Source organism: Macrosteles quadrilineatus, unplaced genomic scaffold (assembly GCF_028750875.1).
Source record: "Macrosteles quadrilineatus isolate MER2022 unplaced genomic scaffold, UCM_ALF_1.0 Scaffold_5__1_contigs__length_97177068, whole genome shotgun sequence".
Classification (NCBI taxonomy): domain Eukaryota; kingdom Metazoa; phylum Arthropoda; class Insecta; order Hemiptera; family Cicadellidae; genus Macrosteles; species Macrosteles quadrilineatus.
In genome coordinates this window covers 25,072,190-25,360,547 of record NW_026542598.1, presented here as the reverse complement: position 1 = coordinate 25,360,547, position 288,358 = coordinate 25,072,190, and the positions used below count along the sequence as shown (strand labels likewise).

The 288,358-nt window shown below is 33.9% G+C and overlaps 4 protein-coding genes across 9 annotated transcripts; 3 read left to right on the top strand and 1 right to left on the bottom strand.

Moving 5' to 3' along the window:
- Window positions 1-23,092: 23,092 nt before the first annotated feature.
- On the bottom strand, window positions 23,093-46,381 carry LOC128993933 (uncharacterized). 3 transcript variants are annotated; one of them, XM_054418061.1, is made up of 12 exons: window positions 46,338-46,381; window positions 43,619-43,648; window positions 42,540-42,575; window positions 40,994-41,020; window positions 39,763-39,792; window positions 36,462-36,488; window positions 35,221-35,319; window positions 34,441-34,581; window positions 31,661-31,687; window positions 31,056-31,202; window positions 29,967-30,125; window positions 23,093-23,236 (listed from the first exon to the last, which is right to left on the bottom strand). In XM_054418061.1, the coding sequence occupies exons 1-12, from the start codon at window positions 46,374-46,376 to the stop codon at window positions 23,132-23,134; spliced, it is 867 nt and encodes a 288-aa protein (XP_054274036.1). In that variant the 5' UTR covers window positions 46,377-46,381; the 3' UTR covers window positions 23,093-23,131. The 3 variants fall into 3 exon arrangements, with proteins under 3 accessions (XP_054274036.1, XP_054274038.1, XP_054274037.1); XM_054418063.1 differs by lacking the exon at window positions 29,967-30,125; XM_054418062.1 differs by lacking the exon at window positions 31,661-31,687.
- A 22,197-nt stretch (window positions 46,382-68,578) lies between these two features.
- Window positions 68,579-129,819, top strand: LOC128993930 (inter-alpha-trypsin inhibitor heavy chain H3-like). 3 transcript variants are annotated; one of them, XM_054418055.1, is made up of 20 exons: window positions 68,579-68,937; window positions 89,393-89,504; window positions 90,408-90,577; window positions 95,270-95,380; window positions 96,448-96,586; window positions 98,488-98,593; window positions 98,907-99,067; window positions 108,522-108,722; window positions 109,726-109,906; window positions 111,248-111,431; window positions 112,384-112,576; window positions 115,133-115,334; window positions 117,125-117,246; window positions 117,366-117,453; window positions 119,660-119,854; window positions 120,260-120,310; window positions 122,448-122,486; window positions 127,376-127,503; window positions 128,604-128,737; window positions 129,701-129,819. In XM_054418055.1, exons 2-20 carry the CDS (start codon window positions 89,394-89,396, stop codon window positions 129,735-129,737), a joined length of 2,553 nt encoding a protein of 850 aa, XP_054274030.1. In that variant the 5' UTR covers window positions 68,579-68,937; window position 89,393; the 3' UTR covers window positions 129,738-129,819. The 3 variants fall into 3 exon arrangements, with proteins under 3 accessions (XP_054274030.1, XP_054274029.1, XP_054274031.1); XM_054418054.1 differs by lacking the exon at window positions 68,579-68,937 and adding an exon at window positions 77,345-77,581; XM_054418056.1 differs by lacking the exons at window positions 68,579-68,937; window positions 120,260-120,310 and adding an exon at window positions 77,348-77,581.
- An 11,955-nt stretch (window positions 129,820-141,774) lies between these two features.
- Window positions 141,775-214,388, top strand: LOC128993932 (uncharacterized). 2 transcript variants are annotated; one of them, XM_054418059.1, is made up of 19 exons: window positions 141,775-141,837; window positions 143,059-143,088; window positions 143,885-143,920; window positions 145,064-145,090; window positions 145,658-145,687; window positions 147,043-147,069; window positions 150,778-150,861; window positions 153,573-153,713; window positions 155,683-155,712; window positions 158,607-158,642; window positions 159,448-159,474; window positions 160,390-160,419; window positions 172,461-172,487; window positions 185,633-185,722; window positions 186,221-186,358; window positions 188,424-188,450; window positions 188,805-188,921; window positions 190,396-190,551; window positions 214,110-214,388. In XM_054418059.1, the coding sequence occupies exons 1-19, from the start codon at window positions 141,799-141,801 to the stop codon at window positions 214,332-214,334; spliced, it is 1,317 nt and encodes a 438-aa protein (XP_054274034.1). In that variant the 5' UTR covers window positions 141,775-141,798; the 3' UTR covers window positions 214,335-214,388. The 2 variants fall into 2 exon arrangements, with proteins under 2 accessions (XP_054274034.1, XP_054274035.1); XM_054418060.1 differs by lacking the exon at window positions 158,607-158,642.
- A 6,777-nt stretch (window positions 214,389-221,165) lies between these two features.
- LOC128993931 (uncharacterized) lies at window positions 221,166-252,777 on the top strand. The gene is made up of 19 exons (XM_054418058.1): window positions 221,166-221,237; window positions 222,459-222,488; window positions 223,286-223,321; window positions 226,102-226,128; window positions 227,739-227,768; window positions 229,274-229,300; window positions 230,104-230,187; window positions 230,690-230,830; window positions 235,557-235,586; window positions 238,876-238,911; window positions 240,517-240,543; window positions 241,105-241,134; window positions 242,100-242,126; window positions 244,474-244,557; window positions 245,092-245,232; window positions 246,328-246,354; window positions 246,819-246,956; window positions 247,551-247,706; window positions 252,486-252,777. Exons 1-19 carry the CDS (start codon window positions 221,199-221,201, stop codon window positions 252,729-252,731), a joined length of 1,356 nt encoding a protein of 451 aa, XP_054274033.1. The 5' UTR covers window positions 221,166-221,198; the 3' UTR covers window positions 252,732-252,777.
- Window positions 252,778-288,358: the final 35,581 nt, after the last annotated feature.

Genomic DNA, 288,358 nt, shown 5'->3' with positions numbered 1-288,358 from the left:
GTAGTTTTTGAGATTAGCTCATACAAACACACACACACACACACAGACACCACCTCTTCTTTATAATAGTATAGATAGATTTCGATAGATTTGGTTACAAACTCAAACTTTAGATCGACATTATTGGAATATTTCTTCATAATGATGAGAAATTTTAGTGTAAGAGGCCTAAGATGAGGCTGGTAGAGGGATAATCTTAAGCTCTAACGAATAAATGTGATTAGGCCCATGCAAATTTTCTGAATTGATGTTATTACAACATGAGAGAAAGTGTGTCTTTTCATACAAAGAAGTTAACAATTAATTTAAACTGTTCATTGAATTGGTCAAGGGTTCTAATGGTGCATTCTTTGTAGCACTGACCCATTATGTCCTTTTATCCTGGCGACCTGGGCTTGAATAATCTCAATCACCAATAAATACCATACAAGATGATTTAAAGATTTTCGAATCCACATATTTTGAAACTTTTGGAATTTAGTAGATGGAGTAGAAGAAGAGACGTTACTTTAGGCACTTAGGTACTTTAGGCACTACAAGAGTGTAGGTGTAGGAGTCTGGGGGAAGGATCGTTATCACTTTTTAAAAATATGGGAAGACATTTTGTTTTTGTAGCATTTTGTGACAAGGAGTTGTGATCCAACCAATTTTTGATTTCAACCAAATCAGTCGATGGTTAGTCATAGACAACGTCCCACGTACTGCCGGTAGTAACCACTGCTGTGCCGTCAGCAAAGAGGAATAGTTTGCTTCCAGTGTGCACTTTAGATATTTTATTTATGTAAATTAAGAACAACAAACTTTATAGTACAACTTTGTACTATATGTTGTAATTTGCTAGTTTACTGTGGATGGCTTGTTATATACAATAATCTTAAGAGTCTTTTGTTTACTTTCCTTGCTATTTTGTTCATCCAATATAGTTACTTAACAACCCATAAAGCCAATGTCATAAATTTTTGAACTTTCATTCCATTTTTTTAATTAGATTTTATTGGCAGTTTTTCCTCGTGTCTACGCCAGTAGCATATTTTTAATGATGTCAAACACTTTTAAGGGAAATCGGTCCAAACCCATTAAAGTTTTAACTGCATTAAACACAATGCCAGAAATAAATAATTTACATCATTTTAAGGAAATTGTCGAAGCCGTTTTCGAGATCTTTGTGCAGTTTGCTTGTATGCATACAAGCATACATGCAAGCAAACATTGCTCATATAAAAGTATAAAATATTCGTTACATTATCGTGGATCCCATAGGCTCTAAACAAAATAATTAAACATACTGTATTGCGGATAAATGAATCACACGAAAAGCACTAATCCTGTGTGGATTCAATAATTATATAACAACGGCTATTATAACACTATCGCAATAATTACATACTACCACTCATTAAACTACAGCAAAACTGGCTTTGAAGTTTTATCAATCGTAGATTACTATGCTAGATTAAAATTATATTGGTACTTTGGCTATGCCAATATTACATGTAGCCTAGTTAAACTATACCCCCCTATTGTGGGAGTTTAACTGGTGTGGAATTTGGGATTTGGAGGTAGTTGTCATCACACACTCTTCGCTTTAGTTTCGTATTGATTTATTTTATAAGTAGGACAATCAGCTTAATTTGTTGTCCTAATCAGGGTTTCCAGAGCTTAAAGTCATTGTTGAAAGGTAGGTTTTGAATGCTGATCTTCATGACAGAAGCCTGGCTCATTGACTCCTGCTGCAAGCCCCAATGTGACGAACTATGATACAGATGAGAAGATCACAATCGGCACAGTTACAATGGTCATACAGTCAAATTGTAGGCATATACAATATTTATTGAACTTTTGGTGTTTACTCATCTGCGTTATGCAAAACTACTGAAGTTGATACCAATATAATTTTTTGAACCATTTGATATTATACAGACTATATATTGTCTGTGATATTGTCCAAAAGCGTATACCTTTAAAATATATTTATTGCACGTAAAAACATATAGTTTAGTATATGGAAACGTTGTCATTCACTTAATGGTTAAGGAGAAAATTCCAAAACAATATATAATTCCCATTATTTTTTTTGGAGAATAAGTTAACTGTTGTAGTTTGGTCGTTTATTAACTTGTAACAAATTTGGAAAATTTATTTATTTCATACTATCTTATTGGCATTTAACGAAATAAAACATTTTATTACATTCCCAGTAGCAGTATAAACATAAGTACTCGTTAAACTAAAGTTATTCAGATAGGAAATAAATATGTTTAAGGAACTATTTTAGTAAGAACCCAATCAGGCAAATGGATAGCTGCTTAGTCTGCAGGTTTGCAGTGGCGGGTATTTCTTTTTCAAGCAGCTATGCTATATTGTTTTCCAATCATAAATGGTTTTCTTAAAATCGTTATTGACGGCAGTTCAAGTATCTAATCTATTTAAAGCACCATACCAGTTGTATATGGCATTCAATCTATAATAGCTTTGTTACCATACTTTTCTGCCGCAACCAAATGAATTCCACGATAAACTTTCTTGGAATTCATTCGCAATCATCCATCGGAATTCATCGGCAAACCAACCACTTCATCATTTACAGATTCACATTTTATGTTTTCAAGACCATCTTCTGCTACGCGGATTAAATTTTCGGGACAGTTGTATAAACTTTTCTATAATCAAACAGTAAAGCATAAAACATCATTAAATTAACCCTAAAATAATATAAACAAAATCTCTTCGACACTAGCGATCAGTGTCACCGGACATAAACTAGACACGAAAAACGATCTTCAAAATTTACAATGGGAAGTCAACTTGTGTTGGTTAGTCTTGGTTAATTTACAAAAAAATACACAAACTTGCGAATTGCAAAGTAAAATTGATTTCAACATTCTAACACATCACGAAAACACAGTAAATTGCAGAATTGACTTGCAAATAAGTACCAAATGCTAATATTGCGTATTACCATACCGTACTATAAATTTATACAATAACATATTTATCTCGGAAAGCTCCCTGAAACCCCAAGAGTAGTAAAAACGGTGATTATTGAAATCCAGAATGTATGCTGATATAAACTCATTTTAAGTTCAATTGCTTGTGGAGCAAAATGGTTATTTTTAAAAGAAACGTTGAAGGAAGTAAAAGTTGAGAGTAGTAACGATCTTGAATATTTCAATGGAGCGCTCTCCTGGATCATTAGCGAAATTAAAGCCGTCTGTTTCAACTAAACCAACTAAACGTTTCTTCCGGTATTATATTTCGACATGATGTAAAAAACGTTCACGTTTAATATACGAAAATAAAACGTTTAACTACTAAACAATATGTAACTTGAACATAAGTTAAATATAATATATTCAAATATGTTATATTTAATTCCGTAAGTGAATCAGTCCCTACAAAATATCTTTTTAAAAGATATATATCTTTTTACGGGTAGGTATAAAAGTGACCTACCCTAACTTACACCAGTCCAAGGTTATTTTACATGTAGCCCTTGATCAATACGGGATATGTTCTTGAAACAGAAGAATATTAGTTCTACTTTGATTATCTGCAACACTTTGTGAAGACCTTGAAGACCTTAAGGCTCGTACCTTAAATTTTCTACTCGTGTCGTTAACACTATCTTTACGCAATCGTTGCGTAAACTACTATTACGTGAGTTGCGTTTACTACTTTACCTACGACAGTGTTTTAATTCCTAAAAATCACTACTCATAAGAGAGGTTAGGTTTTCGTTTATAACCATTCATTGCTACTGACAGTGATGCAACGAAACATTGTACCAAACACTAATGTAACTTGAACTTAAGTTAAATATAATCTTCTATTATACTAATTCCGTAAGGAATTTCTTGTGCACAGCAAAACTCTTTTATTTATTAACCGATTTTGATGATTGATGTGTCAAATTAAAGGGAATTATCTGCTGAAGTCATGGAATAATTTTTGTCACGCTCAGTTCAATATGCTTCGCCCCATTGGACTTTAAAGTTGCCATGTATTTTTAAATATAGGTGAAAATTTAGTAAGCTTATCAAACATATGATTCATTTCTAAAAAAAAATATCCGTCTTCATAAAAATAACCTCTTTCCCTTATGTCATTTAAATATTTACTTTCTCTGTTTATTTATCAGTTAACTTTCCAATACAAGGATGACTAATGAAATGGGATAGTTTATTTGTGCAGTTGCATTCAGAGTGTTAGGGAGATCTATATCAGGAATTGTAAAGAAATATTATGGGATGAAGCTCATAAGTCTATTAAGTAAGCTTTATCGTCTGTAGAAAGATTACTGCGAGATATTGCCAGAAGAGAAGACCAAGAAAAGCCTTTTGGTGGAAAGGTGATTGTTTTGGGAGGTGATTTTCGGCAATGTGCTCCCATAGTACCTGTCACGAGTTGCTGTGCAATAGTAGAAAATTCAATAATTAGATCACCTTTATGGCCAATGTTACAGATTTTACTTGCAAAAAACATGAGAGCCAATCCAAACGAATCAATATTTGCTAAATATCTTTTATGAATAGATAATGGCCAAGAGAGCTACCATAATGATCTTGGTGTCTTGGTGAGTCTCCGGTGCTTGGTGGTATCTTTGGTGATACGTCTTCCTCCCCAATGTATTGTGAATTAAAATATTATTGACAAAATCTTCAGTTAAGGATTTTCTGAAGATGCTTTAAAAAGGACAAAAAATCATGCAATACTTTCACCAAAGAATGAACTTTGTGACAAAATAAATAATACTAGTGTACCTGTTGCTCGAATTCAAGCAATTGCTAAGTATTACCACAGGCGTTATTTTAAAACGAATAACAGTCATAATTTCTGATGACTTTAAAAGATTCAACTCAACGATTTTGGAAATACTCATGATGTAGGTACATAACAGATCGATATAATCAAAATTTCTTGAAAATATCTTATCATTTTTCAAAAGCTGATCTAGTTTTTTAGTGTTTTCTACAATTAGCCTTACTTATAGTCGCATTAGGTTGCCCATAATAACGATTATAAATTCTTAAAAAAACATATTTCTATTTCTTCTCCTTGGTGGTGTTCTATGACTTTCCTTTGTTTATGTTTCCATAGTTTGCAAACCGGCTCTTTCAATGATTACTAAGAAATGCAGCACAGTGCTAATTCAGTTTTCTTTTTAAGATATCAATTTATCCAGGCTCTCTCGCTTTTTTCCATTGTAATAATTACACCAACCCAAATTCAAATAGTAAACATTTCATTTCAACCATGTCAGTAAATGTTTGTAGTAAACGGCTAAATTAGCAAACTTATTGATTGTTTACATATGTTCTTCTTCTCACTTTTAATTTCTGACAACGGCTGGAGCTTCATAACAATTTTTGTTTTCCATTTTAATCTTATGTAGAAATACGAAACTTTAAAGGGACCCAGGGCCTTACTCTCTAATTATTTTCCTAAAAATGAAGTTTCCTGCACAAATTCACGTTACGCTCTTTCCAGTGACACCAAAAACATGTCAATCGGTTCAGTAGTTTCGGAGGAGTAATTGTCACAAAAATCCTGCTTGCGTATTAAATAAGTATATATAGATAATATGTTTTAACGATATTTAAAAATAGTAAATATTATTAACTGGAAACAACTAGTATATTCAAATATGTTATATTTAATTCCGTAAGTGAATCGGTCCCTACGAAATATCTTTTTAATACTTTATTACTTTTCAATACTTTCATACTTTCTTATTAAATGGTGACCATACAAAGTAGGTATTTTAAGTGAAGTGTAAATGGAGATGTGTATAGGATGAGTGGCGCGATCTTGTAGTCTTGTTAGTGACTAAGGCCGACATTTTCCTTAGACACAGCTGTTAATTTATAGCCCATACAGCTAATGGAAACTAAGGACCTACGGTTTATTGTGAAATCCACATTTTTGCCTTGGTATTAACGAATTGGTCTAATTATCAGGATAGTACTCTAGATAGTCGTAGTATTCACTAGTTAAGGAGTAGGAATCTCTAGCTAAAGGAAAAGGTAACATTCCTGTTGAGGATTCATTTGAAAGCGTAAAGGCCAAGGACGGTGGGAAATATATCAGAAGCGTCAAAAATTAAGACGGTGACGATCTTTTTCCTGATCAATATACTTTATTTTATTAACTAGGCCAGAAAATATATTTAGCTCGTGTTTCTTTCAATTTCACCAAAAATGTTAACAATAATTAAATTTTCAAGCTAATCAAGAACTATCATTTTAGTTCTTAAGGCTGTATCTGTTCAATAAACAAATCTGTTCTTCATGAGAAAAATATGGAAACTTAAAGGCCACTGGGTTAGAGCCACAAGGGACTTTTTCAACACGTCACACCTTTTAATGACATCTATTTCATGAGATATTTCAAATGAACCATAAACTTACAAAATTGGTTTAGGATTTCTGATGAAAAAATTCTTGATTACCTATTTGAAAAAATAATAATATAACATAAAGATAGAAATGTAGAATAGATAAAAAATAAATATATAGTGTCTCACCTAAAGTGAACCAATAGCTTCTTTTTATTATGAGATATAGAGTTAACCTTTCATGGGGCACTCCCCTTTATATTTTAAGATGTGTTTTGGGATGATTTCAAATGTTAAAAGTACGTCCATCATTTACCAATATGGCTGACAACTTTTTTAATTCTTATGTAACACCCTGTATTTTATGATTGTTTTAGAATGTAAATGCGATTAAAAACGTTTTTGTTCTTGACATTTGTTCTCTAAAGCTATTCGTATCGGAGTTACAGCGTGTTCCGTTCCACCTAAGAAAAAAATGCAAGTTGTGTACATTCTGCATCCTGTAGCTCGTAAACGAGAAAATTTATAGATAAAATGCAAGGAATAAATATGTCTTTAAATTGCATCTACGTTCTAAATATTAAGGAGATTGTCCCATAACTCTATATGGGGGCTGAAGTTAACTCTATATCTAATAATAAATAATTTAGCCATTGATTTACATTAGGTTAAACACCCTGTATATAGGTAGATGTTGTTTATTTTTGTGTAAGTTGGGGTTATTAAATTTATGTACGTTTTTGTTTTAATGTAAAGTAGGCCTGCCCATATTTTATCAAATAAAATTATCATGTTAACCTAAAACATATACATTTTACAACAAAAAACCAAATCACGTTATGATTGTATGTTTATGACGTTTCAACTAGCCACACTAACGAGATTATATGGAGCTATTAATCAATAATTTATTTGAAGGCACAAACCAAGGAAATTTTGATTTTGTATTACAGATCAAAAGGATATAGCTATTTATATGTGGTAGATTTTAGGATACACACAACCATTCATCTATAACAATATTTTTTAAATACACATTCATATTTCCTACTTCTAATAGAATATTTAAATAAATTGATAACTGGTCCATTATCAACTGACCAATTCAAAAAGGATAATATCCATCATTTACTAAAATGTCTTGTTATAAAGTTCGGCGTAACAATTGTAGAACTTTAACACGTGTCATGGAGAGAATTGGGTCATGCAACAGGTTGGCCTGTGATCAATGAAGCCGCTTTCCAGGTATAAAAGTGACCTACCCTAACTTACACCATAGTCGAAGGTTATATAACATGTAGCCCTTGATCAATACGGGATATGTTCTTGAAACAGAAGAATTTTAGTTCTACTCTAATGATCTACAGCAATTTGTGAAGACCTTGCAAGGATAAGGACGACATAGCACTACACCACTTTGTAATGTCATAGAATATGTAGAACTTTATTAATATAGCGTATGTACTTGATACAGTAGAATTATAGTTCTACTTTCATGATCTACTGCACTTTGAAATGTCATAGAATATGTAGAACTTTATTAAGGGGAGTCGCTACTAAAAATTACCAATTTTGTAAAAAACATTATTTTTTTATCTTGTTCTATGGATTGTAAGGTTTCAGAAAAACATGACATTTGGTATAATATATATTTTTATCACTGTGAAAAAAAAATAATTAAAGTGAAGCGTGCACACCTCTTTTGGGGCATCAACTAGGCCTAGTATAAACTTCAACCGCTGTTTTCCGCGATCTTTAAATTTTTTTTATATATAAGTTCTTATAAATTTTTAACTATTACAGCTATATGAATGAAATTTTTACCACACATTGTTTATACTATAAATCAACTTTCTGTGCATGAATATTGTAATTGGGTAAATAAAAGTACATGAAAAAAATTTATAAAAATTTATTACCTATACATTTTTCTAAAACTAATTTTTGAAGCCATAACTTATAAACTAATTGAGAAAATAACATGAGTATGCACAGAAAGCTTGTGCTTTCTTTGCTCTTTAAAATTATATATCAAACAATAAAATTGGTTCAGTAGTTAAATAGTTATAGGAGATTTAAAAAACCCCATTTGTTCCCGCCAAAAAAACTTTAAAAACTCCTAAAAGTATGAAAATATTTTGTTTTTCTTACTTTAACAGCAGTAAATCTTTTAAGACTAAATGAACTTTAAAAAAGTATATATGATAATTTTTAAAAGGATTTTGTTAAAACTCACTAGTTTCAATAGCCACTCCCCTTAGTATAGCGTATGTTCTTGATCCGGTAGAATTATAGTTCTACTTTCATGATCTACTGCACTTTGAAATGTCATAGAATATGTAGAACGTTATTAATATATTGTAGGTTCTTGATACAGTCGAATTATAGTTCTACTTATAAGTTATGAGTAGTGATTTTTAGTAACTAAAACACTATCGTAGGTAAAATAGTGTACGCAACTCGCGTAAATAGTGTTAACGACACTCGTAGAAGTCTTTAAGGCACTTGCCAAGGCTCGTACCTTAAATTTTCTACTCGTGGCGTTAACACTATCTTTATCACGCAATCGTTGCGTAAACTACTATTACGTGAGTTGCGTACACTACTTTACCTACGACAGTGTTTTAATTCCTAAAAATCACTACTCATAACTTCTAAAGAGAGGTTATGTTTTCGTTTATAACCTCTCATTGCTACTGACAGTGATGCAACGAAACATTATACCAAACACTAATTGCACTGCTCAACGATTAAATTGGCCTGAACAGCTGATTAGTTGAAGTTACAATCATTACAATTTTACTTCTCTCTCAATCCTTGAACCTCATTGGTCCGTTACCCGTGTTGTTAAGTAAAACTATGCTGATATGAAAGTAAACAATGCTGTTATGTGAAACTTTGCAATTCTAAGAACTAAACTGAAACGACTACTTTAAAAAAACAATTGTAGGTTAAAGTAATTTAATCAATTTAGACCCCATGTTTGAAAAGGTTGGTATGCTACGTTCCTCCTTGATCTTTAAAGAAATTATAGGTGTAATTGCAAAGTATATTGCAAGTAATTAGGAAATAAGTAGGAATCGATTTTTACAAAGATTTATTTGGAAAAACTATCCAACATAAGTGTAATGTTCATGGCGACAGGTCAGAGACCACTTTGAAAATCATTAGTCAAACAACTGTTAAAATAAGGTGAGAAATACGGCTTGAAACAATTAGCAGAACGGACGGATTACAAGTCGGGACCACGAGAGTCTGCAGTTGGCGTCAGCCAATCACAAGACATGGCTAGTGCGATGTTGCCATATCACCCGTTGACAACACTAATTAAAATATACTAAGCAATATTTTCAAATCAGCTGGTATTATATTTGGCAACAACGCGTGGTCCTCATTGGCTCCTCCGAAGTGACGTGGAAAATAGGCTCCTCCAACTGCAGACTCTCGTGGACCGTACTGTAATTATAAAATGTTAACTACTGGTAGTGTATACACTTGGGTGACATGTAAATTCGACGGTAAAGCATTGGTTGGACTTTTGTTGGGTCTGATTATTCTTGGCTCCTAATTAGTTAAATAGGAGAATTGTATGAAGTGTATAAAAATGTGTAACAAATTACAGTAATTACAGCAATGTCTCATGACTCTATTCTTAGTATAGATTAGCTTTCCAAAATTCGTGGTGTTTAACGTAGTTGTTTTCCGCACAGCACATCAATTTGGTATTTAGGATTCGCTTTGATATCTTCGAGCGAAATATCTTAACCGTATATTTTGTAACACATTAAACTTGGGTAATTAAAAAAATTTAGAAAAATAGTAGTCACATCGTGACTTCATTTCACACCAAGTAGAATATTACAATAGTGTACATCAAAGAGAAGAATAATAAACAGCACATTGGCTGGATAAAAAGAGGCAGATTGTTATATTTCGAGCCAAGGGAAGGCGGACAAGAGAGCTATTACCTCTTCTCTTTGAGGACGAATTTAGTCTGGCAAATTATTCAACTAGAAGCATTTTGTTGTTTTGCATTCAATATCAATGTTAGTTAATTAAAAGTATTTCATTATGTAGTTTGTGTCATTTTACTATATTTTAAACACGGTTCGTTTAACATACACGTAAGCCTCGTTTAGCTTCAGAAAATATAATTATCGTTTCTTAATTTTCAGTACGAGGGCGGTCTCTAAGCAAAAAAGGTGACAGTAGTGTTGCCTGTGGTTCAGCATAGTGTTGTCTTTGGTTTAGCATAGTGTTGTCTTTGGTTTAGCATAGTGTTGTCTGTGGTGTAGCATAGTGTTGTCTTTGGTTTAGCATAGTGTTGTCTGTGGTGTAGCATAGTGTTGTCTTTGGTTTAGCATAGTATTGTCTTTGGATAAGCATAGTGTTGCCTGTGGTGTAGCATAGTGTTGTCTGTGGTGTAGCATAGTGTTGTCTTTGGTTAAGCATAGTGTTGCCTGTGGTGTAGCATAGTGTTGTCTTTGGTTTAGCATAGTGTTGTCTGTGGTGTAGCATAGTGTTGTCTTTGGTTTAGCATAGTGTTGTCTGTGGTGTAGCATAGTGTTGTCTTTGTTTTAGCATAGTGTTGTCTGTGGTGTAGCATAGTGTTGTCTTTGGTTTAGCATAGTGTTGTCTGTGGTGTAGCATAGTGTTGTTTTTGGTTTAGCATAGTGTTGTCTTTGGTTTAACATAGTGTTGTCTTTGGTTTAACATAGTGTTGTCTGTGGTGTAGCATAGTGTTGTCTTTGGTTTAGCATAGTGTTGTCTGTGGTGTAGCATAGTGTTGTCTTTGGTTAAGCATAGTGTTGTCTGTGGTTTAACATAGTGGTGTCTGTGGCTCAGCATAGTGTTGTCTGTGGTTTAGCATAGTAATTTCTGTGGTTTAACATAGTGGTGTCTGTGGCTTAGCATAGTTTTGTCTGTGGCATTAGCTTGTGGCGGAAAGTTGATTGGTTACGTTTGTCAAAAGAGTGATTCACTCAGCACCGTGTGCTGCTTATGAAACTCAGGTAAGCTGAGGACGTATTGCATACTTTCTAATTGTTTACAGGCAAATTTAGTAAAGCGGAATATAGATTTGTAAACGGTCTAGTGGTTAGCACATGGAATTTTATAAAACAGCTGTTAAATTTGATATTTGTCCTTATTTAGACCTTGTCAAACACACCTAAAGTGGGTTTCAAATTATTGAAAAAAATATAATCGTAGTTGAGTAAAAAACGGCACCAAGATATCCAAACAAAATAAATATTTCCTATATTAAATATATCAAACTGTATTTAGGAAAAAACATTTTTAAATATGTTATCAAATTTTACCTAATTTATACTTCTGAGGAGAGTCTCATTACAATCATAAATGAATCTTAGGAGACCTAATAATCAATGTAAAGAAACAATCTTCCAATGATTCAAACTACACAATGGTTTTTAAATAATACAACATCAGGAATATTGTTGCTGGTTTGCAATGTGTTTCAACAGTACATAAAACTCGACGCAATGTTAGTGTTCGGATACGATTGTTATCAATAACGAGGTTGGTGATGTAGACTATTGTCCGAAATGTTGACAATAGCACAATATAACCCCCTTGTCTGACAATGTATTGGTTGATATTTCACAATACAACTTAGCTGTATAGTATTTATGCAATGAACATGTTCAAAACAGAGCTTTGCCAATGTTATCTGCCAATGTTTAGGTTGAAATTTAAACAAGAGGACTATACAACCTCAATTTCATAATTTGCTGCGGTGGACAAGTTACAATAGAAAATACAATCTCGCTGTCTTAAACTGATTTGGTGGATTATGTATTCTCATATACATTGCATATGATTTGCGTAGCATATGTAATCTTTGGTATCATGTATTTATTATGAACAGCTCAACAGCTGTTATTAATACAAATTATTCGTCTGTTTAAGTAAACAAAATCTTTTCGTCATAAGAAATACACTGGGATTGTGATGGCCTGTGGGGCAAGGCCCGAGGACTTTAATTATAGGAATTGGTGAAAGAGGGAGTCTACACAAAAAATACTTAATTTTGACACATCGTTTGTAAAAATCCGTCCAGTATTAACGGATGAGTAGTGTTTCGTAGAAATCGCCTTCACGTATTTTATATAAGGATTTTACAGAAGATTGTTTCGGCTTGTATCCGCCATTGTCAAAACATTGCAGTTGGGTGGAGAAATCCTTGTCATTGTTTACTAATATACATAAACACACAGGCACACATACACGAACGGGACGACGACATCTACGAAACGAATAATAGACCTGCTAAATGCACTAAAAAGCACGGGCAAGACGCGCAACGCGCTGAAGGTCAGGATTCAGACTCAATTTTAGTAATACAGTAGGTCATTAAGTTTTAATCGTTTCGTAGATGTTGTCGTCAAAAATCTGTACAAATCCTAATATATTCCCACCGAATAAAGGACTAACAATTTTAAGTGAGGTTATGTTTTTGTTTATAACCACTTATTTTCAAAAATAATCAGCTGGTGTCCGGTAAAAACTCTTTACAGTACAATAGTATGTAATGAAACCCCATTTGATTAAGCTGGCGGCAAACAGCTGTTTTCTGGACTGCGTGGGAAGCTCGTTAAAACAGTGTAGTGTTGTGAAAAAGCAGTTAGGATTTCTCCTTTTACCAGTACTGTATATAGATTTCTCTACAGTACTTTATATACCATTATGTTATTAACCACACATTAATTTTCATTGCCTATATTTTTTACAGTGTTTTTTATAAATTCTTGGTTCTCCTAGCAGTGAGTTTCTTCTATCTACATTTTAGTTTAAAATATTTAAAGAACATCATGCACATCATTTCACCGCACGATTAACACTGTCAGTGTTCTAATCAAATAATGTTGATAGCAGTACCACAATATCTAGAAATTGAAGAACTCTAGAACTATCCAAGAAAGTTCATGATGGTTGGCCAGTGGATCGTTAAAATTTGCACTAATAAGGTTTACGTTACCTGGCTTCTGTCTACGATCCACGGTATTTTTTGGAAACTACAGATGTTTAATACATATATTATTGGCACATCATCAAAATCGTTCAACAAACTTGATGATGTGCCAATAATAGAGGCATGAAACATCTGTAGTTTCTTAAAACTACCGTGGATCGTAGACATAAACCTTATTAGTGCTAAGAAATTTCTCTGTTACTTGTCTTAATATTAAATGATTAAATTATAAATTCAATACAAATCAATGCACACGGAACTACTAATGTTAATCCTCCTAGGGAACTACTGTGTGTATTTGTATAGGAAGGCCATTAAACCACTTTGAACCCAGTTTCAAGCCTCTGCAGGGATCGATTGAATATGCATAGAATTGAAGTGTAGATTTAGTTCTCCCTAGCACCAGCTTAGTTAATTGCTGCGAATGGTTTTTAAAGCACTATAATCGTTTTTTTTCGTTACCCTTAAGAATTTTTCAGATAAAGATTTTTCTGGCAACGAATGAAAATTAAACATCCCCGTCCAGCAAATCTGTAGAATAAGCGGATTTCCATTTAACCGGCTTGATTTCTACATGAATGATGACCCGAAATGCTGTCGAAATTACGGCTTACTATATTAAATGAAGTACCATAGACGATTTAGATTGGTAATTTATAATAAAAATTACCAAAATAGGCCACGAACTATTGATACATAAACAACGTAAAGTGTAAAGAATTCATGATGGTTTGCTGAACAAATGTTTTACTAAAATGCGTTATCATTTTCTTAGCATAAACTAACTTTTTGGAATCCAGACAGAAAAAGCAAAACTTATACAGTTAAGACATCAATTAAATTGAATACTGCTGTAATAAATAAGGTGCAACACCAACGATAACTAATTTATAAATAACAGTGATGTGTTGGTACGTAAAAATAATTCTTGCTGCTACCAAGGGTTATTGGTTACGAGGAAAATTTGAAAAACGGTAAATTAAAAATTGCCATGTGATTCTTATGGATAATAAGAAAACTGATGTAGTTTGCTTGTTTATGTATATATTTTGATTAAACTTGGCAAATATATTATTATTGTCTACTAAGCTATTAATATGTTTCCACAAATTCGCACTTTTTCGCCCTCCCTGTAGTAGCAAACCTAGGTACACAATGAACGTAATGTTATTAAATAGATTTAATTCAAAATCGAATAAAGTAAATAGAAATTCGCTTGGTCTAAAGTTTGCTGTGGTGGATTTTAAACCACAAGATAGGGTGGAATAAAAAATATAAAAAACCTGCAAAACTATGAACAATCCCTTATGGAAAAGTGGACTGGTTCCAGATCTGGATTCCATTACTGACCAGATCTGGTTTTATATGAGTTAATCTGACCAGATGTGGGGGGATAAAATATCTGGACACATCCCAGATCTGGCCAGATCTGGCATCCAGATCTGACCAGATATGGAATTAGTCCAGATCTTGCATCGCAGATCTGGTCATATCTGGGATCCAGATCTGAAATGAGTATGGCATGGCAACCAGATATGCCTGATCTGAGACATACCTTGAAAATAATATTAGTAGCACACCCCAGAAACTGTAACAGTTCTGACTTTTATTTTTTTAATAAATTTTTTTTTAGTAGATTGAATGACCGAATGAGAATTAAATTAAAGTAACAACCAATGCTATGGAAAACATTTAAATATTGGAATTTAAAAACAGTGCAATGGAAAAAAAGACTTAATATATGCAATTTAATTCCTATGACTAAAAACATTGGCAGCCCTTTTTGAACAAGAAACATTTTGGAAAATGTTCACAATTTAATAGTTAAATATTATACAATTGTCTAGATAAATGGCTACTATTGTATCTATTTTAGTAAAACAAATTACAAAAATTAATAAAACACCCCCACCGCAGCAAATCTGCAGACTAAGCTAATTTCCATTTGCCAGATTTTCAATTCAATATCTGTTTTGAATAAAATTAGGTTTAATGAGCACCTAGGTTTGCTGCTACAGAAAGGCTGATAAAGTTTTTATATTAGTAAAATATTAACAGCTAAGTATAAAATAAATTGTCAAGTTTGATCAAAATATATCATTAAACAAGCAAATTCAACATACAAACATTTTTAATTAACTGGTGAACCCCTCTTGACATTTTCTTTAAAATATTAAAATTTTCACTTCATTAGATAGGCCTATGAGATCAATAAATGATTAAATTTGTTGGAACTGTTGCAGTCAGTCGAATTTCCTTTGGTAAAAGTTCGACTGAGCAAGACAACTTTTGGGAAATGAATTCTTACAAAAATTTACAATTACGAGACCTTAATACAGCTTCTCGTATTCGTAATGGCTTTCGTTACGCTCTGTGGGAAGAAGCGGCTGTGGTGTAGTGGCTAAGTGATCGGACTTAAACACTAGTCTCGGGTTCAAGTCCTGATCGGGCAAAATAAGTTTTGTTTCGAATTTTTTCACTTTTTAATTTTTATTACATTGTTAATGCATTGCTCATTAGATTTCCATGTTAAAACATCTTAAATTCTTTTTTGTTTTTTCATAGTTTTATTTATAAGTAACTTAACCCAGATCTGGCCAGATCTGGAACTTTTTCATAAGGGATCATGGGAATTCACTACTAAACTAGTAGAAAATATGCGTTTACCTCCATACAAAATAATAACCCCTTCACTTTACACAAAACAAGGTTTATTTTATACAATTACTATATTACATACTTACGTATTATGTACAACACGAACAATGGTCAAACACACAGAGTGTTGTTTGCTCTAATTAAAATCATAAAACCTCTAATGCAATGTCTGATTGCTAATTCGTTGCCTCATTAGCATTTCACACACAACATGTGAATTTATAATTCTGTTTCGGCGTTGCATTAAATTAAAGCAGCTTAACAATATAGAATTGTGAACAGAGGGTATTATTACTAAATTAAGATAGTCTAGCTCCCCCCGTGGTCGAAGACTTGACCAAAAGTATGTATTGTGCAAATTGGTGAGCACTTTTTCGCCTAAAAACGCCACGTGATTTCGCGACTATCGTTCGTTACTCAATCGAATCACAACATTATCTATAGTATCGATGCGATTGTAATTGTCGTTTGTCACAGATCTGTCAGAGGCTTATTGTGATACGAACGAAATTAGAGCATTCTATTATAAAATTAAACTGCCATAACCTAACCTAACTCAAACTTGCTGATAATGAAAAAATCGAATGAAGGTTTACTAATTGAAAAATAATTCTGTTCATAAAATAAAATTATAAATGCCTCCAATTCTAACAAAAGATGTCCAGTTAAAAAGTAATCGCATTCTAAGCAAAATCTTTGACAACAAAAAATAGTGTGTCACCAGTGGGGTTCGATCTAGTTACCTCTTAGAGTTCAGTCGAGTACTCTATCCACTGCTTCACCCCGAACACTGATGGCAGCACCACGTATCGTTGCGGTAATGTGGTTTTCATTATATTAATTCAACCATTAATCGATTGAACTGAACCCATTTGGTCCGAAATGATATAAATACTTAGTATTTCGATATTGAACCGATAGTTGGCCTAAACGACGTTTTTGTAAAAAAATTTGCTCACCGTGCAAACTAATCTATTGAGCTACCCCAGGCTGTAAATAAAACGTGTGATTGGAATTTCTTCCATTTGTGTTCATTTTGTGCATATTTTGTTGTTATTTAGTCACCAACAGGGCAAACTATAAGGCCCATGTTAATTTCTTTTTATTTCAAATTAATTGTTTGTGCTCATTTTTGAGCCTATATTAACTAATGCTGGTAAAGGGATTCTGCACATCTACAAGCAAATATCTTTCTAACAGTATGCGTAGATTTTCCCTGCGATGTATAGAAGCTGAGGAAAAAGGTTTTCAATAAACATGCTTGTCTTTTAGCCCCATGTTAAATCTTCATAAGAAAATTAGAATTTCCATTTTTGAACTAATTAACATAAATATTCATAAAATACAAAAAAACCTGCACATACAGGACCGATAGCCTTTCTTTTGGTACAACCCGCGTGTAAATCGGTCCAGTAGTATGGTAAGGAATAGCTGTCGTAAGCTTATAATTAGCCCCATGTTAAATCCCCATAAGAAAAGTTTAACTTCCATTTTTAACCCAATCAACATAAATATTTTCAAAATACAAATAAAACTATATATATAATAGGACTGATAACATTTCTTTTGGTACAACTCGCGTGTAATCCGGTCCAGTCCAGTAGTATGGTAATCTAGCAGTCATAAGCTTTAAATTTTGGCCCCATATTAAATTTCCATAAGAAAAGTTTATTTTTATATTGGTTCCTAGAGGTCGCCCCGTGGTAAAAAAAACTCGACCAAAAATATGGCAACTCATATAGCTCATGTTAATTTTTAAAATTTCAAATTCATTTTTGTGCTTATTTTTGAGACTTTTTTAAATTTATAAAGGGATTTTGCAAATATACAGGAATATATCTTTAATCTGTTACCAACCGCGTGTATTTGGTGTAGTAGTATGGTCAGGCTAGCTGTCATAAGTTTTGAAAAAGTATTTTATTAAATAAACCTATCACCACATTGATATTTGTGTAAAATATTAGATTTAATTTCTTTGGATCAGCTGTCTGAAATTGTGAAACATGCATTTTGTCAGTTCTTCTTGCTTACATTGAAATGTCAAAGCAAATATAACATTGTACGTGTTCTCATGGCAGCCATGGAGACCAATCAATATTTACTTTTAAAATCCTCACCTTAGAACTTTTGAAGCCAAAGGGAGAAAGCCCGCGGGCAGTATCGAAATGTGAATAGTCCTATTACCATACTTATTGTGGTATCTATATTTTTGTAAAATTTAAGCCCAGTCGTTTCAGTAGTTTTTGCGCCTATTAGTAATACACATACAGACAGACACCATTAGATTTGTATATAACAGATAAGATTGTAGAGATTAAAAAGATAGAATTTAGCTTCAGAACTGAATTAAAATGAATATTGTAAAAATACATTGAAATATACTGGCAGAAACACAGTTTGTGCTTTTGTGGACTTAGCTCTTGTCGTTGGCTAAGATATATCGGGTATCGGCTAATTGTCTTCGTCCGTTGAGATAAAGCATACTTTAAGATATTTGCCAGATCATGGAAACATTACCTTAACTGAATGAAATGGATTGAATGTGTGTAATTGAAGCCAACTGGCAGGTGGTAAAGGCCTCTGACATGGGATCGAAGTTCTGCCAATAATTGCATCAAGTCGAGTTCTGGTTTAGGCTCTAAACTAATCCATGCAAATGGTGTTACTCTTCCAGCATTTTCAATCCATTCATTCCTCAACGGCTTCATTAGGGTCGTGTTTTTTTACGTATGGTATACAGTATTCTAACAATACATTTGATATCTTAGAGTCCACAAATAAAATATTGTTAAAAGTAGACAAATACTATGTATGGAAAATTTATTAGAATAAGCTTTAAAGAATCTTTCATAATTTTTACTTTAAATAGTTTGATAAGCCCATAAACTAGCTTAAAACTATAATTGATGTGTAAAATGCGTTCTTAGGCATGATATGTTTGGATAAAAGTTCACTTCGATCAATTAAAGGACCTAGCATGCATATTAATTTGAATAACAGACACATTTAATATTTTGTAGTCTATATCTGATATTTGGCAGATATTTGAAATATTTGGCAGGTACGTTGATCAAGATACAATGTCATTAATTTTTACATCAAACTTCATATGATTTTCCACGCAATTGTTTGGTACTGATTTGGTTGCGAAATGATAACAATGTTTAAAACTTATATATATATGCAAGTTCAACTTATGTCTCTATAAGAATATTCTAAATAATAACGAATAAATGCCAATGATTCCTAAGATAAAAGCTATGTTTTGTTTATACTGCTTATTGCTAATTGACGTACAAGTCATGCGTTATTTATGTAAATGAAACTGAAACAAATGTATCACTTATCCATTTTTAGTAACTAAACAACACATTTACTTAAGTCTATATCAATTCGTTGTCAACAATTTCTTGCCACTTGCATTTACAAAAAACATGAAAGCTAAATATAATGTTGTTTTTAGGTATAGTTTTATTTTTTCAATAATTGTGAAAACTAAACCACCCCTATTAGGCCCACGTGCATTTATAACGGTATATTAGATATTGCAAGGGATGATAATTTCCATAGTATTCATCAAATAAAAAGATTTGAGCTTCAGTATTTTTTGCATCCCTTGTTAAATAGTACGCTAAACAATTTGTACTCGTGTGGGAAAAATATTGTTTCAAATAAATGTATGGGTAACATATTATGATAATGATTCCAACTATGGTATGGAACATGATGAATGGTTTTGTTTCAAATAAATGTACGGTAATTATGTGAAATTATTTACATCGATTAATTTATATTATAAAAATATTTGAATTTAATGTTAAGAAAATTTTCAAGAAAAATCAGAAACATGCTCAACGGGAGATTGGAAGTGGTGGCGTTTGTCTGTTAGTCTACAAATCGAGATCACATTTCACGCTGCCTTGCCATCTAGTTGGGTGAAAAATTGCTCGACCCTCCTCGGCAGGTCCTGGAATACTTAACAGTTTTAGGAGTAGTTTACAATTCGTGTATTCAACAATTTCATTTTATATTACCGCTACAGTCCTAAATGATTATTAATTCTAAGATATGTGTCCATATCATCTCAGCTAATAGACTACAGAGCTATTAAAAAATAACGGTCCCAACTTCATGACTTTTTATCTAAAAAAGTATAAATTGGACAGACAATATCTTTACACCATAGAAAAATGAAAATTCCAAAGTTTTTGACCATATTTTTTTAACGGCCGAAAAGTTATCGCACCAATGGGGAGCCATTTGTTTAAACATATGTTGTTAAGTAAGATCATGCAAAATAACATTTTCTGTCTGACATAGTTTGAAAAAACTGGGTCTCTTAGACTTTTCACATCGAATTCTGTATTACGGAAAGTAAATAAAAGAAACGTCTTATAACACTTAAAACATATATTTACGCTTATACTGTTATTCACAAGACGGTAAATATACAAAAAAGATGGTAAGTGGTGATCGATTTAGATTGGACACTCCAATCTTCATCAGACCCAATAGGCGAATGTCACATGAAAAAATGTACACATGTAGTACAATGTTACATATCTTACAATACAACTACATACAAGATAAGAACTTGTAACCTGTAATACTTGATGGTAAACTAGGTTTATAGATTAACTTCAATTTTGAATTTCGCATATTTCAACTGTAGAACTTAGGCACAATAGTTATAATAGTAGTAGATGGGCTAGGTATTGTATTGTGGTCAAAATGTGGTATTTCAGTCTCCGAGTCATTGGTTCAAACATCGCCAATCACGAATGCTGTGACTTGAAGTTTCTGAGACTATTTTATTCTGTAGTTTGTCTAATTTCCTTATGCATACAGATAGTTTAAAGGTTAGTTCCCCTAGCATAGGGCATCACTTAGTTTACAATTTAATACTTTCAATTTTTTTTAAATAAAACAATCTATGCTTATTTAATACGCAAGCAAGTTTTTTTGTGACAATTACTCCTCCAGAACTACTTAACTGATTGACATGTTTTTGGTGTCATTGGAAAGAGCGTAACGTGAAGTTGTGCAGGAAACTTTCTTTTTATCAAAATAATTATAGAGTGAAGCCCTGGGGCCCTTTAAAGTTTCATATTTCTCCATAAGATTAACATGGGAAACAGACTTTGTTATGAAACTCCAGCTGTTGTAAGAAATTAAATATTACTAATTGGTCTCCATGGAAGCATGAAAAAATTCACAATGTTTACCTTTGCTTTGACATTTAAATGTAAACAACCAGAACTGTCAAATGCCTACTACACAATTTCAGACAGCTGATCCAAAACAATAAAATATAATATTTTACACAAATATGTGGTAGGTTTATTTAATCTTAAACTTTATGATAGATTATTTATTCTAAATCTATTTCAATCATTATGAAACAGATTTTTCCCGTTGCGAAGCACGGATACAACAACTAGTTCGTTTTTAAAACACTAGCACAACCCGTCATGGCTTTGCTCATGAAAATTAAAATTTAAAAGTTAAAAGTGTTGTGATATATTTATTTTTACGATTGGAGATTTAGTATGAAAATAAAACGTATTTCTATTGAATCCATTCATATATAATCCTAATTTTATTAGCCATAATTATGTGACTACTAAATTTAAACTAAGAAAGAACCACTTCATTTTTAACATCAACTGTCTTTTCACCAAGAGCTCCGGACTACTCACTCTGAGACTACCTACATCATGTTTTTCAACAGAATACTATATCCACTGTATCTTTTTTCACTTGGGTTTTAACCTAACTTTCCAATAGTACAGTCAGTTTTCCTGCAACTTTATCGTGAAGTATTAGCCTATGTATTTGAAAGTAGCTTAAGCAATATAAAAACCTTCCACGATGTTTTATTGTGGTCCTCTTAACCCTTCAAAGACCTAAAACAGCAGATCTACGGTATTGCCGATGTTTTTACAGTACCAAGCAGAATGTACACACATAAAAGTGGCGTTTTTCAAATCTCAATTAAAAGGCATAACTAAAACTTGATATAAAAATGCGTTAATTTCTCTAAAAATAAACATAAACACGTTAGTGGTTAGGGGGAGATTATTATAATAGATATCTACATAGCCTAATCCCATTTGTCATTATTCCGATGGTGCTGTGGAGTATTGCCAGTAATAGGATGTTCCTTATTTTTACGTTATTAAAAAATTTCTTATTCTTTCTTATTACAATATAATACGACTTTTTCCCACGCACGGGTTCTCATGTGGAATTAATTTAGTTGATATTTAGTTTATAAAGTTGGCTTACAACTTACTTCTATTGCATATTATTATATTTTGTAAACATTGTCTATTTTATATGAAATAAAAGTTTTTGATTCGATTTGATCGATTTAGGTTCGCGCTTTAGCCTAACAACGGGACCAATGTCTAAAGGCAAAATAGGAAACCTAATACAAAGACATGAGGTCTGCGTCTAATCATACAAGGGTAGGTAGCTAACAAAAAATAGAGGAACGAAGAATGAATATTCGATTTTAAATACAGGTAATTTATTAATTAAAAAATCCCAACGGTAAGGCTTTGATAATGTGACTTGTTGATTCCTTAATGGGAAAACAGTTACAATGTGAATCTGTTGATTTCTTGATGGAAAACCGCAAAAGGAATTGATAACAATTGACTTACTCCATAATGCTGAGGACAGTAAATTCGGCTTGAAAGACTATCATGTTTTTGATATCTTTCAATAATTCAAGTTTTTCTAGGTATGTAAATGTTCGAAAGTTTGATTTGAACTGAGAATAAACCTAAACTAGTCTTACTTCATTGCTTCATTTTGCATTGCCTAATTCTTCTTATAGGGTGAAAACATTACTTATTATTTTCTCTTTCATCCTCAATGTTTGTGTACAAATGTGTGTTTAAATGTATATGTAAATGTGTATTGGGGTTGGAATATTAGAAGTTTAATATGGGTTATTAAAATGTGTTATGTATAATTAAAGGGGAATATTATTTGGGCCACAAACACCATGTTTTTATAACCCAAATCGCTTCATTTCAAAATTGGGAAATGTTTTAGGATAGTAGACAAGAAAAGGCAACGCACAGTGAAATGCAATTATGTACTTGATTGATTGTATGTTTCAGCGGGCTTTCTTGCTAAGTGTTTGTGCTACTTTCTTCTTCAGAACTAATTTGGCTGCATGACCATATGAACGCTCCTCCATCTTTCCAATCCGCATATCCTCCAATAACTTCTATCACCTGAAAAGTATCATACAAGTTTTTTACTGTAAAACCACAGATACCTTGTTAAGTGTCTTGTTATACATTCACTTTTAAAACTCATGTGCACTGAATTATATTCCGCTCAAAAAGGATTAAAGTCTAGCTGTTTCCTCAAAGACTTAATCTTGGCAATTCTTGATTCAGTAAAATAGAAATAAAATATGCAAGTCTATGTATATGCGGGAACAATTTATTACTCTGCTGTGTCCACCGACAGCATACGACGTTCAGCCTCCAGGTGATGCCATTCCCAACGCGGACAGCGGAAAACAGAGTGGTCCACGTCCCTGAGTAGTAGCATAGATAAAAGTAGTAGGTGCAATCAGGTGACACGGCTTTGCTCATTCTAAACAGGTACAACCGGAAAAGCTGTAATATTTCAAAAACTGCGTCAGGTAATAAACGACCTCTCCGCAGCGCTGATTATCTCTCAGATTTGTTTAACAAACCACTCTTACATATAATAAAGTTGAGCATTTCATCCGCTACATTTTATGAATGTTTGAAGGTTGCCAAAGTTGTTTTCTCTTTATAGATCCAATAAATTTGTCAATATATGAATAATTACAGACCAATATCTCTTTTGTGTATATTTGCTAAGTCAATTGAGAGAATAGTAAAAGATCAATTAGTTTCATTTCTGCAAGAAAACAAAATTTTGAGTGATTGTCAGTATGGGGTTCGCTGTGACAATAGTATATTTCGTACCTAGGGCCGAAAATGAGGTTTTGCCGGCTCGAGATAGTTTTTAAGTTCGACTTCGTCTCGAACTTAAAAACTATCTCGAGTCGGCAAAACCATTTCGGTCCGTGGTACGAACGCTATTTTTCACCACACTATACCCCACGAATACAAAAAAAAATTGTATTTTTCTAGTAATCGTGATATACCCTATTACCACTATTCACCACAATAATAATGCACACTGATTGTCAACACAACTACAACTTTCAGGTTATGTGAAAAAATAATTTGAGGAATCAGCAAAAATAAAAATAAATAGTTGCTAGGCAACGGTGACAATAACACAATTCTATTGCATTGCTATGGATTTTGATTGTGTATTTATAATGCATTCATGTTTTAAGAAAGTAAGCGGACAGCTGATTTTGCGGCCCCGGGCTGTAAAAACCTGCTCGGTCCCCAAATTACGATGACAGCTGGCATGGCCAGCAAAAAGTAACTTTCAGCCACCAATTAACGTATGTAATACAGCCAAAAACATCATAGTGTGGTGAAAAAACCTTTTTAGATGCAATTTTTGACATTAATTAGACCTTAAATTTGCAATTTCAAATAATGAAAACCCAGTATTAATATTTGTTTATCTTAAAAAGGCATTTGATTCCGTTGATCGACCTAAGCTTTTTCCAAATTAGAAGCAGTTGGCGGAGGGGTAACGCTTCAGTGGTTTAAAAGCTATCTGTCTCAAAGATCTCAACTGGTCTCCGTTCTTAACACCAACAGAAATATTGAATATGTTAACTATGGCGTGGTTCAAGAGAGTGCACTTGGGCCTGTCTTATTTTTATATATATAAATAATATTTCAAAACTTAATATTTTTGGTAAGCTATTTGCTATTATTTGCTGATGACACTTAAATTTTGAACAGCGGAAAACTTGGCTTGAGGCCCACAACAAAGCTTTGCACGACCTAATGGAAAACAAGTTACGGTTAAACCAGAATATACTCTCTTTAAATTCATCAAAAACGAAGTTTATGCCAATTTCTTTAAGTTTAAAATCTGATTATAATCTAGAAAATCTCGTCATTCACACCTGTGGTGATTACCTCGACACCAATTGTACGTGCGAACCTATTGAAAAAATATAGTCATTCAAATATTTAGGAGTGGTCTTTGATTACCGTCCTAAGTGGTCTAGTCATATTCAATATTTAAACAGTAAAATTAGAATATATAACTACGCCCTAAATGAAAATGAAATGAAATGAATATACTATGCTTTTGTTCAATCACTTTTATCCTTCGGAATCGTAAAATTAGTTGTTCTAAAAGTATTTTAGAGCCATTAAACATAAAGTTTATATTAAAAATTGGTTTTGGGAAGTGCAGGTGTTACCCAAAGACTTTAGAATTCCTTTCGCTAATACAGTTCTATTATTTTTATTTAAACTTAATTATGCCTCTAATATTTTTTCACATGGTTATTTATCTCGCCATTTGTTAACTCCATTTAGATCATATTTTCACCTCATATATTATTTTGTTATTTATTTATTCTTTGTTTTTGATCAAATAATGTTATGCTATTCCCCAAAAATATGTACGCTTTTTAAAACACGGTTGTAATGCAAAGGTTAATTTGATTTCTTTTTTGAATTCACTTATGTCTCCTTTAAATATTTGTGTTCAATTTCTGTAAATACTCTGTTGGAATAAAGATATAGTTCATTCATTCATTTGTTTATATATTTGTCATTGGTGTTTTGGGCCAATATTATTATCTTAGTAGAAGATTTTTTTTTTTATTATATACTACTCATACGGTAAATATAATTTTTACAATGAATTAATACATAATTTGTGTCATTTAATATGCTGCATAGCAATTTAGATTTGACAAATATATAACGATTTATTTACAAACAAAAAAGGAGACATAACCTAACTAATATACTATCGAAATCCAACAAGTGAAATCTCCAAACTGTGTGGACCTTAGCACCTTCAATTAAAAAAAAATTATAAATTAAAAACTTTTTTAAAACAAAACGTTTTTAAACGCTTTAAAAAGTAGAAAATAATTTATAAATATGTGGAGAGTATAAATACTTGTAGGATTTAAAACTAAAAACGTTGGGTGCATGCAATAGACAATTTACAATTACCTTCATCTATTGAACTAATGTATTATTATCAATTTCATGCACCCAACGTTTTTCGTTTTAAATCGTACAAGTATTTATATTCTCCACATATTTATAAATTATTTTCTACTTTTTAGTGCGTTTGAAAACGTTTTGTTTAAAAAAAAAGTTTTTTATTTATAAATTACTAGCTGGCCCGACAGACGTCGTCTTGTCCTAAAGTGGTTTTATGTCAAATGCTTGTTAATTTTCAAGATCCTTGTTGAAGTTCGTTCGCTACGCTCACTCACCTTTAGGTTGGAGCTCGTTCGCTGCGCTCACTTGCATTCAGGTTAGCTCGTTCGCTACGCTAACTCGCCTCCAGGTTGAAGTTCGTTCGCTACGCTCACTCTTTGGTTGCAAATTAGCTGTTGTCATAAATATAAAAAAAATCGTGCTGCACCCTGTTGGTAAACTTATTAATTTTTTTAATGCTATTGAACATCACAGAATCAAATTGCTTAGTTGAACCAGCTGTTAAGATTCTTTAATTCCATTTAAATATGAGTACTCATAAGGTTAACATGGGAAACTCCAGAGCCACTGGGGCGGAGCCCTTTTGACGGATCTTCACCAAACTGCACACAAACCATCCTTGAATAATCCTTAATAATGCCTGAAAGTTTCATTACAATCTGTCGGGCGGTTTCGGAGTCCATAAAGGACAAACAAACATACATAAATACAAACAAACATACATACAAACATACATTGGATTTTATAGATATAGATTTTATACTTTTTAGTTTTTAATGTGTGTGGATGTGAAATCTATTTCAGGCATCTATATCAGGTTAAGACAGAGGCATGTGGGAAATCTAAGGTTTACTTGAGTTTCTTTTCATATAATTATGTATTAGATTGAATGCATAACCTACCTACTAACTATAAATATATCAATCTATTTAATTTATTATTTACTTTATAGAATACTAAATAAATAACAAATGACATTATTAACAAACACCGTTATATCAGCAATCAGATTGTTTATCTTTATTTTGAAATGTTTGTTTGTATAAAGAATCTCTTGGGAGCATAACCTTTTTTTTATGTGTTCACACTATTTTTATGGAAAACACACATTTGGAGAAAACGGCAACAACTAAATTTAAAATCTTATCAGTTAAATTGGCTCATCGGAAGAAAATCAAAACTTAGTCTAGAAAATAAATTATTGCTATATAAAACTATATTAAAACCAATCAGGACATATGGAGTGCAACTATGGGGCTCGGCGAGTACTTCTAATATAGAAATTCTCCAAAGATACCAATCGACAATGCTGAGGAAGACAACAAATGCACCATGGTATGTCAGCAATAGAACACTACTTCAAGACCTTAAGAAGCCTACAGTTAAGGACGAAATCATGACCATAAGTGAACGATATATTACGAAATTGGAATCTCATCAAAATCATTTAGCTCTTAACTTATTAAACAACATGGATACAATTTACAGACTTAAGAGGCCATCAATTCTGGACCTGCCCTTCTGATTTTTTTAAAGTGTTTTTATTGAAAAATTTGTTGTTGAGAGTGCTTAACAGCTATTTTTAATGTTCCAAAGTCAATTTTTTGTATTGCATTACATAGCATTTACTTATTGTTCAATATATTATAGAACAGATTGTAAAGTAAACAAATAAAAAACAAAATAAAATAAAAAATCTTTATTTTGAAATGTTTGTTTGTATGAAGATCTCTTGGGAGCATAACCTCTACCTCTTAACCTCTGCTCTTTTAACTGTCAAATTTAAGTATTCACAGCTGACTTAAATTAATTGATATATTCATATTCTTTCAAAATGTAAACATGGAAAATTTGGAAGTCCATGGGGCGTAGCCCAAGGGAAATATGAGCATTAAGTGATATAATATTGCATTGTCATCCATTTGTGAGCTATGTTTCAAATTTCAAGTCTCTAGCTAATCGGGAACTTCGTTTAATATTGATATCAAAATTTGTAGGAAAGCGACTAGCGAGCTAATAAAAACAAGTCCATGGGGCGTAGCCCAAGGGAAATATGAAAATTAAATTATATAATATTGCATTGTCATCAATTTGTGAGCTATGTTTCAAGTTTCAAGTCTCTAGCTCATCGGGAAGTATCACAATTTGCAAGAAAACGAGTTAATAAAAACAAGCCCGTGGGGCGTAGCCCAAAGGAAATATGAAAATCAAATGATATAATATTGCGTTGTCATCCATTTGTGAGCTATGTTTCAAGATTCAAGTCTCTAGCTCATCGGGAACTTGGCATAAAATTGATTGCAAAATTTGTACCGGACAAGAAAGCGAGCTAATAAAAACGTTTTAATAAAAACACTCGATCGTGTGAGCATTTGCATTAACTCTGTGGACACGTTTACTGGCTTTTGCATTACCTGTGGGGACATGACCAACTCTTGCATTAACTGTGGGAACGTCCACACTATTTTCATGTTTTTACTTCATTTAGAACAATAAACAAGGAGTGTTCTTACATTCATCTTCTATTTGAAGTTAAAAAGAACCTATGATGTTATGAAATAGTTTTTTCTAAAAAATTGCCCAATCGATTTTCATAAAAATTTAGTTTATTTAGTTTATCCCTTTACACTCCGAACAAACTTGTGGAACTCCCATTCCTAAACAAATTACGGTTAAAAAGTTTTGTAAGTTATGTTATTTTCCCACAAAAACCCCATGAAATTAGAGAAATCTTATTAAAAAATACCCCCGCCGCAGCAAACCTGCAGACTAAGCGAATTTCCATTTGCCTGATTTGATTTTCAATTAAATCTATTCAAATAACATTAGGTTTAACGAGTACCTAGGTTTGCTGCCTACAGGGTAATAAAGTGTGTTTTTCAGTAAAATATTAACAGCTTAGTATAAAATAAATCGATTGGCCAAGTTTGATCCAAATATATGCATAAACAAGCAAACTACAAAAGTTTACTTATTCTCCATAAGAATGACATGGGAATTTTTAACTTATAATTTTCTCCGTAACCAATAACCATACAAAAACACTTCAATATACTGAATTATTTATTTTTTAAGCTCTTCAAAATGGTCTAGAAGAAATTTGGGAAATTTTATGTTTTGAGAGTCAAAAATGAGAAAAACCAATTTTTACCCCATAAATCCCCCCATAAAACCCCGTTCCCATGGTCCGATCATGCTGGCTCGCAAACTCGTTCGAATAAACGTTTGTACCAAATTTCATCGAAATCGGATCATTTTTGCTCGAGTTATCGTGCTGACGGACATATATATATATATATATGAATTTGAACGGATGGTGTTTTTGGCTTCTAGGAACATCAAAATGAAAAAGTAAATCGGTCCCGGGACTAAGTCTTACCATGAGACCTACGGTAATAGCTTATTCCCTATAGGGAAATTCGCTAAAATACCAGGTTTGATTGAAGTTAGTACGTGATGGCCCTTATAATTCTGAAGAAAATAGTGCATTCCCGTAAAAGTTACGGTTCAAAAGTTAATGCAACTTATGTGATTTTACCTCTTAAATATCATAGTTAGTTACTGTCATCGCTTACCGCTTATATTGCTGATACCGTTTATTTAAATTTATAATGGGCATCATAATCAAGTAAAGAAAGCTAAATACCTCTGACAAAAATCATCTGTATTGAAAAATCATGACTGAACACGAATCAACACATAGGGTTCTTTTAGACACGTTTTTGGACAGTTTCTACTTTAATTCATATACAAAAATAGAATAAAAGTATTTCTAGTTTGTAGTAGAAGAAAAAATTTTATTGACAGCTCAATAAACAACTATCAAAACGACGTAAAAAATTGAAGTTTTTAAACTTACCTTTCCAGATTCGTTGTGACGGTACACCATAGGATATGCATGTGGCTCTCGTCGCCCCCTACAGAGTTCTTTTGCATATTCCTCACCAAGGATATCCACGTGAACTACGAGCAAGACGACCCAAGTGTATTTAGGATCAAATTTCATTTTCAACCGATTCTGGTAAACATAAATAACTATTATCAACACTAAAGTAAATAATATTAGGTCTGGAGATTTGTAGCAAAATATTTTATCCTGAACATACAGTGATTTATAATGTAAGTACGCAGAGTGGAGGTTAAGTACGAGTAAGTATAAACTGTTCAAGGATATATTTAATGGTCTAACACGAAGATTAAGAAACTTTCGTTCCATTTGTCGTTACCAAAGTACCATTGTGTTTTTATGTGTTATGAATTATATTAAATTTGGCACTAAATTTGGTGTGGCAGTAAACTATAAGTGAAAGAATAATATTTGGAAAATATTATGGTGGCCATTTTAGTTTTTATTACCTTAATACAAAATTTGCTGACCTTATACAAAAATGCCAAGCACATTTTTTCCGATCCTTTTTTAAATTGTCCATCAAACAATGCGAATTACAAAAGATCTTTAACAAAGCTTTAATAAAGCTGTACTAAGTTATTGTGTAATTTTAAAAATCTCATGTTATTTTCATGGAGATTATGAAAAAAACTGTTGCTTGCCTATGGATATACCTTTTAATAACATTTGGTATTTTTTTCATACTAAGCTATCAACATTTTAATACAAAACCCACACTTTCCCTGTAGCAGCTAACCTGATATTAAATACTTATTAAAAATAATTTAATCTAAATAGGAAATAGATATAACAAGTTCAAGGAAAAACTTTCGTTAAAGTATAGCCAAGTAAATGGAAATTGGCTTGGTCTGCAAGTTTGCTGTGGTGGAGGTATAATAAATTTACAATTATGTAGTGTTGTGGTTGTAAGCAAGGTTATTACATCAATGGGTTTGTTATCAGGGTGAGCTAATTACGAACTCCGAACGCTCCAAAGTATGAACCCAAAATATTCACACAGTATCCTTTTAAAGTTAGTATTTATGATTTGTAACTTACCATTTGCGTTCTTGATTCCATTTCTAAACAGTTCTCATCGACACCTTTAGAGTTTTTCTGCAAACAGTCCGGGTCGAAGTCATGGATAAAAGTGTAAACAACTGTCGGGCCTTTATAGGTTTCAGATATCATTTTTTCATATTCATCCTAGAATCCCAAAATAGGTAAGTAACAGTTTGATTGTGCCATATTTATGTAGTTTACTATACGTTATATTATTGTCTCTACATTCTTTGGATTAGATGTATCCTTATTTACATGTATTTAAGTTATTAATACATTTTACTCTAGACCGTTGTTGTCTCTTCCTGATCCACCATGTATTTGCGATTGAATTTTATGGTTTTAGCTTTGGTGGATGGATCATATCTAGTGAAGAGGGTTATAAAATTATTAGACTGAAGATGATGTGTTTTAAAGGATTGTTATAACATTTGCGTTTGCTATTGCATATGTATGGAGAAAATTTAAAAGATTTTGGTGAGGGATATGATAAAATCGTTTTTAACATTCCCCTCTTGCAGCCTAGACTCTAAACCATTGTCAAGCAGAACACTTGGCTTCGTTATCATAGTTACTAGTTCAGGAAATCATTAGATACTTACTTTTTTAGTAATGGTGACTTTTTGGTACTGTAAAATAATGTTCAATCATTATTAGAGTAATGTACGTTAAACAGATAGCTTAGTACTAAACTAAAACAAAATCAGTTGTTTTCAATAGTTTCTAATGCACAGTAGTAGTTTTTAAGGTAATTTAGATTATTCAATATATAGGCCTTCCTGAAAGGACAAAATATACGCCAAATAACACTTATAATAAATTTACACTTATACTGTTTACTCACAAGACTGTAAATACATATAAAAGATGAAAATGAAAAAATGAAAATCGTTTATTTTTCAGGCAAAGTTAGGGCCACATGGCTCTTTCCTTTACTTAACCTGACCTGAAAGATGGTAAGTGCTGATCGATTGATTGAGTGGTTGAGTTTACTTAGATAAACTCAGCTCACGACTATATACAGGGTGGCTGAAAAGTAACTTGCACCCCCCCTTAGCTTTTCAACCATTTGAGATATTTGAAATCGGTTTGCGGAAACCTTCTTAAATATAAAGGGCTACAATAATTATGGCCAATTTTGAAAATTTTGCCCTTAGGGGTAGCGGGGGTAGGGGGTAGATCAAAAATTTCAAATGACAAGTATAGTCGAGTTTGGTATCATTTTACAGGTCTTGACGAAACATAAAAATTGACATAAAGAAACCCAAAATCGGCTCTCTAATAACAAAATGGCGCCCTAAAACGTTTCAAATCCAAATAACCATGAGGGTGGCAAAAAAAATAACTTGCACCCTCTTTAACTTTTTAACTATTTGAGATATTTGAAATCGGTTTGCGGCAACTTGTTTGGATATGAAGGTCTACAATAATTATGGTAAGATTTGAAAATTTTGCCCTTAGGGGTAGTGGTGGTGGGGGTAGCTCAAAATTTTCAAATAGCAAGTATAGTCGAGTTTGGTATAATTTTGTAGGTCTTGATGAAACATAACAATTAACATAAAGGAAATATAAATCGGACCATTAATAACAAAATGGCAGTTCAAAATTACTTTAAATAACCACTGTCTCAATCATTTTTAGCTGCCATTTTGTTGTTAATGGTCCGATTTCTATTTACTTTATGTTATTTGTTATGTTTTATTGTAGCTATTTATTTCCAAACAAGTTGCCGCAAACCGATTTCAAATATCTCAAATAGTTAAAAAGTTAAAGAGGGTGCAAGTTTTTTTTTGTCACCCTCATGGTTATTTGGATTTGAAACGTTTTACGGCGCCATTTTGTTGTTAGTGAGCCGATTTTGGGTTTCTTTATGTCAATTTTTATGTTTCGTCAAGACCTGTAAAATGATACCAAACTCAACTATACTTGTGATTTGAAAATTTTGAGCCACCCCCTACCCCCGCTACCCCTAAGGGCAAAATTTTCAAAATTGACCATAATTATTGTAGCCTTTCATATCTAAGAAGGTTGCCGCAAACCGATTTCAAATATCTTAAATGGTTGAAAAGTTAAGGTGGGTGCAAGTTACTTTTCAGCCACCCTGTATAGAGACTCAACTCAGTGTCATTGTGAGACCTCATTCGCCTTGGGTCTGATGATAATTGGAGTGTCCAATCGAAATCGATGACCACTTACCATCTTTTATATGTATTTACCGTCTTGTGAGTAAGCAGTATACGTGTAAATATATTATTATAAGTGTTATTTGACTATTTGTTTCTTTCAGGTAAACACGTACGATGATTATCAAGAAGTTATTCAATATATACAGAATGTTTTTAGTAATCTGTGTAAAAACTAAACAATTTTCGCTACTAGTAGTTTATGGTACTCAAAAAAGAGGATTTTAAACTACGGAAACAACCACCTTTCCAAAGTTTGTAAGGATTTTCTAATGTAGAGTTAAATAAATTGGTTTTTGGAAACCATATTGAATGCATATTTCTCTAGATTTGTTTTAATCAGAAGTTTAACATGATTGACATTCCGAACGGATTAAGAAATTTAATTATATTATGAAAAAAATCAAACCTAATTCACACTGACATAGTCTGAAGCCTTAAAAAATACTTCTGTTCTTCCCAAATGACACACAGATACATGCATGCAGATCTCGAATGTTTGTCTGATTTTCAGGTAAGAATAGGAATCAGAAAGAAAAAAATTATTTAGTGTAACCATTGTCTTTTGGATACTGAAGTTGTAACAATAGGTATAACTAAAATACTTTCAAAACGTATCACGGACCCCAATGTTTTGTTTTAACTGTCGACAAGGTTGGGACTTACCTAAAATTATTGGTACTGTACCAATTGAATGCGAGACTGGAACACATTTAGAATTTATGAGACTGGGAAGTACCAAACATTTAAGTTCTCAACAAGCCTGCAAAGTCCTTTAAATTGACTATGAACTGGAACGCAGCCAGTATTTTTGTTTACATTTTCTACGAAACCGAAACGTAGGCCTACCTAATATATTGTGCGTATTTCGAACAAAGGCTTTCTAACTTCATACCTGAGCATACACTTTGGGTTGCATAGGCCACGTGTTCTTCAGTAATGGTAGATGCGTGTCAGTAAAAACTTTGCTTGAATATAAATTGCCGTAATTGGCAAGGGAGGAGCTTATTTTAAGCAGCTTTAAAACATAAAGTTCAAGGTTTTAATCTAGCCTAAGTAAAAATTTGGGCGATTGATGTGCTGGAGAGTTTTAATTAATACGTATCTCATGCATCTCGATTCTTTATTTTAAAGTTTTAATAACTCAAATTCATTTATTAAAAACATACTAGTTGCAATATAACAGAACTCATTCTTACCTTATCTTTCAATTCAAACCAAAGATAGTTAGAATGTATCTTATTTCTGTGTTCGTAATCTGCAGATATTACTTTTGAGGGTAGATATAAGAAGACACCGTTTTTAATATCATATCTTGCGAGTTCCCTTGCAGCTATCACCTGAAACCCAATGATTTTTTTTATAAAATAAGAACGAGAGAAGGCCGAGTTACTTTCGCTACATACTGAAACATTGAAGGAAGCACGACCCAAGGATGTAAGGATGTCATTAGAACCGACACTTCTACGCATTTTTCTGGACGTCATTGAAGTCAACGACATTGAAACACTCAATTAGTGCTATTATGAAACCACCGTGACTAATACAAATCATAACAGTCTTTAAGGGCCTCAGGGGGTTCAGCTAAATGAAACGAATAAAGGTGGTGAATCATTGGCACAAGATATTAGGTCTGGAGGTAAATACAATAGTGAGATTCTTTTTAAGAATTGACACACACGAATTTAGGACATCGAAATATAACTACAAAACACCCCATATTATCCAAGATTTACGTCACTCATCGTTCATAATCGTTATTTGTTAAATTATGTGTAACAAGTGGCAATGCTGTTTTATACAATTACGGTTTGTTGATATAAAATTATACTTAAATAAACTCGTAATAGTTGCCCAGATGAAAGATTAAAACAAATATTCCAAGACGCAATGTATGTAGAAGGCACATCAAAAACTCAATATAAATAAAAACTTGTTATATTCTGCAAAACTTGTAAGATTACAGGCTGTTTACTTACACAATGTGAGTCAACATTTTCCTGATCTGTAAATTGGTTGCCAGCGTAAATTGCAAGTACTTTGTTCTTGTATTTTTCATGCCTTGATTCAAAATCCGACTGAAACACAATTATTGTGAAATTATTTCTCTATTACAATTTAAGCTCTGAAGCAATCATAGATTGTCAGTTCTATCATCTCACAAAACATTTTGATTCCTTGTTAATTTATTAGCATGGATTAAAGGCCTACAACCCTTTAGTAGGTATATCTCAGCGTCTGTTATTCTCTAACAATGTATCTTCATAAAGCTAGACAATGAGCTATAAGATCTTACATTGCTTATGTTTAGTTTTACCTTATTCTACCGAAGGCAATATTTATGGGCCCATTTAGTGTTTGTGAGCATCTATTTCTACTAACAATACAACTACGCGTAACTAATGCTTTTTAGGTGATATTTTTACTCGTGTCAGGTTTGACTCGATGTTGTAGGCTACATATGTGATGTTAAATGTTTGTTCACAGCTTTACCTGAAGAAATGATTTAGTTCATTGCCTTTTATGATAATCTGAGATCACCTTGATCCTCATGATCGTGCGTTAGTTGCGCCAAGCCCTCAAAGGGTCCAAAAAATGTTGCTTAGTTGCGCCAAGCCAAAGCCAGGTAGGGGTGATTTGCCGGCAGAAGGAATATCCTTGTTTAAAATACCGCAGCAGTGTCCATATGCGAATTTGCCTACAGTAAAAATTACTTGAAGATATCCTGATTTGCATCTCAGTGCAATTTAAAATGCATTGGGCCCATAATAATCAACAGGCTGTTATCTGTTTTTTTATAAGTAGGCCTAACTGTTTTCTTTAAATTGGATGGAGTAAACTGTCCACGAGGCGATTCGCACTAAATCTTGCGTATGCGATTCCGGTACATCTTAGCCAAGGATGCACTTTAGATGAGACTGTGGTGGACCTCATAATTCGCCCACGGCTTACCTTATCTAGCGAGCGTTGTCGAGAGAGAGACTATCGTGTATTTGATAAATACGCCATTTGCATTAGGGAGAGTTACAGGCATAAACAAGAACAGTAAATTGACCCCAGATACTCGTATAATGAAGTATTGTATTAATCATAATCCGTTTTATCAAGTTATCGTATAATTAATTTATTATTTTGTCAAATAAAAATTGTATTTAGCGCTCTGTCCAATAGGTGGACCTGAGACCGCGGACCTAGTAGTTAATGGTTATCTAATACTCACTTGCGTTTTAACTTCATCCACTTCAATCTGAAAATAAAAAAAATAAATAAAGAAACAAAAGAATACATCTATGGACTTATCAGGTCCATCGCCACAAGTGGTAATACAATATGAACAGTTGATGTCGATTTGCACACATTCTTTTTCAAATCCTTGAAAATTGTTAGTTTATTTGTATATTAACTTATATTGGTTGAAATGATGACTATTTTATTAATGTTATTTTCATAACTCAATAATTGTATTGTTTTTTAAATTTAAAAGGAACTATTATCTGTTTTATTATTAAAGTAATACAATCAAAGTTTATGTAAATGGTTAAGGCCGTTAACCAAATAAAAATATAGGCACGGCAGCAAAGGAAGGACAGATTTTTGTTACGGCACATCAAATAAAGCTCAAAGTGTGTTTGCCGAAAAGTATGAACGAATTCCTTAAGGACATGGGGCACCGGGCTGATTTCCGTTATATTAGAAAGAAAACTTAATGACATTCTCACAAACGCATTAAGTTTTCTTCCTAATATTCAAGTAAACATATTTTCCCATATTCAGTTTTTTGCCCTTAAAATTACGTAGACTGATAACAGCCAGGCCTACGCACAGGCACCTGCCCATGTAGGCCTATCCCTTAAGTATGGCTTATTAATCTGACAATAGTTGTACTAGTTAATATTGCTTTCTGTTTTATTATCTTTCTGTAATCAAATTGGGATAAATAAACGTATTTCATTTCATTATTTAAGTTATGCAATCACATCTTTATGTAAATGGTTAAGGACATTAACCAAATAAAAATTCAGACATTCTGCGCACATCAAAATAAAGCTCAGAGTGTGTAGATTTGCCAAAGATTATAGGTATTAACGAATTCCTTTAGGGCTCTGGCCGACAGGCAGATTTCTATTATATTATTAAAGTGATACAATCAATATTTATGTAAATGGTTAGGGCCACTAACCAAATAAAAATATAGGTATATAGCACATAAAAATTAAGCTCAAAGTGTGTAGATTTTCCGAAAATTATTGATATTAACAAACTTATTGAGATCTCTGCCCCACAGGGTGATTTTTATGATAGTTTAAAGTGATACAATCAAATTTTATGTCATAAGTCATAAGTCATAAGTTCTTTATTCCAGAATTACAAAATTACATTGCATTGGAATAGTCAAGTTTATAATGAAATGTACAAAAGATAAAATATAAAAAAACTCTACTAACTAAAACAATGTGACCTTCTAGTAATCTAACAAGACAGAAATCACTGACTACATGACAGTGGAAAAATCGCGGACTCTGTAGCAAGCATTTTCAACCAAAATTTGTTTAAGTTTTCTCCTAAACCTGAGCAAATCAGTCTCCAGCTTTAGATGTTGAGGAAGTTGGTTAAAAAGTTTAATTCCATTGTAAAGGAGATGATGTTTGAAAAATGAAGTTGAATGGACGGGAATGTTTAAGTTGTATGTTGTGCGTAAGTTATATGTACTGGAGCTAATGTTGGTGGTAAATAATGACTGATGTTTTTTTACAAATGAAAGGGTTTCAAGGATGTATAGTGAGGGAAGAGTCAAAATTGCAGCTGACCTGAATGATTCCTTACAAGATCGTCTTCTGAAAAGAGAAAATATAACACGAATAGCCTTTTTTTGCATTTTAAAAAGAAAGGAGGTATGATTATTTTCATATCCCCAAATAGGCAGAGCATAAACTAGATATGGAAATATTAAGCCGTAATAAACAGAAAGAAGAACTTCTGACGAGACTGTTGTGGCCAATGTTCGTAGTACAAAAATGCCTATACTTACACGTTTTATCACGTAATCAACATGAGATTTGAAGTTTAAACATTCGTCTAAGTGGATGCCTAAAAATTTAACAGACTGTACAGGATGAATGAAGGTTTGATCAAGAAGAAAACCTGTAAACCTGAAATTATGTTTTAGATCCCCATCATTAACTGATTTTGGCAATAGGGTTTTACTAAATTGTATTACTTGATTTAAAACATCATCATTTTTTGTTTACTCTTTTATCACTACTGTGAAGATATTAATATGCGCATTTTGGATTTATCCCTGGCGAATTTTTTTACATTAGTCTTATGGGTTGCTAAGTAACCATGTTGGTTGAATTAAATAACAAGGAAAAAGTAAACAAAAGACTTGTAAGCTGTAACATGTGTTCGTAATAAGCCATCTAACCACAGTATACAAGCATATTACAAAATACAGTACAAAAGGAAAAACTCCAATTACTATTAAACAAAGATTATACTCACGATTAATCGATACATTGTAGTAGTCAATGATTGTAGTAAAGGCTAGCAGTGCGGAGTGTGGGATTTGTTTATGACGATTAGATTATGATATTTGCAATCATAAATTGCTATGGGAAGGGAGGGAAACAGGACCGTGAGGTAGGAAGTGATGAAGGAAGTAGTAAAGGTGAGCAGTCCGGAGTGTGAGAACTGTTTATGACGATTAGATTAAGGTATTTGCAATCCTAAAAAAATGCTAAAAAGGGGAAACAGGTCAGCAACGTAGGAAGTGGTGAAGGAAGTAGTAAAGGCGAGCAGTCCGGAGAGTGGTAACTGTTTATGACGATTGGATTAAGGTATCTACAATCCTAAGATGCTATAAGAAGGGAGGTTTAAACAGGTCAGCAACGTAGGAAGTGATGAAGGGAGTAGTAAAGGTGAGCAGTGTGGAGTTCGGGAATGGATTAATGTATCTGCAATACTAAGACTTTCAGAGTAAACTAATGATTTTCCTCGAGCAAATCTCGGTCCCCAGGTACTGTACTTAAATCGATTACAGCAATCAACACCTCCACCAAACCTGCAGACTAAGCGAATTTCAATATGTCAGATTGGATTTCCATACTACTCATATATTTCCACAAACAAGACATTCCCCATTTAAATAACAGTTGATTTAACGAGTGTTTAGGTTTGCTGCTACGGGAAAGATAAAAAGTGTTTTTACCAAACGTTAATAGTATGGGATGCAATAGAATAAATTGCCAAAATTTATCAACATTTAAATAACACTCAACCAAAACATATGAGGTGTGTTTGGATCATCAAAATAATTTCAGATTTTGAATTTTGGATTGCAATTCTTGGTTTGGATTGCACTTTTGGATTGCATGAAGGTTTTATCGTATATTCTGTATGCCGATTTTTTTTAAAGTGATTGTTGTGTAGAAATAAACCCTAGTGAAAATTATGTCGAGTGAATAAAGCATGAAAATGAATAGGTGAATTAATATATTACAGAATATAATTATTTGACTCACAGCCCAAGTTTCTTTCCCTCTGAGATACCTCTGAAAAAAGATATTTACATGATTATAATTTAATAAAATACTTACAAAATACTTTGATCGTAATTAAGTAACTCGAAATATAATTTTTATATTTGATACGCTTTGCCAATATTTTGTAAACACATCTCCTCCCTCATTTTTACACTGATTTTATTGATTGAAGTGAATCAAAATTTGCCCTGATCTGTTGTTTTGTAAAGTGGTTTTCGTTTTTTTGAAATTTTTATTAGTTTATGCAGAAGCTTCCCTCAAAGTTGGATTTCCCCCCTTAAGGTTAACATAGGGGAGTAAGTTGTTTCCATAATTATATATGTCATTAAATATTTACAAAAACACGTTGACATAATAAAGTACCTCAAATTATAATATTTATACTTATTTAACTAAATAAACTGTGCTTTTTTAAGAAGGCTTAATCTAACATTCACTAGATACATTTCCTGAGTCTAACTTATACTTTTATTTACCAGTCATGTAATCATGAAGATGTCGCAAATGTATGTAGGCCTACAATATAAGGAAGTGTTATGAATAAATAGATTAATGGAAATCTATACCTGTAAGACAGATTAAATTGTGTATTTTTCTTTTTTAAGTTATTTTATTCTATTTAATTTTACAAAAATATACCTAAACAAATTTAAGTTAATTTAGGTAAAAAAAAAAACTGACTGGGGTAGCATACAAGCTTTATCTTATATTTCATTAAGATAACTTTATTGACAGGTAGTTAAGAAACGTAGTGTATAAATTAAGCCTAGTAGAAATATGCCGAGTTAAAAACGTATTCAGAAGTGTGTATATTGTTAAATGATGTAAGGATTAAACTCACCTCCACATTGCATCTTTATTACAAAAGTGTAGACTAAATGATTTAGACTCATCTTCACAGAATCTCTGTGTATGAAGAGGTGTGCAGACTAAATGATGTAAGGACTTAGACTCATCTTCACAGAGTCTATGTGTATGAAGAGGTGTGTAGACTAAATTATGAAAGAATTAGACTCATCTTCACAGAGTCTTTCTGTATGAACAGGTGTGTAGACTAAATTATGAAAGAATTAGACTCATCTTCACAGAGTCTATGTGTATGAAGAGGTGTGCAGACTAAAGGGTGTAAGAATTAGACTCATCTTTTAATAGTCTCTGTATTTAGAGAGGTGTTTAGGTTAAGACTAAAGGGTGTAAGTATTAGACTCACCTTCACCGTCTCTTCTCTGTATGGTTCCTGAAAAGTATGTTCAAACATATTTATAATTTGTTTGTATTATGTCTAACAATGATAGAGCAACTTCAAATATAAAATTGATTAATTGTTACTTAAATCAGTTTTCTTAATATAGTAGAAACTTTAACTTTTGCGTTACAAAACCTTTTAATATATTACAACTTTTACAATTTATTGCCCTCTGTTATACGTAATATTATAATTTTTCCACTCGTATACAAAAATAATATCAAGCCAACATTATAAAAATTTTATTCAAAGTAATTATTTTTTTAATATCTTGAAGTAATGATAGGATATTTTAATTGAATTATAATTTATTGACATTGGTGTAAAATAACATAAAATGTATTCCGAAATCCCCTAAGACTCATTTCAGTTACTAAATGTTTAAATGTTTAACACCTAGATGGTATTTTATATATTTAAATTTAGCACTATATGCACTAATCATCACTAATAGCACTATATGAAGTGGTTTGTAAGGGGGTAGTGTCCTAGCCAAGACAGTGGCGCCCCTCATTCAGTTTTGCCAGCTCCATACCAATGAATTCAGTTGAAGCCATGGTTTTGTTTGACTTTAAGTAAAATCAATTGTTTGTTCGTAAAGTATACACATGCATAGATAAAGGATGATTTTTTAAATGCCTGCCTTTTAATGTGCTATTGGTGATTTACCAGTTATGGTGTGAACCCATAATGAGATATGGTGTGAGAGCATGGGGCAATGCTTCGAAGACTTGTCATACTGTTTTTGTAAATAGTGTTAGTATGTTTGAAAGTTATTTAAAATAACTCGTTTGGAATGGTTAGTTACAAATTGAATTTATTATAATAATATACTTTTAATTAGTTTACACTGTTAGTAATTTATTATTGTTATTTATTCAAATAGTATATTTATTATTGTTGCCATTGCATTTTTACAGATATTTGTGTCATTGTTGTATTTTTATTTGTTGTAATTAGCTCAAGAGACAGTGAGGGACTCATTAATTTGCATGCTACTGATTCGAAAAAACTTACAAAACTGGCTATTTTTAGTGCAAGCAAACCATTTGTGGTTTTTGCACTTATGTAACCTATGTATTGGTAATTATTGTGTAAATAAACTTCTTGATTGATTGGTTGAACCAACAGTGGCCACTTATGTGCCCAAAATTATATTCAAACATTAAATAGCATTAGAGTACCAAACCAATGAAATTCATTACAATGGTAATAAGCATAATTGTATGTTGTATGTAATTTTCAAGTTGTATACTTAAAAAAGAACCCCCTTACACACGATTTAACGAGTTTTATGGTTTGGTTTCACTTTTTTACTTCGTATATTTGTCCGCAGCTACATTATCCATCGCAGGAAAATAAAAAATTGCCGCTAGTGGCATAAAATCCCCTCAGATAAGTTCAGTAAAGCTCAGCTTACTTTAAACAATTTCAATGTAGAGTGCAACATGTCAAAATTAATTAAATAAATTAATCACACGTGATTATTAATTGGGTTTTAACTACTTACTATGCCTTCCATTAAGTCAACAGTTACCTCCTGCAACTAAGAAAACAAATTGTCATAAGATAATTCTTACTTTTATATCCAAACAAAGTATAACATCGTAAATGGGTCCAAACAATTGTGTGAATACCAACATAGAACATCATGGCTCTATGATTAAAAATGATCTACAAACTTTATGGAAGTTAGTCAAAGGCCTTTCGATTGTCAGACTACTCATTTCTCACTTATGTGTTTAAATATATACATAAAATTTTTGTTTATATATGTCAGAGTGTTTATATACAAGTTGTTTAAATAAAAATCTTTATTTTCCAGACAAGGGCCAAACCATTTATTCATATTCTTTTATCCTAATATCAAAAAAAGTATAAAAAACTAGTTGCATATAATAGATTTGTTCTCAGATGAGTATTCCTATAGACTTTTACTATTACAACTACTGTATAGATACAACTAGATATTCCATCCCCATGTTAAAGTTGTTGCCAGTTTTAAGAAAAATCTATAGTTGATGTGGGCCACCAACAGATTGTGTTGATTTAAATGACTAATTTCTGACGAATGGACGAACTTTTTTACCGAATAAAACTAATGGAATGTCTTATTGTGAGCTATAGCAACTGTTATGACCCATGAATTTGGTCAACAACAAAAATTAAGGTAGGAATTAGAAGTTTAGACACTGGCGCATTCTGTGACTGGCTAACACAACTGTTTTATGTTTTAATAAAATTTATCGACAGCTTGTGGTTAGATGGGATGGGTACTTCAGTATACAATAGTCAATGCTATAACTATTGACTATGATATAACCTAATCAGGATATCAATAACGATGAACTCAACGTCATGAAAAGAATTCCAAATGTAATTAATATAAAAACTCAATGTTTAAACTAGTAAACCAACACAAAAAGCAAAATTACTCAAGGATGTTAAATATGAGCCAGAAATATGTCCGAGCTGAATACAAATTGTACTAAACACCATCCTCAAATCTGATATGTCAAGAAACAAACACTCCATTCAAAACATCCTAAAAAATGAAAATTATAAGCCTCTCCTGTTACAACGTCTTACCTCTGCAACTGTCTCCCATACTAGAAATGTCTGGAAAAAAACATTCGTTTTAGATATCAAAGAAAAAATTATTAGTTTAGTATGAAAATATAGTTTACCTACGACCGTTTTTTAAACAAGCTCTTTCAATTCAGTTAGAATTGAAATGAGCAGTGCAATGAGTAGTTGACACAATCACAATGAGTTGTTGCATCACTATCATCGATCTCTATAGAGATCGATGATCACTATCAGTGGCAATGAGTGGTTATAAACGAAAACATAACCACTCTTAGAAGTTAAGTAGTGATTGTTGGTAATTGAACAAATTCGTAGTCCAAGTAGTGTACGCAAATCGCGATCGTTGCGTAAACTACTATTTATATTTGACGTATGTCTAAAATATGTTTTTACCTATACTGTATATAAAATATATTAAAATATATAAAACATATTGGTTTTAGACTTAGGTCCAGGCTTTTACTATCCACCTTCAAACTTTTTTTTAGATATCATAATTTTAGTTTAAAGCCCAAAGACAGCATAACACTTTTGTAGGTCTTCAAAATGATCGTTCGGTTATGTATTATTGATGGGATTATGTTATTAGTCGTATAGTCAACCTAAGTTTGTAAATAATTAATTTTTTAACTAGGTTAGTTTTCTCCACTTACAGTGAGATCAAATAATAGGTTTTGCGTATTTATCAAATGATTTTTTTTACGTGTATGGTTTTTAAAATGTTTTGAAAAGTTTCCTTTAATGGTTTGATTTTTTTCTTAAGACCAAAAAAAAGAAACTTTAAAGATAAATGTTTTAACAAAGGCAGTTTTAAACATGTAAAAATTAAAAGTTATAAATCAAGATTAATAATATTTATAATTGAATTAGAGAATAAAGACTCTACATTTTGATTTAAAGGGTGGACCAAAAAAACAGGGACAATTTTATAATGTTATTACTCAGCTGTTATAAAGGCTGGAGAGTTCATTGATGCGGCAAAAGAAAGTTTATTTGATGCCATTTAGTTTATAGTTACTATGGATCATCAATGATTACCGCAACATCGTGCCTTTGTCATAGAGACTTTTTTGAATAATAATTTGACTTTCATTTCTACTCAACGTCAATTTCGTGTTCACTTCAACTTTGGCCGTAATGGTGCAGCCCCAAACCGAATAAACTACTCAAAGATGAGTAAACAATGTCCTAAACACGGCTTTTGTACTCAAAATGAAACCTATGCAAATTTAAATTTCAATGCAATGTTTTGCAAACGGTTGGCTTTGGACGCTCGACGCAGGACACTCGCGCGAACCATTTCAAAGTTTTCCGGCGTTCGAACAGTCCGAGGTATCCCACTAGGTTTGACTTTGAGTGCAGAAGACGTGTTCTGGAAATTACTTACCCAACTTTAAATAGTTTTTCGCTTTGGGGTTGCACCATTACGGCCAATGTTGAAGTGAAAACGAAATTGACGTTGAGTAGAAATGAAAGTCAAATTATTCTTCAAAAAAGTCTCTATGACAAAGGCACGATGTTGCGGTAACCATTGATGATCCATAGTAACTATGCAATAAATGGCATCAAATAAACTTTCTTTTGTCGCATCAATGAACTCTCCAGCCTTTATAACAGCTGAGTAATAACATTTTAAAATTGTCCCTGTTTTTTTGGTCCACCCTTTAGAATAACTTATTAATCCCTCTGATTTTGGTAATATTTTTTGTGTACCGTATTGTATTAAAACTACATCTTAAGGTTTCCTCTATACATAGGTTTAGAGATAAAGACAATATTTTAAGTATTTAACAGGATTGGATATTTAAATTATACCATAGATTAAAGGAGTAGGCATCTATGATATATGATAATACCAAGAAGATTTCCACGTGGCAGAAAAAGGCAATGAAAATAACGTGTAAAATAACCACTAGATTTAGGAGTAGCAGTTTAGCCTTGATAAAAGAAGACCTAGTATAGTATATATAGTACCTAGGGCCGAAAATAAGGATTTGCTAGCTCAAGATAGTTTTTAAGTTCGAGACGAAGTCGAGAACTTAAAACGATCGAGAGCTGCAAAGCCATTTCGGTCCGTGGTACGAACGCTATTTTCACCACATTTTACCCTATTACCACTATTCACCACAATAATAATGTACACTAACAGTCAACACAACTACAACTTTAAGGTTATGTGAAGAAATAATTTGAGCAAAAATAATAATAAACAATTGCTAGGCAGCGGTGACAAAAACAATTCTATTGCAATGCTATGGATACAGCTTGTGTATTTAACATACATTATTGTTTAAGTAATTAAGCGAACAGTTGATTTTGCGGCCCTAGGGATGTAAAACCTAATCAGTCCCCAAGATGAAAATGACAGCTGGCATGGCCAGCGTAACTTTCAGCCACCACTTAACGTATGTAAAACACCCAAAAACATCATAGTGTGGTGAAAAAACTTTTTTAGATGCAATTTTTGACATTAATTGGACCTTAAATTTGCAATTTCAAATAATGAACACCCAGTATAAATATTTGTTTATGTTGTGTGGTGAAAATTATTATATTTTACAAAACATATCATCAGTGACATTTGAATCAGCTGACTTAGCTTGCATTTTTTCTAGGTATTTTATTTTTCTATTTTCACAAAATAATTGATGGCAATACGTACCCTATACGTACTTCTACATAAAACAAACAAAATAAGCATTAGGATGGTTAAACTTACCAGCACGACTATCCCAAGAATATGATTGAAGATCTTCATGTTAAACACAGTGGAAAAGAACTGTATTATACGCAAATTTATACGTGTTAGAATTGACAGTGTTCGATTTATCAAATGTAATTAATGACTTTAAGTACACGATCGACAAGTTAATGATTCAACGAGCAAAATTCAAACGATTAATGGCAGATTCTAGCCGTCATCTCCTGAGCAAATCGTAAACATGTTGGCAAAATGTTATCGTGTCACCTCTAACTCATCCAGTCGTGGATTCGCTCACAGAAATTTAAATGAAAAAGATACCGGTTTTATATGATAGAAAACAATAAAGGAAACATTAATATTATTATGTAAAAATAGCATTATTTTTCAAATCCAACTAGAAGACCCATGCTGCCGATATTAATATAAACTAGAGGACCCATGCTGCTGCACAGGGTTACGATAAATATAATATCCGAGAAATGATCAAATTTATGATTTTTTATTGAGTAATACAGTATCTTGAGCTATAATTTACTGATTATTCTGAGTCTAAAACATATGTAAAAACATAAACAATACTGGAGCTATTGATTTTTAATCATAGAAAAACCTTATGAAAAATAAGGCCATTATTTAAAGTTTCGTTTCTTAAATAGCTCAAAAATCTTTGGTTTCCGAGTACCTTTGTATCTTTAACCTAAAAATTCTCTTGGGAGTCAAAAACACTTCTTTACAGCTTGAATATGAATATATAGAAACAGAAGAAGTCCAAGAAATTTTCACTTTTTATGAATAAATTAATTAAATTTAGAAATTATATTAGCTGTTATGAACAGTTGACAATTTAATTGCTAGTACAGCAACAGCTGGAACCATCACGTCAGCTGATACACGTGTCAGGTAGGTGTAACACTTAGAGGAGGGGCTTATGAAATACTCCTCTCTGGTTGGCGGAATATCTTGCATAACCTACTAGGCCTATAAACTCACGATTACCAGAGTTCTGTTCTACTGGCCATTTATCACTTAACATAAAATTTATTAACACTAAATAAACAGTTTGACGTTTCAGCTAACGTTACTATCCAATTTGTTACTAAGTTCTCTTGCTTCAAACCGTTCATCCCATAACATTCCATTGGAAATGTTAAAAACCAGTTGGGAAAGGTTCAATACAACTTAAAACATTCAACAATCATGTCTTCCCTGACGCAAAATATCTTTACAATTGACAAATTCCACTACTGAAGTAAGCTTTATTATACAGCTGGGTTAGTAAATCTTCTTCATAAGAAATACATTGGGATTTTCAGAGAATGTGGGGCAAAGCCTAGGGGGCATATTTACTATTGGTTTTACTAATTGGTGAAAGGGGGCGTCTACACAAAAATACTTAATTTTGACACATCGTTTGTAAAAACCTGTGAGTAGCGTTTCGTAGCAATCGCCTTCACATATTATATATAAGGATATTATTATATTACTAGGTGAAACCCGTCGAAATCGACGGTTACTTTCAAGGCTTACGCTAATTCTACTAACTGCGATAAATTGATTGAAATTATACATATTTTGAGAATTTAGTATTGTTTAAAGAGAAATAAGTGTAAAAACAATAATGATATTAATTGCGACAGTTTCCAAATATGGTTGATAATTCAATGAATAAAATATTTCCCATACCGTACGTCATCGGAGCTATTATTAGTATGTTATCTGGTATCTCTTCCTTTTTAAGAACCTTTAAATAATATTAAAATCGTATTGGTGGATCTTTTGTAGTTAAAGACTTCCGTGATTTCACCAGTGTAATGCAGATTAATGTATGATTTTATTTGAAAAAAAGCAAAAATTGTAAGAGTAACTGTGTGACGGCCTGGCATATTTGCCTCATTTTGTTGTAATTTGTTAACTTTGAGCTTAAGCTGATTGGCCTTACTCCCTAAACCTGGCCGTTGGCTATCACCGAATATTTGCTAGGTTGATGTGTCAACCGTATTTAGCAATATTGAATTTTATTTAACTTCACATAAGTCTCCAAGTGAACCTTAAAACTCATACTCCAATTCATTTCATTACTTTGTAACCCTACAATAATCCTAACCAGACGTCGTGGCTTGGCCGGATGTATCATGGAATGTGCTGACTCCGCGAGTGCACGCGGATTGTGGTAAACAACGTTACAATTCTAGCTTCATTCTCGCTACAATTAGTTTCATTAACGACCATTGTAATCGTTTGGCTGCAGCACCTGTCAAGCAAGTGTCCACGCGTTGAATTATGGGCTGAGCGCTCAGCGTGCGCTGATTGGCTGACGATGGTCATGTGACCACGCTGAGGCTCTCGCTCGGACGATGCTGAAGCAATTAGACCGCGCCGGAATGTAACGAACGACGGTAGGGTCCGCGCGGGCGGTCTCCCCTTTCATCTTACTCCTTTCTTCTATAAATCCGTGTACGTTTTTAAATTCATTATTGTAATTCGTATGTTATTCGGTTAGTCGCGGGTTGCTTTGTAAATTGTAATGTGTTATGTTTAGTCGATGAAATTGTTAAAGGTTAATTAATTTCTAAGTAATAAAGTGTTAGCTGATCCCTATTCGCTTGTTTTAATATTCGTTCTTCCTGCTCCCAACCGCTACGAAGACTAGAAGAGGGCCGCTGTGACAACTGGTGTCAGAAGTGGGATAAAGGCGGGATTATTTTAATTGGTTGTGGGGAAATACCGCTTGTCGTTAAAGTGATTGGAAAACGGAATTACGTTGTTGATGTGAGTATTTTGAATCACGTATTGAATATTTTGGTGTTAGGCCTACTGTTGCTGAATAATTAACAGGAGAAATTGAGAGAAAACAAATCGTTGTGAAACTTTTGAGATTGGCTTACTAACATGCATATTTGGCTAGTAGTAATTTACTAACCTAGGCCTAGTCTGTGGTTAACTTAAGTGGATTGAACTTGAAAGTGAGTTGGATGGTAAAGCCTGGGCGTTAATGGAGGAGCCAATAACTAAAATGGATTTTAAATGAAGTGCAACAAGTCATTGGACCCAATGGAGTTAAAATGTTTGGAAATTTTTAATTTATTGGTAACAGTGGTTTACTGAAAGTTTGTTTTACTGGATATAGTGACAGCATTACCTGCTTACTCCATTGATCTGGACAAAGGGCCCAACTCACTTGACAGTTCTGATAGCCTTAAGTATTATAAGAATTAGATTGGATTTTGTTATAATTGGACTTAGGAAATTTCCTGGAATCTTACCAGTGATATTGTGTAATCGTAAAATAATTTGGGGAAATAAATTATTTGATGTAGGCCTGCACTATCTATTGATTAGGGAAAGATGGATTAATGATATTCTTTGGAGATTTTTGTTTAACTACTTTGAGAAACTGAGAAGGTTAAAGCGAGAATTAATATTATGTGATGCGTCGATGAAAGATTGCCTGGTTTCCATTATTTAGTCCTTGACTGAGTAGGCAATGGGGTCATGCGTTTCGTATTTGTTTTTTTAAATTACTGAGTAAAAAGTTGTATCTGGAAAAGTGTTGTGATTGGCGGGATTTTGTCCCTGCATCGGGATTTTTCGAACTGCGGCAGGGATGAAACGAGTTTTTATCCCTCCACAGGTGTTTGTATTCTTTTCGCGGGATAAAAACAAATTTTTCCCTGGAACGGGGATTTTTATAAAACTAGGTGGAAAGACTGACTGTTTGCGGTTCTTTTTAGTTCGAAAAGTCTTTAAAATGTGGGTCCCTAATGAAGGAATACTGTTTATTTAGTTTTTTTGTTTATTTTAATTTAGATTCAGGATAATTTAAGTCTGTTATGACTTAACGGTATTTTTGTTTTGTGTTTTTTTTACCAGTATCCTGCCCCCCCCCCCCCCCCCCGACTTTTCTCTACCACTTCCGCTATAATGAGACTTAGGTGGTGTAGAGAGCGTCGCAGTGCGATAGTGGTTCGCACTCTTCCTCTCTTGCATGAGGTGTTGTAGGCTCGTCGGTTCATCGTTTGCACGGTGTGTGCAGTTTTCTCCCTTGGAGTGTTCGATATCTGGTTTACTGGGTCTTACCTGGCGGGAGGTAGGGCGAAGACTGGGATGGAGGAGGAAGTTATTTTCTTTAATTACCTATTTTTTTTAAATATTAATTTTGTTGTCGTAATTGCTGTGAACTATGGGTAATGCTTTCGAAAATAATGGAAACAGGTAAATCTGACCTTTGGCTAGTTAAATGTGAATTTTGGTTTTCTTACATTTTACCGGAAAATGAGTTTTATGGGACGCGGCAGGAAATTACTTTGGAATTTTAGTATTCGAAACGTGTTTTGAGCCACTAACGTTAGCGTAGACAAGTGGCGAGGTAGGAAAATTTTTAAGACAGCCTACTGGGTAGCGTGTTGGGGCCGCGGTAGGCCAATGCACCTAACCCAGGGATAATGTGATACGTGATCAAGCAGGTGCTCCTTCGGACCCGGTAGGGGTCCAAGACCCTCTGATAGACGCGGGGATGTACAACCGCGAAGTGGGAATATTTTATTTGGTTTTTAAAATTATAAGTTTAGTGAACAAAGCGGGGCTAAGACTTTGTGTAGTGTAAACAGGAATTAAGTGACATGTCAATTTGTTCTTATGTTATTATGTTATCGGTTATGTGTGGTGGTTATTTTTTTTGTTAGGTCATTGGGTGTTTCAATGACGAAGGACCTGGGCGATTGTAATGTTATCGCGGAATACTAGGCTCCTATATTGGTTGTTGTAAAGAGTGCTCAACTTTTAGTTTAAAAACAAAAAAAATCTTTTAGCTCTTGACCCGTGCGTCTGGTATTTAATTAAATGCCTGAAATTAATGGATATTTCCACCTGTAGAGCTGGAATGGAGGAGCTACGAGAAGGTTCAAACAGCGCTGTTTCCCACTAACTTCCCTATACCCTTTTCCTAACCCACCCGAATAAATAGGCTGGATCGTAGACTCGTCCATACCAGTTAGTTTTGAAAGTTAAAATGGCAAATAATCAGTAATATGTTAAAGAATTTAACTGGCATAAGCCTGGAAAGGCCTTGTTTAGAGAATAGCCGGCTCTCTAACCCTGGCTGGTGAGCACTCCTAGAAACATTAAGTTTTCTGGTCTAAGTAACTACAGCGGTAGTTGGGTTGAAATGTTGTGTCGTGGGTTGTTTGTGTAGTTGTGTTTACTCTTATGTTAGTGAGTTGTATAAAGGTTAATGTAAAAATGGGACAAGTAGACTGGTCATGCACAGGGGTGGCTGAGTAATGGATCGACCCCAAGTGAAAGCTCGTGCGGCTTCTCCAGAGCGAGTGAGTAGCGTTCGAAATTTAAACCAAGGTGTTGAGCGCACACATTATGTTTGTGATTAAGTGGATATGAATGATAGCGTTCCGTACGCCTTACCTATGAATGATATAGTAAAATTAAAATTATGAGTTTAAAATTTGTTGACAGTCTGCTGGTCCGCGGTGTGTAATTAAATCGCTATGAAAGTGGTTTGCGGAAAGTGCAACCGTAAGTTTTTTTTTAAATTAGTTATATTTTTGTTTTGTGAATTGGGGCATTAATCCAATTTGAGTCATTGATGCTGTGTGCTAAGGTTAAATGTTTGATAAGGATAGGTACATGTAAGGTGTATGTTAAGTGTTAGGGATACATGTGGTATCACCGTTGGGAATAATAGGCGTTAGGTTGATTAATGTCGGGTCGTAAATTTAACGAGGCTTGATGAATTTTTCGTGAAATGTTTTCTTTGTTAAAGTTTAGTATGAGGGGTTAAGTTTTACTAAGCTATATTACCTTTTATGTTGTGGTATCTTGTAAATGTTAACTGTGAGTTCTTTTTGTTCAATACGGTAATTGATCCAGGTGACTTGTTTTGTATTTAGTGCAATAAGTGTTTTTTTTTTGGGTTACCGTTGTCCTGATTGATGGTCAAGTGGACCATGTAGTTAAGTTTTTTTTCTTTGTAGTAATTTACTTAAGTAATCTTTGTAAATTCGGAGGGACTATTAATCGTAATGTGTTGGAAAAATTGTTTAGTAACTTTTGTTATTGTATTCGAAGAAAAGAGTAAGAGACGTATTATCAAAATTCGAGGGGGGTTTAAAATTTTTGGGAATAGATAAAGTTTAAATCCGCCCAAGCCACATGACAGATACCTTCCAAAAACCCTTCCAAATCTTGACATAACTTGGAGACAGAGAAAGCTACGTCGACAGAATTTGTACAATGTACTTCAGTAGATTGAAGCTGCGGCAGAGGGCCCAGTTGGAAGGGCAGACTGCATGCCGAGGACGGCATGAACTTGAGGTGGGGGGAGTGTGACGGCCTGGCATATTTGCCTCATTTTGTTGTAATTTGTTAACTTTGAGCTTAAGCTGATTGGCCTTACTCCCTAAACCTGGCCGTTGGCTATCACCGAATATTTGCTAGGTTGATGTGTCAACCGTATTTAGCAATATTGAATTTTATTTAACTTCACATAAGTCTCCAAGTGAACCTTAAAACTCATACTCCAATTCATTTCATTACTTTGTAACCCTACAATAATCCTAACCAGACGTCGTGGCTTGGCCGGATGTATCATGGAATGTGCTGACTCCGCGAGTGCACGCGGATTGTGGTAAACAACGTTACAATTCTAGCTTCATTCACGCTACAATTAGTTTCATTAACGACCATTGTAATCGTTTGGCTGCAGCACCTGTCAAGCAAGTGTCCACGCGTTGAATTATGGGCTGAGCGCTCAGCGTGCGCTGATTGGCTGACGATGGTCATGTGACCACGCTGAGGCTCTCGCTCGGACGATGCTGAAGCAATTAGACCGCGCCGGAATGTAACGAACGACGGTAGGGTCCGCGCGGGCTGTCTCCCCTTTCATCTTACTCCTTTCTTCTATAAATCCGTGTACGTTTTTAAATTCATTATTGTAATTCGTATGTTATTCGGTTAGTCGCGGGTTGCTTTGTAAATTGTAATGTGTTATGTTTAGTCGATGAAATTGTTAAAGGTTAATTAATTTCTAAGTAATAAAGTGTTAGCTGATCCCTATTCGCTTGTTTTAATATTCGTTCTTCCTGCTCCCAACCGCTACGAAGACTAGAAGAGGGCCGCTGTGACAACTGTGATAAAAGGATTTTCCACTGATTTCGTAATAGAATGTTATATTGTCAAACATAACGTAATACAGAAGAAAATCAATAATTTTAAAATCAGGAAATAACATTGCAAATACCTCTTTTGGACAATTCAGTTGCTCCTAATAAATGTGTGTTGTTTAAAACACAATTTTAAAATTAACAGCTGTTTCATTAAAAAGTATTATCCACATGGCCAAGATGTAAACAAATCAGTGGAGGGATCTTTAAAGGCTTCTGGGGCAGAGCCCTAAGCGAATTTACTTCGTTTTTCTTTTGATAACTCATCTACAGACCAATACCTTTCTTTGGACACCTCTATCAAGTTTTTACGCCCAGCCGTTCTCTCAAATTAGTGGAGACAAAGTTTCCAATTAAATATTTAGATTCCCCCATGTTAATCTTATGGGAGAAAACCCAACTTTGATGGAAGATCCTCCCCGAACTAATAAAGATATCAAAAAACGAAAAACACTTTGCAAAACTACAGATCAGGGCCATTGTTTTGACATTTTAATCACAAAAATCGGTCAAAAAATGAGGGAGGAGTTCTGTTTACAAAAATCGGCTTAGCGTATTATATATATAGATATTATATACTATATATATTATAAAATGATAACTTCTAGAACTTCTTACGTAAACAATACTAAAACTAAACACCGGCTTCAGTCAGATCAATCAGAAAGAAAATGGCGAATGGCGGCATCTTCTCTCCTTCTCCACTCCAGTCCTCTACACCCAGCAGTCCCAGAACTCACCGGTTCAAAGCGCGATGCATTATGGGATTGGGGTGTATATTATTAATAGACATCTTAAAGATATTCTTAGTCAATATTCTATAAACATTTTAAATTAGATATCCATGGGATGTAAATACATCTCCAAATTATCTTTAGACAAATATATACCTTTTTAGATGTTGATCAGACATATAATTTCAAATATCTTATAAATGTTTAGATTAATATGTCTTATAAATATTTAAAGAACTCTATCTTTGGACATAAATAAATTAAAATAGATATCTGTCAGACATTCTGTGCTATCTGGGAAAAATCATGAAAATCCGTCAAGTGGTTGAGTCAGAATCGTTAAATAAAAAAAAACCCTGTCACGTTTTAATATTATAGATGGGTAACAAATGTAAAACGTATGGGATAATGTACGTATATCTATAAGACAACTTATACGTAGATTATATATACATTATACATTTGCTATATAAATTATAGGTATATTTTACGTACACACAGTGTATGATAATGGAACAATTTATATTTATACGTATAATCTACGGATATTTTATGTCCATGCAGATCTTAAATTGACGTATATTGTACGTCAACAAGTGGGACATTTGATCGTATATTATACGTACATTTTACATTACCTATCTCTCTGATATACGTATCGTAGATCTAAGTTGAACATAAATTATATGTATAATTTACGTATAGGTGCTGACTGCGTTGATGCCTAAACAGAATCATAGTACTAAAAATATTTAAGTATTGCGACCAATTCAGCTCTCGGCTCCTCTTTAACCGCTTGAAAACTAGTAATATCAACAATCGCAAATAGCTCAGGAGGTAAGGTAAGAGTTTCATAAGTCAAAGGTACCCGGTTCAAAACTTGTCTGGGTAAATATATGTTTTTTCTATTTTTTCGAAAATTTGTTTTTATGAGCTATTTAATTAAAATACTTAAATGGTAAAAGTGCTTTCCAGACTACAAAAATATTATTAATTGTGTTTTTATGTATAATATCCTGGTGGGATATCCCAGGGATCATGATTTGGGCGGACATAGGGATATCCCAGGGAGTTCTCAGGATATCCTGAGGACATTGCGGGATATACACAAAGGATATCCCCATATCCCACTGGGATATCCCCAGGACATTCCAAGGATATTCTTGGATATATGGTGCTGTTAGGGAGAGATGGTTATCTCCTTTTTTATGGAGTGGCTTGGATGGAAGTCTTAAGGGCATCTGGGAACTGGCCACATTCAATTCAAAGGAAACATATTGATTAAATGAGCTATATGGTTAGATGCGAGGTATGCAACTTCTCTTAACAGTTTGGGTAACAACTTTGACTATTAATACAACATAATAGTTAATCTGTTACAGCCGACCGTTTATTTTTCATCTCTTTTATGATTTGTTAGGCTCCGTGTTTAGCCCGGACGTGTTTGACGCGGACACCCTCAAATGGTGGTTCACCCGGACGGACGCTTCAGAAATCCCCGCGTCACTGCCGGGTGGGTAATTCGGCGCTTTTCATCCCCATGATTTGTTAAACCACGGCACGCCTTGGAGCTTGGAGCCGTCCACGGTAGGAGCTGTTTTTGACCTTACCCTAAAAAATATTTATTGTAAAAGACCTGACTTTTCCTATCCCCTTTCTTTTTAAAACTAAAATGAGTTTCTACAGGGGAAGTATTTTTTTTTTTTTTACCTGGAGTTACGAGACACTAAATGAGGGGGTTTATAGTAGTATGGGTAGTGTGTGGTTAGTTTTATGACGAGTCGAGTACCATCCGCTATGAATTGATTGACAAAACAAGTTGGCAAGACAAAGTTTACCCTCTCTTTCAACAATGTTAACAAATGTCCGCAGATAGTATAATGGTATTATCGTATCAAATAAATATCGATAAAAATTCAGTTCGATATAACTTATCGTTTCTAAAATATTTTTTTATTTCCAATGTAGTTGTGTTGTAGTGTAGTTGTAGTAAATAAACAAACATGGAATTAGGTTATGATCTGTCCCTGTCGTTTGATTGATGTTTTAAATGTAAAAATCTAATTTAGTTATGATCGGTTTGTGTTTTTATTGATGTTAAACAAATAAAACTATCAAATATTCAACTAAAAGCAGACTGACAACTTAACTTCATGTCTTTAGAGGTAAGTTATTAGGATGTAAGTTAACTTGGCTATTCACAAAGATGATTCTCAACATTGTCAGATGTTACAGTAATAAGTAATCAACAGTAAGTACTGTAAGTATTCAAGTACACCACTTTGACCTATTTAACTTAACTTAAATCTTTTTTTAAGCCATTTTTTTGACGTAAACATTTAGGATAAAAGGAGCAAAAAACTTTATAGCCTATTTATTTAGGATAGCCTAGGCCTAGCCTAAGTTATATCATAGGCCTATGTTACAATACAATTCTGATTGTCTTCCTGTCTCTGCTGGGTGTCTGCGGCTCTGCTCTGCTCCTCGTAGTCATCGGCAAAGGAAAGTAGGCTACCCATTTCTATTCTAGGCCTACCAACAAATTTATGGGTAGTTACCCATAAATTACCCTTTTACCCGTCTAATTACCCTATTCTCCCATGATTAACCACGTTTTATCTCCTTCACCCAAAAACCTAAATTCCCACCAGCCCCTAGTGAGTTGGGGTTATTGATTTTAAATTTAAATAGGTCTAGTAATAAAAAGAGGCCTTGGCACCAAAAAATTCTTTAAGAAAATACCGGTAAGTTAAGTTAGTAAGTTAGTATTGATGTCCTAGAATAGTTTAAAAGTGCTTTTAGTATGTTTAAGCTGATGTCTGGGTCCTAACCAACTTAAGTAAGTTAGGCCTAGGTACCGTAATTACTGGTTACCCCCAGGGCTGGGTTAAAAACACCTTTACCGAGCCACCGGTCTGAGAGACCTGAGGTAAATTTTATTTTCCTAGTGTGGCAACCCTGCTTGACCTTGGTGAACGCGCGCGCCATTAGATTCCTCCAATCTCCCCCCAATCCTGCGTAATGCTCATATTTCAGTTTGAGTGAAGTCGTTTGTCAGTGAAGGATCGATTTTTGAAAGTCTACCGGTTTCGCGTACCGGACAGCTCTGATTGTGTGATCTAGTGCTTCGTCTCAGATAGTCAGATACCGGTTAGCTCTGTTAGTGGTTTGTGAGTTGGTGGTGAAGCATGTGAAATTAATAGCTGACTATTAATTGTAAAAGTAATTTAGCTTTATTTGTGTAGTTAATTCAGATTTTATATTACATATCCAGATCCTAGCCTACTTAGTGAGAGATAAAATGGATCGCCCTAGCACAAGTTCTGGAGTTCGGCCAGACAATCGAAATTTCCCAGATATGATAAATAGATTGTTTAGAGATGTTGAATTGAGTTCTTATGAGGAAAGTGGATGATTCGGACGCTGATCCGGACTATGTACTCCCCAATGACGACAGTGGCAGTGATCCTACTGTAAGTGATTCTGATCCTGACGACGAGGGTTTATTAGATGAGGTGAGAGAAGACATAGCTATTGATAATGATTTCATAAGTGAGAACGCTTGGAAGCAGCCCTGAGAAAAAAGCTGTTTGGGACTTTATTGTAGACACATCTGTTATTGATAATATTGTTACTAATAGGCCTACAAATGTAAAACTAGCAAAAGTAAGGTGTGGCCTTTCTGCTACAACGAATCTAGGAGCATTTATGAGATACAGACAATGTTGAAATAAATGCCCTAATTGGTCTTTTGCTCGAGTCATCCATAACAAAATCCAATCATGAGACCATGCTATCTTTATTCACTAAAGATTCCACTGGAATGCCGTACTTTTATGCCACCATGACGTACAAGAGGTTTGAGGTAAGCCTACTTGTCAAATGTTTGAGGTTTGACGACTCAGCTAAACGTGATGAAAGAAAGAAGACGGACAAGACGGCAGCTGTGTCAGAAGTTTTCAATACTGTTATTCAAAACTCAAAACGGGCTTATAGTTTGTCTGAATGTGTAACCATTGATGAAATGTTGGTACCCTTTCGTGGGAGATGCAGCTTCCGAATGTTCATGCCGAACAAGCCACACAAGTATGGGATAAAAGTTATGTGTATGGCCGACTCTAAAACATCCTACTTGTACAATGCCTATATTTACACAGGCCAGGGTAGCGATGGAATATGACTCACAAGAGAGGAACAACAACTTAGTAAGCCAACACAGTCCGTGATTCGCCTCACCAAAGGTATTCAGAGAAGTAATAGAAACGTAACAGCTGATAATTGGTTTTCGAGCATCGACACTGCTGAGGCGCTAGTAAAACGGGGGCTCACCTACGTGGGAACTCTGAAGGACAAAAAAATCATCCCTGAAGAATTCCTTCCTGGCCCAGAGCGACGTGTGATGTCGTGCCGTTTTGGCTTCAATGACCGATATACTATCGTGTCCATGGTACCGAAAAAAAAAAAACAAAGCAGTAGTTCTGCTTTCAACAATGCATCACGGCAAGGAAATAAATCCTGAAAACAACAAACCAGAAATTGTGTGTATGTACAACAAATCCAAAGCCGGTGTTGATTTATTGGACATGAAGTGTGCGATCTATAGTTCATGTCGACGCACACGAAGATGGCCCTTGTCGATATTCTTCAGGATTCTTAGCATCGCCAGTGTGAATTCTTTTATTCTATACATGTGTTTCGTGGGCTCTGAAATGATGACACAGTTTCAGTTCACTAAGGAATTGGCCCAAACATTAGTGGAGCCCTACATGAGGAGAAGACTTACGATACCACAACTACAAAGGGACGTCAAACAAGAGATACAGAGAATAGTAGGTAAATATGGAATATTTATTGCCATATATTATTTTGTCCTTCATTTATTTGCCTGTACCCTATTACATTGTTATTTATTTCCATGTATTCGCACCAGTGTTATATTTTTGCATGTAACGTAAAACTTATAAATTAAGGTATTATTTTATTTGTACTTTAATTTTAGGTGAAACTCAACAAGAAATGCGAGGTGATGCAATTCCTTCTGATAAAATGGAGAAGCGCAAAACTTGTGGTAAATGTCCATCAGCAAAAGAACGCAAAACACAGTACAAGTGCATTCAATGTGACATCCCAGTATGTTTGGAGTGCACCCGAAAGGTGTGTGTAGACTGTGCCAAAGACATAGTTTGAGCCATGATTTGGAAACATTGACCTCCAAGTGAACATTTTTTGAGATATAGATTGCTCATTGAAACATACTTTTTCATTTTATTTCCAAAACATTTTTTCATTATATTATACACTTTTTATATTACACTTTTTATGTTATAAGTTGTATTTTTCTGTAATAAATACTTTTTGTCATCATATATATTGAAAAAAAACACTTTCTTTTTTATTGTTAAAATATATAAGATATAAAAATATGCTTTCCAATTATTTCCCTTGTTTTTTAGCGGGAAAAGTGAAGATTTGTACATGCCGGTCTCGTAGACCAGGTGGCTCTACTAACGTTATGGGAGTCAAGGCTTGATAAAGGTGTTAAAACCCCTATCTTAGTATGTTTTTGGCGACCAACCTCTCTCAATTAATTAATTCTCTCATTCGGTGCTACGGTACCTCTAGGCCTATGTAAGTTATTTATTTTTTTCAAGCTCAGCTCAGTGAGAAAAACAAAGACAGGCTGGTTGATAGTAAGTAGGGTTTAACTTATGTTTTGAGTTTATTGTATTGGACTAACTAACATAGGCATAGCTTAGGCCTAACTTAGTTATTGTTTGATTGAATGTTTTTTTGTTGGCATTCAATGTTCAGTTAGGTACGATAATTGTTTGTTTAGCCTACTTTAGAGCCATACACCTAACTTATCAAATTGGTAATAATGAAAAGAAAACTGTGTTTGGCTGTTGTCTTCAAGAGAATGGCTTCAGAACTATCTAAGTTTACCATTATTTTCAGAATTAAAGAAGGCCTTTATCAATAAGTTCGCTAGGCTAACTTATTGTGGTTTTCAGGCCTATGACACAATATAAAATCTTCCACATCTATATCTTGACCATCCTTACAATAAACTTCCAGATGTAGAAAGTGAACCTAGATCTACTCTTCACGTCCCCTTCAATGAGGCTGAAATGTACACGTAAGTTTATAAAGCTTCTTAGTAAGTTAACCATTAAGCAGCGGTTCACTCGAGCGAAACATCTAGCTGACAGACGATGTCTAGCATTTGCCGCAGCCCGGCGATACACCATTTCACATGGGTGATAAGATCGCAGGCGTGACGTAAACAAATGAGTAGGCCTATCGATAAATGATGTTTTGATAACTTATCGATATTTCACTTTTTTTGCATCAAGGGTAACTAAGTGACCGATGTTTTTGTTATATTGATTTTTTAGACAACTTAAGTCAATGTTTTTTTTTGTAAGTTTACAAAATTGTGATTAACTTAGAATAAGTAATTAAATACAGGTCACAAGTAGCCTAATAAGCCATCAATTTAAAAACTAATAACTCTTAAAAGTTTAGTTACATTAAACCTTATTCTTAAAGCTATGGTTCCACAGACTGCGGAATCTGCGCCGGGCAGTGCGATTTTTTCCGCTGCGGAATTACAACGACACTGGTTTAATGGAGTTCCCCTGTGTGCGGTTCCACTGACGTGAGTTTCCGCGTCCCAAATTTTCGGTTCCGCATGGCGGACAAATCATAACTTACTGGTCTGAGAGCAGTGGCAGTGCGGATTCCGCCAGCGGAGAAAAGCCATCATAATTATTGTGACCGATCAATATAGTCTCCTAATATTATTTCAATATAATCTCATTCTTTTTGGGGCTTGTATTTTTTTACGTCTTTATTTAACTACAATTTAAGTTCAAATTGTTGTTTATTTTATTGTTTACTATCACCATCCTCATAAAAAAATTATAAGGTGATTTTAAGAACTAGGTCTTAAATCAGTTTGCAATAAAAGCAACCACAAAAAAAATAATTACCTAAGTCTGAATATTACCTAATATTGGTTATTACTTCAATATCGATTTTTTCTATTACAACCCCACAAAGAATTTGGAGATGCGGAGAGTGCTTTCTAGACCACTTCTAGGTGTGCTACGGGCTTGAAATTTCCCCGGCTTCTTGGTGATGGCCTCTTACCCCTTCCTAATCTACTAATGACGACTAACAGCTAGGGGGCCTGGGGGCGGAGCCCCCAGCGAGCCAAAGGCGAGTTTATGGTATTGTATTTGTGGTATGTATTAATACTGGCAGATCACCCGTCCTTCGTACGGGGTTGGCATAAAAAAATTAACTATAAAATGCTTATTGCAGTTCTACTCAAGCTTTACGTTTGCAATGGGAGAGAGGGCACAGTTTGATAACATTCGGTTCTTTAAATCTACAGTAGGCCTATGCTATAGAATATACCATAGTCATAATTCCTCTTCCTATCGATACTAGTTTGGACAGAACTGAATTTCCGCAGTCAGTGGAACCGCCCCTCCAGATTTACGCTGCGGAAAATTACTCACCGCATGGCCGATGTTCCGCAGTCTGTGGAACCATAGCTTAAGAGGATCCTAGAGCAAATATAAATTATTTTTTGAAAGCTCTCTGTCGTTTATCAGATATTTTGTTTTTTGTTATTGTTGGACTTTAAGTAGGCTGGCCACAATTTACCAAAAAGTTTTATCTAATTTAGAACATGATGATTTTTTCCTCTTAATCAATAACACTATTTTAAATTAATAACGTCTAAGTTAATGGGAACCTCAGGAAATATTAAATTGAATCCAAAAGATAATTTTTTATAATTTGAACCATGATGATAATTTGTATTACTTCTGTAGGCCTAGTTGTACCAGTTTAAATATCTTACAAGCCATGTAGGGCCTACAGTTTCGCTAAAATCTAGTAATTTTGATCGATGCAGCTGGCATCTTCACTATCTTTACTAGGCCTACCTAGGATATTTGCTAGGCAATTCAGGAATTGTAGGCTATGCAAACATTTTAGGATGGTAAAATAAAATAAATATCAAAGGATAGGCCTATTTAACTTCAAAACAAGATATAAAAATTTAGGATTTTTAACGAGCTGAATTTTATAATAGCCTACCGTATCTCATACTTTTTTTTAAATGATTCTTCATGGGCCTAGAAGTCTCAAATTAATTATTTATGATACAGTATCATGCCCAACTATAGCATATTTAAACTAAGTATCCTGTTGCTCGATTTCGAGCAATTGCGAAGTATTACAGGCGTCATTTTAAAACGAATAACAGTCATAATTTCAGATGACTTTAAAAGAGTTGACTCAAAGATTGTGGAAATACGATGTACATAACAGTTTGATATAATCAACATTTCTTGTAAATACCTTATCATTTTTCAAAAGCTGATCTTGTTTTTAAGTGTTTTCTACAAATGTTTCCCACTCATAGCCGCATTAGGTTGTCTATGATAACGATTATAAATTAGGTACGAAAAAAAAATTAGGCTATTTATTTTTCTTCTACTTATGACTTTCCTAACTTTCCGTAGTTTACAAATCGGCCCTTTCAATGATTGCTCAAAGAAATGCAGCACAGTGTTAAATTCAGTTTTCTTTTACATAGAACTACCCAGGCTTTCTCACTTTTTTCCATTGTAATATTTATGCCAACCCAAATTCAAATAGTAAATATTTCATTTAAACCATGTCAATAAATGTTTGCAGCACACATTTCCTTAAATTGCAACTAAAATATTAACATCAATTAAATTATCCAGCTGATCATAATGTAACAGATATGTTCTTTATAAGGATAACATGAAAACTTTAAAAGCCACGGGGGCAGAACCCAAGGGACTTTTTCAAAAATCTTAGGTCAGTCTGCAAATCTACACACCTAGACGAACATTTTGGTAGGCCTATATAATATGTGGGGTTAAATCTTAAAACAAAAAAGCCTTATTGTTCACAAAGTTTCATTCAGCGTATTAATAATATAGATAGATAGATATCAATTTAATGTTATTATTTGGATTATATATCAAATTGTCCAGGATTTCTCACTTTTTCCATTGTAATTTGTTCGCAAATCCAAATTTTAAGAGCAAGTATTTAATTTCAACCCGGTCAGTAAGATTTAATTTTTGTAGGACACATTTCCTTGAATTTCAACTTAAATATTAACAGCAATTAAATTATCCAGCTGATCATAATGTAAACAAATATTTTCTTCATAAGGATAACATGGGAAATTTAAAAGCCACTGGGGCAGAGCCTAAGGGATTTAAAAAAAATGTAAGGTCAGTTTGCAAATCTATGCAACACACTCTTTCCAATGACACGTCAACGGTCAAAATCAATTAAGAAATGGTGGAGGAGTTCAAAAGACAAATTTTGTGTTGGCGTATTTATTATTTAGATACTAGGCGTACTAAGTTAATGTTCTAATAACAAAAGATATATAAGCCACTCAGATCCATCACTTGTGCACAATAAAAACAAAGGAAAGTATGCAAGCTGCAGCGCGACGACCGATCGCTCATGTGAACGCTCTCATATGGCTACATGTACTGCTACGCCGGTAGAGCTCGACTAGCTAGCCACGATTAGTCGCGACACTTCGCTAAGAAGTGGACCCTGGCGATCATTTGCGACACCCTCTATCGCCGTGGCCATACACTCGTGTGAACAGCTCCATTTGATCCTGTGGTCCGCTACCAAGTCCCACCGACCTAGTCATAGCTTAAGCCGGGTTTACACTATGTAGCAAAACCTGCTATATAGCAGATTTGTGTAACATCTAGCAATGTTATATAACATTTGCTAGAAGTAGAAAAAGTCACTTTTCAAAAGTGCTATATAACACTGCTATATGTAGCAGATTCTGCTATATATAGCAAAAATTGTGCTATCCATCGGGAGTCGGTAAAGATCAAAAGAAATGCGTGCTATATCTAACATTGCTATATGTAGCAATGTTATACACATATTTTTCGTCTAGCATCTGCTATATGTAGCATTTAGTGTCAACAGTTCACAAAAGTTCACAGTTGTAGCCTCCTGTGTACGGACGTTTGGGTGAGGTTCATAATGTCCAAATTTTACAAACTCCAACGTCTAAAATATTAAATAAACAGTGCGTTTCATAACCTCCAAATTTCATAAACTCCAAAACTATAACTTTCAAATAATCACCGATTCACAATGTCCAAATTTCACAAACTCCAACGTTTAAATATCAAATAAACAGAGCGGTTCATAACCTCCAAGTTTCATAAGCTCCAACGGTACAGTCTCTGTCACTGAGCTAAAATTATAACTGGAGGTAGCACTGTCATGGCAGAAGTCTGTCAAAAGCGAGTCGCTGATTTTGTTAGGTTGGTATAGCAGTAAGTTTTCTTACCATAGCAATAACATGGCTTCTTATAACTAGGTTGTATAGCAGTGAGTTTTTTTGTCATAGCAATAACATGGCTTCTTATGGACACCCACCTCACGCAAACATGGCGGCTGGCGACACGCATCTTTGACATTCAGTGCTACCTCCAGTTAGAATTATAGCTCAGTGGTCTCTGTCAGAAGTCGCTGCAGAGGTTGCCGTGGTTCGGTATGTAGGTTCTACTGTTGTAGCGGTGTAACACGAAGTATCATTGTTGCTCTGTAATTGCTTTCTTAAGAGTATAAGTATATATTCTTAAGAGTTCCCATAGTCCGATCATGCTGGTTCGCGAGCTCGTTCGAATAAACGTAGGTTTACACGTTTATACCAAATTTCATCAAAATCGGATGATTTTTGCTCGAGTTATCGCGCTAACGGACACACATATAAATATATATATATATATAACTGATGGTGTTTTTGGTCTCTAGGGACCTCAAAACGAACAAGTAAATCGGTCCCGGGACCAGGTCTTACCATGAGTACTACGGTAATAGCTTATTCCCTATAGGGGAAATTCGCTAAAATGTAAATTTGATTTGCACATTGTGTGCTAACACATATTTGAGTCACACATCTGAGTGTTCTTCAATCATTAAAATGTACGTATAATCAGTAGTTGAGCGCTGGCGAACGGTGCCTGCTATCTGACTGTGGCAACCACTAGAGAGACTTCTGGCCCAGACTGTACCGTTGGAGGTTATGAAATTTGGACATTATGAACCGCTCTGTTTATTTAATATTTAAACGTTGGAGTTTGTGAAACTTGGACATTGTGAAACAGTGATTATTTGAATGTTATAGATTTGGAGCTTATGAAATTTGGAGGTTATGAACCACTCTGTTTATTTAATATTTTAAGCGTTGGAGTTTGTGAAATTTGGAGTTTATGAAACGCTCCCGGACGTTTTTGCTCGGGGATCCTTGTTTACAATGGAAGGACTGTAAAGCAACAGTGCGTGGAATCGGGATGCTATTATAAACTTTAATTGAACTGTTCCGTGGACAACCGGCGTTGTGGTTATACGTAAAACGTTTTTCAATCTACCACCGCCTTATTTCGCGTTTTAATTATGGATCGCTTCCGCTTCTGACTTCCGATCACCGTGATAGCCAGGGCCGGATTTAGCATTTTTGCGCCCCTAGGCCCAAATAATTTTCCGCCCCCTAGTCTGGTCACAGTTACTTTCCTTCAAACCTTTATTAAAAACTATATCATGCCCATTGACCTAAGTTTATTGCTTAAATACCACTCCTCGTTGGAATCATTGCAAGTTTTTTTTTAAGAATTGACTTGTTTATTATAGCCTTAACAAAATGCCGCCTTAAACACTTTTAGCAATTTTATGCTTTTAATAAATGCTCACGTTTGTGGCCGTGGGACTAAAACAACCCACCGAGCATTCCTGAAAAAAAAAACATGGCCATTGATTCCAATTCCAGGCCAAAAAAACATGATCTCCAAACAGTACGTGATACCATAGATTAAACATACTCCTTTAGTAGATTTGTCATCATTTTGGATTAGCTGAAAACAATTCTTGTTATTTAATAGTACCTAGTATGTTTGATCTATGTTTAAACCACGTTTAAACCTAGTTTATCTAAAATAATACCCCCGCCGCAGCAAACCTGCTGACTAAGCGAATTTCCATTTGTCTGAATTGATTTTCAGTTAAATTATATTTTAATAACATTAGGTTTAACGAGTACCTAGGTTTGCTGCTACAAGGAAACAAATAAAGTGTGTTTTTGAGTAAAATATTGATAGCTTAGTACAAAATAAATAAATTTGACAAGTTTGATCAAAATATATTCATAAACAAGCAAACTACAACATTTGACAATATTCTCCATAAGAATAACGTGGGAATTTTAAATTTACAATTTTTTTAATTTTCCCCGTTACTAATAATTGAAAAAAAATACTTTTATATACTAAATTATTTGTTTTTTTAAGCTCTTTAAAAAGGTCTAAAGAGAAATTGGGAAATTTTGTGTTTTGAGGGGCAAAAGTGAGAAAAACCAATTTTTACCCCATAAAACCCCCCGTAAAGCCCCGTTCCCATGGTCCGATCGTGCTGGTTCGCGAACTCATTCAAGTTTATCCCGCTTTACACCTTTAAACCAAATTTCATCAAAATCGGACAAAAATTACCCAAGTTATCGCGTTCACGGACGTATATATATATATATATATATATATATATAAGTCTATATATATATATAAACATATATAAAAATTTGAACGAATAGTGTTTTTGGCCTCTGGGGACATCAAAATGAAAAAGTAAATCGGTCCCGGGTCTAGGTCTTACCGTGCCACCTACGGTAATAGCTACTTCCCTATAGGGAAATTCGCTAAAACGATCTAATCATCAACAATAGGTCGTCTCCTGGTTATATTACAAGAAATTGAAACACACATCATAGAACTAACCCTAAAATAATGGAAACAAAATTACGTCAAAACTAACGTCCAGTGTCACCAACATGAACTAGACATGAAAAAATTTTGAATTAACAATGTCATAAGAAGTCGACTTGAGTTATATTTAATCTATGGTCGTACTGCATGTAGGTTATATATTTCCAAAGCAAAAGAGAGAAATATTCCGGCCAACCGTCGATCCTTAGGTCTGAGGAGAAAATGACAGCATTATTGGTGCTTTGGAGGGTATTGAATTTTTCTAATGCAAACTGAGATTAATATTTTTTGGTTAGTTTTAATGGTAAATTCATCGTTGTATTAATATTCAACACAACTTATTAACTTGATCCGGCAGATTGTTGTAAACTAATCAAAAGATTAGTTAATAACTTTTGTTTTGTGAGGTGAGGGTAGTAACAATGTCTAGCACGCATGCGCCCCTAATCACTCTGATCAGTAGTGCCGAGCCCAAACCAGCATAGTGGCAGTGCAGTGGCAATACGATGCGTACTCCTTGGGCGTTCGTAAACGTCAACATCCCTACAGCCTACTCCCGTATAACCAATGTTCGTTACCAATTTTGAAACGAAATTGATGCGTAATTCTGAAAAATAGTTTAGATTTCGTAACAATTATTTCTTCTTATGAACTTCAGAATCACAATGCTTTGGAGTTTTTTTATCAACTGTGACTATTTATTGTTTTTATTTTTAGATAGCCTAGGTATAAAAAAAAATACTCTCGGCCGTGCGCCCTCTGGGACCTTGCGCCCATAGGCCCGGGCCTACCGGGCCTATTGGGAAATCCGGCCCTGGTGATAGCTGCCTCGAACAATGTCTCTTCGGCTCGACATTTTCGATACAGAATGTAAATGAGGTTGTGCTACATATAACATATAGCACGGGCACCGGAATCACAAAATTGTCTGTAACTTTTTTGTATAGTAAAAGTTATATAGCAATGTTATATAGCAAAAGTTATATAACAATGTTATATAGCAAAAGTTATCCCTAGCAGTTTTTGCTACATAGTGTAAACCCGGCTTTAGTCAGACCTAGTCAGCTAGGTCGTTCTGTGAACCGGGTGTTATAAGCACCCAAGGTTTTTTACATATTGCGAGAAAGAAACATTTGTTTACTACAATTTTTTATCTGGACTTATTTTTAAACAACCAGTGTCCAGTGTCCAAAACATTGTTGGTTCTATCGCAAACTTGATCTTATTTTCCAGTGTATGCAGCAGCACTCCACAGCCAGCCAACACAGCTCAGAATAAAACCTCTCGTAGAAGATTAGACATGGATTTGGAAGAGGATGAGATAGGCCTACGCCGATCACTTGAACCACTACTCCTACTACAGCAGTGAGAATGAACCACCCTCACTGGTTGATTTTTCAAATACCTCAACTGAATATACAATAAGTACTGCTACATTAAAAGTGATAGATCAGTGGACTTCAATTCACAATAACATTGAAGTGTAACTTGTGCAGCGAAAAGCTCTAGGGCCTACCTACATTCTAAGATACGAATCCAGAAACAAAGGGTGTGAACACAGGCAGCATCGCTGGTTCTATGGCTGTGGGAATTAGCCACTCCCAAATGGAAGAGTTGGAGCTACCATCATGTCGTTAAACAAGTACAGCAAAAACTCATGATAAAGTTGCAGACAGTTGAGAAGAAACTTTACTGGAGGAAATTAAAGCTGCAGTGACCGAAGTTAAGTACAATTTGCCAGGGACAATGGACAACTATCTTTCATCAGATGAACCCAATTGTAACTGTGGCTGCTGATTGGAGCTGGACAAAGTGGTCATATCGAACCAACCACTAATTAGCTGGGATGGTAAGTAAACACTTTATTGATTTTTTTGACACAGCCTAACCTTGAAAATATTTTATTGTTGATGTGAAGAGAATGCTGTATGTAGTAAGTAATTAAAAAAAGACATCACAACAACTGAATACATGTAAAATGTCTATAAAAACTCTGTAACCAATCAATTAAACGCTAATCATTTATAAAAATAGGCCTACTTATGTAATTATATGTATTTTATAAAGTCAACCTGTTGAATAGTACCTGCAGCTTGTGAGCAAAGTTGTGGCAAATACTGTAGGTAGGCCGACTTATTTAAATTAGAGGAAAATGATGCGCCAGGCACAATGTTATCGAGTCTATCAAACATGCCACTTTGAATAAGAATTGCACATAACATTTTGTCTACAGTTATTATGTGACAACAATAAAATTATGTGTTTAAAAACATATCATAGACGTTAGAATGTTTTGTGACTGACTTGCACTATCAAGGCGTCGGACCCTAGGCCTTCTATGTAATTGACAACTTCAAAATTTTGTCAACGTTAAAACTCTTGATTTACTTCACGTAAATCACCTTCATAAATAAATAGGTAATGATTTGTTTTTAAACTAAAACATTTTTCCCACACGCTTTTGCCCGCAATCACCTTTCAATGCAAAGTGTCTTAGAACACATTTATTGTTAAGGTGGTTTTGTAAATAAAATATCTTGAGTTGTAATTAATTGTTACCATTGAAAATAATTTTGAAAATTTTGAATTGACACCGAGCTGTAAAGCAAAATACAATTTACAATGGAGAACCCTAAAATACTATCTAACCTAACATATAGCCTAAATGGTATTTTATATAAACTGAACTTAAAGTATTATTTAAAACAATTTGATTTGTGGTCTATTCCAACTGAGTTTAAACATTTTTTTTTTGTTTTATTGTTTTCCTGTATATTTTTATTTGTTTACTTTTATGTTAAACCTAGTAAACTTTCTTAACGTGCAGCACTTTTCTTATTGATATTGAATTCGAAAGCGATTGATATTGTTTCAGTCAAATCTTACATATAACATCTATTTTAATATTAGGCTAAACAAATTGTATTCTCATTTTGTTTGAGATAAGCCTCCGAATCACTGACCAATACGGGTACTGAAATTACCTGCTTTCGAGTGATTCTAGTGACCATGAAATGCGACTGGTTTCGATCCTCACGGGATCATCTTCAGGCGGACGGCGTCATCTTCATTTTGTTCTTGCTAAAACATCCATTTAAAAAAAAACTGAGTCTCTTTTTTCAAAACCCAAAACATGTAAAAATGGCCAATAATTATCACCGATCGGTCAAGCAGCAGGTTGTAGAGTCTAGAGTCTAAATTTGTAGGGTGGGGCAGGGAAATATACCTACTTTTAAGATGGTACTGTGAGTAGTGGGGGTGTGCTGGAGGAATGGGGTTAGGCTCAAATGAAGCTTTTGTTTTGGGAATTTCTAAAAATATCACTATCAGTAGTAGATATGGCTTGTTCGAGTGACCAATGTGCTTTTGCACTCGAGATGTATTTTTTCAAAAATCTGTCTATTGTTGCTGTGCAGCTACCATTGGCTGTCGGGTTATCGGGTGGCCTATCGCAAAGCTGTTACAATTTATTTGGTGTGGGTGAATTACTTTCGTGTATGTGGTGGTGTATTGCAAAGGATATTTGGAGCTCAAAGAACGGTCCGGAGTCTTGAAAACATTGACCTTGTCAGAAGATTGTAAAGAAAAATAAAAAAAAAGGAAAAGGGTTTCCCCTTTCTACTACTTTTATATTTAAATATTGTATTTAAATATATTTACTCCTTGCAATGCTCTCTAATGAATTCTTTACAAATGTTGGTTGCCCCTAGGTTGGAAGAACTCTAGAAAATAAAAATATCAGACAGAGCTTTTGGCAGTGGAAGCTTGATGTTATAAAAAATATGTGTGGGCCCTGCAAAATATAAATATTCCCCAAAGGTCCTTGGGGGACGCCCTTGGTACTGTTATGGTTCTTCCAAAATGTAATACCTTTAATGAGAACAATTTACCAGTCTTAATTCTACACTTAATTTACTTGCTCACTACTACACTAGTGTTTAGTGTTGCACTTAAAAGGTGAATCTTTTGTAGTGGCTTATGATTTACTGAATTACCTTTTGTTTACCAATTAGATACTATTGCATATACTGAATTACCAAGGTTATTGAGAACTAAAGAGTGAGTAACAATTTGATTTATTAAGCAGTATTTAAGATTTACAATGATTTCGGTTTGACAATTTCTGATTGTGTGATGTAATATAAAATATGACCGTGAGTGATACAATCAGACTGAATTGTTTTGTTTGAGAACGTTGAATGGATTTATCAAAGGGGAATATTTGGCGCGGTTTCACACCGATCTCGAAGGTGTCAACGGAGGAGTGGTTTTTTAATTTAATTTGAGATGACCAGTGCCAAGCAAGTCCTGTTCGTTGGCCAACGATGTAAATATGAAGGTCGATTCTCGAAGGTCAACTGATTAAACAGTATTGCGTTTAATCGTAATAATATTTACTGGAACGTCTCTTATTGTTTTATGGCTAATTTGGCACTTTGGCGGTTCATCTATATGCAAACTGGCACAGCCTCCGATAACACTTCCGGATTCAGCCGAACCAGCTACCTAATCCCTCCTTTGATATTAATTGATTCCCCCAAATTTAAATACTGATTGTGACACTCTTTGACGAATTGTACCTTTAATAATGACTCTGTGCAAAATTCAAATACTATATAAAAATATTACAAAGCAACTCTGAATTACCCTATAAAAACATTTTCATCTATTTATTCTTAATGCTATTGAATTACCACAGTCTAATAAATAAAGAGGATTGTTAAAATATGAATGGATATGAAAATCAGCGAATTGGGATCGAACCGGGGAACATGTGCTTATTCTACATGAATTAACAAAACAAGACAGGAAAATTTACAAAGTATGCGACTCACTGAAATTTAAATATATAACAAATAAATAACACAAATTACTTACAGTTTGGACGTCCACAAATATAACACAAACAAAGGGATCAGGATGAGGAAATGTAACAAGTCGGTATTCTACAAGACGCGATCAATTGAAACTCGTGTGAACGTTTGAGAAATTTTCAAATGGCGGACCGCGTTTGGCCGGTAACGAACTTTTGCACTTTTTGACAACAACACAAATTCTAATTTCCGATCGCGAGGCAATTATATCCCTTAGGGATATAGGCTGAACGACTTTAAGGAAATTTGAGATTGCCCGACCAAACGCCGCGAGATGAATTAAATTTGCACAAACGAAAGTTTTACCGAACTAGTTACGTTGAGATTTGGAGAGGAACTGAACTGCTGGAAGCAAATGACCATCCGACTAGACCTTATCCCCTCTACTCCTTTAGTGCGTGGTGCATTCTGGTCTATACTGATCTATTGTTCAGAACAGCTGACTGTTCTTCGCGTTAACTTGTATTGATTTGTTGCCTTTTGCAACAAAATCGGTACAAGATCGATTTTGCAGTCTCCTCAAAGTTCTCCTTGTAAGCATGCATCCGCGCTGGCGTTGTCTAATCGTACTGTGTCTCGTATTCTCCATGAGGACTTACACCTCCATCTATACAAGAGGGTAGTTGCTCATGAACTCACACAAAGGGACTGGCAACAACGAATGCAGGCATGTGAAATCTTAATTGCGGGACTACCTCATGCTGCTCGGGTTTTGTTTAGTGACGAGGCACACTTCCATATTCCTGGAGCGGGTAAATAAGCAGAATGTGCTCTATTGGAGTGATGCTAAGCCTAGGGTAGTTCAAGGGAAGACCCTAGATGCCTTGAAGGATGCAATTCACTTTGAATGTTGCCTCTTTCCACAACAAATGCTTCACAAAGTTATAATGAACTCCAGAACCAGAATACAGTAATGCATTTAAGATTAGGGACACAACTTGTAGGATATGCTGTTTAAAACCAAGTAAAGTTATATTAAAATAAACTCCCAGATGTAACCTTTTAATCTCAATAAAAAGTTTGGCTCTAACATTTTTGGTTGTCTTTTAATTTACCTTTGAAATTAGGGATACTTCCCTGCCCCACCCTGTATTCATAAAGAACTGGAAATATTGGTTTCAATAAATTTAAAAATAAATACCACCAATCTTTTTATAGTCTAGTTTTTGTTTTATAAAAAAAAGTTAATTAATTGATTAAAACAAATGATTTGAACATCTGTTGATTTTTGAAAAAAGTCACATTCTGAAAGAATAGGAGATGGAGTGATAGAGGATAGGAGATAGGTTGATCATCGCAAGAACAGGTGATCGAGTGGGCCATTGATCGTCGTCAAAGCATGAGATGACAAGGCCTCAGAACATTCGTTTCACAAATTCATTTTTTATTTATTTTATTTTTTATAATTTTTTCCCAAGTATTTTAAATGTAAGTGAAGGTTGAGCGTAGAATGAAGTGAGATGCCTTCAAGTGAGAACTTCATCTACGGAGTTATTTATCGTAGAAAGCACAGACTAAGTATGTTGGTCACCATTGACAATGAGTACAAACCCTTAAAGAAGTGCAATGTCGTTGTAAAAAAATCAGTCTGGAAATATATGAATTTTCTATACTTAGCTCCCGCGGCAGCCGCTAAGTAGGCTATCGCGAGTGCAAGGCCAAGTGAGAGAGAGGAGTCGAGAGAGATAGAGTAGTGCGGCGGCCGCGCAAAGCTCATTTCGGCAGCAAAATTCCAGTCTGACTATTCTCCATAAGCATTTTTCATTTTTCTCAAAGGGTTTGTATTCATTACCACTGATGAACTAAAAACAGAACACTCAGATCTGAGAAATAATTATTTGTTTGTTTTGATTAATTTAATTCGCATGTTTCAGCTGATCGAACAACGTAAATAAACATTAAGCTTTCAAATGACACATCATTTAAATTGGTGAAGAAAAAAGTTTCAGTCTACAGACAAAAAAAAAAAACACTTTAAAAATTATAATAGGCTATATATAGATTACAGTGATATTACAAAAAAATATACAAAAAAAAACTCAGTTTAAGAGTAAAAGGCTATCAGCCACTTGAACTAAGATATCAAGCAGACAATAACAATTTTCAGATAATTAACGCCAGAGGCTATAGAATATTCTGTACTGTAGCTCCTTTGAATCCAAAACTTGTATTAGCGAATTTCCCATATGGAATAAGCTATTAGGCCTACCGTAGCTCTCATAGTAAAACCTGGATCCGGGACCGATTTACTTTTTCGTTTTGATGTCTCCATTGGCCAAAAACACTGTAATTCAAATTCCATTCAAATTCATATATATATATATATATCCTAATAATAGGCAAGCATATTTATTGAAAAACTTTTAAATGTTTTTACGTTAAACGTTTTTAAACGTTACGTTTAAACGTAGGTGATATCATTGAATCACCTAATGATATCAATACTAAAGTCACTAGAGGAACAGAGATCATCGGACATCACTTCAAGTTCACTGATGTCTAGTGATTAATGTCACTAGATTCTCTAATGATACCACTTGATATGATTAGACATCTATTGATATCACTATGTTTCTAATGATATCAATACAATATGTAGTGATATCATTTAAATGTCTAATGATTTTCTATTGTTTTTTCACTAGGACTAGGGTTTTCTCAGCTTGTATGGATCGCAGGGTAAATCTACGCATAATGTTAGAAAGAAATGTGAAGATCCCTTTAAAAATTAAAATAGGCTCAAAAATAAGCACTAAATAAAAATTTGAAATTAAAAAAAAATTACATGGGCCATATGAGTTGCCATGCTGGTGATGAAATAACAACGAAATATTAAAAGAAAATGAAAACAAATGGAATTCGGTTGTCCAATTACATGTTTTATTTACAGCATGGGGTAAAAATAGAGAAGCCTGTACATTACTTTTTTTAGATTTTTCAACCACTGGAAGACCTCTAGTATATATTAATAAGTGGGCTAAATTAAAATACCCAAGTAACCTGAAAACATTTGATTTTTTATCACTAACATATGTGTTTTGGCCATTCTTGCAATGATCAAGCAGTCAAAAGTACTAAACCTATTTAATTATACTAGTGTACATGTTGCTCGAATTCGAGCAATTGCTAAGTATTAAAGGCGTTATTTTTAAACGAATAACAGTCATAATTTCTGATGACTTTAAGAGACTCTACTCAAAGATTATGGAAATACACAAGATGTACATAACAGATCGATATAATCAGTGTTCTTTTTAGTATATCAAATTATCCAGGCTCTCTCACTTTTTCCATTGTAATATTTACCCCAACCCAAATTAAATTAGTAAATATTTCATTTCAACCAAGTCAGTAAATGTTTGTAGCAAACTGTTAAATTATCAAACTTATTGGCTGTTTGGAATTAACATATGTTCTTCTTCTCACTTTTAATTTCTGACAGCAGCTGGAGTTTCATAACAATTTTTGTTTCCCATTTTAATCTTATGGAGGAATACGAAATTTTAAAGGACCCTAGGGCCTCACTCTCTAATTATTTCCCTAAAAAGAAAACTTCCTGCACAACTTCACGTAACGCTCTTTCCAATGACACCAAAAACATGTCAATCGGTTCAGTAGTTTCAAAGGAGTAATTGTCACAAAAAACCTGCTTGCGTATTAAATAAGTATATAGATTATTTACAAACACATTTCATATTTCTTGTTAATTTACTTATTAACGTTTCCCTTATTGGTATAAATGTGAACAAAATAATATATATTAGCAAGATAACTCAAGCAAGAATTATCCGATTTCGATAGTGTTTGGTACAAACGTGTAAACCTACATTATTCGAACGAGTTCACAAACCAGCGTGCTGGGATCATGGGAACGGGGTTTATGGGGTAAAAATTGGTTTAATTTTTTTTTTAATTTTGACCTTCAAAACATAAAATTTGTCAAAACATAACATTTTCCAATTTCTCTCTAAAATATTTTGGAGAGCTTAAAAAACAAATAATTTAGTAAATTGAAGTGTTCTTGAACGGTTATTGGTTACTGAGAAAATTTAAAAATACTAAATTTCAAAATTGCCATGTTGCTCTTATGGATTATAAGTAAACTGGTGTAGTTTATGGATATATATTAATGAAACTTGGCAAATTTATTTTATACTAAGCTATTAATATTTTCTAAAAACACACTTTATTATCCTCCTAGTAGCAGCAAACCACGTACTTGTTAAACATATTGTTATTGAAATGGATTTAACCTAATTGAAAATTAAATCAGGCGAATGTAAATTCACTTAGTATGCAGGTTTGCTGAGACAGGAGTATTTGCAACTAAAATAGTAGTAGACTCATGTTCTATTCCAAACACTTGTCACAAGGAATGCTGTTAATAGAACAACACTCGTGTGATTGTTATTTAGGGCAAATGTAATGAATTTTGAAAATATTGGGACTCAGATTGGTCTGTGTGGTTTGAAATACAAGACATCACTTTTTATGTAGGCTATGTTCTCTGTATGTCACACTTTATGTGAAGGTAGAGATTTTTAGTCACTTTTTAAACATTGAGGAAAATAGATTTGATGGAAATTATATATTAACTAAAAAAAATTAAATGGTTGGCTCTAAGGGGCTTAATAATAAAAAAAATCATTCAAAAGTACATATGCAGAATTAGAGTAGTCTCATAGAGAAGATGTTGAAGTGGAATAATTACACTTTTATTAGCAATTGATTACATGACTATAATATTCCTTTAACAAATTTGAAAAATCATAATAAGTGACCAAATAGGTACTATTTAACATAAAATTAACTAAGCGTTCATAAGTTTTAATTCTATTGGTCATAAAAATATTGTTTGTATAGACTCTTAGATCTTAAATGTTATAGATCTTGATGACTGATGAGGAACAAGCAATGCATATACATAAAATATTAATGGAAAATAAAGGACGGGAGGAAGAAGGTTATACAGTAAAGAATATACTTTCAATATAATATATATAGTATTATAGTAAACATAATACAAGACCATGCAAAGTCATGTGCAACTGAAATCACGTAGATTTTTATCATGCATCAACTACTAGTTCTACGGTACTTTAGTAATCATCGACAATTTAACTAATTTCCCAGCAAAAAAACTGGTTCCCAGGACAATGGAAAACCCATGTTGAAGAAACCGGGTAAACCCATGCACCCAAACTGCTTATCTCTAAATATTTAGCTGTGACTATTTCCGGGTAGCAACAATCTTAAAAACGAGCGAGATTTCCTCTATCCTAGTAACGAGCGTGTTTATTCTTGGAACTTTGCCAAAGCAAGCAAGTGACGTCATGGGCAGGGATTGGTTGTGCAAAGAGAAGAAATAACAAATAACAGCTGGACGGTCAGCGGTCAACAACAGCAATCAGTTGAGTGAGGTTCAGTCTTTCAGTCACAGTAACCGGTTACTTATTTGTTTACAACCGGTTGGGTTTAGGGAACAGTGAGTGAGGTTAGTCTCACGTCTTAACTAACAATCGACAGTCACTTCTAGTCAGTCTTCAGTCTTGGCTTGTCTTCGTTCCGTGTAGGCTGTGTAAGGTTAGGTTGAAGAAAAGCGTAAACTAGTACTCCCAAGTAAGTTTACTTAATCATTAATAATAAACTTTCGTTAATTCTTTAACTAGCTTTTTGCTACTTACACATTTTCAGTTGGAAACTAATAATATCTATGGTTTTAAATTTTATAGACATGATGTTAATATTACTTATGAGTTATAAGGAATCCATATGAATTATTGGCAGGAACGGACATGCAAGTTTGCATCTTTTATGTTAGGCAATTTAAATCCTTCAAATATTTCATGAATAGCTTTACTGGTACGGTACTTTTTGTATTGTCTTTTTAGAATAAAAATACAAGCGCTATTATTGATAGGCCTAGTGTTTGAAACACGTAAATTAAAAGGCTACGGTCACACGGGTGTTTTTTCACGCAAGAACGCAGCGTGAAAAAACGCGAGAATGAGAAATATGGGCAGCATTAAATGTAATGAGGTATGCCACACGGAGTGTGTTTTCACGCAGATAAGGCGCGTCTGCAAAATCACCCGCCGCGGGCCCGCAGAAGAATGGACTGGGGTGCATTTTTGAAGCTTGTTTTCACGCTCTGTCCCTGGCCACACGGGCGAGAGCAACACGCAGCTTTGATCAAGTCGTTCTAGCAAGAAAAATAAAGATAAATGTATCTCATTTTTTCTAGGATATAGCGTAAAATATTTTTGGGTCTAGCCAATTACACAGTAGGATCTTAAACATAGGTCGACCTTACTGGACCACTTAATAATTTTTGTTACTAAAAGGAAAGGCGTTTGGTTGGACTAAAAGATGTTAAGTGGCATTTATGTAGTAGAATATACAAAGATCTGATAAACATCTTGTCATAAAAATATTTGTATTATTAATTTTTTTTTTTAAACTAAATGTTAAAATAAAATAATTTTAGTATTGTTTTCATATAGAAATTAATATATTATATTTATTTTTTATACTAAATGTAAATAATTAAATGAAAGGTTAACAAAATTTTAAAAAAAATGTTAATGTACCAACATAAATATACCATTCATATTTCTTGTTCACTAGTCAGAAACAAGGTATTTATATAATTATAAATATAATTTATATAATATTTATATTAATATTTCGGTCATTAGGAAGATATCTATCTATCTATATATTAATAGGCAAGCATGTTTCTTTAAAACCTTTTTTCTCAGCTCGTGTGCATCGCAGGGGAAATCTACGCATACTGTTAGAAAGATATTTGCCTGTAGATGTGCAGAATCCCTTTATAAATTAAAATAGGCTAAAAAATAAGCACAAAAAACGAATTTGAAAACTTCAAAAAATTAACATGGACCAACTGGGTTGCCATGATGGTGACGAAATAACAACAAAAGGTAAACAGAAAATCAAAACAAATGGAAGAAATCCCAATCACATGTTTTATTTACAGTGTGGGGAGAAAATAGAGAAGTCTGTACATTAATTATTTTTGGTCGAGTTTCGACCACAGGACGACCACTAGTACAACATAATTACGTGAATTCGTCAATCAACTGCGGGTTCCGAGTGCATTTTCCCGTTCCTGGACTTCAACTAGCGTGAGGATAAGCTACATTTTACTGCGTAAAAAAAAAACGCACGTGTGGAATACAACAGCGGGAATTCAAGCAGCGTGAAAATAAGCTACATTTTACCGCGTGAAAAAACGCCCGTGTGGCCGTAGCCTAAGTGAAAAAAACATAATTTTCAACAATACTTATACAGAAATATATAACTTCTGATTATAGCTACATAACTATTTAATCCTAAAACAGCACAATCATGAATGAGGCAATACTACATTCCTTAGCCTCTATATATAATAAGGAAAGCATTTTAAATGAAGTAATTTAATAAGGGTGTTCTAGGGTGAATTTTCATGATTCAAACCTTTTTCTGTTGACGGAGTTAGATGTGTCTCCGTGAACAATAGAGTTTTTCATGCACTAAAATGTTGCAGCGGTTTAATGTCATTGTCATCGTCTCCTGTGATAGCGGCGACCGCGACGTTATGCCTTACCCGCGATCGCGGTAATATCGCCACGGTCAATCAGAGAAGATCTTCCGTGGTCGCAGAGACATCGTTGTCGTCCCCGCAATCGCGACGCCGACGAAATTTCTGATCGCGTATCTTTGCTGACGCTTTCTGCAATCACGAACATAAGTGCTTACGTGGTCACGGTGAAATCGTGAACATCTACCGCGGTTGCACAGACTTTTCAATTTTATTAATTTTTTCCATGGTAACGCCTTTATAAAAAAAAGAATAAAAATATACTAGGCCTATATTTAGAACAATACTTAGAAAAACAGTTAATTAGAACAAACATAGGAAATCGATACTAATTTTATAAATAACATCAAGAATAACAACAATTAAGTGTGTAATGAGCATTATCAAAATAAAACTGGCAAAAATGGCATAAATATAAAGAGAAAATTAAGAATAATAGTTTTTCCAAAATCACTTTCTTAAGCAGATCCGTTATAAACATTTTTATCTTCTCCTTTTTTTAACCAATCTTTATGAAACTTGATGTGTATGTTAAGGTAGAAGCGACCGATGTGAGAAAAAATATATTTTGGTCCAAATTGAAATCCCAAAATGGCGGCGATTTTAAAATTTAAAACAACCCTAGTTCTGGCGCACTAGAAATTTCTGTAGTGGCAGAGTCATTTTGTGCACTCGGTCCTTTTTTAAACGTATTTTTTGTCGTAACACATTTATTTATGAATTGGGCCAAGATAATATTTGTTTATAATACGGGTTGCTTATATCCTAACATACATGCTTCATAAAGATCGGTTGGAACAATTCAAAAATAAAAATTATTATGTAAAAAATACAAAATGGCAGATATCTGGTTAACGAAGGGATTTTGGAAAACTTGTAGGTATTCTTGATTTTCTCTTTATTTTAACCCCAAGGAATCACTATGTGGATTATGTCCCTTCCCTTTTAGAACACCCTGTATAGTTAGTACTACAAGATTTTTTAAAGTTTTTCAGGGGAGGCACACACTTTTACAAGATATAATTTTTGAAAATGACTGTCTCTAGATGATTATTTATATGTTAATTAATTTCATCAGATGTTTTATTTGTTTACATTTTGCAATTATTAGTGTTTTCCTTTTGATTGATTGTTAGAAATGGTCTTGAATAGTTATGTCTGATTAAAATTGAAGTTCCTTTTGTAAAAAAAAAAAAAAAAAAAAAAAAAGTATACCCCTTTTAGAAGAATCAGTATCGCGTTTTAACATTTGGCGACCGTGACAGGATAGTATGATGAGTGAAACTGATGTTAGAGAATTTAATAAGAACAAGAAACATAGAACTGTTGTTAGGGCAAACTTTTCAAGACTAGTGAACCATTTAAAGGATGAACTTACACAGGAAACGGTTCACTTAGATGAATTAAAAGGTAGGCTTCAAACTGTAAGTATGATTTATGAAGAGTTAAAGAATTTAGACACAAAGATATCTGACCATTTATTTCAATTTGAGGAAAGTGAAGCAATTCTTGAAGAAGAAGTGTCTAAAGCTTATAGTTATTTGGAAACCTACAATCAAGTAAATGTTTTGGTACAAAGTAAGTTGAATGATTCTAGAGATTACGATTTGGTCAGTAGTAATTCAGCTAAGAGTGGAAGATCAAATCTAAAGACTAAGCTTAGACTTCCCAAGATTGAACTAGTACAATTTAGTGGGAATCTTAAAGAATGGCTTCCTTTTTGGGGAATTTTTAAGAGGATAGATGAAGATCCCTCTATTGATGATGTTGATAAGTTCCACTATTTAGTTCAGGCCACTATTCCAAATTCTAAAGCGAGACAAATTGTAGATAGCTATCCTGCTACATCAGAGAATTATAGAGATGCTATTCAGAGTTTAAAAAGTCGTTTTGGAAGGGATGATCTTTTGATAGAAGTCTATGTTCGAGAACTTTTAAAGCTGCTACTCAATAACTTGAGACAAAAGGTAGTGATTTCGACTTTATTTGACAAATTAGAATGTCAAATCAGAGCTCTTGACACATTAGGAGTAACTACTGATAAATGTGCGGCTATTCTTTACCCATTAGTTGAGTCGTGTTTGCCAGAGGATCTTTTAAGGGCGTGGCAACGTCATCCCGACTTTGATCCAGAAGCTGATTTGAAGAATAGACTCGATGCGCTTTTGAAGTTTCTGCGAATTGAAGTGACAAATGAGGAAAGAATTTCACTTGCTACCTCAGGTTTTGGGGACTCGAAGAGACAATTGGGTAAGTCATCCAAACCATTCTTAAGAGACAAAATGGAATCAATACCAATTGCAGCCGGACTTGTCAACCAAAAGGTTGGTAAACCCCCTATGAAATGTATTTTTTGTGGTGAAAAACATTTGACAGAAAATTGTAAGAGTTGTAGTAATCTGACACATTTAGAAACGGTAAACCTATTGTCAAGTAACAGATGTTGTTATCGTTGCACAAAGTATGGCCATGTTAGTAAGAAGTGTCATGTTCGACTAAACTGTTCTCTTTGCAATGGTCGACATGCAACAGTAATGTGTAACAAGTCTCAAGATAAATCTAATGTAAATTATGTTAATGATAACACTTTAGTACGTTGTGAAAGTAATTTAGCTAATAATGCACACTCTGAAGTATTTTTACAAACTGTACGTGTGAATATTAGAGGAAGTAATAAAGAACGAGCAGCACGTGTCATTTTTGACTCTGGTTCTCAAAGGTCCTACATTTTGAAGAAAACTGCAGAAGAAATGGGGTATGTATCATTTGGAAAGGAAACCCTTAATCATGCATTGTTTGGTGGATCAGTAACAAATGCTGTTGAACACAATCGACATAAAGTAAGGTTAAGTGATTTGGGTAACAATTACTATTGCAACTTTGAGGTATTAGATCAAGATGTGATATGTAATAATATTTCAGAAATCAAAGCGGGCCCTTGGATAAACGAATTACAGTCTTTTGGTTTTAATGTTTCTGACACTGTAGAAGGGCCAATTGAAGTTTTGATTGGATCTGATATTGGTGGAAAGTTGTTTACAGGGAAACGTCATGTTTTGACATATGATTTAGTTGCAATGGAAACCTTACTTGGTTGGGTGTTAATGGGGAAAGGAAAAGTAAAAGGAGTGACATGTAGATCAAGTGTAATGACTATAACATCTTTGTTAACACCTATTTCTGACAAGTGTAGTGTAGACATTCCTAATATAGAGGATCCTGTAACTGTCAAGATGGAATCCGAAAATAATAAGATTTGTGAATGTGATGAAGACGCTTTTGGATATGAATTTAAAAAGTCTGTATCATCAAGTATAGCAATTTTGAACTCAGAAAGTTCAAACAAAAAAGAAGTAGAAGAAGTGCAAGATAAAGAAAGTTCAAATGGAAAAGTTGTAAATAAAGTTAAATTTAGAAAACGAGGAAAACAAATTAAGTTACCAAAAAGACTGAACTTTTAATATGATAATATGTGTTTTGAGTCTTTAAATAATGGAAACTTAAGACTCAAAAGGTGGGAGTATTTTGAAAATGACTGTCTCTAGATGATTATTTATATGTTAATTAATTTCATCAGATGTTTTATTTGTTTACATTTTGCAATTATTAGTGTTTTCCTTTTGATTGATTGTTAGAAATGGTCTTGAATAGTTATGTCTGATTAAAATTGAAGTTCCTTTTGTAAAAAAAAAAAAAAAAAGTATACCCCTTTTAGAAGAATCAGTATCGCGTTTTAACAATAATAATTTGGTTTCCATAATCTAGTCTACTGGTAACAACGCTTTCTCAACATATAACTAGCAGTAATAGAGATTTCTCAAACTTACAAGTCATTTTGAGTGCATAGGCCTACATTTTACAACTCATAAAATGTTTAACAATGTAATGGTGAAAATTACATCATACACTTGAAAGACCTTTGGCTGAGGAGGTTTTTTACTGGCCTGTTAAAATGTGTAGTTTATTGATGTGTAAGTCATTAAAATTTATTAACTGAAGGACAATAGAAGATAAAAGTATGTTTCATCACTAAGGCGGTAGTGAGTTTTCAACACTAGCTCAAGTTTTAAACGAGCGAGGGCTGAAAAGTCACTTTTTGCCTTTAATTGCTTGGCATGAACTACATTTTCGTTTTTGTTACAACAACAGACTAACCCAGAAAACGAGAATATACGTAAACAAAATTTTCTCCCCATGTATTTCTTATGGGAGTTAAATTTGGTTTCTCTTTTCCGAGTTCATTTGGCTCTTCTACCCGACCGATTTTCAAGATTGAGGTCTCAAATTAAAGGCATGCACGCCAAGTTTTCACATCAAGTATCGGCAAATATTTACCTACTGTATTACTCGACCAAAACACATAATTTGATTTTTTTTATAATTCTTACTTCAATTTAATATGTATTTCACCAGTTATAATTATATAATCCTATTATATATATTAGTTTATGAACCTTCAGTGAAATACCGGCTTTTGTTTAAGCTATTAGTTATTCAAATCGGACGATTTTCAAGCAAAGGCAAGGCGAACAAACAACATAAAAATTATTTTTCATAAGGTTTTTTCTATTGAATAAAAATCAATAACTCCAGTATTTTTAATGTTTTTCCATATGTTTTAGACTCAAAATAATCAGTATATTACTGGCTCTAAATTGAGCTATTGATCGGTTGAAGGGTCAATCCATCTGAAGTGATCCAATAAAAAAATACTTGGTTGCTCGACCATTTTGTATTTTCATAATTTTTTTATATGTTATTACCCTTATAATTATGACCTCAAAACAGTTTTTAAAATATTTTTATCTAGTTCCGTTTAGAAGTTGCGGCCATTTTTGTCAGGCCGCGCACGGCGTTTTTGGGCTTTGCAGGCATCAGCGATAAATTAAATATCTTTTTACAGAGTAGAGCTAGAACAATGAGACTTGTACCATTATTTTCAGTGAAGTCCCCTCTATATATAAGGTCCTTTAAACATTTTCTCTAAAACAATCACTAATGCCTTAAAATATTCATCTTATTTTGAAAATACTTTTCAACAAAGTGCTCTTTTTAAAGCCTAATTTTACAAAGAAGGAATAAAGTACCATAGCTAATGATTTTTATCCTGTAAGATATGGTAAAATACTTGCATATGTCAGAATATTAAGTCTGAATTCAGTCTCCTTAACTTTTTATAAGCTACTAAAAATTAAAATTTTCCAATTTTTCAAAAGTTTGACGTGCAATATTTCTGGTGGGGCAAACTGTAAAAATCCAATTTTTACATTTGTGATGTGCCTATATAGTAGGAACATACAGCAAAAATTTCAATGTTGGTATTTGATCCTAAGCCGAGATATACAATTTTGAATTTAAAGGAAATTTCAACTTTTGCGCCAGCTTAATCACCAGATTTAAGTGGTATAGAAAATCTATACACAATATAGTAACAATGCAATAGTAAACTTGTTACATAATTAAAAGCTAGAATATGTACAGAAAAAAATATTAAGAACCAAAGTGGTTATAAATGGAATTAAAATATAAAAACAAAAGCGTTCGGTTCTATCTTAAAGATTTACAGTCAACGGTTCTATGTAACTTAAATGGACGGTATTTTGCGTTTAAGAAGACTCATCCAGAGTGTCAGTGTTATACTTATATTACATTATTAAAACTTTGGCAGATCAAAATTTTGTAAGCTGCGGCCTAAGTGGTGCATTTTGGCTAGACCCTCAGGTACACATTCTGTGCATGTGCTTGTGTACCACCAATATGTAAATTTTATGATTGATGGTGCCACTACAAAGAGTAACTGGAGACTGGAGTTAATAGTATGTGACACTAATTAGTATGACTGACTGTATGGTTATGGGCTTTTTATTACTGTGATCATTTCTCCTCGGTCTGTTGTAACTCACTGCTTAAACTCAATACTATCTGGTTGATCCTTCTAAGAATCCACCAACATTTCAAGTAGAGTTCCTGTTCCTGGACACTGTTTCCACCATACAGCCATATGTTGTGAGCTGCTGCCTAAGTGGTGCATTTTGGCTGGACCCTCAGGTACACATTCTGTGTGTATGTGTGTACCACCAATATGTAAAATAAATTATGATGGTGCCAAACTTAATGTTAACTACAAACAGTAACTGGAGTTAATAGCATTTGACACTTCTGGGTAGGTGTGGCTGTGAACTCTACTTGAAATGTTGGTGGATTCTTAGAAGGATCAACCAGATAGTATTGAGTTTAAGCAGTGAGTTACAACAGACCGAGGAGAAATGATCACAGTAATAAAAAGCCCATAACCATACAGTCAGTCATACTAATTAGTGTCACATACTATTAACTCCAGTCTCCAGTTACTCTTTGTAGTGGCACCATCAATCATAAAATTTACATATTGGTGGTACACAAGCACATGCACAGAATGTGTACCTGAGGGTCTAGCCAAAATGCACCACTTAGGCCGCAGCTTACAAAATTTTGATCTGCCAAAGTTTTAATAATGTAATATAAGTATAACACTGACACTCTGGATGAGTCTTCTTAAACGCAAAATACCGTCCATTTAAGTTACATAGAACCGTTGACTGTAAATCTTTAAGATAGAACCGAACGCTTTTGTTTTTATATTTTAATTCCATTTATAACCACTTTGGTTCTTAATAATTTTTTCTGTACATATTCTAGCTTTTAATTATGTAACAAGTTTACTATTGCATTGTTACTATATTGTGTATAGATTTTCTATACCACTTAAATCTGGTGATTAAGCTGGCGCAAAAGTTGAAATTTCCTTTAAATTCAAAATTGTATATCTCGGCTTAGGATCAAATACCAACATTGAAATTTTTGCTGTATGTTCCTACTATATAGGCACATCACAAATGTAAAAATTGGATTTTTACAGTTTGCCCCACCAGAAATATTGCACGTCAAACTTTTGAAAAATTGGAAAATTTTAATTTTTAGTAGCTTATAAAAAGTTAAGGAGACTGAATTCAGACTTAATATTCTGACATATGCAAGTATTTTACCATATCTTACAGGATAAAAATCATTAGCTATGGTACTTTATTCCTTCTTTGTAAAATTAGGCTTTAAAAAGAGCACTTTGTTGAAAAGTATTTTCAAAATAAGATGAATATTTTAAGGCATTAGTGATTGTTTTAGAGAAAATGTTTAAAGGACCTTATATATAGAGGGGACTTCACTGAAAATAATGGTACAAGTCTCATTGTTCTAGCTCTACTCTGTAAAAAGATATTTAATTTATCGCTGATGCCTGCAAAGCCCAAAAACGCCGTGCGCGGCCTGACAAAAATGGCCGCAACTTCTAAACGGAACTAGATAAAAATATTTTAAAAACTGTTTTGAAGTCATAATTATAAGGGTAATAACATATAAAAAAAATATGAAAATACAAAATGGTCAAGCAACCTTCATTGGATCACTTCAGATGGATTGACCCTGGAATCAGTTAAGCTCCAGATACTGTGTTGCTCAATCAAAAATCATAAATTTGATTATTTCTCGGATATTATATTTATTTTAACGCTGCGGAGCAGCATGGGTCCTCTAGTTCTTATGATTTCTTGGTCTTATTTGCCACATGTTTGCTTCCTATACGGCTGTGAAAGTCGCACGGGTTGTTTTAGTTTTCAACATTATTAGTGCGGTCAACATGTTTAAACAGAAAAGTTGCATTTATTTCAATTTTAAGTAATGGTGTGAATTCCCGTCATCAGCACTCAATGTGTTTTAAAAAGGTTAGCAGACCAGAAATTAATATTATTTCTAGGTTTATCAACAAATACAATTTTCTTAATCAATTTGACAACCTGTAAATGTTTTGTACTGTATAGGTTTAGTTCCAACTATACATTGTAGGAACACAAATCTAATTTTGTGCGCTTTACTGTATGACTGACCCTAGTGGAAGTGATCAATATATATCAATACAAAAATTGTATATTGATACGTATTGATACGTATGTGTATTTGGGCCAATACACATCAATACACATCAATACATATCAATACAAGTAAATATAGGATCCGAGTCATTAGCTTAATTGAAAATAATTTGTAGCTTGTTAAAAAACAATTTTTAATTTGTTTCAACACATTGAATCACATCTACTATGCACTAAAAATAAAATAAAAATGAAAAAGTAAAAAATTTCTTGTCAAAAAGCTCTCGATGTTCCCGAGTTTTGAACCTGGGACTCCAGCATGGTAGCCGGATGTCTAAGCCAAATCGCCACGGACGCTTCATGTCTGACTAAGTAATGATAACCACTTTGAATGCGAGAAGCTGCGAGAACATTTTGATTTAAACTTCATATTACAACAATGTTGGTATAAGATTGAAACAATTTTAAAAATGTTTAACAATAAGTTTTTTGCAGTTGAAAAAAATAAGTTTCAATACGAGCTGTAACTGTTTTACAACAATTTTAAAATTGTTTTACAATCAGTTTTTTGAAGTTTAAGAAAATTAGTTTTAATACAAGTTGTAAACTGTTTTATAACAATTTTAAAATTATTTAGCAATCAGTTTTTGGCAGTTTAAAAAATAAGATTTAATACAACTTGTAACTGTTTTACAACAATTTTAAAATGATATATTTTAAAATTATATTGAGTTTTAGGTACCTCAGCTAACGTCTATGACCTAAAACTAAAGTTTTTCCTTTTTTCAAAAAATAACATTTTTATTACTGTTTATTTAACCACTTTACATTGATATTTTGTATAATCCATAATGCTCATTTGTGATACATTTGAGAGATATTTTGAATTTTATTTACCCGTATTGATGTCTATTGATTTATATTTACATCTAACATATTTAAAAAATATTCTCTATTGATATCAATGAACGATTTGTTTGCTCTAATGATCTATATTGATATATTTTATGTTTATAGATGTCTAGTGATATGTATTGACTAAGTTTTCAGTGATGTCTATTTGTTTGTATTTACTTGTAATGATATCCATGAACATCTATTGATATCACTAAGCATCTAGTGATATCAATAGATTTTTTCTATTGATTTCTATTGATGTCTTCCACTAGGGGAGTAACTTATACTTAAACTGCTGGACATTCATAAATGATTTTGACAAAAAAGGTCAAAACTAATAGTGATTTTACTTCAGTTTTTCTTCATCTATGGTTTTGGGATTATTTTGTAAGGTGGGGACTGGTTAAAACTCTGGTTGTTTTATTACTGCCTAATGGTGACCTTTTGTTAGGCTAGATAACACCAGTAAGTGATACCCCAATGACAAATTGAATCAATTCTGCTAGTGATTAAACCTACAATTTTATTATTTTGAGACGAGCACCATAATTTTGGAATATCGCCTAAGGATAGTATTTACAACACGAGTAAAAGGCAAATTTATTAGGCGAATTGTGTACATTACATTACCTACTACCATTTTTTAATTACTAAAAATCACTACTCATAATGTCTAAGAGAGGTTATGATTTAGTTTATAACCTCTCATTGCCACGATTTGTTACAGAAGTATTACAATTTCAAGTTACTTATTTTCTCTCAATTCTAGAACCTCATTGGTCCAAACGTGTAAACAATACTGTAAAATGAATTGATTCAATTCTTAGAACTAAATTGAAAAGGCTAGAATAAAAACGGTTGTAGGTAAACACATTTTGAACACATTTAATATTAAAATACAAACCCTCAAATTTTAAATTAAATATTAACACTGGACACTGCAATCTCCTGAACAGTTATATATATATAATATATATACGTGTACGTATATATATACGTATTATATATGTGTGTTTTTATTTGCAGGATGTGGAGTTGTACATGGATGGCAGTGCTGCTATGGACAGTGGTAGCGGGCCAAGACATGGTAACATCCATACCCCCGGGAGAATCAGGGGTAGCTACCCCTACACTGCAGGTAACATTTCATAACATTTCTAATCCGTAACTGACAGTTTCAAATTTATTTATGGTGCATAAATCAGTGTTAGCAAAGTTGCGTTTTCCTCTGACTTCAGTAACCACGCTGCGTACTACGCGGTTAAGCTCAAGAACGCAGTCACAGAAAACGTACTACTATAACCCAGAATGCCAACTGCATGGTAAAAAGCATTAAGTGTTTTGAGAGAGCTTTGCCTGTCAATCCGTAGGCAGCGCCACCAGCGTTGCTATGCTATTGCATGGTACTCATCAAATACACGGTTATTTATAGTAAATGTTTTAGGAAAAATAAAATCAAATAAATTGGTTTTTTCTTAGTCTGCAGGTTTGCTGGCAGGGGTATTTTTTGTAAAATGATATCTCTCTGAGAGTCTGTTATTGAGAACACTAGACCAAACATCAAATTGGTAACTGTTGAACCTAAGATAAACCAGAAGCAAGAAATTGTGAAGTAGTTCATCTGAAAGGTCAAAAAGAATCTCTTGTAATTTTTTACATTTGTTAATCTAAGTTCAATTTTAAAATCTTATGTATAAGGTAGATGATTTTCTTGGAATTATATTTAATGAGTAGATATTACCTTTCAGTGTTTAAGTTTGGAATGTGTTAAAAGTTTCTCATTTATTTAGGGTCTAATTTTTAGTCTGTATTTTTTCTGTATCGACTTCCTTCTCTATTGTGTTTATGTTTCATGACAATAAAACAAACCATTCTCATTCTCATCCAGTATCTGATTTTGATAAACATAAGTTCTTTTAGCTGGTTACGTATATTTATTGTTGTCATTCCTGTGGTCTTAGAAACATATTTGACCGCCCTAGTAACTATTTGAACTAATGAAAGGCTGGCTACATATTTCATTATAATTTTTTTTTGGCAGAAGGGCCAAGTGAAACCCATCATCAGGTCCCTCCATATAACGACTGATATCAAGAACCGCTACGCCACAACCCTTGTGTCTACTCGGGTTATCAACCCTCTCAACCAGTCGGGGGAAGCTACCTTCACAGTAACATTACCTGAGTCTGCCTTCATCTCCGAGTTCTTGATGTAAGTTTATTATATTTTACTTTATATGTTAAAGATTTTAAACACTAAACGTTCACTGTACAGGGTGTCCCTTAAATTAACAGCCAAACTCAGGGAAATGCTTCTATGTGTCTAAATGAACAGAAAATAAAGAATAACTAGGGAACCCGTGCGGCTCAATGAGCCGCCTAGTATGAAACATAACGCCGAGGAAAACCTTATGCTTAAATTCTAGTAACTTTAGTTACATCTTAGAGTTATTTGAAAACTTGTTAGAAACTAATTTTAAATATCTCTAATGGCGTCACCAAGGTTCACCTACATCATTTCTGCTCTCGATTTTAACTGATAACTTCTAATGAATGCTAAACGATCTGCCTCAATTCGAGTTAATATGTTACAACAAAGTTTTTCCAGCATTGAGAATTATCGAAGAACACTGTTGCCGTACTGATAACCTTTCTTAAGTAATTAAAGTTGGGCCATTTTATTCATTTGATTCGAGACATCCCCCGATCAAACGAATTTTCTCCGTAGAGTAACCTGAAAAGTGGGGTGATGTCAACTATTTCATGTGCTCCTTTTTTACCCACAAACTCGGGGTTACCAACTGGACAGCCATAACCTGCTTTGAATAGGCTAAAGCAGCAACACCATTGAAAGTTGGTTAACGTAATTTTAACAAAATGTTTTGAAATATCTCGATCTGTCAGTGTCTGAAGTAAACATTTCTTGCATGCATTCATTTGATCTGACATGTAGGCAAGTTTACTTTCCCACCGTGACAACACTATGAGCTTCGTATATTTTTTCACTTCCAAAGTAAGTTGCATAGCAGAACTGGCAAATATTATTCATCTCACAAAGTGAATGTGTATCTGGATGGGTATCTGTTAGACCAGGTCTCTCTTTTTCTACTCTCCTCATACGCACAAAATATCTTATTATTAATTGTGTCCTACTACCGTGTTCAATATTTCTTCTTTGAACTTGAGGCATTTTCTGTTCTTCCAACAAAACTGATTTGAACTGTTTAACTTGGTCTTAACCTACTAAATATTACAAACATCAATATTTACTCCCAAAAAGCTACAGCTTCTTATAAACAGCTGTTTTTTTGTTTTAAATTTGTTCTATGTATTTCTTATGGGGAAAACCCGACCTTTGAGTGGGCCTCACGCTCTTAAGGGCAGGAATTTTAGAATTCTAAAACCTTATTGCAAAACTACATATTGAGACAAATCTTTTGACAACTCAAACGATGAAATTGGTCCACAAATAAGGGAGGAGTTGCGTTAACAAAAAACGGCTTCACGTATTATATATATAGATTATTTTTCCAAAATCGTTTCATTATTCAACAAAAAATCGTGATAATTCAGTTATTTTTTTATTCGACCTTTTTGAACTTGGTTTTGTTTGATAGGGAATTTTAAATGTTAAATAAAAGTGTTCTAGAAATGTTTTCATTGTTTTCATAAAATTAGCCGTTTTAGTAATTTCAATTAAAAAAATTAAAATGACTGCCATTTTGAAATTTTCAATTGGATTAAAATAATGTTTTTTTTCTAACAAGGGTTTGTTTGACCTAAACATACATATTAACATACATATTCTCTATATTAATGATTTGCCAAACTCCATACCTTGCAAAACAATTTTATATGCTGACGACACAACCTTCATCTCATCAGCTGACAACTTTTACTCTGCAAACCAAAGTATAGAAAACGCCATTGAATTGGGTAAACTATGGTTTGAAAGTAATTTTCTGGAAATAAATCATGATAAAACAGAAAAAATTTGTTTTACTTTGCGTAATCTTGAAGCAGACAATGCAGTTTCTGTCAAACTACTCGGAATATCCATAGACTCTAAACTCACTTGGGAAATACATACCAATAATATCATTTCAAAATTGTCAAGAGTATGTTGTTTGATAAGAAAACTTAAAAATTGTGTTTCTAAACCAACACTTCTAATTGTTTACCACAGTTTATTTCACTCACACTTGCTGTATGGCAATATACTGTGGGGTAATAGCTCAGGGGCTCACCGGGTTTTTACATGGCAAAAGAAAGCTCTCAGAATTATGTTTGAAATTCCGGATAGGGTTAGTTGCAAAGCATTTTTTGCTGAAAATAAAATCATGACACTCTCTAATATTTTCATTTTTTACAATTTAGTTTCCGTTAAAGAGAATCTGAATAAATTTGTTCCTTGCAACTCAATCCATGGGTATATCACCAGACAATCAAAAGATTTATATATTCCTCAAGCCAGGCTATCAAAATTTATCAAAAGTTATAAATATTTGCAAATAAAACTATTTAATAAACTTCCAATATATTTTAGAAATCAGGAAAGTATTCATTTGTATAGGTCAAAATTATCAGATTGGCTTACAAGTCGTGCTTTTTATTCAGTTGAGGAGTTTTTGCAGAATGTAGATTTTTCAACGCTTAAATGTGAGGCCAAGCAGTCTTGATGATTCTTTGTTCGTGTTATGGTCTTTTCCCTGTTAATTTCAAAGTTTTTATTATTACTGATGCTTCATCCTTTTAAGATTCTTTTAACTTTATTTTAACATTTTCTGTAGAATATTTAATGTTTTATATAACATATGTAACAAAACATGTTGACCTTGTCTATTGTAATGTTTATATTACCAAACGACAATAAAGATATATTATTATTATTATTATTAAATTTCCATAATGATCGGCTGGAAAAATTCAATGATGAAAATGTTTATGTGAAAAAAACAAAAATGGCGGATATGTGGTTAGCAAAGTGATTTTTGAAAAAAAAAAATCCTTATTTTATTTTTATTTTTACCTTTAGAACCATTTCCCGTAGTTTGGCTGTTTACTTACGGGACACCCTGTATATTTTTATTGTATGGTTGGTGTTTACGTCCATGGTTGAGCCTTTTTGTTGCTGAGACTTTAATTTTTATTTATTGTATATATCCACGCCTTTGGCATTTAAAATATTTGTTGTAAGGTATCAGTCCAAACCCTGGTCTTGTTTCTAACTTACGTCAACCTTTAGTTAGATCTTCATTAATATATATCCCAATGAAATAGCATCTGGTTCCTGAATGGACCAGTGCTATCACACTTGGACTTTTTTTACTTGGACCTACAACTGTTTTAAATGCTCTTGAACCAAGCCCTACAAAGTCATTTAGGTATGTACGCTAAATGACATCAAATGAAGGTTTTAGCAAGTCACAAGAGATAATGAAGGTTTGAAATTTTTTAAATCCAATTACTTATCGTACAAAGGCATTAAATTAGTTAAATAAAGTAAAAAAAAATACTTAACCATACCCATACCTACATAGTCAATAGTCATACAACCATGGATTTAAATTTACTAAGTTACATTTACTTAAATAGTACTCATCTTAAGTCTCAGCAGTGAGTGTGAGTGGCGATCCATCCACCACTAGGCACAAACATGGCGTGGGGAGTCGAGATGTCCTCCTGGGAAGTGAGGGGCAGCAACTTCCTTTCCTTGTAGATATCGCCTCAATCGCACCGTAACTAGATGGATACTTCTTGATGCATGCTCACGGGGACGAAATATAAGTAGGTTAAAGACATTGTGCTTGACGATTCATCTGACGGTCCTTGTTGAACAAAAACTTCCCTCACCGAATAATGGCGATGTCCCCCATCTGGTGGCTAGCTGACGAACGAATAACCTCCCCCGCTTCCCTCTCTACTCGATTTTAGTTCTACTCCCCCCGTTAGGAGCGCTGCCCGACGGAAACGGAAACTAACCCGAAGGCTCTTGAAGCTTCTACATCGTTCTAGATCTTTCTGGAACCGGACACGGGAGTTACCCAGAGTGCTCTGAAACCTTCTAGAATGTTCTCGAATAATCTTGAAAGTCGTTCAACCCCCCCCCCCCCCTCTTTGTATTTGAACTTGTTGGCGGTTTCTTTCGAATTTGAATTTGAATTAACATTATTCTTTTTCCCCTTTAATTAGGTAATTAATTAATTTTTTTAAATATGCATCAACCCATACAATTTATATACTGTGCTTAAACTACGCAAATGATACAACATTTTTAATCATGGAGAGAGTAAAGAAACAAGTCATTAGTTATCTCTACAGTGTTTTTTTTTTAAAGGACTCATGTAAAATATAGATTAGAGTCTAAATCTAAATTTTCTAAAATGGTGCTTGTTTATCATATTGTTTATCGTTTAATACCTATGACCCTTTTACTATTGGTCTCCTTCAGTATCCAATAGGCAATGCTATGACTGAATTACATAACCTTTCAAACTATTTAATTCAGTTGTACAAATTCTTTTGTGTAACATATTTTAATGTTCAAGGATAACTATGAGAATAGTGTCATTAAAATTTAGATTTTTGACTAAACACTGTAGAACACTGCAGTGTTTCACTCTCAGGAGATTATTTTCTTAAGTTGCGAAAAATTTTAATGAAATGTTCACAAGCAAGTTACTGAAGCTCGGTATTGTTATTCTGCTATTGTTTGTGGTGTGCACGTAAATTGTCTGTGAAAAAAAAGGAATGAGAAGGATGTAGATCTTAGTTCCACCTCAATTATTATTAGAATTATTATTAGAAAAATCTTTATTGTTTCAATATTACATAGAAATGTACAATTCAGAAATACAATTTCTAGAAGTCAAGTACTGTTATCATTAATGTAATCTATTTTTAGGGAAATCAAGGACAAGGTGTACAAAGCATATGTAAAGGAAAAGGAAGAGGCCAAGGCCATATACCAAGAGGCCGTTAACGCTGGACACTTTGCTGGCCACGTAGCTCTAGAGTGAGTTTTCCTCAATTATCTTGCCTTCATCAGATGCATCTCCATAACTGGTTATAATGATACCAGTTCATATCATGCCAATTAAATTAACACTTGCTGCTAAACCCACGCCACAGTGGTAGTACACGAAAGAGAAGAATGCTGTTATTTAAAATAAAAATCATATAAGATAAAATTATTTCCAATGTGGAACGGGTAAATTGTGAACAATAAAAGCTATTGACACCAGTGTGATGAATTTTTTTGGGCCATTGTTTTTCACTGATCACTAAATTTATAACTAAACTAAGTTCTCTTCTTATTTTAATATCCACACCTGTGTCATTTCATAAGAAAATACTTTAGATGGCAGACACACTTTTAGGATAAGCAGGCCAAACAATGTCTTTTACATTTTAAGAAAATGTACAGTTTTGAGAATATGGAAATTTATTACTTTAAAAAGTAACCCAACATTGGCTGTAGGATGATGACTGGAATATGTACTTGTTTTATCTAAACAGTTAGTAGTTGATAATGTTCCAAGTTGTTTTGAGTTCCGTATTATTGTTTGTGTAAGATGTTGACTGTGCCTATTGCCCTTTGGTGTTCAACAATAACAAACTATTCTTGTTATTCATCCTATCCTTAAATACATTATTTGACTTCTGTAATGATATGATGATTGATATTTGATTCAAATCAACAACCAAGGCAAAGCATTTTATCTAGTCATTTTAAAAACACAAATAAATAATAAAAATTATACCATACGATTATTAAACGTACATGATTATTAAATAACACTACTATTTCAAAAGTTAACATTGGATTGAATTGTCATATTTATCATAGCGTACATTGAAATTTTCATGGAGATCAGTTAAATAAGTTCAAAGATACACATTTATGTGTAAAAAAAATACACAATGGAGGATATCTAGCAAACAACTGCTTTTGGAAAAAATTCTTTTTTTTCACCTTATTTTGATCCCCAAAAAGATTTTTGGGGCTTGGAACTTTACTTATTGGGCAAACCGTAGTTTTCTACAAAATCCAGTTTTATGTGTAATTTTTGCTGTTGACAGTGCTAGGGATTCCAACCAATTCACAGTATCCGTCAACATAGAAGCTCACGGCAAGGTGACCTTCAACCTGACCTACGAACAATTGCTGGCTAGAAACCTTGGAGTGTACTCCAACGTAATCAACATAAATCCTCAACAGGTAATGGCTTGTAAACTGCTAAACTGTCCTGGAGATAAATTAGAATCAGCTGTTTAGTTTCATGGCACTTAAAAGAACTCTATTCATAGCACGCTAAGTGATGGACGTAAAAACAATGCAGTGTATAAATTATGCCTCATCGTAAAATTTAATATTCAATTTCAAACAGCCTCATTGAGTAATAATTTAAAATATACATGAAATAGTGTCAATAGATGGTCAATAAAAAAGATTATCGAGATAGTAAATGCTTTTTCATCATCCATTATTATTATGATCAGAATAGAAATCAAAGCCCATTAAAATTATTTTCAAACAAAAACTATCAAAATCAGAGCCTTTTAAGTAACCAAAATAGAAGGGATTTTCATTGTATTTTAGGCTCAACAATTACTGTAATAGTATACTTTGTGTTGTGTTGTTAGTCTTAATGTTCGTTGTGAATCAGTAATATGAAAAGCTAGAAATTTATTGCAGCATGTTATTGGTTTACGTCCTAGTGTCTGCCACTACGTTTAACTACAGTTCACTATTGTACCATTCATGCTCAGTGCTCACATCTTGCTCAGCTGGATGGATTACATGTACAGTAGACTTGAGGTCTCTGTGGATGAACAAATGCAAAATTTAAAGAGGCTGTCATCCCCTTATAAAGAGATAATCAATAACCACTAAAGAGAGGTTATGTTTTTGTTTATAACCACTCATTGCCACCCAAATACAGTATAATCAGCTGATTGGTGTCCGGTAAAACTCATTACAGTACAGTAGTACGCAATGAAACCCCATTTGATTAAGCTGGCGGCAAACAGCTGTTTTCTGGATTAAATCCTTGCGTGGGAAGTTCATCAAAATAGTGTAGTGTGGCGTAAAATCTATTATGCGTGTCAATTGGTTCTTGTGGTCAATTATTGTACAGCATGACTTAGTGAGAGTTATCTTTTGTTGACACAGTTCTTTTTTCTTACAATGTTGGCGGAGCTTGTTAATGATTGTGATTGTTTACATTAACACATAGTTTACTGCTCATGTTAAAGTCCTACTATTACCAATTTATATTTAAGTGATATGTTGTTACTTTATCGAATGCAACAAGTGTGCAATATAGAATTTAGCTACTCAATATACAATCAATTTCTTCAGTCACTCTTATTAAAAGTTAAAAATACCGATCAATTTAAGTGTTCATATTTTCTTCATCCGTTTCTTATAGGCTATACTGAACCAAACTTGTAACGAGAAATCGAGTTGAAGTAAAAGGGAGTATTAATACAAAGATCAAAACTGTACGGTAGGTCTAACATCTTCTTCATTGCTCAGCAAATCTGTAATTTTTCAATAGAATAGTACCAAAATTATGTGTATATTATACAAAATGACAAATACACAATTGCTTAATAAGAAAGTTATACACTTTGTGTTTATAATACAGCATACATAAGAAGTGAGGATTGTTAATTGAACCTGAGAAAAGGTGGTAGCTTTTTTGGGATTACCAATTAACTATCCTTGATCAAAATTATCATAGACATTTTCGATCACGGTAAGTAAAATACAAAGAAATCTGAAGTCTTTGTCTTTAAGTTTTACTAATCTTGATGGAAAATGTCTGCAATATTTTTTCCCAAAAATCCCCATCACTAATGAATTTTAAATCAAATTATTCTAGAGCATTTGGATTTTTATAAATGGTTCTAACCAAAGAAACAACATATATTCAGTAATCAATCATCCCTATCTTATTGTTTATTCATATTCCAGTTTAAATAAACAACTTAGTTGACACCCATCTCAAAATGTAGTGACTCAAGAGATATATTGGCTTCCTACTTTTACTGTAACTAACTTGACTAATGAAGATGATTATTTTTGTCAATATATTTATATTTTCTCATTGACAGGTTGTGGATGACATGTCTGTGGTAGTCAACATCAAAGAACCAACTGCAATCATCAACCTAGAAGTACCTGAACTGCAGATTTCCAATGAGGCTATCCCTGAAAAAGGTATGTGATTGTTATGTATTTAAGGTAAATCTTTTGGTGAAGTTTTGTTTCCTTCACATCCTAGGAAGTTAAACTCTAACCCAGAACCATTTTACGTTGCTTTAAAATACATTGGTGATGGGCGGGATTAGAACTTATGATCTTGGGGTCAACTCCTCGTGCTATAGAAAATTGCACTGGATATTATAGGGAGTGTGGTATATACCCAAAATTGGAGGAAATTTTTTAAATGTTTCATTTGGAGAAACATAGTGGTGGAAATAATATGTACTATGGAATCATTGGTAAAAAAATATTTGTTCTCTGTTTACAGAAAATAAGCAAGCTAAAATAGAAGATTTAAGTCCAAATGAAAAGAAAATAACTTGGGCTCCGACAGCAGAGGAACAGAGAAGCCAAAACAGTTCTGGCTTAAGTGGACAATTCATGGTCAAATATGATGTTGACAGAACACAAAACCCTCAACAAATCCTTGTAAGTAGTAATATTAACCTCCAATACTGCACAAAACCCTCAACAAATCCTTGTAAGTCGTAATATTAACTACCAATATTACACAAAACCCTCAAAAAAATCCTTAGTTGTAACATCGACCTCCAATACTGCACAAAACCCTCAAAAAATCCTTATAAGTAGTAATATTAACCTCCAATACTGCACACAACCCTCAACAAACCCTTGTAAGTAGTAATATTAACCTCCAATACTGCACAAAAACCTCAACAAACCCTTGTAAGTAGTAATATTAACCTCCAATACTTCACACAACCCTCAACAAATCCTTGTAACCTCTAATACTACACAAAACCCTCAACAAATCCTTGTTAGTTGTAACATCGACCTCTAATACTGCACACAGACACAACCCTCAACAAACCCTTGTAAGTAGTAATATTAACCTCCAATACTTCAAACAACCCTCAACAAATCCTTGTAACCTCTAATACTACACAAAACCCTCAACAAATCCTTGTTAGTTGTAACATCGACCTCTAATACTGCACACAGACACAACCCTCAACAAACCCTTGTAAGTAGTAATATTAACCTCCAATACTTCACACAACCCTCAACAAATCCTTGTAACCTCTAATACTACACAAAACCCTCAACAAATCCTTGTTAGTTGTAACATCGACCTCTAATACTGCATACAGACAAAACCCTCAACAAACCCTTGTAAGTAGTAATATTAACCTCCAATACTTCACACAACCCTCAACAAATCCTTGTAACCTTTAATACTACACAAAACCCTCAACAAATCCTTGTTAGTTGTAATATCGACCTCTAATACTGCACACAGACACAACCCTCAACAAACCCTTGTAAGTAGTAATATTAACCTCCAATACTTCACACAACCCTCAACAAATCCTTGTAACCTCTAATACTACACAAAACCCTCAACAAATCCTTGTTAGTTGTAACATCGACCTCTAATACTGCATACAGACAAAACCCTCAACAAACCCTTGTAAGTAGTAATATTAACCTCCAATACTTCACACAACCCTCAACAAATCCTTGTAACCTCTAATACTACACAAAACCCTCAACAAATCCTTGTTAGTTGTAATATCGACCTCTAATACTGCACACAGACACAACCCTCAACAAACCCTTGTAAGTAGTAATATTAACCTCTAATACTACACAAAACCCTCAACAAATCCTTGTTAGTTGTAACATCGACCTCTAATACTGCACACAGACACAACCCTCAACAAACCCTTGTAAGTAGTAATATTAACCTCCAATACTTCACACAACCCTCAACAAATCCTTGTAACCTCTAATACTACACAAAACCCTCAACAAATCCTTGTTAGTTGTAACATCGACCTCTAATACTGCACACAGACACAACCCTCAACAAACCCTTGTAAGTAGTAATATTAACCTCCAATACTACACAAAACCCTCAACAAATCCTTGTAACCTCTAATACTACACAAAACCCTCAACAAATCCTTGTTAGTTTTAACATCGACCTCTAATACTGCACACAGACACAACCCTCAACAAACCCTAGTAAGTAGTAATATTAACCTCCAATACTACACAAAACCCTCAACAAATCCTTGTTAGTTGTAACATCGACCTCTAATACTGCACACAGACACAACCCTCAACAAACCCTTGTAAGTAGTAATATTAACCTCCAATACATCACACAACCCTCAACAAATCCTTGTAACCTCTAATACTACACAAAACCCTCAACAAATCCTTGTTAGTTGTAACATCTGTCATTAAATTAATTATTAAATAATTATACTGAGATCATAAAAGGTTGTGTATTTCCATTTTAACAAAAACTCAATCAAAATATCAAACAATAACACAAAACATATGCTGAACAATTACCATATGTTATTAACATATTAACTACTACTGTCATCCCTCCTTCACAAGTCAAAATTATTTGGTTTTCTTCTAATCCTTTCCCCTCGTCTTACAACAGGAGCTGAGTCATTGTTTTGTAATTCTGACCTGGACGATTGACCTTTATTCACATAATGGGAGATTCTGAATGACTTGTCTCTTCTTAGGAACCATGAGTTTCTTCGGTATTCTCGTCCATCACCAGTCTGGATTTTGTACGATCGAGGTTCAGGACCAACTTGAACAATCTTTGCTCTCAGCTTACACTTTGGTTTGAATCTGAAAAGCACTGGTTCATCGAGTTGAAACTGATCAGGCTCTGTCTTCCTCATATCACCGTATAGCTTCTCTCGTCTTTTAATTTTTTCTAGCTGTTTTGAAACATTCTTTATGACCATCGGAATAAGGTGGTTGGTCGTAGATGGAAGTAGAGTCTTTGTCCTCCTACTCATCAGCCGCTGAACTGGGGAACCTAGGTTACCTCTTGGTGTGTTACGGTGATGAAGAAGTGCAAGATAAATATCGGACTGTTCTACTTGACACTTGACAATTAAGTTTTTTCCTTCTTGGACATACCTCTCCGCTAGCCGTTGGATCTTGGAAAATGAGGAGATGAAATTCTATGATTAAATTTCCATTCGGATACGAATTTAGTAAATTCCATAGAAGCAAAACATGGTCCTCCATCAGTTCTTAGTTCATCTGGAATACCATGAGTTGCAAAGTACTTTTTTAGGTGTGTAATAACAGTGATGCTACTTTTGTTCCTAAGATTTTCACACTCAAAATATCCTGAGTAACTATCAGCAACTACTAAGAAGTCTTTACCTCCACATTCAAAAACATCAGCTCCGATGAACTGCCATGGCCTCACTGGTACTGTTTCTTGAAGGATCACATCTTGAGGTTTATCTCGTTGATATTTGCTGCATACATTGCACCTTGCTACATATTGTTCAATATCTTTTTCCATATTAATCCAATATACATAGTCACGTGCTGTATTAATTGAACTTTGAACACATTTGTGAGGACGGTGAATATTCTGTAACACTTCAAGTTTCATTTCATCAGGTATAATCAAACGGCTTCCTTTAAACAAAAGACCATCATAGCAACTTAGTTCTTCTCGGAAAGTGAAATATTTTACTAATTCCTTGTCAACAGTGCTTCTTTCTTCGGGCCATCCATTCAAGATCATTTCCTTCAATTTAGAAAGCTCTGTGCATTTTCCAACACTAGTTCTGAGTCGAGAAACTGTATCAGAAGACATAGGAATTATCAACTGAATATCAAAGCTGTGAGGTTCATCATCTTGATTGTCATTGTAGCAATCTCTACTCAAGGTGTCAGCCAGATGAAGCTCACAACCCCTCTTGTAGACAACTCTTGGTCGATATGGTAATATTTCCAAACACATTCTTTGGATTCTGGGAGGAGCGTCAGACAACGGTTTCTTAAAGATAGCCTCTAAAGGCTTATGATCTGATTCAATAATCAACTCCTTGCATCCCCATACATACTCATGAAACCTTTTGCAAGCAGTCAGTATTGCGAATGTCTCTTTTTCAAGTTGACTGTAGTTCTGTTGCGATTGAGTCAATGCTTTGGAATTATAAGCTACGGGCTGCCCAGATTGTAGCATAACAGCACCTACTGCATAACTGCTTGAATCCACAGATAGAGTCACAGGAGAGTTAGGGTCATAGTAACGAAGCACGGGAGTTCTTTGCAGTTTTTGCTTTAACTTGTTGAATGCTTCTCGTTGTGGTGTATCCCAGAACCAGGCCACATTTTTCTCAGTGAGAACTCTTAGAGGTTGAGTATCAACCGAAACATCTGGTATAAACTTTGACAAGTATGTTATACAACCTAAAAATCTCTGAAGCTCAGACAAACATGTGGGTTCCTTCATTCTTGAAATGGCTGCTACTTTGTCAGGATCAGCTTGTAACCCTTGGTCTGAAACTATGTGACCAAGAAATTTCACCAACGGTTTGGCAAATATACACTTTTCTTTGTTAAGTGTAAGTCCTGATTCACTCAGCTTTGTTATTACTTCATTCGTGATCTTTTGCAAGTCTCTTTCATTGTTACTGTGAATGAGTATATCATCCATTGAACACTCTACATTCTTAATTCCTTTGAGCAAGTCTGACATAATATACTGGAACACTTCAGGGGCCGATACCAAACCAAAGGGTAGGGGTCTGCGGGTCCCCGATTTTTTCGGGTCGGGTCGGGCCAGCGGAAGGCCCGAGATACCGGGTCGGGTCAGAGATTTGTTCGGGTCGGGCCAAAAAAAATAATTATTAGGCTATTTTTAAAGTTATAATAAGTAATTTTCAAAGAAACACTCTTATATACATTATTACAGAGGAATTAAAATGTTAAAATTAGAATTAAATATTAAGTTTGCTCACGTTTAAGAACAAAGACACAACAGAGCAATTATTGCCTTACTGTCACTAGCCAGAGCCAGTCGTCTACTGACAAAACAAAAGCCGTGACGCAACAGTGCAAAGAAAACGAAGTCAAAAGAAAGACTATTTATCCAGAGGTACCAGTTTAATTATTTATTGTGTATTCCATACCTAGTTTAAATTATATTTTAGTATTTTATTTACATAATAAATTATAAACAACAGAAATATCTGATATAGTGTACAGATCTGTATCTTGTTCTTTTATTTTCCTATTGTCCTTTTTGTCATTCAGTAACAAAACAAAACAACACTTCTGATCGTCTGGTTCGGCATTTTATGGTCACCATTTAATTTTTTTTTTAAAGTATCAAGTATCAACAAGTCTACAAAGAGGTTAGGCCTAAATATTTTATAATTTTGTGAAAGATTTCATCAGTAAAATTATTTTTTTCTTAAGTTAGATTGAGTTTCAAAAAAGATATTTTTAAGATCCAATACAATATTTACAAGACACAAACTACCATGAATTAATTTCTTTGGAAATTATCTGTAACCGTTTTATATTTTTGAATAAAGAAAATATATCTTTTTGTTTCTCCTTCCTTGTTTTGTTACTTGTATTTTGTCAGCAATTTGGAACAACCGGGTGGTGTAATAGGGGCGGGGGAGGGGGAGGGTCTATGACCTTGAGTGTCCCCGGGCCTGGCTCGGGTTGTGTAAGATGGGAGGGGAGGGGAGGGGGAGGGTCTGTAACCTTGAGTGTCCCCGGGGCCGGCTGTGAGAGTGATTCATGGTTTTTTGTTTACATTCTACTACCCTTCCTTCCGAGAAAAAGACCCTACAGTTTCAAAAACATTGACTTACAGTATAAAAACATTGAGTTGTGTTGCTAATTAGGGCACTATAATGTCTCTGCTGTCTGCTTACGTTGCCAAATTAGCATTTAACTTTCTTTTCTCTTGATTTAATATAATTTTCTATATATTAAGAGTTCCTTTTCGGGTACCTAATAATTGTGATAATGTTTGACTTGAGTTTATGGATTTTTAATTCTTTTCATTTATTAGCTAAAATCAGTTGTTTTAGGATTTTAATCTCTTGCAATACCTATAACTGTGTATCTATAACTGTGTATGACATGATATGCAATTTGTACAGTCTTTACTATAACTATACCATAAACAATGTATGTGTGTTATTTATTGTTTTAGAGTTTTATAGGAAATTAGTTTACACAATATCTTTTCTTCAATGAGTTCTCCACTTGTCATGTTGCTTAGTCTATTACTATTTTAGGCCCTATAAAAAATAATTCCTATGTAAAGCTGTAGGCATACTAATGCCAATAATAGATAATTCTTTATTTATGATGATGTAACTAATAATGCTATTGTAAGTGTGAGAGGAGGTTAGGAGGCAGGGAATGAATGATTCATATTGCATGGTGGAAACATAGAATTTTTATTTTCTTCTTGCTTGCAGTCTTGAAGCCACAGGCCCTAAACTTGTGATAAGGTTAATTGATTTGTTTATGATCCATTTATATTAAGTTCCATTACAAACTTGTTGTAATATAGCTGTTTAGATATTTCAACAGTTATGAAAATGGGAAAGAATGGCTTGATAAAAAAAAATTATTTTCTTCTTTCTTGCAGTTGAGGCAACTCCTAAGCTGTAAATAAGTTATGAACATGAAATAATATACATAAATACAATCTTTTTCCATATGTTATTTTCAAGTAATATTATAAACACAGATAGGAGTTAAAAAAAAAAAAAAATCCGGTAATTAATAATTTTTGGCCCGACCCGATTTTGGCCCGAAACCCGAGGACCAAAATTATTGGCCCGACCTGACCCGACCCGAACCAAAAAAGTCTGACCCGCAGACCCCTACCAAAGGGCATGCGTAAACAAGAGTAGCGCCCCCAAGGTGTTGAAAAGGTTAGTAGTTTGGATGTTCTCTTTGTAACTTTTATCTGCCAGAACCCTTTTTTACAGTCTAGGATGGTGAATAAAGTAGAACCATTCAATCTAGCTGAGATGTCCTCTAATGTAGCCAATGGGTAATGTCTACGCTTTACATTTTTGTTTTTTGTTGTTTTTTGTTTTTGTTGGGTCAATGCAAAGACGTATTTTGTCTCTTTGTTGCACTATGACCATAGGAGACACACAAGGAGTAGGCTCACTTACTGGAGTAATAATCTTGTCTTTTACCATTTGGTCAAGTTCTGCTTTCACTGCGTCACGTATTGGATGAGGTATTCGCCTGGGTGGGTGTATTTTGTTTGAAACTAGGATTTTCCACAAGATCAATGTCATACTCAAATGACTTTAAGCATCCTATTCCATCATATAAGCCACTTATAGACTGGTCAACTATACCAGCAATCCGTTTGACGAACCCTAGTGTTTCACATGATACTCTTCCTAATATTGATTGATGCCCATTTGGAACTATTACAAACAAGACAGTGTCTTTATGAGACTTTTTGGTTACAACTGGACAAATGGCTTCACCCAAAACTGGCGTTTTTTGGTTGTTAAAAGAAACAAGGCATTTAGTAGCAGAAGGTACAATGTTAAGATTACAAGCTAGAGCCAAATCTTGGGAAATAACATTGCACTGAGCCCCAGTATCTAATTTAAACTGCACAGTTTTGTTATTTGGCAATTTTAAGGGTTCTGTCCAATCTTGATTCTTGACTGGTTTAGAGATGCAATCAACATGCAACGGATAATCAGAATCTTCATTCTCTACAACCTCTAAAACATCAGTATTTTTACTCTTACTAGGGAGATTCTTTCGAGTTTTACACATCTTAGCAAAATGACCTTTAGTCAAGCATTGATTGCAAGTTCGATTAAAAGCGGGACATTGGCCTCTAGAGTGTTGTAAACCACAACGTTTACAGTCAAAGACTGAATTTTGTAACGTAGGCCTAGAAAAGGAATCATCCCTTTTTACGACATTAACATTTTTAGGGCTGTCAGAGGATATTTCTGCTAGTTGTTTCTTAGCTTGTTCATGTGCCCTACACTTACTAATCGCATCATCTAGGGTAAGGTTATCAGTAGAAAGTAACTTTTCCTTTAAGCTAGAATCTGATATGCCTATTACTATTCTATCTCTTATCAAACTGTTTTTTAGCTGCTCAAAATTACAAGAATTAGCTTGGTTAACCAATTTTGTAAAAAAATCTTCAAAACTTTGATGGGTTTCTTGGGTGATTTTGTTGAACAAAAATCGCTCAAATACTTCATTAGATTTACCAACAAAAAACTTATCAAATCGTTGAACAACTTCATCCAATTCAATATCTTCATCATCAATGAAACCAAAACTGTTATATATATCTATAACATCTGGGCCTAAACTAGACATAAATGATGCTACCTGTACTGCATTTGATCTCCTATCAAGGCCAGAAGCTGTGTAGTACCAGTTCCACTGTTGCTTCCATTTCTTCCAAGAAGGAGCCATCTGAGTACTTGAAACCACAAGACATTTTGGTGGTTTTACATTATTATCCTTGTCTTCTGTATGGTTTGAATGGATATCATCATCTTCCTTAAAGGCATACCTTTTATTTCTATTCCGTGTGGGTTTCGGCACCATGTCATTAAATTAATTATTAAATAATTATACTGAGATCATAAAAGGTTGTGTATCTCCATTTTAACAAAAACTCAATCAAAATATCAAACAATAACACAAAACATATGCTGAACAATTACCATATGTTATTAACATATTAACTACTACTGTCAACATCGACCTCTAATACTGCACACAGACACAACCCTCAACAAACCCTTGTAAGTAGTAATATTAACCTCCAATACATCACACAACCCTCAACAAATCCTTGTTAGTTGTAACATCGACCTCTAATACTGCACACAACCCTCAACAAACCCTAGTAAGTACTAATATTAACCTCCAATACTGCACAAAACCCTCAACAAACCCTTGTAAGTAGTAAAATTAAACTTAAATACTGCACAAAACCCTCAACAAATCCTTGTAAGTAGTTTCCTGATATTATTAAACATTTGCCTGTTTTGCTATGAGTTTTGTAGTGCTTGAGTAAATTGTACAATGCACGTTTTACCAATGAATACAATCCTCATTTTACCAATGAATACAATCCTTATAGAACGTGAAATGCCCATGTTAAAATTCACAAATTCAGTCTAGACTATTTGAATTTTGGCAAGTTCCGGCGGTGACCGCTAGGTAGTACGTAGGTGCTACTATCGAGCGAGATTAGTGAGACCAACAATAAAGACAGATTTTGGTTACTTATCTCTTGTAGGTCCGAATATCACATTCAGGGGAAGGATAACACACGGGCTCCGTAGTAGGATGGACATTTTCAGCTAGCGCCTTCCAAGCAGCGTCCGTGCAAAGCTCATTTGGGAGGCAAAATCCAGTCTGACTATTCTACACAGATAAGCATTCAGCTATGTTTTGTATTTGTTGGTTTTACTAATACAAAATCTATGTATCGTAGGACCATGGTAGTTTACAAATTGATCTATTTAAAGGAAAGCTAAAGAATTTGATTCAGGGTTATGATATTTTTTTGATAAGATGACTTTAGGCCAGGATTTATGGTGTATAGGTTCAACAGCAGGTTTTTTCGTGTACGTATTTTCACGACAAATATGAAAATACACAAATAAACTGACACGGTAACCACGTCTAATTTTCAGAGCCATAGTAGTCTTTTCAGCAACCGATTAAGGAGTTTTTGAGAGGTTGAGTTGAGACAATTGAAGAAAGTCACCCTGACCAAACATAAAGAGTGTTCAGTCTATGGTATAATGTTTAAATGTTTGTTTTAATATTTTAAAACATAATTTGTTAGTCTCATATAGTTTTTTTTTTTTTTTTTTTTTTTTTTATAAATTGTAAATTTGTATGTAGTCTTTTTAGAGGATGTTTTAAGGACAATAGGCCTAGATTTGTTTTTATATGTTCATTAGACTGGTTAGTGTAAGTTAAGTGGAAAACATTGGAACCAATATTTAAAGTTTCTTATGTAAGCTAAAATTTTTACTACCGAGAATCAAGTAAAAGTTGCTGAATAACCAATCTTTGTTTTCAGGTGGATGAAGGTTACTTTGTACACTTCTTCGCTCCAGAAAGCCTACCTAAGCTGAGAAAGCACGTCATATTTGTTTTGGACTACAGCGGTTCAATGAGCGGTAGAAAACTGGAACAGCTAAAAGAAGCAATGAAGCAAATATTTACCGAACTTGGTCCCAAAGATTATTTCAGTATTGTTATTTTCCAAAGTTGGGTTGAGGTGAGTACACAAACTGACTTATGAATCTAAATTCATGTGATCTAATTAAAAGTGGTTTAAAATACTCTTTCCCAAGATCAGGACAAAATTAGGTAATATGAGTTAAAAATGTATTTCACCGAATATCGATCTGGAATGGTGATTTTGGTAAGGATAAGTACATTAGGATAAGGTTAGTACATTAGGGTCAGATAAATACATAACTGTATTGTGCTTTGTTTGATTGTTGGTAAATTAAATTTATGTACCCGACTTTTTCAGCATTTAAACACCTACTATACATGTGGGCATAATCAGATGTAGTGTCTTGTAGATTTACCTTTGACTATTGATACAACTAAACTATACATCCCATCCCCATGTTAAGTTTGTTGCCAGATTTTTAATCAAAATCGTCTTAGTTGATGTGAGCCACCGACAGATTATGATGATTTAAATTCCTAACTTTTATGCAGTACACAAACTTGTTTACCAAGTCAAACTGATAGAATTACTTATTGTGAGCTATAGCAACTGTTATGAACTTGATAAGCAACAAAAATAAGGTAGAAATAGACTTTTAGACACCAGCCCCATTCTGTGTCTGGCTCACACAATTAGGCCTAGGTTATTTTTCAATAAAAAGTTGGTGACAGTTGGTCCATATAGATGGGATGTCTACTTCAGTGTCCAATGGTCAATGATTTTACTTAACAGTTGGCCTACAAGATACTGTGAGATACTTAATAAACTAAACATTTTGTGTAACAAAATTTATTTTGTTGAATAATTTTTGAATCGATGAATTTAAAAGGCCAAAATCGGAGTCTTTACATCAGGCTTTATAAGTTGACCTTTCTTAACCCAGGTTCAATTTAATACTATTATGAGCAACCCAACTTCCTCCTGGACCCATCCGATTCACTATTCCTGCACACTATTCATTGGGTGTAAATTCAAGAGAATAGTTGTAGTAGTTTATACCGAGATGAATAAGAAGGGGCAAACCTTTGGCTTGTTTTAGGTGTGGTCCCCTACTGGTATGTACATTACAAGTGTGCCCTCTTACGTACATCCCATGGATGCTGCTAAGATTGAAAGGGAAAACAAGAACAAGACTTTAAGCAGCCAGTTTGTCGTGGAAGCATCGCCTGCCAACATTGAGCTGGCTCGTTCATTCATGGAGAATTACACCGATCTTGGATGTAAGCTCACTAGGAATTGTAAATTTTTATTTATGATTTAACTGTAAGTCCGGCTGTAAAAAAAGTTTAGTGAAAGAAGTCATTGTTATTTTCTATTTTTGAATAGGTAGGACTACATTACACCCTTCATTGATGGTGTAGGCTCTACAACTCATTTGTTTATCATTTAGATTGTAGAGGTACTCGTTCGTTTTCATCCAAGGGTGTAGAATTCACTGTTAGCTATTGCCCATTTGTATTGTAGGCGCTAAAATTTAAAAGTGCACTTTTTACTCAATCGGTACGCTGGTTAAAAAACTAGGATTGGATTGTACTTTCAGTATGGGGCAGAACCAGACAAGATTTTTATTCTTAGGGGAAACTTAAGTTTGTTTCAAAAATCTTGCGTAAATTATTATTCTATGGGAACATCATCAATGTCATCTGTCATACTGGTGAAATCATAAACATCTCCCACGATCATGGGGACATCATCATTGTCACTCATAATCGGGGCAAAATCGCTGATAATTGGAACAATCCTTATCACGAAAATATCCTGAATGAAATCTAATCTTACCCAAAGATTGAGAATATATTTTTCCTCCAAACTTTTTAAAATCTCCGGATCTGTCCATCTGTATTAAACATGTTGATGGTCAATTGTTCTGATTTTTAAACCCAATTTTTTACCCTTCATTTTCTTGGAAATTTTTGTTATATAGGTACACAGTTTTGTTTTCAATACAGATATACAGAATATTCTCATACTTGACATCAGAAAAATAGTCAATGGGGAGGACAAGATTTGTGCTATTGGTCAGTTATAGGTCTAATATCTGACTTTTAATAAATTAAGCACTATCCAACCATTGATAATCAATTGTCCATATCCTTCACAACAAAGCTTAAAACTTCCCATGGATCAATTAATTAGTTTTTGTCTCACAACATAAAAGCTATAAACTATTTAACCCTACACTACAGTTTGCAATTTGAATAACAGATAAGCTACTAAGTTATCTAGAGCATATCTGTTAAAGCAGTGTGGTAAACTTACAGCTACAAACATTATTGGAGGGTTGAGTTTACAGTTTGAATAACAGATAAGTTACTAAGGGTGTAGCATAGAGCACAAGGGCCTAGATTTTTTAGGATTTTTTGAGAGGATAGCAGGCTTACCTGAATGGGAAAGAGTCCAAACTGGCGCAGGAAACACAAAACCAGTTTTGTGTTTTGTGTTTCCTGTGCCAGTTTGGACTCTTTCCCATTCAGGTAAGCCTGCTATCCTCTCAAAAAATCCTAAAAGATAAGTTACTAAGTTATCTAGATCATATCTGTTAACGTGTGGTAAACTTACAGCTACAAACATTATTGGAGGGTTGAGAACTGGTCTGGAGCTGGTGAAGATTGCAGATGACCAATGGGCCAATGAGAGTGATCCACCACAGCCTGTTATGGTGTTCTTGACCGACGGACAACCCAACGTCGAAGAGTACGATACTGACGCCATCATCAACAAGACCAAGGCACTCAACACTAAACAGTAAGTGGAGCTAATCAATTACAAGACCAAAGCATTCAAACACTAACCAGTACTATAATAGGTACATACCTTACCTTAACAGTTCAACAAGTAGTGGTCAAATCACGACATGTTTCGCCTATTTAGTAATTGTCAGTTTGTATATTGTAATAATGCCTGAATAGACAAAACATCTCGCGAGTGTGACCTCTACTTGTGAACTGTTGAATTGTGGTATGTATGTACCTATAATAGTCTAACTAAACAGTTCAAGGACTATAATGAATTTCAACTAAACAGTAAGAGGAACAGATGTGCCTAATTATCAATAAGATACCAAGGTATTCAACCAAGGTACCAGTACATTAACTTCTTTAACACATTCGCTATGGCTGCGGCCCCAGTGACGCATAGTGTGCCGTGTTGCGAGTCGGCTGCATCACCGGGGACACAGCGATCAATGCATTCTTTGCCCAATTAGTGTGGCTCAGGATCTAGCCAAGGACGGTTGGTACGTATTAGTATTGTGTCTCTAATACCAGCCTATAATTATTGTAGTGTAGGTTGGTAGTAAATTTGCCTGTAAAATCCCCGTCTGGCAAGCTTAGAAAACAACTTTTTGTCCCGTTTTTCTCCCTCCAATTATCAATACAATGGGACCGGCTACGTTCCAAGCAGTGCTGCTATCTGTGGGAGTTTAAGCGAACTATGTCGACTCTCATCATAACGCAGCACATCACCTTTTTGCTATTCTTCAGACCGAAATATTTGAAAGCCAATCCTCGGCAATCAGGTTCTTACGAAGCTGCGCAGCACTGGGGCTACGCCTGCCAGTAACAGGCCGCAGCAAATGTGCTAAAGCAACAGTATTTGGGTCAAGATATCTTGATTCACAACACTTTTAGTGACAACACTTTGGCAAACTCATCTTAGTTTATGATATGCACCAATAACGTTGTGTAAATTTTTCCAGGTGCCCAATCTTTAGCCTGGCCTTCGGTTATGGTGCGGAATTCAACTTCCTGCGCAAACTGTCTCTGCAGAATTCAGGTTTTGCGAGAAACATTTACGAAGGAGCAGATGCAACTCTACAGCTCAAGAACTTTTACAAGACAATTGCGTCTCCTATCTTGTCCAATGTCACATTCAACTATCTCCCAGGACAGGTAATACAAATGTGTTGCTTGGACTTTATGAACTTGAATATGGAAATTCAACACCTTTGGTTTGAAAATTATTGTCTACCACGATCACAGGTACTACACCCTTAACAGGGCAAAATATTTTTTGTATAGCACATCAGGAGCTGTGTACCCTGTAACTCAGCTCTGAGGTATTGTGATTACTGCCACACTCAGATCTCAGGTGCTGTGGTCACACCTTAGTATCTTATTTTGGCGCTTCTTTTGAAATCTACCGGTCAATAATCCATGCATACTATATCAGTTTTATTATTGGTTTTTAGGGGTCTGCGGGTCCCCGATTTTTTCGGGTCGGGTCGGGCCAGCGGAAGGCCCGAGAGACCGGGTCGGGTCAGAGATTTGTTCGGGTCGGGCCAAAAAAAATAATTATTAGGCTATTTTTAAAGTTATAATAAGTAATTTTCAAAGAAACACTCTTATATACATTATTACAGAGGAATTAAAATGTTAAAATTAGAATTAAATATTAAGTTTGCTCACGTTTAAGAACAAAGACACAACAGAGCAATTATTGCCTTACTGTCACTAGCCAGAGCCAGTCGTCTACTGACAAAACAAAAGCCGTGACGCAACAGTGCAAAGAAAACGAAGTCAAAAGAAAGACTATTTATCCAGAGGTACCAGTTTAATTATTTATTGTGTATTCCATACCTAGTTTAAATTATATTTTAGTATTTTATTTACATAATAAATTATAAACAACAGAAATATCTGATATAGTGTACAGATCTGTATCTTGTTCTTTTATTTTCCTATTGTCCTTTTTGTCATTCAGTAACAAAACAAAACAACACTTCTGATCGTCTGGTTCGGCATTTTATGGTCACCATTTAATTTTTTTTTTAAAGTATCAAGTATCAACAAGTCTACAAAGAGGTTAGGCCTAAATATTTTATAATTTTGTGAAAGATTTCATCAGTAAAATTATTTTTTTCTTAAGTTAGATTGAGTTTCAAAAAAGATATTTTTAAGATCCAATACAATATTTACAAGACACAAACTACCATGAATTAATTTCTTTGGAAATTATCTGTAACCGTTTTATATTTTTGAATAAAGAAAATATATCTTTTTGTTTCTCCTTCCTTGTTTTGTTACTTGTATTTTGTCAGCAATTTGGAACAACCGGGTGGTGTAATAGGGGCGGGGGAGGGGGAGGGTCTATGACCTTGAGTGTCCCCGGGCCTGGCTCGGGTTGTGTAAGATGGGAGGGGAGGGGAGGGGGAGGGTCTGTAACCTTGAGTGTCCCCGGGGCCGGCTGTGAGAGTGATTCATGGTTTTTTGTTTACATTCTACTACCCTTCCTTCCGAGAAAAAGACCCTACAGTTTCAAAAACATTGACTTACAGTATAAAAACATTGAGTTGTGTTGCTAATTAGGGCACTATAATGTCTCTGCTGTCTGCTTACGTTGCCAAATTAGCATTTAACTTTCTTTTCTCTTGATTTAATATAATTTTCTATATATTAAGAGTTCCTTTTCGGGTACCTAATAATTGTGATAATGTTTGACTTGAGTTTATGGATTTTTAATTCTTTTCATTTATTAGCTAAAATCAGTTGTTTTAGGATTTTAATCTCTTGCAATACCTATAACTGTGTATCTATAACTGTGTATGACATGATATGCAATTTGTACAGTCTTTACTATAACTATACCATAAACAATGTATGTGTGTTATTTATTGTTTTAGAGTTTTATAGGAAATTAGTTTACACAATATCTTTTCTTCAATGAGTTCTCCACTTGTCATGTTGCTTAGTCTATTACTATTTTAGGCCCTATAAAAAATAATTCCTATGTAAAGCTGTAGGCATACTAATGCCAATAATAGATAATTCTTTATTTATGATGATGTAACTAATAATGCTATTGTAAGTGTGAGAGGAGGTTAGGAGGCAGGGAATGAATGATTCATATTGCATGGTGGAAACATAGAATTTTTATTTTCTTCTTGCTTGCAGTCTTGAAGCCACAGGCCCTAAACTTGTGATAAGGTTAATTGATTTGTTTATGATCCATTTATATTAAGTTCCATTACAAACTTGTTGTAATATAGCTGTTTAGATATTTCAACAGTTATGAAAATGGGAAAGAATGGCTTGATAAAAAAAAATTATTTTCTTCTTTCTTGCAGTTGAGGCAACTCCTAAGCTGTAAATAAGTTATGAACATGAAATAATATACATAAATACAATCTTTTTCCATATGTTATTTTCAAGTAATATTATAAACACAGATAGGAGTTAAAAAAAGAAAAAAAATCCGGTAATTAATAATTTTTGGCCCGACCCGATTTTGGCCCGAAACCCGAGGACCAAAATTATTGGCCCGACCCGACCCGACCCGAACCAAAAAAGTCTGACCCGCAGACCCCTATTGGTTTTTGGGTTTTTTGAGTTATTAATTTGTGGTTCACATCCTCATGTGCTCTTAGGGGAATCAACACTGCTCAACATATCACTGTTCTTGTTCTTAGAGACTTAAATTAGTCACTAACGATTGTTTTGCTTCACCAGGTGGATAATTCTTCCAACACCAAGGTGGAGTTCCCTGTGTTCTTCAGTGGGTCTGAACTTGTAGTGGCTGGCAAGATCAACAATGGTGATGAGAGCGCTGACAGAAACATCGGACAACTTAGAGGTGTATCTGCCACGGGTCTTCAGTCGTTTGACATCATAATACCACTAACTATGTTCAAACCGAAAAATAGATCTATAGGTAAGAGTCACGACTGCTTAAAATAGCTTAGAGTATACTAGCGTGACTAGATAACATGTTGGCTCAACAGTCAAAGAATCAGTAAAGACACTGTTAAAAGGTTTGACAAGCAATTTCAGTCTAGAGAAGAATATCTATGTTTTTATTTCCACGACGTTAGATTTAATTGAGGTGATTTTGAGACAAATTTGAACTATATATTTCTGCTTATTGCTTAATTAGTCACAAGACTCAAGATCTTTTTCCTATTTTTTTTTTTCATTTAATAAGATAAGTTTATTCAAATAAAGGAGGGTGAGCAGTATATTTATCTTTAGCTCAATGTAAATAACAAATTACAGTAGAGATTTAGATTAAAGAACTTTAAAGGGGTTAGTATATCAAGTTTTAATGATGATATAGAACAGTTCAATATGTGTTGAAGTACATTTTGTTTCTAAATATTAATCTACATTAGTAATAATGTTTACAAAACTAAATTTAAAACAAATCAAAGTTTTCCTTTTTGCACCAGAAGAAAACTCCTGGCCCAAAAATCAGGAAATAAAAATCCTATCCTGTCCTGAACTATAAGTACAATCAGTCGTGTTTCGTATATGAATACTGACTTCCTCATGAATCGAATGGTTTTTTGATCACCACTGAATCGAATTGCGATTTGATGCATCAAATCAAATAAAAATTTTGATGCATCGCCTACCCCAAATTTTTTTTTAATATTTAACTCAATACACTAGTACCCTCTGGTGAGATGGTCCTGAACATAATATATTTTTTTGGCTTCAAATTTTAACAATATGGGAAGTCTATTCTGTGAATAAAAATACACAGGTAACAAAAACTGCCAAAATGTCTTGCAGTCACGACACATAATCATCTTTTCCTGGATTCGCAGAACAATCATGAACATTTGTCACAATCACAGAAACATCATCATTGTGACTTGCTATACCGGCAATATCTCTCTTGATTGTGTAGACTTTATCATCGTTACTGGCAACATTGCTGATCATTGGAAAAAAATCCCATCATGAGAGTATCCCAAATCAAGTATGATGGGGGTTATATTTTTGCTGAAAAGTACCTGAAATTTTAGGACCCGTCTATCTCTTACTGATTAGTTATGTGAATACAAAGTATGTATCTCAGACAATAAGTTTGATTGTGTAGACTTCATCATCCTTACTGGAAAAATTGCTGATGATTGGAAAAAAATCCCGTCCTGAGAATATCCCAAATCAAGTATGATGGGGGTTATATTTTTGCTGAAAAGTACCAGAAATTTTAGGACCCATCTATCTCTTACTGATTAGTTATGTGAATACAAAGTATGTATCTCAGACAATAAGTTTGATTGTGTAGACTTCATCATCCTTACTGGAAAAATTGCTGATGATTGGAAAAAAATCGCGTCCTGAGAATATCCCAAATCAAGTATGATGGGGGTTATATTTTTGCTGAAAAGTACCTGAAATTTTAGGACCCGTCTATCTCTTACTGATTAGTTATGTGAATACAAAGTATGTATCTCAGACAATAAGTTGTATAGTTGACAATAACCTTGTGTGAGCATTACAAGGCAGATAAGCTCAACACGACAATCCAAGTAAAAGAGAGCTAACTTTGGTTAAGGCTCTATTTGACTTTGTAATACTAGTAGTAGAAATCATTTTGTAAATAGATGATTGTAACTTTTATTAGATAAAGAAAAATTCTATGGTGTGCAACAAAGACAATATTGTTATTTACGCAAAATAGCAAATACGTACTGAAGAAATTTCACTTTTTAGGTCATCTTGAGAAGTCTTGGTCATATTTGACAATCCAACAACTCCTGGACAAAATGGATTCTCTCGATGATGGAGAAGAAAAAAATAAAACCAAGAAACAAGCTTTGGACTTGGCTCTGCAGGTAAAAAAAACTAGTTATTGTTTTTAATACACTTAAAACAACTCCTGACCTCAATATTATTTTTTAATGATTAATTAAGAAAAATAAAAATTAAAAAACTAACTAATTGTTTGTTTTAGTACGCATTTGTTACACCTCTGACCTCACTAGTCGTGGTTAAACCCAACGAAACTGAATCTTCAGTGGATGCAACTAAAATCAACCCAGGTATGTAAACATCACATGGAGAATTAGTTGTAGTTTCAAAATGCACACAAATCGCATACAATTTCTCAAACAGATTAAGTATTGTTCCACTGTTTTATATTGCTGAACAAGTATGTTTTAATTTAAGCCAGTATTAACCTTTTTCAATAGATTTAACCTTAAAACAAAGGACAGTTGTAGCGAGAGTTTGACAAGAATGGTTGTAGGTGTAGGTTTACCTTCCGTGACTTTCCCAAATGACATAAAATTCATAATTCATAAGAATAGCAAATAGCTGAAAGAATGAGGTAGTTCAGGGCTAAGCTGTTCAGGGCGCCCTCATTTATAACTAAAAATTGTAAAATTTGGGCTAGGCCTACAGTAGAACCTCTTCAATCTGAACTAATTGGGACCAAGGGTAGTTCGGACTGTTGAATGGTTTGGATTACGAAACAATTGTTATTTTTACATAACAATAGCTAAAACGTGGCTAAAATGGATTGTTATTGTTACGGGATAAGTTAAAAATGCTTTATAAGTAAAATACAGTGTTTATTTAACACGTTCGCTGCGGCACGTCAAATAGCGGGCGTATCCCCAGTGTGGCGCAGCCCTCAGCGTCGAGCAAACCCGATTGCCGCGTGTGATTGGCTTTCCAATTTTGGTCTGACGAATAGCAAATAACGTGCGGGGATGTCCTGCTTTACAATGAGAGTCGACGTAGTTCGCTAATCACCCACAGATAGCAGCACTGCTTGGAACGTAGCCGGTCCCATTGGAATTGTGTTGCCAAATGGAGGGAAAAAGACGGGACAAAAAGAAGACTTTTGAGATTGCCAGACGGGGATTTTACGGGGAAATTTACTACCAACCTACACCACAACAAAATGCAAGTCACATACTACACGTGATCAAATAGCGTGGTATAGGTCCGCTTTCGGCCGACGCTAGAGCAAAAACGAAGATATACAAAAGGCATTGCCGAGCGTTCCCGATGGGGTACGGACGCACCGTATGGGGGCCAAGCGCCGTACCCGATCGGGAACGGCCGCACTCTACGTGTTAATACAGTAGTAAACATAGTGAATAAACATTACAGTACATTACAGTGGAAACAATTTCGGTATATCAATAAAATAATAAATACAGTGTATACAATAAAAAACTACCGTGGTGTTGTGTATAGAGTACAACAATGAGGTGTACAGATTCGTGGACGTTCGGATTACGGGGGTTCGGGCTAAAGAGGTTCTACTGTATTTGTTATTTCTATTTGATCTTTTGAACTTTGTGTCGTTTAACACATTCACTACAGAGGGTCCACCGGTGGGGTACAGCTTTGACATAGTCAAAGTCAAAACATTCTTTATAGATTGTTTTTTTGTACATAGTGTTAGTACTTGACTTTTATCACGGGTTCTCGATTTTTGTGCCTGAAATTTTAGATTTTAACAATTAAAATCGCTTAGCCAAAAGGGTTAATAGGAAGTTTTAAATGCAAACAAAAGTGTTTGTGACCTTAAAAAAAATTATTAATTTTTTGGTAACTTAGATTACAAATAATAAAATGGCCGCCATTTTAAAATTTTGAAATTGAACCAACTTTGTAATTTTTTTTTCTAGAATAAGTGTCTTCAACTATAAAATACCTACCAAGTTTCATAAAGATTGGTTGGAAAAATTCATAGATAAAAATGTGTTTGTGAAAGACACAAAATGGCAGATATCTGGTTAACAAAGCGTTTTTGGAAAATATTTCATGGTTCTCTTTACTTTGACCCATAGAACCATTTCCCGGAGTTGGGCTGTTTACTTACAGATGGAACACCCTGTATAGCTGGGTAGGGTAGCTGAGTAGCTGCTTGTCCGATTCTGAGAAAAGTCCAAATCTTTTTAATGTTTCAAAACTAGACCCAGCTGTCCTTGATTGTTTTTCCCTCCAGTTTCCTGTCATTGTGCCTTTATGCTCATCTATTAAATTGATTGATCCTGGCTGAAGAGACAGCTGATCTTTGTCAGTTAAAAAGCTGTTGCTCATTAGTCATTAATTTAACACTTTCTTTCTTTCATCTTTGCCTTGAAATACCATTGTGTCGGCATCTCAAAACCCTAATTTATACAGTGGTTAAATTTTAGTGGTGAAGCATTCAATGATATTGGATTTATATGAATATCCTCAAATTGACTATCACTATATAATATGTATGATTATCGTTGGCAATTTTAGGCTTGGAAACCCCTCAGGGACTGAGTGGAGCAATGTTTGCGTCATCAGGGTTTTCTGGTGGTGGAGCGTTGAATTTCGCTGTACCAATGGCAGCTTCAGCCTTCGGAGCAGGAGGATACGGAGGAGGATTTCCATCAGCGGCGAGGCCCGCAGTGCTGAGTACAATAATGCCTCATGGGGGAATGATGGGTTTAAGTAAGTACTAATAGCTTTTGCATGCTAATGTATACTTCTCTTCAATATAAACCAACTGTAACTATTTTTATTGAAAAAGAACCATGTGGCCACTCTACAGTGTGTTACAGCCTAAAACTCAATTTTCTCTCTTGTTGACATTTTGTTGCCGTCATAGTTTATGTGACATGAAATATGCTATAGCTTCAAATAAAGTTGGCCTGGCATTTGAGCTTGGTCAAAAGTTGGCATGTTCGACAGATATCTGTAATTTACATCAGAGTTGGTGGCTCAATAATTTAACAACATTTTTTATCGTAGGCCACTATCTGGTAAAATAACGTAAAGTAAATGGGTTTCTCTAAAGGTAACCAATCTAAAGTATCTTTATGTTTGAAGTTTAAATGAAAATTGTTGATATTTTAGGACGTCCATCTCCACCAGCTTATAATGGATTTACAGTAAATGGGCTCGCAGGTGAGATGAGTAGTCAAATTAAATTAAGAAAAAAATTGTCAGAAGTTATAATTATCAGCCACTGGAATTTAAGTGAATGTTTTAATGGTATCTTCTTATAGTTACACAAATCAACAGGGAAAATATAATTTTAGACTGTAACACACTCTGTGGGCAGTTCATTCAACTATGTAACCTTTTGGAAGAAAGATAGCTGCAGCTGGTCCATAGATAAGACATCTCAAGAATCTAAAAGTCAGTGATTCAACCTTAAGAGAAATATCAGCTGTTCAATGTGTATCCTACTTCCTACTAATATTATAAATGAGAAAGTTTAGATGTATGAATGTATGGATGTGTGGATGTATGTTTGTGACAAGTGAACGCGAAAAATACTGGTTGGATTGGGCTGAAATTTGGCATGATGATAGCTAACATTCCCGATTAACATATAGGCATATTCTTATTTCAAAAATCCTTTCGGGCTCCGCCCCAGTGGCTCTGGAGTTTCCCATGTTAACCTTATGAGAAATGGAATTATTGAATCTTAACAGCTGTTTCAATTAAACAAGTTGGTTCTGTTCTATTATGTTCAATAGCATTAAAGTTACAAGGATTACCAACAGGGTGCAGCACTATTATTTCTTTTACATTTATGACAACAGCTAATTTGCAACCAAAAGGTGAGTGAGCGTAGCGAACGAACTTCAACCTGGAGGCGAGTTAGAGTAGCGAACGAGCTAACCTGAAGGCAAGTGAGCGCAGCGAACGAGCTCCAACCTAAAGGTGAGTGAGCGTAGCGAACAAACTTCAACCAGGACGTGATTGAGCCATGCGAACGAGATTATCTTGAAAATTTAGAAGTTAAACGGGGCAAAGCCCGCGGGTTACAGCTAGTAGATTATATTCTTTACTTACGACTGTTCTTAAACTAGCCGTTTCAGTTCAGTTCTTAGAATTGAAATGATTTACTTAACAGCTTTGTTTACTTACTTAACAACACGAGTAACGGACTACTGAGGTTGAATGATTGAGAGAAAAGAAGTAAAATTGTAATACGCCGAACGTCAACTTATCAGCTGTTAAGACTAATTTAATTGATTAAAAAATGAGTGAGTGGTTGGGACAATGACGTTTTATCACAATCAGTGGCTATGATGAGAGGTTATAAACGAAAACATAAGCTCTCTTGGATGTTATGAGTAATGATTTTTAGTAAGAAACACTCAGTAAGTAAGTAGTGTACTACGCAACTCACGTAATTCGCCTTAACGACACTCATAGAAGTTTTAAGGGCACTCGCCAAGGCTCAAACCTTAAATTTCCTACTTGTGTCATTAAGAATATCCTTACGGGATCGTTGCGTACACTACTATAGACTACGATGACAGTTCTCACTCATCGTGAGACACATTAATGTCAGGTCAAGGCTGAAAACCACTACTTGGTATAAGCTTCTTGTTGATAGGTGTCTTGATCTCTACAGTAAACTCTCAGTAATCCGGCAGATATAGGACTGTGATACTGCCAGATAACTGGAATGTTATCAATAAAAACACTGCAACAAGTGCATTTTAGCACTTAAAACATGGCTACGAGGATCGCGGGAACGGAAACCGCTATTGCTGCGATCGGGCATGAGGACGATGAAGTTTCCGTGACCGCGGGAGGCGATGATAATGTCTACACAGCCGTGGGTGATGATCAGAAATTTTGCCACTATCGCGGAAGACAACAATAGGGGACCGTGGGAGATGTACATGATTTTGATGCGATCGCGCATGACGACGATGACGTTTCCGTGACCGCTGCAGATGTTCATGATTTTGCACCAATTGCGCAAGACGACGATGAGGTGTCCGTGACCGCAGGTGTGGATGATGATGCGTACTCGGCCGTGTGAAATAATCAGAATTTTTCCGCAATCGCGGAAGACCTCGCCCGTCAAAAGACTTTGGGTAAGCTTTACTTATCCCTAAGGAAAACACACGACACAACAATATTTCATTCCAAATGTGGTTCACTCTGTAGCCTTATGAAAAGTTGCCATGTATTGCAGTTGAATATTATGATACATGTTATTTTTTAGGGTAGGCCTACTTAGGTTTCCAATTGCTACTTTCCAATTAGAGATTTTCTTAATCTATCTTTATTCTAGGTGGGATGGCACCTGCTATGGAAGAACTGGATTCGTTATGTAAGTAATTATTCTAAACACAAATACCTACTGTACTGTAATTAGGGGTGTGCGAATAGTGATTTTCAACCTCGAGCCGAGCCGAGCCGAGCTTTTTAAAATATTTTCGAGCTCGAGCTTTTTCGAGCCGAGCTTTTCCTAGCGTCACCTTATAATAATAATAATAATAATAATAATAAATCTTTATTGTCGTTTGGTAATATAAACATTACAATAGACAAGGTCAACATGTTTTGTTACATATGTTAAATAAAATATTAAATATTCTACAGAAAATGTTAAAATAAAGTTAAAAGAATCTTAAAAGGATAAAGCATCAGTAATAATAAAAACTTTAAAATTAACAGGGAAAAGACCATAACAAGAACAAAGAATCATCAAGACTGCTTGGCCTCACATTTAAGCGTTAAAAAATCTTCATTCTGCAAAAACTCATCAACTGAATAAAAAGCACGACTTGTAAGCCAATCTGATAATTTTGACCTATACAAATTAATACTTTCCTGATTTCTAAAATGTATTGGAAGTTTATTAAATAGTTTTATTTGCAAATATTTATAACTTTTGATAAATTTTGATAGCCTGGCTTGAGGAATATATAAATCTTTTGATTGTCTGGTGATATACCCATGGATTGAGTTGCAAGGAACAAATTTATTCAGATTATCTTTAACGGAAACTAAATTGTAAAAAATTAAAATATTAGAGAGTGTCATGATTTTATTTTCAGCAAAAAATGTTTTGCAACTAACCCTATCTGGAATTTCAAACATAATTCTGAATTCTGAACATTATCAAAAAAATAAATTATTAAACATTTTTCTTCAAAAAGTGCATAGTAATAATAATGTTCAGTCAATTTTTAAATAAACACAATATTATTTTAATATGTCTAAAAACATTGAGAATTGTCAAGACATCAAATAGTAGATAATCACGATAAGAACTGAACTGAACTAAATTAAGATGCAAGAAATAAAAGGATATGATTGAAGGCCTGATGAGATATGCAGTGTAGACTGAGCCAATCAGATTGTCTTTCATAACAGAACAGCGCTAACTTGAATGACAACAAAACAACTAGCAAGTCGATTAAATATGTATGTTGTAACTACTATGAATACTTTATTCCATTTTGTATAAATAAATAAATATAAAAACACGTGATTATTCTTGTTGTTTTCCATGCACAAAATATTTTTGTTTTATGAATCGTATTAATCAAAAAAAGAACATGATTGGTTTGGATCCAAAAAGGTGAAGAGACAAAGTAAAAAGTAAAATTATATATTAAAAAATATATAATTGACATATAGAGGAAATAGACCAAAACACTAAAATTAATAGAATAACACACAAAGTAAACAAGAAATGAAATAATGAACACATGATTTAACACTGTCACTAAATTCTGTTATCTAGAAGGGTCGGTGAACTAATCAATAAATAGCCAAAACCAGTTTCCTCCCCCATTTCTCTCTCAGTCTCACCACCACCCCTCCCCCCCTGAGCCGGGAGGCCCAGCACTTTGTCCTTGAAACACCCTAGCCTCTGAAACAATAAACCCTTACACCCGCGTTGCTGTTTTGACAACAGGGTTATGAATGCATTCACTATTTTTCATTTTCCAGGATTAACTATCAATTATTATTATTTGCAAGTTATAAATAGGAAACTACATCACATTATGGTATTCAATGACCCATGTATTATCAAAAATTAATAATCCATTACTTATTTTGATAATAAAAAGCATTCATTACAGCACGCACCACTTATTAAAATTTAAATAATCATCAAAGTAACTGTTACTTTATACAAAATAAAATAGGTACAAAATTGTGTGGCCAGTCAAACTTTATAAACAAACATTTTATTCTATAAAATACAGATGGTAAATAGGGGTTGGTTTAAAGGAAATAAAATACAAAACAGATAATTAATTATTTTGATAAACATTAGAAAGGTTATGGGATTGATTGAACTAAAATAACCGCAGGGAAACTTATAAGTAGAAAAGTCGTCAACCACAATCTGTTCAATCAGTACATTGTTAGAGAGAGAAAGAGAGATAGCAGATAGGGGCGTTTGATAAGGAATCTGAAAAAGTAAACAAACAAGGAACAACGACACGACACTTCGATTGATACTTGTTTACAGCCTTATTGTGTCGCCCACTACATTTGCACACGTGACCACTTTTTGTTTCTTCCTTATCTTTCATCCGTCCCAAAATAGAATTCCTGAAATTGTTTGTTGGTATAATCTCCCCTCCCACACAAGGCGCAGTGCTCAGTGCGCACTGTAGGTTGTCACGGCAACCGTGTGTCGTCATAGCGACGAGCCAATCACGCACTCGCACTGCGTTGTATATTACGATACGAATAGCTGTGTTAGAAAGACATCGCGATAGGTGGTAGTTTGTCTCTTTACTATCTCCCCAAAATTACGATCGATAATCATTGCGTCTTGACTGAGCCGAGGTTCGTGCTTATCAAACCTTGAATGCTTGAACAACGTAGAATTGTGATAACATTGTTTCCAATTACGACCCAAATTAAGTGTTTTTTTTTAGTTTTGACTTAGTATTAAAAGCTCGGCTCGAACTTCGAGCTTTTTCAAAATGCCTCGAGCCGAGCCGAATAATGAAAAGCTCGACCAAAAAGCTCGAAGGTTCGAGTACTCGCACACCCCTAACTGTAATAAATACTATAAACTATAATTTTTCCATCTTGCTAAGGAGTAAAGTCTGGAAGAGCTTTAAAAACAATGAACAAATGGTGAACAGGACTTAAAAACTGAAATTCCATACAAAAGACTAAACTATGAGTTTTTTTTAAATATTATAAGCCCTTAACTTATGGACGCAGAGTCATGTGAGTAGCACGTCTCTGCATTCGTGGCATGATAGCTGTATTTCTAACCCACTGGCACTACGTAGTGTGTCAAATCTAACCAGCAAGCGCTAGTAGCGTCAAGTGATTACAATGGTACTTGTCCTGACTGTTCAAAACCAACGGTGACATGGTTGTCCAGTTAGCTCAAGCATTACACTGACGAGACTCTTCTTAGTGTTGAGGTCTTTCTACATGCGCAGGTTTGAATCCCGTACATATGTAATCGATATTATTAAGCTCACTTAAGTGTGGCTTAGCTGGTTTGGAGGGCCCACCTGAAAAAAAGGTGCCCTACTTGGATGGAAGTTGATGGCATTAGTGGTTTTAATAATATGGATTGCACACAACATGGGTTTTGCTTCTTACATATTATAAAGGATGAGTCCACAGTTTATTCTTTTTCTTTGGCTATTATTTTGTTTGAGTATGGACATTTTTTGTTGAAATTCATATATAATAAAATATATAAAACAACATAAGAAAAGACAAAAAAAAAATCTAAATACAGTAGAAGTCTGATTATCCGAGCCGCCGGGTTAACCGAGGCAAATACAGTACTGTATATAGCCTCAGAAATAAATCGTAAATAAATAAATAATCGTAAATCGATTGAAAAATATAGTGGCATTACCATGTCGTCTTCGCTAATAGACTGGCTCGGATATTTTGTTTTACGGTAGACTGTGTTCATGCCATTGTCTCAGTGTACACCAAACTGATTAACCGTGCACAAGCGTATGACGCAGAAATCAATAAAAGACTTTTTTGGCAAGTGATTGCCTGTAAGTTGAAGAGAAATATCTATTTATTTAATCATAAACAAGCTGTTTGGTCCGTCCCACGTACGGAAATCGAGTAGTCCATTAAAACTGTATATAGTGTGTCTTATTACTAATTCAAGCATAGTTTAAGCAGTTCAAAATTTATAGTACAGAAAAAGCTGCCAAGATTAAAACATGTGATAATTGTTATTTTCCCAACCTTTTCTCAAAAAGTTGAGCAGTAAAATAAGTTTCATAAGCTTTCTTTTGAAGATTCGTGAGTTACGATTCATATACAACAATGGTTATAGAATCTTACTTATTTCATATAACCAATGACAAAATCACAGAGTAAATTAACTAACCTCATAGTTCTATAGAATATATTTTTTATTCAACCATCTGTTAGTTATAACAAATTATATTGCACTAAAACAAACTAAACATTTTAAAGACTGGTAAAAAAAATTAGAACATCTAGTACTTTACTATTTATATTTAAATAAATAAACTCATTCTCTTACCGAATAAATTAACGTATCAATAACTATAGCATTACACATAGTATAAATAAGTCAATTCTACAAATGTCATTTCATTATCATCCAAATGCTGAATTTGTGTCGAAAACGCTGAATGTTTACAGCTGTTATGTTAAGCGAATTATATTATACCATAAGCTAGAGTAGAATGTTAGCGTCGGCTGCTAGACTTTTTAAAATTTAAAACTTAATTTCTAAAAAAACTGAAACCCTAAACTAAAATTATGGCTTCGACATTCCCTAGTTCTCAAAATTATCTTTCTTTCAACACAAAAATCATGAAAATCCGTCTGGTTGATTCAGAATCGTGAAATAAAAAAAACCCTGTCACGTTATAAAATTATAGATCACTACTACTGTAATAATAAACTGTATTCTCCAGTTTTTTTATCTAATTATAACTTATAATTTTTACCGCCGAGTGTTATCCGAGTTTTTGCTTATCCGAGTTTTTGATTATCCAATGTAGTCTCAGTCCCGTTTAGCTCGCATAATCACTAATCAGACTTCTACTGTAATGCTCTTATGAAGTTGTTTTGGAGCAGACAATAGAAATAGCTATTTGCGTAGTAAGAGCACAAAGTACGTCATAGTACGTCAGCTGGTTCATATAGTTTCAGAGTTTACTTCAGGAGTCAATGGTATTACACATGATTATTCTAAGGTTAAAATATTGTTTATTTTTCCAGTGGGTCCAGTACCTGTTACTCCTACGAAAGTCAAACTTGAAGACATTAGATGGCTCCAGCAAGCACTGAATGCCACTGAAAAGACAATCACTTTGGAAGGCAACCAGTACAAACTCGGCTTAAACGAGGTAATGCATCGACTGTTGTTAAACTCATCTAATGCAACGAAATACTGATACTAATCCAGCCACGTATTTCATAAGGACTGTACGAGTCACAAAATCATGTGAAGGTTCCTTTATTTTTTAATTTTGTCTCGTACTTCCTACTACTATTTTGAGTATCAAGTAAAATCGAGGTCATCAGTTCCGAATACCAATGAACAGAATAAAGGCAGGGCCTATAGAAATAAGTAAATTGTACCTTAAATTAAAGCATAGACTAAACCAACACAAGTAGACTTCTCATGCCATTGTAAATTTTGAAGCCTGTTTTTCGTGTCTAGTTCATGTACGGAGACAGGGTGCTAGTGTCAACAAAATTTTGATTCTATTATTTAAAAGGGTAATTTTCTAATTTGTGCTTTACTGTTTGGTTATATAACTAGGAGACGAGTTATTGTTTATGATTAGATCGTTTTATTTGGTTAAACAAGGTAAATGACTGAAATAACACGAAACAAATTGTAAACAAAACACGACCTCTGCAGTACATCGTACAGAACTAACAATTAAATTGTCTTCAGCTGTTTCATAAAGATGAAAAATCTACTAAGGAAGTATGTTTTATCTAAGCTTAAAGCCTTCACAAAAGCTGACACAAGCCATAATACACATGATTTGCCAAGTAATGTTGACAGCTCAACGTACTACAGAGTGCATACTGAATTAAGAACGGTAATTTGTGATAAATAATGCCATTTGTTCCCTTGAATAAAGCTGCTCAGATGACCGGCTCCTGCAGGTTAATCTTGAATTTCATGTAATATAACACTAAGTTGTTGGATTGCATACCACCAATTAAGCAGAACTGAGTTTACTTCCTTGGCTTGGCATTGTGAGCAATTCTTTCTTCAAAGTCTTAATTTTTATTTAATTGTTTAAAACTGATGTCTAAAAAAAATTTAATAGCCTCCAACTGTTGCTATATAATTGATTCCAAATGTTGATCACTGATAAAATTCAGTACATTTGAACAAAACGGAAGAATCCAAATACAACATGACTTACAATACACTAGAAGACCTATGATAAAAGGAACGTTTTCTCTAAGCGATTTTAATTTGCAGACAAATGTTCACCATGGAACTTGCCAGGCTGATAAAGATGTTGGGGAGTGCCTGCATATTCAGTATTGCGCTCTGGACGTATTCCAAGATGACATCTCCCAGTTTCTACCTTACCAGTGTAAAATTTCTGGAAAGTAAGTAAATGGAAATTATAAGAAAATCCAAGAGATTAATTTTCTCAACATTTCAACTGATTAAATCTTATGGTGATTCAATAAAATCAGGATTGAGTGCTTTCATGGTTAAGATTCAGAGGATTCAATGGTACACTTAAGTGGTGTCTTGAGCAAATTTTATTCGTCATTCCATTCCGCTCTCCTTTCCCTCCTCACCATGATTTGCTACAGCGCTCACTCTGTAGGAAGACCCTTTGCCCAACTAGTGAACAAATATGCTATGTGGCCATCGCCGTTCGGGCTCTTCCTTGCTCAATACAAGTACATTTTCTCCCCACCATACCATAGCTGAAAATGCACAGTTGTTCCATAATCTTGTATCCTCTGTATTTTACATCTCTGTGGTGCTTTAAAGAACCAATTTCTTGATTGATTTTTGCTTAATACTCACAACCTCTAGTGCAAATGTCAAGCTTAGAGCGCGAGATCAGTTGCAATTTGAAACGTTATGGTTTGTTGTTTTTCAACATAAAATATTGCATTACAACCCCCCCCCCCCCCCTTTATGACTAAAACTATTATTCTAAGCTTTTTTATTGAATCTCTTTTTGTATCAGGATCACTCTTTAAAACGGGTCTACAGTAATAGTTTTTCCCTTTAAGGGAACTTGTTACAAAATAATTTAAAGTTGTTAGGTTTGAGTAATATTTAGAAATTCCTACTATGAGATGATTCAAGCCAACTGTAAGTAATAAGAAGGCTCTATTTACATTTTCTAATGTTCTTAGAATCTAAAATTCATTACGTTAAAGAATGGTTTATTTGAAAACAGTGTTGCTTTATTTATAATTTTGACAGTTACACTTACTTTTATCAACTTACACGTTTTACTGTTCGCTGTTATTTAAATTGTTTAATACCTAGTTCATTTAAATATATGATTTATGCATTGTAATGTAATCTTTTGGTTTCAATTTCAGTTTCCTGGGAGTATGTTGCCCAACCTCTCTTGTTTGAGACATGAAAACAACAGGACGAAGAACAACTTATTGTTAAGATTTTGTAATATGGATATTAAACACTACAGACTTTTTAAGAACTTGTTTCTACTTTCTTTCCAACTCATGACTGTTATTCAGATATGGAAACATTTTAGGTTAGACACATGACTGTTTAAGAACAGTCAGACCAACAAAAACAAGTGGTTAGAGTGTTGGTTTCCTGATCTGGAGCCTTTGCTTAAATAACCGAATAACCAAAACATTTATGATGATAAGCAATGCACAGAAAAAACTTTTACCTAACCCGCCATGTTAAACTTCCCTATCCTAAGCGTGATGTATACAACTTCCTTACTACTCGAGTGGTGTAAAGTATCAAAAAACTCACTCGGTGATGTAATGAAACCTATTTAAATAGCATTGAGTGGATAACTTAAAAAATATAACTCTATGGAGCCAACGACGTTTAACGCTAGAAATCAGCTGTGTGCTTGAATTTTATTGTTATGTTTTGGAGAATTTTCCTAACCTAGCTTTTGTTTGTAAATGAACCTTACTGTTATAAGATGAGTGAAATGGGTAATGAAAAATATTGTTCGTAACCTCCTGTATATTGTCAGGTCAGGTAAAATCTTGTACGTTACACGTTGCGCAAGAGCGTGTTTACATCACTTAGGTAAATTATGCAACTCGCTTCGCTCGTTGCACAACTTTCACCTGCGTGATGTAAAAACGCTCTTACTACACTTGTAATGTAAATAGCTATAATTTGATTTATATATATATCCTAACTCATTTGGATATAAAGTAACCTACGTTCGAAAACCATTTGTTTTGCGGTATTGGACAATTTTCCTATTACAATTCTTTCTCCGCATCAAAACAGAAAACACTAGAAAATTACACATTCCAGGCACTCGTAACCTTCATTCTGCATTGTACAAGTATGGTGGCAAACCCGATGAGCATAACAGTAGCTTCCTAAAATAGCATATGCTATCGTCTGGCCGCAGGTTTGTTAGTCTTGACCAAGTCATTGACCTGTTATCACCCCCCTGGGTCTGGCACACCCCCATTCATGTTCATTGGGGGATCCAGTGTACCCCCAAGCGTGTAGTAGTGTCTCAGATTTATTATCATAATTACCTAATTAGTATTAATAACTTTATACATTTATCATTATAATTTCAATAGGAGTGAAAGTTTGCCAAAAAACTTACTATCTGTAAACCAATAGGATGGAAATGGAAATGTATAATCATAGAGTCCACTGATCTAGCCTCGCAGTGCACAGGCACGTCTGCCTTGATAACTGTCTGCCTTAAACAAAAAGACGCCAAGATCAAATTTAAGTGTAAAACCTTAAAAAACCAATATTTCGGAGAAAAATTAAAAATGTTTGTGGAGTGTGTTTAAAAGTACTTCTAAACCTGGACTGGAAGAGGATGATTGAAAAAACATACATTATCAAAGAATTTTTATGAATTTTTCAATTTTCTTTTACAATATTTTCTACAACCTAGGAAATGTATTAATTCATGAAATATTTACTGTTTCCATGGTTGAATACAATCTAGAGGTCGTCCAATGGTCGAAAACTCTGCCAAAAATAATGCAATGTACACAATTCTCTATTACCACCCACACTGTAAATAAAACATGTGATTGTAATTTCTTACGTTTGTTTTGATTTTCTGTTTATATTTCGCTGTTATTTCGGTAACAAGCATGGCAACCCCTAAGGCTCATGTTAGTTTTTTTTTAATTTGAAATCCATTTTTTGTGCTTATTTTTGTGTCTATTTTAATTTAAAAAGGGATTCTGCACATCTACAGGAAATTTTCTTTCTAACGGTATGCGTAGATTTGCACTGCAATGCACACGAGCTGAGATAGAAGGTTTTAAAGAAACATGCTTGCCTATTAATATATAGATATTATTCTTTTGTAAAAATAAAAATAACATTTGTTTGCAAAAAAAAAAAAAATTTTAAGAAAAGATTAAGGGTTCAAACTATTAGTTTCAAAACAATTAATGGATATGGTACTATTATGAAATTTACATAACAACATGAGAAAATGTATATATAGGATATTATGTCTTAAGTTTAAAGAGCTAAATATCAAAGAATCCTTTTTTATAGCCATTTTTATTTGGGAGTGCGCTCCAGTGTAAAAAAAAAACAAGCGTACACGCTTCAGGGTTAACAGCTTCAAAAGTTGGTTCTTATGAAATATCTCGAAAACTTAGAACGGTCAAGAGCTGCAAAACTATTTCGGTCCATGGTACAAACGCTATTTTCACCACACTATACCCTATTACCTCTATTCACCACAATAATGACAGACACTAACAGTCGTCACAACTACAACTTAAGGTTATGTGAATAGATTATTTGACGAATCAGCAAAAATAATAAATGTTGCTAGGCAGCAGTGAGAATAAAACAAGTCTATTGCAATGCTATGGATACTGATTGTGTAATTTAATCTATATCATTGGAAGCATTTTTTAGATTTTTAGGTGCAGCATAGTTAGAAGAACACCTTTATCGTTAGCTTAGGATGATGATGATATGCACAGAAAACCGAAGGTCTTTGTTATTAAAATACAATGCTGCAACCCCAAACTCAAACAGACAACCAAGTCAAAAGTGACAGTCGTTTAAAGATTTCTTGAATTTAAAATTTTTAATCTTTCAACGGCTCCCATTAATTTTTACTCAGGTGTTTGTTTGAGTTCAGGTTTGTGGTATTGTATTTCGAACTTCGCCATGACATGTATATCAAGCTATATGCTTACATTTATGATTTTTTTTCTTACTTCGACCGGGTGCCCCAAAATTTTAAAATTCAAAAAATCTTTCAACGGCTGCCAATTTTACTTTGTCGTTTGTTTGAGTTTGGCATTGCGGCATCTATCTATTTATCCATCTATATTATTAATATGCTACATATGAGACTTTGTGAACAATAAGGCTTTGTTGTTATAAGATTTAACCCCACATATTATATACCAATATGTTTGTCTAGATTTGCAAACTGACCTTACATTTTTGGGCTCTGCCCAAGGCCCCCATTAGAAAAAACAGGCCATGCTGCAGGATCCATGACATCACACTATAGTGGATAGATTTCATTGATAAATTCATTGCTATCACCATTCCCATATGTTTTAGGTAAATAAACTGTAAAATTTTAATGTTAAGACTAAGAGTTTAGTACAGGTACAACTATCCACCACTGTGACGTAGTGTTGTGCTGCTTGTGCTGCAGCATGGCCTGTTTTTTTCTAGTGGGGCCTTGCTCTGCCCCACTGGTTTGTAAAGTTCCCATGTTATCTTTATAAAGAACATATTTGTTTACATTATGCTCAGCTGGATAATTTAATTGCTGTTAATATTTTAGTTGCAATTTAAGGAAACGTGTGCTACAGATATTTACTGACTTGGTTGAAATGAAATAGGCCTATTTACTATTTATTTGAATTTGGGTTGGCTTAAATATTACAATGAAAAAGCAAGAAATCCAGAAAAATTTTATAAAAAAAGAAAACTGAATTAACACTGTTTTCTATTTCTTGAGCAATCATTGAAAGAGCCGATTTGAAAACTATGGAAATTTAGGAAAGTCATAATAGAACACCACCAAGTAGAAGAAATAGAAATAGGCTAATGTTTTTTTTTTTTTTTATTTATAATCGTTCATATGGACAACCAAATGAGGCTTTGAGTGGGAAATATTTGTAGAAAACACTAAAAAACAAGACCAGCCTTTGAAAAATTATAAGATATTTACAAGAAATTTTGATTATATATATCTGTTATGTACATTGTGAGTATTTCCATAATCTGTTAGTTGACTATTTTAAAGTCATAGAAAATTATTACTGTTATTTGTTTTAAAATAAGGCCTGTTCCTGTAATACTCCGTAATTAACAGCAACAGGTACAATAGTTGAATTTAAAACGAAGACCTTTAACTTTAAGTGCGCCTCAACATATGCTTACCTTTAATCCTAGAGGGTTGTCTACCTGAGGAGTTATCGTATCACTGCGTAATGTTTTAAAATGACTTATGTCCAGTGACTTTTTGATTTAAGTTTTGTATCCATATCTTCATTAGCAAAAAAAAAAGAAAAAAAAGGCATTTTAGCGGTTTTAGAGCTGAGACTGGAGTGGTGTGACAACTGACAAGTGACAGGCTTGCAAGTCATACAGCAACACGCCCAGCGTTGCCAACTTACAATTATTAAATTTTATGTTTTAAGGGTCAAAAATGAGAAATCCAATTTTTACCCTATAAATCCCTCCATTAAAACCCGTTCCCATGGTCCGGGTCTAGATGAAAAGTAAAGCGGTCCATGTCTTACCACGAAACCTACGGTAATACCTTATTCCCTATATGAGGAATTTGCTAAAGAAGTAAAAATGTTTCCCACTTTCCTATTTTGCGCCTTTGCCCAACCTGCGCCCTTGGCAGGGGGCCTGCTGGCAATTTTCATTCTAATTGAGGGACTTCATTTAATCAAAGTTAGACATACTTGTGTCCGTTCTTGAGCTGGTGACGCAGTGTAGGTTTATATTAAAAATAAGTCGAGTTTTAAGCCATTTAATTATTTATATAGCAACACATTGAAATACGAAAAAAGAAACCCTTTGTAAATAAACATGAAAATGTCATAAATAGACTAACTTAATCGTATTGTGATTTTATGGAATATAAAAGGGTATGGTACTTATGTTTCTTCATGTATCATTATTAAATATGTTGCTATATTCATATTAAGTGACAAAGACGAATAGACTATCTCCCCATTACCTACTAGAAACAGTAAATACCTCCGCCGCAGCAAACCTACAGACTAAGCGAAATTCCATTTGCCTGATTGGATTTACACTAAAATGTCTACTTAAAAATATAACATTTATTTCCTATTTAACTAGAATTAGTTTAACAAGTACTTAGGTTTGCTGCATCAGGGAGGGTAAAACTATTTTTTTTTGTAAAAAATGTTAATAGCACAAAATAGAAACATTTTCCAAATTTAATCAAAATATGTTCATAAACAAGCAAACTACAACCGTTTCCTTGTTCTCAACATGGGAATTTTAAATTTACATTTTTTTATTTTATCCGTAATCATTAGGCGCATATAACGCTTCAATATACTAAATTATTTGTTTTTTAAGCTCTACAAAATTATTTGGAAAGAAATTGCAAAATTTTATGTTTTTTGGGTCAAAAATGGGAAAAACCTATTTTTACCACATAAAACCCCGTTCCCATAGTCCGATCATGCTGGTTCGCGAACTCGTTTGAATAAATGTAGGTTTACACGCTTATACCAAATTTCATCAAAATCGGATCATTTTTGCTCGAGTTATCGTGCTAACAGACACACATATAAATATATATGTAAATATATATATATAAATATACAGGGTGACAAAAAGTCTGGAAACGGCTTAATATCTTTTAAACTAAATCCGTTAGAAAATTCAAACCTTTCACATAAACTTACATGTATAAAAACTACTATTTGCAAGCAATGCTATTTTTTTACCTTCACCAGGGGACGGCCCATGAGGAGTAGGTACATAATCTTTAATGTAAGCATAGTTTGATACCTACATGATTTTTAAGGTCCGGTCAAGTGGAGTTCATTGCCGAAAACCGCGTCAAAAAAGGTTCATCCGTTAAAAAATGGCGGGAGTCCAAAGTTCTTGCGGAAAATACCAGCACAGGCCTTAGTATTGGTAAATTACTACCAAAAACGCAATAAATAAATAAGTACTCGTAATAAACATTAGCTTGAGAGCTGAAATTGCATTTTAAAGTCAACTAGCTCATAGACAAGTTTATTCAATCTTCAAAATAAATTTAACCGGGTTTCAGATTTCCCGGCTAATGTTTTACCAATACAAAACCTGTGCAGGTATATTCCGCAAGAATTTGGACTGCCGCCATTTTGTAACGGTTGAACCTTTTTTGACGTGGTTTTCGGCAATGAACTCCACTTGACCAGACCTTTAAAATGATGTGCATATCAACCTATGCCTACATTAATATTATGTACCTACTGGGCAGTCCCCTGGTGAAGGAAAAAAAAATGGCAATGCTTACAAAAAGTAGTTTTCATACATGTAAGTTTATGTGAAGGTTTGAATTTTCTAACGGAGTTAGTTAAAAAGATATTAAGCCGTTTCCAGAATTTTTTGTCACTCTGTTTATATATATATATTGGCCTCTAGGGACCTCAAACCGAAAAAATAATCGGTCCCGCGCCCAGGTCTTACCATGAGTACTACGGTAATAGCTTATTCCCAATATGGGAAATTCGCTAAAACTAAGCAAATCGTGTCATTAACCCTAAAAAATTTTCACCTCTCCCTATACTTTATATTATGTTTGTAATAATTAATGAAGGTAGTACAGAAATCTTCAACCTCTCACAAACTAGATTTTCAAATTTAAAAAATCATAAGTTTAGTAACTATAACAATGCATACTAGTGAAATATTGTAGATGTACCAATTGTGTAAAAATATGATAATCTCACAGAGGAAATGTATGGATATTATCCCATCGAGAGACCCTCTATAGTAGTCAGATGTGTTGAACGTCAAGTTGGCAAGTTGTCAACCATAGACACATCTCTGTCTATCATAACCAGTCAGGTGTGAAATAAAAACATTGGAGACGTCAATCTATTGTGTTGTTTTTGAAAGTCTAAGGAGCAAGCATTGAACAATCATGGTTTAGTAATTGAATAAATTAATGTTTAGTTTGTATGCTATCCATCCTATCTGCCAAACTGCTTAAGTTTCTATGAGACGTAAATTTTGCTTGTAGAGAATTATTGTTTAAAATGTTAAAAACAAAGTTTATACTATACTTTTAAACAGATTATACTCCTACAACATAAAAACAAAAACATAATTTTGTTGGAGAATAGTTGTTAAAAGAATAATTGTATATGGCTGGTCTTAACTCAATTTATTAAGAATACAAATTCGAAATCCACAAAGTATTTGATGTCAACAGCGTTTTCAGTGTTAAATAATCTAACGTTTGGCCATTTCATAAAACTGAAGGTTGATCGTTGAGTCGTCAAATGTGTGTGTAAAAGTATTACAAACGTTTTAGAAAAGTTAAAGTCTACAACTTATCGAAAGTTATTGATTTCCGCTTCTTAAAACTTTAATGACCATATTTCTTTGGTTTGAAACACTGGCTTCTAACCACTAGCGTAGCGACTTGGCTATGTACTATGGGCAATTTTTGTACTAAAATTATTTCCCCAGCACCACGTCTTATTCCCCATCACCATTGTCAATATAAACGAATCTGCTAGTCAGCAAAATATCTTGGCAAGCAAAAGTGTTTTATTGGATTAATTTATTTATCTCAACATGATTACTAGTGTAATATTGAACATTGAACGTGATGTGCTTGTAAAAAAAGTAATGTTGGACAGTTTTAGTTCATCTTGATCCAAGGTAATCCTCACAAATAATAAAAATATATGTTTTTTTTCAACAGTTGTAATGAGTCATCAGCCACATGAGGTTAGTCATGTTGGGTTCTTTGTTTCTTTACAACAAAGCTTCAAAAAATTCTTATTTTATATCATTAAACAATTGCACAACAGAGGAACACCAGTTGCAGCAAAGAACAAGCAAGTACAAGAGAATCGACAGGCTTTGCTCGAAAAACCTTATTGCTAGGTTTGAGAATAGAGGGCAGAGAAAAATACGGACCAATTCAAGATAAGGAAGGTTGAGATACAAAAGAACAGGGAGCTAAGAAAAGTGTATACAAATGTTAATATTGGTTTGTCGGCTACTCATCACATAAATAAAATTATACACAATTTATTAAAAAATGTGGAGGTATATTTCGAGTTTACATCAAAACTCATTTTCAGCCTCTGGTAACAACATAACAAGTCTTACAAGTGTATACAAATGTAATGTAAAACAATTTTTAGCGGTGTTGGAAAGTAAGAGGCTCGAATAGTAAAAGGCTATGCGTGGTGGAGAGAAGATACATAAACTTTAGTGTGTTGTAAGGAGTACCACAAGGTAGATGACCTACAATGAAGTGGAAAGACCAAATAATGGAAGACATCTTCAACTACTGGGATCTACATTAGGACAATGGGTGTAAAAGAATAGGAGACAGAATCATCTTAATGTTTCAGTGGCAACGTAGGTAAGATAAGGTATAGTATGCAATGGAAGGTGGTGTATGGCTACTGTACTCAAAACCAGTGTGTGTAATTCCCTATTAAAACTGTTAAAACTAATTTGTTCTTATTCGTGTAAACTAGCTGTTCTAGATTATATTCAGTTTCAGTTGACTACTCGATTCCAGTTCGTAGGGATTCGTCTCGCGCCAACAGCTCGCACTATTTAATTGACGTGCAAGTGTTTGCAATTAACCAGCTTGTTGTAACTGTTGATATCGTACTCGACTAGAAGCCTACAGTCAGTAACTTTAAAAACTACATACTTCATTAAAGTAAAGTAATGTTTAATGGATTAATTAATCACGTGGAAAGAACTAAGGCTATATTTTTAACTTAAAAATTCGTCTGCTGATTTGCCAATGAAATTGTGCCTGAACATTAGATCGTAATCAAATGTTTTGTTTATGATTGTTATAATATGATAAAATCAGAAAATGTTTTAAAACATTTGGTGGTAAGTTTAAGACATTTATGATAATCATAGGGCCATAAATGAGTAGGTTAGTACAACATGTTACAATGTACAAATGTACAAATGTACAATGTTACAATGTAGGTTAGTACAACGAATCTGGTAAGAGTCGGTTGAACCGCCGGCCATCTTGGATTCCCTGCCCATAACGGCAATATCATTGGATGAAGAATATTACGGTATATTGTTTATTAAGATAAAAAAGTTCAAAAATGAATCATTTTAAAGCTATTGAAACAGCGGATATGATTTGCTATCTACTTTTTAAATTTTAATCGTTATTATTTTGTCAAACTCCATAAATATACTGGCTTAAAACATGATTTTTTCAGCCTCTAAAACAAAAGTTGTTAAAACCCGAAGAGCAATTCACACGGGAAATTTATTTAAGAGTCACACCACATGTTCTGCTCGGCAATCAAGCTTACCGATATTAATTTATTATTCATATTTACAGAATTATATATAAGGATGCTTCTACGTGAACGCATGTTTTTGCTGATCAGCGCAACGCTCGGACAAAATAATAATGTAGTTTGACAAAATAATATATTAATATATAAATAACTAGCTGTTGTACCCGTGCTTTGCAACGGAAAGATAACACGAAATAGAAACATTTTGATCTTTACATTTGTTGATAAAATAGTTACACATACGCCTTTTAAAAACAAAATTTAATTTAAATTTAAAATTTAAATTTATTTCCTTTATAGGATATAATAGATGTAGTCATAAATGTAAAAAAATAATAGTACTGCATCCTGTTGGTAAACCTTGTAACTTTTTAATGCTATTCAATATCATAGAACCAACTTGGATAGTTGAAACAGCTGACAAAATTCTTTTATTCCTTTTAAATATGATTACTCATAAGGTTAACATGGAAAACTCCAGAGCCACTGGGGCGGAGCCCGAAAGGACTTTTGAGATAAGATTGCGTCTATATGTTAATCGGGAATGTGAGCTATCATCGTACCAAATTTCAGCCCAATCCGACCAGTATTTTTCGCGTTAACTTGTCATCCTTACATCTAAACATTCTCTTTTATAATGTTAGTAGGATATATTATAATATAATAAAATATAATAAAATAAAATAAAATTAAATTAAATATAATATAATATAATATAATATAATATAATATAATATAATATAATATAATATAATATAATATAATATAATATAATATAATATAATATAATATAATATAATATAATATAAAATAATATAATATAATATACTATAATATAATAATATAATAATATAATAATATAATAATATAATAATATAATAATATAATATAATACTTTGCCGTACGGTTTATACTTTGTCGCACATCAGGATTCCAACGAAACAACACAAAACAGCGTGGTTCTATTATGCACGTAATCCGAATACGCTTGGAAATAGGTTGGCAACACTTAAAGATAATACTACTATGAGCAGCTGATCATAACTACGATTTAACCTGTCATTTCGTGTTTATAGTTTCGGTATTTCTGAACTTTCTGGACTTTTCTTTTAAACGTTTTAAAACATTCCTACGATCTTAATAAACAAGAAAATACCTTTAAAGCATTTTTTTTTTTGCGCGAAAAACCACTTCAAATTACAAAAACATACGGAACTATATTCTCAAAACGCGGAGCACATTTCTTGCCGAGGAAAAATAGCGGAGTGATACGGACCGCGGGTACTACTTTCTCTAGGGCACCATTTGTGTTGCCAGCTGAACCTGAAAACGTGTTGTATAGTGTTTGAATAACTAATTATTTATATGCTTTATAGTGACGGTAGGAAAAATATAATGTGTAACACGAGTGAAAAAGGCCTTTGCTGCACTCGAGATCATTCCGCATTGCTCTCGTGTGCAGCAAAGTGCCACTTTGCCTAACACAACAATAATACCAAAGTTGCAAAAAAAATGCATGTAAAACCATAACTACAAAAGAACTGATTTACTTTAAGCATTGTACAAAATGCAATGGGCATCGTCAAAAAAATACACTTGTCAATATATACAATCATTATGCAAAACTTAACCTAAGAAAAACCAAGCAAACACAGCACGCAAAATTGGCTTATACTCACATTTGCTCGAATGTCAGGTAGCTCAAGAATCTGATTCTTTGAAAAAGAAAAATGTACAGAAAAAACGGTTTGCATCTTAACAAAGCACACCATGCAGACAAAACCATGCAGCTAACTACAAACCCAAATAAATGTACGTTAAATGTATGTTAATGATTAAAGTGTCAAAAAATGGCTCTGATCTGTAGTTTTGCAAAATGTTTTTAATTTTTTTGAAATCTTTATTAGTTTGGGCAGGATCTTCCATCAAAGTTGGGTTTTCTCCCTTAAGATTAACATGGGGGAATCTGAATATTTATTTGGAAACTTTGTCTCCACTAATTTGAGAGAACGGCTGGGCGTAGAAGCTTGGTTGAGGTGTCCAAAGAAATATCTTGGTCTTTAGATGAGTTATCCAAAGAAAAACTAAGTAAATTCCCTTAGGGCTCTGCCCCAGAAGCCTTTAAAGATCCCTCCACAGATTTGTTTACATTTTGACCATGTGGATAATACTTTTAATGAAACAGCTGTTAATTTTTTAATTGTATTTTGAACAACGCACATTTATTGGGAGTTACTAAATTGTCCAAAAGAAGTATTTGCAATGTTATTTTCTGATTTTAAAATTGATTTTCTTCTGTATCATGTCGTGTTTTGCAATATAACGTTCCATTACGAAATCAGTAGAAAATCCTTTAATCACAGTAGCTCTTACAAATTTTTCTTATTGAACTATCTTATATCTATTGTACGGGTTGGTGTCTGCCTTGTTCACCACTTTTGGCTATATTTTGTAATATTATTCTTGACAGATCATCATAGGTTCATGAGATTATTGTCATACATGTTTTCAATCATTGGGAAAATCTTTGATTGTGTATTACAATACAAAATAATACACTTAAACAGTTAAGTGTTTCCATATCATATCGGTATTAGTTCTTTTATTATTTTTCAGATCACACATTTTAGCAACTTAATATAAATTTTTTTTGAAAAGCTGCTGTGGATTTTGCTGGTTTTTATTCCAACAAAATTATTTTTTTTATAATTTAGGTTTATTTTGATTGCCACCAAAATATCACCCAAAAACACAAAAAGTTTCCTTAAACAACAAAAATTTTCCATATCACACTTGCCTACTTGTTTACGTGCTCCACAGCAGATGAACTCATCAATTATTACATTTACGTCATTTACACATTTGATATATTGAAACCTGTCAATTCTAGCAGGTATAAATTAGCATGCAAGTCAGTACAGTTTACTGTTATCAACATGGAGCCCTTCCACCATGTTCTTTGGATGTCCGTTCTGGTAAGTTGGATATCCTCGTGCTTTAATTTGATCAAATATTGTTGAAGGTCGTACAGGATTTATATTACCGTGAGCTAATTTATGAACTAATAAAAGTCGTACTTAAGGATATTAATCTAGTTATTCAAGCTAAAAAATCATACGAATCTGGACTAACTGGAAATCGGTTGAATAAATATTTTTCATTTAAAACGCTTTAAGTGAAAGGTGGTTGTGTCATAAGATGGGTGATATTTGTTTTTATAATACAGAAAATGCTATAACGTCACTGTTTGTTCACTAGTTTGTGTATGGTGTAATGTATTAAACAGTACATTGCTTTACTGTCTATTGTAGTTTACATCGTATTACAAAGGAACATGATGTTTGTTGTAGATGTTAAATTGAATTATCACTGAATATTTTTAGGAAGGTATATAAAAATAACCCTGAAAATACTCAAAGCAATATTAATCAGCCAATTTTAAGATGTTCTGTTATAAAACAGAAAATATAGCTATTGCAGGCCTGAAATGGAGTTTCAGCTAACGCAAGTTAACTCATTGGAATGTATAGGTTTATGGTCCAAGAAAATTAAAACGTCTCAAACTACAGAAGTCTATGTAGGCCAAGGGAAATACGATCGGTAAAATACCAATATAATTAAAATGCAGTATATTTAATATTACACAATTTTGTTTATACCTTATTTTACATGAAATAATAATGGCAGAGCCAAAATAAAAACCCTAAATCTACTGCTTATTAAAAAAAGTATGAGTTAAATTAATAATTTTTTCTTATTAATTTCACTGCTGGAAAAATATCTGATTGATTATAAATTGTTAGTGTAATATACTCGTTGTTTAAATGTTTTGATTGAATTGTTCATAACTTCATCTCCATATAAAGGTGTGTTAAGATGTTGTATATTCTTGCAAAATCGTCATGGCAGCTTGACAACCCAAAAGGCCCTTGGTAAATTTTCGAAAGTTTGCTTGCGTATTGTGGTGAAAACAGTTTTTTTCCTGGCTATAAAACTGGCCTAAAACTCATTTTTGATGCAGAACTTAGTTTATATACCAAAAACATAAGGGTGTATCCGATCCGAAATCCAAGTAACAGGCTTAAAAACATTATTCATTTTGTATAAAAAGTATTGCATTATAACAAATTTGGAAAACACAGTTTTTACAGATCAAGTTAATTTAATTTTGAAATGTAAAACAGTTATTTTTCCAGGTGTTTCTAGTACTGGAGACGGCTGCGGTGGTAAGAAGATTTTATAATATTTAGTTTTGTTCAACTATTTCTATGTATTAATTGATTTTTAATGAACAACACGAGTAGCTGTGAAGTCTATAGTAAATGCGAGAGTGTGTACTAAAGACTAATTGCACCACACAACCATTAAGTTGGCCTGAACAGCTGATTGGTTGAAGTTTTAAGCATTACAATTTTGCTTATTTTCTCACAGGTCTTGAATATCAATGGTCCGTTACCCATGTTGTTAAGTAAAACCAAAAAAAGCAATGCTGTTAAGTGACTCCTTTTAATTCAAGGAACTAAACTGTAACGGCTAGTAAAAAAAAAAAAAAAAGTGTCGTAGGTAAAATCATTTAATTGTGATATATTGAACTATTTCGTAAACCAAGACTATTAAACTATCAATTAGTCCTGTCTTTTAATTTTTGTTTTACAATATGTTCATTTGGGTAAGAAAACAAACACCACTCCTGGCATTTGTTAAATTATATAACATTAAATACTAAGTAGTAAAAGGTAGTTTTTCCAAACTTTTTCATTTTAAATGCTGGGAAATGCGTTACGCTATCTTAAAAATTATAAATTTAAAAACATAGCCTAAGTGATAAATGAGTTTGATCTGACAATGGAAAGGCTTTAGATCAATAACTAATATAATTTGTAAAACACTTGTTTCATATTTTACATGTATGATATTCTATGTTGAAATTAACTTACGTTTTCCGCCATTTAATTTTAATTTTTGTAATTTACAAGATATAAAATGATTAAAAATGATTTTATCACCAATTTGTTTTCTTAGTTACAGTGGGTAAAAGTCGACTTTCCAGTACAAACCGTAAGTTGTTAATACTCATAAGTTTGATAAACTAAGTTTTAAATCGTGTAATGAGTTTATAAAGCACTCTAAACTAAACTCTTTTGAATATAAAAATTGTTTATTTTACCTTTTTGTGTCAAAAGATCCGTGTGTAGTTAGTGCAACTACAGCTGTTTCATACCACTAGGGTAATCTTCAGGATGTTGGTAGAACGTTAGATAAAACAACATTCATTCATAGATGAACTTGTCGAAATAAATATGTCTACATACACGAAATACACAAAAAACATTTAAATAACACGAATTTACGAACTTGGCCAAGTGACGAACACACGAGACAGGCGCCGATGGATGTTGTGTCATGACTGCTGTCGTGTGTCGCGTGAATGTTGCCAGCAGTCATGACACAACCAGCTGTAGTTGCACTGACTACACACGGATCTTTTGACGCAAAAAGGTAAAAAACCATTTTTATATTGCAATTTACGATCCAGAGGCTTACCCACCATGACCCTTTTGAATGCCAATAAATCACTTCTCGGGAGGATTTCATGCAAGCTAATTTTATTGGGTCTTGGGATAGAAAATATGAGAATTTGAATATATAAAGATAGTTATATATATACTATACCTATTTGTGCTTGTGCTAACTGAACAAACAAACAAAAATTGTTACTCAAAGTAATAAAAACATAATAATTCATCATCTGTTGGCAAAACTGTTTTATGCCTAACACTGTCTGGATTTGGAGATTGTAACCTTACAAACCAATGTCACTTTTGAGGTAGTGAAACTGGCATACTAACCCAGAGATAGTTCGCCCTATCTAGCCTAATGCTTAATGTCTAACTCAGATGAGCCCTGACGTTTGTGTACCAATGAAATAAAAACATAGCTTAATAATTAAGGAGACAAATACAACAGGAAAAATTTGCAACATATTGAGCGGACTTGTAACGACAAAGTTGAAGCTTCTTCTGATAACTAATACTTACTACTTACTAATACTTACTAATACTTACTTACTAATACTTACTAAATTACTTATCTACTATTCAAATGAACGTGTATAACTATTCTATTTTGATGGTATCTACCTTTGATAAACGATACATACATATATAACTTACCACCAATAACTTTGGCAATCTTTTTCAGGACCCAGAATGGATAGAGGTTTGGAAGGTGAGTAAAAGCGTGTCTTTCTTATTTTATTCAACATACCTCTGCATAGTTTTTTCACTCAGCCTACTGAACTTTCTTCAACACAATGTATAACTGTCTGAATCTTCTAAAAAAATGCAACCCTACACAATACACAGTAAAACTTGTATGCAACCCAAAACAGTGATTGCTGCGAAATTCACGATTTTAGAATAAAAACACGATTTTACCTGATTTAGGGGTATTGGAGATTTTGTTTTGTGCATTTACTCGTTTCATTTCCTAAAATTAAAATTGCACCAACTTCATGGTGACTTTAGTGGTAAAATACATTATTAATATTAACCCAGGAAATGTATCACAGCCCACAAATGCACGGAGATAGTTTTAGCTGAATCATAGAGTTTAATCTATGGCTTAATCTAAAACCCAAATGTATACAATATTTCAGTTTAAATGATACAAAATTTCCATATGACACATTATAAATTACTCTAATTGGGTTTCATGCTTAAAATAGAGATACGATAAAGATGAAGAATATAAATATCAAGAAATAAAGAATAAGATGCAATAAAACTGTTTCAGGGAAAAACCGGCGGAGAAACTTCTTGGTTGGTGAGTAAAGTATTTATATTCTGCAGTTTTCACACACCTTTCGGTTCATACTTTGATTACTCAACTTACTTTGTACTAACTGTAATCTAAATACCACTTATTAGTTGTATATTGTATGAGTATTTACTTAGGATTCCGTGGATTCCACTAAAGGATAATAGTATATTTTGTATGGTTATTTTCTTCTGTTGTTTTCAACATTAAAATCCAAACAAATTATTTAGCTCGAATGTTCATATACGTAAATGCCTGTTACATGTATTTGTTCGGAAACAAATTTCATGCAAAATTTTTTATTATTTTATTTACATTTAATATTGCTTTAGTTTCGGTAAATGTATTCCTTACTTTTCATATTGTTATTTGCAATTGTTTATGTCGCCGAGACAGGCAAAATTGTAATACAGTATTATAATAAAAGTTGACTCATGAAATGCTTTATGTATGTGAGCACTAGCTAATAATCAAAGGCCTTAGCTATTGTTTTTGGTCCACGAATATACATATTCCCTATGCATCTTGATTTGTGAACAACAATGTCACCATTTATTTTCGCCATATTAGCATAACCAGGTTTTCAATACGCGTGTTTAGGGCAGAGAGCGGGTCTAAATAGTAGTTATTTTTAGCCCCTGGTTAAAAGATCATATTCAGTATAGAACCACCGCTGCACGTTTTCTTATCATATACAATTTGGATTGCAAACGTGCGCGTTTCATGCGATTGCTGTAACCAATCGTAGTGTATTGTTGCATTGTTGGCGGCTATTCGTATTTCACTGACAAGCAGTAGTTGTTATCGTTGAGTAGCATATTGTGTCCAATGAAACTAACAAAATATGACCAAAAGTGTATTTTGAACCCTTGTTCATCATCCGACCAAGATATACTATACCGAAAATTATTCTGGTTTCCTAGGAATTTTCCAACTGTTGGGTATCGGTTTGCTAATATGTACTTTACATTAATACTGTTGGGTCACACCATTAACGGTGATGAAAATCAAGTCGAAGCAAAATTGAATTTTTATTAGATTTCAACGTTTCAAGTGTGCTTGGTCCTATACGTTTATCCAACTCGACTAAATTTAAATTGACCAACTACAATTATATTTTTTTTATCAAAAAATAGATTAAGTTTTGATGGTGAAAAGAACAATAAAAAAATGTTGTCAACATTTAATTCTTGCGACCAATTAATTTACTATACCAATGAATATATAACTTTCAAGATGTGGAAGAAAAGGTGTGCCAATTGGTGTCTGTCTACTGTAAACATTGTGTAACCATCTGTGGCAATTGGCCTGATAAGTTGATAGACGTTATACTTTGTAATTTTATTTATCTTTATTTTCAGATGGAAATGGATGTTTTGAATTCAGACGTGAGTATCAGTTACCTCTTCGACAATAGAACATTTGAGATAGCTGTATCATTACATTCTAAAGGTTTGCGAAAAAACAATATTGTAACCTATTCAGATTAGAAAATCATGATTCTGAGGAAAGATGAATTATTTTTAAGCCACGTAGTTAGCAGGATCACTACAGTAATGTTACTTACAACAAACAACTATTATACAATTATAATAATATATTTGTACATTTATAGTCCTTAGGTACTTCACACAGGCATTAATGTTGCAACATGATCTATGTGTGAGCGAAATTTTAAAATGTTGGTAGAGAGTTAAAAGATAAACTGTATTTCTACTAGCCAATTTGAAAAGATTAAATATAATATTTTTACAATTATGTGATAGGTTTTTATCAAAAGATTGTGTGATTTTTAAATGAGAAATTGGGCAAGATTAAGAAGTAGGCTACGACTCTTTAACATGTAAAAGTTTTGCCTAGTGGTAGCTACTTCCTTAATTAAACATACTCCCTTAGTATATTTGTCATCCTTATGGATCAGCTGAATACAATTATATTGTAATTTCGTTAGGTGCCGCTACGATCGGGTTTATGTTTACGCTTGGTTTGTTGTTATTTCAGTTATTTAAAACCTCATTTAACACATAATACCCCCGCCGCAGCAAACCTGCAGACTTAGCAAATTTCCATGTACCTGATTGGATTTAAACTAAAATGCCTCCTTACAAATATCACATTTATTCCCTATTTAAACTGAATTAGTTTAATGAGTACTTAGGTATACTGCAACAGGGAGGGTAAAAAATCTGTTTTTATATAAAATGTTAAAAGGTGCTGTGGTAAAGAAATTAATTTAGTAAGAAATTAATGTATTTTCCAAATTTGATCAAAATATGTTCATAAACAAGCAAACTACAACAGTTGACTTATTCTCCATAAGAATAACATGGGAATTTTAAAATGACATTTTTTTGAATTTTCTCCGTAACAATTAGGCGCATAATAACGCTTCAATATACTAAATTATTTGTTTTTTTAAGCTCTACAAAATGGTTTGAAAAGAAATTGTCAAATTCTTAAGTTCTTAAATTGTCAAGTTCTTAGGGTAAAAAATGGGAAAACCCTATTTTTACCCCATAAAACCCCCCATAAGCCCCCGTTCCCATAGTCCGATCATGCTGGTTCGCGAACTCATTCAAGTTTATCCCGCCTTACACCTTCAAATCAAATTTTATCAAAATTGGCCAATATATATATATATATATAGATAGATATTTAAAAATTTGAACGAATTGTGTTTTTGGCCTCTGGGGAGATCAAAATGAAAAAGTAAATCGGTCCCGGGCTTAGGTCTTACCATGAGACCTACGGTAATAGTTACTTCCCTATAGGGAAATTCGCTAAAACGATCTAATCATAAACAATAACTTGTCCCCTAGTTATATAACGAAACCGTAAAGTATAAATCATTAAATTGTCCCTAAAATAATTAAAACAAAATTTCATTGACACTAGCGATCAGTGTCACCAACATGAACTATACACGAAAACGACTTTAAATTTTACAATGGGATGAGAAGTCTACTTTTCTTGGTTGGTCTTTGCTGCTACTTATTTTATTTTTTCGCTGACTTTAAATAGTGAAAATCCCAAAATAATTTAATACCATTGTAAAATACTAAAATTGTTTGTGCTTGATTACAACAGCTTAAATTGAACCAAAAAGAATATCAAATATCTAAGTTGTACCACTGACAATTAATATACGCAATTAGTATAATAATTCAAAACTCAAATTGAGAATTATAATAGTCAAAGGTTGCAGGCAGTTTACTTTTGTTCTTTTGATCAATGATAAGTGTGTAAAATGTAACTAACTGTGGAACGGGTTTAAACAGATTTATATCAGCTGTTTGCATATGTTGACTTTTGGTGTTTGATATCTAATTATATAAAAGGCAAAGCCCTCACTGACTGACTGACTGACTCACTCACTCACTCATCACTAATTCTCCCACTTCCCATTTACCTAGGAGGCTGAAATTCGGTACACCGATTCATAGGAAAACTAAGTAGTTTTATTCTCATCGGGCTATCGGGCTCCGCCCCAGTGGCTCTGGTGTTTCCCATGTTAACCTTATGGTTTTTCATATTTAAAAGGAATTTCTTAACAGCTGTTTTAATTAAACAAGTTGGTTCTGTTCTATGATGTTCAATAGCATTAAATTACAAGGATTACCAACAGAGTGCAGCACTATTATTTTTTTTAATTTATGACTACAGCCAATTTGCAACCAAAAGGTGAGTGAGCGTAGCGAACGAACTTCAACCAGGACGTGATTGAGCCATGCGAACGAGCTCACTTGTGAAGTTAAACGGGGCAAAGCCCGCGGGTACAGCTAGTCTTATATATTTAAAAAAACGTTGCAAAACTTATGACAGCTAGCCTGACCATTGCGAGTTGTGCCAAAAGAAGGGTTATCGGTCCTATGGGTGCAGGTTTTAATTGTATTTTGAAAATATTTATGTTAATTGGGTCAACAATCGAAATTAAAATTTTCTTATATAGATTTAACATGGATCCAAATTTTTAAGCTCACGACAGCCACTCTGACCATACTACTGGCCCGATTTACACGCGGTTGAACTAAAAGAAAGATTATCGGTCTTATATGTGCATGCTTTATTTGTATTTTGAGAATATTTATGTTAATTGGGTCAAAAATGGAAATTCGACTTTTTTATGGTGATTTTACATGGGGCTAATTTTATATATTAATAGACAAACCTGTTTGTTGAAAACCTTTTTTCTCAACTCCTGTGCATCGCATGGAAAATCTACGCATACTGTTAGAAAGATATTTGCCTGAAGCTGTAGATGTACAAAATCCCTTTATAAATTAAAATAGGCTTAAAAATAAGCACACAAATGAATTTTAAATTTAAAATACATGGGCCTTATGGGTTGTCATGCTAGTGACGAAATAACACCAAAATATAAACAGAAAATCAAAACAAATGGGAGAAATTCCAATCACACGTTTAATTTACAGCGTGGAGTGAAAATAGAGAAGCTTGCACAGTACATACATAGTTTTGGTCGAGTTTTTTTTTTTTACCACGGGCGAGCTCTAGTAATTATGAAACTTATTTCATAACGATTCGGTTTTCTTAATAGACATGAATATGAATTTTTAGGCGCGCTCATGATCGGATGGTGTTGAGGTACGAATATATTACAACAGTTTCGCTCACACATAGTTATCTTGTTGTAACATTAATGCCTGTGTGAACTAAGGTCTATAATGTACAACATTAAGCCACCTTGACGTCTATTAAAAATCACCTTAAACGAAATGCACCGTTATGCATGTCTTAAACCTAAAATAGTAACAAAAAGTCAACAATAGGCAAAATATTAAGGTTAAGTGCTACTCATATTATTGCATTGTAAATGGTAGTCGTTGCGTAACAACATTATTATTTTGGACCCAAAAATATTGCCTATGATGGAACGAAACAACAGCGGCGTAATGTTTACTTTAGTTTAAAGTATCAGAACCTTCTATCATCCAAATACACTGATTGAGAAAAACACATTCTGGATTTGTGACCTAATAGTGGAGTATGGATTCTGATAAAATCATTAGTAAAACTGTCTTGCGAAAAGGTTAAATTGGCAATCTGTGAATTTGACATTTATATTTGTGTTTTAGGAAGAGTTTGAATCTAGGCATAGCAAATACCCAGGAAAAGTACTTGCGATTAACGTGAAATACTCGGAACTTGAAACTTCCAAGGTAAGTTATCTGCTTATAATTAAAACGTTTTTAAAGTATGTGACATTTCCAACTAACTTTGAGTTTTGATAGGCCTTTTTGATTAGTTATGATCGATGTATAGCTATCGAATCATTTGCATCACTGTATAGATTTTCGGAAATAAATTTAGAATCTCTCTGCAACTAAATCAAATCCAGATAGAGTATGTTGTTAGGGTTTATAAAGCAATCAAAATGTACATAAATCGCAAATAGGGCTTTAAGTTTATATTTATAATTTGTAAATTGCAATGCATCTTTTTAGACATTTCCACTCGTTGGGTGGCAAATCTTTTCCAATATGTTGTGTGGCGTTCTAATTTATCTTCAGTGTAAAACATACAGAACTTGGAAAAATGCTTCTTTCGGTCATATTTTGCAGATCATTAACTTACCAAAATCACGAATTAAATATAATTGCGATTTACGACCTTGGAGATCTTTGTAAGTACGGTATTACTATTTAGTTTTGGTTATTCTGGATAAAGGGTGTCAAATAACTGGGTAAATATGCATTTTCGGACATACCTTCACGTCAACTTTTTTCTTCCTTTTAGTATGAGGATTCATTTCCCAATGTCTTGAAACGTTTTTTATGGACACCCTGTATATAAATTTGTTGTCTTGAATCACAAAAATGTTTACATTTATATTATTTTGTCTTTCAAATTTATCTATATCTGTCAGACCGTCATATGGTAAATAATTGGAGGGGAAGAATTCCTAGAAGGTACAGCTGCTAAAGCCGACGAAAGAAAGCATTTATTGTCAATATGTTTTATGTTTAAAACTGCATATTGTTTAGATTTAAAACTTTCTGATGTGAGGATGTATGACTTTGGAGTAAGATATGGGCCAATATAATCTGCCAATATTTGGTGCTGTCATATACCCATCCACTGCCTTGGGCTCGATGCATGTGCATGGACGTGACAATCTTTAGAAGAGAATTTTCAATTTAAGATTTTTAATCTATTTGATGGAAAGTAAAGAAAAGAAACGTCTTATACTTGGGCGACGAATATTCACCTTTTGGGTCTGATGATGTTTGCTGGAGTGTCCAATGGAAATCGATCACCACTTACCATCTTTTATATATACTTACCGTCTTGTGAGTTACAGTATAATCGTAAATATATGTTTTAAGTGTTATAAGCCGTTTCTTTTATATATTTTCCGTAAATTTAATGAAACGTTCAATGGCGATCAAGAAGTTATTTAAATATATTTTCTCAAACCTTAATGTGATAATGCTACTGCAATCTACAACAAATTTTTTGTATTTTATCAATTTTCAATTTTGATCTATTATGTATTTAAGAATGTTATTTTTCTTACTAAATTCAATTTTATTGGCTGAGGACAAGTTTGAAGAGTGTTTTTAAGTTAAGATTGAATCGATTTACCAACAAATTTAATCATTAAATATGGACATTTTTCCAAGAATCGATGTGTCTTCTAAAATGATCAACAGCATTTCTTTTACAAAGATTAGAGAAGTCTTGTGAGTTTATAAGATGTGAGATTTAAGAAAAATGTTACTATCACAGATTAAATCACATACTTTACATATTTTAACCCTCATTTGATGTACCAATGTGTAGTGTCCAATTAAGTTACATTTCTTAGAAAAAGAAGCAAAGCATCGTTGTAATATGGTCTGATCTGCATTGTTATGAGTGAGGTCTTGTGTTTGTGTCTTATACACACACACATACATATATATATATATATATATATGATTTTTTATTGGTCAGATAAAAACTTTAATTGGGGAAAAAAGTGTAGAAATTAGTGCTTCTAATTTTGTTTGTGAACATTTTTTCGTAAGACTTTTTATGTTTGTTCAACAATCGACAGTAAATTTTGAAATATATATTTATGGAAATATTTATGGAGATGCACAGTATTTTAGGACATTTTTATAGGGATATTTAGGCCAAAAGCCGGGGTTTTAAAAAGTGAATAAAAAGCTCCCCATGTAAAATGCTCCCCGTCCCGATTGGTGCCGCTTTCTCCTATACAGTTTACTTGAGTTCAATCAAGATAATTCACTACAAAAAAATTAGGATCACAGCCGGAATCAGGTAATTTTATACTATTTAATGTTCTAGAACTGATCCTGGACCAAAGAACATCTTTTACCTTAACATACATACCAAGTTTCATAAAGATCGTTTTAAAAATTCAAAGATAAAAATGTTTAAGTATAAAATAAAAAAATGGTGGATATCTGGTTAACGAAGCAATTTCGGAAAAAAATGTTATGCTTGATTTTATTTTTCTGTTGACCCAAGGAATCACTACGTAAGTTATGTCCCCGTCTTTACTAAACACGCTGTATATTTACCCTGTTATGTTCCTTAATATTAGTTACAACCTTTTCCAGTATCCTGCATTCATTGTATAAAAACCCCTAATAGAATTCACTTAACTAGTGAAGGAAAATTCAGATATCTTTGTAACGTCGAACTATGTCCCATCGATGAGGTACCTTTTGGTATCTTTCTGAAGTGACTTCGTTATCCATTGTAAATATCGAGGCCCTCAAAGATTGCTACGGTTTGTATTATTAGTGCAGATAATTAATTTATACTTTAAAGCACACTAACTAAAAATATGGTTCTATTTTGAAAACTAAAAGCCTAAATTCAGTACTTAATAACTAAAAATGTTTTATGAATTGTCCAGATGGTAGCTGCAGCTAAGTTCGCAAAAGAAAATATTCGAAATGGCGTTTTCTTAACCGTCTCCGAAAAAGGTTTCTCAAAAAAGTTGGTACAGAAATACCAACTAAATTGGATTGGTGTTATGATTGAATCAGACAGTGGGGTAAGCCTAGTTTTTCGTCTTATCTAATTTTTTTTTTAAATATATAGTGATATGAACCACAATAAGCGTGTTTAAATAAATTAAGATGCGAGTAGACAATATATTCATAGTACTGGTCTACTCTTTAATTTATGATGTTACGTAGTAATACAAAATCTGAAGCACATCAATTTGCCATATATTTTCGCAAATTAGATTGAAACCTCAATTAGTATTCTTTAAAAAGCTCCTTAAGATAAATCCCCCTTTACCAATTAGGTCGATTAACATTCAAGCAGAAATTTTACTATCTCTGGATTTTATTTAATAAGCACAGGACTTAGGCTATGCATCCTAAAATTATGCTGAGGAATAAGGTCAAGAAGCATTCGTTCGAAATACACACAAAATAATAGGTGCGTTTCAGCCACCTAGACAATTAAAACCAAAGTTACTCAATGCTTTGACTGAATAACTCGTTTATTGGACCAATTCTAGTCATGTTTACATGAATTGGTTACGTCAAAATAGTATAAAATGCAACGACATTTATATTACAATAATAAAACATAATCTTTAAAAATCAATTTGTTTCCAATGATAATTAAGAATCTAGCCGTCAGTCAGGAAGTCACGGATGCTGTAGTAGCATTTATTTAATATAAATCATTTTAACTTCTATTGAACCATTTTAACTTCTATTTAACCAATTCTAGACATATTTACATGTATTGGTTACATCAAAATAGTATAAAATACAATTACATTTGTATTACAATAATAAAACATAATCTTTACAAATCATTTTGTTTCCAATGATAATTAAGAATCTAGCCGTCAGTCAGGAAGTCACGGATGCTGTAGTAGCATTTATTTAATATAAATCATTTTAACTTATATTGAACCATTTTAACTACTATTTAGCCAATTCTAGACATATTTACATGTATTGGTTACATCAAAATAGTATAAAATACAATTACATTTATATTACAATAATAAAACATAATCTTTACAAATCATTTTGTTTCCAATGATAATTAAGAATCTAGCCGTCAGTCAGGAAGTCACGGATGCTGTAGTAGCATTTATTTAATAGAATCAATTTTAACTTCCTTATGCATGTCAGATGGCCTGACTCTGTCTTTAGATGCGTTGGAAGGTTGTGAAAGATACTTACTGCATTGTAACGGAGATCTTTTTTTTTGAAAAAGGTTGTATAGTGGACAGGGACAGGGAGATTATTAGAAGTTCTTTAATTGTAATACTGTAATGGTTATGGAAAATATTGAACTTGTCGATTTTTTTTTTTTTTTTTTTTTTTTTGGAATGACAAGGTTTTGTAAATGTAAAGGGACGTTAAGATGTTTGAACTGGAAAACCCGATTTGCAAGTTGGTCGTCTTTTAAAAGAAAATTTAGCTCTTCTTTTTAAAGAAAATTGCTCGCTTCCACGATGCGTCCCAGCACTGTCCCAGTCTTGTATCATTGACTTTGCTTGTAGTAAATTCAAACCAACAATACTGGGTGCGTTCCAGTCTTGTTGCCATTTTCAAACATAAAATGCCGTTTCTTGATTCTTCTAGAAAAGTGCCTGCAGTCTGTCTACCTTTTAGCAAGAACAGAAGTATGTGTTGAGACTTCAGACTATGCCACTTTGATTAAGTTAGATTTTAAAATACTTAACTTTGATTTTTAATACGTGTTAGAAGTGTTAGTTATGTTAAAAGTCTAGCTAAAACATAAATCGAAATCTATATTAATTAGTATTTATTCCAAAATTAATTCATTATACTTTTAACTATTAGTTTTTATACACTAAGTATAAGGGATTTTCTAGGTGCCGATTCTGAAATCGAAGTAACACGTTTATAAACTTTACTAATTTTACAGTGAATCTATTGAATAACATGTAGACTAAGATTAAACAATTTAGTTTTTTACTGATCAAGTTTATTTTACTTTGAAATCTAAAACAGTTATTTTTCCAGAGTAACCTAATATGGGATCCAGATCCAAAGGTAAGGCAATTTTCCAATATTAGGCTATGTGACTTCTGTGTATTCATTCGATTTATAATTAACAACACAATCATCAATTTAGTTCATAGTAAACAGCATGAACCTGTTACCTATGTTCGCTTAGGGGTAACATAAGGGTGAGTTTTGTACAGACTTACGTGTTTTGCACACACGAAAGTTACTATTCCATATGAACTTGAATCCGTCTGGAAAACAATTCCTGGCACAATATTAAAATGTGTTTATTAATATCAAACTATTTAAGCTTTTGTTACCAAGGATTTCCTTTACATAGTATTTTTATCATTTTGTTACTTGTTAATGTAGTTAAAAAAAGGAACCTTTTAATTTAATTTAATTTCTCGGTTCAACGAAACAAATTAATTAGCAAACTTATTGGTTACAAACAACGAAAACAACGAATGAACGAATGTTTTTCGCATTACTTCACGCTAAATCTAGGGGTTACGACATTATCACTTTAATCACCTTAGATAAAATCCATTGGTGATTTAGCGGGATTTGAACCGGGACCCCAGGAGCCGGTGTCCCGCGCTCTACCCACTAGACCAGCTCGCTCCCCCATGCGTGGTAGTTTTTTCGTCCTAGGACGCTAGGCACGAGCCTGGGATTATTTTTCACATTACTTCAGGCTAGACCTAGGGGTTGCGGCATTATCACTTGGATAAAATCCATTGGTGACTTGGCGGGGATCGAACCCGGGACCTCAGGGACTGAAGTCCCGCGCTCTAACCACTAGACCAGCTCGCTCCCCCTAAATGCTTGGTAGTAGGCAGATGGGGATCATTACTTTACATCTCCACAACTTGATCGCGCGCTGGGTTGCTCAGAAATACGCTCGTTTCAGTCCAGCGCTCCCCCATCACCTATCGCACGAACTGTCGCTGCTTCCTTCCACACACTTCACACGGGGCTACCGAGTTCTAATTGATAAAAAGTCCATCTTTGTTGAAATTTGCTCGATTCAAATATGGAGGCACCAATGTACTGGGAATGAAACTACGGAGGTCTCGATTAGCTTTAAAACTATTGTTAAGAGAGAAAAGTCTGACTTGAGAGCCGTGGGCAAGTTAAGCGCACCGCTTTCACTCCCATGGATGCAAGAATCGTCAATCCCCGCAGCAGAGGCTCATTTACCAGATTAGGACTCCTGGATGTGATCATTAACCAATTTTCTTACTGCGATTTCCTTTAAATACTTACTCACAGGGTGGTTTGAACAAATTTCCCCCTGTGACCAACTCAGACCAAGACCCACTACGTACACTAGCGCCAATCTCGTATAATTTTTTGAGTGCCCTGGCGATTCTGTCCAATTATTAAAAACCATCCAAAATTGCCAAACGCCTGATTGGCGTATCTTATGATACATCTTTGACACACCTAATAAAACAGGTGCCTGTTTATTAGTTACCTTATTTTATCTGCGTATAGAATATTGATGCTGAACGAAATGTTCTTTGAGTGTTAAAAGTTTCTATGTTAGGTAATAATAGTGTTCATAAAATCTTGGACTATGTTAATAAGTTGTCCTTGTTTAAAATAAGAATACAATTCTCCTTATCAGCTTTAGCGATAATTGAATAAATTGTTTTCCTGTGGCTTACTTTTAATTGAAGTATCAGTGGACGACAATTTCTTGTTTTTGAAGGTATACTCGTTCTTTAGAAGTATAATCCCGTCAGTCATAAACTTAGGTCGAAATGGTTAATTAGATTATACTATCTGGTTCTGTGTCTAAACTATCATGAGTGAATCTAATAATTCACGCTGGGCAGCTAAGCGGCTATGTTGCTCGCATAACAACCGAAAGTCCTGGGTAAAGTGAGTAGTTTTTCGATGGTTTGAAACTCGACCCAGCTACTCTGATCGTTGGGCTTTAAAGAAATAATCCTGGCTACTGAAACAGCTGATCTTACTTTCGTGATGGAATGGCCTCTGGATAGCCTGAATAAAGATAAAGATTTCTGGTTTGCTGTCAAAACGATCTTTTTAATAATTCGATGACTCGTACATCTGTGTCGTGCTTTTAAATACGGAGTAAATCTTCAGGTCAAGAATGTCTTGATAATAATCCCTCATGTGGAGTTCATTAAACAAACTTTAAAAATGAGTAAAACGGTTACAACACACGACAATAACCTACATTTAAAATGGTTGACAAATATTTAAAGAAAATGAGAAGATGTGCAAGGATCATCTCATGCTATTTCCAATGAAATTCATATATTTTGGTTAAAATACGCACCCAGGTGGCGTCCTCGTCTCAATTAACCTATAATTAATATCAATAAGCTACTGAACTCTCCTAGGATCGAACCGACAACCTGATGTTAAGGTAGAAGGAAAATACTCTACCTAGTCAACTACTCACCTACACTAACGTTGTGAAATATTTAAATTGGGAAATATTAAACAACTTCTTCAACATTTCTTAAATATGAGGTATATTTTCTGGGATTATTTTTCACATTACTTCAGGCTAGACCTAGGGGTTGCGGCATTATCACTTGGATAAAATCCATTGGTGACTTGGCGGGGATCGAACCCGGGACCTCAGGGACTGTAAGTTCTTAGGGATTATGTGGTTTTTTTGTACTTAGTAGTTACAATGTTACTTTTTAACTTTTTTTTCGACTAAGGCCAATTGCTACATTTGTTAGACTATCTAAAAATAATATAACAAACACATAGTCCATGTGATGACTGATTTTTATCTGACAAAGGAGAGCTTTTGATCAATACCTTTCATAGTTTGTTAAAGATTTTTTTTTTCATATGTTGAAATTTACTAACGTTCTCCGCTACCTTACTTTTTATTTTTGTTCAAGATATAAAATTAAGAATGATCTTATCACCAATATGTCTTTTAGCTCACATTTGATGAAGTTAACATTCCTACAGAAGCGGTAAGTTTTTAATGCTCATGAGTTTGATAAACTAAGTTTAAAACAAGTAATTACTTTGTTAAATTTATTTTAAAATTTCACTCTAAACTAACCCCTTTTGTATGCCAATGTACTCTAAATCACTTCTGGAGAGGATTTAGTGCCAGCTTATTTTGTAGAGTCTTGAAATAGAATATACCGAGAAGTGAGCCATATGAAGCTAGTTGTCATATTTATATCATACATATTTGTGAATGTGTTAACGAACAAACAACATATACTCAAAGTTAAACCATACAATAGCTTTAACTTATTTAATCAGTATGAAGCTGTTGGCAAAACTGAATTATGCATAATAACACTGTCTGGATTTGGACACTGCAACCTTATAATCCAATGACACTTTTGAGGTAGTCAAACTCTAAGCTTGTGCTAACCCGGATATAATATCCATCTCAATTTTAAAAAGTGTAAGAACGTAAATGAGTCCTAAGAATTGGGGGATAATATATTATATCTTATAGGACCCAATCGTCATTTTTATTTTTTTATGTTTCTCATAAAAAATATAATTTCGTAATTCTAATGGTGGTTTGAATTTATGATTGTATACTAGTGAAATAAAAACACATCTTAAATAAGTAATATATAGGCTAATACAACAGTAACAAGTTGTAATACATTAAATACTTTTGTTACGACAAAGTTGAAGCTTATACTAAAATTTATTCAAGTAAACATGTATAACTAATATATTTTGAGTTGCTTTGATACACGATACATTAATACAAAAAATACTATAGATATGTTTTATTCTCTTTTTCAGAAAAGATTCATGCAAAACTACTGGGATGTAAGTAAAATCGCTGCATTCTTTAGTCAACACACCTATTCATAGTTAATTGACTCGGCATATTTTCTTCTAGGTGCAATTCATACAATGTATGATTAATCTTCTTCACAAAAATATAAACCTACACAATATTCAGTAAAACCGATATGCAATATCAAACAGTTGTTATGAACTTTACTCTTGCTTGACTTTTTGGTTGATTGCTGTGAAATTCATTCAATAAAACACACTTTAACAAAAGAAAGTATTCTCCTGATTTAGATGTGTTAAGATTTTTTATACATTTACAATTTTTATTTTTCGTTATATTTAATTGTGTCATCTTCATAGGGATTTGACTGGTAAAATATAAAAGACTAATAATATTAGTATTGACCCAGGAAATGTATAAAGTGAAGAGGCATAGCACATCTCAGGTATTTTAGTACATTAAAGTGTTTTTGTACGGTTATTAGTTACGAACAAAAAACAAAAAATTGTAATCAATAATTCCCATGTTCATCTTATAGAGAATAAGTAAACTTTTGCAGTTTGCTTGTTTATGGATATATTTTGATCAAACTTGGCAAATATAATTATATTATACTAAGCTACTAATATTTGATTAAAAAACACACTTTATTACCCTCCCTGTAGCAGCAAACCTATGTACTTATTAAAACTAATGTTATTGAAATAGATTTAATTTTAATTGAAAATCAAATCAAGCAAAAGGAAATTCACTTAGTCTGGAGGTTTGCTGCGATGGGGGTATTACATATTATATCAACCAAAATCATTATAATATTTACATTTATCTAATAAAAAATTTACATGTAATATATTATTGGTTACTCAATTATAGTAACAGTTGTTTACAAAATAAAAATAAAATAAACTAAACATAATTATAACATAAGTCCGTAATTGTTTCAGAAAAAATCCGGTGGAAAATATCATTGGTGGGTAAGTCGAGTATTTATATTCTGCAATTTACACTTCTTTCTGTTCATATTTAGTTTACTCAACTTTCTTTAAACTAATGTTAATCTAAATAAAACTAATACCTAAAAAATAAACATACCAAACATACTATCGACCTTAAGTGCAACCCAAAACCTTTGTTTTCAAGATTAAAATAAAAAGTCCAAATACAAATTATATATACCTAAATTCCTGTGAAATTGATGGAATTTAACAAAAATATCATAAGAAAAAAATGTTTAATTTGATTTACAAGTAATTTTGATTTTGTTTTGGTAAATGTATTCCTTACAAAACCCTTTATAAAAAAAAAAACAATAACCCTTTATCTGTAAATTTTGGTCCACAGTTAACATAAAGATTTCCCATGCGTTTTGATCTGTGAACAACAATAACACAATTTGTTTTCGCCATATTGCAGCATAACCAGATGTTTTCAATACGAGTGTCTTGCTTGTGAAAAAGCGATTTGTTGTCGATTGATGTAATCAATCGTAGTGTATTGTTGCATTGTTGGCAGCTATTTGCATTTTCCGTGACAATCTGTTGTTTTCTTTGATAAACATATTGTCTTCAGAGCAACTAACATTATGACCAAAAGTGGATTTTTAACCTTTCCTCCACCATTCGACCAGGATTTACTATATCGAAATACTTCCTGGTTTCTTAGGAGTTTTCCAACGGTTTTCACTGATAATGTTTGGTCAATATAAATGGCGATGAAAACAAGTTGAAACAACATTGCATTTTGATAAAATTTAAACGTTTTTAAGGGTCCTATACTTTTACATAAGTAGTGACAATATGATGGTATGACCCCACTTAAGGCGTTTTTTCCCATAAGAATAACATGGTGATCATTTTTTGGCCACCAAATCCAAAAATCATGATCTTTGCTCACATATCCCTATAAAATTATCAAAGCTTGTTTCATACTTATTACCTATAAATATATTCGACATCAAGCTAAAAAAGCTATTTACATTTATTGACCATTACAGGTGTAAATGTAAACTAGTGGTGAACTAGCAAAGAGACGCCACTTTAGGCACGTTTTTCCCATGTTATTCTTATTGGGATTATTTTTGGCCACTTTTTAAAGACCCTGATCTTTGCCTATACAAGCCTATATAAATTTTCAATACCATTGTAAAACTGTATTACTATTTCAAATCCACATCCATTCACATGTATATTCTCAAAATCGAGCGAGGTTTGCACGCGAACTCGGGCGCGCTCCCGGCTCATGGCGTGCTCCCGGTCGCGCTCCCGACTCATGGTCGTGCTCCCGGTCGCGGGTGTGCTTCTTGCTTCTTGCCTCTAGTAGTGGGGCTGTGAAATGGTATCTTTTGTGGAAATCCATGAATTCTGGCTACTTGGGAACCCAAGCCATTTGACATACAATAAATCACCCTTTCTCCTAATTACCTTCTCTACCAAATACATGTCTTTATACTTGGTCTTTATAGTCCAGGACCTGACTAGGGTTCTGTGTGCATGTCGTGTATAGAGAATTTTGCTTTTGCATTTCAATATAGGTGTCTTAGGAAGTGTTTTCCACTCGGGTGTCAAGTTCGTACCTGGTACGTTTTCGAGCTATGACGTCATCAAGATGGCGGCTCGGCAATTTTTAAATGCGTATATTTCGCAAACCGTTTAACGGATCGGGATGATTCTTTTTTTGTTTGAAAGAGACTTTTACAAACTATCTTTTTTGTATTTACACATTTGTTGTAAACTTAATATTCACCGCACAATATTGAAAAACGTCGTTTTTATTGTTATTATATTTATTGTTTTGCTTATAACTTCTTAACCGCTGATAAAATCAAATACCACCCGTTGCAAAAGTTGTAGATAATTCTATACCCTTTCCAACGATACCAAACAATATGTGATTAGACCTAAAAATATAGCAAAGAGATTGAATAAACTGTAAAAAAACACTGAAAGTGGTGTACGGTCCGGGAAAGATTAGTCCTGGACATGACTAGGGTTCTGTGTGCATGTCGTGTATAGAGAATTTTGCTTTTGCATTTCAATATAGGTGTCTTAGGAAGTGTTTTCCACTCGGGTGTCAAGTCCGCACCTGTTTCGTTTTCCAGCTATGACGTCATCAAAATGGCGGCTAGGGAAATTTTTAAATGCGTATATTTCGCAAACCGTGTAACGGATCGGGGTGATTCTTTTTTTGTTTGAAAGATAATTTTACAGAAAATGTTTTTCGTATTTACACTTTTGTTGTCAACTTAATATTTATCTCACAATATTAAAAAACGTGGTTTTTATTATCATTGTTTTTGAATTTTTCTTTATAGCTTGTTAAACGCTTATAGAATGAAATAACTACCCGTTACATAAGTTGTAGATAACTTTATGCCCTTTCCAATGATACCAAACAATTAATATTTCAAACTAAAATTAAAGCCAAGAGATTAAATAAACCGTTAACAAACACTCAACATGGTAGATAGTCCGGAAAATATTGCGGCTGGAATAATTTTTCAAATGCGTATATTTCACATACCGTTTTACGAACTGGGATGATTCTTTTTTTGTTTGTAAGATATTTTTTAAGCCTATCTTTTTTGTATTTACACTTTTGTTGTTAACCTACTATTTATCCCACAATATTAATAAATGTACATTTAATTGTTATTTTTATTTTACGTTTGCTTATAACTTTTTGACAAATAGTAGGTTAACAACAAAGGTGTAAATACAAAAAAGATAGGCTTAAAAAATATCTTACAAACAAACCAGTATCCCGGTTCGTTAACCAGTATGCGAAATATACGAATTTAAAGGATTGTTCCAGCCGCAATATTTTCCGGACTATCTACCATGTTAAGTGTTTGTTAACGGTTTATTTAATCTCTTGGCTTTAATTTTAGTTTAAAACATTAATTGTTTGGTATCGTTGGAAAGGGCATAAAATTATCTACAACTTTTGTAACGGGTAGTTATTTCATTCTATAAGCGTTTAACAAGTTATGAAGAAAATTTCAAAAACAATGATATTAAAAACCACGTTTTTTAATATTGTGAGATAAATATTAAGTTGACAACAAAAGTGTAAATACGAAAAACATTTTCTGTAAAATTATCTTTCAAACAAAAAAAGAATCACCCCGATCCGTTACACGGTATGCGAAATATATGCATTTAAAAATTTCCCTAGCCGCCATTTTGATGACGTCATAGCTGGAAAACGAAACAGGTGCGGACTTGACACCCGAGTGGAAAACACTTACTAAGACACCTATATTGAAATGCAAAAGCAAAATTCTTTATACACGACATGCACACAGAACCCTAGTCATGTCCAGGACTAATCTTTCCCGGACCGTACACCACTTTCAGTGTTTTTTTTACAGTTTATTCAATCTCTTTGCTATATTTTTAGGTCTAATCACATATTGTTTGGTATCGTTGGAAAGGGTATAGAATTATCTACAACTTTTGCAACGGGTGGTATTTGATTTTATCAGCGGTTAAGAAGTTATAAGCAAAACAATAAATATAATAACAATAAAAACGACGTTTTTCAATATTGTGCGGTGAATATTAAGTTTACAACAAATGTGTAAATACAAAAAAGATAGTTTGTAAAAGTCTCTTTCAAACAAAAAAAGAATCATCCCGATCAGTTAAACGGTTTGCGAAATATACGCATTTAAAAATTGCCGAGCCGCCATCTTGATGACGTCATAGCTCGAAAACGTACCAGGTACGAACTTGACACCCGAGTGGAAAACACTTCCTAAGACACCTATATTGAAATGCAAAAGCAAAATTCTCTATACACGACATGCACACAGAACCCTAGTCAGGTCCTGGACTATTAACAACTCCTCTGTATAGAATCCTCCCCTGATTATATTGCCATTTTCATCTTTCAAAATATAAGTCACAGGCTTTGTATCTTAACTTCTGCTATTGTAAATAGCTCCCCTGTCCAATTCGGAGTATATCCTTTACTAAAAACATGTTTATACTTGGAAATTCTCACGCTATCACCTTATACCCTTTTCAAGACACCAATTAGATATAAATATAGAAGATTTTGGGGCTGATTATCTCACAATTCACAATTTTACTTTTGCCTTGGATCACAGTTTTTCGTAAAATCAAAAACACATGTTATGTCAGCATTAGTATTTATTAAAATCAATCAAATCAACTCTTCTAGTAATCAAAAATAATAAAATCAGATTTACACTATCCTTTCATATATTTAACATATAAAGTAATATCTACTACCTTAATCTGCTGTACTAATGGCAAATCTTCCTTATTCCACTCGAACTCGTCTGTGAAAAATAACCCCACAGAGCATTAATAAATTTATAATAATAAGTTAACAAAATTAAATTTGCTGATCTTTGAAACCATTCGAAACATGAATTATTGATTTGCTAAAAGAAAGGATTTGCAATAGTGACTAACAAGATTTCAAATAAAACTAGAGAACCCGTGCGGCTCAATGAGCCGCATAGTATGAAACATAACGCCGAGGAGAGCGTTATGCTTAAATTCGAGTATTTTAGTTACATCTTGAAGTTGTTTGAAAACTTGTTAGAAAATTATTTTGAATAACTCTATTTGCGTCGTCAAGGTTCACCTACATTATTTCTGCTCTCAGTTTTAACTGATAACTTTTAATGGAAGCTAAACGTTCTGCTTCGATTCGAGTTAACATGTTGCAACAAAGTTTTTCCAGCATTAAGAATTGAAGAAAACTGTTGCATTACTGATAACCCGTGTTAAGTAATTTAGTTGTTTTTTTTTTTTTTAGTTTGTTAATTTCATTTCTTTTATTTGAGACATCCTCCTAAACCAACGATTTTTTTTCGTATAGAATCCCGAAAAGTCTCCGGATTACCAACTGGACAGCCATAATCTGCTTTGAAAGCAGCAACACCATTGAAAGTTGGTTAACTTAAGGTGTCTCTCAGTCTCAGTATATGCCTCGCATCAGAACATTCTTACGTTGTTCAGTGGAGTTTCTGGGGTTCTCTTAATACCTGTCCCAAAGTTTTGAAAGTATGGATTCGTTTGTCGAAATAGGTTAGTTAACTCTTGTAGCTATAAGATTTGGATAGCAATTGAAACTTTCTCTTTTTGAACAACGTATATTATTTGCCTTAGAATTGTAAAAATAAACTTGATTGTCCCTACTCGATCGTTGAAAACATAAACACTAATTCCTTCACTTATGTTTGGTCTAATATTGCCACTAAAGCTTTCAATAGCAACTTCTTATTTTTGACTTGAAATGTCTGGATTGTGTTGGTGAATTTTTTTCTACCTCTCTTTTTCTACTCTCCTTATACGCATAAGATATCTTATTATTAATTGTCTCATCCTCCTGTTTTCAATATTTCTTATTTGAACTTAAGGCATTTTCTGTTCTTCCAAACAAAACTGATTAACTGTTTAACTTTGTCTTAACCTACTGAATATTGCAAACATTAATATTTACTCCCCAAAAGCTAATGAGTTTCTTTTTATAAACAGCTGTTTTTTGTTTTTAAATTTGTTCTATGTATTTCTTATGGGGAAACCCCAACCTTTGAGAGGGTCTCACGCCCTTAAGAGTTGGCATTTTAAAATTCTAAAACCTTATTGCAAAACTACATATTGAGACGAATCTTTTGACACCTTAAACGTTAAAATTGGTCCGCAAATAAGGGAGGAGTTGCGTTAACAAAAAACGGCTTCACGTATTATATATATAGATACAATTATTGACAATTTAAATTTAGTTTAAGACTAGTTTTACAAATGAATCTTTTGGCTTGGAAATTAGACATCAGACAATAAATTAATTAAATAAAGAAACTTACATTTTCTACGAGTAGTGTTCGTTTCGGAAGATGCCAATACAGTAACGGTTTATTCAAATCAACCTAGGTTAAGTCGGCGTTGTCAATGCCTTTTGGATCTACTAGTCTTAACCTATAAATATATAGTACAAAATGACTATCGATTTCATACATATTTTATATTCCTGTAAAGAATGTTTTTTTTAACCTAATATTCAGTATAACCTACCTTATATCTTGGCTTTTTAACTTGCACTACTTTTGAAGTCAACCTCTCATGCACATATTTACTATTCTTACCACTCACTTGGTTAGGTTTCATACCTATAGATCTATGCACCTTATTATTATATTTTCGAATTAACTTTGGAAGTAAATCCAACCATTTATAACTCTTCTGAGCACTAAAATCCCTATTTAACGAATTCTTTAAAGTTCTCTGAAACCTCTCCACAATTGCAGCCTTAGTTGTAGAAAAAGTGTGATAGTGATTAATATTTAGTTTGCTAAAATATTGATAAACAAATTATTTTCTATTGTCAGATTGAATGTTTCTACCCCCCTTTGGTAGAATGGTTTTAATGGCTTCTGTAACTACCAACCAACCCTGTCTTATTCTTTAGTGGAGCAGCATAAACTTTTTTAGAAAATGTATGTATTAAAGTTAAGATATATTTAATGCTGGACTTTTAACCATTTTGCCAAGATATAAAAAAGAGATATTTATGTTTTATAGTTTTCAAGATATAAGTATTTTAAAATAATATTATGTACTTAGAAAATTTTGAGGTGTGTAAAAATGTCAAAAGAGCCTTGACTTTAAAAATCTTTGTAATAACTGTAATTGCGCTAACTGTAATAAAATAATGTTGGTTTTTTTGGATTTTTGATATTTTTATGTTGTAATATTGTTTATAATCAAAAGTTGACACCTACTATGTGTGCCAGAATTTCAACCGTGTTGCGGTTTTTTTACAGTTTTACGGACTTAAAAAATGTCAAGGTGTGCAAAAATTTCAAAAAGTCTAGACTTTGAAGATTTTCATAGTAACTTTTATTTGTACCCATATAAAATAATGTAAAAATTTTTTGAAGTTTTTTATTTTTTTATGTTTTATTATTGTTTATAATCAAAAGTTGACACCCACTATGTGTGCCAGAATTTCAACCGTTTTGCCGTATCTCAAGCCGTTTTCAAGATACAAGCATTTTAAAACTGTATTATGGACTTAAACAATTTTAGGTGTGCAAAAATGTCAAAAAACTATGAATAAGAAAGTACTATCTTTTGATGATGAAAAGAGGCTTATTCTGGAAGATGATATTAATACTCTTGCTCTTAGTAATTATAAAATTGATCAAACATAAATCTATAATTGCCATTATTATTTAAGCTATGGTTCCATAGGATGCGGAATCTCCGCCGTGCGGTGCGATTTTTTCCGCTGCGGAATTAAAATGACACTAGTTTAATGGAGTTCCCATGTGTGCGGTTCCACTGACGTGCTTGTCCGCATCCCGAATTTTCGGTTCCACATGGCGGAGAAATCATACTGGTCTGAGAACAGTAGCAGTGCGGATTCCGCCAGCAGAGAAGAGCCATCAAATATTGTGACCGTGCAGTTTCATTATGTCTTATGCTGTAACAAGAGTTATAGATGAACGATTATAAAGTAACACCTATAACCGCAACACCGATTTTCAACAAACTAACTGTAAAAATAAATTATTGTAATACATTTAACATACTGTCGAAAATGGTATACCTGACGAACAATTATCCTGAGATGTTTGGGTATCAAGTGTTAAACGGGATCTCGTGATTGAAACCTCTTAAGCTTTGTTAAATAAATAGCAAAAATAGGCCCCTTCACTGTCTCGATTCTTAAATATGTCACTTCGATCACTGTGACTTGACACTAACAAAGATAAAAGATCGACAACATCATCAGTGTCATCATATAGCATCAAAGACAAAAGGGCTTTCCTCTTTCTATCCATACTCGTCGCTAGTTTGGACAGAACTGAATCTCCGCAACGTTATTTTCGCAGTCTGTAGAACCACCCCTCTAGATTTTTCGCTGCGTAATTTTCCGCTGCAAAAAATTACACACCGCATAGCGGAGATTCCGCATCCTGTGGAACCATAGCTTTAACCTTTCCATGTCTATTATGAAAAAGCCATATTTAGTTTTGTCCCAACTTTTGAGGAAGAGATCGCTAAATTGGTTAAATGAAACGTCATTACCTACATGATTGCTATACACATGTTTTAAGATTTAAATCGTCTTGTTTGGATAATATTAGGAAATGTACATTATCACATAAATGTTTGTGTACTGTGCTGCAAGATTTACCAAAGTAAAAACAGTCAATATTTTTATGTCGACCTTTTGACAAAAATGTTGTAATATTTGGACTATTCATGTCATCAAATACAACAACTGACTGTGAATGTGATGTGAATTTGTGTGTACTTGTGTACTTCATCACACAAATGTCACATTGTTTTCACAAATTTCACATGAATTTTGAATTTCACCGTGACTGTGATGTGAATTCGTGTGTACTTTATCACAGTCAGTTGTTGTATTTTATGACATGAATAGTCCAAATATTACGCCATTTTTGTCAAAAGGTCGACATAAAAATATTGACTGTAAAATATTGATTGATTATAAACAATATTACAACATAAAAATATCAAAAATCCAAAAAAAATTAACATTATTTTATATGGGCGCAATTACAGTTATTACTAAGACTTTCAAAGTCAAGACTCTTTTGACATTTTTCACACCTCAAAATTTTCTAAGTACATAATATTATTTTAAAATACTTATATCTTGAAAACTATAAAACATAAATATCTCTTTTTTATATCTTGGCAAAATGGTTAAAAGCCCAGCATTATATATATCTTAACTTTAATACATAAATTTTCTAAAAAAGTTTATGGTGCTCCACTAAAGAATAAGACAGGGTTGGTTGGTAGTTACAGAAGCCATTAAAACCATTCTACCAAAGGGGAGTAGAAACATACAATCTGACAATAGAAAATAATTTGTTTATCAATATTTTAGCAAACTAAATATTAATCACTATCACACTTTTTCTACAACTAAGGCTGCAATTGTGGAGAGGTTTCAGAGAACTTTAAAGAATTCGTTAAATAGGGAATTTAGTGTTCAGAAGAGTTATAAATTGTTGGATTTACTTCCAAAGTTAATTCGAAAATATAATAATAAGGTGCATAGTAGATCTATAGGTATGAAACCTAACCAAGTGAGTGGTAAGAATAGTAAATATGTGCATGAGAGGTTGACTTCTAAAGTAGTGCAAGTTATAAAGTTAAGATATAAGGTAGGTTATACCGAATATTAGGTAAAAACTAATTCTTCACAGGAATATAAAATATGTATAAAATCGATAGTCATTTTGTACAATATATTATAGGTTAAGACTAGTAGATTCAAAAGGCATTGACAACACCGACTTAACCTAGGTTGATTTGAATAAACCGTTACTGTATTGGCATCTTCCGAAACGAACACTACTCGTAGAAAATGTAAGTTTCTTTATTTAATTAATTTATTTTCTGATGTCTAATTTCCAAGCCAAAAGTGTAAAACTAGTCTTAAACTAAATGTAAATTGTCAAGAATTGTATTTTATTTGAAATCTTGTTAGTCACTTTTGAAAATCCTTTCTTTTAGCAAATCAATTTCTAAAAAAGTTTATGCTGCTCCACTAAAGAATAAGACAGGGTTGGTTGGTAGTTACAGAAGCCATTAAAACCATTCTACCCAAGGGGGTTAAACACGTTCAATCCGACAATGGAAAATAATTTTTTAATCAAACAAATGAAAAAAATTAAATATTAATCACTATCACACATTTTTACAACTAAGGCTGCAATTGTGGAGAAGTTTCAGAGAACTTTAAAGAATTTGTTATATAGGGAATTTAGTGCTCAGAAGAGTTATAAATGGTTGGATTTACTTCCAAAGTTAATTCGAAAATATAATAATAAGGTGCATAGATCTATAGGTATGAAACCTAACCAAGTGAGTGGTAAGAATAGTAAATATGTGCATGAGAGGTTGACTTCTAAAGTAGTGCAAGTTAAAAAGCCAAGATATAAGGTAGGTGGTAGCGTGAGAATTTCCAAGTATAAACATGTTTTTAGTAAAGGATATACCCTGAATTGGACAGGGGAGCTATTTACAATAGCAAAAGTTAATAACACAAATCCTGTGACTTATATTTTGAAAGATGAAAATGGCAATATAATCAGGGGAGGATTCTATACAGAGGAGTTTTTAAAGACCAAGTATAAAGACATGTATTTGGTAGAGAAGGTAATTAGGAGAAAGGGTGATTTATTGTATGTCAAATGGCTTGGGTTCCCAAGTAGCCAGAATTCATGGATTTCCACAAAAGATACCATTTCACAGCCCCACTACTAGAGGCAAGAAGCAAGAAGCACACCCGCGACCGGGAGCACGACCATGAGTCGGGAGCGCGACCGGGAGCACGCCATGAGCCGGGAGCGCGCCCGAGTTCGCGTGCAAACCTCGCTCGATTTTGAGAATATACATGTGAATGGATGTGGATATGAGATAGTAATACAGTTTTACAATGGTATTGAACATTTATATAGGCTTGTATAGGCAAAGAACGGGGTTTTAAAAAAGTGGCCAAAAATAATCCCAATAAGAATAACATGGGAAAAACGAGCCTAAAGTGGCGTCTCTTTGCTAGTTCACCACTACTTTACATTTACACCTGTATTTGTCAATAAATGTAAGAAATAGCTTTTTTAGCTTGATGTCGAATATATTTATGGGGAATAAGTAAGAAATAAGGTTTTTTTTAAGATCAGGATTTTTGGATTTGGTGGCCAAAAAATGATCACCATGTTCTTCTTATGGGAAAAACGCCTAAAGTGGGGTCATACCATCATATTGCCACTACTCTGATTTAAAGATGAAAAGTGAAGGGACTATGAGAACACCAAGTGCTTTAAAAAACATTTTGCAGCTGTTCCGAGGTGGCATACCAAAGATTGCTCTAACTGCCTTGTTCTGCCAAACAAAGATTTGCTCAATATTCTTATTCACAGATCTCCATAGGATGATTGAATACGAAGTGTGTTGTTCTATTAGGCCAAAATACACAAGTTTAGAGAGAGCCAGGTTCCCGATGGTCCTTATTCTTCGAAGAACAAAGACCCCTCGAGCCAATGACACCTCCAGTTTTTTTTATTTGTGCGTCCCAGCCCAATTTATCATCCAATCTCACTCCCAAAAAGTCGGCAGTTTTTTAAATTTGGATTTTATCCTCTCCAATTAATAGGTTCAGAGTCCTATTATTTTATAATTTTGTCTTTTTGCAGTTTGGATACACATGTATCCTGTTTTTTGTGCATTTTATTTGAGGTTGTTTGAAGAAAAGTCAGCCAGATCATTTGCTCTTTGATTAGATTCTGCCTCTAGGGCCGCGTCGTCAGTCCCCCTTACGAACAATGTCGTATCATTCACAAAGAGGTAGACGCTGTCCTGCGGAACAGTAGGTATCTGTTATGTTATTGATGTAGACAAGGAAAAGGAGAGGTCCAAGGACAGATCCCTGGGGGACGCCATTGGAGATCAGTTTTTTGTTGAAGAAATTCTTTCAGTTTTTGAATTTGTGTTTTTTTTTTAATCTCAGTGACTTGGAATCAGCTCATATAGGATGTGAGCCACTTCAGCGCAAGTCCTGAGATTCAAATTGATGCCAATTTTTCCAATAGAATCGCAGGTTCGACACAATCGAAGGCTTTGGAGAGATCAGTAAAACAACCAACTACTGTTTCTCCAGCTTCCATTGCATCTTTACTGCTGTCCACTGTTTATCCACCTTCTTGACTTAATGCACAACTACATTATTTTTCACTATCATCCTTTCAAAAAAAAATATGTTGTTTTGACAGTGAAAAGAACAATTTAGGCCGAGTACAATTTAGTCAACACTTTATCCTTGTGACCAATAAAGTCATGATATCAACAAAGCTATAATTTTTAAGATTAATACGAATAGGTGTGCCAGGCGGCATCAACTGTTAACATTGTGTTACTATTTGTGGCGACGGGACTGGTAAGTAGTTAGACGTAGTGTTTTGTGATTTTATTGACTTTTTTCTTTTTATTTTCAGATTCATTCGGCTTCTTTGAACACAGAAGTGAGTATGAGAAAACTCTTTCGTTACAAACACTTTTGATATAGCTCTATCATAACAATGTAAAAGTTTAAATTCTAATTTTATAAAATATGATGTTCTGTTATGAAAGTACCATCTGTTGTACCCGTGCTTTGAAGCGGGAATATGACACGAAATTGAAACTTTTTGGTATTATCATCTGTTGTATAAAATAAGTATTTGCAATAAGCTGGTTTTACCCCACTTTAGGCACGTTTTCCCCATGTTATTCTCATGGCTCTTTTTTGGCCACTATTTTTAAGACCCGGCTCTCGTCCAATACAAGCCTATATTAATGTTCAATACCATTATACAACTTCATTATTATTTCTAATCCACATCCATTCACATGTATATTCTCAAAATCAAGCGAGGTTTGTACGCGAACTCGGGCGCGCTCCCGCTCCCGACCCATGGTCGTGCTCCCAGTCGCGGGCATGCTCCTGACCTATGGTCTGCTTCTTGTCTCTAGTGGCGGGGCTGTGAAATGCCGCTCCCATAGGTCTTGCTTCTTGTCCCTGTGGTAGCTCTAGATCGAGTGTTGGATCTGTTAAAGTAATTTATAAAATTTTAAAATTTTGAAAATTTCAAAAAGTCAATATATAGAGGTGGCACAAAGATTTTTTTAGTTATATATAACAATGAAGACCACATGTCAATACTGCTCCGTGTCGCTCTCCACCAAAAGCAACCTGATTCGCCACTATAAGGTAATGCATCAAATGAATGTGAAACTGTGCAAGGTTTGTGATTTAATCTGTGATAGCCACATGGCTCTAAGGTCACATATTTTACAAAGTCACAAGACTTGTAATTTTTGTAAGAAAAATGTTGTTGGACATCTTAGAAGACATATCTATTCTTGCAATAATTGTCCATACACAATGATAAAATTTGTTGGTGAGTCGATTAGAGCTGACCTTGAAAATACTCTTAAGACTTGTCCTCTGCTAATAAAATAGACTTTAGTTAGGAGAATTAAATTTATAAAATATTCAATGGATAAAAATTAAAAATTAGTTAATGAAAAACAATGTATAGCAGATTTTAGAAGTCTTACTACCTTAACTATTGAGAAGAGAGATTTAAAGCCTCAAATTAAAAATGCACTTTTAAAGATTGACACTTCGATTCATAAATATCAAGCCCAAGGTAGTGGAAGGTTATATGACCATACTAAATATTGGCAGCTGCATGTTTACAAGTATAAGCCCCTAACTCCAAAGTCATATATCCCCACACCAGAAAGTATTAAATTGACAAAAGCAGTTCTAAATATAAAAATACCCCCGCCGCAGCAAACCTGCAGACTAAGTGAATTTCCATTTGCCTGATTGGATTTACACTAAAATGTCTCCTTAAAAATATCACATTTATCCCTATTTAAATAGAATCAGTTTAACACATACTTAGGTTTGCTGCAACAGGGAGGGTAAAAGTGTTTTTTATGTAAAATGTTAATTGTAAGTAAGAAATAAAAACATTTTCCAAATTTGGGCAAAATATGTTAATAAACAAGCAAACTACAACAGTTTACTTATTCTCCATAAGAATAACATGGGAATTTTAAATTTACAATTTTTTGGAATTTTCTCCGTAACCTTAGGCGCATTATAACGCTTCAATATACTAAATTATTTGTTTTTTTTAAGCTCTACAAAATAGTTTAGAAAGAAATTGCAAAATTTGATGTTTTTTGGGTCAAAAATGGGAAAAACCCATTTTTACCCCATAAAACCCCCCATAAACCCCCGTTCCCATGGTCCGATCATGCTGGTTCGCGAACTCGTTTGAATAAACGTAGGTTTACACGTTTGTACCAAATTTCATCAAAATCGGATCATTTTTAGTCGAGTTATCGCGCTAACGGACACATATATATATAAATATATATATATATATATATAAATATATGTATATATATATTTAAATATATATATAAATATATATATATATATATGAATTTGAACGGATGGTGTTTTTGGCCTCTAGAGACCTCAAAACGAAAAAAAAATCGGTCCCGGATCCAGGTCTTACCATGAGTACTACGGTAATAGCTCATTCCCTATATGGGAAATTCGCTAAAATCAGACAATAAATGCTTCCTTTGGTCAATTTTAGCAGCTTTACATCCAAGGAATTGTATTAATGAAAATGCTAATAGAGTATCTAATTATGTACCCTATGAAACACAGTTAAATATGAAAAACATAAAATATCCCGTAAAAATATCTGATATAGATAAATTCGAAAAACAAAATAATATAAGTGTTAATGTATTTGAAGTTGAAGACCATAAATGTGAAATTAAAAACAACCAAACTAAATAGTAATACTCATGTAGATTTATTATTATTACAAGAATGTCGTAAATCACATTACTGTTTAATTCGTGATTTTAATAAGTTAATGTTCCAATCTACAAAATATGAACATAAGAAGCATTTGTGCAAGTTGTGTTTGCAACATTTTTACACCAACAATAAATTAGAACGTCATATAACATATTGTAAGAACTTTGATGAGCAAAGAGTTGAAATGTCTAAACAAGATATATTACAATTTAAAAATTTTAAATATCAAATTAAAGCCCCATATGTAATTTACGCTGATTTTGAGTGCTTCATAAACTCAAACCGATATTCCATCCGGATTTGCATTTGTCGTAGTAAAAGATTCAAAAATTATTTCTGAAGAGTTGTACAGTGGCACAAATGTTATGGATGTGTTTTTTGAAAGATTATTTCAGACTTATGATTATATTAAAAGTCAAATGGCAATATACATTCCCCTAGTAATGACTCCTGAGCAAGAGGTATCTTTCCAAAACTCAACACGCTGTCACATTTGTGAAAAGCCCCTATATTTTGATAGGGTACGTGATCATTGTCATAAAAAGGCCACTACCGTGGAGCTGCTCACAATAATTGTAATTTAAATCATAAAGCAACAAAAAAAATACCAGTATTCTTCCATAACTTAAAAAAATTATGATGGTCACATAATAATGCAACACATGGGAAAGTTTGCAAAGTTTAAACGTAAATTAAATTGCATAGCCAAAGATATGGAAAAGTACATTTCATTTTCTGATGATGATTTTGTATTTTTAGATTCCTACAACTTTCTGTCCCTTCGAATATACAAATTAGCTTCGTATTTAAATACATTTAGGTTCATAGACAATCCATTACTACAACACAAAGGTGTATTTCCCTATGAATATATGACGGGACCAGATAATTTTGCAGAGTCTCTACCCCCAAAAGAAGCATTTTACAGTACTCTTAACTTTAGTTAGAGTACTGTAAAATGCTTCTTTTGGAGGTGCTTCATTCGGAGAGAACATATCTCTCCGAATGAATATGAACATGCTAAAAATGTCTGGACCCATTTTAATATAAATAATTTACAAGAATATCATGATTTATATCTTAAAACAGATGTATGGCTACTAGCTGATGTCTTTGAGACATTTAGAGACCTGTGTTTAAAAGATTACAAACTTGACAACCTACATATGTATTCAATCCCTGCACTAACATGGGAGGCCTGTCTTAGAATGACCGGTATAAAATTACAATTATTTCAAGATATTGACATGCATTTGTTCATAGAAAGTGCAATCAGAGGAGGAGTCAGTATAATTTTATGGGCGAACACTATGACCCCAATCAAGAGAGTGTGTATTTAATATATTTAGATTTTAACTCGCTCTACTCCACAGCAATGTGTCAGCCACTACCTGTGGATGGATTTCGTTGGACTAATGAGATAGACTTCAAAATATACAAAAATAATCAAAATGATGAGTTTGGATACATGTTAGAAGTTTATTTAAAATATGATAAAAGCTTACATGATTTAAATAATGACTACCCATTAGCACCTGAGAAAATGAATGGCAAATTAATACCTAATTTAAATGACAAAACTAAATATATTTTACATTATAAAGCATTACAAAAATATGAGGAATTGGGTTTGGTTGCTACAAAATACCACAGAATTTTAAAATTTAGACAATCAAAATGGCTTGCGCCCTATATTAATTTTAATATTGAAAAATGAAAATGGGCTAAAAATGATTTCGAAAAAGACTTTTACAAATTGTTAAATAATAGTCTCTTTGGTCGAACAATTATGAATCAACGAAGGTTTCGTGATATATATCTCAAGGATGAGTCACTATTAACAAAATATGTCAATAATCCAAGGTTTGATTGTAGCAAAAAGTTTGATAACAATTTACATGCTATACATTTAAATAAATTAGTTGTAAAGTTTATTAACGCTATATATTTAGGCATGACCATTTTGGATATAAGTAAAGTAATAATGTATGATTTCCACTATAATTATATGTCAAAATTTAAGAACAAAAGATTTCTTATGACAGATACAGATTCTGTAATGTATTCTATAGTTACACAGGACTTTTACAAGGAAATAGAATGTGACTTACACTATTTTGATACCTCTGGATATAGTAAAGACCATTTCTTATACTCTAATAAAAATAAAAAAGTCACTGGAAAGTTCAAAGACGAATTAGATGGTCATATTATGTATGCATATTGTGGTTTAAGACCAAAGTTATACTCTTGCATTCCTCTAAAATGGTTATATGAAGAAGACAAGCAAGCTTTAGAGGTCAAAAAGCTATAAGGGAGCTGATAATGCCACTGTTAAACTTCTCCTCAGAAATCAACATTATTTGAACTGTCTTACAATTGGGCAAGATTACTATGAGAATGTGACAGGAATTAAATCTACAAGCCATCACCTTCAAACCTTGACCATGAATAAGAAAGTACTACCTTTTGACGATGACAAGAGGTTTATTCTAGAAGATGGCATCAACACCCTTGCTCTTGGTCATTATGAAATTGATCAAACATAAATCTATATTTGCCATTATTCTTTGACTTTCTTTGTCTATTACAAAAAAGCCATATTTAGTTTTATCCTAACATTGGTGGCAGAGATTTCTAAATTGGTTAAATGAAAAATCATTACCAACATGATTGTTATATACATGTTTACACATAATATTCGTTGTATTTTACAAAAACTGCATGATTCTAAGCAATGTAGAGACAAAACTGTAATTTTATTTATATAGAATAAAGTAGCAATAAAACTAAGTATGTACACATCCATCAATGATGAGTATGTTGTCCATCAATAAAATTCCTAAAACGATTCCTACCAATATTAGATTAAACGAATATTTCAACAACAATTTATACTTTTTTATCACTCAACAGAATATTAATTTAATATGATAACCTATGACCAATTATTGACATTACCTATACTACCTAGCTGTTTGCTAGGTATATTTCAACAACAATTTATACTTTTTTATCACTCAACAGGATATTAATTTAATATGATAACCTATGACCAATTAATGACACTACCTAGCTGTTTGCCCGTTCTACGTACGGGAATCTTGTAGTAAGTTAAAACCTTATATTCAGAACAGGAGTTGGTTTGCATATTTAGTGTGCATTTTTCCAGATATTAATTCTATATAAATATAGAATATATACATAAATTTATTTGTATTCTAACGTATATAAATTGTTGTTGAAATATACGTTTGATCTAATATTGGTAGGAATCGTTTTTAGGAATTTTATTGATGGACACCATACTCATCATTGATGGTTGTGTACATACTTAGTTTTATTGCTATTTTATTCTATATAAATAAAATTACTGTTTTGTCTGTACATTGCTTAGAATCATGCAGTTTTTGGTTATTTTTACGTTTTATAGCCTAAGAAAGCCGAAACGAGTCTTATCTCAATTTCTGTATGTATGTCTGTTTGTCTGTCCATTCTGTGATTCCGTCTGTGACACCAAAATGTCATTTTACGGGGCCTACTCATAGAAAACTAGAGTACCGATCAAGGTTCTAATCATTTTTCTGTATTTACTGGATTGGCGAGAGTGTCTTTGGCTAAAAAAACATGGTCTCCCATCTTTGAAAACAAAATAACGAACCATCAAAAACCCAATTTTGTTCGATTTTTTTCAAATTTTCTCCCAATGTTTACTATTACATTTTATGAAATAACGATCAGCTGTTTGGATTAGTTCTCCCTTCTAGCTGTCACTGCCATGTTTACATTTAAAGTTGTTTACAAATAATAACACAACCATTTCCGATCAAGTTTTGTTAGCACATCCAAACCAAGTGAGATTAAAAACGTTGTGCCTTACTTAACCGATTTAATTAATCGCAAGTGCAACGATTGTTCTTGAGCTTTGATAACCGGGGAAAATAAGGTGAATCAGTGTTGTATTAGTGCTGGGAAACTTACATTTTTTTATCATCTTCACCAATAGCTTACAAAAAAGGTTTCCACTCATTGACGGCGCTTCTAGGACAGTTGTGTAAAGTGCAAAGTAAAAAAACACAACTGCAGTGGGTGATCGTGGATGTTGCTGTGATCTTGAAAGATCTTTCTGATTTCACTGTGATCGTAACAGAGGTTTAATTTACAGATGTAGCTAAACTCGCTTTTCCAATGTGTCACTTTTGGTTTCTACTTACTTACATTTCGACAACGATATCGGTACCTTTCCTACTTAGGAAATAAAACTACAAACGTCCAAAACCCCAGATTTGTGCGATTTTTGTCACATTTCCTCCGAATGTTTGCTAGATATATGTACCGATTATCGTTTAGAGATTACGTAATATTTTAAATAAGAAACCTTTGTTTGGATAAAGGTGGTTTCTTGAAACTGTCATTAATATGTTAACATTAAAAGCTGCTTACAAATAATGATATTAATGGGAAATAACTTTGATTTTCGAAAACTTAAAAACCAAAGGAGATTAATAACTTCGGTACTGCACCACATCAAGTAAAAGTTTTTTTGAGCAAACCATAGAGAGTTTTAAAGCTTTACGTTGTTAACGTTACATGTTACATGTTACATGTTTTGTGACCTGTGTATTTATTGATTTATTTCATTGTGGATGTAGCCTCCGCATTACCAAATAATATTAAAAAGGTTTAAATACCTGCTATTAAGCAATCCATTTAAATTTGTTTTAAATGGATTGCTTAATAGCAGGTATTTAAACCTTTTTAATATTATTGATTTATATATTTGCCAACGTATTAACACCTATAACACAGTTTGATTAGAAGGACAGTTTGAATTGGTCGTAAGTACTATATAGTTCTTTTCTTCAACGTAAACGTTGGTTTTTGGTACTGCTACTTTTCCTTAGAGCCGGTGGTAGCAGTAAGAATTATTTTTACGTACAAACACATCACTATTTACAACTATAGTTATCGTTAGTGCTTCACCTTATTTCTTATTTGATTTAATTAATGTCTTAATGTATAATTTTTGTGTTTTCTGTCTCGACTCCAAAATGTTGGTTTATGCTATGAAAATGATAAAACATTAGTGAAAGATTTTTTTAGCAAATCATCATGAACTTTTAAAGCTTGACGTTGTTAACGTATAAATGGTTTGTGGACTGTGTATTTATTTACTTATTTATATATTTGCCAACGGATTTACGCAAATTTTACAGTTTGATTAGGCGTAAAAATGATTATCATAACATTCGATGACACTATCAAAACTTTAAAACAATTATTTTGTTTGTATTTTGCTTTGGTTAAAGCGTAGCAAATCCCCTAATTCAATTCTGTATTTGTGTGTGTATGTATGTTTTTAACGCATTAATGTCCTTATTTCTCAGTGTTTCGTGGAGGAAAAGACAAGAGCACCTTTGTTAATGAAAATTTCAACCCGAATAAAGTGTGCAGTAGTGAGGTTGAGGTAGTATTTTAACTACGTTTTACCGGTGTGAAAAGTAACTTTCATTTACAGGCCTACCTTAGGGCAATGCCTCATAGATCTATAAAGCAATTCCTTTTATCATTAGATATAAAATATGGACTAACACGATTGGGTGACATTTAATTGCGTAGCATTCGTTTTGGCTTTGAAACTGTCAGATATTGTATTTGCGAAGGTTTATTTGTATTCCTATACAGTAATAGTTTTGCCAGCATATCTGGAAAAATGCACACTAAATATGCAAACCAACTCCTGTTCTGAATATCAGGTTTCAACTTACTAAAATATTCCCGTACGTAGAACGGGCAAACAGCTAGTTTGCCAAAAAACAATTTATAAGAAATCTACCAGAGGGGGGACATTTAGATGATATTTGTCTCATGTCACAAGCTATGCATTATGATGGATCGAAATTTGTATATAGAGAAAAAAAATAATTTGATGGAATACAATCCTGATTTATTAGTTGCTGACCCCACATCTTTGAGTGGATTTAAGTATATAGATAATAGACCATATATACCAGATAACTATGTATTTAAAAGAATAAAAGATAATCAATTGATTGGGGCTAATGGTGATATATTTAGAGTTAAAGGAAAGAGTGATGTTATAAAAAATGAATGAAATTGCATACGAACTTCATAAGCCTGCAAGACAGAATTTCATTAGAAGGTCTTTTAAAGTATTAGGTATAAACGAAACTGTACAAATAGATTTAATTGATATGCAAAACTATGCTAGAGAAAATTCTGGCAATAAATATATTTTAACTTTAATAGATACATTTTCTAAAAAGGCTTATGCTGCTCCACTAAAGAATAAGACAGGGTTGGTGGTTACAGAAGCCATTAAAATATTGATTGATTATAAACAATATTACAACATAAAAAAAATTAACATTATTTTATATGGGCGCAATCACAGTTATTATAAAGATTTTCAAAGTCAAGACTCTTTTGAAATTTTTACACACCTCAAAATTTTCTAAGTACATAATATTATTTTAAAATACTTATATCTTGAAAATTATAAAACATAAATATCTCTTTTTTATATCTTGGCAAAATGGTTAAAAGCCCAGCATTAAATATATCTTAACTTTAATACATACATTTTCTAAAAAAAGTTTATGCTGCTCCACTAAAGAATAAGACAGGGTTGGTTGGTAGTTACAGAAGCCATTAAAACCATTCTACCCAAGGGGGTTAAACACATTCAATCCGACAATGGAAAATAATTTTTTAATCAAACAAATGAAAAAATTAAATATTAATCACTATCACACATTTTTACAACTAAGGCTGCAATTGTGGAGAGGTTTCAGAGAACTTTAAAGAATTGGTTATATAGGGAATTTAGTGCTAAGGGGAGTTAAAAATGGTTAGATTTACTTCCAAAGTTAATTCGAAAATATAATAATAAAATGCATAGATCTATAGGAATGAAGCCTAACCAAGTGAGTATTAAGAATAGTAAATATGTGCATGAGAGGTTGACTTCTAAAGTAGTGCAAGTTAAAAAGCCAAGATATAAGGTAGGTGATAGTGTGAGAATTTCCAAGTATAAACATGTTTTTAGTAAAGGATATACCCAAAATTGGACAGGGGAGCTATTTACAGTAGAAGAAGTTAAGAATACAAGGCCTGTGACTTATATCTTGAAAGATGAAAATGGCAATAAATCAGAGGAGGGTTCTACATAGAGGAGTTGTTAAAGACTAAGTATAAATACATGTATTTGGTAAAGAAGGTAATTCGAAGGAAGAGTGATTTATTGTATGTCAAATGGCTTGGATTCCCAAGTAGCCAGAATTCATGGTTTTCCACTGAGGATGTCCAAGGGAGCAGGCCATGAGCCGGGAGCACGCCTGAGTTCGCTATAAACCTCGCACATACATGTGAATGGATGTGGATTGGAAAAGTTAATGAAGTTGTACAATGGTATTGAACATTTGTATGGGCTTGTATTGGACGAGAGCCGGGTCTTAAAAAAATGGCAAAAAAGAGCCATAAGAATAACATGGGAAAATAGTTATACATCCACCAACGCTTTTAGAAACAAAATTCAACCTTTATGGCCTTTATAGAAACATTTATGGGTTTAAATATGGTAAGTAGTGAAAACCACCACTTTAGTTTTGATTGTTTTCAAATCTTCTGGAGGCTGATATGAGAATCACTTATCAAATTTACGAATACAATTTTCACATGGTATACCTAAATACCCAGATTATTTACCTTCATTTCCCTTAGTTACATATCTGTTTCTTTATTTTTTCAAAGATTTTAAACTACTTTTTATAACATTTAAATGAACAAATTTTGTTTGGTTAATCTTCCTCAGATTAAATCATAAATCATTCAATCTTCACTCACAATAAATCACTAACATAGGCTGTTATCAACTTTAGAAGATACTAGCTGGCACGACAGACGTCGTCCTGTCCTAATGTGGTTTTATGTCAAATACTCGTTCATTTTCAAGATGACCTCGTTTACATAGCTCAATCACGTACTGGTTTAAATTCGTTTGCTACGCTTACTTGCCTTCAGGTTTAGCGTGTTCGTTACGCTAACTCGCCTCCAGGTTGAAGTTCGTTCGCTACGCTTACTCACCTTTTGTTTGCAAATTAACTGTTGTCATAAATTTAAAAAAAAGTAATAGTGCTGCACCCTGTTGATTAACCAATTAACTTTTTAATGCTATTGAATATCACATAATCAAATTCTTTAGTTGAACCAGCTGTTAAGACTTTAATTTCATTAAAATATAAGTACTCATAAGGTTAATATGGGAAACTCCAAAGCCACTGGGGTGGAGCCCTTGTGACGGATCTGTACCAAACTTCACACAAACCATCCTTGAATAATGCTTAATAAAGCCTAAAAGTTTCATTATAATCTGTCGAGCGGTTTCGGAGTCCATGACGTTCAAATATATACATATATATATATACAAACTTCCTCTTTTATACCTATAGATTGTTGTACTCATCAATAGTCTTTTAAAATATTAAAGAAACGGTATCCATACTAAAAAAATTTAGCATTAAATACGGCAGACAAAACTAATATGATTATCAAAACATCAAGGACTAAAAGATGATATAGTAAATACAGTACATGTTTCATTGCATTTTACTCTACAAACATATCAACGAACAACAAAATATACAAACCGGTTCTTTAAATTAGTTCCATAATCCATTGCCTTTAAATTTTCACACTTACCATCGATAGACACCATGTAGATATTTTGCTGTGCAACAATCTGTGGTCATTGGGTAAGATCACTGCTCAACAACAACTAATCGGACGTTTCAATACAAGGTATCTTAAAAATGTGTCATTTCCCTTATTTATGAACCATTTTATTTACTTGGTAGGCCTATGGTTAGAATTGTAAGATGGTTGTCTAAATAAAATTTAAATAAAAATAATTAAATAATAAGGTCTTTATTCATGACTTCTTTAAGTCAGGACTAAAACTAAACAAAAATCCTCAACACTACAAAACAAAATAAAAATGTAATTACAAATTCTTCAGGCGTCCTTTTAATATTTTGTAAGACCGTGATTTTAGTGTACAAGGAAGTTCATTGTACTGAGCTTGAAGTAAGAAAACCCCCTTTTACCAGCTGAAGAGTTTTCTTACTTTTTTATAGTTAAATAAATAAATACTCACTTTATTTTACAATATGAAACACAATTATTATTCACAAAAATTATTACAACATTCTTAAATACACATTTTACTGATAGTTTATCCATCATTCAAATTGTTCTATTGTTATTCCAACAAGTCCACAACAGCTGTCCCTTTCCAGCACAGGCAGGCTTAACAAGCAATACCACTACACCATAGTGTTAGGTACACAAACAAACATTTTATTTTTATCTTACATTTAACACCAGGATCAAGAACAACCCTTGGTATGTCAAGCAACAATTCCTGTCTAGTTGATGAATTATCAACTGTGACTTTGATGTTGTGTTTTTCCAACTGCTCATAGATTGCTGCGTTGGCAAAGTGCATAGCGGAACATTTTCCAGGGTTTAGTTTTAACCCATGATCCCTAGACCATTCACAAACCTTTGAAAGGTCACTACTAGAACTTCAGGGTTAATGTTATTACCTGTTCCCATGGTGGCAAAAAAATCTTCACAACAGTACTATTGTTTACCTACATAGGATTTACGTTATTTCTGTTTATAGATTTGTAATGACCACCATTTTAAAATTTCACAATATAAAACTAATATTTTCTTTAGGGTGATTGTGTTAATAATATATCCAACAAATTTCAATTCAAAACATAGAAACGCTATCAAATTAAAAACAAATTTGTAAAAAATGGTGGCTTTACGGCTGGTTTTTGAGTTTTGGAATTCGTATCTTGGTATTTTAGTTTGTTTTTAGTTTAGGAATGATAACTAAAAAGGTCGGTAGGGAATTCAGGGACACACTATACAGACATTATTATTTTGTACCCATCAAATATTTTGTATGGTAGAACGAAACAGTAACGTAACGTTTACTCTAGCATTATCAGCAATGCTTATAATTCAAATACACTGATTGATATAAACACATTCTGGATTTGTGACCTAATTATGCAGTATGTTTAATCTATATTTATAAAAGAGGAAGTTTGTATATATATGTATATATATTTGAACGTTATGGACTCCGAAACCGCTCGACAGATTGTAATAAAACTTTCAGGCATGATTAAGCATTATTCAAGGATAGTTTGTGTGAAGTGTGTGGTACAGGTCCGTCAGAAGGGATCCGCCCCAGTGGCTTTGGAGTTTCCCATGTTATCCTTATGAGTACTTATATTTTAATGAAATTGAAGAGTCTTAACAGCTGGTTCAACTAAAGGATTTGATTCTGTGATATTCAATAGCATTAAAAAGTTAATTGGTTTATCAACAGGGTGAAGCACTATTATTTTTTTTAATTTATGACAACAGCTAATTTGCAAACAAAAGGTGAGTGAGCGTAGCGAACGAACTTCAACCTGGAGGCGAGTTAGCGTAATAAACACGCTAAACCTGAAGGCAAGTAAGCGTAGCAAACAAACTTCAACCAGGACGTGATTGAGCTATGTGAACGAGCTCATCTTGAAAATGAACGAGTATTTGACATAAAACCACATTAGGACCGGACGACGTCTGTCGGGCCAGCTAGTAGATTATAATATAAACACTGGCAATACTGTCTGAGAATTGATAACATTGATATCATGAATGTGACATTTATACATTATTGTGTTTTAGGAGGCGTACGTAAACAGGTATGAAACTTACAAGGACAAAGTAATTGCGATTTGTTTGTCACAGAATCCAACTGAGATAGCTAAACACGAGGCAAGTAATTAAACGATTTTAAGATTGTAACATGTCTAATTAACATTGAAATTTGAAATCCCCTTGTATTACCCTGTTATCCTTCTACATGTTGCCTAAATATTGGTTTAAACCTTTGTCAGTATCCATTCATTGTATAAAAATTCTTTCTAGAATTTAATAAAGTATCTAGTTGTAAGTATTTAATTTCAATTTAATTTCATACTGGGGACATGAAGACATTTATAAACGTCAAACTATGCCACAAGGAGGATGTACCTTTTGGTATCTTTCTGAAGTGTCTTCGTCAGCCATTGTAAATGTTTAGACCCTCAAAGAGTGCAGAGGGATTGTAATATTACTAATGTTTTAAAAATATCACTAAGGGCATTTTAAGCCATTTGAAAAAAGGTAATATATTTTATACATAACAGAATAATAAAAAATATGATTTTATTTTGAAAACCAAAGGCTTAAATTCATTACTTATGTAACTAAAAATGTTGATGAACTTTTCAGGGGATTGCTGTGGCGGAGTTCGCAGGCAACAATGTTAATAATGGAATTTTCTTAACCGTCCCCAAACAGCTCTCCAAACAGTTAAAAACGAAATACAAAATAAATTGGGGTAATTTTTTGATTGACTTGAAAGATAAGGTGAGCCTAGTTTATGGTCCACTGTTAATAAATACTTAAATTGCATTGTTGATCCCCTGAGCTGTAGATATTGTAAGAATAATTGGTTTTAATGATATATCTTACAATCACTATCTACAGCTCAGGGGCTCCACCATGAATCTTAATAATCAAGTTAGCATGTAATATTAGACAATCAGTACAATAATTTGAAGTTGAAATTGAGTAACTCTGATCAAAACATCAAGTTTGACAAAATATGTTTACCGCACAAAATCAAACCCAACTATGTCCACATAAAAAAAAACAGTTAATCATGTGCAACAAAAAGTGCAAAGGTCATAGCAGAAACATCCTGGATTCGTATTGAAATAAGATTTTTTACTCTTAAAAGAACCTATTACTGTACAAAAACATTTGGAATTAGCTCATTAATTAACATTGAAGCTGATTAACACCTGAATTAACACAACACGACCAGCACAGTTCCAATGTTTCATAGGTAACATTAAAACTATTTGACTTTGAGTCTTACTCCAGAACAACCTATTTTTACTAACATAGTGTTCGACCAAGATGAAAGGGACGAATTGGAAAAAGGTTTTAACTACAACTTACCTAAAACTTATTAACTTATTTAACTATCTTACCTATCAGCTACACAAACACGTAAATATTTAGCCCTAAACACAACAAAGAATAAATTAATTGAAAACAAAGGCATTATTATGTAAAGCAGACAAATGTAACACTGCAGTTATCCTGAACCCATCGTTTCAAACTAAATGTTTACTCTGAATACAATGCCGCAATCTGTTTTTCAAAATCTTAATCCGTTAAAATGTTATTAGGCATTTTTGAAAATAATTTTTGTATACGCTTTATTGGCCAAAAATTAATTATTCGTTAAAATTAATTCAATTTTACCTTACAATTATCATCGTCTTAACTCTTAATCTTAGGCTTTTTAGCAAAGTGAGGAGAATATGGACAAATTCTAACATTGCGTCATATAAAAATGTATACGACAACTATTTTTGAATACTCCTAATAACTTTTTAACAGATTAAGATTTTGAAAAACAGAATACAGCATTCTATTCAGCGTAAAAATCTGGTTTGAAACAGTGGGTCACAACCCCATCTTTAGATTTGAAAATATGTTTTGGTATCCAATATGGCGGATCCAAGATGGCGGCTGAAAGTTTCCAATTTGTCTAAAAGAAGAAAATATGATCCCAAAATGTTGAGTGGTAGATTTCAATGGAAGTTCAATGGTAAATTTTAGTGATAGTTGTTTAACCTTTGTAGAGTTAAATCTATAGTTATACTTAACAGATTTTTTTCAATAATATGTCAATAGAAAGCTTTATCCATGTAGATTTGCAAAATATAATTATTTAAGTTTTTTTTTAAGATTTATGGCAGTAATGGGTTTGTCAGTATGCATCATCTAATAAAATAAAAACATGTGTTGATAATTATCCATGTACCAAAAAAGCATGTTATGCAAACATCAAAATGTTTGCTTAACACCAAACATTTAATCTGATGTTTTAATTTAATGTCATGTTTTAATTTAATTTATTTTAATTTTTGGTTTCAATATATATGGTAAAATATATTGAGAACGGTTAGCAACCTTTTTAGCTAATAGTTTGCAAAAAAAACTCAAGTCTTCATTGTTACTATATTATTGAAAATGTATATAATTGTTTATGTTTACCAGGATTGGATGGTCGAACAGGTGAAGAGGAAATACATTTGGGCGATTGTTATATTGTCATTTCATAAATTGTTCTTTGTTTGCATTTTTGTGTAAACAATTTGCATTTGTGTTAAATTGTGTTTCTTATGTTATGTGTGTGTTTCTAAAGTTATATGCTTAATCTGTACCATTAATATCAGTGAGTAAAGTGGTGCATAGATATCATAACTGTTATTTTCCTAGAGCCCGTTGTATTTAACCACAACGGGCTCTGTTGCTATCATTGAATAAACCAAATCACCTTGAAAACAACTACACCAGAAACAATTGCAAACAACTGTTGTTCTATTTAATTATATTGATTGAAACTTTTTTACAGATCCAAAAAGTCATCGTAACTGACAAAGTAAGTATAATGATTACCTCAACTAGTAAACTATGATAACGAGACCAAATATCATCCCAAACAGTCTTGGGCTGCAAGAGCTCAAGGTTAAACAAGCTTTTATCATAACTACATCACCAATAGAGAATAATTTTAAACAGTATAAAATGCCGACATACGCAATATCAGATTCTAATGTTATACAATTATTTAAAAGATCTAATCTTTGGTCTTATAATTTGTCACACCTTTTCCCTTATTTAATGAAATTATAGGATCATAAAGGAATTACGTAAGTTAGGGTAAAACATAATAATAATACCTTATGTTAATGTAAACTAAGTGACATGTACCTAATTTTTTCGGGGGTTCTAGGCTGAATACGAAAAAAGATATACAACCTACGAAGGCAAAGATATTTACACGTATTTCCACAAGTACGACGTCCCTGCCAAAAAGGATGAACTGGAATTTCATTTAAGAACTCAAATGGTGAGCAAATCTATATATTAATAGGCAAGCATGTTTCTTTAAAACCTTTTTTCTCAGCTCGTGTGCATCACAGGGATAATTTACGCATACAGTTAGAAAGATATGTTCCTGTATATGAGCAGAATCCATTTAAAAATTAAAATAGGCTCAAATATAAGCACATAAAATTAATTTAAAATTAAAAAAAAAACATGGGATTTATGGGTTGCCGTGCTGGTGACGAAATCACAATGAAATATAAACAGATAATCAAAACAAATTGAATATATTACAATCACAAGTTTTATTTACAGCGTGGGGGGAAACTAGAGAAGCCTGTACCTTTGACTTACAACTAGACATTCCATCTCCTTGTTAAAGTTGTAGCCAGTTTTTAATTAAATTCGTCATAGTTGATGTGAGCCACCAACAGATTGCACTGATTTAAATGACTAATTTTTGACAAATACACGAAGTTTTATACCAGGTGAAACTTATGGAATGACTTATTATGAGATATAGTAACTGTTATGACCCATCAACTTTGATCAGCAACAAAAAATAAGGTAAAAAGTGAATTTTAGACATGCATTCTGTGACTGGCTCACACAACTGTATGTTTTTTTTATTTAGAAAAATGGCCACTGCTGGTCCATACAGATGGGATGTCTACTTCAGTGTCCAATATGCAATGCATGTACATTACATATTGTTGGTCGTGTTTCAACCCCTGGACAACCACTAGTTATTTATAAATAGTTAAAACTTTAGCAGGATACTGTACCAAAATGTGGGACTCCTTTTGTGGGGCGAGCAATGTTGGTGATTAGTCTTGACAAAAACTCAATAAGAGACAAAAACACCAAACAATTGTTAAACATTACAAAATTTTAAAAATTATACATGAAATGAAGTGGAAATGTCAAAGCTCGATTAAATAAATCGAGAAAAAATTCGAAATGTCTAAAATGTTTCGGTTAAATTTTTGTTTTGGCGAGTCGGTGGCTCAGTAGTTGGTCAGCGTCAAGGACTTCGCGCTCCCAAGGCAGTGATGTCGTGGGTTTGGATCCTGGTCACTGCCACTAAAATTTATCAGTACAGTTCACCTTTGTACTGTACCGGCTCACCCCTTGCTTTGCTGGATACGTTCCACGCACAGATCTGTAGTCTATGTGGACGGGCAAATGCAAGGTTGAAAAAGCCCGCCAATCTCTTAAAAAAATTGTTAAATTTGTTTATACACTAATCAAGTGTTTAGCGAAACATTGAGAGCATTCCATTATTATTTAATGATTGGTGGGCTGTCACATTACCTATATTTTATTTTGGCCTCTCATTCAACAGAATTATTTAAGGTTTTCTTAGTTGTTCTTAGATATGAGCACTCACTTTAAAACTTATTATATATCCACGAGCTAATAGTTTGCAAAAAAAAACTCAAGTCTTCATTGTTACTATAATATTGAAAATGTATATAATTGTTTATGTTTACCAGGATTGGATAGTCGAACAGGTGAAGAGGAAATACATTTGGGTCGTCTTGCTCGTAGTGCATGTGGATGTCGTCGGTGATGATTTTATTTATAAACTCTGTCCGTTAAAAAAGAAACCTCATCATATCCCTCGAGCGTACCACGAACGAGATGAAAAGGTAAGTGTAAAGGTTTTAATTATATTGTGAAAATAAATATTTTGAGTGGATCGTCCTTAAGCCCACAAAAGGTTTGTTTTGTTTAAGCTGTATAAGTTGAATAATCTGTAAATGCGTTATTGTTTCCTTATATTACGAACTTGGACTACTTTGACTCAAAGTCGAAACAGTCTAAAAATGTGCCTTAAACATTATTATGTGTTGATTTGTTATTTTTGTCGTTGCATTAATATTGTTATTGTTGTCATATTTTGTCACATGTAACACAAAACGTGTGCTGCTAAAATGCGTAGATAAATAAGCACAACTGAAATTCACCAAAATAAGACAAAAATGTCCCGTATTTTTTTATTTTGCTTTGTTTTTCCATAGTCGGTTTTTCCGCAAATAAAACAATAATAATAACCCGATGCCTATTGGTGAGATTTTATGAAACTTGGTACAAGCTTTATTAGTAATTGTTTCTTAGAATATTTTTTAACAACTAAAAATGGCAGCCTTTTTTAATGTAAGTGTAATTTCAAGAAATAAAATTTCGTGAAAGCAACTCTCTATATATTTATTACGCTAGGCATATTTTTGTCATAATTGTTTAGGAGCGGTGGTGCTACCAATCACCATGTTCAAGGTGTCGTTAGAAAGATCTTAGCATGTAGTTTTGCCATCAAACAAAAAAACTTCGGAATTCCATCAGGGCTCTACCCCAGTGGCCTTCAAAGTTCCCATGTTATTTAGGGAGAAAATGTTTGTTTACTTTTGAACAGATGAATACTTTGAAAATGACACTAATATTTGAAACAGCTGGTTATACTAAATTTGGGGTAGTAATGATTTATTCGATTTTAAAAAGATTGATGTTTCACTATTTTAAACCAGTAGTTTTTATTTGCACAAAATAAAAACATAACCAACACAAATTTTCGACATAATGGAGACTATAGGACGTTGACCAGGACGGCCAATTGGAGGTGGCCGACGAACTTTAACTGGTTGAAGCGAACGAAATACAAATCCTTATATATAATACGTGAAGGCGATTTCTACGAAACACTACTCCTCCATTAATAATGGACGGATTTTTACAAACGACGTGTCAAAATCAATTATTTTTTGTGTAGACGCCCCCTTTCAACAATTCCTGTAATAAAAGTCCTCGGGCTTTGCCCCACAGGCCATCAAAGTTGGATTTTCTCCCATAAGATTAACATGGGGGAATCTAAATATTTAATTGGAAACTTTGTCCCCACTATTTTGAGAGAACGGCTGGGCGTAGAAACTTGGAAGAGGTGTCTAAAGAAAGGTCTTGGTCTGTAGATGAGTTATCAAAAGAAAAACTAAGCATAATCCCTTGGGACTCTGCCCCAGAAGCCTTTAAAGATCCTTCCACAGAGTTGTTCACATTTTGGCCATGTGAATAATACTTTTTAATGAAACAGCTGTTCATTTTTTAATTGTATTTGAAACAATACATATTCATTGGAAGTTACTGAATTCTGATTCTACCAAATAAGTATTTGCAATGTTATTTTCTGATTTTAAATTTAATTTTCTTCTTTATCATGTCATGTTTTGCAATATAACGTTCCATTACGAAATCAGTGGAAAATCCTTTCATCACAGCAATTCTTAAATTATTTCTTATTGAACTATCTTATATCTATTGTATGGCTTAGTGTCTGCCTTTTTCACCACTTTTGTCTACATTTTATTATATTATTCTACACATAACGAATATTTATGTCGAAATATCTGCTCTAATCGTGTATAATAAAGTCCAAAAATAGAAACATTGCCTAAAATGGTACCCATGTTGACAAATTATTTGCACCTGCCTATATTATGGACTTTGGCGCACTGCGTTGGTAACATTATTGAAAATAATACGCCATTTTGGCTGTAAAATATGGTAGGCCTACAAAGAGAAAATACTATTTAAGCAGCTACTGTCACGACAGAAAGGTCATATTCCTTTTAAACTAGATCACATAATCCTTTATAAGATACGTCGATTAACAATATGTAAACGGCAATATATACGTAACAGCCAATATACAGTATTTTTGCTTTTTGGAAATGTCCCATTGCTATGTCATTTGCATGATTTGTTGCCAAAGAAGCCGCCAAGACCATTTAAATGAGGAGGCCCCTAACAGTTAAAGAATAAAAGCCAACTTCACTTCAAGTACTCCATCCACTACACCTAACATTCCGTAGAGAGATTATATAGACAACTTTATGTAATTGATAAGGCTGAGACAACTAACTGACACCCCCCATGTCAAGGAATTCTAGCTTTAACAGTAATCCCACAACCAATTTCTCAAAACTATGCTAGAGGGTTCATTCAAACCCTTCTAACTTCCTTTTGAAGTTAGAATATGTCTTCCCAAAAAATATTTTCTTTTCAAATACAATCATATTACACTGATGAAATCGCGGAAGTGTTTAACTACAAAAGATCCACCAATACGATTGTAATACTATTTAAGGGTTTTTCCAAAGCAAGAGATACCATATAACATACTAATAATAACTCCGATGACGTACAGTCTAAGAAATGTTTTAATCATTGAATGATCAACCAAAGTTGGCAACTCACGCAATTAATATCATTATTGTTTTTAGCGAATTTCCCATATAGGGAATACGCTATTACCGTAGTACTCATGGTAAGACCTGGACGCGGGACCGATTTTTGTACACTTATTACTCTTTAAACAATGCTAAATACTCAAAATATGTAGATTTCACCCAATTTATCACAGTTAGATGAATTAACGTAAGCCTTGAAAGTTGACAGTAGTAGTTAATATGTAAATAACATATGGTAATTGTTCTAAATATGTTTTGTGTTATTGTTTTACTAGCAACAGTGCCCGTTGTGGTTAAATACAACGGTCTCTAGTAAAATAATGGTTATGAAATCCATACACCACTTTACTCACTATAATATTAATGGTACAGATTAAGCACATAACATTAGATTAGATAGTTGGATTGCATAGTGGTAAACCAATTATTGCCATCTATAAAAATTATTGGTTTTTCTTTTCCGAGTCGGGTTAGCTCTTTTACCCAACCGATTTTCATAATTTTAGCCTTAAACTAAAGACGTACCACAGATTTGCCATTAAGCATCGGCATTCATTTTGATGTATATTTTGAAAGAATTTAAATTAGATTTTTTTTCACTTCATTAAAGTTGTATTCCAGCAGTTCTAATTACATTACCCGATATGTTTTGGTCTAAAAAACTTTAGTGAAATACCAGCTTTCATTTGAGCTACTGTATTGATTATTAAGATCGGACTACCTAAAACACACTGCTGAATCACGAATCAACAATAATTACAATCGTTTTAGTACTTATCTGCAATCAATGATACGTAACTCTATTTTTATTTAAGTTATTTTATATGTCTTGGTCTTAAAATACTTCATAGGCTTTCACTTGAGATATTGATAGTTTTAAACAGTTAAGTTTAAGATACTGTATCGCTCAACCAGAAAATATAAATTTGATTATATCTTGGATATGGAATTTAGTTTTAGATATATTTACTTAATTCTAATTGCGTTATTCTATTTGTTTTGACCTAAGAACCTTCTGTGAAATACCAGCTTCCATTTGATTTATTGATTATTAAGATCGGACGTACCTAAAGCAAACAGCTAAATGACGTACAACACAAATTGCTCAAAAAATGTACAGTAGTTATTTATCATTGATTTATAGTCAAACGATCTTGATTGCAACCTCAACAGTAACTGTTGACTATGACGGGTTTCACCTAGTAAATCTTAAAAAAATAAACTTTTATGGTTATTTGCGAATCTACACAAATTAGGCTTTCCAATGACCTATTAATTAATAAAATCGGTTCAGTAAAACTGTAGATTTAATTGTACAAAGTTTAACAACAACATCTCTAATTCAGTATTTTCTCACCACTATAAATTGGGAGGTTGCTTAACGTTTTTGCATATAACTTTGAAACGGTGAGGAAATCGACCAAAGTGGAAGGTGATATTCTGAAAGAGAATAAAATTTCCTACAAATTACTAATATGCATTTTTTTTTAAAATAATCAATAAACCCAGCCTATAGTTGGCTACAAATATAAACTTGGAAATATAATATTGGAAAAAAAGGCGTTTTAAATGTAATATTGTTTATTTTTATTGTTTTACCTCAAATATGTAATAAAATCAAACTTTCATAACTATTTGCAAATCTACACAAATTAGGCTTTCCAACGACCCATTAAGTAACAAAATCGGTCGGGTAGAAGTCTAGATTTAGTTGTACAAAGTTTAACAAAAATATATCTAATTCAGTATTTTCTCATTACTATAAATTTGGAGATCACTTAGATTATTGCCAATAACCTTTAAATAGTGGGTAAATCGACCAACGTGGATGGGATATTCTGAAAGAGAATAAAATTTACTACAAATAACTACTATACATTTCTTGAAAATGCTTAATAAAGGCAGCCAAAAGCTGGCTACAAATAAAAACTTGAAAACAGAAACTTGAAAAAAGCAGTTTTTAATGTATTTTTGTTATTTTTACTTTTTTACCACAACGATTTAATAAAATCACACTTTCATAATTATTTGCAAATCTACATGACTTGGGCTTTCCAATGACCCATTAATTAACAGAATCGGTCCAGTAGAAGTCTAGATTTAGTTGTACAAAGTTTAACAAAAATATCCCTAAGTCGGTATTTTCTCATTACTATAAATTCGGAGGTTGCTTAGCTTTTTTGCAAATAACTTTTAAATGGTGAGGAAATCGACTAAAGTGGAAGGTGATATTCTGAAAGAAAATAAAATTTCCTACAAATTGATTCCATACACATTTTTGAAACACTAAAAAAAGACCGCAAAAAGTCGCACCCAAATAAAAAGTGTGAAAAACGCCGTTTTCAATGTATTTCTTATGGAAAACATGTTTTTTTTTAATTTTTCACCATAAATCATAACAAAAGCAAACTTTCATAATTATTTGCAAATCTACACGACCTAAGCCTTCCAACGACCCATTAATTAATAAAATCGGTCCAGTAGAACTCTAGATTTAGTTGTACAAAGATTTTTAAAACTGAATTATATATAGAATAGATATTTTGATTGAGTTTTTGTTAAATTAGAAATAAACAACCTTTCTTGACTTCAGTACAATTATTTAATAATTAATCTAATGACAAAAGTAACCGTCGATTTCGACGGGTTTCACCCAATAATACTATAGTCGTTGATAGCCGAGTACAGCAAGCACCCGTCCGTGTTGGGTTTAAGTGTGCTCTCTTACAGTCGCCTGAAGATTTCACATTCAATTTAGGACTGTTGGATAATCGCTGCATAACCTGTTGATTTTGGAAGACAAGGTAGGTAGGAATACATCAGAAACAGAAGAGAAGAGATATTAGATGAGTGGCAAATGCGTTGGGAGCAGAGTGTTTAATGTTAACGTTTTAAAGGTAAACTTTCGGATATATAACTAACATCAGAAAGAGACTGAAACAAGATTGGGAGATTACACCTGGTGGAAGAGGAAGTATGTAGATGTGGAGAAATAAAAACCACGAGTCACGTATTTATAAATTGTTCACTTCAGGAGACAAATATGAGAGAACAGGAATAAATCTTGGATAAGAGAGGTGATAAGGAAACAATTGAGACGTCTAGAAAATAAGCTAGGGAAATTGGAAACACAAAATTTATTTTTTAATCATTTATAATTGATAGTATGAAAAAAACGCCTTTAATACTTAGCAATTGCTGGAATTCGAGCAACAGGTACACTGGTTAAATTGAAACCGTCATAAAATTTAAAGCAACCGTCGAAGGCTATAAATGACATTTAATTGTAAAAATTCAATGATAAAAACAATCCAGGTAAATTTTTGTAATGCAAATTATAAAAAAGAGACACTAAAAATATTTAAATTAAATGACATCGAATCAATCTTTAGTTTTACCAAATTTACAATAATACTGTTTGCATTTGCCAGTATTTTATTTTTATTTTTGATGTTAAAATCATTATATATATAGAGACATATTGTATGCAGCGTCGCAGTACAATAACAATTAACCATTTTGTGAAAAATATTGGTTTCTTGTAAAACGTTTCTTATTGTAGAAAATACTCCAAAATTACAACTAGGCTAAACACATATTTATAAACACAACAAAACAGAGGAGTAGATTTCGCTAAGTTCAGCCTTTTTGCTGTTTGTGGGATTTTATTTTTAGATTAATTGTTACCTGCCCTTTTGTAATATAGATACCCGTACTTTTATAAAATTGCTGATTTAGTTTCAGCCTTTTTTGGGGGGAATCATGAATCACTATAATGCAAATGAACACGACGTTTGCCAAAAACCCGAACGTTACAGGTCACAGCCCAGTTGTCAAAATAAACGATTTTCTACGACAAAGTGGTGCTTTATAAAAACCTAGATTTTAACAAAATTGGTATTTTTACAATTAATTGTACTGTGATATCTGTATAGAATATATACATGCGATAACCTTGGCTAACTCTGTCCGATGTTTATTAAATTTGTCATCAAGGTGTAGGGATAAGCTTGAATAAGTTCGCAAACCAGTAAGATAGGGTCACAGGAACGCGGTAGGTCAAGCTTTGAAATGTTCAAAAATTGGATTTTCCACTTTTTACTATTGCAACATGGAAATGCCCGACTTGTGTTGCAACCATCATGTAGAGCTTAAAAAAACAGAGAGGGAATTTTGTATATGAAGTGTTGTACGATGCAAGGTCACGGAGAAAATATAAAAAAAACCTGCACTTTCAAAAATCCAATGTTTGTTATTTTTATGGAGAAAAAGAAAACTGTTTTTGTAGTTTGCTTGTTTATGGACATAATAGGTTGATCAAATTCGACAAATGTATTTATTTCACACTATAATATTGTTATTTTGTAAAAAAACCGTTTTACCTTCCCCGTAGCAGCAAATCTAAGTATTTGGACTGTCTTGTTTAGACTTCTTTGTAGTGAATAATTTGATTTCATTGTCGGGGTTATTTATAGTAGTAAACAAAGACTAAGTATTAAATTGTCAGTTATCAAAGTCAAAAAAGAATAGTCCATTTCAGTACAACATTTCAATTACTGTTTATTTACTCATCATTTTAACATAAAGAAATAGTTTAAATACTACTTTAGGTTACATGTGATAATTAATCTTCACAAATAAATCATACAGCAGAAATATAAAGATTAGTCAATGGTCATACATATACAGGTGAGTTTTAAATGAGTTCTTCCCTTACTTTTTTCTACATTTCTTAAGATATCAACTCCGGACCACGTCAGATCATTGTAGAATAGTAAGTACTTCATTTTGACTGAGCATAAATTTTTGGCCGCCATCTTGGATCCGCCATATTGGATACAACGTTTTTTTTCAAATGTAAAGGTAGGGTTGTGACCCATTATTCCAAACTAGAATTTTACGCTAATCACAATGCCGCAAATATTCTTTTAAAATCAATATCCATTCTAAAGTTATAAGGACTTTTTATAACTTTATTTTTAGCCCATTTTAACATTGTGCATTTACAAACTAAGACCATAATCTCAAAATAGTGCTAGATAAAGATAAGTATACACCACCATTCATTGTCGACCTATTTTCACTTGGTTATAATGGATGTATTTTTTTCGGCCGCCATCTTTGATCCGCCATTTTGAAATGTGACAAATTGATTTAAATATAAAGGTGGTGTTGTGACCCATCATTTTCAACTACTTTTTTATGCTGAACTCAATGCCGCATTCCGTTTTTGGTTATCAAGCTTTCTTGATGAAATATTAAAATTATCTTATTTAAAATTTCAATAATTCAAAAACCAAACATGCAAATGAAAGACTGATTGTGGTATTGAGTTCAGCATAAAAAGTAGTTCAAAATGATGGGTCACAACACCACCTTCATGTTTAAATTAATTTGTCACATTTCAAATTACGGATCCAAGATGGCGGCCGAAAAAATACATCCGTCATAACCAAATGAAAATAGGTCGACAATGAATGGTGGTGTATACTTTATCTAGCACTATTTTGATATTATGGTCTTAGTTTGTAAATGCACAATGTTAAAATGTGCTAAAAATAAAGTTATTAAAAGTCCTTATAACTTTAGAACGGATAAAGATTTTTAAAAACTATTTTCGGCATTGTAATCAGCGTAAAATTCTAGTTTGGAATTAGGGTCACAACCCTACCTTTACATTTGAAAAAAAACGTTGTATCCAATATGGCGGATCCAAGATGGCGGCCAAAAATGTATACCCAGTCAAAATGAAGTACTTACTACTCTACAATGATCTGACGTGGTCCGGAGTTGGTATCTTAAGAAATGTAGAAAAAAGTAGGGGGGAACTCATTTAAAACTCACCCTGTATATGAAATTAGTCAATAACATCTTTCCCCTCCTCAGGTAGAATGGCAATTTTTGTCATCGGACCCTGAAAAGTACCTTTTGGTGTTGTGATGTCAACAACTCTTACTTGTCCATCTCGACCGGGGTATAGGGCAGATATTCTTCCAAGGCCAAGTGTTACGTGCATTGTCTTCGTCTGCGATTATTGCCAAGTCGTTAACTTCAGGTGGAATAGTTCTTTTGTCTTCATTCATGCAGGCTTTCCACTTCAGACTAAGTTTAGGTGTCACAACATCATCCCAACCTAGTTTTGTTCTCCATATATCCTGAACCAGTAGTCTCCCTTTTACTGTGGTAGGGGCAATCAGACCTAGAGGATCGAAAATTGACATAGCTGCTTTAAGAACCTCTCGTTTCGTCGGATACTCAGATTCGAGAAATTCAAGTTTTTCGACATTGCGATGGAACACAAAGCAGTCAGATTCAGCGTCCCACCATAATCCAAGTACTGGTTCTGTAGGAAGTCGGGGGGTTGTTCGGGTTCGATACTCCAAAGTGGGGTAGATAGAATGTTCGACCTGTTATGATAGCAGCTTTTTCAGGGCTGAGTTTTCTAATATATCATCCTTTTTTTTATTTATTTGCCAATCTCAGTTGTGTAAGCTTCTTTAAATTCCAGGTCTCTTTCCATTTTCTTTTCAAGATTATTTAATTTTCTCAGAGCATTGTCATAGCTTGGAGGAAAATTAAATTCGTCATTTTTCCACAAAATACCAACTTCGTAATGATCTCATGTTTTCTTTATGGTATCCTCAAGGATTGATACTCCACGTTCTTCTTAGTTTGACAATTTCGGGTTATATGAATTAGTTTATCCATATTTCCCTAATTTAAAAGATTTCTTTACCATGTCACGAAGCGAAGATTTTTCATATGAGAGTAGGTTAAAATTCTCATCCACACGATCTATGAATTGTGCACACTTCCCATGTAAAGTCCAACCAAGAAGGCACCATGACAGTACTGGGGCGTAAGTAGGACCTTCAATAATCTTACGGGTTAGAATTAGGTCACAATTGTCTTGGCCTATAAAGAGAGTGGGCCTGACACTGGCTAATGGAAGTGGTTGGTTGATCGAGTCTAAGGCTGGCCAGTTATTCCTCAATTTGACACTGTCTATTTATTGATGTGGTAACTCTAAAGTGGACTGAGTTCTAACCCCTTTCAATGTAAAGATTTCATCCTCGTAAATTCCTTTTATTTTTAGATCTATTTTCTTTGACTGAGATTCAAAGTTTCTTGTGTTGTTAGACCAACATGTTGTCAAAGGAACAATCTCACCCTTGATTCCAAGTTCATCGGCAATTGATGAATCCAGAAGCGATACAGTGGAGCCGTCGTCTAAAAGGGCATAAGTATCTACCTGGGACTTGGGACCGTACAACGTGACCGGACAAACACGAAGCAAAACACGGTTTGATATGTTATCTTCAAAATGATAAGCGATTATTTCATTTCTAGATTTTAGCTCTCCCTCATTTCTTTTCATTGGAGATCGTTCAAGATTGGGGTTATGTAAGAGTCGGTGATGGTACAGCTTACAACCGTTTATAATACAAGCTTTTTTAGATTTACAACATTTAAGTTGATATCGTTCAAAACAAGAAAAGCATAGTTTTTTCTCAACTACCATTTTCCACCTTTAGCAAATATCAGCTTTCCGAAGTATAGAGCAATTGTCATTATCGTGCTTATCACCACAGAACACACAGGTAAGTGGGCCGACTGTGGGAACTGCTGCTTTTGAAGAGTTGGTCAACACAGGTTTGAAGTCATTTTTCTTTCTAGTCGGGACGTCCTTGTTTGGATGAAAATAGATACTCATGATAGAAAATTAACCAATCTGAAAAATTACTTAGGCTAGGTCTAGTTAAACATATACTGCTTACATGTTGTGCCCAACGGTACTTCATTTGATAAGGCAATTTCCCTAACAGTTCACTGAGCAGTTGAGGGTTTGTCATGTAGTACTCCATGAAGGGACTCAGCTGTCGAGGTAAAGTTGAGAATGGTTGTAGAAAACTCTATGAGGCCAACAATGTCGTCCTCTGTTACAGTGGCTAGCATTCTACAGTCGGGGCCATGAAATCAGGCGGGTGGGTATAAATGCGCTGTTGCCACTCATGGCACCCGCGATGTGACGGAAGGTCGAGAATCGCTTACCGCTGCGCACGAACTGGCAACACTGAGCGTCCAGCGTTGCCTAGTCCATGCGTCGAGACCCTACGCGCGAGAATAAAAATGTTTAATATGAACTCATCACAGATCTCCATTACATTATACTCTTTAGACACCATGTGTTTTAATCTTGCAATTAACTGTTAGCAATAACGCTGCTTTGAATGAGAATTTTAAGCGCAAGATAACAAAGCTAACAAGGGTCTAGAAATCTACAAGAAAATTATGAATATGAATGTTAAAATAATTATGAAAGTATACAAAAGTGTTGGCAAATAACCCCACTATATACCATAAAATTTTGAAGCTCGTAAGTGTAATAGATTTGTAATAATAAGTTTGAGATTTACTCTAAAAATGAGAAGATTAATATTTTCCACAATTTTTTTTAATAAATTATAAATACCCCCGCCACAGCAGACCTGCATACTAAGTGAATTTCCTTCTACTTGGCTTGAATTTCACAAAATTATTCCCTAAGATAGTTATATTTATTTGATATTTAAAAATTTATATTATAACATTCATATTCATTATTTTCGAGTAGATTTTGTAAACTCTTGTTAACTTGTTCCAAATACTGTATTCCGTTGCAAGCACCGTTGTGACTATAAATTGTTTGTACGAACGAACAATATTGTGTCTTTACGACATTTACATTGACAGTGGTTAATAATAAGTTTATGTTAACGTTTTGTGTTCGCATGACGGGCTGGGTTCGTGGGTTTCGCGCCACAAAAGGCTCGCTTTCTCCCTGGTGAGGAAAAATTTGACAACTGAATCTCAGTTTCTTTGTTCACCCGTGAACCGGTTCCTGTGATTGACACCTTCCACCCCTCACCCCCCAACACCACTCAAGGCACTCATCAGAACTTTAGTAAGGGTGGAGCTTTCAATGTGAAAGGTGTGTTATTGAAATATTGTTGTATTGTGAGTTATTGCGAGTTATTGTGAGTTTTATATTGAACATGGAAAGTGACAGTGATCCAGATCAACCTGGGTGTTCTACCACATGGACTGAACTTGTACCTGTAGAGTTAGTGAGTACCGAAACACCAAGTTTACCTATTCAACCTGGGCCTTCTACTTCATTAACTGTATGTGAAAGATTACCGGAACAACATCACAAAACACCAATAAAACGAAGATTGCAGCGACTATACAAAAAGGACCTGGGCAGTCAGACAAAATCAATGGTAGTCAATGTTTTAAATTATGTCCGTAAATTGGAGGATCCGAAATTCCGCGAAACAGTCGATTTCAAGAAAAGTCAAGAGTTGACGTCAAAAATGTGTGATATTAGCCTACGATCCGTTCAAAGATGTAATCAAGAAGCTAAATTATCTCCGCCTGACAAATTAATTTTCAAATCTCCCAGGAAAAAATACAAGAGGGGAAAACCTGCAAGTATGTTACATGACTTCGACGCTGATGTTGCTCGCCGAACAGTGCTGGAATTTTTCAATCACGGACAATTTCCCACAGCCGATAAAGTTCGAGTAAAACTACAGGAAAAAATTGAATACAAAGGAAGTGTTCGTTCAACACGAAGGCTACTCCGTAATTTAGGGCTTAAGTACAAGAAAAGCAACGATGGAAGGAAGTTTTTATTGGAGAGACAGGACATTGCGGTTGCTCGAGCAAGATTTTTAAGATCGATGCATGCACTAAAGCAAGAGGAGAGCCCTCTACAGAGAGTCTATCTGGATGAAACATGGGTTAACCAGTCTCATTCTAAAAAAGTATATTTGGCACCATTCAGATAAAGGAGGTGGTTTAAAAGTACCTACGGGAAAAGGTGGCAGGTTGATCATTTGTCATGCTGGTGGCGCAAATGGTTTTATACCCGAGTGCAAATGGGTATTTCGATCCAAAAAAAAAAAAAACGATACAGACTACCACTCAGAAATGAACAGTAAGTCCTTCCACATATGGTTCACGGAACACTTATTGCCAAGCTTAGAAGAGCCGTCAGTTATCATAATGGATAACGCACCTTACCACTCGACTTTGCTGGAAAAGATCCCAAACATGTCATGGAAGAAAAGTGAAATACAGGACTGGTTGAAGATCAAAAATATCCCATTTTCCCCCTGTGAATTAAAAGCCGAACTACTGTTGAAAGTAACTCCATTCAAGAAAGAAAAGCGGTACGAGCTCGACGAGATTGCTTTACAGTCCGGCCATCAAGTTTTACAATACATTTCGATCGAGTTGATTTGGGATCAAGTCAAACGGGAGGTTGCTGAAAAGAACACAACATTCAAAATCAGTGATGTTGAGAAACTTACCTCCGACGCCATCGACAAAGTAACAGCAAGTGACTGGGAGAAGTGTGTTCGGCATGCCGAGAAACTCCAAGAGGAAGACTGGACCAAGGAAATAGTAAGGGATGACACCATGGAGCCATTTATCATAAACTTAAACGACGAAACTACAGACAGTGAGAGCAGCAGCAGTGACCCTGATGATATAGGAAGTGATTGACAATAAGAAATAAAGGTTAGCAATAAATATTAATTTTAACAAGCAATAAATATTAATTTTAACAAGCAATAAATACTAATTTTTACATTCTTGGTGTTTAATTTTAAGGCATATAAAGTAGTATGATTTTGGAATATGATGCAGGTTGGACCACACATATTAACAATTATTACAACAAAAAAGTTTTTTTTACAACTGTGTTTTACAATAAACAAACAATTGTTTTAAATCAGCCAGTCCACAACCATTACAACACGCAGGTTAGGTAGTAAATGTATGTTTTAGCAAAAACTTACTAATTAAGATTTTAATAAAATAAATGAATCTTACAAAGTAGTTTAATGAGATCAGTGTGCACTTTAAAGCATTCGCCGCCGTATGTGGCGGGCGTCTGCCGGTGCCGATATGGCAACGTCGCAAAATCGCTCACCCGCCTGATTTCATGTCCCAACTATAGTTTGGTTCATCATAGACTCAATGATAAACTCGGGTTTACCGAAACGCATCTGTAACGTTTTCATAATGGCATGCAAGTTTTTACTGGAAACAAAAAGAGGGTTCACCTTTTTGAAAGCTTCGCCTTCAAGACAGTTTCTAAGTCTAGCTAGATTGTCATCACTGAATACAATTTTACGGTATTTTCAAATGCAGAAAAGAACCATAGGCCACTCATCTGGTCTACCACTAAAGTTTGGTAGCTGTTGGTGGCAAAGAGAGGTTGGTTGAATAGCTCTTTTGACTGAATCTGCTAGTACTGTAATTGTGCAGCCGTGGTCATAGCGGTCGATGAACACTGATGAACTGTCGGTTCATTATCATTCAGCCACTTTACGACTTTACTCTCAGATTCTCTCTCCTCTCTCTGAGATATTAAGCTTTGGCCTATGCTTACCTCAGATCCGCAGACTTCCTTTTGCCGATAGTGATTTCATAGAAGCCCTTATTTCCAGCATTTGTTTACGTCGCTCTAGCTCCCTCTCGTCTCTCAGCCGTTGTTGCTCCATTTCCTTCTTCTCAATTAGTCTTTGTCTTTCCAGCTCATTTTCTTTTATTTTGTCGTTCCAGTTTTTGTATTTCCTCCAACTATTTCCATTTGTCTCTTGTTGCTTGATGTTGTGGATTTACTTTTTGTTTTCCTTGAACTAATATAGTCCTCGCCACCCTAAGTTGAGGCAACCAAAGGCCGCACTAGATATACGCTGTGCGGCCTTGGGCTGCCTCAACTTAGGGTGGCGAGGACTATAGAAGTAATGCTGGTTTGTCTCAATGCTACTCCTTGAGTTTCATTGTTTCCATTCTCAGAAACATTCTTTGATAATTGGTCTGTATCATGATTTTCATTCTGATCAGGGGTATACCTTTTTGGAGGTTTAACTTCTCTATTACTTTTTCTGTAAGACATGGTTCTTTTTTAGTTTCGGCACCAATATTAAATTGTCAATTATCAAAGTAAAAAAAGAATGATTTCAGTACAACATTTCAATCACTGTTTATTTACTCATCATTTTAACAATATTAAAACATGTGATAATTAATCTTCACAAATAAATCATACAGCAGAAATATAAAGATTAATCAATGGTCATTCATATATATGAAATTAGTCATTAACACTAAGTATGTTAGTCGTCATAGATGAAGTAAAAACAAATCACTTGAATATGAGAAGTAAAGAAAAATGAGTGATTTGTATATTTTCCCGGTGTGGTAGGTAAAAAAAAAACATTTAAATTACATCTCAATTATAAAAAAAATGATGCAGAAATAAGGAAGCTATGGCGTACCAACAAAAGAGTACTTTAGAAATTACCTATATATAAAGTAATTTGAGGCCTCTGGGGACCTCAATACAAAATAGTCAATCGGTCCCGGTTCTAGGTCTTACCATGAGTACTACAATAATAGCTTATTTCCTTTATGGGAAATTCGATAAAATGGTTGACAATTAAAATAACTTCACGACAAACTAAATTTTTAGAGTTATGTTTTTGTATAAATTGGTAATGTGTTTACCATCCTTTTTTTATATCAAATTTATCAACCGATCAGCATTGTATTGCTATACAGGTTAGGTATAATAAAAGAAAGAAAAAAAATAACATTATTAGTTATATTAACATAGGTAGAGGTCAGCTATGGCTAGCCCCTGAGGCACTTATCTCACCTGTCTCACTGTTTTAGCGGGTCGGACTGTTAAGGCGCTGTCCACCAATGAAATACAAATGAAAAAAATTGTTATAATAAAACATCTCAAGGCAATCTGGGTTTTAGTCGGAGTCTCTGGATTTTAGAAGGTTGGCCTGTGTTATAAAATCCAATGCTGATGGTTAATGGAAGTTTTGTAAATAATTTTGACGTCATTTTCTTTATCAAATCTTCTATAGGTTTTATTCCCAGTTCTAAATGTATTTGACGGGTTCGAACATACCAGGGACATTTTGGAATTATCCTTAAAACTTTATTTTGGAATGTTTGCAGTTTACGAATCGAGCTTGATGAAGCAGTTCCCCATACTGGACAGGCGTATAACAATAGTGGACGTAGAAGTGTTAGGGTGGAACGAAGTTAGTGTTAAAAAATTGTATCTGTTAAACTACTAAGTATTGGTGACAAAATGGCACCAATTTAAGTTTCCATACCCTCACAGGTAGGGAAAAACGGACAATTTAAGATTTTTTCAAAATATTTGTATTTGCTTACATAAAATGGCCATAAGTGCACTAAACATTGTTTTTATTCCAAATTCATTGTCATTTTTAGAATCCTTGTTAAATTTCCAATATTAATAGTACAAATTCATTGGGATAAAACATCCGTATAAGCTCTTATTTGGCAATGGAAGTTTCAATTTGTGATTTTTTAGAAAAAAGTAATAACTTTTTCCAAAGTTTTTCTATACTACACTGGACTCTAGAGAGTGTCAATTATTACTAAAAACTTTGGCAGTTAATGACTTTTAAAATTATGTATAAACATCTACTGTTCGTTGGATTTGTCTTTCTCAAATTTAAGAGTTTTTCTTGAAAAACACGGAACGGCTAATGTTTAATTTCCTGTAAAAAACATGTATTTGCTTCAATGATATGGCAGCAGCTGCTTTAAAAATCATGTTTAAATGGGTATTATTGCAATTATCAGAATCCTTGTAAAATTCCTAATATATTAAGATATTGTTAGGATTAACGCCTTATAAACCTATGTTTTGTGATGTATCTTCATGTAGGGTTTTTTTCTTTTTATTGGCATAACTTAAATATCGTTTACGGTGTTAGTTCTAAGTACATTTAACCTATGTGCGAGAAATATACAACTTGAACAATGATAACAATGATGAAGATGGGTCATATGGTGTGATTTGCTGGCATGCCAGGACTTGTTTTGTGTGGCTATGTGGAGTACTTGGTCTCCTCATCTTTAGTGGAAGATAATAAGGAAATTTAAAACTGGATAATGAATGCAGATGCGCTAGTCAGAGGAACGTTGTATTTTAATATTACTGTTGGTGCCACTTGCAAAAAAAACTTGGCTGTATATTAGGGAAAATAAAGGAGATTTTGGGAAAAAATAAAACTCAAGTAGTTGGCATCAAATAGAAGGCAACTATTAAAACGTTAAGGAAGTAAGGAACAGTTATTTAAGTTTCAAATATTGTGTGTTTTAGAATTAATTTGATTTTTTGTGTAAATAAGTTAAACTACGTATTTCTGAGGTTTTAACAATAATTTTATTAAAGAAATAAATCACTTGGCTGATTTTCATTAGTATGTGTCTAAGCACTACAATCTAATTGCTATTCTTTACTTAGATTAATTTTGGATTTTCGGTGAACATATTGACAACATTGTAAAGTGTAGTATCTACATAATTTTAGAGGTTACTCCATTTATTTGCTTATGCTTAGAAACAAATCTTAAGTTAAATGTACCATGTGTAACTTTAAAAAATATTCAATGTATTCAAAAAATTTAAATAAATAAAAGTTTAACACGTTTTTACAAAACATACGTTTATATAGATGTTAATCCTAATATATCTTTAATATTCTTATAATAAATCTCACAAGGATTCTAAAAATTACAATAAACCCAATTCAAATATAATTGTTATTGCAGCTATTGCCATATTATTTATGCAATAACATGTTATTTTAAAGGGAGGCGATTTTGGCCATTCCGTGTTTTTTAAGAGAAACTCTTAAATTTTAGAACGACAAATCAAACGAACAGTAAATGTTTATACATCATTTTAAAGGTTATTAACTACAGAAGATTTTAGTAATATTTGACACTCTCTAGAGTCCAGTGTAGTATAGAAAAACTTTGGAAAAAGTTATTACTTTTTTCTAAAAAAATCACAAATTCAAATTTCCGTTGCCAAATAAGGGCTTATGCAGATGTTTCATCTCAATGAATTTGTATTATTAATATTGGAAATTTAACAAGGATTCTAAAAATGACAATGAATTTCGAATAAAAACAATGTTTAGTGCAGTTATAACCATTGTATGTAAGCAAATACAAATATTTTGAAAAAATCTTAAATTGTCCGTCATTCCCTACCTGTGAGGTTATGGAAACTTAAATTGGTGCCATTTTGTCGCCAATACGTAGTAGTTAAACACATAAACATTTTTAACACTAACTTCATTCCTCTCTGTATATAGAAGGGTTCCATTCATAATAGACATACATGATTTTTTGTTGATTGAAGGAAACAATTTTGATAATCTGCCATAAGCCCAATTTAATTTTGTCAATATGTAATTTCCAATTAAACTTTCGGTCAAATTATACACCTAAATATTTTATTGCTTGGTCAGGAGGGCTCCATGCAATCTGTTCACCTAGAATTTCTAAATTTGGAGGATCTAACGGTTTTCGGAGGGTAAAAATCTTCGCTTCACTTTTCATCGGATTTATGGCTATTCTCCATTTTGTGAACCATTTCATCAAATCGTTTAAGGAAACTTAAATGTTATTGGCCACAACTTCGATGTCATGGTGTGTAGAGTAGAGTAGGGTGTCATCAGCAAACACGGCTTTTTTGGCATGGTTTGACAATGGCAAATCAGAGGTGTAAATGTTATACAATAGAGGTGAAAGAATTGCGCCCTGTGGGACTCCGGCTTGAATTGGTCTGGCAGTTGATATGGAGCCATCAATATAAACTGAAAACGTTCTATCTTCAAGAAAGCTTTCAATAATTCTCTGTAGGTAGGAGGGGACTCCGAACTCTCTTAGTTTAAACAACAAACCATCGTGCCAAACACGGTCAAAGGCCTGACTTACATCAAGAAAAACTGCAGCAGTGTGACATTTTCTTTCAAATCCTTTAATGATGTCTTCAGAAACTCTTAAAATTTGATGTGTTGTGGAATGGTGGGAGCGAAAACCAAACTGATGAGGAGGTATTAGGGAAGCACTATCTACGTAGGAGTCTAGGCGTTGTTTAATGGTTTTTTCAAACAATTTGGACAATGTGGGGAGGAGGGTAATCGGGCGATAACTATTTACTTGCGATGCAGGTTTTCCAGGCTTATGGATGACAATTATGAAAAAAAAGTTTCCACATTCGTGGGAAGTATGATTTTGTGAGACAGGCGTTGAACAGAGAAGTGTGACGGCCTCAAAAATTCCCAGACCCATTACATATCAGTTGGGGAGGTTTTTGTTACACCCTCAGGAAACCCTGTCTTTACCGTCACAGAAGCTTTGCTTTATTTCGAATATAAAAAGAGGGTATCTAATATTGGACTGTTGACCTCCCAGCTTTTTGCGTCAACCAGTTGCCTCACCATGGAATATTCCGTCAGCATGGCTCAGCGTTGGGTCGGGCCAACGTTCTCGGGAAGTGTAACGCGCATGGCTGGAATTTGCTGATACAGCTAAGCAAGTCGCTCGATGAAATCAGTTAATGCGCAGCTATTGTTTGCCTAATGCCCTGATAAATCGTTAGGCAGCAGCACTGTCCGGGGCTTGCACTGACGTCATGCGGCAAAGCCGCAACGTGATTGGCTGGTTCCCCTCCACGCCCAACTCTGGGCTATGGGCAGAGCGCACTCAGTTGAGTTAGTCCAAATTCTAAATTCAATTCAATCGGTCATGTAAGTTGCGTCGCCTTTCCCCATAGACTCCTCGGGAGGCTATGTTCCCCAACAACTTATTTGTGTTGTATTTGTAAACTAAACATAAACAGATTCCATACAGCAAGTCGGAAGCTAAATACATTATTATTGTTTTGCTATAAGTTGAGTTCAATAAATTATTTATTCGTAGCGCATTTTTGTTGTTTTATTCGGCTACCTGTCACAGAAGCAAGGAAAACAAGTCCTTTTCATGGTAGATTATGTAAAATAATGTTAGGTATTCCGTCGTGTCCAGGAGTTTTCTTGATTTTTAGCAACTTGATGAAGTTAGAGATTTCAGATGGAGAAGTATATTTAATTGGCCGCTCCACCGTGATAAGTGGGCAGGAATTAACTGTGGCAACATGAGCTGAAAATTCAGGGTCTTGAAATTCATCATTCGGACGAAATGAACGCTGATAGTAATCGGCTAAAACATTAGCTTTGTCCGTTTTGCTTTCATATACCTGACCGTTGTTTATTAAAATGGGTATTGGGGTGCGTTCTTTCAATATTCGTTTAGTTGCGAGCCATAAAGAGTTGTTGTCAACAGAGGACAGATTTGATACATATTTATTATAAGATTCGTATCTGAATCGGTCTAATTCCCATTTGACTCGTCTAATGAGCTGATTATATCTTCTGAGAAAAGAAGGAGTTCTGTAGCGTTGCCATAATCTTCTAAGTCTATTCTTCAAATTAATAAGGGACAGGATGTATCGAGGAATCGATGAAAACGATTTGTTAGGTTTAAACTGACGAACCGTTGGTTGTTCTACTGAGAGACGAATGGAAGTGACAAACAAATCGATAGCCTCATCAATTTGGGTTTTATCTTTTAGTTGGCGAGGAAGGAGAAAATTTTCATGAAAGCATTCTTTAAACTTTTCCCAGTCGATTACTCCTTTAATAAGTTTTTTGTTTGGAAGTTCTATTTGAGGTGGTTCGTCAAATGAAAGAATGACTGGTAGATGATCGGAATAAAGTTCAATTAGTGGTGTCATGTGTGTTGGGCGAGGCATATTTCTAAACAATCCAATGTCTAAAATGTCTGGCCTGACATTGTGGTTGAATGAGTAATGAGTAGGTTCATTTGGGGCAACAGTTGATACTCCGTAGGCAGTAGCAGCGGCTAAGAGATGTCTTCAGGCATCCCCAAGCTTCATGCTTACAGTTTAGATCGCCTAGTAAAATAGTAGGAGTATTATCAGAAAAGAGGTTTTCAATGTACGTTTTTGAAAACTTGTACCATGGAGCATGATAAGCAGAATATAAAATAATATCATCGTTGTTCATTCTTATTTTTATGGCTGTAATTTCTAGGTTATTCATGTGAGGTAGATACAATGAGTGATGAGCAATGTTTCTTTAACCGCAATGGCAACTCCGCCAGACGCTCTAGGCGCATCCCTGTCTGATCTGTAAACGAGATAACCTGGAATTGTAAATTTTTCCGTTGATATCAGATGGGTTTCTGTGATACAAGCAATGTAAATTTTATTTTGAGCTAGAAAAACAATAAACGAAGAACGCTTTTCCTTTCAACCATTCGCATTCCAATTAAGTATTTTTAAGTTATTCACTGGGTGTAAATTATAATTTATTCTGGAAAATAGATGATACTAACTGAGAGATGAACGATTTAATTTGAGGGAGGTAAGGTTTAACTAGAGATAATAGTGGTTTTAAAATAGGGTGAAGAGTTGTGTTTTGAGTTTTCAGGTTCAGGATGGGGAGTTTGTGTTTCAGTACGTTTATGTTTCGATCCGTTTGTAACATTGGCATAAGTTTTGTGTGGGGTAGCAAAGTTTTCGCTTTGAGAACCTGCTGGAGGATTGCGGTCTTTGGTTGACAAAGCAAGAAATTGAGTACTACTTGAGTTGTATTGAACTTTTTTATGGCTGATTTCCGTTTGATTGGTTGTTAGTTGATTTCTTTTGCTGATTGCTCGTGTCTTAAGGCTGAGGTAGTAAGGCCAACCACGATAATTAGCTGTATGCGACTCATTACAGTTAACACACTGGACTGGATCTTCTCTCTTTTTAGGACAATCTGAAAATAAATGGTTTCCTGTACATTTAACACAACGGGGATCCAGTTTTCCATAGCGTTGACAGCGAATACACTGAGGGATGGATTTAGACTTTCGCTTTAGTTCAATAGTTGTATAGTCTAGTAAATTTTAGAGCTGGCAGATTCATTCGTTTAAGTTCTGTGTGAATTTCTTCGTCGGAAAGGGAGATTGGGACGTTTCGCATTATGACAGAGAGACGTTTGTTTTCAGGAGGACAAAAAGAGTGATATTGTACTTTTAAATTATCAAAATGTGCTGTTAGTGCACGGAAGTCATCTGAGGAAGACACATTTATTTTGATGGTACTACCTTTGTTCACGGTAAAATAATTTTACGTTAAGACTTTGTCCATATCTGCGATCAAAGCTTGATAATTGTTCGAGTCATGAAGAAAAATGGGTGGAATGCGAGATTTATCAGAAGAGTTAGGAGATTCGGCAGTTTCGTCATTGTCGGTAGTGGATGCTAAAGGACTAAACCTGTTTTGTATTACTGTTTTGTATCGTTTGGTAGAAGGTTGGAAGTTGGAAGATGATGATTTAGCTTTTCTATTGGATACTAGTTGAAATTCACTTGATTCGCCTTCTTGATTGTTTTCTAGTTCAAATACTCATTTTTTCAGGTTCATATATACCGGGTGTCCATGCATACTCGAGACTATGTTTAATGTTTTATATATGTATTTAAAGCTTAAACTATAAAGTTTTATTAGAAACTTAGTATAACTCGATATGAGCACCATTTGTGGCCCGGCATAAATTTAAGTGAAATTTTACCTCTTCCCAGGTATTGGTCAGTACTTCAGGGGATGTTGCACCAACGCATGCGACTATTCTCTGTCGGAGGTGATTCAGATCCCGAATCTGCACCGAGTAAACATCATTCTGTACCACCCCCAAAGGAAAAAGTCCAGAGAAGTCATATCAGGACTCCTATGAGGCCATTGGATGGGCTCATCCCTGCCAATCCACTAATAGTCGAAACGATTATCTAGCGCTTCTCGCACACGTAAACTGTAGTGTGGTGGCGCTCCATCCTGTAGAAAATACTCAGGGCCGTTCCCCATCTCAATATCGGAAACTATGGGAAACAATACTCCTCTAACATGTCATATTAAATGGTACCGTTTATATCCCCTGAACTACTGGCCAAAACTTGGAAAGAGGTCAAATTACACTTAAATCTATGCCGGGCCACAAATAGTGCTCATATCGAGTTATACTAAGTTTTTTTATAAAACTTAAGAATTTAAGCTTTAAATACATATATAAAACATTAATCATAGTCTCGTATTTGGTATCAGTATTTGCCTTTAAAATGTTTCAGTTCTTTTTCGGACACCCATTGTTTAGAGATAATGTGTCTTTTAGAATCCTGGCCAAACATATGAAATACCGGTTGCGTATGTACATTTTATTTCACACAATATGATGCAGAAAAAATCAAGCGGTTTAGTTCATTATAACCCTCTACGAATTCAGGGCTTGGTAATTTTTTCTTAGTGTGTGTATACATACTTGTAGTAAGCATAGCCTCATAGCTATACTGGGTTAATAAAAAGGCAAGACCCCTCATCTAATATTTTACTAAGTACAGTAGATATACATAGATATCCTATTGGTGGCCATGCATCTTAGCAGAAAGTTTTATTTTATGATTTTGAAAGTTTAGCCAATGTTATAACAACATTAATTTTTCTTATTTTTTAATATGTATACTTCAATACATTTGATGGGCTACCATTTTAGATGGAGAATTGATAGCGAACTCTCGGTTTCACAATTCTTAAGGTTTATATAAACACTTCAAAATAAGGGGGTCATTAGAAGGGGGTTTACAATTTAAAATATTGAAAATCATAAAATGAAACCTACTGCTAAGATTTTACGACTACCAAAAAGTTATCTCTTTATATTTTCTTAGAAAAATATTAGGTGTCATCACTTTTTAGTCGCCCTGTATAAAAGAAATACAGAGAAAAGTTTCACAAAGTTTGGCGCGAATGTTTTGCCGTGAATACGCAATATTGGGTTCGGCACAGTTCGGCCGATAGTGTACTTGGTTGGTTCGGAGTGGTTCGGGATGCACATTCGTCAACATTTGCGGTCCCAATCTAACCCGAACATACGACAAGACATTCGGGCGAATATTCGACGATAGTGTACTGGTGGCAGTGGTATCACAATTAATACTTATTTATCTGTTACTTTCCAGGTAATCCGAGTTATTGCACCATATGAGCAGGTTGCCGAATACATTGTTTCATGCCAAAAGAAGAAACTCTTGCAAGTCATTACTGAAGATGGCACAGATACACCTGAGGAAGATGGCACAAATACACCTGAGGAAGATGGCACAGATACACCTGAGGAAGATGGCACAGATACACCTGAGGAAGATGGCACAGATACACCTGAGGAAGATGGCCCAAATGCTTAACGAGTCGAACTACTGAAATATAAAAGTAATCAAATAAAGAATTATATAAGGCTACATTATTTGTGCATTTTACCGTTCCATGTCTATAGTTTCAAAACACTTAACAGTTTTACAATGAAGCCATTTGGATAAAAGGACATAGATGTGCTTAAGCATAATGGTTCATAACTTATTGTTCTTTATTGCACTTTTAATTATCCTTTATGGACTAATTTCAAACATAGCTAAAAAAATGAATTTTAGGTTTAGTTACTATTTTGGTAAAAAAAAATTCAATAAACTTTGAAGTTGGTTAATAAAGTAACGTTGTTTCTGTTTGTGAACCGACTAAACTGAAGTTTATAGGGATATATCAAAGGTATTAACATAAACCAGCTTCTTTTAGGCCTATATATCGAAGGATATGCTGCGTGTATATTAATGTTTGTAAAATAAAAAGTATATTATATGAAATTACTAACTAGCCTTTATGAAACAAATACCAGCGTCACAGCAAACCTGCAGATTAAGTGAATTTCCATTTATCTGTTCGAATTTTTTTAAAATATTTCCTTTGAAAGGTAGATTTAATACCTTTTACAATAATACCTGCAGATTAAGTGAATTTCCATTTATCTGTTCGAATTTTTCTAAAATATTTCCTTTGAAATGTAGATTTAATACCTTTTACAATAATACTAGGTGAAACCCGTCATAATTGACGGTTACTGTTGAGGTTTCAAGCAAACTCATTTAACTATCAATCGATGATAAATAACTCATTTTTTTACAACTTAGGTTGTTCGTGATTCAGCAGCATGCTTTAGGTGCGTCCAATCGTAATAATAAATAACTAAAATGACAGCTGGTTTTTTAACGAAGGTTCTTGGATCAAAGCATTTAGGATAACGTAATTAGAGTTGAGTAAATATATCTAAAATACAATTTAATATCCGAGAAATAATTGAATGTTTTTTTGATAAAGTAATACAGTATCAATATACAGTACATACACATATACAATACATTAATATACAAGATCAATATCTCAAATTAAAATCGGTATTTCTAGGAGTATTTTGAGACCAATACATACAGGGTATCAAAAGTCAAGACCCTAATTATTTTCTAAGTGGTATACAGAGATATCATTTTAGTGGACATTCAGTCTTAGCAGGAAGTCAAATTTTATGATTTTAAAAATTTAGAGTGTCCCCAAAAATGGGGGCACACTAATTTTTTTAAATATAAACAACCATCAAGAGACGCCTCATATTGAAGAATCATTTACAAAAACTGAGAGAACTGTGAAGACCAGAATTAGCTATTTCTTCTCTATCAAAAATGGTAGCCCGTCAAATGTATTGAAGGCTACTTATTAAAAATACAGTATGAATAATCAAAAGATTGCAAGTATGGAAATTATGTAAAATATTTGGGTTGTAATTGCCTACAGTTAAATGTAAATTTTCTTCTTATTTTCTATAGACTTTGATAAATATTACTAGCTATGCATTTTTAGCAGTTCAGAGTCAAATTAATATATTTTTTTTATAAAATAGTATTACATCTAAATAAGAGGCCCTTCGACATTGGTCATCAACCGGCTAACAGAAGAAACCACCCCAGCGGCCGTCCACCGTAAGGAAGATCTGATCCTGCTAGCTAAGCTTGCTGTCCACCATAACCCCAAAGTACTTGGCAGTACGACGGCCCCCACCCTTAACGGAACGATTGTGTCAATCCGTTTTTGTCAATATCATGATCTCCACAAAGCGAGCAAGAGATCGTGGTCTGCCATCCATATGTTTATGGTACGCATAACTCGGTTCAGCTTTAGCTGAGCCAGCTCAACGCCACGTGCAGCTATCAAAGCTGCAAAGTCGGCTGCGTACCCAACCAAAGCCGTTTTCTCAGGCATTTCAGACCTCAGCAGGCTGTCATTAGTGACATTCCAGAGGTCTGGGCCGAGTATGGAACATTGGATAGCACCGGAAGTGACACTCATCGTCCGTGGGCCTTTAGTGTCATACATGAGGAGGTGGAACCGGAGATAATCCTCTATGATGCGCATGAGGTATGCCGGAACGTGGAAGGTGTTCTCTAGAGAATCCAGCATATCGCACCACCTCGCGGAATTAAATGCATTTCACACATCGAGTGTTACGAGCAGCACAACTATACGAGAGTAGTGGTTAAAATCCTAAAATCTCATCAAGGCTTGCTTCACCTTCTCAATAGCGTCAACCGTAGATAGTTCCATCCTGAATCCATACTGACGAGGGGACAGGTCCTCCACAGCGACCACGGCTACATTCAGCTGGGAACGGATCAATCTTTCGAGGACTTTGCCAGCCGTATCCAACATACACAGAGGTCTGTAAGAGGATGGCAGATCTGGGTCTCCCTTCCCCTTCCAAACAAGCACAAACCTAGCTGTTTTCCAGCACGAGGGGAAAACTCCTTTCGCCTAGCGTTCTACATGCTCAAAAGGATCAATTATTATTATATTATTTATTATTATTTCTTTGTCATGAGAGCCGAAGCCCCCTGACTACATACCCGGTACCTATCGTGAGACATACCCGGGCCCCATGATGTAGGCCGAAGCTTACGCATCAACCTTTAGCACATCATGGGCGGATGACTTAAGGTCATCAGGCTCGCCGGCTGCCGAAGCAGACCCTTCGGAAAGAGGGTTGCCCCTCAATCCTAACCAGGGATTCCGGCTGCTTGTTTAAGCGTCACTCCACCTGGGTTCCACCAGGTACAAAGCCCTAGAGGACCATAATGGAGCGCCCCGACGCATTTAGTGCAAGCAACACTCGGGACCTATCTAATCCCTGACAGGCAGAACCCGCCATCATAGCCAGAAGGAAGGGGACCGTCAGCACGCTGACGGGGGAACCCCAACCTCCCATTTACACCACTACCCGATCGAGGCCTTACCCAGTTGCTGGGAAACCAGAGATAACCAGAGCGATAGATCCCCAGATACCCCTGGCGGGCTCGGACCCAGCACCCGATCTACTTCGTTTGCCCGTCAGACCCAACATCACTGCCAGGCCATCAGGGTTTCCCAAAAGGAGGCAGGTATAGAAGTGGGACCCACCCGGATGAACCTATCCACCAGAGGTGGAGACACCCTTGACTCAATTGAGGTTCCGGGAAGAACCCCCCACACTCAAGATAACCATACCGTCCGTGCTCAGAGACAGGGATTGGTTTGCATAAGTGCCTACAAACCGTTACCCTCACACTGCGGAAAGTTACGTTTCCCTTGAGTGTCCCCGTGAGCTACGGGTACTTGCCCGTTTTCACCTCCAGGAAAGGCTACTTCCAAAGTCGAGGATTTGCCACACTGAATGCTGGTCGCACACAACAAGCAGGCCGAAACCCAAAGAACCACAGACACAGGTAGGTTAGAGAATATGATGCACTTCCATCTCTCCTAGAGCTAAACACCCCTCCATCCTGGATGAAGGAATGTCACTGGGACCCAATGCCCAGTCGTCCATGTCTGTGGCCTACTTTAAAATGCCGATACCAACACCGAGCAGTTACCTCCCCTTTGGGGGCTAGGTTTTTCACCTCCCAGGACGAGGCTACTTCCAAAGTCGAGGATATGCCTCACAAAATGTCAGTCGAACACAACAGGTAGGACGAGCCCGAAGAACTCAAGTCACAACCACAGTTACAGGTAGGTGAGGAGAGGCGGAGTTAACGGCGTCACTGAGAGCTAAACACCCCCCCCCCACCCTGAATGGAGGGAGTGTCACTGGAGGCTCCCCCTAAGGGGCTGGCGCTTACCAGTCGTCCATAGGCCCCGTTTATGCACCAAGTGCGGGAGCGGTGCGATAGCGGGCCCGCTCCCGCTGTAAATGAGTCTGTTTATGCACGAAGAGCGATAGCGGTAGCGGTTGGTTAAAGGAGAATGGAAGGGGGACACAGTCTTGCCAACTCAAACTCTGCGAAATAATTAACACAACTATTTGTCCTAAGTGCACGTGCGCGTGGGTCAAGTTGGCAACCCTGGCTTCAGCCCAAGCAACCGCTGCGATTCCTAACTACACAGCGGGCGAATTAGAAATCGCAGCGGGAGGTCAACCGCTATCGCTATCGCTCTTGGTGCATAAACAGCCCCATTTAACTCAATGGTGTTAGAAAACGCTCCCGCTGTCGCTACCGCTACCGCACTTGGTGCATAAACGGGGCCATAACTGTGGCCTACCTGAAGTGCCGGGTCTAACACCGGGCAATTACCTCCCCTCTGGGACTCAAAAGGATCAAGGGGTTAGTAGTCAAAACCTTCTTGAGGACTTCGCCGGGTATCCCATCAGGTCCAGGGACCTTATTGTTCTTCAGGGTTAGGACGGCCGGATTCATTTCTTCAAGACTGAAAAGTGGGACGTCATCCACCCTTTCAAAATCCCGCAGTGGGCGTAACGTGCGAGCCGGGAAAAGAGACTTGACTAATCAAATCAAATCAAATTTTCTTTTATTAATTTAGTACACAATATACATAAATAGCGTCAATACAATATTCATGATAAAACAAATAACTATAAAAAATAAAATAAAAAATAAAACAAAATAAAAATAATAATAAATTAATAAAAATAAATAAAAATAAAATAAAAAATAAAAATAAAACTATCCTCTCCATAGCGTTCATGACGGAAGGTAGTGAGTGGTTGCCAAGTTTCTTGGTTACAAGTTAATAGCCCTGGCCACAAGGGTTGGAATCGACCTCAACTGCATTTACTCAGCTTGATGGCTCTACGAAGAAACCTCCTAGCCACTCTGTAAGGATCCAACTTACTTAAGCTGCATTACACGCCCAGAATGCAGCAGTACCAAGACTATCAGGGAACCAAAAAGATGGGTCCCTATCATGGTACTGGTACTGTTCACTGACTAAGAGCGTTATTCCTGACTTAGAAGGACCATCTCAGAGTCTTTCGACCGCAACGTTACTGTGAACGGTTCCCCGGCATCCCTACAGCAGAACTGATTGGCAGGAATGTTGCTTGCAACGCCATCAGTTCGACGTGTGCATCCCCAACTTTATCTGCATCTTTCCCAGCTCCACTTGCCGAAGGAGATCCTAAATGGGGGAACTCCTTAGTGCATTTGAAAGGTCTAGGAGGCGGAGATGTCCTCACGTTTTTTGGTAATAGTGAGCTCTGAACCGTGGAGCTACGAACAAAAGAGTTCTGCTCCACTTCCAACGTCTTTTCTTTCTCATTTGAGCTCTTAATCAAAAATGTGTTTTGGGGGTTTCATTAAAAGCCATCGTGTTTATTCCAGTGCATCGTGCGGCAAGGAGCGGCCCGGAATCAGTCAAGAACGGGTATACACTCGGGGACAAAAATCCCTACCCAAATTCCCCAGGGCCCGACCTCCGTAAGCCCAGCACAGGATAACTGACGTGCCGGGGGTCACCCTTTTAGTCGCCTGACAAGCCCGAGAAGGCTGTGGTCCTATTCTGACCCGGTACCACACGGGGAATGTTATTAATGCTTAGCATTCTCTTTAGTTTAATTTAAATTTTACTTATATATGTTCTCATATATGTTTTACGTACTTTTACTCCTTGACCCCCAAAACTTAGTTTAATGTCAAAACTTGAAAGGTTTTACCACTTTTACGAACCCCATGTTATTCTTATGGAGAATAACATAGAAATTTAAAGACATTGGAATGATCATCTGAATCGTTTAGACACGTGCTAGAGACTTGAAGTTTAAATAGGGTGAGGAATATCACCCTAAGTTATCTAATTTTCAAAAGTGCTAAATTTCACCAATTTTCACCCCTCCAAAAATCCAAAATGGTGGACATCTGAACACGACAAAACACGATTTTTTAAACGGGTATAACTCAAAAACGCTAAAAGATAGCAAAGATTAGAAAAATCTTTCATGGTCAGGAATTAAATTTTCTACAAAATCCTCTTTGGCGTTTACCGAAAATCATATCCCTTCACCCAAGGCCGCACTAGTTCACCCCAAAAAATCGCCCTACTTTCAAAAACTTGTACATTTCTATCAAATTTTAAATGGTTTTTGATTTTTTTTCAATTTAGTATTTTTTTTTTCAAATATTAATAATGCTTTGTACTCTCCTTAGTTTAATTTAAATTTTGATAACTACATGTTTTATCGTAACTTTACTCCTTGCCCCTAAAATTTAGGCCTAAATTTTATGTCACATTTAAAATAATTTTCTTCTTTTACAAAGTTATAACAGACTCTTTACCTATCCTATCGGCGCAACAGTATTGAAACTAAACACAGTTTACTGTATTTCTGCTAACGGACCATATCAAAATTCCCTTCTCCTAATTATATTTGCCCCTTATAACAATCCTTAAGTTACCACAAGTGCATCGGCCTATATCACGTTTTCCCATTTTTTGTTCTGAAATTTGGCACGATTGTAGGTCTTGCACCCTTTTCGAAAAGCGACCTTTTACAATGGTAAACCTCCCCCCTGAAATATCGAATTCCACCCCATGTTCATTTTTCATATAATCTCAGTGATTGTTCTTTAATCATTTTCAGATTACACATTTTAGCAACTTAATATACATTTTTTTTTAAGCTGCTGTGGATTTTGCTGTTTTTTATTCCAACAAAATAATTTTTTTTATAATTTAGGTTTATTTTGCTTGCCACCAAAATATCACCCAAAAACACAAAAAAATTTCCTTAAACAACAAAAGTTTTCCATATCACACTTGCCTACTTGTTTACGTGCTCCACAGCAGATGAACTCATCAATTATTACATTTACGTCATTTACACATTTGATATATTGAAACCTGTCAATTCTAACAGGTATAAATTAGCATGCAAGTCAGTACAGTTTACTGTTTTCAACATGGAGCCCTTCCACCATATTCTTTGGATGTCCGTTCTGGTAAGTGGGATATCCTCGTGCTTTAATTTGATCAAATATTGTTGAAGGTCGTATAGGATTTAAAATTCCGTGAGCTATTTTATGAACTAATAAAAGTCGTACTTAAGGATATTAATCTAGTCATTCAAGCTAAAAAATCATACGAATCTGGACTAACTGGAAATCGGTTGAATAAATATTTTTCATTTAAAACGCTTTAAGTGAAAGGTGGTTGTGTCATAAGATGGGTGATATTTGTTTATATAATACAGAAAATGCCATAACGTTACTGTTTGCTCACTAGTTTGTGTATGGTGTAATGTATTAAACAGTACATTGCTTTACTGTCTATTGTAGTTTACATCGTATTACAAAGGAACATGATGTTTGTTGTAGATGTTAAATTGAATTATCACTGAATATTTTTAGGAAGGTATATAAAAATAACCCTGAAAATACTCAAAGCAACATTAATCAGCCAATTTCAAGATGTTCTGTTATAAAACAGAAAATATAGCTATTGCAGGCCTGAAATGGAGTTTCAGCTAACGCAAGTTAACTCATTGGAATGTATAGGTTTATGGTCCAAGAAAATTAAAACGTCTCAAACTACAGAGGTCTATGTAGGCCAAGGGAAATACGATCGGTAAAATACCAATATAATTAAAATGCAGTATATTTAATATTACACAATTTTGTTTATACCTTATTTTACATGAAATAATAATGGCAGAGCCAAAATAAAAACCCTAAATCTACTGCTTATTAAAAAAAGTATGAGTTAAATTAATAATTTTTTCTTATTAATTTCACTGCTGGAAAAATATCTGATTGATTATAAATTGTTAGTGTAATATACTCGTTGTTTAAATGTTTTGATTGAATTGTTCATAACTTCATCTCCATATAAAGGTGTGTTAGGATTTTGTATATTCTTGCAAAATCGTCATGGCAGCTTGACAACCCAAAAGGCCCTTGGTAAATTTTCGAAAGTTTGCTTGCGTATTGTGGTGAAAACAGTTTTTTTCCTGGCTATAAAACTGGCCTAAAACTCATTTTTGATGCAGAACTTAGTTTATATACCAAAAACATAAGGGTGTATCCGATCCGAAATCCAAGTAACAGGCTTAAAAACATTATTCATTTTGTATAAAAAGTATTGCATTATAACAAATTTGGAAAACACAGTTTTTACAGATCAAGTTAATTTAATTTTGAAATGTAAAACAGTTATTTTTCCAGGTGTTTCTAGTACTGGAGACGGCTGCGGTGGTAAGACGATTTTATAATATTTAGTTTTGTTCAACTATTTCTATGTATTAATTGATTTTTAATAAACAACACGAGTAGCTGTGAAGTCTATAGTAAATGCGAGAGTGTGTACTAAAGACTAATTGCACCACACAACCATTAAGTTGGCCTGAACAGCTGATTGGTTGAAGTTTTAAGCATTACAATTTTGCTTATTTTCTCTCAGGTCTTGAATATCAATGGTCCGTTACCCATGTTGTTAAGTAAAACCAAAAAAAAGCAATGCTGTTAAGTGACTCCTTTTAATTCAAGGAACTAAACTGTAACGGCTAGTAAAAAAAAAAAAAAATTGTCGTAGGTAAAATCATTTAATTGTGATATATTGAACTATTTCGTAAACCAAGACTATTAAACTATCAATTAGTCCTGTCTTTTAATTTTTGTTTAACAATATGTTCATTTGGGTAAGAAAACAAACACCACTCCTGGCATTTGTTAAATTATATAACATTAAATACTAAGTAGTAAAAGGTAGTTTTTCCAAACTTTTTCATTTTGAATGCTGGGAAATGCGTTACGCTATCAACAAAATTATAAATTTAAAAACATAGCCTAAGTGATAAAATGAGTTTGATCTGACAATGGAAAGGTTTTAGATCAATAACTAATATAATTTGTAAAACACTTGTTTCATATTTTACATGTATGATATTCTATGTTGAAATTAACTAACGTTTTCCGCCATTAAATTATAATTTTTGTAATTTACAAGATATAAAATAATTAAAAATGATTTTATCACCAATTTGTTTTCTTAGTTACAGAGGGTAAAAGTCGACTTTCCACCACAAACCGTAAGTTGTTGATACTCATAAGTTTGATAAACTAAGTTTAAAATCGTGTAATTACTTTATAAAGCACTCTAAACAAAACTCTTTTGAATATAAAAATGGTTTATTTTACCTTTTTGCGTCAAAAGATCCGTGTGTAGTTAGTGCAACTACAGCTGTTTCATACCACTAGGGCAATATTCAGGTTGTTGGTAGAACGTTAGATAAAACAGCATTCATTCATAGATGAACTTTTCGAAATAAATATGTCTACATACACGTAATACACAAAAAACATTTAAATAACACGAATTTACGAACTCGGCCAAGTGACGAACACACGAGACAGGCGCCGATGGATGTTGTGTCATGACTGCTGTCGTGTGTCGCGTGAATGTTGCCAGCAGTCATGACGCAACCAGCTGTAGTTGCACTGACTACACACGGATCGTTTGACACAAAAAGGTAAAATAAACCATTTTTATATTGCAATTTACGATCCAGAGGCTTACCCACCATGACCCTTTTGAATGCCAATAAATCACTTCTCGGGAGGATTTCATGCAAGCTAATTTTATTGGGTCTTGGGATAGAAAATACTGAGAATTTGAATATAAAAGATAGTTATATATATACTATACCTATTTGTGCTTGTGCTAACTGAACAAACAAACAAAAATTGTTACTCAAAGTAATAAAAACATAATAATTCATCATCTGTTGGCAAAACTGTTTTATGCCTAACACTGTCTGGATTTGGAGATTGTAACCTTACAAACCAATGTCACTTTTGAGGTAGTGAAACTGGCATACTAACCCAGAGATAGTTCGCCCTATCTAGCCTAATGCTTAATGTCTAACTCAGATGAGCCCTGACGTTTGTGTACCAATGAAATACGAACATAACTTAATACGGAGGCGAATACAACAGTAAAAATTTGCAACATATTGAACAGACTTGTAACGACAAAGTTGAAGCTTCCTCTGATTATAATAAATTACTTATATACTATTTATTCAAATAAACATTTATAACTATTCTATTTTGATTGGATTGCGACGAAATTTTCTGCACTGGAAAAAATAATATTAAAAGTAAGTGCAGTCGCAACCGTTTGCCGAGGATAGCTCAGCCTACAATGGCTGGGTAAAGTTCCAGGGTCTGCGATAAGGTCAGGGAAACCACTAGGCCAATAGCCGGGTCTAACCGGTATAGGACTGGCTCATACACGGGCACTGTGAACAAGTCAAAAACAAGTCACCAAAACAAACGTGCAATAATCACTACCAGGCCTACGCCGATTCTCCACTCTCCTAGGGGGTCGTTGCTGACTACGCAACTCGGGCTTCGTCCTAACTATCCAATAGTTAAGCCCAGAGTGCCTAAAACACGGTGAGTTACACGACAACTTGCCAACAAAAACCACAACGCGAGTTATCACCAGGTGGGGTCTACTAGGCCACTATAATCCAATACACAACTCTATTGCCCAAGCTAACAATCAAACAGTTCACTCAATAATAATACCAGATAACAATACAAGTGCACTATAGGTAGAGTGACTACACCACTAGTAGCTGGTCTCAATAAATACCAAGCCAAACAAGCCAAGCTAAATGCCAATTGCACTACTATCAAATTATTGAGCTACTTAGTAGCAGATAAATAAATATTAAATATGTTCCAAACACTAGATAAATATATTATCTGATAGCCGGTACTCCGCTACCCAAGCTACCGAGATAACGTGTTGGATTACGAAACCAGCTGTTCAGGTTAAATTAAGTTAATCAAATGATTAATCAACAACAACCCTACTACTGCTACTGCTTGTGCTACTACCTACTTAATGTTAGTTAGCTGGGCTACTGTTAATAGGCTAATAATATTAGCTACTAGCCTACTGGCCACGTGCTTCCAACTACGCACGCTAAATCGTGCAGCCTAGGTTTGTCGGGCCTCAGAGTTACTAGTAGTGTAACTAACTCTTGGTACAACGCAAAATAATATCTACCACAGTCAATAAATTATATTATTTGCGCTCTAGCACCTGCCCAGAACCGTCAGGAATACACTTTAATATTATTCCTGACTAATATAAATCCTAACTACCGTCAGGCTTTGACCAGCACGGTTACAACTCTAACTCTCGCAATAAAATCAGATATTAATATATTCAAACTAATAATATCAGCTTTTTAACCAAAATCAAAAGAACGTCGTCCACTCACCAGCAGTGGGTCTTAACACCCAACTTAACACCAACACTGTTCACCGGTATCACCACTCTCCGATGTCACCCAAATCACTGGACGTCTCACTAGACACACGCTAACTCTTCCTTACTGCTCGTGATCCACGACTCGAATGTCCTTCTCGGCTATCCGGTAGTCCCAGGATACCCAAGCTTATCCGAACTGATAAGCCGGGTCAAAGGGCGCTAGCCAGGTTCGCCGCCGCCGCTTGCTTACCTCAACATACGCGCGGCCCAAATAACGAAAATATACCCCCCTAGGAAAATAACTCGTTACAGGATCTACATTTGATACACGAAGCATTACAATTTTACTTCTTTTCTCTTGATCCTTGAGCCTCAATGGTCCGTTACCGGTGTTGTTAAGAAAAAAAAAACAATGCTATTTTTTTAACAAGTGAATATTTTTAATTCTAAGAACTGAACTGTAACGGTTAGTTAAAAAACGGTCGTAGGTAAAATCATTTAATTGTGATATAGTTAAATAATATATTTAATAGTTACATACAAATATCACTTCCCACAAATAAGTTTGACAATCTTTTTCAGAACCCAGAATTGATAGAGATTTGGAAGGTGAGTAAAATCGTTACTTTCTTTAGTCAACATACCTCTGCATAGTTTATTCAATAAAAGTATTGTTGTCTGAACATGTCTGAATACCGAATGTCCTATGGGCATTGGACATTGCCTATACAGCATTGAAGGTCCATTAGGATATCGCCTGTTCGGATAGTGTTCTGCATACAATCTAGCCGTTTCCCTTACACTGCCACGAGCCATAAAAAATAAACCATATCGCAGCACTTCTCTGATGTGTTTTCTCACCTTCAGTATAGTCATCTTAATAACGTGAAAAATACAAAATAAATAATGACTTAATCTAGGTTGTAAGAATCGTAAGCAACTAGTAAAGACTTGCAGTAATGTTTAGACAACAATACTTTATAAATAACAAAAACAAATTATTCAATCAGCTGTTATGTTTTAAAACTCCTGATTGACGTACAGATGATTGTAAAGATATTTAAACAATTTAAAAGGAGTATACCATTGTTTAAATGGAGAAAGGTGGTCATGCATTACGATAAGAACACGATTCTCTGTCATTATTTATCCATTCTTAAGAAATAAAGTATCATTGAAAATTAAATAAAATGTACTAACTTTTTATGTGCTGCAAGTTTTTCGTAAAGGTAACGGTTTTTTGGGAAATTTGGCATCAAATATTTTAAATGGCCTCCATTTTGTAGTCAAAAGAAAAGCTGCAACAACTCATTTGGTAAGAGTTAGTGGCAATATTAGTTCAAAAACTAGGGAATGGTATTTTGTATATATTCAATGGTCAAGTTCATTACAGAACTGAAACAGTCACCACAGTCGAGTTTATTTTTATGATTCAGAAGAAGTACGTGAAATATGCAGCTCAATGTGAGAAAATGAAACCTGCTATCCGAATTTCATTCAAGAGTTGTAAATTCATATTTCCAAGCCTTAAAAACATTTGACAGAAACTCCATTTCAACAAAGTGAGGATTTGCAGATGCTAGGCGTATACTCTGGCAGAAGTTTAGATATAAAGGCGTTGCAAGTGGCCAACTTTATATGTTGTTGATGCTATATTCAAAGCAGATGATGATTGCCCAGATTTAGTAACCCAGGGATTGTGGTATACCTAAAATTAGTATCACACCTGAAGAATGTGATAGCACCCCACTCTTCAGGATTGGATCTAATGGCCTATCGTCTACTATTTTCCAACAGAGAAAAGAGTTGGTTTAGAGGGACGCCTCAATTAAAATAAAGAACTACTGCTTAACAAAATAAAGTGGCCCAACTTCAATTTGCTTTACACTTATTATCAGTAAGGCAACAAAACATTATCTGCAGGTCTCATGCTTTGTTGCAATATATTACAGACATGTTCACTGGAATTGATGGAGAATGTTTAGCATTCATGAAAACTGAGAGCAGAAATGTAGAAGAATTAGATATATTAAAATCAATTTCTATAAATTTATTTAGTAACTTATAGAATTTTGCTACAATTACTCAAATTTCCTCAACGTTGTTGTTCTTATTATGCGGCCCAATGAGCCGCACGGGTTCCCTAGTATAATATATTATGTGTACGCCATTAATGTAAACTCCCTTTAAAAAAATAATCAAGTCTATCATTGTTTCAGGAAAAAACCGGTGGGAAAACGTCTTGGGAGGTGAGTCATTTATTTATATTCTGTAGTTTACACACCTCTGTTCACACTTGGTTTACTTGTTTACTCAATCTACTTTCTATTACTTTATAATCTAAATACCACTAAAACAACAAAAAAAAAATACAATACAAAATATGCTATCAACCTTTAGTGAAATACTAAAGCCGTTGTTTTCAACATTAAAATAAACAAAATGATTTAACTCTAATTTTTAAAGTGACAATCGTTTTATTTCATTGACTCGAAATTTTTATTTGTTTTTGGTAAATCACTATGATAATCCTCACCTTTCGTTTAAAATTATTTACGCCATCTTTATGGTGACTAGGCTGGAAAATATTTGTATTACCATCATAAATGTTGACTGTATTTACTTCATGTGACCTCAAGCTATAAAACAAAAGGATTATCGGGTTTTTCGTCGCCATTTAATATAAGAATATCTTATGAATCTTGATTTGTAAACAACAATAACACAATTTATTTTCGCCATATTGCAATGTATAGCCAAGCCAGATGTTTTCAAGACGTTTGTCGCGGGCCTGAAGAGTAGTCATATTTTGGCCACTGGGTAAAAGTGAATCATTTAGATAGAGTATAGGACCTCCGCTGAATGTTTTCTTCACTTATTCACCTGGATGTTCGAGTGCTTGTTAATGAGCGATTTGTTGTCGATTGCTGTAATCAATCGTAGTGTATTTTTGCATTGTTGGTAGCTATTTGTACTTTCACTGACAAACTATTATTTTCGTAGAGCAAAAGATTTGGTGATAAAACGTAACAAAATATGACCAAAGGTGTATTTAAATTTTGCTCATCATTGGAGCGGCTTAGGAATCTTCCAACTGCTTGATTCCGGTTTACTAATACGTCTTTATACGTATTAGTAATACTGTTTGGTCAATTCATTAACGGTGATGAAATTACAAGTTAAAATAACATTGAGTTTTTATTATATCTTAACATTTTTAAGTGTGTTTTGTCCAACACTTATGCCATCCGCCTAAATTTGACAATTACGATAATCTTTTACTATGATCCTTTTTAGTAAAACAGAGATGGAGTTTTGATTGTGAAGAGACTAGAGAAGGATGGTGTGTTTTTAATTAGTCAACATTTCATCCTTGCGAACAATACTACAAAGATCCAATTTTTTAGGATTTGGGCGAATAGGTGTGCCAGTTGGCATCAACTGTTAACATTGTGTAGCTTAGAGTTCGTATTGTGTGGTAGTTTCCTGCAGAATCTCTTATCTGGATAGCAGCGGTGCCAAGAAGAGTGGTGGTGCGGTGACTGTGTGAGGCTGTGTGAGCTGATGTAGAACTCTCAGGTAAGGTAGATTGCTTGACAGTAGTTGGAGTCAATAGCGGTGCAGAAGAAGGCAGCGTTACTTGCGGTGATTCATGAAGCATAGTATGATGATTTCTAGAACATTTCTTAAGCTATTTGTGGTGATAAGCTTTGATAAGTTGGTAGACGTTATTTTGTGATTTTTTTTATTTCAGATTGAAACGGATGTTTTGAAATCGGACGTAAGTATTGATAACCATGCGGTTACTTAAGCTTTTGAGATAGATAATGGATATCATTAACTGTTTTCTGTGGCAACGTAATTCCGAGTTTTTATTTGATTTGTATTTTATGTAATTATGGTGGAATAAATCATTATTTCATATGTGTGATATTTTTTTATACAATTTATAATAGGCCTAAGCATTTTAATTTTGGATTTAATGCTCAAAATATTTACGGGTAAAACTTTAGAGATAGCTCTGGCATAAGATTGTAAAAGTTTGCGCCAAAAAACTTGTAACCAAATGAGTTTAGAAAATCATGATTCTGAGCGAAAGATATTAATTTGATCAATTCTTAAAAAAAGAAAGATATTAAGAATTAATTATTAATTCACCTTGGAAAGCACCAGAACTATAATTTAATTCCTATAGTATATCATTAATAATGGCTACTTAAAATCATGAGCATGGATACTTTATGTAATCAAAGTATACTTTTGTGCTCTACCCTATAAAAAAATATTTTAGCCACAGTACTGTGTTCAAAGGTCATTGGGTAATACAGGTTAGTTAGCTAAAACAATCAGCCGTTTTAATTGTTTGTTAACCCATGAGCGCAAATATTGATGTGAAACATTAGTTTTCTCCCTTTAAAAAACCCATTTTCATAAATAATTTTTTGATTGAGAAAAACATTGGATCTGTGACCTAATAATGGCGTAATACGATGTTTAATCGATTATGATAAACAGACCGGCAGTACTGTCCAAGAATTGATAAAATTTATTTTGTGAATGTGACATTTACCCTTGTTTTTTTAGGAGGAGTATGAATCAAGGCATGCAATCTACAAGGACAAAGTACTTGCTATTCACGTGAAACAAACGGAAATTGAAAAATACAAGGTAAGTTATCTCCTTGTATGTAATCATGTAACTTTTGACTGATGTTGCATTTTAAAAGCATTTTCTATATAGGTATATACACTACCTAAAGTACTTACATAAAGTATTGGTTTCAACCTTTTTTAGTATCCTGCATTTATTGTATAAAAATCCCTAATAGAATTAACTTAACTGGTAAAGGGATATTGATAGATTGGTCAAACGTTGAACTATGACACACCAATGATGTACGTCTTAGTATCTTTCTGAAATTCCTTCGTCATCCATTGTACATATCGAGACCATCAAATAGGCCTATTGCTACAGTTTGTATTCCTGGTAATGGTCTCAAAATAGCATTACTCGAGTGTGGATTCTCAAAATGGCAATCTGAATTTTGTCTCATTTAGAAAAGCGAATATATTTATACATTGCACACTAAATAAAAATTATAGTTTTAATGATGAAAAGTAAAAGCATAATTCAGTACTCATATAACTAAAAATATGTTGAAAATTTTCAGACTAATGCTGCGGCGGAGTTTGCAAAGAAGAACATAAAAAATGGGGTTTTCTTAACTGTCGCTAAAGATGGTATCTCGATAGAGTTAGTACAGAAATACAAACTAAATTGGATTGGTTTTAGAATTGAATCGAAAGATGAGGTAAGCCTGGTTTAGGGTCTACTGTAACTGGTGTGCTGATAATATATACATCTGAAATACTTTAAGCGTTAGAAAATATATTAAAATGCATATGTTACCATGGATTAAAGTGTAGACAATCTATTTATAATACAGATGTACTCTTTAATCGATGATGATAGGTAGTGATTCAAAGTCTCAAGCACATCAATCTGCCATTATTTCACAAGCTATATTGAAACCTTAATTATTCTTTTAAGAGCTGCTTAAGATAAATTCCTTTCTTGCCAATTGGGTAAATTTTTCAATTTAAGCAAAGCCTTTAATAGCTTGATTCTAGCTTTTATCACTAAGCATATTAATTATGCATCCTAAACCTATGCTCGGCATAGAGACCAAGAAGCATCATTGGTTTGAAATACATACAAAATACTGGGTGTTTTCCACTCTTGTAGTCAATTAAACCACAAATACTGGGTGTGTTCCACTCTTGTAGTCAATTAAACCTCACATACTGGGTTTTCCACTCTTTTAGTCGATTAAACCACACATATTGGGTGTGTTCAACTCTTGTAGTCAATTAAGCCACACATACTGGGTGTGTTCCACTCTTGTAGTCAATTAAACCTCACATACTGGGTGTTCCACTCTTTTAGTCAATTAAACCACACAAATTGGGTGTGTTCCACTCTTGTAGTCAATTAAGCCACACATACTGGGTGTGTTCCACTCTTGTATTCAATTAAACCACACATACTGGGTGTGTTCCACTCTTGTAGTCAATTAAACCAATACATACTGGATGTGTTCCACTCTTGTAGTCAATTAAACCACACATACTGGGTGTGTTCCACTCTTGTAGTCAATTAAACCTCACATACTGGGTGTTCCACTCTTTTAGTCAATTAAACCACACAAATTGGGTGTGTTCCACTCTTGTATTCAATTAAACCACACATACTGGGTGTGTTCCACTCTTGTAGTCAATTAAACCACACATATTGGGTGTGTTCCACTCTTGTAGTCAATTAAGCCACACATACTGGGTGTGTTCCACTCTTGTAGTCAATTAAACCTCACATACTGGGTGTTCCACTCTTTTAGTCAATTAAACCACACAAATTGGGTGTGTTCCACTCTTGTAGTCAATTAAGCCACACATACTGGGTGTGTTCCACTCTTGTATTCAATTAAACCACACATACTGGGTGTGTTCCACTCTTGTAGTCAATTAAACCAATACATACTGGATGTGTTCCACTCTTGTAGTCAATTAAACCACACATACTGGGTGTGTTCCACTCTTGTAGTCAATTAAACCTCACATACTGGGTGTTCCACTCTTTTAGTCAATTAAACCACACAAATTGGGTGTGTTCCACTCTTGTATTCAATTAAACCACACATACTGGGTGTGTTCCACTCTTGTAGTCAATTAAACCAATACATACTGGATGTGTTCCACTCTTGTAGTCAATTAAACCACACATACTGGGTGTGTTCCACTCTTGTAGTAAATTAAACCACAAATACTGGGTGAGTTCCACTCTTGTAGTCAATTAAACCACACATACTGGGTGTGTTCCACTCTTGTAGTAAATTAAACCACAAATACTGGGTGAGTTCCACTCTTGTAGTCAATTAAACCACAAAAACTGGGTGAGTTCCACTCTTGTAGTCAATTAAACCACACATACTGGGTGTGTTCCACTCTTGTAGTAAATTAAACCACAAATACTGGGTGAGTTCCACTCTTGTAGTCAATTAAACCACACATACTGGGTGAGTTCCACTCTTGTAGTCAATTGAACCACACATACTGGGTGAGTTCCACTTTTGTAGTAAATTAAACCACAAATACTGGGTGTGTTCCACTCTTGTAGTAAATTAAACCACAAAAACTGGCCGAGTTCCACTCTTGTAGTCAATTAAACCACACATACTGGGTGAGTTCCACTCTTGTAGTCAATTAAACCACACATACTGGGTGAGTTCCACACTTGTAGTCAATTAAACCACACATACTGGGTGAGTTCCACTCTTGTAGTCAATTAAACCACAAAAACTGGGATGGGCTCCAGTCTTGAAGTAAATTTCAACCATATATAGGGTTTCGTGATACTTCTTGTTAGTTTTTAGCATAGAACCAAATTATATTTTTTATTCTTAGTCATATCCCTGGAAATCAGTAAAAAATTGCAGCCGTGCATAAGATCTGCCTTCCCTGTATGAAGAACAGAAATATGTGTTAAGACTTCAGACTAGTAAGATTTTTGCAACTCAATTTTCTTAATATGTAATATATGTAAGTAAAGTTCAAAGTCTAGTTAAAAACATAAACTTAAATAAATATTCATTCAAAATTTTTCCAAAATCAATTTAATCTCTATTTAATCAATACGATTTTAAGGAAAAAAATAGTTTTCATAGTTTAGCTTGTTATGAGTACCATAAACTACGATTATTGATCATAGTTTAACTTTTATATGTATTACAAAAAACAATTAGTATAATACAGTATATTGAATAAACCAAAATCACCTTGAAAAAACTTATGAACAGAATCAATTGCAAATACCTGCTGTTTTTTCAGTTTAGTATTAAACTAACAAATGTTTAACTTATCACTTAGGCCCAGAACATATTTTCGACGCAGAACTTAGTTTTCATACCCTAGGTATAGTAGTGTGTCTTCCTGCCGATTCCGAAATTGAAATAACTAGATTGCAAACTTTACTCATTTTATATAGAGTACCTGGAGGCCGAGCTTTGCTCGGGAAACTTTATCACTACACTATACTCTGAGATCATTCTTTACTCAATGTAATTCTATCCCAAAAATAATAATTTGCGATATTTTTTTGACATCTATTTAACTTCTCTATAAAATAATAATATCATAGTTTACTGAAGAGATAAAAGTGTTTTTAAAAAAAAATTTGGTTCCCCTAAATGGCCCAAACGATAGAAATTACTCAGTATTTTTCACGCAGAATTCAAAAAAGGCTATCAGCAGTAAGAAAATCTTCGTCACTGCAAGAACTTGGACTCGCTCCGAAACCAAAACCGAAACCTTTAATTTACTCTTAATTTTTAAAATGTAATAAGTTACAATTTTCCGGAAACTCAGGACACTTTCTAACTGAAAACAATACGGTTGATCCTTGTTGGTAGTTACCAAAAAGGAAACTTAGGTATAAACATGGTTGTATATACAAGTTTGGTTGTCCTCGATACAATTGCACTATTTTATTGACACTGACAAATTAAGGACTAGGCTGTCCTATGAGTTAATTGGGAGTTTATTTGATATCTAGTCCTAAACTTATAGCCATCTTAAGGCAAACATAACTAAAACATAACCACAGAGATAAAAACATGAGTGATATAAATATAAACACTCATCCTTTGTAGGCCTAAAGCTACCTAAATATATTTTATTTGGGTTAGTATTAGTACTTTTTTGAGAGAGTGTCATTATTAAACCTATAACTGAACACACCTATATGATATAGGGTATTAGTGATTCATGAAATTATTCATTTATAAAAAGCAACCTAACCGAGTTACCTTAATGATGTACCCAGTATTGAATACAAAAATGAAAGCTTATGCATATGTATATTAGTTTTAAAACGGAGTAGAATAAGGCACGTATAATCTAGATTAGGCATTGATTAGTGTTAATAAACTAAACATGGATGAACCACAAAGTCAAGCTACCAACCCAGTTGTTCAGGCTAGGCTTAACTAAGTCCTGAAAGCAACCATCTCAAAACGGCCAAAACTTAAGAACAAATCCTAGGGTTTAATTTATTTTAAACTTTATTTTTCTGAAAAAGATAGCTAAACTGTCCAGTGCAATCATCCCACACTGCTAATAGCAACACTCAAACTTAGTTAGGTCAGCTAGTTGTAGGTTACAATTAATTATTATCCCTGTGACCGATTCAGTGTAACATCTGACATCAGTCAGAATCAGACGACATTATTGACAACGACACGACTCGATAACCAACGAAAAGAGTAATTTAGTGATGATAATTATTATTAAAGGCATCAAAAATAATAAAAAATAAAATATATCGCTCGTTTATATTGGCAAAAGTATTAAATAACCAGTAATAAGAATAATAATATAATAGCTGAGGATAATGTAAGAATAGTTTTTTAATGGATTAGAAACTCATCACTCTGGAAAGTTTTATAAAGTAATACAAATTCTTATACATCAAACGATTTAATGAACTGGAGAAAAGTCGAGTCGTCCTCTTTCTCTCTGTCTCAAGTTGACAAAATTGTATGTCAGAAGCTAATACACATCAGAAGTACAACAGTTACCTCGGAAAGTGCTTCAAGAGCTTTCTGTGCATGCGCAAGCTGAGGTGCCCGTGGGTACAGAACGTCGAGTAATGTCTTAAAACGTAAACAAATGACAATAATGGCGGAATGTTTTCTCATAAGGTCCATGCTAAATTTTCAAAAGTATGTACTCATATTATGGCGAAAATAGATTTTTCTGGCTATACCACTGGTCTAGAACTAATTTTTGACCCAGAACTTAGTTATTCCGTAAATAAAAACGTTTTTGTTAGAGCCGATTCCCAGATCGAAGTAACAAGTATTCAAACTTTACTCGTATTATATATAGGATAAGCTTAATTGCATAACAAATAAGATAGAAAAATTTAGTTTTTTACAGATCCAGTTTAATTAATTTTGTAACCTAAAACAATTATTTTTCCAGTCATATCTGCGATGGGACCCAGATCCAAATGTAAGTAATCTAATATTAAGTTATGCTTAAAAGTTTTTATATGTGTTAATTATTCATTAGTTATAAACAACACAAGTAGCAGTAACTTCATAGTAAATGCAAGAGTGTGTTTTTTAATTATCGCTAAATGATTCGTAAGCGAAGAACCTAAATCTATGTAATATCAGAGTTTTTACTTCTTCAGTCTTACATTTGTTGTCCTGATGGGGGAGTTGTGCCTGAAAATCCACAGCCCCTGAGCTGATCCTGTGGCTAAATCAATAAAGTATTCTTCAATCTGCTCCTGCAGTGTTAACAAATGTTACGGCCTTTATAGCATCACTGTGCCATAATTAGACGTTCAGTCATGGCGTCGTTGACACACAAAAACATAAAATGTCACACGTGACATACACATACTAAAATAGGGGTTTTTAAATAAACAGACCTGTTGAACGCACATTTCCTCACTCGAGCCAGTAGCTTGGAGTCATCCTTGCGTTGTCGTGTCGTCGGGATCGTTATCACCTGTACTTTGCCCCCTTGGTCTGGGATCAATCCTCTGATTTAAAATACTATTGAACATTACGTGTGATTTGAAATGTAGTTTGTCGTTTGAAATAAGTCGTTACTGCAATTTTTATATGGTTTTTGTAAATTTCAAAATTCTTTCAGGGTGGCTAATTTACAGATATTGCCTTTTGTTCAGGTATGAAGGATTTCCAAACCAGTGTTAGGGTTATTAAGGTCATGATTTTCATCTATCAGGCGTTATATCTTATTTTGAACGTGCAACGCGACGTTTTCCCCACACGAACACTAGGAAAATAGTCAGATTAGATTTTTTATACTACTTACCTGCCACCCTTACAGATAACCATTCTTGTAACATTTGTTTGTTTCTTGTATTATTTGTCCTAAAAGCTAAGTCTATACCGTGTTTCTTTAAAGATTCGGCTAATCCATACTGTAACTAATGAGAATAAACTACACATAAATATCTCTTATCTTGTGGCACTTCATTCTTGTAGTCTTGCCAATATATGATCGATAGATATGATCGATGTGGCTGCGATCGTGGGAAATTATCACGGAACACGCCGCGATCACGTGTGTTGCTCGCGACGTTCATCGTTTATAACCAGCTGTTGTATGTACCTGAGGTATTTTTGTAATTAAAGTGTAGTATCAGTAAGGCCGGTTTTGTGCACCGCGACAGTCGCCTCATATCTCGCGGATGACCGATCGGTCACGCGACAGCGACACTCTTTTGTCGCGTAGACTCACGCCCGGGTGGGCTCAGTCGGTGTTGAGCTGTAGGAGTGATGACTAATAATAAAGTACGTTCCTATATAATGTTTGAATTAGGTGAATAAATACACCACTTTTTGCTTACGTAGTGCTAAATAATTATTAACTATTCTATTACTTTCTATTGAAAAATCTTCACTTTTGTACGCAAAGTTTGTTCCTTATTTTAATATGTTTTAGTAAAAGGTGCGTGTCGTTGAAGTACACTTTTATATGTTAATTAGTATGTATTACTATCAAAACATACCATTTAAAAGCAATACTAAAATAATATTAAATATATTCACACGAGAATAGGCAAAACAAGTTGAAGTAATGTGCGGTTTATTCAGAGCCCTAACAGTTGTTTCACCCAAAACTTTAAATAACATTAAAAATAGCTCCCTTAATATAAATACGAAAGTGCAAATCAAACACTTTTTTTCCAATCATCGTACTTATTTTAAGTATTGTTAAGATGTTAACGAAAAGTGGTAAGACAGAAATGGGAATTATAAGTCTCTTATCTTACCTGGCCGAGCCGATACCCCACTCGAAAATAACCGTATATCCTTCCTGATTGCTGTAACAGTTTCAGTAGGGATTATGATCATAAGACGTGGCAGTTTCGGTGTCCCTAAATTCCTATATAGAGATTTAATCTCACAACTAATCCATTTTTACATATCTCTTGGGCTTATCCCAACTCCGCAACGGTCAGCAATCTGTCAAACCCGACTGTCCAGCTCCGCTCGGTGGACACTTCGGGTCCCTCACCTCACATGTTTAACTCCGCGTGGTGTTAATTATGTTCCAAAGCTATAACCATAATCATTAACTTAAGCTTACCTGACCTATCCTGGCGCATGAATAAATTAAATATGAACAAATAAAAGTGTAACATTACTTTTGGGAGTTGTACTAGGCACTAAAAGTGACCACCGCGTGGAGTTGGACTGGACCCTTCAGGGGCCACCCCCATTGTCTTTGCTACTTTGGTGACGATGTTTTTTGCTTTAGTCTTAAAGGCTACATGCTTTAGCACCAACACGATTAGGTTTTAATGAATCTGATTCATCAAGATATTTTAAAACCTTGATTCATAGAAGATCGTTTTGCTACTAATCATCTTCTTTTCAGCCAAATACACGTATTAAAAGAATAATGATCTTAGGACAGCAGGGTCTACTTGATACCTAACTGGCTGGGAAGTTGAATGGTTTGAGTGATTGCCTGGCAATGAAAAGGTCATAGGGTCGATTTTAAGAAAAGTCAGTAAATTCAAATCTGGACCTAGCTGTCCATAATCTTTGCTTTTTTTAACGATCCTGGCTACAGAAACAACTTATCTTAGTCAGTAAAAAAGCTACAAAGATCATCTCACCTCTATCCACACTCCAATTCAACTCATATTTGGGTTAAAATACGCACCTAGGTGGCGTCCCCTTCTCAATTTATTGATAATACAGTATATATCTATAAGCTACTGAATTCTCCCGAGATCGACCCGACAACCTGTTGTTATGGTATAAAGAAACACTTAACCTAGTCAACTAACCCCCTATAATGTTGTGAAGTCTTTTAATAATTGTGATATATTGAACAACTTCATGGACAATAACTATTAAAATGATTTAACAATCCCGTCTTGTATTCTTTTTCTTTTTTGCAAGAAAAATGCTTCTGGCATTTCTTAAATTGTAAGGTAATAAATACTTAGTAGTATATGAGTTACTTTTCTTAACATATTATTTCTTTGACTTATTGGAAAATGTGTTAGATTATCTAAAAATATATATATATAAACACATAGCCTATGTGATAACTGATTTTTATCTGACAGATTTGTTCTGATCTGAGCTTGTGATCAGTATCCATAATAGTTTGTTAAACACGTTTTTTATTTTAGTTATAAAATTTCATTGTTAAACTTTCTTAATGTTATCTACTAACCTCATTTTTTATTTTTGTTTAAGATATAAAATTAAGCACTATCTCATCACTAATTATGCTTTATTAGTTTCAGTTGTTTGAAATTACATTTCCAACAGAAGGCGTAAGTTGAAGTTTGATAAACTAAGTTTAAAAATGTGTAATTACCTAATAAAATTATATATTTATTAATTTTATATTTTATTATATTCTAAATTAAACTCGTTTGAAGGTCAATGTATTCTAAATAACTGCTCAAGAGAATATCATACTACTTTTGCAGGGTCTTGGAATAGAATATAGGTACTGAGAAGTGTTAACATTACGAATGAACAATGCTTGCTAAACGAAGCAATAGCATTAGCTACCGGAACAACACTGGCCAACTAACTGTGTCCGGGCATAGTTCACATGAATCCTAAGGCTACCGGATCAACACTGGCCGACTGTGTCCGGGCATAGTTCACATGAATCCTAAGGCTACCGGATCAACACTGGCCGACTGTGTCCGGGCATAGGTCGGGTGAGTCCTAAGGCTACCGGATCAACACTGGCCGACTGTGTCCGGGCATAGTTCACATGAATCCTAAGGCTACCGGATCAACACTGGCCGACTGTGTCCGGGCATAGTTCACATGAATCCTAAGGCTACCGGATCAACACTGGCCGACTGTGTCCGGGCATAGGTCAGATGAGTCCTAAGGCTACCGGATCAACACTGGCCGACTGTGTCCGGGCATAGGTCGGGTGAGTCCTAAGGCTACCGGATCAACACTGGCCGACTGTGTCCGGGCATAGGTCGGGTGAGTTCTAAGGCTACCGGATCAACACTGGCCGACTGTGTCCGGGCATAGGTCGGGTGAGTCCTAAGGCTACCGGATCAACACTGGCCGACTGTGTCCGGGCATAGGTCGGGTGAGTTCTAAGGCTACCGGATCAACACTGGCCGACTGTGTCCGGGCATAGGTCGGGTGAGTCCTAAGGCTACCGGATCAACACTGGCCGACTGTGTCCGGGCATAGGTCGGGTGAGTTCTAAGGCTACCGGATCAACACTGGCCGACTGTGTCCGGGCATAGGTCGGGTGAGTCCTAAGGCTACCGGATCAACACTGGCCGACCGTGTCCGGGCATAGGTCAGATGAGTCCTAAGGCTACCGGATCAACACTGGCCGACTGTGTCCGGGCATAGGTCGGGTGAGTCCTAAGGGTTCCGGAATGATATAATACATATTATGATATCATATTGGACCCAATTGTCATTTTAATTTCTATAAAATATGTCACATTACAAATTGCGTATTTTATAATTCATTAATCCTTATTTTTCAAAAATCAATTGTCAGATCAATTAATTGTACTATTAGAAATTGCATATTTTAACTTCCCAGCATGGTTTTCAAAAATAACTCCTGGGTACTACAAACAACTGTTGCGATGTAAAAATGTTCTTTTTTGCATGAATTATCACTATTGTTACATTACTACTGTATACCTAAATTATGATTACAAAACTTCAATGAAATCTGGGTGAAAAGCTACGACAGGTACCTACTTAAGTTTGCACTAATGTTCGCTCCCCGACAGTTTGAGGGAAAATGCCATATTTTAGCGCCCATTTCATTTAGTGTATAGTTTAGTATAGTGTATAGTTGCTTTACCAATATGATAGATACATGTTGCATTCTTACAAAAAATGTATTATAAATATGTTTCAAAATCTTTTTTCAGACAACAGGATTTCAAGCTTATTTGAAGGTGAGTATAATCGTTACATTCTTTCGTCAAAACAAATTATAATCATAGTTTACTAACTTGGCCTACTTTCTACCAGGCACAATTTATACACTGTCTGAATCTCCTTTGCAAATACATAACCCTACACAGTATACAGTAAAACGTGTGTGTAACCCCTAACAGTTGTTTTGAACTACAGTACTCTTGCTTCATATTTAAGGTTGATTGTTGTGAAATTCGTTGAATTAAACACCCATTAAAAGAAGTTTTCCCCTGATTTAGATATATTTAGGTTTTTTTACAGACACTAATTTCTTTTTATATTAAAACCAAGCCATCTTTATGATAGGGACTAGACTGGTAAAAAAAAAATAATAATATTAACTCAGGAAATGTATCAAGAGAAGAGGCGTCGCTCGGCTTACAAATTCCCGGGATCGTTTAAGCCTATTTTAAACCCAAATGTATATAATAGTATGTAAATTTATATAATTAAAAATGTACAGGTACTGTATTATGGTCACATGCCCTTTAAAAATATAATAAACTAAACATAATTAATTTTTATAATTATTGTTTCAGAGAAAAGCCAGTGGAAAACCTTCTTGGTTTGTGAGTAAAGTTAATTTATTCTGTAGTTTACACACCTCTTCCTGTTCGTACTTTGTTTACTAAACCTACTTTCTACTAATATAATCTAAATACAAATAATAATTTTTGAAAAAAAAAACATACAACCTTTGCAGAACAACAATAACACAATTAATTTTTTCCATATTGCAGCATAACCATATGTTTTCAATACGTGTGTCGCGGGCCTAAAGAGTAGTTATATTACTAGGCCACTGGGTAAAAGTGAATCATCTAGAGTATAGGACCTCCGCTGAATGTTTTCTTCACTTATTCACCTGGATGTGCGAGTGCTTGTGAATAAGCGATTTGTTGTCGATTGCTGTAATCAATCGTAGTATATTGTTGCATTGTTGGCAGCTATTTGCGTTTTCACTGACAAACTGTTGTTTTCGTCGAGCAACAGAGTCATGATAGTTTCGTTGCCATACAAATATGACCAAAAGTGTATTTTTCACCTTTGCTCATTATCCAAGCAAGATATACTATACCGAAACACTTCCTGGTTTCTTAGGACATTTCCAAACTTTGTATATCGGTTTACTTAACTTTATATTGATATCGCTTGTCTTTCATGCCATTTCAAGTTGAAAAGTCATTGCATTGTTATTGGATTTCAACATTTTCCAAACTTTTTTCCAACACTTTTATCCACCTATTTGTCTAAATTGGTCAACTACCAATTTAGTACTACTACTACTATAATTTTGTACTATTGTCCTCTTAAGTAAAAAAAGGTGGACTTTTGATGGTGAACAGAACAATTTAATGCAATTTGGTCAACATTTCATCTTTGTGGCCAATAAAGTCATTATACTGACAAATATATAATTCTCAAGGATTTGGACGAATAGGTGTTCCAGTCAACTGTTTACATCGTGTAACCGTTTGTGGTGATAAACCTGATAAGTTTGTGATCTTATAATTTTTTTTGTTTTTATTTTCAGATTTATTGGGATGAAGTGAAAACGGAAGTGAGTATCAGATAACGGTTTGGTTACTTAGAATTTTGAGATAGCTCCGTCATAACATTGTAAAATTTTGCGCAAAAAGTGTTAAACAAACGAGTATAGAAAATCATGATTCTGAGTGAAAGGTCAATAATTGTTATTAATCCACATAGGAAACCATTTTAACTATAATTTGATTATAAGAGTATGAAATGTATAATGGTTGTTTAAAGGCATGGGCACTTTCAGTTATCAAAGTATATTCTTTATGTTTTGTGCTCAACCCTATTGAAAATATTTGTTCACAATAATGTGTATCAAAATATATCAATTTGGCTCACTGCGAGTTTAGCAAATAACCGTTTTAATTGTGTGCGGTATCATAAAAATTAGTTTTCTCTCTTATGTATGAACCGATAAAAAAATTTTATCGTTAGATTTGCAGGATAATTGTCTGAATAAATTTGATAGAAAAAATTACATATAATATTTTTTACAACCATGTGGCAACTATTTTGTAATAATATTAGGTAATTTAAATTATATTTAAATTTAAGAGTAAGAAGTTAGATTCTTTAATATGTGAGGTTTTTGGCTAGAGGTAGCTAGATAGAGATAGCCACCGTAGATTAAATATGCCCCCTTTGTATATTAAGTATCACTTGAAGACTATAGTATTGTATTGATAGTTCCGTCCTGTGCTGCTATGGTCGTGTTTTTGTTTATGATTTTTGTTTTTTTGTTGTTTCAGTTATTTAAAACCTCGTTAAACCAAATAAAATGATATAATCATAAACAACAACTTATCCCCTAATTATATAACCAAACCGTAAACTACAAATCATGTAATCAACCATAAAATAATAGAAACACAATTTCATCGACACCTGCGATCAGTGTCACCGGACATGAACTAGACAGGCATGAACTAGAAGGACATGTTTTCTTAACAGGCATGAATATGACTGTTAGATCATATGGTGCTTAGGTAAATAGTATATTACGTTACTAGTCCTGAAAATAAGTGTTTACTTGACGAGTGTTTGTCGAGTACGGGATTACCATACGAGTCCGGTAAACACATTTTGGACGAGTGACGTACGATAGTTTACGCCATACTACTAAATCCGTTCAAATCCTTATATTAACTAAAGGACTAAAAATCACTAGTCGAGAGGTTATGTTTTTGTTATAACCACTCATTGCCACCCAAATACAGTATAATCAGCTGATTGGTGTCAGGTAAAACCAAGGCCCCACTAGAAATAACAGGCCATGCTGCAGCACGGGCAGCGCAACACTACGTCACAGTGGTGGATAGTTGTACTAAACTCTCGCCATTAAAATCTTACAAACAGCTAGCTAGTTTATTTACCTAAAACATATGGGAATGGTGATGGCAATGAATTTATCAATGAAATCTATCCACTAATGTGATGTCATGGATCCTGTCATGGCCTGTTTTTCGAGAGGGGCCTTGGTAAAACTCATTACAGTACAGTAGTACGCAATGAAACCCCTTTTGATTAAGCTGGCGGCAAACAGCTGGTTTCTGGACTAAATCCTTGGATGGGAAGTTCGTCAAAATAGTGTAGTGTGGCATAAAATATATTACATTATTTTAGTTAACTTTCAGTTATCTTGTTGAAACATTACTCTCTCTATGATGTAAGGTATATAAATGTACAACATTATTTCACCTCAACGTCTATTAAAACATTACATCAAACTGTATACATCTTAATACATGTCTTAACTGTATACATGCACTATGAATACTACCACTATCCGCAGTACTATCCTGATAACTAGACCAATTCGTTAATCGAAATGCAAAAATGTGGTTCGGATTGCACTATAAACTGTAGGCCCCTTAGTTATGGGCTATTATCTAACAGCTGTGTCTAGGCAATATGTCGGCCTTAGTCACTTACAAGACTATAAAATTAAGCCAATCATCCTACACTCATCTCCATTCATAGTTGGCTTAATATACATACTTAAAAGAAAAGTCGTTGGTCGCCATTTCAAAGAAACATATAAGAGTACAGTATTTAACTTAAAATAATATGAATAAACAATAGGTGTGTTTTATTGTAAATTGTAGCAGTTTCGTACATATATTATTATTTTAGACTTATAAAATATTGCCTATGGTAGAACGAAACAAAAGTGATGTAACGTCTACTCTAGCTTAAAGTATCAGCCACGTCTAACATCTAAATACACTGTCTGATAGCAACACATTCTGGATGTGTGGCCTAATAATGGAGTATGTTCAATCGATTGTAATAAAAATACCGGCAATATTGTCTGCGAAATGGTTAAGATTGACAATCAGTGAATGTGACATTTACATTTTTTATTTTAGAAGGAGTATGAAAACAGGCACGAAAACTACAAGGACAAAGTACTTGCGGTTTATTTGAAACCATATAATGCTGAGGAATACCAGGTAAGTTATCCTGCTTGTAATTAGAACCTTTTTATAGTATGTCAGATTTCTAATTAACGTTCAATTTTAAAATTCCCTTCTTTACAGGTACATTCTGTTATGTTTCTTAAAACATTGCCAACAACCCTTTCCTGTATCCTGCATTCATTTCCTAAAAATTCCTAATACAACTCACATAACTAGTGAAGGGAAATTGGTAGATTTATCAAACGTCGAACTATGTCCCACCGATGATGTACCTTTTGGTATCTTTCTGAAGTGTTTTCGTCAGCCATTGTACATTTTTAGGCCCTCAAAGATTGCCACGGTTTGTAATGTTAGTAATGTTCTCAAAATATAACCTTTGACTATTAATATAACTTCAGTATTCAATAGTCAATGTTATAACTAAGCGAATGTGCAATGCGGATTTTTGAGTCATTAAAAAAAAAATATATTCATACATTGCACACAAAAAAATTACGGTTTTATATTGAAAACTAAAAGCCTAAATTTAGAACTTATGTAACTAAAAATATTGTATGCATTGTTCAGGCTAGAGCTGCAGCGGAGTTCGCAAGGAACAATGTTAATAATGGAATTTTCTTAACTGTCAAAAGAGATAGTTTCTCAAATGAGTTTAAGAGGAAACACGGACTATATTGGAGTGATGAATCGATTGACTTGAAAGATAAGGTGAGCCTAGTTTCTGGCCTACTCTAATTTGGTTAATAAACACATCTGAACTACTAAAAGTGTTATTAAATAGATGGAGATGCATGTGGTATGAATTAATTCAAAATCATAGACACTTCGATCTGCCATACCTTTCGTAAGTTAGATTGAAACAAATCTAAAAAATGTTTAACTACCTATTTCTTGATTAATTACTCTCTTGCCAATTGGCTCAATTTAAATCAAAGTATAATTTTTAATAGCTTACTTTTGGTTTTTATTTATTAAACAAAGGGCTTATGCATCCAAAACCCAAACTTTGTTAAGAGGTCATGAAACATTTGTTCGAAGTAGACACTAAATACTGGGTACATTACAGTCTCGTATCAATTAAAACCACAAATATTGGGTGCGTCTTAGTCTTACAATAAATTTGAACCACAAATTCTGGTGCACCACAGTCTTGTAGTCAATTTAAAACAACAATATTGGGTGCTTCTCAGTATTTTAGTCAGTTTAAAACAAAAATATTGGGTGCTTCTCAGTATTTTAGTCAATTTAAAACAAAAATACTGGGTGCTTCTCAGTATTTTAGTCAATTTAAAACAAAAATATTGGGTGCTTTTCAGTATTTTAGTCAATTTAAAACAAAAATATTGGGTGCTTCTCAGTATTTTAGTCAATTTAAACCACAAATACTGTGGTGCGTCCCAGTCTTTTAGTTAATTTAAACAGTTTATTCATTCAATCCGTAAGGAATAATAATATTAAAAGTATATTTTAAATATACATCTTAAGCAATATCCGTTCAATATGTTTTCCAAAACCAATTCATTCAACTCTTTATTATGAAATCCACACGTCTTTGGCAATTGCTGTGATTTCATTGCTTAGCATCCTTCGTGCTAAGAGTATCATGAACTACGATAGCGGAACATAGTTTAATGTTTACATTGTTTACCAAACACATTCAGTATAATATATTGATTAAACCAAATCACATTGAAAAACTACAAAAACAGAAACAATCGCAAACAAATGCTGTTTTATTCAGTTTAGTGCTGAACTATCTGTTTAACGTGCTTGTCTCTAATAACGATTGACCCTTTTTTACAGTTCCAAATATTCTTCATAACTGACAAAGTAAGTATCTAATTATTATCTCAACTAGTAAGCTATGATAACGAGACAAAATATTTTGCTGGCTAATCGTTTAGAGGCTTGGGCTACAAGGGGGCAAAGTTTAATAATTTTTTTATCATACCTACTTAACCAAAATCGATGGATGTTTATCAAGGATGAATTACCCAACTTTATACAATTATTTAAAACAAATGATCTTTAGTCTTATTTTTTCAAATCTTCCTCACTATGTATGATCCATTTACCGAAGATACAACTATCAAATTAAATTACAGAACATAATAAATGGTTTATAAAAAAATTGCCAACGTTTTAGGGTGAAAGGTATTAATATCTTACGTTAATGTAAATTAGGGAAGTCCACTTCAATGAAAGAAAGGCTACACTATTTTGAAATTCAGACCTAGATCAAGTTCTACGTCGAACCAAGTTTTATAAACCTATTATTTTTGGGGGGATTCTAGGCTGAATACGAAGAAAGATACAAAACCTACAAAGGCAAAGCTATTTACACGCTATTTCACAAGATCGACAAAGATAAAGTTGTACTAATCCGAAATGTCGAGAAGAATGTACTGGAAGGGGCTGTAGAGGATCGAATGGTGAGCTAATTATTCATAAATAGTTTAAAACTTTAACAGGCAATGTTGGACTCCTTTTTTTTGAGCCAAGCGATGTTGATGATTACAAACTCAATAGGAGGAGAAGACACCGAACAATTGTTATAAACGACCAAATTTCATCAGACATTAAATTATGTGACATTATCAAAGTTCCTTAGTAACACAAAACTAAGCTGTAAACACAGTTTAAATCATATCACATTATTTTGTATAAATTATAGCACATTGCTGATAGGACAATTAAATGGTTCATGGTTCATGGGTTAAATGGCTGATGGTTCTGGTTAAATGGTGGTGGTGGTTGGTGGGTATCCACCGTATCCACCGGCGTATGCCAACCAATAATGGGACGTTGAGAGCATCCCATTTTTTGATTGTTGGTCTGTCAAATTAAGGGGACTGCATTTCACTTTGGCATCTCGTCTGACAAAATGTTATAAATATTTTCTAATTCTAATATCAGTACTTACTTTACAAATTATGTTACATCCATGATAAAATTATTTACGGAAAATATACAGGCCTCATATTTATTGTAGTATTGAGAAATATATTGTTATTTATGTTTACCAGAATTGGTTGAGGGATAAGTGGAGGAGTATATACATTTGGGTCGTCTTGCTCGTAGTTCATGTGGATGTCGTCGGTGGAGGATTCATTGATAAACTCTGTCCGATAGAAGAAAAGCCGCATGGTTACCCTCGAATGTACTACGAAAGTTCTGGAAAGGTAAGTGTACACATTTTAAATATATTGTGAAAGTATATATTTTGTTTAGGGTTTCCTTATTAAAGAGTCAATGTGGTTTTGTTTCTATTACACGTTTGGGCGACTTTGACTTAAAATCAAAACCGTATAAAAACTTGTTTTTAAGAACACTTTGTGTTCATTCGTATTTGGTCATGATTTTTCAAAACAGTTGATTTTCGTTGTTACATTAATATTGCTATCGTTTTGTCATATTTTGTCACTTGTTCAGGGTATCGTGAAAAAGGCGTAGCACAGTATGCTGGAAACAGTTTTAACCAAAATAAGTCAACAATGTCTATAGTTCGGCCGCTTAGCGACCTCCTCTAGCATTGGTTAGCATTAGCGCGCAGGTCGCTATCGAAGCGGCCGAACTATAGTAACGTATTTTCTATTATTGGGCTTAAGTTTACCCTAGTCCACCATTTCGTAAATGTTAAAAACTAATTAACAAATAGAAGCCTTATTGGCGATATTTTTGGTAAATAACTTCTTGATCAGCATTGTACGTGTTATTAAATTTACGGAAAGTAAATAAAAGAAACGTCTTATAACACTTAAAACATATATTTACGCTTATACTGTTACTCACAAGACGGTAAATATACAAAACAGATGGTAAGTGGTGATCGATTTCGATTGGACACTCCAATCATCACCAAATGATCATCTCCAATCATTTTGTGGTTGATGATTGGAATGTCCAATCGAAATCGATCACCACTTACCATCTGTTTTGTATATTTACCGTCTTGTGAGTAACAGTATAAGCGTAAATATATGTTTTAAGTGTTATAAGACGTTTCTTTTATTTACTTTCCGTATATTTTTGGTATAAACCTAAAAAAGGTCGGTCGTAAGTGCTTCTAAAAACATTTTTACCAACTTAAAAATGGCAAAATTAAAAATTTACAAAGTAAAATTTTGAGAATTTTTGCCACTAAATGAAACTCCTACATGACATTAAACTCAAAAGAATCGCAAAAAAATCAAATGTAATTGTAAAAAAAAAAAAAAAAAAAAAAAAAAAAAAAAAAAAAAAAAAAACTAGTCATGTTTATTTGTGATATGAAAAATTTCGTATAAAACGAGTCATTAAATCTAAAATGTACAAATGAAAACCAATAAAATCTTTTATTGGGCCAAATTGACAATACAGTAGGCTAATACATTTTGCATTTTCAGGTCAATACAAAATTACTAATAATATAAATTATACTGTACTAATATTCACAATAATTACAGATTAGAGTTTTGAAAACATGTTAGACACTTTTGAACACTGTAATAGGTTATAATTAGTATTTTAAGTGTTAGCTTTTACTTTCTCCCCTTATGTATATTATATAAAGAAGTTATTGTTTTATTTAAAATTTTCGAGTCTGAGTTTGGGTGGATTGTTTCGGGTCCCCCTAATCCCAATAAGTGGTTTTCGAAGTGACGTCTGTATGTGTGTATATGTACAGAACTAAAGACCTAAATAAGTACAACAAATTTTAATTAAAATTTTGTACGCTATAGTCCTTATGGTTCTAAACAAAAAAATGGTTCTACCTCAATTGCTGTGAAACTTATGGTTCAAAAGTTCCCTCATAAAATATTACTGTACTGTATAGTTACTACCACTGCTTACCCATTAGCCTGCCCAGTCTGCTTCCCATGAAGCGCACCCGACTGCGGAGTGCCAACACTGCGGAATGGGTAGGAGAGCTAACACCCTACCCAACGAAAATGTCTTTGAGTGGAAAGGAGGCAAAAAAGTACCAACATGAACATCTTCAAACTAGTCAAATAACTTTAATTGCTGGATTTAAAATTTTACAGAAAGGTTGCAGTAAGAGCCGCAGGGGCAAGAAAAGGCGACAAGGGAACAGAAAAAATTTAAACCATTGATTAAAAACTGTTCCAATAGGTTCCAATCTCAATATTGTATAAGCCCTACAACTTATGGTGAACTTAACTCGATTTGAAACGTTCTTACAAGATCAAGTGAAAGCAGTAAATACTTAAGACTAGTTAACAAAAATGGATTCGTTAAATAAATAATAGCACAAGATTAGACACATAAAAATAAATATATAAATAGTGGCACATCGGTGAAGGTCAGTGGCCACGCCGAAGTCAATGTTCCCCTCAAGCAGAAATGGAGAGAAGCAGTTGCGTTCCTCGACCCAGAAACTAAACCCTGGACCAGCTGGGTCGGTTGGCGTTCAGCTGGACCTTCATGATTGCGTCCACGCAGGAACCCTGTTGTACAAGTGTGGCATTCCCAGAAAAAGGTCCAAAATACCTAAAAAAAATATTATTTTGATCATATAGAGGTTTGTAGTTACTTTCAAGCATCCTTTGTTCATGAACTGAAATAATCCCTACAGAGACTCAAAAGCTAAGAGTTTGAGAAGTGGCTTGCAATTTACCCATGTTACCTGCTGAAAATTTACAACACAAGGTAAGCTGATTTCTACAAAAAAAATTTAATAATCGAATCAAACTTGTTGGAAAGTTTAATGATGGCAAAATGCAGGATTTAAACACCAAAACAGCCATCCTAGCATTAATGGAATCTTTGGGTGTGAGTTTAGGCTTGACAGTCTGTTTCCAGAAAAGCAAAAGCAATGGACACTTTAAAAATAATATTGACAGCACCCAAATGCCTAAGCCTAACTGGGTGACTAAAGTTAAGCCTTCAAAAACTTAATAAGACAAAATATTTAGGCTAAGAATCCTATTAGTACACTTATTAGAAAATTTCCTGAGTGAAAGCAGCCCTAGGTTAGAAGCTAATCCGAAGTCTTGAAACTAACTAAATTGAGCCCTGGGGACTTTTTAATGAGGAAGTTAAATTATACTCTAAAAAGATGAGTATTTAAAATGCCAGGAAGCCTTAGTAACACAAATAACTACTACTAATTACAATACAATACTAATACAATACAATACGATACTAATTAATACTAATTACAATTAATTGAATTACAAGAGCTAAAATCCTAACCTAGATTGTCACAGAAAATTGGCCTCAGGGTGGGATTTTCAGTGATAAAAAAAAAACAAATACCCAATAATCTGACAAATAATGATAAATAGGCTGTAACGCTGCTGGTATAATCATAGCCCCAGTAACTTGCCATCTAGGTATAACCTTTAAAAACTCATAAAACCCCATTATTTCGCGAGATTTACCCATTTGATGATCAACCAACCTTAAAACGGCATGATGAGAATAATTACACTGAAATTGAAGTTGGGAAACAAGTTAAACTTGGATCTGAGACAGGTAACCTTCACAGTCCACGTCTAACACCGTGGGTGTGCTATGTTTGTAGTCCTGCATAGCCCTACCTACACAACAAGAAAGCCGTGGAAGAAGGACCCTACACCGACTCAAAGCTAGAGAGTAACAACTTTCAATTCAAATCAAACATCATCAGATGTGAAACAAAACAATTGCAAAATAAAATACTTCTGACTTCCCTTTGTCCCAGATTACAGCTCTTTGTTTATAAAAAAAAATTGAAAAATGTTTGTAAAATAGATCTTTAAGAATCATTCAAAAAATTTACAAAGTAAAAAGACAAAGCAGTAACCATAAATATGATACATTTTTAACGTTGTAAAAAAATTTTTTAAGGGGCCACTTAAATGGATAAATAACCAATATTAAGGCTATGCTTAAGAATTCCCAGAGCCTTGACGTTCTAACTTATAAAACAATTTAAAAACTACAAAGACAGTGACAGTTTTCTAATACAACAATGCACTACATATTTAAACTACTATCACATTGATATCTGAACAAAATATTTTGAGATGGTAGATAACTCTTCAGCGGCCGATTGAAGATAATGAAATTAACATAGCTCTTATGACGGGAAAATCCAAGATGGCCGTTGGCTTCTGTGACGGCCTTGAATATTTATGCCTCATTTTGTTTTAATTATTAACTTTGAGCTTTAGTTTACTAGCTAAACTCCCTAAACCTGGCCTAGTGGCCGATGCTAGATATTCATTAGGTTGGCGTACCAACCAGGTCTGACAGTATTGAATTTTTACGTAGTTAAAATTAAATACTTTCTAACTTCTTCTTACTTTCTTATACTTTCTGTTTTCTTTTTTAATGAAAATATTATGAAAATAACGTCGTTCAAAAATATGAGACAAAAGATACAGAGTTCTGCTTCAAAATTTAATTTCTGTGTTATAAATGGCTTGAGTTCTTAAAAGACTAAAATATCAAGCCCCTGACCTCTCTCTATCCACACTATTATTATCGTCACCCAAATAGTGGGGTGAGGATAACACTATTACTACTATTCTCCCCTGTGAGTTCGCGGAAAGACACTAAAAACGCATGCTCTTTTCTAACAAATAACCCCTAACGAGACACAATGGCTGAAGAGGAACTAGTCCTAAAACAGTCTACTTCAAGAGAACAAACGAAGGATGATCAGTTCTATGGCCTAACTCTTTTGATTATTTATCAAATAATACAATGCTGTTGAGTGGGATTAAACTAACTCTTTACCTAAAAATATTATGGGTACTCACATCCATACTTTCATTTTTATAAGTATTTCATTTTATGCTACTTAATCTATAATTCAATGTTGAATTTAAAATTTAAAGCTAGGAAGTAAATAGACAAAAGGGCAGAAACGTTATCCTTTTTTTGTGGGGAGTGAATTTCCGTTGCACAGGTTATCAAAAGTACACTTAACTACGTTTAAGTGGTTTATAATAAATGAATCTGTTACTTTTTAGGTGATTTCAGTAATTGGAGGATATGATGACATTACCAAATACACGGTTTCATGCCAAGTGATGGAACAATCCAAGGCTGAGGAAAGCAGCACGAATACTCCTGAGGAAGACGACACAAATACTCCTGAGGAAGACGACACAAATACTCCTGAGGAAGACGACACAAATACTCCTGAGGAAGACGACACAAATACTCCTGAGGAAGACGACACAAATACTCCTGAGGAAGACGGCACAAATACTTAAAAAGACAATCTGCTGTAAAGTACAAGTAGCGAAATACAGAATTGCATTACACTATCTGTACATTTTACCTTCCCATGTATATTTTAAAAACCCTTCCCTGTTTTACAATGAAGCGATTTAGATACGTGGACACAGATGTACTTAAGCATAGTTCATAGTTTACTATTCTTAATTAATACTTTTAACCTTTTATAGATCGAATTGTAGAAATTTGTAACATGGCTTCATAATACACTTTAGATTTTTAAATAATACTTTATTACTATAACGTACAATGCACTGTGCAGTGCACGCGTAGAATGAGTAAATAAAATCCGGTTATATCTTTATTACATCATTTGTTTATTTAATTTGTCATTATAGCCATTTCAATAAAGCAACATATGTTTTTTAACAGCAAGTGAAGGCGCCCCACTGGGTCTCAAAGTTTCAATGTAATCCTTATGGAAGCAGTATTTGACACATAAACAAAAACATATGATCAGCTGTTGACTTTTGAATGCAGTAGAAAAGAAATAGCTGATAGCATTAATCCACAGATATTAGAACAGAAACGGTATGGATCATAAATATAATCAAATGACGACGGTAGCTTGAGGTCCGTAACGTAGGAAGTGGTGAAGGAAGTAGTAAAGGAGAGCAGTCTGGAGTGTGGAAACTGTTTATGACGATTAGATTTAGGTATCTGCATTCCTAAAATTTTATAGGAAGGGAGGAAAACTGGTCCGCGACGTAGGAAGTGGTAAAGGAAGTAGTCAAGGCGAGCTGTCCAGAGTGTGGGGACTGTTTATAACGATTAGATAAAGGTAATATTAAAGGCATTCCTAAAATTCTATTGGAAGGGAGGAAAAGGGGTCCGCGACGTAGGAATTGGTGAAGGAAATAGTCAAGGCGAGCTATAGGGAGTGTGGACTGTTTATGACGATTATATTAAGGTATCTGCAATCCTAAAATGCTATTAGAAGGGAAGGAAACAGGTTCGCGACGTAGGAAGTGGTGAAGGAAGTAGTAAAGGCGAGCTGTTCGGGATATGGAATCTGTTTATGACCCTTAGATAAAGGTATTTGCAAATCCTAAAATGCTATGGGAAGGGTGGAAAACAGGTCCGCGACGTAGGAAGTGATGAATGAAGTAGTCAAGGCGAGCTGTCCGGAGTGTGTAAACTGTTTAAGGCGATTAGATTAAGGTATTTGCAATCCTAAAATGCTATGGGAAGGGTGGAAAACAGGTCCGCGACGTAGGAAGTGATGAATGAAGTAGTCAAGGCAAGCTGTCCGGAGTGTGGAAACTGTTTATGACGATTAGATTAAGGTATCTACAAACCTAAAATGCTATGGGAAGGGAGGAAAACAGGTCCGCGACGTATGAAGTGGCGGAGAAAGTAGTCAAGGCGAGCTGTCCGGAGTGTGGAAACTGTTTATGACGATTAGATAAAGGTATCTACAAACCTAAAATGTTATGGGAAGGGATGTAAACAGGACTGTGACGTAGGAAGTGACGAAGGAAGTAGTAAAGGCGAGTTTTTTGGAGTGTGGCAACTGTTTATGACGACTAGTTTAAGGTATCTGTAATCCTAAAATGTTATGGAAAGGGAGGGAAACGGGTCGTGACGTAGGAAGTGGTGAAGGAAGTAGTGAAGGCGAGTTGTCCGGAGTTTGGGAACTGTTTATGACGATTAGATTAAGGTATCTGCAATCCTAAAATGCTATGGAAAGGGAGGGAAACAGGTCCGTGACGTAGGAGGTGGTGAAGGAAGCAGTAAATGTGAGTTGTCCGGAGTGAGGGAACTGTTTATGCTGATTAGATTAAGGTATATGCAATCCTAAAATGCTATGGAAATTGAGGGAATCAGGTCGGTGACGTAGGAAGTTGCGAAGGAAGTAGTAAAGGAAATGTTGTTCAGAGTGTGGGATATGTTTATAACCAATAGATTAAGGTATTTGCAATCCAATAATGCTAAGGGTAGGGAGGGAAACAGGTCCGAGACGTAGGAAGTGGTGAAGGAAGTAGTCAAGGCGAGCTTTTCGGAGTGTGGGAACTGTTTATGACGATTAGATTAAGGTATCTACAATCTTAAAATTCCATGGGAATAGAGAGAAACAGGCCCGCGACGTAAGAAGAGGTGAAGGAAGTAGTAAGGTGAGCAGTGTGGAGTGTGGGAACTGGGAACCCTTTGTAGCAGTTAGATTAACTTATCTGCAATGCTGAAATGCTATGAGAAGGGATGGAAGCATGCCCACGACATAGAAAATGGTGAAAGAAGTAGTAAAGGCTAGCTGTGTGAAGTGTGGGCAATGTTTGTGGCAATTATATTAACGTATCTAAAATACTAAAATGCTATGGAAAGAGATGAAAACAGGTCCACGATGTAGGAAGTAGCTTAGGAAGTAGTAAAGTATGAGCATAATGTGAGAACCGTCTGTGGCAGTTAGATTAATGTATCTTCAATCCTAAAATGCAAAGAGAAGAGAAGGAAACAGGCCCTACGACGTAGGAAGTGGTGAAGGAAGTTTTAAAGGCTGGCAGTGGAGAGTGGGGGAACCGTTTGGGCAGTTAGATAAATGTATTTAATACCATTATATAGTCAATATACCAATATATAGTCAATTCTAATACTTAAATGCTACGAGAAGGGAAGGAAACAGGTCTATGGCGTAGGAAATGGTGAAGGAAGTAGTAAGGCTTGCAGTGCAGAGTGTGGGAACTGCCTTTGGCAATTAAATTAATGTATCTGCAATCCTAAAATGCTATGGGAAGAGAGGGAAACAGGTCCACGACGTAGGGGGTGGTGAAGGAAGTAGTAAAGGTGAGCAGTGTTGAGTGTGGGAATGGATTAATGTATCTGCAATGCTAAAATGTTATGGGAAGAGACTTGTAGACTGTAGGTTAAAATGATTACAAAGCACAAATCGATACACATTTCGATACATGCAATCGTTTACAATAGAAATTTACAACTGAGTTGTCAACAACTGATTTTTACTCCATAGAGGCAAAAAACGATCTTTACTCCCTAAAGAGTAAAAATGCTACTTTAGACCCGCAACGCAAGCATTAAAAACTACTGTTTTTACTGCAGTATGACAAAAACAATATAGTATGAACCACTGATGACTCCGCTCAATTTTGTGGATGCCTCTGCAAACGCCACCTAGTTATTTACTCAACGAAAGGACAGCTGCTGTATGAATACAATCACTACATATCGTATATTTCTGATTCCTAATGTTGTATATAATATCTCAAACATGCACCTTCTGCCAAAGATAAGTAACCAAAACAAGCAATAGAGTGACGGTATTTGACAACTAACTATTACATCAAAAGGCTCCCCTTTGAGTGGATGGGTTTTATGATATTTATTTATAGACCACCACTTTCGTTTTACATTGGCCACTGTGTAATTTTACACACAATGACGATGTTTAAGTGTGTTGTATTAGATTTTTTGTTGTGGTTTATGTAATTTTGTTTGTTGAACAGAACATAATGTTTCCATTATTGTTAATTATGTTTCTTCTAATATTTAGTCTGAAATCAAGCAAGATGACACAGTGAACTTATTTTTTAAAATTTAAATGTTATGTATTACCATTTATAAAACATTATAATTTATATTTCTTTAATCACATGTAGTTTTTGCGTAAAATGAACTTCGATTTTGTATAGAGGATGATTATTACAAAGTCTACCATTTCGGCCCCAATACTTAGTGAAAGAATACCAGACCCTTTGTTTGTTTTGACCTAAGGATCATGCCCACGGAGTTCGGGAGAGAGTTCCGAAACACTCTCTATAAGCTCGTACCGAATCTTTATAAAAAATCTTTGTTGTTGTGCAATATCTCTACAAATAAATTGTTTGCATCCCTGTCGATAGGTTTCCTACTAAATATATATCTTTAAAGTAATACATAAAATAGGGCTACAAATTGGAAATCTATAAAATGTCTGCTGGCCACAATGATTACAGTTTACTGGCTTGTATTCTACAAGGGGAGTTTTTGACAAAACAATATGAGACTAAAATATTGTTTGTTAAATCCCAGGAAACCATTCCGGGTTTGAATTGAGCGACCCCTTTGTGTCAGGCTGTAAAATTACAATAATAATGGCCTTCCCTAACAGGATGATAAATAATACTGCTACACATTCAATGGTCCTCAGACCTACTAAAGATTACTAAACTAATCCTTTACACTTGTAAAACACATTTTACTCCCTCGCATGCTTTTAAATTGGTAACTTATTTGTTTTCTCGCTGCTGCTAAAATGGCTTGTGTTTATTGTGAAAACAGACTTTTCAAAACTATGTATGATACAAGTGCATATTTTAAGTAGCAAAGGCTGACTCAGTACAAAAAAGCTCTGCCAAACCTTCTGTCATGTATAATGTTTAATGTCCAGCAGTTGGGGTAGATAGATCGGTTTTGTTCCTTGTTTTTTTTCTGTTTTTTTTCTGCTTAATAAGTTGTGTCTAGTGACAGGAGCTGATACAGCTCTAAAATACATATACAGTGTTACAATTTTATATATAAATTTAGAAAAATTCTCATTTAGTAGGCTGAGAGTGGTGGAGCTCTAATAAACGCAAGTATTAGTATAAACGCAAGCTATTAGTTAACATGCAGAAAGTATGAATAAACGCCATTTACATGTTTAAGATTGTCTGCAAGGTATGTGGTATATATTATCGTTAGATATAAATGCATAACTGTTATGAGTTGTGTTCAATTTGCACATTGATAATCAAATATATATTTAAAACAGTCTTCAAATTCGTAAACAGCTAAGAGCAATAATTACGAGTGAATCTCGTGTATAAAATTATACACTCAATGTTCCTCACGGGGTGCCTCAGGGATCGGTTGTGGGCCCTGTCCTCTTTCTGATAGCCATAAACGATCTTGAGCTAAGTGGCAATGCACTCAGGTTTGCTGATGACACTACCCTAATTTCTGTTGGTAACAATCCAGGAACTGCCTCAGAAAGAGCTGAAGTGATGTTTAGGGCAGCAAAGGACTGGTTTGAGGCAAACAAATTAAAACTAAACCAAGACAAGACACAAAAAATCATGTGCTCACTTAATTCAAACTTGGCTCAGGACGTTGTCAAGGTAAATCTGCTAGGCTTTACGATTGACCCAAAGCTGAGTTGGAAAGACCATGTGGATAACGTGGCTAAGAGGTTGTCGAGAGTAACACATCTTCTCAGGAAGTTAACGAGACTAGTTGATAAAGCTTACCTAGTTGTGGTCTACCACGCTTTATTCCACAGCCACGTTACTTACGGTCTCCAGCTATGGGATCATGCAGCTAATGTCTCCAGAATCCTAAAGCAGCAGAAGAAAGCTCTGAGAATTATGACTGGCAGCGGGCGACAGGAGCACTGCAAGCCTATATTCGCTGACTTGTGCATACTCACCATACACAGTAACTACATCCTTCAATGTGTCAGCTACGTACACTCCAATGTAAATACCTTTACCACCAGACAGCAGGTGCATGCGCATAACACCAGACGCAAAAATCACATTGACGTACCCTATTGTAGGCTCAGCAGGACAAAAGATGCTTTCCCTGTCATGGCCCTCAGACTGACCAATAAGTTGCCGGTTGCAGTAAGGGATTTAAACCACAATCAGTTTCAAGCAAGGTTAAAGTGTTGGCTAAAAGCTAGGCCGTATTACTCTCTCAAGGAATTCTTTGAGGACGACCTCACAGGACTCTAAATCTACCGCCATAAAGTTTTTTAAGTTCTTTTGGTCTAATGACCATACGAAAGTCCGACTAAATGGAAGTCTGTATATACTGTAAATAGTTTATTTTTTTTTTGTAAATTGTAAATATTGACGCAGCCTATCCAGCTTTTGCTGGTATCAAGCCAAGGAGGAGGTAATAAGGTAATAAGGTAATTTTCAAGTCAATTAAATCATTGCTTCCTAATGTCTAAGTTTTTAAATTGTTATTTAGTTCAACATGTAATTGTTTGAAATTTGTATTCTCCACATTACACTAACACGAAGAAATCATCATATAAAAATGTGGCAAGCCTTCCAAAAATAACTCTTATTAAGCTTTTTCTATAGCAAATTTGTGTGCTTTTTTAGTATTGATGGGCAGATAAATACAGCGAATAACTGTAATAACCAGCATCAAATAAGCTGGAATTGATTAGTGTTTACCATAAATCAAAGTTAGTAGATTATGATTTACATTGAGGATCACAACTAAGTAAACAATGTTGTAATCATCTCAAAATATATTATTTTAACGACATTTTCTTCCGAAAACGTATTTTCATGATAATAGAATATTTTAGGAAAGATTGGAAAATGTGGGATAGGTACAAAGAAAATCGTTAAACACTCCATTTTTTAGGATTTGACTTATCAATTAACACTGTTAATATTAAATAGCAGAATTTTATTTCGTGTTTTACAATTTTATTTGTATATAATATTTAATATAACTCCGATATATGGATGAAAACTAAACATTTTAAATTTATAATACTACTAGCTATTGTACCCGTGCTTCGCAACAGGAAGGAAAAATCTGTTGCATAAACATTGAAAGAGATTTAGAATATATAATCTATCATGAGGTTTTAGATTAAATCATCTTAGCTGTGTAAAATATATTTAGTTTCTTTGGAACAGCTGCCTGAAATTTGAGATGTGCATTTAGAAGTTCTGATTGTTTAAATTTAAATGTCAGCACAAAGGTAAATATTGTGAATTTTCTCATGCTTCCATGGAGACCAATTAATATGTACTTTTGCAAACCTCACCTCAACTTCCAAGGAAAGGGGAAGTCCGAGAGGAACTCAGGGAAGTGAATAGGTATATGCCATTTCTAGATATGTGTATCATTTTTATTGTGCTTAATATTGGCTGTATCGGTTTAGTATTTTGGTTGGAACAGCTGCCTAGACAGACATACACCAACTTAATTTTATAATAGTACTAGCAGTTACCCGGGGTGCGTTGCTGCGCTAACAACTATTATTTTAAAGGGTAATTTGTTCTTTACAAATCTAATATATAAAATTCTCGTGTCACAGTGTTTGTCTGCAAACTCCTCCGGAACGACTTCACCGATCATTATGAAATTTGGTGTGTAAATTCTGTAGGTATGCGAATCGGACGTAAACTATTTCCCGTTTCGAAATTCTTAAAAGGGCTCCGCCCCAGTGGCTCTGGAGTTTCCCATGTTAACCTTATGAGAAATTAAACAAGTTGGTTCTGTTCTATGATGTTCAATAGCATTAAAGTTACAAGGATTACCAACAGGGTGCAGCACTATTATTTCTTTTACATTTATGACAACAGCTAATTTGCAACCAAAAGGTGAGTGAGCGTAGCGAACGAACTTCAACCTGGAGGCGAGTTAGCGTAGCGAACGAGCTAACCTGAAGGCAAGTGAGCGCAGCGAACGAGCTCCAACCTAAAGGTGAGTGAGCGTAGCGAACGAGCTCCAACCCAAAGGTGAGTGAGCGTAGCGAACGAACTTCAACCTGGAGGCGAGTTAGCGTAGCAAACGAGTTAACCTGAAGGCAAGTGAGCGCAACGAACGAGCTCCAACCTTAAGGTGAGTGAGCGTAGCGAACGAGCTCCAACCCAAAGGTGAGTGAGCGTAGCGAACGAACTTCAACCAGGACGTGATTGAGCGATGCGAACGAGATCATCTTGAAAATTAAACGTAACAGTACTTTCTTTCCATCGGTCTGTCTTAGGGGAAACCTATAACTTAGGCGATACGAAGTTCGCCGGGTCAGCTAGTATCTTTATATATTTATTAGGTGTATGAATATATAAGTCTTTTAATTTGGTAAAGTTTTTTACTTTTAATGTTTACATATTTACTACAGTAGGGGAGAATCTAAACGTTGTTGAGTGCACAGGTGTGCTGCGATTGGGGTTTAAAATATTTGGACTTATCTAAAAGTAAAATAGTTTTCTGTGCTGCATTCTGTGGAAATATTGTGGCGCTATTCCAAATCATGACTAAACCCGAATTTTGTGATTATTCAAACCAACAGTTGGTGAAAGTAAACATTTGGTTTTAAATTATATTTATTTGTAAACGTTGTAGTTCCAAAAGTCTGCCATTGGACGCCTTAAAACCCTCTGGGGTGGAGCCCTTTTGACGGATATACTCCAAACTTCACACATCCATAAGGTACAATGGATACAAATATACATACATACATACATAGTTCCTCTTTTATAGATATAGATAGATAAATATGTGTTAGGTAATGTTATGTATGATACATAAAATGTTGTCTAGCATTGTAACAAACCAAGCTAAAGTGATAAATTATATGGTATTCAAGAAATAATAGATCAAAAGGTTTTACACCGAGTAGATTTTCATTTCATTTCATTTTTTCACACTCCGTTATTCTGTTGGTCACGTACAAGGTGTGCCTATGTTTCTCCCATGGGAATACCAAATATTACCTCAATAGTTTACGCCTTTGGCTTTTAGACTATGCTGCCCTAGGGAGTTGGATATCTTAACCTTCTGTATCGCATATACATTTTGTAGCGAAGGTTTGGTAAATACATACATATTCTAGGTAAATTACACGTAATTTATAGCTCAATCGCGCAATGAATTTGTGGGAAAAATTTTACTTTGCGATTAAGGCCAAATTTAATTACTGTTACAATAAAATCACATTTTACTTATTACTACCATTTGGCTAAAAGAAATAGTGCAATGACTTTGCCTCTCATTCAGTTAAGCATTCCATTCCATAGTAGATTTTTAAATAAATAAATAAATAAATAAAAATGCCTTTATTTGCGAGCGTCTTTCAGTACAAGAACTGTTTCACAAAGTAACTCATGTCAATATAACTAACTTAAAAATATACAAAAATTATGATACAAAAACAATGTGTATGACAAAACAAAACAAAACAAAATTATAAGCTATATACAATACTTTACATATTCTTTACTTTTCTTTTGAAAGCCAGGACCCCCAGCTGTTTTAGGTCCAAGGGGAGATCATTATATATCTTTGGGCCAAAGTAAGAAAACCCTTTTCTACCCACTTCTAGTCTTACTTTTGGAATGTGGAGCAAGGCGTTCTGCCGGGTCACACGTTGAGTCACCTCCCCACGTGCCACAAGCCTCTCCACCAAGTACTTAGGCTCTTGCTGAACCAAGACCCGGTGGATGAGGCTACAAGTCTGCGCCCTGCACACGGCACCCATTGACAGCAACCCCGCAGCATCCCGAAAAGGGGATACGCGTTCACGCTTACGGATACCGTAAACGAAACGAATGGCAGAGTTCTGCACTTTTTGCAATTGGGACATCTCTTCCCTTGAGATGCTGTTGCCGTATGCAGGAAAACAGTAATGGAGCACTGACAACACTAGTGACTGTACCAGCTGCAGCTTGGCTGTCTCTGGCAGGATGTTTTTGTACTGGTACAGACCACGCAGCCTTTCACAAAGCCACCTGGGAAACATAAGTGATGTGGTCCGAGAAAGTGAGGCCACTGTCAAGTACCACACCCAAGGTCTTGACGGTATCCCTCACCATTAGAGGTTTTCCTGCGATTTGAACGTGCATGTCTCCATTTGCAACTCTGTGATGAATGATGATTGTTCACTGGATGATGAATGTGACAAGTTCCATGAACAACTTCTCCTGGTTTACTTGACTCGTGATCTCACATCCATCATTTACTGAGAGCTCTAGTGACCTTCACAATTAAACATTTAACTTATATTGAGAGACATTATCTTCTTCTTGTGCTATAATCTACCATTGCCATCTGCAGTTAAATGTTAAACGGATGATGTTTATTAACATTTTGAACAACGTGGCTATCTTAACTTAGATTACAATGCTGCTGAAGTACTTAAATAATAATTCCATGATAATATTTTGAAAATCCATTACAAGAATATGAGTATAATGGTCACTTCGGACTAATAAGTATTCATTTTATTATTTGTTGAATACATTTGGTTTTTTTAAAAGCAGATAAGAATACGTCAAATAATACTTGTAATAATATATTTACACATATCCTGTTTACTTACAAGACAATAAATACATATAAAAGATCGAGTGGGGATCTCGCTTGGACACTCTAATCATCATCAGACCCAAAAGGCAACCTTCAATTCAACCTTCAATTGTTAGTAAAATAGTACTTAAAATAAAACTTCCTTGTAATGATGTCTTTGACATGCCAATGGATATTATTTCATTCTCTACACGAACAATTTATTCAAATTTGTTACATATCCAGCACAAGTTATTTTTAGTTGACTTTATGCTCGTGTAAGCAAACGAGTATGATGACGGTAAATAAGAGTTACTTTTTTTTACTAGATGTGCCACATGTGTCATTTGTAAGGTTTTATTTTTTCCTTCTCCTCCCCAACTGGAAATACAATGCAAAGTAATAAGACTATTTTATGTAAATAAAATATTATTTAAATGCTATTTCCACATATAAAAATCAAACTTATTTTACATGATGTATCAATTAATTATAAAAATAGCTAGGTAACAACATTTCTGCCATTTATAACCGACCAAAGGCCTGCTTTGGCTAATAAGTTGTGTTTAATCTTTAATATTCTAAAATATATCTTGCTACAGAAAAATCTAGTCAGTAACAAAGCTAAACAAGCCATCTCATCCTATTCGGGCTTCGCTCACATCTGGGGCGAAATAAGGTGATTTAATTCATAACCTCATTGGAAAACAAAATAGCATGTCGAGTATTGGGAGTCAAAAAGGAGCTACGCTACAGCTGAAGCGTTAACGATTGCGCTTTTGGAAGTCCAGAATGAATGCATATTTAAAGTTATTTTGTTAATTTTACCGCATGTACATCTTTTATTTCTGCCTCTAACGTTTATTTTACTAACGTGTAAAGACACACACAAGTCCCTAAATTGTTGGAAAAATTCAATTTACAAAACATTAATGCAACTATCTATGCTAAAAATGTTACAGTAAACATAAATGTTGCTCAATATTTAATTTGCAATCAGTTGTACAAATACTGGGCCTATTTATACACTAAATGGTTCTATTGAGTAGTGGAATTTAATTAAACGTTTTACTGGTATATTTAAGGTTGTTCACTAAATCATCATTTCATGTACTCTAGTATTGATTATACTCTTCCTCTGTCAAAGAGTAGGAAAGATTCCATTTAAAATTTAAATGGAAGCAAAGACTGGTTGTGACATCTTCAGTGGTGCGGGGGCTACAAACACTCGTATAAAAACCCTCCATGGTTTTCTATAAAGTTGGTGTAACTTACCGAATTTCTACCGACTACCTATTTTTGGCTTACACGTAATTCATTTAATTGGCTCATTTTAAAGGTAAAAATGAGGTAATTTTACCACTAAAATAATATTTCGTTGACGACTATTTTCTATAACCATATACAGTATATCACGACAAGGATTGTATATAATACAAGTCACATATCAAGATGACATGTTATTATATTCTCTGCCACTCCAAGTGATTTGTAGCTAGTCGTCTTGAGATATGTGCTGGTCTTTACGACTTAGTTCTACAATTTAACAGAATATACAAAATAAAATAAGCTCAATTTTTATCAGAAAAATAACACTAGAGACTTTTAAAGTAAAATTATTATTGATAAGGTTTTTTATATTGGTATATTGTTGATAATTTTAAGTTTATGTCATTTAAGAGGGTTTTGTGGAAATATTCAGTCAAGTCATAAGAAAATGAGTTCTTACAACATTTTGTTGTTTAGACATGAGAAGTATTTTGACGATGTCAAAATGGTGCATAGGGAACCTCATACAAAAACTATCACAGCTTCTAACACAAAATAAGCTGACTAACCAATCATCGGTCGAGATCCGGCCAATAATACTTCCAATGGACCTGAGGATAAGGAACAAAACTTTATGGAAGATAGGAAAAGTAAAACCCCTTCAACAAATGCACACACCATGTTAACTTGCAGAAAAGAACTTAATAGGCATTTGAAAAAAGATTAAGCCTTTTTATTGCACCTTTGTACTTCACTCCTTCTGAAATTTACCTTGAAGTCAAACTAAACGCATAGAATGTGTTCTAAGTGCAATGGGTTAATCGGGAAACAATCTGTGTGTAGATTTAGTGTATCTTAACAGATAATTCATGAATTGTAAATCAGTTTTAACAATTGTCTGTTTATGTAACCCTTTGAGTACGCAGGAAGAGTAAGGCAATTTCATTTGATGATTGTCAGACATACATGATTGATTGTAAAATTAAAACTATCAATTAAGTTGAAATTTAAGTACTGTATTTTGTCTCATCAACATTTACCTGCATTTTATTTGCCTTACACCAAACTCTCAATAGTCTGAGATTTACTTGAATGTAACTATAAAGAGTGAAACTATCTTTTTAGGAAAAAAAACGAGCAAAGCGCTTACGTGTCCATGGAACGGGAGCTCGAGAAGGTAATTTATAAATATGAGGAAGAGGGTTGCGGAGCTAACTGATCACATATACCTATCCTGACATGTAGAGAAGAACTTTAATAGAACTAGGTCTAAGATCTTTGTTTGTTGTATTCTATTTGAGAGAAAACCAGAAAACAAATTATTGCCTACTCCTCTAACGAAAGCAGCATCTAGTTTAGATAATAAAATATTATGGTCAACTAGACCAAATTTTATTTAAAATCAACATATAAACCAGTTTCTTAGATTTTACTATTGAAAAATTTCATAATTTCTTTTCGTAATTAGTGCATCTCCTTTTGAAATTCCTTTTCTGAACTCCTAAGAGTAGTTGAAATCAATTGAGAGTATCGATAAAAGATTTAAGCTTGACTTTTATTTATTTCTTAAAAGCTTTAAATATATGAGAACAAACTAATTGGTCTAAAATCGTCTAACCTTTTTGACGAACTTTTTTTATATGGTCGTTTATTGTCATAAAAACAACTAAACTTACTTCAATTAATCAGTTTCTCTCTATATAGTTTATGCATGACTAATATGAGAAGGGTTTAATATAAAAACATCATTCAATAACATTAATCCTAATCCACAAAATTCCTAGTCTAAAACCAAGTGTTAAAGAGTCCGATTCAATGGAGACGAATGAAAATGTTGGAAGCAAGGTACACGGAAGGGCCTAATCGAATAACTGAGTCCCCTTGACCCTTATAAAATTATATTAGTGGCCCACTTCAACGGCTACTTTTTTACGACAACTTCAATTCAAATCAATATCACTCTTATTAAAAAAATCTATTGAATTTCAAACGTAATACTAAGTAAAAACTATAAAATTACGAGATGGTGAACACGTGACCAGCACGTGGTGAGTAGTGCTTACTTTCAAAGTCTTTATTTTGAGGCTAAGCTAGATAAAGAACAAATGTATAGGTAAAAAAAAAGAATTATAGATTAGGCCTACAATATTAATCTGCTTTTGGGTGATACTGTAGATGTAGATAAGAATCACTCCTTTAGTCTCTATGTTTATTGAGTCCTAGTGTTTGATACGTTTTTTCTCAGAAACTGATACCAACATAGATTATATTCTATTATTGTTAAAACAAATTAGCAACGCAAAAGGGGGGGCGATCTGGTCTAGTGTTTAGAGCGCGTGACTTCAGTCCCTAAGGTCCCGGGTTCAAATCCCGCCAAAAATTGATTTTATCTAAGTGATAATACCACAACCACTAGGTCTAGCCTGAAGTAATGTGAAAAACAATCCCAGCTTCGTGCCTAGCGTCCTAGGACAAAACCTTTCCCACCAGACAGAAGGGGCTAGTGGAAGACAAATGTATCACATTAACATTGTCTCTCCCTCTTTCTCTAACCTCTTCCCAACCCTCTTAGGATATTTACTATCAGGGATGAAGCTGACAAGTAAAATGTTACAGATGTATATCTTTGACATATGATAAAATAATCTATAAGTTGTTACCAAAATGTTCAGAGTTATGTCATATTTTAAATATAATTATTCCCTTTTGTTCCCTTGTACCAATCTTACACGTTCAATTATTTCTTAAATTCAGTTTAAATCACTGTTAATAATGTAGACTGCCTGAGAAAACAAAAAAATTTTATAATATAGTATTGGTGGAAAGTCTTTGTGTTTACATGGTAAAACAAGGAATTCGTGAATAGTTATATGCAGATTCAAAATGTGATTAAATTACAAGTTATTGCACCTTACTACTTGCAATTTAAATTACAAAAGGAATAAATGAAACTAAGAAACTATTGTTTTCAATGAAATGAAATACTCTGAAATCTGATCCAATATATCTGAAATTTGCTTTTTATACAATTACACTTAAAATGTCTAAATGAATTTAGAGTTTTATGGGGAAACGTAAATAAAACATGTTTTGTAAGGTTGAATTTACAATATAACATATATTATTGGTTCGTATCGGAAGCTTTTATTTTAAGAGTTGTATAGCGTTGAATTTGTTTTTGTTATTTACACTTTTGGAGTCTAAAATTTAAAGTTTTACTCCACTAAATCATAGTTCAGTAAGTATTAGACGCTGTCAACAGTGTTTTTTAATTTTTAAAACAGTAAACATTACTAATATCAACATTCATAAGCAACCATTTCAATATACAAATGGACTATAATTATTAATCTTTCTAGTCATACACAACTAAGTTATATACTAGAAAGGGCGGATCAAAACTTCTAGGTTTTGAATTTGCCTCAACAAAAATCCCTTGAAAAACGACCTTGACTAACGTTAGGTTAAAATAAAAGCCACCAAAGGTGGTGATGATGATCCAAATGTTTTATGTTACATCCCCCTGACCGTTGGTAACGTTCCAATACCTTTATCAGCTGTATGTTGCCAACTACTGGACTTTCACTGTGTTTTATGACGGAAATACGTCACTGTGAAAATGTATAAAGGATTTCCCATGGCACAGTTATAATGAAGTTCTAGACTTGAGATATAAAGAAAGCAAGTTTTTTATTGTTACTTATTTAAGAATACATGCATTTAAACAACATTAATGAATAGCTTGTTCGTTTTAGATCACAATGAACTACCACAACCATTTTATTGTCATTATGATTGTGTTTACATACTTTGGTTTCCATAAAAAAATTCCATAAACATTGTATAACACTGCATATCTCTTAATACAACGGTGTAATTAATAAAATAAAAATCATAGTTTTATTTTTTTTTTAGTTTAAATATTTTTAGGTATGAAATATATCCGTTTATGGATTTGGCTTCCCTTTAAAAATAACTTTAAGTAATGCAACACGTTAAAAAAATATTGAAAAGAAAATTGAAAATGAACTCCAGTTTAACTTAACAATTTGTTGGCGACAAGTTGAACTTATCACAATTGATTGGTTTATTAATCGAGATGACAAAGAAAATCTTATAAAACACACGTAAGCCTTGTTGATGGATTAGATTCTTATCCTTAATGCCACATACGATTGGAAGTAATATGCTATATACATTGGCCTGCCTAACTAGAAATCCATATTATGTATACTAACTTAAACTTAGTTAACTGAAATTCTTAGCACTGAACGAGAGGGTAAATTGCTTTTAAAAATGTCACATAAAATATGAAATTTTACAGGCCACCAACCTGCAGAGCGACGGCTTCGGTCCAGAAAGAGATTTCTATCACGGACACGAGTTTTGGATGGATCACCCTCAAGCAATCGGGTGGCAAGGTGGGAGGCCACGTTGACTAACCATCCCATACCAGCCAGGGAAGAACTGGCTCCTGGTGGAGACCTATATTACACGGTGTGGAAGACCCTAAATCGAATCAGGGTCGAGGTACCAAAATGCAAGTCAAACATGCAGAAATGGGGTCTCTTACTAGACGAAGAAAACATTTTGTGTGCGTGTGGTGCTGTTCAGGATCCTGGCCATCTGCTGATCTGTCCATGCCTAGACCAGTCTTGCACATTAGATGATCTCAAGCGAATGACAAAGCCGTATCGGTAGCTAATTTTTGGAAATGTGAAGTCTGATTTCCGGACACGGAAAGTAAAGTGTAGCTTTATAACTTCGTTTGGACGAATGTTATTTATATAACATAACTAGCTGACCCGGCGAACTTCGTATCGCCTAAGTTATAGGTTTCCCCTAAGACAGACCGATGGAAAGAAAGTACCGTTACGTTTAATTTTCAAGATGATCTCGTTCGCATCGCTCAATCACGTCCTGGTTGAAGTTCGTTCGCTACGCTCACTCACCTTTGGGTTGGAGCTCGTTCGCTACGCTCACTCACCTTTAGGTTGGAGCTCGTTCGCTGCGCTCACTTGCCTTCAGGTTAGCTCGTTCGCTACGCTAACTCGCCTCCAGGTTGAAGTTCGTTCGCTACGTTCACTCACCTTTGGGTTGGAGCTCGTTCGCTACGCTCACTCACCTTTAGGTTGGAGCTCGTTCGCTGCGCTCACTTGCCTTCATGTTAGCTCGTTCGCTACGCTAACTCGCCTCCAGGTTGAAGTTCGTTCGCTACGCTCACTCACCTTTTGGTTGCAAATTAGCTGTTGTCATAAATGTAAAAGAAATAATAGTGCTGCACCCTGTTGGTAATCCTTGTCACTGTAATGCTATTGAACATCATAGAACAGAACCAACTTGTTTAATTGAAACAGCTGTTAAGATTCATTAATTCCATTTCTCATAAGGTTAACATGGGAAACTCCAGAGCCACTGGGGCGGAGCCCTTTTAAGAATTTCGTAACGGGAAATAGTTTACGTCCGATTCGCATACCTACAGAATTTACACACCAAATTTCATAACGATCGGTGAAGTCGTTCCGGAGGAGTTTGCAGACAAACACTGTGACACGAGAATTTTATATATTAGATATTATTAAAGTAAATCTTTAAAATGAATTGTTTTTGATCATTTTAGTTAAGATTTATACAGGGTGAGTTTTAATTGTCCCCCCCCCCCAACTTTTTTCTACATTTTTCCAAATATCAATCCCAGACCACTTCCAAACATTGTTGGGTAGTAAGTACTTCATTTTGACATGGTGGTCATTTCCGGCCGCCATCTTAGATCCGCCATATTGGATGCAAAATTTTTTTTTCAAAGTAAAGGTGGGGTTGTGACCCATTATTTCGAACTACATTTTTACCCTGATTACAATGCCGCAAACCGTTTTTAAAAATCTTGATTCGATTTAAAGTTATAAGGGCTTTTTAAAACTTTATTTTTTGCCCATTTTAACATTGTGCATTTACAAACTAAGTCCATAACCTCAAAATAGTGCTAGATAAAGATAAGTATACACTACCAGTAATTGTCGACCTATTTTCACTTGGTTATGACTGATGTATTTTTTTCGACCGCCATCTTGGATCCGCCATTTTGAAATGTGATAAATTATTTTAAATATGAAGGGGGTGTTGTGACCCATAATTTTGAACTACTTTTTTAAGCTAAACTCAATGCCGCAATCCATTTTTTGTTATCAAGTTTTATTTATGCAATATTGCAATTTTTTTGTTAAAAATGTCGATATTTCAAAATCAAAAAATTAAAATGAAAAACGGATCATGGAATTAAGTTCAGCTTAAAAAAGTAGTTCGAAATGATGGGTCACAACACCCCCTTCATATTTAAAATAATTTATCATATTTCAAAATGGCGGATCCAAGATGGCGGTCGAAAAAAATACATCAATCATAACCAAGTGAAAATAGGTCGACAATTACTGGTAGTGTATACTTATCTTTATCTAGCACTATTTTGAGGTTATGGACTTAGTTTGTAAATGCACAATGTTAAAATGGGCTAAAAATAAAGTTTTTAAAAGCCCTTATAACTTTAAAATGAATCAAGATGTTTAAAAACGGTTTGCGGCATTGTAATCAGGGTAAAAATGTAGTTCGAAATAATGGGTCACAACCCCACCTTTACATTTGAAAAAAAAATTTTGCATCCAATATGGCGGATCTAAGATGGCGGCCGGAAATGACCACCATGTCAAAATGAAGTACTTACTACCCAACAATGTTTGGAAGGGGTCTGGGATTGATATTTGAAAAAATGTAGAAAAAAGTTGGGGGGGGGGACAATTAAAACTCACCCTGTATAATTTATGAACATACGTACAATGAAAATTTAATCTTTAGTTATAATAACTAATTCTAGAAACTATGATTTTAAATCAAGATTAATAATGGATGCAATGACCATCGCATTACGTTACGTTCAGGCGAGAAAAAGAATCTATTGGAATGTTTCCAAATCGTGTCCCCAAAACTCTTGCTCATCATAGAAATCTATTTTGTGATATATTAACTAGGGATGTAATATTTATCAAAGTTTTAACGTATTGATCAGACTTTTAAGAACGTGATACGATAAAAAATCGTGCAACTGTTTTTTTTTTTTTTTTTTATATGATCCAGAAAGTTTGGAAAAGTGTAAAATTTTAAAGCGCGTTATTTTGCGCCTTCGTAACTTCGCAACTATTACAGTTTCTTCCTAGCGATTGTATCTTACAACTGTAAGTGATGTTTTTAATGGAATACCAATTTTTCTTAGTAGGCTATAATTTGTTTAGTAAACTATTGGGGGCTTATTTTAACCTCGCATTTGCCCGTTGGAATATGCCAAAGGCCCATGCTTGTAACAGGTTCTTTTAACTGTATTTTAACGTTTACTGTATTGTCATGCAACAAGAGGTGACCCGATAGAGTTCAAGAGTTGAAATGTAATGAAAAAACTAGTGGGTCACTAGTTACGATAGATCTGTTATAGTTACGAGTACTGTTATATTTTCACACGGCATACGATTATTATAAATACTCTCAAACATTTATTCAAGCTCTTGCCGAACGAAATAGTATTTGGATTGAACAGTAGTCCAAGCATATGAGGAAAAAAGATTATGTTTTCAGGAAAATATTCCCGAAGTTTTTTCTCAGTGGTTTCTTATGTATTTTTTGGTGCTGAATCCGATTTTAAACTTTGCCACCTCGCCAGAGGTGAGCTAACTTCGGAAATCGCAAAAAAACAATTAAAATACCGTACTTGTTTTACTTTTTCACCTATAACTTACACACGAAGTATTTTTTTTTAAACTGTCATATACTAAATAATTAAAGTACACTAAATTTCCTACAAAATACGTATAATAACTTTATTTCTACGCTGTTCCAAACTGACGCTAGGGTGCGCTCAAAATTCATCATTTTCTTTTACCTATTGGAAAACGTAGGAAACACCATTATAAACCCTTGGATTAGACACCCAACGAACTCTATTTGAAGTTTATTGATTATTTAATAATTATATGGGACCATTTGGTCACATTTAGTTGTAAAAAAATGTAAGTTAAGTTTATAGTCGGTAACAATAGCATTACAAAAATAACGAAACAATTTTCAATTTAAATACATTTGAAAATCTATATACAGGGTGTTTGGTAGTCAGTGTCAAATAGTTTAAGGCATTATTATGCTCGCAAATTGTGATAAAAATACGCCATTTGGATAGTTATATCTCACTCCTACTTCCAGCAACAGCAATTCTTAGATTTATTTTAAATTTCTTGACATTTCCTAATAAAATGTTATATTTCTCAACTATTTAACCTACATAATGATATTTTCAATTGCTTTTTTAGAATCACCATTAAACCTTCTATTAGAACACGTATAATATGGTACAGCTTAACCCATTCAAAAGTTTGTAAATTTGACTTAAATGACAAATTATGAAAAATCTATAAAAAGGGTGCTACAACTCGCTCAAGAATTTGTTTATCAAGTTGTGTTAAAAACTGTCAAATAGTATAAAAAACATCTTCACATTTTAAGATTTAAAATGGTATGCAATATGTGACATGTAATGTCAGACGGAGGGGAGAAATGTTGCATTAAACATAAAATTAATCATTTTTACAGATTTTTTTTTAAACTATTTTACAAACAATTTATTTAATGGGACATATATTTATTCGACAAATTTAATTGACAAACCTTTAATAAATGAGTGCAGTTAATGAAAACATTGTTCATTTTATGTTTAACGCAATATTTCTCCCCCTAGACTGACATTACATGTCACATATTGCATATAATTCAAAAGCTTAATATGTGGAGATGTTTTTTATACTATTTGACAGTTTTCAACACGATTTGATAAAAAATTTCTTGAGCGAGTTGTAGCGCCCTTTTTATTGATTTTTCATAATTTGTTATTTAAGTCGATTTTACAAACTTTTAAATGGGTTAAGGTGTACTATATTATACATGTTCTAATAGAAACTTTAATGACGATTCTAAAAAATGTAATTCAAAATATCATTATGTAAGTTAAAAGTTGAGAAATTTGAGATTTTATTAGGCAATGTCAAGAAATTTGGAAAAATCAAAAAATGGCTGTTGCCGAAAGTAGGAGTGAGATATAACTATCCAAATGGCGTATTTTATCACAATTTGCGTGCATAATACATAATGTCTTAAACTATTTGACACTGACTACCAAACACCAGATTTTCAAATGTATTTAAATTGAAAATGGTTTCGTTATTTTTGTAATGCTATGGTTACCCACTGTAAACTTCACTTAAATTTTTATTACCACTAAATGTGACCAAATGGTACTATATAATTATAAAATAATCAATGTTCTTCAAATAGAGTTCGTTGGGTCCAAGGGTTTATAATGGTGTTTCCTACGTTTTCCAATAGGTAAAAGAAAATGATGAATTTTGAGCGCGCTCTAGCGTCACTTTGGAACATCGTAGAAATAAAGTTATTATACGTATTTTGTAGGAAATTTAGTGTACTTTAATTTAGTATATGACAGTTAATGCAAAAAAATACTCCGTTTGTGAGTTATAGGCAAACAAGTAAAACAAGTACAGTATTTAATTTGTTTTTTGCGATTTCCGAAGTTAGCTCACCTCTGGCGAGGTGGCAAAGTTTAAAATTGGATTCAGCGCCAAAAAATACATGAGAAACCACTGAGAAAAAAACTTCGGGAATTTTTTCCCGGGAAATTCCTTATATGATTGGACTACAGCTTGAGTTGAGGCAGCCAGAGTTAAATAGACCATAGCAACTTATGATGTACGACTTAACTTTCCTGCTGCGACTGAGTCTGTGAATTACAGTCTACCAATGTAATATCCTTTAATCCGGTACAGAGAAACGTTATACTTAGGAAGATTATATAACATTAATGAGTCAAACACGATTGTAGTTTTAATAATACAGGGTGACAAAAAAGTCTGGAAACGGCTTGATATCTTTTTAACTAAATTTGTTAGAAAATTAAAACTTTTCACATCATCTTATATGTATGAAAACTACTTTTTGCAAGCATTACCATTTTTTGACCTTCACCAGGGGACGGCCCATGAGGAGTAGGTACATAATCTTTAATGTAAGCATAGATTGATATGCACGTCATTTTAAAGATCTGGTCAAGTGGAGTTCATTGCCGGAAACCGCGTCAAAAAAGGTTCATCCGTTACAAAATGGCGGCAGTCCAAAGTTCTTGCGGAATATACCCGCAAAGGCCTAATTGGTAAACATACTCATATTCAACATTAGCCGGGAAATCTGAACCCCGTTTAAATTTGTTTTGAAGATTGAATAATATTAGTCTATGAGCTAGTTGACTTTAAAATACAGTTTCAGCTCTCAAGCTAATGTTTAATACGAGTATTTACCAATAGTAAGGCCTGTGCAGGTATATTCAACAAGAACTTTGGACAGCCGCCATTTTGTAACGGATCAACCTTTTTTGACGCGGTTTCCGGCAATGAACTCCACTTGACCAGACCTTTAAAATGATGTGCATATCAACCTATGCTTACATTACAGATTATGTACCTACTCCTCATGGGTCGTCCCCTAGTAGAGGTAAAAAAATGATAATTCTTGGAAAAAGTAGTTTTTATACATGTAAGTTGAGGTGGAAGGTTTGAATTTTCTAACGAATTTAGTTAAATAGATATTAAACCGTTTCCAGACTTTTTTGTCACCCTGTATAAATCAATAGCGAAAAATACTTCACAGTTTGATAAAACCACACCTAATTAGAGTACATTGGTTATTATACTTTTTATTCCATTTCTTTGTTTTTTTATGTAACAAAGCTGATGTTCTAAAATAAACGTTTCTGCTCCATAAAAATACTCAATCTTATATGTATAGCTTACCACATGAAGAAATGCAAGTATTTGGGTGAAAAGTGTATCCTTATTTCCAGGTCAAATTGTTTTGACTTGACAGAGGTGAGTTTTATTTTACCAAGATAGTTAAATAGTAATTTAAACAATAATATTCTTACACCTACCAATACTTGTGTAGCTCAAGATACCTTTGTAAGGTAATTACCTAATTATTCTTGTGTAACAACTATCTGTATTGATTTTCTTACGTTCTCCGTTTCAATTAACTCTCAAAACCTATGAGGTTATTACGTGTACAAGCCTATATACATCAATTTGCACGTAATTAATCCACGCAACCTCAACAATATCGGGTGAATTGAACAAGAACCAGTATGATGATTTCCAGTTTGAAAAAGAAAGAGACGAAGAGGGTAATGCAAAGGACACATGTGACAACATCATGTACACAGCACAGTAATTCTTGATTACTGTCAACATACTAGTTGGCTCACACGTTCACTCTGCACATGGCCTTCCTTGGAAATTACCATCTCAATATTGTAGATCAATCTTTACTCTAATTTAATCAATCCAACCTAATAAAATAACATGAAACGCATTGCTACAAAAAATAAAATCTATTTATTAATTCAGGCAAAATTTGCTGTATTCTTCAATTATTGTCTACTGTGTACATTATTTTAGAACTATTTAAGGTACTGTCTAATTGTAATATTTTTGCATTAATTCTTATTGCAATATGAACAATAATACATTACATTCACATTATAACTACATTAACATTTGCTGGTAATTTTAGTATGGCCCATAACACTTAATGTAAACAAATTCATATTTTCATATAAGTTGTAATCTTTTAGTTATTTTTCTTTTTTCTAATTTGAAACTTAATATTATTATTTTAATTAAAAAAATCATGCTTGACAGTATCATACAAACAATATAATTAAAATAGTGACTATAAAATAACTCTTTACGCCTCAAATATAGAAATAAGAGAACATGAAATTCTTACAACTACTATGATGGAAATTCTAAAGAAAACGAATAAAATAAGAAGAACGTACACAGCCTGTGTGGAAAAGGATGAAAGAAGTAATGAGTATTCAAAATATCATTGTTATTCGTATGGACGAGCAAAGATAAGAAATATATGTTTCAATAATTCTACTTGATTGCAATCGACTTTAAATGTTTTTACTTGCGTATGCACGAGAATACCTATAAGTATTAAATGGATGCCGACTACATAGTTAATAATCTCAATCATACTTACAACATTAACAAGAATAGCTAAACAATTATTTTAATATAACCAGTTGTGTGAATCAAACGTGCCATATATCAAGTTCTTAACAGGTTATTTATTAAATATCGTTATGATGTTCCTTTTTCTTTAATTTACGTATATTTAAGTTTAATACTTCCTTGCCGAGGCACTCAACACGTTAGCTACGCTATTTTTGAACAAACAAATGATAAATACTCAAAACATGATTCAATTTGATTATGCTCTCAAACCAATACGAAATGAACTAATATTGTAAAAAAAAATCACTAGAATGAAATGATCTAAAAGTAAATCACTAACATTGTGTTTACTAACTAAATAAACCGACAGTAACAAATGAGAGGGTAAATGGCTCTGACATTTGAATATTCAATTGTTACACTTTAGAATGAAATAAAAGGATTATGCATTTACATGTTGAATGAGGAGGCGTTACTCCTGGGATGTCTGTGTTTGCAGCAATTGAATCGCATTTTATGTGATAAATAAATAGTTTAGTTCTATAGATTATTATTTTCTGTTTCTGAAAGTAAGATTCCTAGATGTAAACCGTGTCACACACTTTAACATAGAGTTCGTTTACAGGTTGGCAGCATCTTTTTACATTTCATTTTCCTATCTACAGCAGTTTAAGGTTGTGGAACGTATCTAACGAAAGAATGGGTAAGCTGGTTTCAAAAGTATAATTAGTATATAAACCCCAATCAACGGGAATAAAGTGGACAAGCCCATTTCAAGTAATATAGTTTTAGTTAACTTGTCTTTAATGTATTTTATTCGCAGACTGGGAGTTTAAGATCAAGTTGTCTGATACTTTGATATTTTATGGATGGGTATATTCATCTCGATTTAAAGGGCCTTGAAACAGACGCTAACATTAAAGAGCTGATGAGAACTAATCATTTGCTGAAAATTATTGACATTTAGCCCATTTTGTGTTAATATTATGGTGAGTGCTAGCTCATTGGACGTTGGAATGCATTTCAAGTAAGTTATATTTTTCTCTGGAAGTGAAACAAAAACTTGTAGAGATATCGGGAATTGACGAAAAATAAACTGTATATATACTAATACTAATATTATTTTCATTTTAGGTGGTCTAGAAATTACAACAAATCAAGTTGGACTCCACTAAATATTTGTCTATTTTTTTGGATAGGGCCTACGGTTGAAAACTAAAGCGAACAAGGAAAGGAAATATTGTAGATACGGTAGACGTAACTGAACGAATAGTTTCTACATATATTCAAGTTTTTATATACTTTATGAAATGCAGATCAGAAAATGAGCGAAGTTAAAAGTTCGCTCACAGAAATAAATTGTTTACAACGAGTCCCGCTGAACTTTCCCAATTTTACATTTACCAACAGCCCGTAACCTTATATCTATCCACTATTTTTGAAAGGTGAAACACATTGGTAGAAGAGAGAATCAACTAATACCAAGTTATATTACCTACAATGACTTCTTCAATGGTGCAATTCTCTTTACGATGTAACATTTGCAGATAGTATAATTTTTTTAATACTTTAAATAGATACTTGAGTGAACTTAATACAACTAGGCTATTGAATAAGGTGTAATGCAACTAAACCTAAACCTAACAATGCAGCTTTAGTTAGTTTTTATTTACCCATCTAAATTAGTCTTTATTATTAAATTAATTGTTGCTCTAACCTCAAAATATCAAAACTAATATTGGCGAAACCGGAAGTAAGGGACACCGGAAACAGGGTGGCCATGTTGATGCGCAATATCCGTTTTGTGAAGCTATTTCTCCAGAGTATATTGTCTAGTTAATTGGAACACGATGAAGTAACTAATTCAACGTGATGCAATTTTAATAATATCATCAATAGAATACTATTATTTTTTTCGTAAATATTTCAAAACAATCTGGATAGAAACTTTAAGGGACAAAACAAAAGTAGGGTAGACTCATTTCTGACAAGGTATGATGAACTCTTTACACTAAACTAATGTAGGCTATATATTAGTAATGAACAACCCACGTCATTCATATTTTTACTTATAGTTTGGCCATTTTTCGTACACATTTAATGTTACCCTTAAAAAAAAGGTGTAACGAATTTACAAGGAACAAAATGAATCGTTAAGTGTTGTTGCTAAGTGCACTAACAAAGCTTTTCTATATTGCAACTCATATTAATTTAAACCCTTCATACATACACATTGATAAAAAACAATAATTCAGCCACAACACCAATTATGTTTTGTTGAACATGATGAATATAAAAACAATTTCATTAACAAATATGGCTGAAACACATGTAACCTCAATATACCAGTTTATTGCTCTAATCCAACATCAGGGAGCTTCAAGCGGGGAATTTTAGATTTATAAAACAAATAGTCCAGGCAAATTAGATCAAATATAGGGTGTGCTCCCCAAAAAATCGTCTAAAGCTGGAAAGTGTTTTAATACCTTTTGGGGGTCCCAAATAAGACTCTTGTGAGTTTGCGACGGATTCTGACGTCTGCTTAAGTTTTGGGAGTCGAAAAACTATGAAAATTTTGAATTTTTTTCAGTTTTTCGCTTATAACTCCTAAATAACGAATCCTAAGGAAAATGTTGTTCGAAGGTGTCTTTTAGTGCATTGAATTCCGTGTCGATTAATGTTAAATACGTCAAAATCGGCCGAGTCGTTTAGCCGCTGTAGCTTTTCAAAGTTGGGATATTTTCATCAACATGGCCAAAAGGTTGATTATTTGACCAGTTTTCGGCTTAAAACTCCTAAACGACGCATGCTATACAAAAATGCACCTGTAGTTAGTTTGGAAAACACAAAATTCTGCGTATAATGTTTTTTTTTATTAATCAATAACGGCAATTGATTGTTACCTACTTTGTATGGACGCCATTTCATTGAAAAAAAGTATTAAAGTTAAAGTTGGGAAATTTTTATAAAATTGGTAACAACATAGGTCCTGTCCTTAAATGGATTATGAATTATTAGAAAGTGGTTTATTCCATGATGGTCATCTAGAGGTTTATCTAATTAGGTGTGACTAGTGGCTTTTAGGGGCAATAGCCCCTATATATGTATAAATATTTTGTCTCATGGGTTGAACCTTGAACCATTGGGTTGATATCCATTTGTCAACTCGATCGTTTAACATTTTTGTATACAATATGTATAATAATTATTACATGCCTGCATAATGCATTTTGTTATCTGCTCTGTTTAAAATAACAGTTCCAAAAGACTGTTCATCCGGTATTATAACAACTGTCTAATCATTAATACAACTAATGATCATTTTCAATTATAATCTTCATGACTATTAATTAAATATATATATAAATCTCTTTGAATATAGACAAATTCACTTAGATTAAACACATAGAGATAACGTCTTCCTCCAGATTGTAAAATGCTAATTACAATGACAGAAAAATATTGTATTTTGTATTTAGTTTATAACAAAATCTCTCTGAAAACAACATTTTTGTTGTATGGTATCCATTTTAATTGATTCCTTCGTCTTTATTTGATTCTAGTACTATTTTGACATCATCTGGCCGACTTACCTGGTTAACATAAAGTTGACCATGGGTAAACACTATTTTTTTCTTCAAATAAATGCCAACTTTTGTTCGGGTTCGGCCTCGTCCTTTGCTTTAATAATAAGTAATATTGAAAGCTAATCGCAATGGGAATTGAATACTTGTAAACTTAAACGGCATATCAGGATCTATAGATATTAGTTTTATTTTCGGCATGGAAAAATAAGTCCCCTTTGCCTACTCCAGTAACCACTTCTAACTTTACACTTTGTTCAGACATACCTAACACAACAAATCGTACTCCATTAAACAATCCAGACCCTTAAAATTAGGGAAAAGTCTATTTCAAATTTATAATAGTATGCATATTACAGTACATATTACATATCATATGCTTTAAATAAAGTTAAACCACATGTTTTTAAGTAAACAAAGCACATGACCTAGATTCCCATGTTATTTAAATGTGAATTATTTTATTCCGTAACGACAGTTTGGTGCATAATTAAGAAAAATGAATATTTTTCCCCAAAATTTCATGCTGAGACCTTTAAAATGAGACCTCTCCCAGCTTTCTACGTCCTCCCGTTCGCTCACAATTTCATTGTAAAATTTTGGGCTTACGGAATTAGATATATAGATGAGAGTAAAACCCCCTATGTAATTTTAAGTCTAATATTGTTGTCTGAGGTTCCGAAAATTCTAGGATTCATCCCAACCACTCATTATATACGATCTATCCCTGTATTCTTCTTTCAGTTTTTGGCTTACATCTTCTAACGCATGCTATAGAAAAAATGTTCCTGTAGTTAGTTTGAAGAGCACAAACGTCTGCGTAGAATGTTTTCCAATTCATTAAGATCGGCTTCACCATTTAACCGCTATTGATTGTTAACATTAGATCAGATGCTTGTCAAGTTTAAAATCTTACCATTGAAATCTGGCAAACAACCAGCCTAATTACCAAAAACATAGGGGATTTGGCAGTGAATCTACCCACTAGTGTGACGTCATGGATCGTGCAGCATGGCCAATGAACAAGTAAGTGCTCATGAGAGCAACATCTTACTGTGGAGAGCTTTTTCCGAGATAGGGGAATCAATGATGTGGACCTAGCCCAATGGTTCGCTGGCAGGCCCATCGCAGTGAATGCTACCCATCAAGTTAAGGTATATTGTGGGATCACCTCTTCAACATATTATCAGCAAGTTGACAATATAAACTCCACGGATACGGTGGGATCAAAAAGAAATTCATCAAATGGTTCCAGTGTCACGACCCATTTACTGAAAATAGTTCGCTCATGTCAATCAGCTCAGCAATTATCCCATATAATAGCATCAACGCGAGATATGTATAAAGCATAATAAAAAGGCACAGCTTGCAAGAAAATCGTAAATAGGCAAGCCTATAATGACCATAAACTGTGTATTATTCCAGCTTCAAGAACGAATTATTAATAAACTAGTTTACCTTGTGGTTGCCAGATTCTTGAAATGTGTAGATATCTTGCTCGATGTACATTTCGCTACATGTGTAGCATCGTCATAGCGCTGGGTTCCTATGACATTACCGTAAATCGTCATCCGACCGAAAATGTAAATATTTGTAAATAGTGTTTGTGTTAAATAGCCTAATGTGACAAACTGTGCTCCTGACGATGCTACACATGTAGCGAAATGTACATCGAGCAAGATATCTACACATTTCAAGAATCTGGCAACCACAAGGTAAACTAGACCATAAACTGTGCAGAAGTGGTGACATTAATCGCGAGCTGTGATGGCAACAGCAAAGGTTAAAGAAGAATCTGCCCCCTCAGTCAACACGTGATATTCCACATTAAATCCAAGCCTCAATTTGAATCATACTTTGGATTAAAAATCGGTTTGTACCTACTAGCGCAGTTTGATGAAGAAAGCGTGATGTAGAAGAGTCGAAAATCGAACTATTCATGTAGCCTAAAACTACTCATGCTGTTTACTCCAATCAATGTGGATCTTACTGTGTTCTGACGGGTTACAACACTTGGCGAAGTTGCAGAAGCAGGTTGGCCCTATACATGGTTGGGAGCAGAACATATCCAAATCAAGTGAGGGTTGGTCTCTTCTAGAGGACACTTTCAACTAATTTCGACTTTGATTCTAACAAAAGGGGCTGCTCATCCATCAATCCTTTAGAGCTAATTTAAAATTGTACTTAATTCAGAGAGATAGGTATGGAAAATTAACGTCAATGGGTTGACTCCCATCACTACGGCTAATCCACAGGTTCGACAAGAACTTCTCAACTCCGTCTACCTATCTCGACCATCGTGTACATGTTAAAAAAGGTTTACATTTTCTCGCTCCATATGAAATGCAGGGATATAATGCACTACTGTCTGAAAGACTTGCAAGGGGCACGATTATCTCAATTCGATATCTGACGAAAAAGGTGGTACTGAATGTCACCATTTGTGGCAAGACCAATAAGAGCAAAGAATGAATCCTTATTCTTAAAATTCCAATGTAGAAAAGTTATATGGTAAAATCTACGAAAAATCCCAATCGTTTTTTTAATAGGCTAAATACATAGTAAAACTATGTACATCCATCCCATTATCATATTTCGTTTATTAAGCTAAAAAATAACATTTTTGCTATATTTAATAAAATCTTTCTCGTTGTAATATCTTATTATATACTAGAATCGCTTAAGGGAGTGTCCAGAGATGGGATCGTATAAATGGGAGCTTAGGACGAATCCTAGAATTTTGTAACCCCCTCAACAATATTAGATTTAAAATTGCATAGGGGGTCTTGCTACCCTTCCCTTCACACATTCTTGAATAAACCTCTGGATGATAACCATGAAATAAACCACTATCTAGTCATTCATAATCATAATTCTACGCCGAATTTTGTGTTTTCCAAACTAACTACAGGCGCATTTTTGTATAGCATGCGTCGTTTAGGAATTGTAAGTCGAAAACTGGTCAAATAATCAACCTTTTGGCCATGTTGATGAAAATATCCCAACTTTGATAAGCTACAGCGGCTAAACGGCTCGGCCGATTTTGACGTATTTAACATCAATCGACGCGGAATTTAATGCACTAAAAGACACCTTCGAACAACATTTTCCTTAGGATTCGTTATTTAGGAGTTATAAGCGAAAAACCGAAAAAAAGGTGCAAAATTTTCATAGTTTTTCGACTCCCAAAACTTAAGCAGACGTCAGAATCCGTCACAAACTCACAGGAGTCTTATTTGGGACCCCCAAAAGGTATTAAAACACTTTCCAGCTTTAGACGATTTTTTGGGGAGCATATGTCTAATTTGCCTGGGCTAAAAGCGTTTAATGCAATTTCATTGATTGCGGACTTGATTTGTTTTACCTCCTATTGTTCATTGGTAAAATTCGGACTGGCTGATATTTTTCTGCGCTTAGTCAAATGCGGTAATTTAGTGACATTTTAAAGTTTGAATAACAATTGTGGTACAATTTACATCGTCAAGTAATCCATATTTGTGATGTCAGGTGAATGATTTACAAACAAAATGTGACAATGTATCGTCAGGGTTACAAAAACAAATAAGACATATATATTTTACAATAAAAATTAAATATACAAGAAACGAACATTTAATTAACATTGATAGACGATCACACGATGGCTTAACTTTTTAAATTTATGTTTATAAACTTTTTACACCAAATTAATAATAACTCTAGTGGCTTTAGCTTGATGATAAAGGACAAAAAAAATTTAAAAAAGTAATAAATAGTGTTCAGCAATGAATCTTTTGATACAAGACAAACATTCTGTTTCAACCTTATTACATAGAAAATACTATACAAATTGAAAAAATATTACATTCTAAGAATTAGAGTTTAATCTTGCAGCCAGAAAATATTTAACAAGAGTTGTAAGCAACGGGTGACAAAGTTAGACTTAAAACTTTCCAGGGAAATTTCGATCACGTCCTTAGAAGCTATGAACAAAGGATAAGTTTCTATCTTAGTAACTCTATTAGTTAAGGAACGACGCAAACTCGTGAATGTTCGTAGCCGACTACGTTTATTTAGTAGAAACATATAGTTATGTTCTAAAACGTGGCTTACCTGTGGTTTACTGTACAAAATAATAAAAAAAACACATTAATCCTGTTTTTGTAGTAGGTTATAGGCAGTTTTGTTGGGATGCAATATTATGCTAAAACTGTTTTAAAAGTCACAATAACTATTTTTCCCATGCTTACATAGACTGTCCATTTGCGAGTAAGTAATAAAATGAATTAGATGTAGCTATTGACAATCACACAGGGCCTCTTCAGATGAAAGTAATTCTAAATACTAATTAAGTATGCGTATATTAGATAGCATAGTCATGTATTACAATGTATGTATACTGCAGTTCCCAAACATAGGGTTGGTTGTACATTTACATACTTCACTGTCCTTGTAGATTTGATAAGCCGTTTTCCGTTTTTGATGTCGATTACAACGATTGCTGTGATTCTGAAGCTACTAAATGGCAGTGTAAAATATTTAAATTACTTAAGTGGAGTTGCTTGTTGTCTCTTAATAAAAAACAGGAAGGGAGTAACAATCAATAAGAATATAAATAGAATCATAATGTTTGAAAATACTTAATATGCATTATTTAAGTCAGTATGTGGAATAAATTGTTTTCAAAACGTTATAATTTAAATATGTCTTAAAATGTTATTTGGTATGCACTGGGAAGTTTTAAGTAATTGTACAAATTTATTTGATCACTTTGACACTTCAGCTGTCAATATCGGGGTCTACTTGACAAATTCATCATCCACTGGTGTCACTGACGGGTTTTCGTTTGTAATTTCTTATGCCTAATCACTAAATCAGGTGTAACTACTTTCTTTCCTAAATTCAATTTACTAAATGTGTATCTATTGCGTTGATATTTAAAACCCAGTAAATGAAAAATGTAATAGAATTTGTGTTAAACTTTCACATTAAAATGTATTTTAGACGGAAAGAAAAAAATATAATTTTTCAATAACGATCAAGCCTAACCAGTTTAAAAATCCACCAAGGAAAACCCATTTATTTGAATCACCCCAATCATTATCTTTTGAATTAATAACCATGCTTTTTTCTAGAATAATTTTAACGTAAAAGTTGTCTAAGCTATTTTTATTATCATTTCACACACATCAATAAATATTGGTTTTATTGCAATGATGAGTTAAATGCACTGGATACAAGGATCTTTATCTGTACAATTAATCTATTTAATAGACATAGAAAGCATTATCATTAAACTTTTGCAAAAAAAAACTTCATAATAAATAAAAAACATCCAAATGATAAGTGGAAACATTAATATAGCATTTTTTAATACCAGTACCGAAAGTGGTATTTTCCTGTGCGTGATCACGTTTCACGTGTAAACCGAAGACAAAAGCACCAAATTTCACGTGCGAGGCGAGCCTAAAATGTGTAAGTTAGTGGCACGTACGATGCAAAACCGGGGACAAAAATATTTAAAGCAAAGCAATACTTAAAGCAAGTGTCGGAAAATAACTTTCGGTACAAGTTGTGAATGATAAAGAATCTTTAGTTCAAGGTTATCTTTATTTTGCAGCGAAACCACTACAAAACTCTAAAAATACAACTCAATGCTTACAACTTTCAAGCTTATGCATTTTTCGTTTACAATGATTGTGGAGTTGTTAAACAGCTGATAAAAAAGCGTGTGTCATAAGCAAACGGAGAACTGACAGAGCATAGGAAAGTTAATTTAAAGCAAGGAATATCAGCTAATTGTTTTCTTTGCTCTAAATTAGAGCCTGGGAAACAAACATTTTCATTGATATCAGTTGTTATATAAAAATAAATACTTTCTGTACGTTGTAACCAATAGTTATTTGTGTAACAAGTGGTGAAAGTGGCACTTTGCTGCACACGAGAGCAATGTTTACGGAATGATCACGAGTGCAGCAAAGGCCTTTTTCACTCGTGTTACACATTATATTTTTCCTACAGTCACTATAAAGCATATAAATAATTAGTCTTTCAAACACTATACAACACGTTTTTAGGTTCAGCTGGCAACACAAATGGTGACCTAGAGAAAGTAGTACCCGCGGTCCGTATCACTCCACTATTTTTCCTTGGCAAGAAATGTGCTCCGCTTTTTGAGAATGTAGTTCCGTATGTTTTTGTATTTTGAAGTGGTTTCCACGCCTAAAAAAAATGCTTTAATGGTATTTTCTTGTTTATTAAGATCGGAGGAATGTTTTAAAAACGTTTAAAAGAAAAGTCCAGAAAGTTCAGAAATACCGAAACTATAAACACGAAATGACAGGTTAAATCGTAGTTATAATAGTCAATCAGATGCTCATGGTATTATTATCTTTAAGTGCATCCAACCTAGTTCCAAGCGTACACGGATTACGTGCATAATAGAACCACACTGTTTTGTGTTGTTTCGTTGGAATCCTGATTTGAACCGTACGACAAAGTATAAACCGTACGGCAAAGTATAAATATGCAGCAATTAGCAGCTTTCTGTACTATAAACATTACAAGGAAGCCAACTTTGTCGGGTGACTGTAGGAAAAACAATTTACCTTAATAAATTGTAAATGTGTACTTACATATTCATATAAACTGAAAATTCACACTTCATACTAGATTAAGTAAAATATTGTTGCAGAACTTTTGGTATAAGTACTAAAGTTCTTATACCAAAAAACTTCTTATCAGAAAACTCATTAAACTCTTATTAAGAAATAGTTAAGTGGCACTTTGCTGCACTTGTTCGTGCGGCAGGTTTTTTCGAGTGCAGCAAAGCCACATTTCGCTCGTGTTACACATTATATTTTTCCTACAGTTACTATAAAACATATAAATAATGGGTTGGTATATATAAGCTATATATACATTATACATAAAGGTGGACTTTTACCATTCAGTCTGACAACAAATTAAACCTAAATGAAACTTCATAAACATAATTAATCAAAATCTGAATATCATCTTCGGCTTGTAATGTTTATATTAACAACGACAGATTAAAGGTTATATGTAAGAATAAACCCAAATCGTTTAACGTCAAATAAAGACTGCACCCCCTGATTATGTGCATGATACATTGACAGTATTTTGTGTTTGGTTTAAATACCGGAGTGCGGGGAAGTAGAATGAGTGCGAGGAATAATAATGAGTGCGGGAATGTAAGTAAATGAAGGAAACAGCTTCTTTGCAAGAAATACCGATTTGTCAAGTAAATGTATAACATTAACTTTTTGACAATTATTTTTGTAGCTTAGAGGACATGATTTTATAGTAGAACAAAGACATCGAATCTGATCATAAACAAAGGTGATATCATAGATATATCCCGCTCAATAATGGTGCAATTAATTAAATATCAGACGCAGAGGTGAACTACTGATTCAATTTAGATACCCTTAAACCACACAATATTGTTATCTGCCAGATTCAATAAACATGTGTATCCATGTGTAATATGTGATAAACGTGATTAAATATATTGATTTGGATATGAAATAAATGTTTTTGGGAAGGATGAATTAAATTGGAATATTTATTAGTCGAAACACATCTATTGTACCTATTATCAGTCTTTTGAAATCATAGTATACAGTATATCACTTACGCAATCATACATAAGTCATTATATTATTTGTTAAAACTATTTATCCTGTCAAAAACCTTACTAAGGATGTTTACTTAGGATGTTAGGGGATGTTTGGAAACATTGAAAACACGCACGGCCTGTTAATACTCGTACCTTCTTCCCAGCACTCAATATCGTTAACAACAGTTATAATTTCTATATGAAAAAAATACAATCTTTTAATAATTATAAGATAGAAAGTATTTAATTATACATTAGGGGTTGTTTGAGCGTTACACAGATGTGGGATGGACAGGCACTGGGACGTGGCAAGCCGTAGTCTAGCTTCACACATCAAATTAGATACATCACAGAATATTTATGGATATTTCATATTTGCAAAGGTAATTTAGGCCAGTATTCTACACTAAGTCATTTTAATTTGATTATCTTCGATATGGATCCTAAACCTGAAATAGTTGAACTATTCTCAACATTGTCTTTGATTTGATATTTCCTATCTGATTCCTATTTAACTATCTGATTCTAAAGTATTAATAACACCTGGCATTGTATTTCACCAACGAGTGTTTTATAACCCTTCACTTTATTGTCACCGACCAACTTCCATTACAAAGGCCAAGCAATGATAGCTTCTAACTAGATTTTACCTGGCTTCCTGTTGCGATGCTGCCAAGGTAATTCTCAAAATGTGCGCTACGCTGTTGTGCTAAGGGCTTTGTAACGTTATTACAACGACCCTGCAAAGGAAAACTTTTCAACTTCTTCTGATAAAAAGTTAAAAAGAAAATTAAAGCGGGTTTATGTTTATGTTGTAGTAAAAGTCTGTATTACAGTTTATAGTATTAATAAAACAACCATAATTCTTATAAAGAGACGATTTATTTTTTGGCAATTTAAAAGTAATTTTGAATAGACTTTTTTAAAATAATGTCGTTGAAATCTTTGTATACAATGATTACACATACTACTACAGCGTTTCCAATACATGGGTT

What these genes read in the sequence shown, in the direction of transcription:
- LOC128993933 (XM_054418061.1), bottom strand. Translation starts at nt 46,376, where the DNA reads ATGAAGATCTTCAATCATATTCTTGGGATAGTCGTGCTG. An exon ending in AAGTCACCATTACTAAAAAA is followed by an intron (nt 31,203 to 31,660) that starts GTAAGTATCTAA and finishes TTGGGATTCTAG; the next exon opens with GATGAATATGAAAAAATGAT. An exon ending in GTCACAACGAATCTGGAAAG is followed by an intron (nt 23,237 to 29,966) that starts GTAAGTTTAAAA and finishes GATACTTTTCAG; the next exon opens with GTGATAGAAGTTATTGGAGG.
- LOC128993930 (XM_054418055.1), top strand. Translation starts at nt 89,394, where the DNA reads ATGTGGAGTTGTACATGGATGGCAGTGCTGCTATGGACAGTGGTAGCG. An exon ending in TAGCTACCCCTACACTGCAG is followed by an intron (nt 89,505 to 90,407) that starts GTAACATTTCAT and finishes TTTTTTTGGCAG; the next exon opens with AAGGGCCAAGTGAAACCCAT. An exon ending in TGCAACTAAAATCAACCCAG is followed by an intron (nt 117,454 to 119,659) that starts GTATGTAAACAT and finishes TGGCAATTTTAG; the next exon opens with GCTTGGAAACCCCTCAGGGA.
- LOC128993932 (XM_054418059.1), top strand. Translation starts at nt 141,799, where the DNA reads ATGGAGCCCTTCCACCATGTTCTTTGGATGTCCGTTCTG. An exon ending in TCGACTTTCCAGTACAAACC is followed by an intron (nt 143,921 to 145,063) that starts GTAAGTTGTTAA and finishes AATCTTTTTCAG; the next exon opens with GACCCAGAATGGATAGAGGT. An exon ending in AAGTCATCGTAACTGACAAA is followed by an intron (nt 188,451 to 188,804) that starts GTAAGTATAATG and finishes CGGGGGTTCTAG; the next exon opens with GCTGAATACGAAAAAAGATA.
- LOC128993931 (XM_054418058.1), top strand. Translation starts at nt 221,199, where the DNA reads ATGGAGCCCTTCCACCATATTCTTTGGATGTCCGTTCTG. An exon ending in GTGGGAAAACGTCTTGGGAG is followed by an intron (nt 227,769 to 229,273) that starts GTGAGTCATTTA and finishes TTTTTATTTCAG; the next exon opens with ATTGAAACGGATGTTTTGAA. An exon ending in GTGGAAAACCTTCTTGGTTT is followed by an intron (nt 241,135 to 242,099) that starts GTGAGTAAAGTT and finishes TTTTATTTTCAG; the next exon opens with ATTTATTGGGATGAAGTGAA.